Here is a 288358-nt window from a genome sequence, read left to right on the forward strand (position 1 = left end):
AGGAGGAACTAGATGTTCTGAGGAGGTTGTCTTCCAAGAAATGATAAAATGAAGTCATTGCAGCAGTTAAGTGAAGGATCATTCAAAAAGGTTCAAAAGAAGAGAAAACGAGTAGTAGCTGGTCATTCCCCCAGTGCAAAATACTGAAGCAGCCATTTAAAAAAAATTTTTTATAACATTAAAAGTCTGTTATCTTCCCAGACATATATATATATCTAAGCTATAACAGAAAACTTACCAAAGCTTAGCCACACTGATGAATACTACCTAGTCACTATATGGAACTTGAAAAACAGTAAGTCTGGGCAAGAAAGTGAAGGCCATAGGGGTAAAGATGGTGTTTTCCTTTCTGCTGCCCTTTGAAGGCAAGGGATGAAGAGAAGAAAAATTTATTAAACAGAAAATAGTGTCTAAAAAAAGTGACTGGAAATAGGTTTTAGATTTCTGGACCACAGCTTAAAATACAGAAATGACTGCTTCCTGCAGGGATGTAGTACCCAATAAAGGCTGATAACATATTTGTCTGCTTTCCTGAATATCTAATATAAAGGGCTACAAAGAAGAGAAGAGGGATAAAACTACCTTTGTTTATTCACAAAGCTAGACACCACATAAAGAGTAGCTATAATTAAGGAAAAGGTAATGACACATAAACCAGATAAAGAACTACCACACAATCTCATGTTGATACACAAATCCCCAAAGCTTAGACAAACAAATCTGAGGAGGTAAATTTGACCTCAGGAATCACTGTGACTTCGTGTGATGAGACTGGAATATGGTTCTGGAAGGGTGTACCCTTTTCAAAATGTCAGGATAGGTTAAAAGGAGACTGGAAGTAGCACTGAATACTAAAAAGGCATACTTTGTGAACAAACCCAGAAATCAGTAAACAAATATCTGGGGAAAACAATGGAAAGAGAAACACTTTTGTCAAGCATCTTTACTACAGCCCTCCTGAATAGAAAGAGAACTAAATGGGTTCTGGTCCCATCAGACTCAGAAGCCTGAGAGAGGCAGTGTATATTAGTGATATGAGATTTGAATTATCCACACATCTGCCGTAATGCTCTAACTAAAAGACTAACAGGTAGTAATTTCCTGGCTTGCCTTAATATTTTCATTCTTAAAGAAAAAAAAAAGGAATAAGCAGAAAATTCTATCACAGATTTAATTATCACAGGGTAACTAGAAGTTGAGTCTCAAGCATTTTAGGGGGTGTATGTTTTAATCTGAAGATTCCTAGATGTTACAGACTGGCAGAAATGGGGGAAAGCTTGGAGGAAAGTGACCATTCCTTTCTATAGTAAATAGAGAGAAAAGCCTACATACAGCCAAACTTGTGCCCTAGATTTTGGGAAAGTGGATTTTAAAAGGGTTGAAAAGAATTAGAAGTATGATGATCACATTCAAATTACTTGGGACAAGTATTATTTTTGATAGTTTAATTTTGTGATGGTCATGCATGTATGCTTCTGACACTAGGCTGAATCACAGCTGACCTGGATGAGATGAAACTGGATTGAGCTGGTTTCCCTGCCTTTAATAAGTTCTGTAACATGAGTGCTCCATTTGGCTAGAGCCACATGCCAAGAATGGATAAACTCTAACTGTGAAACAGCCCAATTAACCCATCAGAATACAAGTAAAGACCTCCAGAGGACCTGGCAGTTGGAAGGGTTGTTAAATGATTCCTCTACAGTGAGTATATGTTTCTTGTAGTTGGAAAAAGCAAAACTGAGGGTGGGGGCGGGAAGAGCTGCTGACCACTGATATATAGAAGAAAAAAAAAAACTTGTCACGGCCAAAATGATCCAGAGGCTAGAATACTGAAGACTGAAAAAAAAAAAAAAAAGGTAATTGTTACTGATAAAACTCAAACACACTTTTTCATTCAAGGCCATATACTAAAAACCACTGTCAGTAGTAGTTTGAGCCTGTAATATCTAGGAATCTTCAAATTAAAACATACACCCCCCAAAATGCTTGACTTGACTTCTAGTTACCCTCAAAGTCTTGTTCTCATTAAGGAAATTATGAACTTTGATAAACATATTAATATACTGAGCAGCTGAATTATATGAATTCCCAAATGGAGATGGAATGTTGCAAAATGAACTTACAACATGCCACCCATTACAAAAGGCTTTTCCAAGAAGAGATGGAGGTAAACATTTTTCAATGGTATAGGAAACTCATGTGATTTAAGTCCTCATGGGAAAAAAACCTATGTGATATAATTTTGGCTAGACTTAGAAAAATGGACTCTTCAAAGAGAGGCTTGATATCTAATGTTATAGAAGTGGGGCTCCGAGATAACGAATTTAAAAACTGTGTTAAAGTATCATGAATTTAATCCAACATCATGAAAAACAAGTGACTGTAGCAAAAGGTATATATAAAGTCAGTTCTGCTATAACTCAACATATGTGTTACTAAAAATCACTTTGCTATGAAAATAACTGTGCAATAAAAACCATAGGGCTTATGGGGAAAATGGAGTTAGGAGCATAACACTCAAAAATTTTGAAACACTTAAAAAATATAGGACAGATTTCCTGGTCATGTGAGCAACGCATTTTCTCTGATCCCCATGACTTCTCATATCTTTCCAAAACAGAAATTATGCACCAAAGATAAAGCAACTTGAGCTATCTCCATACCCTAGGATATCTAGAATCCAAAAGGTTACACACACACTCTCTCTCTCTCTCTCTCCCCCTGTGAACTGAGGCTTACTGTTCCTGAGCTCACTCAAAACCTCTCCCCTACCTCCCCACAATACCAGCAGTGATGCAGCTCCAGCAGGTTCAAAGATATAAAACAAGTTTACAATACAATAGACTTCCACATACTGGTCCCCCTCCCCCATCTCCAGTTTTGTGAAAACCCCTTTTCCAATTTGCAGAAATTGGCTGTGCCCAATGCTGGCAGTTCAGAGCTTTACTGTACTGGTGCTACAGGCTTGTAGCCCCTAGTAGGCTTTTGCGTTTAAAGAACTGGGGCTGTGTGCCAAAGAACTAAGGTACACAGGGAGTGGTACAGGACACCAGGACAGGACAACATATAGGAAGGGTTGCATGCACTGCAACACTACTAAGCCTGAGGAAAAGGGCACAGCACCCAGTTGGGGCTAGTTCTAACCACCCCAAAGTCACTTGGCAAAGAGATGTACATTGGCGAACACAGCAAATACACAGCCGTGAAGGGCATTCTAGAAGAGAAACAAAAACCAGTAACATTAAAATATGCTCAACATGCAAACAAAACATACTGATCTCGAAGAAAGGATAGGTAGAGAAAATCTAAAGATCATGAAAGAACAGAAGAACACAAAAGGACAAAGAACCATAACATAATAATTCAGGAAATAATAGAAGAGAACTGCCCAGAACTTCTGAATACAGAAAATGAAATACTAATTGAAAAAATTCACAAATCACCTCCAGGAAAAAAAAAAAACCCAAAGCTTCAAATTCCAGGACACACAGTACTTAAATTTAACAATTCAATTCATAAACAAGTTCTCTAAGAGATCAAAAGACAGACCTTCAAATACAAAGGAAAGGATATTAAAATAATGCAATACTGTTCTGCACCCACTAGAAAATGTATGAGGGAATCACCAGAAAAGGTAGGAAGGAATGGAATAACATGTTCTGAAGAACCAAGGAGGTCAGGATACAACCCAGGGTGACATACCCTGCAAACCTGAGCTTAACCATACATGAAAAAAAGATGGACATTCAAAAATAAAGAAGTGTTTGAAAGATTTTTAGAAAGAAAACCAGCACTGGAAGAGATCATTTGCTTCTCTACCACCCCAAACAGAAATGAAAAGTGCAATGAATAAACTCAGCAGCCAAAGACACCAACAGCAACAGAGTAACAGCAGAGAGACCAATAAGAGACTTTTTCCAAATGTACACAGGAGGCAGACATGAAGGTGGAAATCTGGTGGAGCCAACAGTGAAGAAGCAAATGGGACATTAGAGACAAAATCTAGTGACACTCTGCCTACAGTGAATCAATGTTGCTTGTGGGATGGCATTACAAAGTGGAAAGGTACATGGGGGGAGGCGGGGTGCAAAAGGGAGCAAAGAGAGGAGTGTGTGATGTGCTGGGTTCAAATCAAAGGCTAGCAATGCAGGGAAGGTGACCTCTGTGGTCTAAGAAAGAGCCCACAGGGGAGTGGGTGAGGAAGAGAAGGATTGAAAAGGTGGGGAAAATGAGGTCTTGCTTTGGTGGTAGAAGAGGGTTCTACAGATGAATGTTCCCTATGCGTGAAGAGAAATGGTCTGTGAAGGGAGATGGGGATCTTGTACAGGGTGTGGACTGGGGATTTGATGTTTGGTAGGTCTATTCATCCCACCTCAGGAGGCATGAAATTGCAACTAGCTGCAACTGGCAAACTGCAACTGGCACCTGGGGGATAGCGTGGACCCAGGAAGGAGCTTTTGAGGTAAACAGGAAAAAAAGATAGCCAGGAAAGGATACAGTCAAGTGATGGGCTGCATAATCATTGACAAGATGTGGGAGGGACCCTAACATGGGAGAATGTTCCAAAACCAGCAATAATTGGTATTCTTCTGGGAGTGAGGCACAATGGGAAGGGGAATTCACGGGGCAAGTCCTACAAGGCAATAGCAGAAACCACCCAGAGCAGAGTGAACAGAAACTTTGCAGGAGGAGTACAAGAAAAAGAGAGAACAGATAATTACAGAGGTCACAAATCAGAGAATGAGGGTCTAGGGTAAACAGAAATAGAAGATGAATGATGAAGAGAGGGAGAAAAAAAGCATTTTTGGAAAGGGGCACAATTGAAATGTATAAAACTAATGAACAGGAATAGTTGAAAAGAAGAAAGAGGAATCTATTTGACTGAGAGGAAAGGGGTGGGGGGAAGAATTATATAACCAAATAAAAACAGGAGAGAAAAATGAACTAATAACTTCACTTTTTCAAAGGAAAAGGAGTAACAAATGAGAGGATGGGATGAGGGGTGAGCAGAAGAGAGCCAGTGGAAGCAGGGCCACCTTAAAAAGAACTAAAATAACTGAAGAAATAAAATACTGTGTTTACAGCATAAGGGAGAAAACCCATAACTTGAGAAGAAAAACACAAACCCAACATAACTTTATATATGAATGGATTAAACCAGGGCTGTCCAAAATGCAGCCAGTGTGATTTATGCGGCCTCGCCTGCAAGCATAGAAATTTACATAAATGCTTTAGTAAACAAAGCAGAGCTACCTACCCCAGAGCTCTCACTAAAATGGTGTATCAAAATACGTCTATAGTTTCAATAAAAACCTCAGGTTGGACAGCCCTGGATTAAACAATCCAATAACACGAAAAAGCAGCAGACTGGATAAGAAAACAATCTGTTGCTTACAAGAACTTGATAAAAAAAAATAACAAAATTCATTTTGAAAAACAAAAAAGCTACACTATAAAGGGAAATGATGAAAAGAAGTAGAAATAAAGGGAGAACAGTACTTCCAGACCTTAAACTCTATTGTAAAGCAGCAGTCATCAAAACCATCTGGTATTGGTTAAAGAATAGAGGGATAGATCAATGGAACAAACTAGACAAAGGTGATTCAGAAACAATAAAACTTAATAATCCAGTATTTGACAAAGTAGAAAAAATAAATTACCTAGAAATAAACTCTTTATTTGGTAAAAACTGTTGAGGAACCTGGAAAGCAGTTGGGCAGAAATTAGGCTTAGACCAACACCTTACACCACATTCCACAACACATTCTAAATGGTTATGTCACCTTATTGTTAAAGACCATACCACAAAAAATTAGAAGAGAAATATAAAATACTTCTCTGAACTATGGGCAGAAGATGTATTCTTAAGCAAACAAGAGAAAGAGGCAATTACAAAAGACAGATAACTTTGATTACTTGAAAGTGAAAACTTCTGTACAGACAACATTAACACATCTAGAATAAGAAGTGGTCAAATGGGAAAAAGATATTTATTGATTTCTCTGACAAGGGTTTGGTATCTAAAACATAAACAATATGTATATATATAAGCCATTCTGATAGATAAATGATCAAAGCATATGAACAGTTGTCAACTGCAAAGTATTCACAACTACAGCAAAGAACGTTCTAAATCACTAAGTAAAAAAATGCAAATCAAAATAACTGAGGTTTCATGTCACACCCTACAAAATTGGCAAAAATGACCCAAAAATGTCAAGTCAATGCTGAAGGGGTTGCAGAAGAATAGGCACACTTACACATTGTCGGTGAAGCTGTGAAATGATGCAACTATTTTGGAAAGCAATTTGGATGCAAATAAAACAAAATGTCCATATCCTTTGAAGCATTACTGGGCTTATACACCAAGGAAGCTGTTGATTGATTAGAATAACCATATACTCCAAAATATTTATAGTACCATTTTTTGTGACAGCCAAGATTTAGAAACAAAGTAGAAGTCCATCAATTGGAGAATGGCCAAATAGACTGTGATACATGAATCTAACAGTACAATATTGTGCTGTAATAAAGGATGTGTGTTGAATACAAAGAAGCATGGAAAGATCTCTAGGAACTGATTCAGAGCCAAGAAAACAATATAGACAGTTAATTACAACAATGTAAAGAATGACATACCAAAAAAAAATTAAAAGTAAATGAAACAAAATCATAAAGATTAAGCAGGACTTGAATGAAGAAATAGGAGAAGACAACTCCAACCTATCCCTTTGTGGATGTGTGAGATCCATAAGATATCAGACATTATCAACTGGTTGTGACGATTTTTTCGTCTTCTCCAAAAATAAATTGCCATATGGGATGGGTCTCTGGGAAGGCGTGGGGGGGTGGGGAAGAAGCTAGGGATAACTGTGGTAAAAAATGTAAAACAGAAAATATCAATAAAAATAGCAGCAGTTTTACACATGCTAAATGAATAAATACTAATATATATATATATACATATTTATATATATGCAACGTATAAATACTACAATAAATAGTGGCTGTTTTGGGCCTTGTGCTGCTTAATGGGTTCTGATGGGGCCTAGGTTGGCAAAGTTGATGGCTACAGCTGAGAGGGTGGCTAACACAGTGCAACTGGGGGACAGGAGCAGTTATAACCATAAATGAAGGTGGGATGGAATGTGTGGGTACGGACAGCTCTCCTTTGACCACTTCACCTACTGCACCAAGAAATAAACACTTTACCTCGAAAAAGGCCTGAAATTTGCTTGTGGATGTGGGTGTCAAAATGGTTGTAGTTTTTAAATTACTTTGAAGTGGCGTGGTTCTGTTTTCACACTTTCTTGAAGAAACTGTACATTAGCAACCCAAATTTTATGTTCTAATTGTTCCTTATCAGTTGTTACAATAAATTTGCATGTTCAAAGCAAGTGTTACAGAACTGACTGTATTATATACTGAAAGTATTTTTAAAAATGTAGTTGTATGTTAATTTAACTATTTTACTTTGTTCCAGTTGATTTACACAGTGCTATAAGATCCCAAGTACTAAATTTCCACAGGTAAATTAGTCCAAGAGAGATGGAAAGCACACAAGAATGTAATTCTCAAGGGACAAAGGGTAACAATTCCAATACAATGATTTTTATTTTTTTAATGAAAACTTTAAGTTGTTTGATGAGACAAATGTGAATACACAGGAAACTAACCAATCGAGATTTTAAAATCATACAGTGGCAAGAGCATGAGTTTTGGAGTTAGGGCCTGTGTTCAAATTCCACACTTTTCCTTAAACTTCAGTTTCTTCATCAATAAAATGAGGATGACGGACTAGACGATCTCTGAGATTCCTTCCAACTCCACAGTTATTGATCTCATGATCCTAACATCATGGTAAAAAGATCATCAGGTAAAAAGAGAATGAACATGAACGTGGCACAATCCCATCAAATAGTGTAAGAAATAATAAAGTCCAGAATCAGCTGAAAATAGAGCAAGGACAAGTACAGAGACATTGTTATTGTTTTTTGTATTTTCAATAGCTATATGGGGAAAAGGCAAAGGGTCACACAAAGGATAGGACTGTTGCTTAGGGTGGATGGAATGAATGATGACTTGACAACAAGGAGAAAACAAAGGCTGGTTCAATTAGGTTCATAAATCTAGAGTTAGAAGGGACCTTTCAAAGACCATCTGAGTCCAATTCCTTGATTTTAAATATGAAGACATAGGCCAACAGAGTTGAAATTATTTTGCCCAAGGTCACACAGATGGCAGGATCAGGGATAGGAATTGAATTCAGGTTGTAAGACTCCAGAGCTACAGTTTTTCCCAAAAGCTGTTGCTTTTTTTGGGGGGGTGGGGGTGGCCAAGGAGGCCTTTTTCATGTGAAAAGACTGAATAATTAAGAAAGAGTTGCTACCCAATATAAATAAGAGATAGTAAGACAACCCTAAGCTGCCTTTGATGATTTTAGGTCACTAGGTCCAGATGGAACTTTGACCCTGAATAATTAAAGAACTATTAGATATGAGTACTAAGTTAGCATAATTATCTTTAAAAGACTGTAAGAGCATGGGAAAATTTTACATGTCTGGAAAAAAGTAAATATTATGAATCTGCAAACTATAGGCTACTGAGCCTGATGTAGTTTAGTAGGAAAATTTTAGAACAAATCATTAAAGACACAGTTAATGAATATTTAGAAGGAAACTGATAATAAAATGCCTCCAAAAGAGATAAGCTGGTAGATCAGGTGAATGCTGAAGATATTTAGTTCACCTAGGGTTTAAGCAAAAAATAAAAAAAAAATTCCTGTGAAAAATGTGGAATTAAAGGAATAGTACGATTGGATGGATTCAGTACTGCTTCTATGACTGGATTCAAAATAATGATATTTAAGGGTTTGATATCAATTTGGAATATTCTCAGGTGGAGCGCTTCAAGGATCTGAGCTATTTTATAACACTTTTGTCAACTCCTTGGATAGAAATATAGCGCTATTCTTATTAAATATGCAGATGACAGAAAGCAGAGAAAGACAATACAAGGGGTGACAGTCAAGATTAATAGATACTGACAGTCTAGAGAACTGGGTTGAATCAAGTAACATGAAACTCAATGGGGATAAGTGTAAAGTTCAACAGATTTTAAAGATCAACTTTACGAGTACAATGATTAGGGAACCATTGTAACAAAGCACTTCGTCTGAAAAAATATCCACAGGTTTTTGTGGATTCCAAGTCCAGTGAGTCAGCACTACACTACACCAGCCTGAAAAGCTAAAGGGATCTTGGGCTGCATTATAAGTTTAATGAGCATGGTTACAGAAGAGCTGTACTCTGACTAGTCAGACTATATGTGGAGTATTGTGGTCAGTTTTGGGTGCCACATTTAACAGTGGAGTCTATGTCAAATGAAGAGCAACAGAATTGGGGATATTTAGCCTGAAGAAAAAGACTCTGAGACTTACTTGTATGATTGTGTTCAAGTATTTGAAAAGTTGTCATGTGGATGAGTGATTATGCTTGTTCTCTTTGGCCCGGGAGTAGCAGAAGCAGCAACGAGTGGAAATTACAAAGATAAAAATTTAGGCAGCAGGAAAAACTTAACAATTAGGGGTATCTCAAGGCTGCCTCAATGGAACTGCATTCACCTTCACTGAAGGCCTTTAAGTAGAGGCTAGATGACCACTTATATGTCATGGAAGATTTCTTTTTCTAATTAAGTGTTCAAACGCTATAATTATGTGATTCCACATAAGAGGCTCAAAGAGGGTTAAGTGAGTTGACCAATGTCACAAGTAATAAAAAGGTCTCAAAACCAGATTTTCTGATTCCAAATCATTTTTTCACCATGCTGCTCTGGGGAGCTTACAATCTAAGCGATAGGTACAAAAGTTACTAAGTACAAAGAAGTTATATGAAAAGGTAAAAGAGATAAAAAACCAAAATTAAACAAGTGACTTGAAGGTAGCATCACTCTCAGCTATGGGAAGTTGGGATGTGGCCCCTAGGTTGGGTTTTCAAAAAAGGGGGTTGGAAGGGAAGGAGCCCATTCCAACTACAGGGTAAAGGTAAGAGCAAGGAGAAAAGGGATCAGGTGGAGAATACAGAATGACCCATTTGGACTGGGAAATTGATTAAAGGTAGTATGAAATGAGGAAAGGTAGGTTGGAGCCAAATTGCTGGATCTTGAGTACCATGATACAGAGTCTTAATCTGCTCAATAGGTAAGACTTTTGGGGCACAGGATAACATCAGTGCATTAGAAGATTATTCAAATAAGAAATGCTTAAAATAGATTGGAGAGGAAATACACTTGAATCAAGAAGAACTAAGAGTCAATTACTGTTTTCCAATTGAAAACTGAGGATTTAAACTAGAGTGGTTACAGCAGAAAAAGGAAGGAGAATGGAAGGACATCTACGTGGTCAAAGTACATGAACAGGCAGTTTTCAAAACTATCCATACTCATATGAAAAAAATCCTCCAAGACATGAATAAAAATACCTAGCACTTATATTAAGACTTTAGCTTTTAGGATTTGTAAAGCACTTTACAAACAGCTCATTTTATCTTCATAACCCTGGAAGGCAGGTGTCATTATTATCCCCATTTTACAGAAAAGGAAACTGAAACTGTGAGAAAGATTAATTTGCAAAGAGTCACAAGGTTATATAATGCCTGAGGCTGGACTTGGACTTAAGTCTTCTTGACTCCAAGTCCAGCACACTATAACACTGTCACATAGCTGTCCCCAATAAGAGAAATGCAAATGAAAACAACAGCGGTTTAATCTCATCACATATGCAAAAATGACCAATGACAAAAATGGTAAGTGTTATTAGAGGAGCTGTGAAGATAGGTACACTAATACATTGTTGATAGAACTGTGAAATGGTCTAACCATTCTAAAAACATTTTAGAATTATACTTCAAAATGTCACTAAGTGATGTGACCCAGTGATATTACTAATAAGTTTATCTATCAAGAAAGCAACAGTCACATATGTAAAAAATACTGATTAATGACTCTGTGGTAAGCAAAGAATTAGAAGAAAAGTAAATGTTCACTGATAGGGGAATGGCTGAATATGAAAAATTCAGAGAAACTTGGTTATCTGACTTGTAAAAGCTAATGCAGAGCAAAATAAACAGATCCAGGAAAACAACACGATGACAATAACATTATAAAAGAAAACAATGTTGAAAGACTTTAGAACGCTGATCAATGCAGAGACCAATCATGACTTTAGGAGTAAAAGTGAAGCATCCTTTCCATTTTTTAGTTTTCAGACACAGCCAACGTGTTATTTATGTATGTACAAAAGAAGGTTTTGTTTCAGGGAAGAAAGGGTTATTGGGAAGTGTCAGTAGAAATATTTTTAAAAAGAAAAGACAATGGATTGAAGAGGTTTTTTTTCTGGGAAAGAATCAATTAGGACTTAAGCATCTGATTAGTCATAGAGAAGGAGGTGAGAGGAAAGAAAATAATTGAAATTTTGAGCATCTGGAGGAAAGGCAAGTTTTCAAGGGAAGATGATTAGTTTAAGTTTTGGACATGTTGAGTTTGATCAAGTTCTATGGAAACATACAGGTAGAGATAACCAGCGTGTAATTTGGTATTTGGAACTGTAGTTTGAGGGAAATGTTGGACCTGAAGATATTATAGTTATAATTTGAAAACTGTAGGTCAAATTAACAGCTATAATGACCTTAAAGAGCTGCTTGGAATGCTAACCTGAGTTCTAGTTTGAGAAACACTTCCTTAATACCTAGGCATTATGTTACATATTTTGAAATGCTGTTATAATGCTTGGTGTTGTTTCTTTTTTAGCTAAGGGAACAAAAAAAGTTTTAGCTGAAGGTTTTTTTCCCACATAAACATTTGTTTTAGATTACCAGAATAACATAAATAAGAACAACACTGAAAAGATCAATTTTTACTTTAGAGGACTGCAAATGAAACATAATTCAGAGCTGGTGGAATTTAAGTGCAGAAAAAGGCATACATTATCAAAACATGGCCAATGTGTTTATTTGTTTTGCTTAACTACTTCTTCATTACAAGAGAGAGTTCTTAATGGTGGTGATGGGTTGTGATTTGGGGAAGTAATTGGGAAGTAAAGCAATATTAGAAAAACATCAATAGAACATTTAAGAAATAAGTAAAAATAAATAATTCTCTTTGGTCAATATAGTAAAAGTTTAAATCTGAGAATCTTACTTATTCTAACATCTGTCACATGTGGGACAAGCTCTTTTAAAGCAATTTTAAAATAAAACAAAACCTGCCAGCCACTACAAAACTTCATTTAAAGAAACCCAAGCTCTTCTTTATTAAAAAAAAAAATCATTTTAAACTAGTATGTTCGACAAATAAACAGGCAGAAATTTAGTCAGAAAGCTAACTGTATTAACTGACACAAATAAACGTTCCAAATGTGTTACAGTGCATTATTAACAGAACTATTTACATGCATATTTACAATATTTTTTTATACATAAGTTTTTGTTTTTTACCTACTTTTAGGAAGTTGGAAATAAGTACAGGTTCAAGTTTGGTAGGCAAATTACTTATCAATACAGAACGAAACTAAAATTAAAGGATTATTAGGGAAAAAATGACTCTCTCTCTTTAAAAATTATAAAGCAGCAAAAAAAAAAAACCCCAATTCTATAAGTAGTAGGCAAATAAACCTGTTAAAATTCTCAAGTACAAAATTTCCAATACTACAAAACTGAAGAAGTTATATAAATTAAATCAAAAGACATTTCCAGTTCTTTTCTGGAGGATAATCAAGTTAGTGATGTGAAAAAAATTAAGCTTGCAGATCTAAAAAGGAAAAAAAAGAAAAAGCTGCCAAAGTAGCAGAAAATGTATGCTTGACTTTGTTCTTGAAATAAATTTTTATCACAGAAGCACTATGGTTGTTTGAGCTTTCTCCTATAAAATGCTTTAGCTGTCAATTTCTTCCACAAACTAGTAATTTTTAAAGACCCTGGTAACCTAAGTAGTATTTAGTTTGCATATGTAATATCAGTTGTTAAGAATGATTTCAAATTCTGAATGCTAAAGCTTTTTTCATGATTATGACTCATATTTGAGACCTAATTTGTTAGTGGATACTGCTTAACCTAAAATTGTTATTATTAATAGCTAATAAAAGGGGTGCTACATTTATGTAGTAATGTAAAAGCTAAGGCTTTTTTCTCAAGGAAAATAGTATTTTATTTTAGTAAGATAAGCTTCTAATCAGTAAAATTTTCTTTCAACATGTCACTTATTTCAAATAAATTTTATTGCAGCCAAAACAGTTCATAATATGTACATAATAAACTATGATATATATACACAATTTAAGTTATGGGAAATAAGTTTACTTTTTTTGGCAGATATTGTTAAACAAAATTAAAGTTGCATACATTAGTAACTTAAACTCAACATCCTTAATTTGGTATAAATGTGACATGTTTCCTTGCTTCCTTCTGTTTTGCTAATCACCATACCTAAACTGCCTTATAAAGATAATATCTTTTTATCTAACTTTACTGTTTTCTCTTACGCTCTGATTCTAAGCAAAATTTTTCATAGGCTTCTTCTATTTCTGGGTCCATCTCATCATCAATGTCATCCAAGTATCTGTAAAAGAAGCAATGATGATTCTAAATTATTTATATACCTATCATTTATTCAGAAAGTAGCTGCTTCAATTCTAAGACACTGAAACAGTTGGTTATCTACTTCCTGAAGTTCTCATCTCAGATTCATGGTAAAACCTAAACTGCATCAACTCATAAAAATATTTCATCAAAAACTCTCTCCAACAACCTATTTTAAAACACTAATCCCCAAAAATATATATCTGATTTAATAACAATATGGCATAAACTACTATTCCAAAAATAAAATTCTTAGAGCTGCGATATCAGTTTGGCTCTGCCATTTGACTTTCAATGGTGCTTTATCATCTGGTACTCATCAGAAATTTAATCCCACTAAAAAGGCCATTCCACCAATGATATAGCTAAACTTTATAGCATTTACTTAGGATCAGACTTCCAGGATAGGAAGTAACCTTAGAGAGCATCTTAGACCATCCATTAGACCAAACGAGTAAACTGAGGTCTGGAGAGGTTAAATGACTTGGCCAAGGACATACAACCTGTTAGCGACAGAGTAGGGTTAGAACTCATCTCTTGGCTTCTACATTGTAGTGAGTCATTCTACTATATAATGCTGTTGTTTTTAACTTCAAAATCTACCCTTCGCACCAAACCTTAAAGTATAGCTACATTATAGCAGAGTATTATCCAAGTTCTACCCCTGACAACAACTGTGTAATCTTTGTGTCTTAGATAACTCCTAGGACTGGTCTAATATTTATATTCCCACATAAAGACACAAATAACACCACAGACCCTTTTTATGTTAATAAGATTACTCAGAATAAATACTCTGTGCTTATTTTAAGTGCAAGACATTAGTTCTGTGTATCTGTTTATACAATTTTAAAAGTAGTAAGTACAAAAATACAATGTTCTAGAATGAGTACTTTTGGAGGGGAGAGGCTCATATATTAAGCATCATGATACTGAGGAAACATTTTCTTTTTTATAAATAAAATGAAGAAGTACTGCTATCAAATAATATCTACAAAATTACTGTTACTTTTTGATCCAGTGACCTCACTATTAGGAATGTACTTTAAGCGATATTATTGATGGGAGAAGACTTTTTTGCACAAAAATATTTTTAGCAGCATTATTTGTGCTAGCAAAAAACTGAAAATACATTAAGTCAAATGGCTGAGAACTCGCTGAATAAAACTGTGGCATATTAATATAAAATATTACTATTCTGTCAAAAGAAATTATAAACAAAAAGAATCCAAAGAAACATATAAACCCTTATAGGAAATAGGAAAGTAGAATGAAAATAACATACATACTTGCTACAAACTATTTAAACAATAAGAGCTATAAAAGTCTGAAAATACAAAAAAGATTTTAAAGGGAATACTGAGGCAAAGATGTTTCTTATCTTTTAAAGTTACTTTCTGAGACAACTGTAAATAGCAAATAAAGTTTGTTTTTAGTTAATAATTACTAAGCTTAAAATTTTTTAAATTGTCATGTGTCAAGTGCCAGGAAACAAACAAATACAACTCTAAGTAATCAAAATATATGGCTCCTCAACATCTAATTTTTGACAACAAACTGATCTAGGAAAATGCTTTTCATAAGAATGATGGAATATTTTAAGGAAGTTCTGCCATAGAGAGTTGTTTTATAGAAAAAAGTATCAGCTACAAAGGAAACATACGGATCTCCAGCCCCTGATAAGTCTGTTCCATTTTCCTCATAATCTGGGAAGAAATTCTCTCTGTCAAGTAACTCCTGATACTTTTCTTGATAATCTATATAAAAAAGAGAAATATCACAGCTTAAGATGCTTTAAAAAAAACCTTGTATACAAATACTTCTAAATAATTCACCTGTAACTATGTGACACATTGGGTTTCTTTTCTTCCTAATAGTAGTGAAAAACTGAATTAATTCACACACTTTCAGCTCATCCCTCTTTTGTGAATTATCTAAGGTCAAGACAGAGGCTGGGACAATGGAGAAACAAACTAAATAGCTTCTGTGGGAATAAAACTCTAACCCCAATTTTGTTATCATTACATTTTTGACAAGTGAATTGAGAAAAGGTAAAATTTATTAGTATTGTTGATTAAATATCATCTAATAATCTACTTAATTCTGCTGTTCAAATGGGAATTATGCTAAATATACATCATCCTGTTGAAGGCAATAAACGGTAGCTCCAGAACAGTGACAACGATAACCCTGGAATTTACAAATGCAGTTTATACTTGGTAGGCAATATTGCCAAAACTGACAAGGACTTCTAACCCAGCAGTTCTTAATCCAGTCTGTATTTTTTTTTTTTGCTCTTAATATTTTGTTCATTGTATGTCAGTATGATTGGTTTCTTTTGTAATATTATGTATTTTATAGATTTAAAGACATTCTGAAAAGGGATCCACAGGCTTCATGAAACAAAGGGATCCAGGATACAAAAAAGTTAAGAGCCCCTATAGGAAACAATGTGTGGACTAACAAGCAAGTCTAAGAATAGAGGCTGGTGATGAACTTGGAAGCAGAAGACCTGAATGTGAATGCTGGCTTAGACATCAGAACTTTGGTATACTGGGCAATTCAATGAGACCGTTTCCTTATCAGTAAAATGAAGACCATTCACCTACCTCACAGGGTTGCTGAAAGATCAGGTGACACATGCAAGTAAAGATGTTTGCAAATTTTGAAGTGCTAATAAATGTTAGCTCTTATTAGTAACATTCACATAATATTCACCATTTATAAGGATCCTTCAGGTAGCACACAGTATTCTCACACTACATTTTACAAACATTTTAAGGAAGCTCTACCACAGATGTTTCATAGAAAGAAAAACCAATTTTTTGTTTTTGTTAAAAATAAGTTACTTCAGTTTCTGACATGAATGAGCAAATTCCTTGTCTGATTTTTATCAAATACCATATCAACTCATTAGCCTCATCAAAAGAAGCCACATTTTGGGAAAGGCTTAAATGGCAAACAGGAGTGGGGTTTAAAGTTGTCTGGTCTTATAATTTCTACCTATGTATTTCAAATCCTGGGCTCAAATATTATTTTTTCCACAGTCTACTTAAGCTCTCAGACAGAAGGAAATTCTTCAACTCTAAAAACATTTTGTACATTTCTCATTGCATTCCATTTTATTGTGTATTTTTTTTATCTTTCGTTCTAAACCAGAGGTTAGCAAACTACAGCCCCTTCAAGCTAGATCTAGCCTGCTGCTGGATTTTGTATGCCTGAAATATTATTTGAAAATGTAAAAACCATCTCTAGCTCCTAGACTATATACAAAAATAGGTGGCAGGCCCTCAGGTCATCGTTTGCCAACTGCTTTAGAAAACAAGCTACATGAAGGTAGAGACTATGTCTAATTGTCCTTTGTATCCTCACAACAAGTAATAGCGTCTTAAACACAGAAAGTGCTTTTTGAATGAAATACTATATAGGACAAAAGCTAGATTAAAGTACATGACGCAAATTAAGGATGCTAGAAGATGATCTATTTAATAAGGTGACCTTTGTTCCTATTCCTGGTTTTATGTATTATTATTGCTTTGAATTAATGGCCACACGGGTGTCTCTGCATCAGAGAAAATCTTTATCGTAAACTGCTATACCTATACTATGGTATAGGCCTACAGGGCTTAGTAACAGTGGATTATTCTATTGGACTAGTTTTTTAGTTCACCAATAAATACAACTCCACTTTCACTTACTTTAGTATGTGGTTTACTAGTATTGAAAGAAATAGGAAATAGAATTTGGAATTCTTCCAATACTAGTACCGGAAGAAACAGAAAAACAGAATGTTATGCTGTAGTGAATAAAGCAATAGATTTGAAGTCAGGAAGAAATAGGTTCAAACCCTGCTTCAGACACTTAACCAGCTACGAAACCTGAGGGAAGTCACTTAATCTCTTTTGGTCTTAGTTTCCCCACCAGGAAAATGAAGGAGTTAGACCTGATGATGTCTCAGATCCCTTTCAGCTTTATATCTACAATCCTATGAACACAATATCCATTAATCCCACACAACTGGCCAATGAGTACATATTTCTACTAACCTCCACAATTTCTTATTCTTCTGTTAATGGAACTTTCCCAAGAGTTAAAACTGATAAAACAAATGTTTTTGTGGCACTTAAGTGCCAAAATAAATGCATATAAGGTTATCTATCTGGCTTATTTTCATCCACCCCTCATTTCCTCCTCTGCATGTCAACACAATGCAAAGTAATTTTAACATTAGCCTCATATAAAATATAACCAATAAGATAAACCTGCTCCTAGAATAATGGTATATTATACAAAGCCAAGTAATTCTTTTGTATTTTTTAAATAACAAGATTGTGTTAATGTATATATTTTTTACATCTTGCTAAGGGTTAGGTAAAAGAAGCTCATATAATAAACATAATTAAATAATTTAAAAGCTAGCCTTTTATCTGCATATGTATATTATTTATAAGTACTAATCATGTCAAATATTAGATGATCTATGGGTTAAAAAGGATATTATTTCAAAAATATAGAGGTCATATGTCTCCAATACAGTAAAACTTCCAAAAACTCTAAGTTACAGCTTACTTCTAAAGTAGAAGTATACAACAGAAATTGATAAAAATGTCTTATTGATTTCCTACATATATATTATCAGAAAGTCAATAAAATTGCTTTCTATAAAAATTCTCTAAAGTAGATGATAAAAAGCAGGAAATCAACCAATCTTAATAAATATTAGACAAGTTAATTTCACCCTTTTTATCATCTACTTTAGAGAAAACTTTTTGTTAAAACAACATACCTGGATCAGCAGCAGTAAAAGGAATGCCATCAGATGTATAAAATGTTGGTTCATTCTAAAATTAAAATGGTAAGATATTACGGAATACATATTAGTTTATTCAGTTATTGCTTCTTAAAAAACACTGGCAAAAAAATCATTAACTGTCTACATTGGTAAGTCTGTAGGTGCAGATAAAAATCTGTGTGGTCCATAAAAATGTATTAAGGCTATATAGTTCTAGTATTCCACAAATTGGTATTTATTCCCCTTATCTAGGCCATTCCTTCTCTTTCATTTACACATGGTTTTGGTTGCTACTTTGTACATAAGTAATAACAGTTGGCTAACATTAAATTTGGAGAACAAATATACGGCAAATTTATTAAATATAAAAATTACGTTTCATACCCCAAATAAAGTATTCCAATTTTGAACACTGTCATACCATAAAATAATTAGGATCATTTTCTGGTGTTGCTTCTCTATATGTTGAGGTGGCATGAACTCTACCCCAGTTACTTGATCGGAGTTCTACTAGCTTCAAAAGCATCTGTTTTACATCTCTGTAGTAAACAAAAGTTTATAATACATTAGAACAATAATGGAAATTTTCTTGCCATCTAACACATAATCTAAGTTTTCAAAGTCCTTAAAATTTTAGGGTTTTATTTGGCCTTTCTGCGTAACTCCTTACCTTCTGAATTTTCCTTTATAGTCAATATCTATCTCAATTTCTAAAACTTCAATGAATATGAAGGCCTAGATTAAACTATATTTTGAACTCTAGTATAGAATGCCGTCACTAGCTCACACTGCTTATTCAGTTCTTTGAGGACAAAGACTGTGCCATATTTTTTTCATACTCTACATCAGTCAAAGCATCATAGACTTTCAAATATGTGTTGAATAAATAGGAAATTCTTGGCTTATGTCCTTGTTTTACCTGTTTTTGTCTCATTTATTAAAAAATATGTAAGAATACTAGGATTTACTTGGGGAAATTACATTTATTGGTTTTCTAGTAGAAGGTATACATCTGACTACTGATATGATAATATAAATCTTGGTACGTGTAAATGTGGTAAACAGTTATAGACTCAAGAAATATTAGAAGTTGCTGACTGAATTACAAACGAAATCAAAATTAAATTATAACAGCAAATGAAAACATCTTTAATGAGGCACTTTTACCTAGTTACCACACTAATAAACACCTTACTCTGTTAGTTATCTATACATCTTGCTAAGCTTTTAAACCGATTCTTTTGTAGAAGAAGGGGTATGGAACAAAGAATTAAAGCACAGTGGCCAGATGAGCAAAGGTCAATCAATAAAATAGTAATCTTTTGAAGAAAAATTTCTGTATTTCTGCAAAATATTTAAGATAGTGAATTCATTTAATCTTAAGATAAAATGTCCCTAAAAAAGTGTAGTAAAACAAAACACCCCGCAAATAGAAAACAGGGATGAACTGCATTAAAATTAGGCTGCTATCTATGTCACTTCTCTTCCCACCTGCTGCAATTTGCATCTAGGACAACATTTTCAATTCTCTGAATCACTTCTTCCATATCTGTCTTTCCTTTCTCCTTCCATGCATCTTCCAAAACTGACCCTGTCAACTAAGAAAGCAGGTTATTAGTAAAAATAAAGAATTCGGTAAACTACAGAAATTCTAAAAAAAGCAAGATTATTAGTTGCATTCCTAACATTCTCTGACAAATATCATAGAATCACTGAGCCAGAAACAACCTTAAGAGATGATCTAGCCCAACCTCATTTTATAAAATGAGGAAACTGATGACCTGAGGTAAAATGGCTTGCTCAAGATGACATTGCTAGTTAATAGCAAATAAAGGACTAGGACTAGTCACCATTGCTCTTCCCATTACAGCAAGCCATCTCATTTTCCTAATTTTTTCTTTATGACTACAAAACTCCTAATGCTACTTTGGGGTCTTCAACTGGCTATGGTTCTATTTGGATTAGAGAACAGCTAACACTCTTAACTTTATCCATGGCACTAATAATCATAAATATATAGTTTTGCTTTCATTTCTCTTACACACCTAAGCCTTCAGGTCAGTACTTACTTAAAAAGGGTTAACTTTTTCCAGTAAATCTTTAAAATATATTGAGTGCCCTGAAGGCCACGACAACTCAAATATAACCACAAAATTAAACTCCATCCTTATATATTAGTTTCTACAGTGACCTGGCTCTTATATTGAAGTGGATTATTAAGAAAACAAATATATTAGACAGCAATTAATTAGTGAAATTTGGATATACCTATGCTTATTATATGAATGTATAACCTTCCCCCCCACCCAAAAATTCCTATGCTTTTTATTATATGAATGTATAACCTTCCCCCCCACCCCCAAAAAAATCAGCATGGTCTTTTCTGCATCTTAAAATTTCTCCTCTACTTTTTCAGTCAAAAAGAAAACAAGATTTTCTACGTCTGTGAAAAACCTAAGTGAAAACAATTAACACAAAGGTTAAATGTTCTTTTGGCAACTGATCCTTTATTTATCCATTGTTCTCATAAAGATCTTTTTTTTAACAGAAAGGAACCAACTACTGTTTGTTAAAAGGAAGTGCTTCAGTTATTTTGCGACATTTTACAGAGCTACATGCTACCAGTATTATCAATCGCAAAACTTAAAATCAACACCTTACAACTGAAGTTAAATGAGCAAAAATTAGAGGAAAACCATAAAGCATCTCATCAAAGACTTAGGTCCCCAATTATTAAAAAAGGTAGGGATATTTTAAAACTATATGAGTATAAATATATACATATAATTATGCATGTACATGTGTACTTGCATATACACACGTGGGCACACTATGAGTATAAATATATACATATAATTATGCAAGTATATGTGTACTTGCATATACACACGTGTGCACACGTGTATGTATGTGCAAGTTCACATGTGTAACTGAGTTGTGTTTCAAAAGTTCATTTTTAAAGATGTCCCAAGTGTAACTTTATTTCTGTGAGAAAACTGAAGTGCTTGGTAAGTGCCTGATCGAGTCCACAAAAGCTCATTCAACTCTTTATAAAGCAGGAACACCATCATATTGTCATTTAACAGGAAAAAGAATAGAAAACAATACTACTGCAACAATAAACCAAAATTGAATAAAAGGTTTTCATTTTTCTTGAATGCTAGTGCTTGAGGAAAATCAGCTTTTATTGAGGAAGGAAAAGGTATCAAATGGAAACTTTCTTGTCACAGATTTCTGGGATCTTTCAAAGGCTCAGGATCTAGGACAGGAGTGGGGAACCTGGGGCCTCAAGGCCACATGTATCCCTCTAGGTCCTCAAGTGTGGCCCTACGACTGAATCCAAACTTCACAGAACAAATTCCCCTAATAAAAGGCTTTGTTCTGTAAAACCTGGACTCAGTCAAAAGGCTGCGCCCAAGGACCTAGAAGACCACACGTGGCCTAGATGCCACAAGTTCCCCACTCATGAATGTTAACAGTGCTAATTCTTTTAGTAGGTCACAAACTAGATAGGCCCACAAACAGGAAAAAAGGGGAAAAGAATGAAATGAGATTTTTCTAAAGTTACTGAAGAAATGTTGGGAGAGAAAGGCCAAAATTTACCAATAGTAAAATTGCCTAAGGTGAAATACTGAACTATGAACAATGAAAAGAAAGAAAAAGGGGGTGAGGAAGAAACAGGGTTAACATTGCTTATGATTAATTAACTCTTATCAGTAAGAAATGGTGTAGGGAGGAAGAGATGATGGGTAGGAAGTTCCCTCTGGGGCACACAATCAGTTCAGCATAACCTTGTTGAGTCTGCAGATGTTTTAAGTTGAAGAGGTTGTTAAGCTGTTCCTATATACAGGATGTTCATGGGTCATATATTTTGAACTCAAGGGCCTATATATGAAGACAAATATTTACATTAAAGAATCAAGTATCAGCATGCCTCTCTTCCTATTGCCAAAATACTTCTTTCTTAGCACTTAGGGGAGGCTGCTGCAAAAATTGCTCATTGTAATAGAGCTCTGCTCCCAATGAACGTTTTAGAGAAGTTTCAACATATACGTATATAGCTCTTAGTTTTATGAAGACTCAAAAGAGTATCTGGGGAGTTATTTCTAAAGGAAGGCAAAAAGTATAATCATTAGAATTAAGAACAAAAGCTACAAACAGGGTAAAAACTACTTTAGATTCTACAACAATTTAAAGGTGGATGTTGGAATGCCTTCAGCAAATTTCCTTAAAGTTTATGTGGGTGGAAAGGTTTTCATATAACTAACCATAAGAATAATAAAAATTAAGAGTACTTTTAATGTAAATTTTATAAAACATTCCCATTAAATAGCACAAAAAATTATAAAAACTGAATTAAAGCTCACAAAAAAGAACATGAGTCAGAATAAGGTGTTAATATTTTTTAATAAACCCTCAATAAGCATTTACTTAAAAGCATACTCCTAATATATACCAGGCACTGTGCTTATCCTTTAGCCCTTCAATCTAAGAGTGTAAAATTTATCTGAAGTTCTTGATGAAAAAACTTAATATGTGTTTTGTGAGTAACATGTAATGTAGTCTCAATTTTTCTTCTTTTTTCTAAACACATGATAGATGCAGTGAATATTAAGATATGAAAGAAAATTTTTAGTAACCCCTACCTTCAGTAGTTTTACTGCACAGATTAAATTGCTGTCCACAGGATTAGAAAAAAGGGCATTCAGTAATTCTCGAAGACCAACCTGAAGAATATCTGCTCTTGTAACCTGCCCCTTTGTTCCCTTAATCTAGGAAACAAAATAAAATGATTAAAACTTTGCTACCACATTATAAAGATATAATTGGACAAAATTTAAAGGTTATGGGAGAATGCTTCTGTTTAACTTAAGAACAAAAAGTCATAATTACCTTACACATACCTATAAAGCTTATATAGCTATAAAAATGCAATTTTCTCAAAATTTTCAAATATGCCAAATAACAGATTAAAAATAAAAATTAATTTTAAATGTCTGCAACACAAAGAATAAATTAAGAACATTACCCAGATAGATAATGCTGAACTTGGAGTCAGGAAGATGAGAATTTGAATCCTGATTTAGATACCTACTGGCTATGTGTTCTTGAGTTAATCACTTCAAGTCAATAAGCATATATTAATCACCTGCTATGTACCAGGCACTATATGCTAAGCACTTGAGATCTCAGAACTCACTAAATTCAGGGTGTTCATGGGAACACCAAAACAGAATTCAAACAGAAGAGGGCACAGCACAAAGACCTGGTGTACACATATACGTAGAGGCAGGATATCCATGATGATTTGGCAAAGCTGACTTAAAAGAAGGGGTGAGCAAGGTAGAAGAACCAGAGAGGAGTATCATGAAAACCCAGAGATATTCAGGAGGAAGGTATGGCCATGAACACCAAGTGCTAAAGTGAAGGCAAGAAAAACAAGGACTGAGAAAAGGCCAGTTACTTTGGCAACAAAGAGCTCTCTGGTAACCTTGAAAAAGAGGTGAAGAAGGGAAGGAAATGAGTGAAAACAGCAGGAGCTTGGTTATAAAAGCAAGACAGCTATAGGACAGTAATTTGATGACAGGGTTAAGTGAAATTTTTTTAAGTATAAAAAATTTAGCACATTTGGAGGAAGAAGGGAAAGAATTAGTGGACAAAGTGTAATTTAAGATAGAAAGACAGAGAAAGGTGAGGGGATGACCAAAGGGTAAGCTCTTACAGGAGACAGAAAGCATTAGGATTCAAAGACAAAAGTAAAGGGTGTTGGCCTGGGCAAAGAGAGAGGCCACCTCTTTCTCCAAGACAGAAACAAAAGAAGAAAAAACAGGATGATGTTGAAAGAATCTAAGGGCATAATTCTGAGAAAAGGAAGCTTATGGTGATTGGCCTCAATTTTCTTGGTAAAATATGTGAAAAGGTACTCTGCCAAGAATGAAAGGATTGGAAGAAAACATATGCTGTGAGATGTATAATAGGGAGTCAATCATGGAAGAATAAAATAATTACCATGCAGCAGAAAAGACCCAGTTAAAATTAGATAATAAATTTTAAGCGGACCCAGTCAACATTCTTGGATTACTTCCTCCTGTAGCATTCAGCAGCATGGGAATAGGAACTTGTAAGACAGATGGCACAGCTGAACTAGAGTCAGGTGTTTGGAAAGGTATGAGTAGCAACAGGACAGGAAGGCAAGGGATTCCAGAGTACCACACAATGTAAAGTTGGTTAAATACAGGGCTGAGACTGGGAACGAAGGAGAGTGAGACCACAGGCAGGGATGGTGTTACGAGGAAAGCAGGGAATTGAGGAGTTACTGGAAGTTGTAGTAAAAATCAAGAACAGATTTAGGAAATGCCATTTTACTGGAATTTCTGCAGGTGCTAAAGTTTTCTTCCCTTGCACAAATTCAATTTAAATTAGGTAATCATTTGGGAATATTAACAGGAAGAAGAAATTATGCAATTGCATAACCAAACCCCAACCCCTTTATCAACTTGGTTGAAATAGTCTAGTTGCTTTTAAAATTCACCTATCAATTAACAATGGAAAACAACTACTTTTACAGATTTTTTTTGAGTTGGAAAGGACATTGGAGATAACTCCAATGCTTCTCAAACTGCTTTGAAATATACTAAAAGAACTGTACTGTTACAGAGGGAGTGTGGGGTACTAGAATAAACTTGGGATAAAGCAGGGAGAGAGAATCAGGAAATTTTGAAGCAGAGTGGGCAGTGGATACGGATGTGAGATTTGTTGTAATGGTGCAAGTGACAAGATTTGGCAATGTGGACCATGTGAGAGTTGAGGATAAGGTATAGAAACTCATAATTTTAGTCTGAAAGGCCAGTCCAACATCTATTACAGCAGAGATTTCCCCTTACAACATTCCAGAGTAAAAACAAACTTGTTTAATGATATCCAGTGAAAGGGACTGTCCCCAAAAGATCCACAAAACAACAACAATTCTAGCAGCATTTTTTATTGGAGTAAGGAAGTGGAAACAAAGTAGGTGGTGCCTGTCAGTTGGGGAATGGCTAAACAAATTCTGGTATATGAACAGAATGGATTATTACAGTACCATAAAAAAAATTGCCAAAAGAAACTAGCAAGACTTGTATGAAATGATGCAGAGTGAAGTGAGCAGAACCAGAGGAATTATTTATTCAAAGACCATAATATTGCAAATGAAAATAATTTTACCACATGTAAGAACTCTATCAGTACCATAGTCAATCACAACTCCAAAAGGTTAATGAAGCATGCCTCCTCTTGGCAAGATAAATGACTATAGGTCCAGAAAGAGTTGTGCATTTACAAATGAGGGAAAGGTTATTGGGGGAGAGGAGAAGAGAGGGGGGGAGAGGGGGAGAGAGAGGGGAGAGAGAGAGAGAACAAGAATGAGGGGATGAATAGTGGTAAATGATGCAAAAAAAAAGTCAATGAAAAATTCTAAGTAGAAAACAAGGGAATTCATAACAAGACACAGACAAGGGCAATATGACTGTGACTACATTAAATTTGAAAATAACTTTAAGTAACACATTCATGGTTTCACACATAAAACTTTTCTGTCCTCCTGTGTATATGGAAATGTTTATATTTATGGAGGGTTTTTCAGTTGATAATGCCCTCCAAGGCAGTCCATTGTACAGCTCTAAAAGTTAATGGAAAACTGCTTCTCTGTAATATTTTTTACTGGCTCTGCCAAGCACATATATCTCATCTCTCCATCTCCATGACAAATCTTCAAATGTTTGGAAAACAGTAATCTCTCTACACCTGCACATATCTTTTCCTTTCCAGGCTAAATATTTCTTTTAATCAATCCTATGGTTTCAAGTCCCATAAATCATTCTGGTCACCCACCACTAGATGTATTCCATGTAGTTAACATTCTTCCAAAAATATATACCCAGAATTACACATAACACTTCAATTGTAGTCTAACTGTGACTATCACCTTCCTTATTCTGGATATTAAATGAAACAAAAGATCACATCATGTTTCAGGAGCCAAATTATGGATGCCCAGTGTCACTACTGACACCTTCTTTATGGAATCAGAAACCAGAAATAAGTATAGCTAATAATAATCAGGTATTGCTAGACAAGATCTGACCAGGTCATTATCATCACCATAACATACATCAACATTCAACAACCTTTTATTAAGCAGCTATTTGGCATGGTACTGGGAATACAAAGCCTTGACCATCAGGAATTTAAAATCTGGTATGTATGAATGCCAGGGTGGCACAAACTAAGATACTAGACTGATATCAAAGTCAATTAATATCCTCCCCAACCTCCCACCCCTTATGAAGTGGGAGAAAACCCAAGGCCAAATACTATAGGTGTTGCCAAACACTTTCCTCCCAGATGATTATCAGTTGCTCCTTTGAATATATTCTGACTCTCATAAAATGCTTTACCAACATCAAACAATGCATTCTCAATGGCTTCCACCCTACAATACTAAATGTTTCACATCTATATTCACCACTCAACAGATATTAAATACCTACTACGTGCCAGACACCATATAATCTCTCTTCCTATCTAAAAGAGCAGGATAACTAACCACTCCCTCCATAAGCCTATCCTACAGAACAAGAAGGAAAACTTCCTCATATATTACATAAGCTCACATGTATTACATGTGCTCACTTTCACTGCTCCCCGCCCCCCACAACCCACTGCATGTTACATAAATAACAGAGCTTATGGTTTATTAAATTCCCCGTCCCTCCCCCCCACATTAACTATACATATAGCCATATCTGCCATCATTCTGTATTTGTACAATTTGTTTTCTGTACCTAAGCCTAAGCCTAGATTTATCCTCACTAAACTTCATCATTAAACTCAGTCCATTAATCTACTGAGAATCTCTTGTCTTTTTGGAGCCTGGTTCTTTCATCTATACTGACTATTCCTCCTAGCTTTATGTCATTTGAAAACTGAATAAGCATGTTATACATGCCTTTATCTAAATCAATGATAATAACATTGACCAGAACAGAGGTGAGGATAAGAGTCCCAGGACACTCCACTACAGACCTCCCTCCAGGCTGACATTAATCCATTAATCATCACTTCTGAAATCTATTTAATTGATTCAATTAGTTTAAGTGAACTATCACCCAGTTCATCTATCTCTACCTTCTTCACAAAATCTGTGTCAAAAATTGAGGTAGACTATCCCACCAATCTGTCAGTTACATAAGGAAATAAGATTATCATGACATGACTTGTTTTTTAAAAAGTTTTGCCAGCTCGTAGCAATTACAGCTTCCTTCTTGAAATGCACACAAACTGTCCTTTTAATTAATGCATTTTCTAAGTGTTAGGATTAGGTACCAGTCTCCCTGGTCTACAGTTGGAAGGATCTACTTTAAAGATCAACTTTTAAGGTTTGTAACCTTAGCACCATCTGTTGCTACATCATTCTCTCTCACCCCCGATATCTAATCAATTGCCAAATCTTATCATTTTTACCTGTACAACATCCAACTTCTTATCTCTACTCATACAGTCATCACTGAGCTTCAGGCCCTCATCACCTGTCAACCTAGACTACTGCAAAAGCCTAATGTGCAGGCGATCCTGCACGTAGCTGCCAATGTGCTTTTTCTCAACTGCAATCTGGTCATATCACTCCCTTAATCAATAAATTCTAATGGCTCCCTACTGCTATGAGATAAAATAGACAGTTCTGTTTACCTTTTCAAGCTCTTCAAACCTAGTTCCAATTTATCTTTTCAGCAGCATCATATAGCACTCCTCCTCCCATGCTCCACAATCCAACCAAATTGGCCTTCTGCTCGTCCTTCATACATGGCATTCCATTTCTCATGTCCAAGCCTTTGCACTGACTTTTCCATGTCCAAAATGCACTCCTTTTTCACCTCTGCCTCACCAAATCCCTATTCTTTTAAGATGCAACTCAAGTGCCATCTTTTATATGAAGCCTTTCCTTATCCGAACTGCTGTGTCCTCCTTATATTTTGTATTTTATACTTAGTCTATACTTATATATGTATATGTATATGCTGCCTCAGCCAATAGAATGGAAGCTCATTGAGGTAGGGGTTGTTTCATTTTTTGTATTCCAATGCCTAGCATAGTGACTAACACAGCAGGCATTTAAATTCTTTCTGACTGGCTGAGACAAGTCATAAATTTTTCAGCTGTTCTGCTTTTAGCAGAAACTTCCAGCAGTTTTCTGAATATATGTAGTCTCCAACCAATACACCATGTCAGTTTTTTAATGTGCTTTTAAAATTCAACATTCATTTCTTCCTTTTGGATAGAAGTATGAAATATTCTTGCAGGACAATATTACTGTTTCTCTTTTCTTTGATTTTTACCTAAACGCTCCTGACCATGCTTTATCCACTCTGGTTTGTGGAATTCCATACAAGCAGTGATACCTATGAAACTATATTTATTTCCTTGCATTAAGAACACTAGGTCACTTTATTACCTGTACTTTATGGATTCCTACATAGGCATGTGAGATCATGAATATCACTGCAGCTCTTCTCATGTATCATCTGCTATGAATTACTGGGACTTTCACTGTTACTCTTACCCTGTGATAAATGCTCATCTTTATGTTATCTGGACTTATGGTTATAGGTGAGCTGTTTTCCCCCTCCAATTTCACGTTAAAGCATGGTCAGATTGACAAGTCTCCAGGCAAATGGAAACAGGCCGTCCTTTCACATGACAGCCATTCAAATACCTGAAGAGAGCTATTATGTCCCTTTTGAATCTTCTCTTCTCCAGGCTAAACATGCCCAATTCCTTCAACTGATTCTCATGATACGGACTCAAAGCTTCTTCACCATCCTGGTTACCCTCCTCTGGATATTCTCCATCTTATCAAGATCCTTCTTAAACAATGGCATCCAGAAATGAATATACTGCCAAAGATGAAGTCTGACAATGGCACAGTACAGTGGGACATCTGGGGAAAAACTGGGAACTTCTCAGCTTCTCTTAATGCGACCAAAATCGCATTAGCTTTGTTGACTGCCATACTACCCTAATAACTCATATTAAACTTCTAATATTCTAAAACACCAAGATCTTTTTCAGAAGTGAAACTTTAAGAAGGTTTTCCCTTTGCCATATGAGACTTGTTGAATTTAATTTTTTGTACCCAAGTGCAAGACTTTATATTTATTGCTACTGAGTTTCATCTTATATTATATTCTGCTCAATGCCTATCAAGATAAAATTTATTCCCATATAAATAAGAGAAATAGAAGAGTAGTCCTGTGGTTTGACAAGTTGAGAAATAAGTGTTACAGATTAAAATTAAATTCAACAAACATTTAAGCATCTACTGTGGGCAAGGCAAATAATGATTCAAATTAAAGTTTATATTCTATTAGAGGTACAAAACATACCAATGCAACAAATATTCACAAATGTAGGGATCAGTGACAACTTCACAGAAATCATCCCTGAGTTGAGCCTTGAAGGATGACAAGGACTCTAAGAGGTACAGATAATGAAGGAGTGCATTCTAGATATGGGAAACATTTTATGTGAATTTAGAGAGTTGGGAGATGGAATATCAAGTTAAGGGGATGACTAGTAGCCTAGTTTGATTGGAACACAGCTTGTGAAGAGGAGTAATATAAAAGAAGGATGGAAAGGTAGGTGAAAACCAGATTTTAGAGAGTTTTAAAAGTACTTGGTTGTAAGTAAATTTAGTGATACAACTCTTGTCTAGTATTTGTACTCTGATGTAATGGAAATCAGTCCCAGGAAGGGTCTTAAAGATCATTTTGTATGTATGTAATCAGATCTAGAAAGCTGAAGTAATTTGCAGGCACTACTTGGTGATTTATGTTTTAAAACAAATGTTTGTTGAATGGCAACACACAAAAAAAGAAACATAAAAAACACAAAATAAACATTTGATGAAAAGATACACGATACACAGAATTCAATGTATTAAGCTCAAAAAACAAGGGAATCAATCAGTATTCATTTACATCACTTCAGATAAAGTGGACTTAGTTACAGGTTGCTCCTTGCACTGGCTTTGCAGTAATTGATTTACTAGAACATGTACTCTCTGAGGGTACTTGGTGCATTGTCATCTCAGTGATGTAAGCAGAGATTTTCGCCAGTTTTTCTAAGCATAAATCTGTTCCAAGACAAGTATATAGTGGCTCAGAATATTTTTAAAACATGTGACTACTGAATAACAAAATTAATTTGCACAGACACTTAGGAAGTATAACTACTATATAATCATACTTTGTATGTATTTGTTGAATGAGTAATTCAGAGTAACATGGGTTAGATTTGTATGAACTAATGCAGAGCAAAATAAACAGAGTCATGAGAGAATAAATATGTACAAAGACTAAACATGAATGGGATTAAAAGGAAATTTAAAACTCTGAATATGAGGGTGGGGATGAAAGGAAGAGAAATCAATGAAGGTCCCAGGAGATGGTATTTCCTTCCTTCCAGGCAGGAAATTGGGGGGACTAACAGGATACAATAATATATTCACTGTCGGGCAAAGTTTCTATAATAGATGTTTTTTAAAAATTGTCTCTCTCACAAAGGGGGAAGGGGGGTTTCCAACCTGGAAGTGGAAAATGGTTACAGCAGGGGAGGGGGGAGGAAGAGAAGAATCTAACATTTACACATACCTACAATGTGCCAGGTACTATGCTAAGCACTTTAAAAATATCTCATTTGGTCCTCAATCAAAACAACCCCAAGAGGTAGGTGCTATTATCACCCCCATTTTACAGTAAAGGAAGTTGAGATGGAGATTAAGTTACTTGTTCAAATAGATGGCAGGATTTGAATTCATGTCTTAATGACTCCAGGCCCAGCACTGTTCACTCACTATGCCATCTAACCGCTTCAGGAGAGATGTGAGAAGATACCCATACTCCATCCTTTGCAGATAAGAGGTTCATGATTATGGAGCGTTGCATATATTTTCAGACTTTAAAAAAAAGTATTGATTCACAATGTTCCAAGACAATATCCAAGGACTCAAGATGAAAAATCTAGTTCTTGAGAAAGAAACGATGGCATATGAATACAGACCAATGCATGTTTTGTGGTTCATGTTTTCTTCCAAAAAATGACTAATATGGAAACATTTTACATGACTGCACAGGTATAACCTATATCAGATTGGTTACTATCTCAGGAAGGAGAGAGGAGGAGGAGGAAAGGATAAAATTTGGACTCAAAACTAAAAAAACAACGAATGTTTAAAATTATAATCTTACATGTAATTGGAGGAAAATATTATTTAAAAAAGGATGTTTAGAGAACAAAAAAAAAGTATCGATTCATTTTGCTGATTCCCTCCCTTTTGCTTTTTTTTTCCTTTAAAAATTTCGTTAAAGATATTATTTGCGGGAGCAGCTAGGTGGCGCAGTGAGTAAAGCACCAGCCCTGGAGTCAGAAGGAGCTGAGTTCAAATTCGACCTCAGACACTTGACACCTATACTAGCTATGTGACCTTGGGCAAGTCACTTAACCCCAATTACCCTGCCTCCCCCCAAAACTATTATTTACTCTCTGGGAGGGGCAGGAAAAGGGACACTGAAATTCTAGTTATGTAAAAACAAAAGACATCAATAAAATTTTATTTTAAAAAAATGAAAAACTATGAAAAATTGAATAAAGGATATCATCAGGAAATAAACGACAGAAAAAATTAACAGGCTTATCACATGGAGAGAACAAGGGATAACAGGTAGGCAGACAACAGTTTAGGTACTCCAATGTTATTCTCATGATACCAGGCAAAATGAGGATTCCCTGTGGCAAATTTATGAGGACTCTGACAAAAGTCACATAGAATGAGCAGGCACGAATAGGTAGTTATCTGTATTCTTGGTGGAACGTCCACATTAATAAGATTAAAGATTTATTTAAGAATCTAAGTAATATCACATTTATCTGACATCAAAGAATTATTCTATAACCCAAGATCTAGCAGCTTCTACATTAAGAGATCGAAGGGCTTGGAATACGGTATTCTGGAGGTCAATGGAGCTAGGATTAAAACCAAGAATCATCTGCCCAGCAAAACTAAGTATCATGCTCCAAGGCAAAATATGGACTTTCAATAAAATAGAGGACTTTCAAGCTTTCTCAGTGAAAAGACCAGAGCTGAATAGAAAATCTGACATTCAAACACAAGAATCAAGAGAAGCATGAAAAGGTAATCAAGAAAAAGAACAAGAAAAAGAAATTGCAAGGGACTTACTAAAGTTGAACTGTTTTGTTTACATTCCTACATGGAAAGATGATGTGTATGATTCATGAGACCTCAGTACTAGGGTAGCTGAAGGGAATATGCACATGTGTGTGTGTGTGTGTATCTTTATGTGTATATATATGTATACGTGAGTGTGTAGGTATGTATATATGTATATATACATAGAGAGAGAGAGCGCGTGCGCGAGAGACAGCGAGTGCGGGCACAGGGTGAGCTGAAGATGAAGGGAAGATATCTAAAAGCAACAAAATCAAATTAAGGGATGAGAGAGGAACATATTGAGAGAGGGAGATAGGGAGAGACAGAATGGGGTAAACTATTTCGCATAAAAGTAGCAAGAAAAAGCAGTTCTGTAGGAAGAGAAGAGAAGGCAGGTGAGGGGGAATGAGTGCATCTTGCTCTCATCAGATTTGACCTGAGGAGAGAATACCATACACACTCAATTGGGTATCTTACCCCACAGGAAAGAAGGAGGAAGAAGATAAAAAAGGAGGGATGATAGAAGGGAGGACAGATGGGGGAGGAGGTAATGAAAAACAAACACTTTCGAAAGGGACAGGGTCAAGGGAGAAAATTCAATAAAGGCGGATAGGTTAGGAAGGAGCAAAATATAGTTAGTCTTTCACAACATGAGTATTGTGGAAGGGTTAAACATAATGATAAGCATGTGGCCTATGCTGAAATGCTTGACTTCTTAGGGAGAGTGGGTGGGAAGGGAAGAGGGGAGAGAATTTGGAACTCAAAGCTTTAAAAACAGATGTTCAAAAACAAAACAAAGTTTTTGCATGCAACTAGAAAATAAGATACACAGGCAATGGGGCGTAGAAATTTATCTTGCCTTACAAGAAAGGAAGGGAAAAGGGGATGGAAGGGGAGTGGGGTGACAGAAGGGAGGGCTGACTGGGGAACAGGGCAACCAGAATACATGCCATCTTGGAGTAGGGGGGTGAGGGTAGAAATGGGAAGAAAATTTGTAATTCAAACTCTTGTGAAAATCAATGCTGAAAACTAAATATATTAAATAAAAAAAATTTTTAAAAAAGAATGAAAAAAAAAAAGAATTATTCTATAACTAGTAACCTCTTTAAAGGTCAAAGCTTCTTTTAATAGGATTCCCTTATGGATTATTAAAATGTGTATGGTCTATGCTTTTTTAAATTCTGGGTTTTCCCCCCATAGCTCTTTACAATCTCCTACCTTACAGTAATTAACTACCAGTATTTGCTCTTACTGAACTTGCATCCAGAAACACCCCTTTTTCACAACTGACACTCATCTCATAACCTGCTTTGAGTTGGGAAAAGACATTACCAAGCTTTTTAGGACTATAATTAATGAGGTTCTGGATGTGGGCTTAGAATGAAGGAAGCCAGCCTAATGGATTTTCTTTAATATCTCTGTTTGAAATTACCTTTCTACTTATGCATATAGCCAATTACAATAACTTACCAGTTTGAGTTTGTGACCTGTAAATCAACTGTGAAGGGGGCAAAATTGCCATGGGGTCATCTTTTAAAAGGCAACAGATAATAGAAATAAAGGCCAATTTAATCCACAGAAATGTCATTTTTGTTATCTATATTAACCATTTCTTCCACCAAATTCTTTTTCAGAGTTCTGAGAAAACAAAAATGACAACTGAGCTTACCTTAACACTCTTTGACCCACACAGGTGGAGTACAGAGTAGAAAGCAATAAATTTGGAGTCAGAACCACTTAGTACAAGTGACAATATGCCAGGTAACCCACAGCCTCTTTGTGCCTCTGCAGTACTTACCTCACAGGGCTGTTTTGAAAATCAAATGAGATATACCTTGCAAACTATTCAGCACTATACACAACAATTTCCTTATTATAGTTTCCCTTTCCGGTACACTGATGGAAGATGAGTAAAATACTGACAAAACAAGAGAAAAATCTAAATGACAAGATAATCCAAGTAATTAAAAGCTGGCCACAATTACCCTGTACTAAGTTAAGGTATTCATTAACCCAAACAGATGTACATAAAGGTGTACTAAAGTAAACTTAATGAGAAGCTGAATAGAATAGTGTATAGAGTTAGCACCTGACCTTTTATATTTCCAGTACCTGGCACACAGTAAACCCTTAACAAATGATTACTGGCTGACTGACTGCGGAAGGCCTGAGTTCAAGTCCTCTGTTACATAATGGGTGGGCAAGCACTTCATTTAACCTCTCAAGCAACTCTCCTAAAGTTTACTGAGAAGGTACTATTCTTCCTACATTAAAGAAAAGCTTCCTACGTTGAAGAAATAACTGTCTGATTTTTAAAAATGCTTATCAGAAAAATAATTTTTTGGCAAATTTACCTTAAACTTCAACAGAAAATAAAAAAAGGGAAAAAAACCATTGCTACGTACATAGCATAACAGAAGAGAGGATTCAATATAAAACAATAAATTTCCATTCCAAGAAAGCCTATAGAGTAAATACTACACGTTGTTTTCAAAGCTGCCCAGTTAGTCTTTGCTTCCTTGTAGGTTTTCTTTTATTGTCTGCTGTGCACTTTTTACTTTATTTCCCACCCTAAAGAAGGCTACAATTAAGTGCAGATATATATAGATATCTATAAACATATACATATACACATACACATAAGATCATACAATGCTTATTTCCACTTGTCATCTGTTTCTCTGGGGGTGGATAGCATCTTCCTTCATAAGTCCAAGTCTTTCCATGTTTTTCTAAATCAACCAGCTCATCATTTCCTACACTGCAGTAATATTCCAACCCAATCACATTCTGTCCCATTAAAATATTTTGCCAATTTTCTGCATTCCTTCTATTCTTGGTTGCGAAGGTCTTATTCATACAAGAAAATTTTAATTTAATCAAAATTATCCATTTTATACTTCAGCAATATTCTCACCTTACAATACAGTTTAAGGACTAATGCTATTGAATTTGCTTCTTTTACATCTTTTTTGATGGTTTCTTTGACATTCCTGACCTCCTTGTTCTTCCAAATAAACTATGTTGTTATTTTTTCTAACTCAGATAATTTTCAGTAACTTAACTGGGATGGCATTAAATAAATAGTTAGGTAAAATTTTTTTTATCATATTGGCTTTACCTACCCATGAATAATAAATATTACTTCAGTTATTTAGGTTCAACTTTATTTGTATGAAGTGTTTTATCTTTATATTCATAGGAAAAATAATTTTTGAATGATATTCCTTAAACCTGAATAATTTAACAGAATCTATAATTCAGCAATGTATTTATCTAATTTACCTGAAAGTGAGTATATTCACCCAACATTTGCATATCACCAATAATACCTCTTGACTTCAAGTCCAACCTTATTTCAAAACCTACAAAACTCATAGTACACACTCAAAGACATATTTACTCTCTCACCTGTTTGTGATACATTCCTTCCTCATCTCCAAATCTTCTTTCAAAGTCAGCTTAAGTTGGCTTTGCTATTTTCCCCTCCCACTTCTAGTTGCTAGGCTCTTGTTCTCTTCCTTCTATTACCCTAGGAATCTATGTGGCACCACAGATAATATTAGACTAAGGGTCAGGAATATCTGAGTTCAAATCCTGCTTCACAGGTGGGCTTTATGACCCTGGGTAAGTGATTTAACTTCACACTCTGCCTCAATTTCCTCATCAATAAAATAAAGATAATAATAGTACCTACCTCATAGGTTTGTCAACATCAAATGAGATAACATATGTGAAGATTTCTAAAAACCTTAAAGTGTTATATAAATGTTAGCTATTATTATAAAAAGTAATCTGTATTAGAACTTATCTATGTATAATATTGTATCCCCAAGCATAACATAACAACACTTTCAGCACCTCTGACATTGTCTCTCATGCTTTTTATAAATTGTAATCAAATACTATACATGCCAGTTCAACATTTTACATCAGTTTCTTTATACTCCACTCCTACCATTTCAATTTAGGTGTCTTTAAGGCCTTTCTAACTACTCACACGAACTATTCTGCTCCAATCCACCTTTAACACCGACACCAGAACAATATTGTACACATATATATACCTGGTTATGTCACTGTTCTGCTTCAAACACTTCAATGGCTCTCCACTGTCTAACCAATTAAAGTTAAAACTCTCCTCCCTGGCACTCAGGGCCCTCCATTATCTGTCCTCTTCCCCCATCCAGACATCACCTATTACCTTTGCTCCAAACACCTACTTTCTGCCTCCCAAACACAGAATTCAATCAATGCCTTTGCTCACCTTGTTCCCTATGCCTGGAATATCCTCTTGATGTTTTCCTAGGGAATTCTTACCCATTCTTTAAAGTTCACTTTGGAATTAAAGTTTTATTCTGTCCTTCATGAGTCCTTCTCTGATATTCTTGGTCAATATCCACTTAACCTGAAGACTACCTTTGTTTTGTAACTCTTACTGAACTTATTGGTATTACCACATTAATTATGGCTAAGTGCATTGGTATAATTCCCCTGGCAGATTTTAAATTCCATGAATTCAAGAACAATGCCTTACATTTTTAATTTTCCCCTGTGTTTATCTTACATACACAAGTATCTGCTTAATGAGCACTTTACAGTGTGGTCCCTAAAAATATCATTTTATTTAGTTTACCAAATAAAATTATAGTCAAACCCTAAATAGGTCAGGTGAACAACTCTGCTCCTCTCTACAAATAGACCTCTGTTTTGATCACAGTAACAAAGCACGTATTTATTGCTCATTAAGTCAAAGAGTGGTGAATCTGAAATAAGAACTTTCTAACAAATCAATAAAGACAGAACAGGCAGTGTCAGTAATTAAGCGTTTACAGACTTGAAATGGACAAGATGGACAACTAAGAAGCATAGTAACCTTATTCTTATGATAGTGTTTCACAGATTATTATTACTACTGCAAATCAAAAGGCAGACCAGAATCAAATGACCACAACTACTGAATCAGTACAATACTTTCTAGGCATATGGGATTTATCGCCTTTATATTACAGAGTTTAATTAGTGTTTTCAAACATTATTATCCTTCTTCATACAAGTCTCCAATACTTAGGAACTAAAAGGATTTAGTATGGATATGATCCACACAGTAGATTATGCCAGAGGGATAAAACAATCAATCTACATTTACTGAACATTTAATTAGTATAAACCACTGTAAAGGAATGTTAAAAAAAATAAGGCAGAGACCTTTCCTTCCTATAATTAACAAACTAGATGAGGAAGCAAAGATATATGTCTGTATATAGGATACAATATAGGATAAATAATAGTTGTTAATGCTATTTCAGAGAAGAGATTATTTGTGTTCTAGGATTCAGGGAAACTTTCAGAGAAGTAGGGCTGAAACTGAATCTTAAAAGACTGGGTAGATTTAAAGTGGACAGAGCAACAGAGGGAGGAAAGAAGGAAATAGTCTGTAATTTACTTCATAGTCTGTCCCTTACCAATACGTATTGGGAGGAAGGATTTATAAGAACCAATCTAAATGAGCTATTGCGTTTCTCACGTTCAATTCATATTGAATGGGAAGTAATAAAATAGGAGACAACCATTTTCATGCCACAGTATAGTAAGATTTACAACTAGGAGCTAGAAGAGATCTCTGAGACTATTTAGTCCCACCCCTTCACTTTACACATGAGGAAATAACTGAAGACCAGGAAAGTTAAACAAATTGTTCAAAGCTCTTAAGGAGTCTACAACTTAAATAATTTAATTAATGAAATACAGGCAGGTAGGAGTTTGTGAAAAGCTTCAAGTGACAGGCAACTAGCATATAATATTTATTAACAGCAGAAATTGCCCAATTCAATATAGATGGGACTGATCATGATATAATAGTTACTGATCCAAAAACAAAGAGCAAGAGAAACAGTGAATAAGTCGTTCGATTCAATTTTGGCTGCTATATGCCATGGTGAAATATTAAGATATTTTGTAATAGAATACATACCCCAAATATTTTCCAACTAATTGCAATTTTAATCAATGAGCTATTTTGTCAAGGCAACATTAACATAAAAAGCTTCCACTATCTGTCTTAGAGTACATCAGTTGAAGCAATGATCTGACTTACTTAATAATCATAACACAAATTTGGTAGTTACTTTTAACCTTTAAAAGTATTGGAGAAAAAAAAATAAAAAAATAAAAAGCATTGGAGAAATAATTATGCCGATTATTCCAAATTCCTTTTGAAAATTTTGCCTCCTAAATTATTTTTTAAAAACAAAAAAATGACTAATACAAAAATTACTCAATTATATGAAAGTTTTCAAGAAAGATCAATAAGAATTGTGCTTTCTTACCTCCAGGTTAAGGTAAAGTTCACCCAAGAAGAGCACAAAGGAATGAAATCGTTTTCTGGCAGCTTCATCTCCTTTTGCAGCCTGATCTCTGTTTTCATACTCAGTTCGACATCTAGCAGACACAGACACACAGACAGATTAAAAGACTCTCAAGATTTTAAAATGCTTTCTTAAAGTAACTTCTGAGTTTTACATTCTCACCAAATCAACTACAAATTAGAAAATGGCCTTAAAAATAACATGTGCACACACACACATTCATATATATGTATATGTGTGTGCAAATATATATACATATGTAAATACATGTACATCTATATAAAATAAACACACACATAAAAAAAAATCAACAAAGTTGGCAGTAAAATGAATTCCTATAAAACTCAATTCTCCTATCTACTTACACTCAATCCAACACACAGAAGTTCTAATACGCACAAGGTACTAAGCTAAGTGCTAGAAATACAGAGACAGAAACAATCTCTGTTCTCAAGTTCCTTTAATTTTAGTGGGGGAGGAAGGAGGAGGAAAAACACAGATAAGTAAATACAAAGTGCTATTAAGTACAGGGTTTAGGTAAAGATGTCATGTAGAAAGTACCTGTGTTGTGCTTTAAAGAATGGGACTCTACAATGCAGATGTGAGGAGTGAGTGAATTTCAGGCATGGAGGACCACTTATGGGAAAGCAGAGGCAGGAAATCTAATGCCAAGTAAGAGGAATACCTAACAGGCCAGTTTTTAGGGAACGGAGAGGCAGGAAAAGTAGAACCAGGGAGTCATATCATGAAAGGCAGGTGAAGGACCTTATATTTTATACTACAAGCAATAAGAGGTGGGGGTGGATTTAGCATATGTTTTAGGAATAACACTTTGGCAGCTATGTGGAAAGTGGAATGGAGAAGAGATTAGAGAAAGCGAAGACTCACCTAGTAATTAACTTGCCCCTCACTGTACTTTGCTGACTGCTTTGACTGCCAACTGTCCTCATGGTAAATAGCAACGTCAAAGTTTTATTCAAGTTTAAAAACCCCACAGGTTGAATACATTGATGTAGCATAAATTTTTTCCTGACTCCTCCCCATCCTATACATTTTCTTCAATACTGCAAAGATCCTTGATTTCACCTATGTGGGCATTTCCTCCAGGACAACTTCTCTGCAATTTAGTAGACAATCCTTCAAGAGTTGCTGTAGTCAAAAAAATTCAGTCCTTCAGTCAATCTGGGGTCAAGCCTCTTTGGTTTTAGTTAAGCTGATTTCCAAATGACAAATATTTAGTCCACATACAGTTTACTGCCAGATACATATTCAAAGCCTTCTGAGATTTGTCAGAGCTTGTGCTTTTCTAGCATAATCTCTGAAAGTTCAGGCTTCTCCATATCACAATGAGACAGCAGAACAGGACTTTAGTGAAGGGAAGTCCTATGTGAATAAATAAAAAAGCTCAGTCCCCTTAAAAAGTTTCTACTCACATACCCAAGTTTGTTTTACTTGTGAATAAAGGAGAATTCTGTTTTATTTAAAAGCCAAGGAATTTTAATTCATTAACATTTATGACATCTGAAGAGTAAAAATTTCAAAGCAAAAATTCAAATTGACAACCTTATATTTTCAATCCATTAGCCTACTATCAGGAGATTCTTTCAATAGATGGTTTCTCAACTTGCTGTGCAAATAGTTCTCTTTTCTTAACCCCTACAGACTTCTATACGCTGAACAGCATATCAAATTTAATAAAAATTTGTTCGTAATTTGCTATCAGTAATTTTAAGTACATTAGTGTTAAAAATTAAACTATATGTTTACATTAGTGAACTTCTGGGAAAAAATTTAAATAAAAATGTTTGACATTTAAAAACTTTTATTTTTCTTTTAGAAGAGATAAGCAGCCTGTGAAGATTAGGGAGTGGGGGATAACTAACGCCTAACACTGCGTACATATGGTCTAGGTTGGCTGTGCTTTTGTCCTGGTCAAGAATTTCACCCTGTCATCTTGTCCTATATACCCCTTAGGAAGTGCTACACAGTAGGGTACATCAAGAGAGTAAGAATAAAGAGTCACAAGTGAACATTACAATAGGTAGGTAGGAAACACAAAGGATGTAATCCTAAGGCTAATTTAATGCTTGTAATTTAAAAGTTTAAGGTGAAAATGAAGGAGGCATGGAAGAACTTCATGTATTTCATATATTTTCCCTTACCTTTTAAGTAATAACTGCCGGAAATTTCCACTTTGTGGACTAATGGTTAGATGATGAGACAAATAATTACACAGCCTTGCTCCCATGTAAGAGAAGTGTGGTACAGTTGTAGCCTTTTGATAGAAAAATGGGAATACAATAATTTTTACATGAAACAAGCAAAATATGTAAATTAATATTTTTTAAAACGCCCTAGTGGCAACAATATGATTCAGGAATAAATGCACATAAGAAATTGATGTATTTCAACCTAAAGAACTGGCTATATTATATTACTAAGCAGACAAATCTCCAACTGTTTCTATTTGGAGTAAGAAAATGGCCTTCCCCCAATGCTCGCTTAATGTAGCCAATTCAAGAAGAATAACAAGCTTTAAATCAACTTTAAAATTTGCCTGTAATAAAAAAGTATAAATACCCAATACTCCATAATGTAATACATTCAAAACCCACTAAGTTCAAGCCAATTAGTTCAAGCCACCATTACAGTGATGCCAGAAATGATATTATCTTTTAAAAAGTCCTTTTCACTTAGGTGTGATAGCACAAGCCTGTAATTCCTTCTTCTGAGAGAGGATGAGGCTGGTGCATTGCTTGAGTTAGTGAAGTTGTGAGCTGGAGAAGGGCTAAAGGAAAAGTATAATGAAACCATATTCATACTGGTCAGAAAACCACACTCTATAAATTTATACATAAAAATCGGCAGGAATTTTTAAGTTATAAAGACCTTATAACAAAGAATTCTTTTCAAATTCCAAAGAATATAAATAAATGTTCCACCCACTTGAGACATATTAAAAAGCCTTACATAATTAATGCTATATGACAAAATTTACCCTGTTAAAAGAAAAAAAGTATGTATTGCTGAAAGTTGTGTTTTCTATATGGCAACATTATATAGGTTAACATAATGACCTGGGATAGGAATCCTGGTTTCCATTACCAAATTTCAGTTCCTTAACTGCTTAATATCTCAAATGTCCTCATCTGTATTAAAATACTTTTTACAAGTGTTCTGCAAAATGCCACAATATGTTGTATGCTATATCAGACATACACAAGTAATACATACATAATTATACAAAGTTTTAAAATGTGTTTTAATTGTAAGGGCCAGATTTTACATAAACAGACCGGATATTTTCCCCTTCAGGAAAACTTTTTAACTCATGTTCTGAAGGCTCACATCAGGAAAAGCACATTAGGATGATCAACTCCATATTCAGCTTAGAACACAGTCCTTGGTTTCAATGACCAATGAGAGTGCATTCTAAATTTCTATCTTTGTCACCCTTGGCCTAACAGAAGACTGAAATAATTCCTGGCTTTTCTCCTTACAGTTTATCTCAAAGCAAGCAAATAATGCCTTCATTGATTTCAATCACTTAGGTTTTCTTGCATCAGAAGGTAGGAAAAATTATAACAGCCCCTTGATGTTTCACTTAACGTAGATTTTTTTTAGCCCTATATGCCTGATCCTGGGGTTCAATTACCCAATTGTGAGGTTCCTGAAAGTGTATTTGCGAAATCACTTTTCAATTTCCAAATAGATAAAACTTGCACAATAAAATCTCCATATAGCATTGGTTAATGCAAATAAGCTAAATCATATTCCTAACACTAATGGCATAAAGGCATTTTATTATATTACTTTTGTAAGGAACAAATTGTTCTCTCTACAAGTCAATTTTGATAACCATGTAAACCAGTAATTTATTGTGATCCTTTGGAATTTTGCTTCAAAACTATTAAAGGCCATGCATAAATAAACACACAAAAATGGCCAAGTGGAAAGATTGTTTCTGGTTGATGCAGAAGATGGGAAATGAAATAAAATGAGAAAAACAAGATTTAGGAACAAATAAACTTTTAGTAAAGAAAAAGAGTTTGCCTTCCTATCTACTGGATTCAGAAATTAATCTACTTAAAGTTACTTAAGGAAGCCATTTTGCTACTGCTATTAGTAAATCCCAAGTTCTTCCTGCTGTCAAGAAAAGGGGCAGTGTCGTCTTGTTCTCTCCAGTTAAGAATATGAACTGTGTGTCTCTGCTCTCGGGTTTATTTTCTATTTGTATCCTTAGTGGTTAGCACATTGCTTGGTTCATAGTAAGCACTTAATAAAATGCCTTTTTATTCATTTATTTACTCATTGCCACATCAGCAATGAAGTTAACAACTGCCACAATTCTGGCAACCACATCGAAGAGAACCCTAGATTTAGCTTTGCAAAGCTATAGGGAAATCATTGGCAATTCTATTTTTGGCTACACACACAGTTCCTCTTCTAGTTGGCAGAGTGGCTTTACAGTATTCAAGGCAGTAAATCAGAGATATTATTAGTCTCTCTTCTACTAATACTTAGTATTGGAGACCATAATACCAATAAAACTATGTACCAGTTCCCTTTGAAGGTTATTTTGTTTGCAATCAGTGTATCTCAACACCAGCTGTCCTAATTCATACAGAAATACTAAAAAGAACACACTTTTAAAGGAAAAACAAAACAAAAAAGCACAATGTGGCACCTTTCTCATTAATATTTCAATGTTAATATTAATATTTCAATGAATTAAACTTTTATTGAACACTATGACATGCAAAATGCACCATTCTAAGTGCTGGAAGTAAAAAGAGAAAAGTTAGTCTCTCCAAGAGTTCACATTCTAATGGCGGATACAATATATATGGAAGGTTTCAACTACAAGTTAGATGGAAAGGTCTAATGGTCTATAGGGTGCAGTGGCAAAGCAGATAGTACTATCACTTCCACTGATAAAAATCCTAAGAGTTTCTAAAATTGAACCATTTTACAGTGTCAAGGGCTTTGGAGACAAGAACTGTATTTTCAATTGATGTCACTATGGAACCTAACGGAACAGTTGCCAAGCTGTCTCTCTACAGGTGCTATTTTCTAGGACTATGGCCTTGTACACTGGGTCAGCACTGAAGACTGTTTCTTTTTTTCCCCTTTACCAGTTCAAAGAACTGGTCCATTAGCTTCTTTCTCTTGTTTGGGGTACACTGGCTGATAGATAACCACCAAACTCTATGGGACTAGCCTGGGGTCAGTGTTTTGCTCTGTAATTGACTGGTTGGTTTTCTTTAGTGAAAAGTTATTCTGTTTACAGTTATCAGCAAATTATAAGCCATTCAAGAACTAGCAACAGACTAAGCATTCAATGAATGTTTATCGATTTGGAAAGTTGGCCTTTCTAACTTAGGATGACAGAATCTTAGTGTAGGAAGGGGAACCTTAGAGATCATGTAGTCTAGGGACTGATAACCTATGGTCTATGAACTTAAAAAAAAAACTATTTCAACATAAATGGTTTCCTTTGTAACTCTATGTTATTTCATTTATTTAAAAACATTCTGAGAAGAGGTACATAGGCATCACCAGACTAACAAAAGGGGACCCCCATAACAAAAAAAAAATGTTTAAGAATTCCAGATCTAATCTAACTCTCTCATTTTGCAGCTGAGAAAACTACTGCAGGTACCAAGCAGGAAAGCTGAGATCTGAATCCATATCCTGACTACAAATCTGGAACCATACATCTCTCCCTATATCATCACGATGTATATCACCCCCTCTTCCCCACTCCCAATTCCTTATGTATTTAGGTCACTTAAAGTTTTTATGATTAGAAAGTGAAAAAATGTTCATTCACTCACTGGTACTGCTAAGTGGTAAAAGACAGCATTTTTCAAGAAAAAGTACACTGGATTTGGCATCAGAGACCTGGGTTTTAGTTCTAGCTCTGACATATGACTGCAGTCAAGTCACTGGCTTTATGCCTATTTCGTTATCTTAAAAATGGGGATTCTACCACTTGGAACAACTGCCCCACAGAGCTTCTGAAAAGAAACTGTACGACACTGCTTAAGTTTAAATTATTACTTTAAATTACTTGTTTGTGTATCCAAAGACTTCTAATGCTACTAGCAACCTACAAACTACTGCAGTCAAGTGACACCCTCAGAAATTCTCTCAGCAAGAGCCTACATATTTTACACCAGAATGTTCTTACAAAATTTAAAATGATTTTCCATTATAAAATTTAGTTTTTGAAAATATTCATGGATCTAGCTCAAGATAATAAAAAAAAACACTCTGCCCCTAGGATCCAAAAAACTGCCACTATAGCCATATAGTCTTATAAAGGCTAAAAGCTAGCATTTATAGAGATACTGCTTTAAGGTTGTGCAGAGCATTTTACATATATTACCTAATATGATCCTCAGAACAACTCTGGGGAGTGGGTCCTATTATTATCTTCATTTTGCAGAGGAGGAAATTGAGACTTAGAGTTTAAGTGACTTGTTCAGGGTCACACAGGTAGTAAATATTTGATGAGGGATTTGATATCAGGACTTCCAGACTACAATCCTCCATTTTCAATCCTTTTAGATATTAAAAAAATCATAAGAGCTGCTTTCTCCATGGAAATCTTTCTGAGGCACACTACCTAGAATTCCAAACATGAACCAGGAAAATGGATCCAAAAATTCTTGCCATTGCTTCTCTTAGTTCTAAACCTACAGAAGTATAAATATGCTGTGTTTGTTTCTTGGCCTAACTTTCCTCCATTTCATTAGAATTTTTCATATTTAAAACTTAAAATAACATTGGAACCATTTGGAAAAGATGCTATTGCAGGGCTGGGGACTAGGAGGATGGAGGTACATGCCAGTTGTCTCTGCTAAGGCTGGCAGATAGACTGAGATCGAAAAGTAGTGAGCTGTAGTAGGGCTAAAGCTGACTGGCGATATGGTGAGCATCAGGGAAGGACTACCAGGCTGCTTAAGAGGGAACCAGCTTAGATCAGAAACAGAGGTCTGTGCTTCTGTGCTGATCAACAGTGTATGGCTGCTGTACTTTCAGCATGAGCAAGATAGGGAGATGAAACCTCAAAAAATATTTTTTAATAAAAAAATAAATAAAAGTAAAAGACTACTTACTCAAAGCCTGGAACATAGCAGGCACTTAGTAAATGTTTTTCTATTCCCTCCACTGGCCTTAAATAAATTCGTATTTTTAATTTCATCATGGTTTTATTGCTGTGTTATTTCATCTATAACAGAGCTAACATAAGGCCCAATTGTAAAAAGTTTAAAACTAGAGAGAAATGGTCTTTCTAGACAATGGTTTTATGTAACTTAACACAGCAGTTTTTAATCTCTTGTATGGTTTTTAAACTCATTCTGATTTGTACTAGCAATCTGTGTATTGGTCTTATCTTCCCTTGTAGATGATAAATTCTTTTGGGGAAAACATTGCTTGCTCATTTTTTACACAGTGCCCCTAGCACAATGCAGAACTCGGAAAATAATAGTTGAAGGCTTTATTTTTCTGATGGCTTAAAAACTACAATATTTTCAGTACTGTGATTCTAAATCTGCTCTTAATTTGACACACACTCTTAATCTGTTTTGATAGGGAACCAAACTCACAAATAATCCAGAATATTTGTAAGGTATAATGTCTCCCCAATTACCTCTTCGGTTACCAGGGCTGCTATAAATTGGAGGAAGTGAATTACCTGAATTTTAATTACTTTTATTTTCCTTGCCTACCATTAGAAGTAAGAAGTCATATCCACATCTTTACAGAGAAGTGCTGGACTAATATGCAAAACTGGATACACATTTTTGGACAGGGCTAATGGAGGGATTTTCTTTATTTACTTGTAAGAGTTTAGGGTTTTTTCCCCTTGGATATTGCAGAGGAAAAAATAAATACTGGATAATTAAAAACAAAGTTTAATAGTTTTTTTAAAGTAAACAAGGGATGAAGGCAGAAGATCAAATAATCCATAAATCTGGTCATCTATATAATCTAAGAGAACAATGATTTTATCATTCTATGCCATCTCTATGAAATGAAGTTAGGAATGTAACTTGGCTTTGACAGAGTCCCTGAAAACACTTAGTAAGAAAATACTAATAGGTTAACACACTGGGAAACATTTTTAAAAGACTCATTTTTCACCAAGTAGAAACTAAAACTCTGGCAACTAAAAAAAGCCACAGGAGTGTTTTTGCCCCCTAACTTGTCTCATGCTCTTCGATTAGTAACTTTGGAGAGAAGCCCCTGGGTGTTATGATGAAGAGTGGATAATATAGCAAAACAATATAGACAGAACGATATTATGGCTTTAATTAGAATGTCAGCTTCTTCCAAACCTGCGTTTTTCACATTCAAAGATCATCCACTATCAGTAGGCTCTGAAGCCTAAATTGTTTTTTCAGTAGTCATAATGGAATGCTATGAAGCTTCTATTCTCTTTCACTCAATTGCCTGTGACTAACTACATCCACTTACAAGATTCCTGGCTCATCAAGGGTGAATGCTGCGCCTGTCAAACTCTCTCTGAAGCTAACTATCCTATACAAGAATCTCTGTTCCTATAAATCCAAACTGAGTTAACCATCTCCAATAAGGAAAGACCTATGCCAATATGTGGAAAAATACTAAACATAAATAAAATATAAGTTTTCTGTTCATATTATGAACATTTTGAGCAAAAGCAAATAATCTTTAAAAACCCAGAAGTTTCATAATAATGAGAACTAGCATTTATATATCACTGTAAGGGTTACAAAGTAACTTATATGTTACCTTATTTGAGTCTCCCAATGACTGGTGAGATAGGTACTACTGTTATCCCAATTTTATAGATAGGGAAACTGAGGCAGATAGCTTGAACAGGTAACACAGTTAGTTAAATAGCTGTGTTGGGAATTGAACTTAAATCTCCCTGACTCCAAGTCCAAAGCTATGATATCTAGCTGCCTAACAAACTTTAGACTAAATAGGAAAACATTAAGAGCATAGAGGATCGAAGGTTTAGAACTGGAAGGGACCTTACTTAGAGTTCAACAATCCTAATCCCCTTATTTTATGAGGAAATGAAGGCCCAGAGGGCTTAAGTTATAAGCCCAAAGTATATCGGAAAGCCAGTATTTTAATTTAGTTGTCTCACTCCAAATTCAACACTGTTCCACTACATCACAATGCCCAATGAAAAAAAATTTTAAATGACTATTAAATATTCAGTTCAACTAAACATGCTGTAAAGTTTCTAAATATCACTTCATTGTAGAAGTGGATTAAGAACACTGATTGTAAGTTGAACATTTTTATATCAAAAACTATTTTGTAGGATTCTAAAGTTACCCTATAGCTTTTACTCAAGTTCCTATAGATTACATGGGGGTAGGGGTACAGGAGAAAAAGGAAGAGGAAAAAATAATGTTTATAAGGGTTCATGAGGTCAGAGACTGTCATATTTTAACTTTTTTCTCTAAACTTATTGTTCCTGGGTGTTCTTTCACTCCTATTTCAATACTGCTATATAATCTAAGCCAAAGAAGGAAAAAAATAAAGTGATACTATTTATTTCTGAATCCTAGAAGTAAAAGGAGGGAGGTAGGAAGAGACCTCTGTTCAATGCAATTTAATGCAACTCCATAAGCATAAAAAGGTGAAATAAGTATAGGCCTCTCAAGCACTGTATATTACCTATTTCCTCTGGGCTCCAAGAAAGCTATATTTATAAGATCAAATGGTATCAAATCAAAATATAGGACATACCTGCTGGTAGATGAGTTCCACAAGGTCTTGTAAAGCATCATCAGTAGTGACCCAGCCTTTAAGAGTCTCAGCAAATTGATCAATTTCAGTTTCAAAACTTCCTGGCTGTTCTGTAAGGTGATTCAAAAACTCCTGTACAAATTCTGTAAGAGTAGGATAACCATCACATCCATCTTCATAAGAAGAATCCTACAAAATAACCATACATACAATGAAATTCATGGGTAAATCTCAGGTAATCCCTCTGCCAATGCAAACCACAGATTTCTCTACCACTTAGAATCTGACTTGGCCAACAGAGCCAGTACATGCTGAGGCAGAACCTGAACCCAGGTCTTCCTGGCTTCCATACTAGCTCTCTAATTATTCCACCAAGATGCCAACTATCAAAATCTAAGAAATTATTTTTTATATGACTTTAGGGAAGATCTCTAAAGACTAACAATGAACTACTAAAGTACTGATTTTTAAGTTCCCCTCCCAAAGGTATTTTTTAATTTAGCTCAAAGTGAACTAAAAAAACTAGAGTTTGAGGGGTGAAAAAGCCCCTTTTGGGTGCAGCTAGGTGGCGCAGTGAGTAGAGCACCAGCACTGGAGTCAGGAAGACCTGAGTTCAAATTCGGCCTCGGACACTTGACACACTTACTAGCTATGTGACCTTGGGCAATTCACTTAACCCCAATTGCCCTGCCTTTCCCCCTCAAAAAAAAATGCTACTTTTAAGAATACTTTATGAAAGATGCTACATCCAATAGAAGTCATAAGCTATAAACTCTGGATCTAAAAATTAAGGTCTTTTAAAGAACCAAAGGCAAATAACAGGTACACCACTAAAGTCAACTTCGTTGGATCTACTTTTAAAGTGTAATTTTGAAAAATTTTCAAATACTCCTTACATAGGATTCACTATATGACCAAAGCTATTGGAAAAACTAAATAGCTTCAGACCGATACATCAAACCATATAGTGTACCAAAATAAGCTCCAAATGGATACATGACAGAGATATTAAAAGTCACACCAAATATATTAGAGGGGCAAATAAATTATCTTCTTAGATCTATGGATAAGGAAAGAGTTCATGAATTGAATAAGTGACAGGATTACACAAGATGAAATGGAAAAACTTCATTATATAAAATTTAAAAGTTTTTGCACAAACCCCATTCAGTAAAAATTAGAAGAGAAACATATAACTGGGAAAACAAACCCTTGCAACATGTTTCTCTGATAAAAGTCTCACTTTTAAGATGGACATAAAGATGTGATTCAAATTTGTAAGACCAAGAGTCACTTCCCCAACAGATAACTGGTAAAAGGATATAAAGACATTGCTTTTAATGGAAGAAACTCAAACTATCAAAGATATATAGAAATACTTTAAATCACTAATAATTAGCCAAATACAAATAAAAAGCAACTTTGACATTCCACCTCACCCCCATCATGCCAGAAAAGATGACAAAGGAGATGTATACTAGGGAACCTTACTGTCTGTGAAATGGTCCAGCCAATCTGAAAAACAATTTGGAACTAAGCCCAGAAATCTACCAAACTGTGCATACTCTAACCCAGCTCTCTCACTACTGGGCCTATAGTCCACAGAAATTAAAGCAGAAAAGGTTCTATATGTAAAAAAATACATATTTATAGCAGTTTTTTTTATGGAAGCCCCAAACTGGAAACTAAGGGGTTATCTTCTTATGAGAGGAACTGCTGAACAGACTGTGACATATTAACGTAATGTAATTTTAAGTGGATGATTTCTGAGGAAGATGGGAAGTCCTTTATAAGGTGAGGCAGAACAAAGTGAAAATAGCTAGGAAAACAATTTATATAACATTACAGAGAAAAGCAATTTCAAAGACTTAAGAACTTTGATCAAATTGATATAAGTCCAAAAGAATGAAAATCAAACAAATCACTCACCTTCTGAAAAAGGTAATGAAATTAAAACACAGAAAGAGAAATTCTCAGACATTGTAATGTGGGGATGTGTTTTGCCTGATTATAAAGCTATGTAACTAAGGGATTAAAAAAAATTCCTCAGTGGAGGGGGAAAATAGAAGGGGCAAATTAATTTTAAAAAATACTTGAAATTTTTTTTAAAAGTCCTTTACACATCTTAAGGTTCCCATTCATATCAATACATGATTATCTATTACAAGCTCTCCTTTGCACAATTTAGCAACACTCCATCCCCCTTGTTAAATCTTATTTCAAGACAAAGGAATAAAACTGGTAGGTAAGCAATTCAGCATCCAAATTCCAAATATATTTAATTCACAAATTAAACAACTTTAAAAGAAGAAACAATGAGATCTACAATTTACTATCAACTGAGCAGATGTAGTAATACAAGAGCCCTTTCCAAATTCATTTGTACAGTAGTGTCAAGATTAATGGAGAAACAATGGCAAAGGGTGCCTGGATATACTGACTCCCAAAAAGATAAGTGGTAATTTGGGGGTGAGGGAAAAGGATGGTTTCATCAGTATAAAGGAACATCTGGTTTCAAAGGATGAAGAACACAGGGCACTGCTGATAGGAGGTTGCCTGCATTGGCTAGCTGAAAGTTTGAAAAGATTCTAAGAGCACTCTCAGGTCCATACTCGGTACAAAAAAATCTGCTACTTCAGGGAATTTCTGGAATCAAAATAAGGCAGATTAAGTCAGGTTTTAGGCAGCTATACAAAACTAGTTACTGCTTGAAGTTGGGGCTTCGACATGGTTCAAGAGAGGACTTTGTTCCCCCCTTCAGAGACCATAAAGACTGTGGTGGAAGTAAGAATGAATCAGCAAGCAAAAAATGTGACCACCTCCCCGCCCCCAAAAATCAGATTACAAGAGAAGTCTGGATTTTTGAGCAAGTAACAAAATTATGGTGGAAGAGTGAATTAGTAAGTAAAAAGAATGACACCCCCCCCCCTCCAAATCAGATTACAAGAGAAGCCTAGATTCTTGAGCAAATAACTTCAACTCCCAGGACCTCAGTTTTTTCATCTGTAAAAAGGTTAGACTAGATGATCGTAAAGCTCCTTTACAGCTCTAACAGCTATTAATTCTAGGCTCTGGAAGAAATTGATGAATCCTTTAAGTCAAATGTAACTGAGTGATGAGACCTGCTCTACATGTAGTTTTTAACCCAAAATTCACTTATACTGTAGCAAAAACTTCACATAACTCAGAGCTAGTGATGTCCTGGCAAACTGAGCAGTGTCATGCCTTGGGAGTCATCTGTGCTATGCACGAAGCATATTAAGGTAGCAGGACCAGTCAGTGCACATTAGAAACAAATTCCCTCTATCAATGCAGACCAGCATTTTCTCTGCAACTTACAATCTTACAGTTGTCTAGAGCAGTGTTGTTAAAACTCAAGGCCTGAACCAGATTAAAGTGTAACTGGGAAATATTTAACAATATAAATACAATATAACATAGATTGTGGTTTTATTTGAATTTGACACCACTAGCCTTGGGGACTGAGAGTTTAAGTGACTTGCCCAAGGTCACAGCCAGTATCTATCAAAGGCAGAACTTGAACCTAGGTCTTCCTGGCTTCTAGCTCAGCTCCATAGCCACTACCCAATGCTATTTCTCTGCTAAGCTGTGAATGTAAAATGAACATTATGGGAAAGAGTGAACTTTTAGAGGAGAAATCTACCACTTTTTCCCTTGTTAGGAATGACTACAACCCAAAATTGTCTTACAAACTCCCTTTTGTATTTTGTGCCTCAAATAATTTCTGAAGTCTTATGTGTCTACTCTCACCTGTGCTTACTACTTTCCACTTTCAAATCCTTTGTGTTCTTTTTGTCTCCCCACATTTATTTTCTTCCCTTTCCACCGCATCTTTTCTCAAGATGTCTTCGAAATATTTGAATTTTTTTAACCACCCAGCTAAATCCTCTTTAGTTCTATAATCTTTAAGAATGAACAATAATCACAATTTATACGTTATATAGATCTTTTGAAATTTCCAACCTGCTTTCCTCATGATGCTTTGAGATACGTATTACATTTTACAGATGTGGAAACGGAAGCTCTGAAAACTTAAAAGGACTTTACTCAAGGTCACATAGCTACTAAGTGAAATGGCCAGAAGCTGGGATCAACTATTCTTTAACCCATTAATTTAAATAATTTCTTCTCATTTCTCTTTAATTAAAATCTATTTTCATTAAGAGATTGTAAATTTATTTTTATAAGCTGTGTTAGTTTATAAAAGTATTATATAAAATATTAATGTTAGTAGTTTATAAAAGTATTACATAAAAATATTTATGTTAGTAGTTTATAAACTACTAATAGTGTTTCAAGTACCATGTTCCCCTTGCTTACTTTATAAATCCTAGATGACTGCAGCTTTTGTATTTTTGTAATCTTGATACAAAAAATGAATCAAAAGGGAAAGCTAAAATTCAAGTATGGTATTTTTTTCACAAATGCATTCTGAAACATTTTTGTGTGTTACTAAAAGGTATTATATTTAATTTAAAATACATCAATTTGAGGGGACCTAATCACTTTGATGCTAAAGCCCTATCCTCAATTTTGTTTAGTCAAATAATCAATTAAAGATTATTAAGGTAACCAAAACACGCCACATAATTTTTGCATACAGCTAAGCGCTCTAGCATTAAAAATGTTTAATTTTTGCATATGACACAACTATCAAGAGACCTAATAACATACTGATTTTCCACTTCCCTTCATATTTTCTACAACTCGAGGTTCCTTACTTCTGAAATATAACACAGTTAAAGTCACCTTTAAACCCTCTAAGGAGGTGTACATTTAAACTACCCCTATATTCAACGATGAAATATTTTATATATCACAAATATGATAAAAATAGTTTCATTATTTCCTTTACAGGTAAACTCCAAGTATATATAATAAGACATCTTTTACTTGCATAAAGATGCTGAGGATACATGTGAAAAGTTAGTAACTATCACAAAGCTAATGATAACAAAAAAAAATGTCCATACTTACTGTATAATTAGAAGTGTAACCTGATGGATAAAATTCTGGGGCATTCACGGATAACTTCGACATTAATACAGGTGCTACAACCACCTGGGGTTTAGCCATAGCTGAAGTACGCGGGGAGATTTTATCCTGAGAACTAGGTGGAGCTCTCGTAGGCTTCGGATGTTCTAAGAAAGAACAGAGAAAGATGTTAACTCTTTAAATTCCTTTGCGATGTTGCTTACAACAGAAAAGCCCTCGGACAGAGTCTTCCTTTCTAAAAGTTACTACGGAACAACAAAAAGTATGGCCATTTCCTCGGAAAAGGTGAAAACCTCGAAGAGAAGCTGCATATGTCGGAGTAGCTTTAGCAGCAGTATAGCCCGCTGTTCAAAGGGAATGTTGAGGATATTTGGGGGGGCTGGGTTCAAGGTGGGGGTCAGTACTCGGCTCTCTTCCAATTAAGTGCGGGCTGGCTTTTTTCCTGCCCTCACAGTGGGAGCGCTCGGAGGCCCGGACCTGGCCCTGCCCGGGGCAGCACAAAGGCGTCCTGCCGCTCTTGCCCACCCCCATGCACCCCTTCCCCCCCTCAATAACTCAAACCATAAAAAGTCAATGAGAAACCAGGCTCCGGGTGGGCAAGGGAGAGGAGGAGGGGAAGGAGGCGGGCCACGGCTCCACGCCGAGCCCGGCCCCGTCCCAGGGCGCTCGGAGGAGGGGGAGAGGACGACTCCGGGTCTGGGCACAGAGGGGGAAGAGGAGGGGCAAGGAAAGGGCAGAGGCTTCCACAAGCCGCCGTGTACCTGCGGGAGGCCCGCCCGGGGGCGGCCGGTCGGGGGCGGCGGGGACCTCGGGCAGGGCCCCGGGCGGAGGGGACGTCTTGGGCGGCCTCAGCGGCTCGGGGGGCGGGGGCTGCTGCGGCCGCGGCCGCTCGCTTGCATCCGCGGTCCCGCCGCTGCCGCCTCCGCCGCGAAAACCGACGCCCTCAGGCCCGCCCCCTCCGCCTCCTCGGCCCCGGCCCCGGCCCCGACCAGCACCTGGGGCCCGGTCAAAACCGTCCGACATGCTCCTCCTCCGGCTGCCGCCGCCGCCACCGCCGCTCCGGGAGGGAGGTGGGAGGGAAGGAGCCGGGGCTGCGGAGCTGCGCTCTCGCCTCGGCCCGCCCCCCGCGCGGCTCCGCCCCGCCCCACTCGGGCCTCATGGAGGGAGGGAAGAGTAGGGGGCGGGGAGAGAGCCAGGCCGGCCGGGGCCCCGAAGCCCGATGCAGCGGCCGCGGCTCGGCACCCACCTGGCTTCCTCTCCCCCTCCCGCTTCGCCCCCCGACCGGCAGCCAGGGCAGCCACTCGAGGTCCCCTCCGTGAGGCTGGGGGGCATGACACGAGGCGCCGAGGCCCGGGAGCGCCCGCGCCGCCCCGGGCTCCCCCTCCTCCGCGGGGAGGCTTTTCCACTCGGGACGTCCTGGCCCCGCCCCACCCCAGCCTAGACCCCATCCCCACCGCCCGAGGCACCGCCTCCGGCCGGGCCCAGGCTGCGTCCCTACCCCACCCCCTCCAGCGGCCAGCTGACCTCAGCCTGAGGCCGCGCCCGAGAGTCGTCGGGGCCTCCCTGGGGTACCAGGGCAGGGGTTCCCTCGAGGCGGCGGCACTCAGCAGGCTCCGGACCGCCGGGGGTGGGAGTGGAGAGGAGAGCTGAAGAGAAAAGGCGTCGCCTCACCCTGCCCTGACCGTAGCTCCCGCAGGGCTGAGCCCCCTCAGCGGACGCGGCGCGGCGGACCCCTACTCTCCTGACAGACCCCGGGTCGAAGCCACGGTTGTGAGGCGGGAGGGGGGAGAGCGCATGAGGGGGGAGGGGAGACCTGTTCACTCCGCGCCGCCGCCGGGGTCGTCCGGGTGCGCGCTCAGCTCCCTGCTGGCGGGCACTCAGCGCTGTCGGAGCGCAAGTCCACGCTCCCGCACCCCCCACCCAACTCACTCCCCGCCCCCCCCCCCCAGCCCCAGCCCCAGCCCACGCGGAGCGGAAGGGCCGGCGGGAGAGAGAGCTGGGGCAGTGCTGCGGCAAGACACCCAGGGGCTCGTTCCTCCACCTCCCACTCCTCTCGTTCTGCCCATTTAAAAAGTAAAAACCAGGACTATTAACCAAGATAATAGTCTGTTCTTACCCGGGACGAGGGGGAAGAGAGTATTATAAATCTTAAGCCGGAAGAGACTTTAGGAATCGCTTCGTGCAAACACCTCACGTAGTAGAAGAGGAAACTGACGCACTGGGAGGCGACTTGCCCAAGGTCATGCCAGGGGTCGAGCCCCCCAGCGGAACCCCAGACCCCAAAGCTAGTGCACTTCCATTGCACTTAGAGGGAAAGGCTGGGCGGGTAGTTGAGTGAGGGCGGCTTCTATAAGAGAAGCACGGATTAGTCTAGATCCTGCCGGGCTAACAGGACCTCAGCCTCTGCGAGAAACGAAACAAACTATTCTAGATCCTGCCAGGCCAGAAGGACCTCGGTCTGTTCTCGAAAAGGAACCGGGCCTGTGCCTGACAAAAGGACCTCAGCCTTTTCTAGGGAAAAAAAACAACAACAACAACAAAATGAATCCTGCTGGGCCCGAAGGCTGTCAGCCTGACCTCCTTTCCCCGGGCCCCAACACTTCAGCCACCAGAAGGCAGAGGAGACCTTCTGAGTAATTATACTTAGAACTTTTAGGAGTTGAATTAAAGGGCAGTGCCATAGAAATACAGACTACTATCCGTAGTTTTTTTTGGAGGACAGACCTTATAGTCTCGAAATAGACCTTTCAATGAAATGCCTAACTAATATACCATTTATTTGTGTCACCTTATTTACACGTACTATGCTGTGGGTCCCAAAGCACTAAGGGGCATGAAAGGATGTGAGACTACTATATGTCAAGTGAGAAAAATGAGACATGATTTTTATTCTCCTTGTTGCTCTGTTGCTTACGTTTTTATCACTAACTTTGTGGGTGGGCCTTGTGTTTTAAGGGCAAACAGCAACAGTGTTCAAAGGAATGATGAAAGGAGGTTAGAAGCCTGTCCCTCAAGCATTCTCAGTAGTAATCATGTGAGTTTGTGGAAAAGACCTTTATAAATCATCTTCCAACAGCACTTCTACTTGCCATTGTAAATTTAAGAAAACAACAACAACAAAAAAAAACCCTACACGTGGGGAAAATATTAGAAGCTTTCCCAAGAAAAACAGAAATGAGGATAGCTTTGCTTCCTATTATTATTTGACATTGTTTTAAAATTATATTGGCATTTCTACATAGCGATAACAAAATCCAGGACAAAATAATAGAAAGGAAAATCAAGACATAGAAATATAATTTAAAAGGAGATAATGAGAAATAGTTGGAATATTTGATGCTTATGGCTCAGATGTACCAATGTGATAAAAATGGTGGCTGGACTCCCTTAATTTATCAGTTCGGTCCTATACCAATCAAATTACCATGGCAGCTCTTTATAGAGTTACTCAAAATAATAAAATTTATTTAGAGGAACAAAAGGTCTGAAATCTCAAAGTGAAGAAAAATAGTGGGTTGTAGACTGGAGGTTTATAAGCAAAACCTAGTATATTGTAAAGGGGATTCTTGTTCAAGTTGGGTTTGGATAAGATGGCTGCTAAAGTCCCTTCCACGGAGATTCTATGACTACCAGCTCTACTACTCACTACCCATATGATACTGAGTGGATCACTGTAACTTCATTGGGTCTTAGTGACCTTATCTATAAAATAAAAGGGTTAGACTAGATTCCAAACTTGAGAGTCACAGGCCCATGGGGTTATTGTATTCTCTGAATCTCATGAGTTCCAAATATCATCTCTCCATGTAGGAATGTAAACAAAACAGTTCAACTTTAGTAAGTCTCTTATGATTTGTCTTTCCTATTTACCTTTTCATGCTTCTCTTGATTCTTGTATTTGAAAGTCAAATTTTCTATTCAGCTCTGTTTTTCTCATCAAGAATGCTTGAAAGTCCTCTATTTCATTGAAAATCCATATTTTGCCCTGAAGGATTATACTCAGTTTTGCTGGATAGTTGATTCTTAGTTTTAATCCTGGCTCCTTTGACCTCTGGAATATCATCTTCTAAGCCCTTCGGTCCCTTAATGTAGAAGCTGCTAGATCTTGTATTATCCTGATTGTGTTTCCACAATACTCAAATTGTTTCTTTCTGGCTGCTTGCAATATTTTCTCCTTGACCTGGGAACTCTGGAATTTGGCCACAATATTCCTAGAAGTTTTCCTTTTCGGATCTTTTTCAAGAGGCAACTGGTGGGTTCTTTCAATTTCTATTTTACCCTCTGGTTCTAGAATATCAGGGAAGTTTTCCTTGAGAATTTCTTGAAAAATTATATCTAGGCCCTTTTTTTGTTCATGGCTTTCAGGTAGTCCAATAATTTTTAAATTATCTCTCCTGGATCTATTTTCCAGATCAGTGGTTTTTCCAGTGAGATATTTCACATTGTCTTCCATTTTTTCATTCTTTTGGTTCTGTTTTATAATTTCTTGATTTCTCATAAAGTCATTAGCTTCCACTTGCTCTTTTCTAATTTTTAAGGCAGTATTTTCTTCAGTGGTCTTTTGGACCTCCTTTTCCATTTGGCTAATTCTGCCTTTTAAGGCATTCTTCTCCTCATTGGCTTTTTGGAGCTCTTTTGCCATTTGGGTTAGTCTTTTTTTTAAGGTGTTATTTTCTTCAGCCTGGAGCTCTGGAAGCAGCCCCACCAGCTGCAGCCACCTCTTCTGCCCCAGGGCTGGGGCCAGACCTCACACTTCTCTCACCCAGGTCCAACAATTTTCTCACTGACCTGCTAAGTTGTCTTTGGCATTTGTGGGTTGAGAACTCTGGTAACCACCACTGCTGCCAGTGATTCAGTGCCCTGAGGCATGCTCTGCCCCATCTCCTCTGGCCTGGTCTCTTCCATTGCGGCACAAGCTGGGCTGCACTCTGCTCCCGGCACAGTGCGATAGACCCTTCCCAGGGACCATCCAGGCTCTCTTGGGCTGGAGGCTTGTTTCACTCTGTCATTTCGTGAGTTCTGTAGCTCTAGAATTTTAGTCATTTTTTACAAGCGTTTGTAGAGATTTGTGGTAGAGTTCAAGTGATTCCCTGTTTTCATGCCACCATCTTGGCTCTGCCCTGATTTTTCTAAATCTTTATGTGCACCAAACACTGCCATATTGATCATTGCTCCATAAACTGAATGATGAATTAAGCTCTTATTTTTCATATATACATATATATATATGTATATATATATATAATTGTGATTAATAAAATACAAATTGATTTAAAGAAATTACTGCATTTACAGTAGCTTTCTGTCATCATATATATTTTTAATCAACAGATACCAGTCACAGAATTACTATCTTATAATGATCCTTGACTTTTTTTGTCATTGAAACAGATTCCTAATATTCAAGAAGATTGGGTTAGGTGATCTCCTATGTTTTTTTCTAGGACTAAAACCTGTGATCCTAAAAGATGAAATTCTATGAGCACTATTGCCTCACTACACAGGAGGGAAGGAGCCTTCATAGAGCTGTGTGTGAGATCTGACTAAACCAGATAATTCCTAGAGAATTTGTAGGTGAAGCTGGGAAGACAGCAAACAGATGTGAAATGGAATGAATCTGCAAGAATTTTTGTAGTAGTTTATTTTTAAAGAACCGTTTGAGTTCTGCCACCTCAGCGCCTTCTGTACTATGTGAAAAAGTAGTTATGGTATTTATGAGGATGAAATTGGAAACAGTTGACTAAGCCTCCCTCAGTACATAGAAAATAATTTTAATGCTATAAGTAACTAAATTTTCATGGTACCCAGGCACCAAAACCCCTCAGAATGATTCCAAAGATAGAAAAGATCACAAATGATGCTTTTACTTAAAAAAGACAACCAAGAAGACATTAGCAATTATGTATTAGGTTTGGTTTTTAAAAAAAGCAACAGGAAGTGTTTAGTAGATTATCTCCTACCACATCTTTAAACACAACCAACTGAGAAATGCAAAAAATATAATATCCCATTGGGTCTATTGTTTGTCCATTTAAAATTTATATTGGACTTAGTAGGACAGAAAAAAAGTCTCCTCAAACCCAGATTCACTCACCCATACATTAAAAATTAAAAATTTTAATTTTTTAAATTTAAAAATTTTTTTTTAATACTAGCTCCTATTATGACAGATGCCACTGTGGAGTCAGCTTTGTTTTAAAAAAATTGAGTATTGACATGAAGTAAGAAATAAATCAAAGAAGCATACTTAAAGTTTTCACCAGTTTCTTGGAAGATGTACTGGGCCAAATCTAAGCAAAATTGCTCCCTATTGAAGGCAAGGTTTTTCAAATATGTATGTTTCCAGATGTTATTGGTCAATAGTTACAGTCCTTTCTAACCCTTCATGATCTCATTTGGGATTTTCTAGGTAAGGATATTGGAGTAGTTTTCCATTTCTTTCTCCAGCTCATTTTACAGATGAGGAAACTGAGGCAAACAGGGTTAAGTGATTTGCCCAGGGTCACACAGTTAGTAAGTGTTTTAGGCCAAATTTAAACACACATATTCCTGACTCCAGCTCTTGCACTGTATCCACAGCACCACCTCGCTGCCCTGATTTCCAAATGACATTGTCTTAATTGCAATGAGCCTCAAAACTTAGAGTGTAACAGTACTTACAAAAAATACTCTCAAAGCATCTATACTGGGAAAACAAAGTAGATCAATCAATCAGAAAGCATTTATTGAATATCTGCTATTTTTCAAACACTGTGCTACGTGTTAGTGATACAGATACAAAGAAGGAACAATCCCTACTCCCAAGGATCTTGCATTCTCATGAAGGAGCCAAGAACATACATAATTATAACCTTGTGTAAAGCCAATCAGTAAGTGAAAAATCTTTCCCCTCCCATAGGATAGGCCTCGGGTTGGAGACAACAAAGGAAGGCCTGATTAGAGACACACCCGTACCCTTTCACTAACTAGGTGTGAGGCCCCAGGGTGTACCCTTTTTCTAGTTAGCAAACTAGTTTGCTAGTTTGAGTGGCATGAAGCCCTCAGGGCCCTAAGGGGAGTTGCTAAGACCAGAGTCAATGGTATGTTCCCTGAGTTCTAGTCAATCAGATGAGGGCTAGGACTGTATAAAAAGAGAGCCTGGAAATGGGAGCAGCAGAACTGAGAGCAATGGAGAGTGTCAGCATTCAGAAGCAGACATCAAGAAGACATTGAGGCAGCAGACAGAAAGGGAAAGCCAGCATCGAGACTGCAGAGGGAGAGTGCTGAACAAGAGAGAGTTGTGGAGATTAAGGAACTCCGAGTCAGCAGAGCTACAGAAGAGAGTGCTGAGCTGAGAGTTAGGATTCGTGAGTGATCTTTTATAGGAAGGCCCTAGCAGCCTGGGGAGGCTATATTATGGCTTGTTTTCTTGCTATAATATTTTGTTATAATTTCTTGTTACTATAGTGAGGTGGGCTTACCAGTTTTAGAATATTATTGCTACTATATAAAATTGGGGGCATTGGTCCTTGGATTTGTTCCTCTGGAGTCTAAATAAATGTTATACTTACTCTGCCTTCTACTTAGAGAATTCCTTATACTTCTCGATTCCAAACCACTCAGGCATGTCCATGGCCCTCTTTGAGGTCATGAATTTTGCCTTACTTCTATAACTTGACTCATATCTACAAGGCAGATTTATAAAACTGGTCTTGAAGTCATAATAATTCTTCACATGGAAGTATAATTATGAAATGGCTCATGTTTATGCCCCAGCTAGAGAGCAAAACTAATAACTGACTAGGTATGGAACTTCCATATCTGCAATAGCAAAGATCCCACTATCTTTCATGGCTCCAATTATACACTTGTGCCACAAAGGGACACCTAGGAACATAAGGACAGCTCAAGCACAGGTATTTGTGAGAAATAATATTAAATCTGGCAAGTGTATTCTTTAACAGAAAAAAAAATTAAGAAACCATAGTGGAGTTAAGAAAACAGGGTAGGACTGTCTTGTTTCTCTCTGATCCCCTGTACCAAAGTCCATGATAAAATATACAATCATGCACCTCCCAGCTTGTTGATTTAGATAAAATCCATCTCTAATTGTCTTATAGAAGAGAACTGTAGGTATACTAGGCATCACTTACTGCCCCATTGTGTCTCTACCATGGGACAACCACCTCCTCTTCATTTTTCTCTCCTCAAGAGTCCCTAAACTCCTATCTTAGCTTTATGTGAAATCTCTGCCCTGCTCATCGGAAGACTGATCTCTCATTTGTTTCCTCTCTTTCCAAACTTAAGAGAACTATAAATCCCAGGGGATTTTGTGGCCAGCTTACCTATCTCCAGGAGTTGGTACAAATACACACACACACACACACACATCTCACAAATATGAAGTGACCAAATTCAAAGTAGTTTGGGAGTCAGAACACCAGCAGTTGGGGGATTGGGAAAATTTTCATGCAGAAAACAGTGCTTGAGATGCATCTTAAAGAAAGGAGGAACCCTATGAAGCAGGGGAGAGGATGGAGTGAATTCCATTTAGAGTTATAGAGGACAGCCAGTGCAAATGCAAGAGGAAGGGAAATGTGCCTCTGTGAGGCATAGAAAGCCAGTTTGTTCATCTTGCAAAGTATGGAAAGGGACTTCCCTTTCCATGGTGATGCAAAGATAGTTTGGAGCCAGCTTGTGAAAGGTTTAAAAAGTTAAACAGTGTTGTTTATATTTGAGCTTAGAGGCAACAGAAAGTCAGTGGAGTTGATTGAATAAAGGGACAACCAAATCTTTGATTAAGGAAAATCACTTTGTTAACAGTATGTAAGATAAACTAGAGTAGGGAAAGACTTGGGGAAGAAGGCCAATTAAGAGGCTGTTGGAATAGTCTAGTCCAGGGGTAGGGAACCTGTGGCCTTAAGATCACATGTGGCCTTCTAGGTCCTTGGATGTGGCCTTTTGACTGAATCCAAGTTTTACCGAACAAATCCTTTTATCAAGGGGATTTGTTCTGTGAAGTTTGGATTTAGTCAAAGGGCCGCACCTGAGGACCTAGAGGGCTACATGTGTCCTTGAGGCTGTAGGTTCCCTACTCCTGGTATAGTTGAAGGTGATGAGAGCCTGAACTAAGGCAAGCTATGTGAGGGGAGAAAAAGGAGTAGATCATAGAGATATCAAGATAGAAATGGGAAGATGAGGCAACTGATCAAATATGTGAGGTGAGGTAGAGCGAGGATTCAAGGATGATGCCAAAATTATGCACCAAGAAGCCTGGAAGAGTGCTGGTACCTTCTACAAAACTATACAGGTTTGGAGGGTTTGGGGGAAAAGGTAATGAGTTCTGTTTTGGACAAATTGAGTTGGAGATGTTTTCAGTATATTCAGTTTGAAACATCTAATAGGGAATTGGTGAGATGGGACTGAAATTCTAGAGAGAGCCTGGTGCTGTGGTCAGACAGGTGGAAGGAAAACCATGAGAGAGTAGTATCCGGAAAGCCCAAAGAAGAAAGAGTATCCAGGAGATGAGGTATTAACAGTGTCAAATGTATAAGACAGGTGGAGAAGGATGAGGGCTGACAAGACCATCAGATATGTCAATTAAGAGATCATTGATAACTCTTTGGAGAGAGCAGTTTCAATCAAGTAATGAGGTCAGCAGTTACACTGCAAAGGGTTGTGAGATGTGTGAAAATGGGAGACTGGAGGCAGCAAATGTAGACAACTTTTTCGAAGTTTGGCTAAGGATGGGAAGGAAGACATAAGAAGATAGATGAAGGGAATGGTAGGGTCTAGTGAAATTTTTTTTTGAGGATGGGGGACGCTTGGACACCACTATCCTCCTAGTCACCAGGCTTGCAACCTAGGTATCATGCTTGATTAGCCTCTCTCTTTCTTATTTCCCATTCCAATCTGTTGCCAAGGCCTGTTAATTTTACCTTTCATACTATCTCTCCAATATGCCCCCTTCTCATCTAAAATACCACCACCTAGGTGCACATGGCCCTTAACAGTTCAGACCTAGACTATTGCAATGGCCTACTGGTTTGTCACCCTGCCGCAAGTCTTATCTCACTATAATCCATTCTCCCTCAGCTACCAAAGTGATCTTCCTAAAGCACAGCTCAGACCATGTTACCCCTACTTCCCCCTACTCAATAAACCCCAGGATTAAACATAAAATCCTCTGTCATTCAAAGCCCTTCATAACCTAGTTCCCTCTTTCGTTTCCAATCTTCTTACACCTTACTACTCCCACTCCTACCTCCCATTATACTCTGCAACCCAGTGATGCTGGCTTCCTTGTTGTTCCATGAATATTTTTGAGTTCCTGGCATTTTCACTGGTTTCCTGCATGCCTGAAATGCTTTCCCTCCTCATCTTCACCTCCAACCTTTTCTGGCTTCTCTCAAGTTCCAACTACAACCTTACCTTCTACAGGAAGCTTTTCCCAATCTCGCTAGTGCCTTCCTTCTGTTAATCATTTCTATTTATCTTGTATATAGCTTGTTGTACATAATTGTTTGTATGTTTTCTCCCCCATCAGTCTGTGGGCTTGAGAGCAGGGACTGTGTTGTACCTTTCTTTGTATCCCCAGCATGTGGCACAGTGCCTGGCACATAGTAGGCACTTAATAAATGTACATTGACTGGGCATGTTTGAAGGCAATAGGAAAGAAGTCAATGGATAAATGAAAGAGGCAGAGAATGATTTAGGATGGAATTTGTTGTAGAAAATGGGAAGGAATGAGATAAAACACCCATATTTATCTTGGCAAGGAAAAGGGTGAAAGAAGCAGAGAGGAGGTGATGTCAAGGGGTTTTGAGATAAAAAGAATGGGAGAAGACCCAATAGGGTCCATTTTCTTAGTAAAGTAAGAGGCAATGTCCCTAGTCCAGTTTGGGTTGGGGGGAGTGGTGATAATAGGATGAGATGTGAGAGGGTTGATGAGATGTGAGAGGGTTGATGAGGGAGAAGAAAGTTTAAAATCATTTCTGAGAGTAGTAAGAAGGGAATCAATTTGGGAGGAATAAAAAGACTACCTTGTTTCCATAAAGGCCCAGGTGACATGAATTTGTAATGAACCTAGTCGTCATTGTTTTGAGAATTCCTCCAGCTGTGTTACGTGACTGGAGAGCAAGAGTGGAGGAGGCAGATGAAGGGAGAAAGAGACAGATGGTAGGAATAATATGGGGCTGGGGTTTAGCAAGAGATGGGAATTGATATGATATGGAGCAAGGGATTCAAGAACAGAATATTGTAGAATTTAAATGGCTAACTATAGGGCTTATTGGAGAGGGAGTAAAGGGGATAGGACTGTTGGTAACGTCTTGAGAAAGTACTAGGGGTGCAGGGGCTGGAGGCCTTAGTGAGGGTGGGGGGAGAGAGGGAGAGGGAAAAGGAGAGAGTGTTATGGCTGTAGGAAATTGTAATAAGATAGAGGAAATATCAGAGTTTCTAATAAGAAAAGTGGAATATGAATGGGTAATGGTAATTTCTAGTGTGAGAATATCTCTATGAGTGGCCAAGGTGGAATGAAGGTAAAGAATATGAGATTTAAGGAGGCTAGGGGAGGTTAGGGAGTTAGGGAGAATATCTATGTGGATATTTATGTCCCCTAGTATAAGAGCAGGAGCTGGGAAAGATAGAAAGATGGCAAGCCAGGTACTGAACTCCTTGAGAATTGAGGAAGAATGACCTAGGAGTCAATATACTATAGATGACATAATTTAGATTGGGTAAATAAAAATAATGTTGTCTAGACTTTGAAATGAAAGGGGAGATGGACAGTTGAAAAAGATGGATTCGGAACTAAATGGGAGGAGGAAATTGGGTTGAATTCCATTTGCAAAATTGCTCGGTGCTTTTAATGATCACAAACTGTCTTCTGCTTCCACAAAATACTATCTCCAAATACTAATATTCTTCTAGTGGTACTTTACGAAAATAGTATTTCGCCATGTTATTGGAAAAAGCAAAACAACTAAAAGAAACCCAAATGACAAAGGAAATACACATGGTATTCGCAAGTAGTCTGCAAGCATGTTATCAATGGTGATTTGCCCAGGAGAGATGATTTAAAAGTAAGCTGAAAAAATGCCTTTTGTTGCCAATTAAAGTGGATCACTATAAAGTACATGTAGATCTACTTTATTTTACACTTCTTTTTTGTCTTTCCAATTTCATCTACAAGTTCTCTTGGGAGGATCTGGCTTAGATCTCATGCCCAACTCTATGAAGAACTTAAGGCAGACAGTACAATGGAAAAAGTTCTAGAATAAAGAAAACCTGGATTCCTATCTTACCACTGACACTATCTGTATGATCTTGGGCAAGTCACTTAACTTCCCTGGGCCTCAGTTTCATTGTCTGTAAAATAAGAGGTTTCATCTAGATGGCCTTTGAGGTTCCTTCCGATTCTAGATCTATGATCCTATGAAAAGATACCACTGAGGACATCATGAACTGAGAATGAGAGAGAACAGGTGCATAGCTCAGGTGCTACATTGGTACCTCCCAAAGTAATGTAATAAGGGTGGGTCATGGGAGTCCCCTGTTCAATTAAGTCCTAACTAGATAAGATTGCTGAATTTAAGGGTTACTTAACAGAGGCACTGAGGTGTTTCGCATCTTTCAGGTTTGGAGTAGAATTTGCTTGTAAAGGATGTGTTTCTCCTTTAGGAAATACCGAGAAGTTCCTCAATTAAACTTGATAGAAATATGGGGTGGCTAGCTATTGGCTGGCTAAAGAATCAGTTTACAATCATAGTAACCTTTTAAGAAGCAATTTAGTCATCTCTAGAGACACATTCTCTCTGAGGTAATAATCTCTATTAGTGTAAAGAGTTAGTTTTGGCTGCTGAGAAGAGAGCCAGCTAGGGAGCAAGAATCCAGCTGTTGATATGGAATCGCTCTTTGTCTTTTCCCTTGAGTCTCTTTCTAAATGCAGCAGAGAGGAAGATTTCTTTCAGAAAGATTGTTCTCTCCTTCCCCATCCCCTGTCGTCACAATGGCATCTATCCCAATGGGAGATAACACATCCAGTGGAGAGCAGGTCCAGAGTATCACACTGAGGAGTAAAATTAATTATTGGGGAGTCTCATTTAGTGACCTGCCTGGCAGAGAGTCTTTATACCCAGAGGGAGCAATGTAAGGATACTATGAGATGAGAAAAGACGTTAGGTTAGTACAGTACTAAGTGTGAGTTGTCTTGGCCATATATGTTGCCAAATGGGTGCTTCTCTACTAGTGTACTTTGTGTTCCAACTCTTCCCACTAATTCTGTGTGTATTTGTGAGAGTACGTCCCTGGTTTGTAAGGGAAATATTTTGTTATAATTATTCACATTGCGCCACTTCAGCAAATGCCTTTGTTTTTGAGCTAATTGTGTTAATTGGAGTAACTGTTTAAGGTACATATACTGGTAGTGGGTCTTGTGTTATAGTTTTAGGAATGTGGACCTACCGTGTACCTTGACATAGTTGTTTCCCTGGGACGGAAGTTGCAAGTGCAAGTTGCAGGGGTGGGGGTGGGGTGGAGAACCAGAGTATAGCCTAAATGGGGCCCTATAATAGTAAAAACCAAAACGAACAAAAACCCAAATACAGAGTATGTTGGGTTTATCCTGCATGGGATATTTTTTGGAAAAACACAGATAAAAATCCCATAGGCTATAAAGGTGAGGAAGAGTTTTGGTCTGCTGCATTGAAGTGAGCACCTATACCATCAAAACCATAGAAACCACAGAGCCATCAAATTAAAAAAAGTACCTTTCCTAATAACTAGAGGCAGTGTAGGTGTAGCATAGTAATATACTGGATTTTCAGTCAGGCAGACCTTATCTCAAATCCCACCTCAAATGTTTACTATCTGTTTGGCATTGACCAAGTCACTTCCAAATCTTAGTTTCCTCATGTGTAAAAGGAAGGAGCTAGACCTGATGGCCACAAAAGAATCTTCTAGCTCTAAAATCATGATCCTCTTAAGGTACTGTATTGCCTTTTTTCTTTTGATCACAACATTCCATTAGGTTAATGAATTCATTAGTCTTGACAATCCCTTTTCCAGGGTTCTAATTTATCATGTTGAGTCCATCATCCTCTAAGTACATTTTCATTATTTTTCATTAAGTTCATCACCTTACTTCCCCTTTCTGAGCTCAGCTATCACTTTTCTAAGCACTCACATAACCTTTAGAGATCATTATATACTTTATTTCTATAGGCTTGGCATGTTTCCATCCTGAAGAGCTTGGAAGTATCTAGAAACTTAGAAATTTTACTCAATTTCATTCACTTTAACAAGCATTTAATAAGGGCTGAATATGTGCAAACCTCTGTCAACTGCAGGAGACTAAAACAACAACAAAAAAAAATTTTAAAAATTTCTTCATTAGGGAAAAAGTCTTCGCAAATTTCTCTAATAAAGATTTCGTGTCTCCAATATATAGGGAGCTGAGCCAAATTAATAATAAGAAGAGCCATTTCCTCAATTGATAAATGGTCAAGGGATATGAAATGGCAGTTTTCACAGGAAGAAAACAACTCTATCAACAGTCATATTTTAAAAATGCTTTAAATAACTAAGAATTAGAGAAATGAAAAATTAAAACAGCTCTGAGGTGCCACTTCATACCCATCAGTTTAGCTAGGATGACAGAAAGGAATATTAGAAATGCTAGAGAGGATGCAGGAAAATAGGGACATTAATGTACCTTTGGTGGAGCTATGTATAATAGTCCATCCATTCTGGAGAACAGTTTGGAACTATGACCCAAAAGCTATAAAAGCATGCTTACCCTTTGATCCACTAGGTCTACCCCAAAGAGATCAAAGAAAAAGGAAAAGGGTCCATATATACAAAAATATTTATAGCAGCTCTTTTTGCGGTGGTAAAGAATTAGAAACTGAGAGGATGTCCATTAGTTGGAGAATGGCTGAACAAGTTGTGGCAGATGAATATGATGGAATACAACTGTACTGTAAGAAATGATGAAGGGGATGGTTTCAGAAAAACCTGGGAAAACTTATATGAACCAATATAAAGTGAAGTGAGCAGAACCATGAGAACTATTTACACAGAGACAGTCATATTGTAAACATAATCAACTGTGAAAGACCCAATTACTCTGATCAATACAATTATCTACCACAATTCCAAGGGATTCATGATGAAAAATGCTATCTACCTCTAGATAGAGAACTGATGAACTCAAAGTACAAATTAAAGAATTTTTTCTTCTTTCTTTTTTTCCTGAACATGGCTAATGTGCAAATGTTTTTCATGACTTCATATGTATAGTGGATACTGCATTTCTTGCCCTTTCAATGAGTGGGAGAGAGGGTAGAGAGGGGGAAAGAATTTGGAAGTGAAAATAAAATGAAATTGAATTTTAAAAAATTCCACCTTCAAGGAACTTAAACTTCACTAGAGTAGTACATCATTACACATATAAGTAAAAACAAGACAAATAACTAGAGGCAATAAAGATTATTCACAACTAGGGAGATCAGTGAAGTATCCCTAGAGGAAGATTCTTTGAGGCAGAGATGAGGAGGAAGTACTTTCCAAGCATGGGAAGTGGCTACTGCAAATGCAAGACCTGAGAGATGGAATGTTGAGTTAAGAGAATAGCCAGTAGTTTGGTTGGTAGAACACCCACTGCATCATTTCAATAGAATTTTAACAAGAGGGTAAACTGAGGCAGATCTCTGCACAAGATAACATTTATTAGCAGGGGCATGCTACATGCTAATAAATTGGTCCATGGCGTACCTCCATTAATGTCAAAGACCCCGAGCAAGAGGACCGTTCCCCTTACATAGGTTTTTTTGGGGAGTTTAGAACAAAAGACAGAGCAGGGATAATGACATCATAGAATTAAGGATGACATAATTGGTTACAGAACTGAGCTGCAATGACCTTCTTCTCTCGTGAGACTAGGAAATGCTCTTTGTTTAAGTCAAGGTATGTGGTAGTGGCCCAGACTTTTGGACAGTAAGCCAGACATCCTTGAAGGATAGCTTGGTAGAATAAAGATATTGCTTTCTCATACATTCTCCCAGGTCAGTTAAATTCCTTCAAGAAGGACAGCTGGACTTTTAAACTTAACCCATCACGGCCAGCTGGACTCCAAACTAAGTTCAGAGACAAAGAACCATGACTTAAGCAGTTATAGGACAAAATCAATTAATTGTAAATAGGATCAATAAGAAAATGATACAAGATCAATCTTAATCTTTTCAGCATCAAGGGGAGTATCCTAGAACAAGACGAGGAGGTGAGTTAGAACTAGATCATCTTGAATGATTGACTAAGGAGTTTGTACTTCATCCCAGAAATAATTGAGAACCACTGGAGATTTTTATTTCAGTAGGGGAGTGATAGGCTCAGATAGATGCTTTAGGAATATTACTTGACAACAGGGTAGAAGATAGAAGATGGAAAGGGGGGGGTGGAGCCAAGATGGTGGCTGGAAAGCAGGGACTTGCTTAAGCTCTCTCCCAAATCCCTCCAAACACCTGTAAAAATGGCTCTGAACAAATTCTGGAGCTGTGGAACCCACGAAATAGCAGAGGGAAACAGGTCTCCAGCCCAGGAGAGCCAGGATGGTCACTGGGAAAGGTCTATTGCATGGTGCTGAGAGTGGAGGGCAGCCCAGCATGGGCCATGTCAGGACAGACCAGATTGGGAGTAAGCCAGCAGAACAGGCCCTAGGACCGTGAATCATTGAGCTGTGGCAGTTACCAGACTTCTCAACCCACAAACGCCAAAGAGCAGGTTAGTGGGAAACCTCGGGATCGAGGCAAGAGGGGTCTGGCCCCATCCCTGGGGGTGGTGGAGGTGGTGCAGCAGTGATGGTGGCAGCAGCAGAAAGCTCCTGAGGCTGCTTCCAGAGCTCCAGCATCAACTGCTTCTGGAGTCCCTGGCTCACATGGTGGGAGGAATCTAGCAGCGGATCAGAGCGGGAGTGCAAGGAGTACTTTGTGGGCACAAAGTCAGGTCCTCGCTGTGCCCTGCTTGGATCTGGATTGCGGTTCTGGTTGGTGGTTCTTGGGGGAGGAGGAGCACTGCTGTGACAGAGTCTGGGGTGATGGTGGAGTAGAAATAGCTCTGAAAACAGCAGTGCTTGGACCCTAAAGCTTGGGACAAAGTACTCTCTACAAGTGATCATACCCAGGCAAAAAGGTCAAAGGTCAAGTAGTTGGCTGGGAACATGAACAGGCAGCGAAAACGAACTCAGACTCAAACTCAAACCATACAGCCAGAAGAAATCAACAAAGTCAAAGAGCCTAAATCAAAAGCCTCCAAGAAATACATGAATCGGTCTCAGGCCATGGAAGAGCTCAAAAAGGATTTGGAAAAGCAAGTAAGAGAAGTAGAGGAAAAATTGAGATGAGAAATGAAAGTGATACAAGAAGATGGAAAGGGAAAAGTCTGGAAACATGGAAACCTTCAATGTTAGCTAGCATTTATATAGTACTTTAAGGCTTGCAAAGCACTTTACAAGCATTATCTCACTTGATCCTCACAATAACCCTAAAAAATAGGTATTATCCCCAATTTTAGAGTTAAGGAAACTGAGTCAGATGGAGATTAAGGGATTTCCCCAGGTCATACAGGTAGTAAGTATCTGTGACCATATTTGAACACAGGTCTTTCTACCTATAGGTCCAGTGCTCTATCCACTGTGCCATCTACCTGCTTCCAATAAAGAAATATTCCAAGCAATAGATGATAAGGGCCTGAACTAAAGTGGTAGCTATTTAATAGGGAAAGGCACAGATATATCTTAAAACAAAAGTGCAGAGACAGAGTCAGTTGTTCTTGGCAATTGATTGGATATGGAGGGTGAAGTAGAGGTAAGAGTAAAGGTTTTAAATATGGGTAACTGGGAAGGTAGGAACAGGTGGCACAGCAGATAGCGCATAGGGCCTAGAGTCAGGAAGACTCTTCTTCCTGATTTCAAATCTAGCTTCAGATACTTAGTAGCTGTATGAGCCTGGGCAAGTCACTTACCCCTGTTTTTCCCAGTTTCCTCATCTGTAAAATGAGCTGGAGAAGAAAATGACAAACCACTTGAGTATCTTTGACAAGAAAACACCAAAAAGGCTAATGAAGAATCAAACATGACTGAGAAACAACTGAACAACAACAGACCTGGAAGGTGGCAGTACCCTTAAGAGAAATGGAGAAATTTATATTTAGATGGTAGAAGAGAAGACTTAGACTTTCAGCAAAAATCACAGTGGGAAAGGTTCCCACTGAGCCCAGTTCCCCTCAGAAACACCCCAGCAAAGATATGAAAGGATAAAGCAGTGATCTAACATTCAAAGAGAGACACACCAGTAACTCTTTCATCCAGCCCAGGACTGAGCAAGAAGCTGGCTGAAAGACTGTGGAACTTGCCAGTGAGGTCGAAGCTAGTGTGATCTTTGATATCAATTAAACTCAACCTGAAAGCAGCCCAGCCTGTAAGAGCCTCAAGAGGGGACCGTGCAAAGCGATGGAAATGGAGACATGGTGGAGGCACTCTGGGCAGCCCGTACTGGTTTCCTCCAGAAGGTTGGAAGCCAGTGCAGTCTCCATTCTCCAATATATCACCAGATAACTGGAGGAAAAGCCAATTCCCAATTAGTGATTGAGTGCAAGGAGGAGACAGAGACAGGGAAGAGGCCGGTGCGTATGTTAGGTTACCAGAAGACTGAGGATAAAAAAACAAACAAACCAGAGAGTGAAGCAGAAAAAAGGGGCCTGATCCCAGCACAGGGTCTAGCTTCCTATGCCAGGCCAGGGTTTCAGGAAAGGGAAGGGATAGGGTCCAGAAACAGCTATCTCAATTAAAACTTTGGCAAGACAGCAGTAGTACCCAGATTCAGCTCTACCCACCTTATCCAAGAATAAAGGATGGAACAGAGCCTAACCTTAGTACATAGTCCCAATCCAAGAACTGAGGCTGGAAATATAAGTGAACTGAAGAAAAATTCTAACAATGAAAAATATGTTAAGTTAAGACAAGTCTGAGAGGTAAACCTGGAAGATGAGGACAAGCACAGTTCCAAAAAAAATGCCTTGACGATAAAGACTTTAAGGATAAATGGATGAAATGAAGCAAGACATTTTAAAAAATGATATTAGAGCACTTGAGGAAAAAATCAGGACAATAAACTACTTAGAACAAAAGATAGAAAATATCATTCTAGTACTGAACTCCCAGAAAAATAGAATGAAACAAACAATTCAATGAGATAACAAAGTCTTAATCATTATGTAATCCAATGGGAGTTGGCCATTGGGGTGGGGTTTGGATGGTTCCCTGAGGGACCTGACTCTGCTTAAGTGTAGAAAAATGTGACTCTTGATTGGCTGAGAGGCCTTTGAGCCCATGAGCCTAGGTACGGTGGGAAAAAAAGACTTCAAAGAGACTGAGAGAGAAATGGAACTTGAGAGAGACAGGACAAGATAGGCAAGGCATGAACTTTGAATGGTGAATGGAAGAACTCCCAGGGGCCATAGGCAGTCAAGGAAAGCTGGCTCCTTCCCACCCCCAACATCTCCCTTGATTCCCAATACCTGCAAACCCAGAGACTTTTAAGAACAGATTTCTTGAATGAGATTATTCTGTCCTTGGTTAATCTATGATTTCATCTCACTACATAATTTCCCCAATTTCTGGCTCACTGTTTACTTTGAGAGTTCGGTTTGCTTACTGCTGGGAACTGTCTTCTGTGTTGTAACAATTCTTTGGAAGAAGGGAGCCAGGCTGATTAAGAGTAAGATTATGATTACCCTTCCCATCTGAGGTGGTACCACGTTCCACTCCAAGTGACCAAGGAATGGCTTTTAGGGCACAGTACTCCTAGAATTAAAATATCTGATACTTAGCAGTTAGATATAATTCTAGCCCTAATACTCCTCTTGAAGATAGAAGGGAAAGAGTAATTGCTAGTCATGGCTGTCTTCCTGTTCTCCACATAAGCAGAAATCACATTCTTCTTTGGATACATGGAGTAAGGCAGGCCAGATCCTATGTATCTAGATTTATCTATTCTACACAGGCTGTCCCAGCTCCCTGTAAGCCCATTTTTGTTGTCATTCTGTTCAAGTCTGATTGAAGCACGGACTACCTCATCCATCAATCCATCCAGACAAGAAGAACTTTACCCTAAATTCCACTTCCTAGCAACTGAAATCTTCAGCCTTGCCATGTTTAAGCTTTTTGTGTAACTAACTTGTACTTAGAAAACCACATCATCATAGGCCCCATGTCTCTGACAACTCACCAGCACAATCTGTTACAGAGCTTGTCAAGACTGCGTGACCGGTTCTTCCACTGTAACATTGCCTTCTATGTTAGATGGTTGTCTATAGAACATTTAGAAATTAGAAGAATATGTGAGGTTTCTATTCTTTGACCTGAAAACTAGGTCAAAGAAAGCTAATTTAAGAAGCATAGTATTCTCTAAGAAATGATCAAACAAACAAAACCCTGGATATTATATTTTGTGAAATCATAAATGAAAAGTGCCATACTCTATTAGTGCCAGAGGACAAAATGAAAATAAAAAGATTCTGCCATCACCTGCTGAAAGAAACTCCAAAAGGAAAACTCTCAGGAACATCATAGCTGAATTCCATAGCTTCTACTTCAAGGAAAAAAAGTAGTGCAAAAAGCCAGGAAAAAAAAAAAGTTCAAATAACAAAGAAACCACAGTCAGATTCACATAAGAACTGGCAGCTGCTGCTGCTGCTGCTGCTGTTACTATATTATATAGATTCTGGGACTACTTTCCCCAACTCCCAGTGGCACTGTCAGATTGAATCCCCCAGGCTGGCTCTCCCCTCAGGGTTCTAGAGTTGACACTGTCAGGGTAGGAATTCTCTAATACTATCACTCACAAGCCCCTCTCTGGTGTGTTTTTCCCCATTATCAATTAACATAAATTGGTTTTAAAAAGGAATACTTACTGAGAAAGTATAATAAGGATCAAAGTATATCAACATTTCCCAAACCATCTACATTCCCACTTGGTCCCTGGGGATACTGGATTCAAACTTAAAGGAGTTGCTAGAAAACATTGTCTCCCCCTCCTCTCTTCTCTCCTGGCAATTGGAGCCTTTCTGGAAGAAAATGTTCTTGTCTGGCTGTGGCATAACTAATGAATGAATTGCTCCCCTGCTTAGTTGGGCTGTTTCCTTGCTGGGCTGGGTCAAACTCCTCAGGGTTGGCTTCTCAATGGACTTGGTTGCTGTGGCTGCCACAGATTCTGCTATGACCAAAGGAATAGACTGTCACATCTTCATGATTGTGTAGTTGCTGGGTGGGGAGATAAGGCAGATGTGGCTGCTTCTCCTGCTTCTTCCCCTATGCAGGGGTCCACAGCATTTTCTCTTCTTTATCTGAAAGACATTAGGGAGGACAGTGAGAGTCCATCTGCTCCAACCTTTTGTATGAACATTAATGCAGGAAAGCTGCTTTTCTGAACCCATTGCAAAGCAATTTCTGAGCCCTTTCTGAGCCCCATCTCCCTCCCTAGGAGGTAAGCTTCCAGATCCTACAAATCATAGAACCACTCAGTAACTTCTTACAATCATGAATTGAATCACAGTTCCTGAGTGAGATAAAGGTTTAGCACTTCCATTCAGCCTCTGGTGAGTCAACCATGGATTCAGGTTTCTGCGGTAGTTCTCTTCCTCTGGTTAGACTTAGCCTCACTCCCACACTCTCCACACATAGCTCTCCATCTGCCACACAGAAACCCAATTTCTCCCACACATCATCCTAAACCATTCCAGTTTGCACCAAGTTTCATTCCAGCATGGCTGCCAACATCGACCATTTGACTACCTTTTAAGGAAAACAACAACAAAGACAACAAAATTAACCTAGCCAACTTGGGGTACATGTTGTTCCTACAGTAGTAGTGTTTCCCTTCCCACCAGGAATCAGTTCTTGGATTCATCCCATTTACTATATTATACATCTTTTGGAAGGGCCATGCTACAGGCTGCCTGGGATTAGAAGCCTCCTTTATGGAACACCCTTTGCAGTAGCCACTACTAAATTTTTCCAGCCACTAGTGCTAACCATTCTCTCCTTACCTATTCTAATAAACTGGTATTTTCCTCATCCTATGGCTATTAAATTTCTGCCTTCCATTCTGCCCCTCCCCATTCAAAATCACCATCTGCCAAAATGAAAATTCTCTTCATTTGCTACATCTCTCTCTAATCTCATCCCTATTTAACTCATCTACCCTTCTTCTTAGTCCCTATCTTCTTCTACCCACCCTTTTCATTGCAGCTTGTAGAATTGTACTCATTCTGTATCATTAACTACATATCATCTCAAATCTCTTTCTCTCACATTCTTTTTATCTGCTGGCATCCTTGATAACCTGGTTATCTTTAAGAGATGTCTTATCCTTTGCCAGAATCTCAAGTGCTAGCCCCTCCCCTGCCAAACCTTCCTTCTTATATTCCATGACAAGTGAAATATAAAGAGGAATCAGCATAGTCTTTGATCAGCAACCTTTCTTTCTTTGAAGGCCTCTCCAATCTATTTAGATCCCTGTCTAGATCATTGTTGTCGTCATACATAGGCCTCTAGGTTGCTCTCCCTCTCTTTTCAAGCTCAATTGACCTGGCAAAATAGTGCCAAGCCCTGTCAATTTAACCTTTGCAATATCTCTTGAATATATACCCCTTTCTCTCCTCTGATACTGCCACTACTCTGATACAGGCCCTTATCACTTGGTGGTGATAGCCTGCTGGTAGGTCTATCTTCCTTAATTCTCTCCCCATTCTAATATAGCCTTCATTCAGCCACCAAAGTGATTTTCCTAAACCACAGGTCTGAGCATATCACTCCCATATTAAATAAACTCCAATGGTTTCATATCACCTCCAGGATCAAATACAAAATCCTTTGTTTGGTGTTTGAAGCCCTCTTAACCTAGCCTCCCCCACTCCCACCTTCCCATTCTTTTTATACCTTACATCTCCCCACATACTCTGTAATCCAGTGACACTGGTCTCCTAGGTATTCTATGAACAAGACACTCTTTGCTCCAGGAATTTTTCCGGCTATCCCCCATGCCTGGAATGTTCTCCCTCATCAACCCTACCTCCTAGTTTCTTTAGTTTCCTTCAAATTCCAACTAAAATCCTACTTTCTACAGAAAGCCTTTCCCACCCTTCTTAATTCTAGTACCTTCCTTCTGTTAATTATTTCCTATTTTTCCTTTATATAGTTTGTACATATTTGTTTGCAAGTTGTCCCTCCCATTAGTTTGTTTTTGTTTCCTTTTAAAATTTATTATTTAATTTAGTAATTTTTTAAAAAATTGAGTTTCAAATTCTCTCCCTCCCTCCAGTCCCCTTCCCCTACCCACTCAAAAGGCAAGCAATATGGTATCCATTATACATTTGAAATCACGCAAAACATTTCCATTTTAGCTATGTTGCAAAAAAGCAAGAAAAATAAAGTGAGAAAATTATATTTCAAATTGCACTCTGAATTCATCAGTTCTCTCTGGAGGTGGATGGTAATTTTCATCATGAATCCTTTTGAATTGTCTTGGATCATTGTATTGATCAGAGTAACTGAGTCTTTCACAGTTGACCATCATTCCAATATTGCTGTTACTGTGTACAATGATCACCTGGTTCTGCTCACTGTGCCTTTTTATTAGTTCATATAGATCTCCCCAGGTTTTTCTGAAAATATCCTTCTCATCATTTCTCATAGCACAATGGTGTTTCATCATAACCATATGCCATAAGTTATTCAACTATTCCCAATTGATGGATATCCCTTCAATGTCCAATTCTTTGCCACCACAAAAGACCAAAAAACAAATATTTTAAAATTTATAAATATATTTGTACATATAGGTCCTTTCCCATTTTCTTTGATATCTTTGGGCTGAGTTAAAGGGTTTGTACAATTTTTAAATTGTTCTAGAACTCCACCAACAGTTCATTAGTGTACCTATTTTCCCACATTCCCCTCCAGCATTTGCCATTTCTGATAGGTGTGAGGTGGTGCCCCAGAGTTGTTTTAATTTGTCTCTCTCTAATCAATAGTGATTTAGCATTTTTTCATATAACTATAGATAGCTCTTATTTCTTCTTCTGAAAACTGCCTGTTGATATCCTTTGACCATTTATCAATTGGGGAATGGCTCTTATTCTTATAAATTTGACTCAGTTCCATACATATTTGAGAAATGAGGTCTTTATCAGAGACACTTGACATAAAATTTTTTATATCACTTCATTGTTTATGGTACCTGTGAGCAAAATGTAGATTCTTTTATTATCTCCTTTAATTAGGTCTATTTTTGCTTTTGCTTTGTCTGAGATCATGATTAATATGTCTGTCTTTTTTTTACTTCAGCTGAAGCACAACAGATTCTGCCCCAGCTCCTTATTTTAACTTTCTGTGTGTGTTTGCTGTTACAAATGTGTCTCTTGTAAGCAATATATTGTTGGATACTAATTTTATAATCCATTCTGCAATTCACTTCCATTATGTGGGTGAGTTTATCCCATTCACATTTACAGTAATGTTTACTGTGTATTTCCCTCCATCCTATTTTCTTGTGTCTATCCTTCTCTCTCTCTCTCTCTCTCTCTCTCTCTCTCTCTCTCTCTGTTTTTACCTTGTCCCCTCCTCAAGAGTCTATTTTGCTTCTGACCACTGCTTCCCTTAATCCACTCTCCCTTTTGTTACCCCCCCCCCCTTTTCTCTTATTTCCTTCCCCTCCTAGTTCCCTGTTAGGTAAGATAGATTTCTATAACCAGCTGTGTGTGTGTGTGTGTTCTTTCCTCTTTGAATCATTTTCGATGACAGTGAGGTTCAAACATTGCCTTCCACCCCCATTTTCTCCTCCACTGTGAAAGCTCTTCCTTGCATGCCTTTTTGTGAGACAATTTTCCCCATTCTTCCTCTCCCTTCCTCCATTCCCCAGTGCATTCCTGTTTTTCACCGCTTAATTTTTTTTTTGAGATTGTCTCAACATTATTTGCTCATACTCATGCTCTTTATCTATATAGACTCCTTCTACCTGCTTTAATAATGATAAAGCTCTTGGGAGTTATATGTATCATCTTCCCATACAGGAATATAAACAGTTTAACCTTATTGAATTCCTTATGATTTCTCTTTCATATTTACCTCTTAATGTTTCTCTTGAGTCTTGTATTTGAATATCAGATTTTCTATTCAGCGCCAGTCTTTTCATCAATCATCCTTGTAAGTGCTTTATTTCTTTAATATCCGTTTTCCCCCTGAAGGATTATACTCTGTTTTTCTGGATAGGTTATTCTTGGTTGTAATCCCATCCTCTTTGCCTTCCAGAATATCATATTCCAAGCCCTCTGTTCCTTTAAGGTGGAAGCTGCTAAATCTTGTATGATCCTGATTGTGACTCCACCATATTTGAATTGTTTCTTTCCAGATGCTTGCAATACTTTCTCCTTGATCTGGGAGCTCTGGAATTTGGCTATAATATTTCTGGGAGTTTTCATTTTTGGATCTCTCAATTTTTATTTTAGTCTCTGAATCTAAGATACTGGGGCAATTTTATAATTTCTTGAAATATGGTATCTAGGATCTTTTTTTGATCATGACTTTCAGGTAGTCCAATAATTCTTAAATTATCTCTTCTTGATCTATTTTCTAGGTGAGTTATCTTTCCAATGAGATACTTTACATTTTCTTTTCTTTTTTTATTCTTTTGACTTTGTTTTATTGTTTCTTAATGCCTCAAGGAGTCATTAACTTCCACTTGCCCAATTCTAATTTTTAAGAAATTATTTTCTTCAGTGGGTTTTTGTACCTCTTTTTCCATTTGGTCAATTCTGCTTTTTAAAGAGTTATTTTTTTCTTCAGTGAATTTTTGTGCTTCTTTTGCCATTAGGTCAATTCTGTTTTTTTTAAAGGTGTTATTTTCTTTAAGGTTTTTTTTTTTGGTGCCTCTTTTACCATTAGGCCAATTTTGTTTTTTAGGGTATTGTTTTCTTTGTTATTTTTTTTGTGCCTCTTTTACTAAGTTGCTAATTCTCTTTTCATAATTTTCTTTCATCACTCATTTTTCCCCTCACTTTTTCCTCTACCACTGTTATCTCTTTAACTCTTCTAGAAATTCTTTCTGGCCTTGGGTCAAATTAGCATTTTTCAATGAGGCTTTGCTTATAACTGTTATCACATTGTTTTCTTCTGAATTTATGTCTTGATCTCCCTTCCAATTGTAGCTGCTTTTTATGGTCAAGTTTTTTTTTTTGTTTGTTCTTTGTTCATTTTTTTCAGTTTATTTCTTGACTTTGAACTTTATGTTAAAATTCACCTCTGCTCATCTGGGGGTGGAGAGGTACTGTTCTGAGCTTCAGGATTTTTTTTTTTGTGCTGCTTTTTTCAGAGCTAGTTCTGGGAGTCTACTACAAGTTGTTAGTGCTTCCAAGGTGATGTGATATGGGGAGAAGTGTGGTCACTGCTTTCCTGGTCTTTACCCAGGAAAGACCCCATCCCCTTGTAGCTGCAAGTACAAGTGCTCCTCTTGGCTTGTGGACTGTGACCAGGTTCCCTGCTCCCCTGTGACCACAAGGAGTAGTGTTACTCTGTCACGGAATTGTAACCAGGGCACCCTGCTCCCTTGTGACCTTCCATAAGTATTCTTCTCTGCCCTGAAATTGCAACCTAGAACGCATACAGGTAATAAAGTTGTCAAACAGTGGAAGGCCCTGTGCCTAGTGTCAGCAAAAGGTCCCCTGTAATTTCTTTCTGACCAATTATCTGATCCCCTTACCATCTGTAGACTGAGAACTCCCAAAGCTGCTACTGCCACTGTCCATGCTGCCTCCAAAGCCCACTGCTGGTGTTACTGCCGTGTGTGCTTCAGGCTAGTCTCCACCCTGGTATTGCAGATCTCTCCTGCCAATGCCCTATACTGTCTTAGGCTGGAAAAATGTCTCACCCTGACCTTTTATTGACTCTGCCAGTCCAGAATTAGATCTGAGGTGTTATTTTTAAGCTGTTTGGAGTAGAATACAGGGAGAGTTCAACTGGGTTGTTGCCTCTACTCTGCCATCTTGGTTCTGCTTCTCCTCCCCCATTAGATTATAAGCTCCTTGAGGGCAGAGACTGTCTTTTGCCCTTTTTTTGTATCTCCAATGCCTGGCACATAGTGGGCACTTAATAAATGCTTATTGAATGATGAAATTCATAATAAAAATCATTTTTATTTTATTTTTTAAAAATAATATGAACATTTTAGTACACAAAAGAAAAAATGGGATTGTATTTGAAAGCATGAACTTCTGATACAGTAATTTTTGTGTTCATAAAATTTACACAATAGTAATAGAGTGTGTGTGTGTGTGTGTGTGTGTGTGTGTGTGTGTGTGTGTGATAAGAAAACTGGAAAGATAATAGGGGAGCTAGGTTATAAAGGGCTTTGAATGCCAAACAGAGGATTTTATATTTGCCCCTGCAGCTGACAGGGAAACACTGGAGTTTATTGAATATAGGGCATGTGACATGGTCAGACTGGCCTTTAAGGAAAATCATTTTCACAGCTCAATGGAGGATAGATTGGAGTGGGGAGAGAATTGTGGCAGGGGGATCAATCAGCAGTATTGCAACAGATCAGGAATGAGATTGTAAGGGCCTGTACCAAGGTAAAGGCAGTATCAGAGGGGAAAAGGCAGGGCGGTGTCAGAGAGATGTTGTGAAAGGCAAAATCAATAATCCTTGGCAACAAACTGGTCTCTCCCCATTCCAGGGTGCCAGAATTCATATTCAGGGACACATACACACACACACACACACACACACACACGTGCGTGCGCCGTGCGAGTATGTATATATATTTTAGACCTAGAATTAGTAGTTCCATGAAACCATTTAAACATTTTAAATTACTACAACAAAGTTTTGTAATTGGCCTCCACTTAGATGTAGAAACACAGAGCAAATGGCTCTTCAGATAAGATGAATTGTTGAGCAAGGTAAACTGCATTACAAACAATACACTAGTGCCATCTTGTGACTAAAAATGGTAACCTCAGAAAATGAATACTTCAAGTATATTTAATGCAAATTTGGACAATTAGGGAGAAAAAGGACCTATGCTGAAATAGAACTATATGTACACTCTGATCTTGTCCAGATTCAGGTTGGTTCCCTAACCAGTTTGCAAAAAGGCATTGGTACTTGAGAAGTCCCCCAGAAATGGTGACATTATTCTATGTTTCAATTCAGCAAAAATTTACGTGTAAGACTGTAATGGCAAGCAAAGTGGGACTTTTTGTTTTGCTCTTTTTTCTTTTGAAGTTCTAGTTCTTCTCAACACTTAGGTAATCAAGTGCCTTTGATTGAGATTTGCCTTTGTTTGAATCAATAGTCTTTGATTAGTCAAGAGTCTTTGATGACCTGCTTAAGTCACAAGAAAGTCTAAATCACATCAGTTTGAGTCACATGGTTGTGATGCCCTCTGTGGGCTGACCCTGAAGAAGTGTATATGTACTTTGAGGTTAGCATTTTGCTCCCGGGGGCTCACTCATTGGAAAAGTGTTCTTGTGATTTCGCCAGATGAGACTCTGGGTAGCCATTAAGGAGTGCCCTGGCTTTGAAAACCCAGATGTTGGTGCTTCTCTCTCTGGTAACTATGCATGTATTGCTATGGACAGACAGAAGCCCTGTCTGCTGATTTGTGTTATTTGTTCTGTTTATGTAATTTCTGTTTGTGTTTTCTCTGAAGTTCAGGGTGCTGACATTTTCCCTGAACTAAGTGAATAATATATGTATGTTTAATTAAAGTGAGATTATAAACCCCTTAAAGTTGCTTTCCTTAGAAAAGCAGATCAAAGAACCTGTCCTAGCAGCCTTCCTGTGTGCCGGTGTTGTTGGTCTTACACGTCTACAGCAGCTGCTAGTAACATTGTTGTTACAAAGGCACTGTACCAGGTACTAGGGAAAAAAAAAACAGCTCCTATTCTCAAGGAACTTATATTCTTTTGGAAGACATAAACTGTAATAGAAGATAGGGAGGCTTTTATTTTTTAATTAATCAAACAATCAGTCAAATTATACCACTTCTAGATTACCCCTTTGCCTTCATCTCTCAGCGACTTCTTCTTTGAAATTCACTCTATTGTCCTATACAGATGTTGGTAGTTGTTGTCTACTGACCCCAAAGTTATTTTCCTTCTTTTATTAAGGAGAGTAGTACTTGGCTCACTGTCTTCCTTTCCTCCTCAATTCTTACCCTCATATAAAGGAATGTTCCACATGCATTCTGATGCTCCCATAAAACCACCTGAACTTCCTAGTTCCTTAATCTCCTCACATCCGTTGACCTATTCTTTCACTTCATCTCCCCCTCCCCCATTTCCCTCAAGAGTTCTACTTCCTTGATCAAAAACTGCTATTTCTCTATCTGACCATATCCCCCTATTTCTACATCTCTCCCTAAGCTTCTTTCCTCCTAAGTTTGTTTCTTGGCCTCATCACACCCTCTAATCCCCCATCCCTCAGTACTTTACCCCTGCTCTGACTCCACTTTCTTTCTTTCCCAATTGAATCCTTTTTTTTTCCAGTTCCTTAATATTTTTGTTTAAAGTTTTGAGTTCCAAATTCTATCCCTCCTTCCCTCCCTTCTTTACCTCCTCCCTCCTTGGGAAGGTAAGTAGATATGGTCATACATATGCAATTATGTAAAACATTTCCATATTAGTTGTTTCGTACAAGAAGACTACAATAAAAGAAGAAAAAGAAAGAAAGTGAAAATAGCGTGCTTCAGTCTGTATTCAAACAATATCAGTTTTTTTCTCTGGAGCCAGATAGTGTGCCTCATCATTAGTCCTTTGGGATTGTCTTGGATCATTGTATTGCTAAGAACAGCTAAATCATTCACAGTTCTTCATCAAACAATATTTCTGTCACTGTGTACCATGTTCTCTTGGTTCTGTTCACTTCACTATGTGTCAGTTCATGTAAGTCTTTCCAGGTTTTTCAGAAATCATCCTGTTTGTTGTTTCTTATAGCACAATTACTTTCCATTACAATCATATACCACAGCTTGTTTAGCCATTCCACAATTGATGGGCATCCCTTTGATTTTCCGTTCTTAGCTACCACAAAAAGAACTGCTATAAATATTTTTGTACAAAGAGGTCCCTTTCCATTTTTTGGATGTTTTTTTGATATAGACCTAGCAGTAGGAATAGTCCCAAATTGCTCTCCAGAATGGTTGGATCAGTTCACAACTCCACCAACAGTGCATTAATGTCCCAGTTTTCCTACATCCCCTCCAACATCCAACATTTTTCTTTTTTGTCATATTAGCTAATCTAATAGATGTGGGGTGGTATCTCAGAGTTTTAATTTGCATTTTTCTAATCAATAGTGACTTAGAGCATTTTTTCATATGATTACAGGTCACTTTGATTTCTTTGTCTGGAAACTGCTTGTTCATATCCTTTGAACACTTATCAATTAGGGAATAACTTGTACTTTTATAAATTTGACACAGTTCTCTATATAGTTGAGAAATGAGGCCTTTATCAGAGATTCTTGTTACAAAATTTCACCCCAGTTTTCTGCTTTCCTTATAATTTTGGTTGCTTTGGTTTTGTTTGAGTAAAAACTTTTGAATTTTATATAATCAAAATTATCTATTTTACATTTTGTAATGCTCTCTATAACTCCTTTAGTCTGAAATTCTTCCCTTATCCATAAATCTGACAGGTGAACTATTCCATGCTCTCTTAATTTGCTTATGGTATGACCCTTTATGTGTAAATTATGTGCCCATTTTGACCTTATGTTGATATATGGTATGAGATGTTGGTCTGTACCTAGTTTCTGGCATACTGTTTTCCAGTTTTTCCAGTAGTTTTTGTCAAATAATGAGTTCTTGTTCCAATACCTTGGATCTTTGAGTTTATTCATATACTAGATTACTATGGTCATTTACTGTAATGTAATTTGTACCTAATCTATTCTACTGATCCACAATCTATTTCTTAACCAGTACCAGACTGTTTTGATAATTACCACTTTATAATACAGTTTGAGACTTGTATGTCTACACCACCTTCTTTCAGATTTTTTTCATTGATATTTTTGATATCTTTGAGCTTTTGTTTTTCTAGATGAATTTTGCTGTTATTTTTTCTAGCTCTGTAAAATAAGTTTTTGATAGTTTGATTGATGTGGCACTGCATAAATAGATTAATTTAGGTAGAATTGTCATTTTTATTATATTGGCTCGGCCTACCCATGAGCAACTAATATTTTTCCAATTGTTTAGATCTGACATTTTTTTTTATAGTTGTGCTTATAATAGTTCCTGGGTTTGTCTTGTCAGGTAGGCTCCAAAGTATTATATATTATTTAAGTTATTTTATTTTTTAAACATTTATTTAATATATTTAGTTTTCAGCATTGATTTTCACAAGAGTTTGAATTACAAATTTTCTCCCCATTTCTACCCTCCCGCCCACTCCAAGATGGCATATATTCTGGTTGCCCCATTCCCCAGTCAGCCCTTCCTTCTGTCACCCCACTCCCCTCCCATCTCCTTTTCTGTTACTTTCTTGTAGGGCAAGATAAATTTCTATGCCCCATTGCCTATGTTTCTTATTTTCTAGTTGCATGCAAAAACTTTTTTTTTCTTTTTGAACATCTGTTTTTAAAATTTTGAGTTCCAAATTCTCTCCCCTCTTGCCTCCCCACCCACCCTCCCTAAGAAGGCAAGCAATTCAAAATAAGCCACATGTATATCATTATGTAAAACCCTTCCACAATACTCATATTGTGAAAGATTAACTATATTTTGCTCCTTCCTACCCTATCCCCCTTTATCCAGTTTTCTCCCTTGACCCTGTCCCTTTTTGAAAGTGTGTGTTTTTGATTACCTCTTCCCCCTATCTGCCCTCCCTTCTATCATCCCTCCTTTTTTATCTTCTTCCTCCTTCTTTCCTGTGGGGTAAGATACCCAATTGAGTGTGTATGATATTCCCTCCTCAGGTCAAATCTGATAAGAGCAAGATTCACTCATTCCCCCTCACCTGCCCCCTCTTCCCTTCCTACAGAACTGCTTTTTCTTGCCACTTTTATGTGAGATAATTTATCCCATTCTATCTTTCCCTTTCTCCCTCTCTCAATATATTCCTCTCTCATCCCTTAATTTGATTTTTTTTTAGATATCATCCCTTCATATTCAACTCACCCTGTGCCCTCTGTCTATATATATACATACACACGCACACACATACATACACACACACATATATATGCATATATACGTGTGTGTATATGGATATAGATATACATATAGATATAGATATATATTCCCTTCAGCTACCCCAATACTGAGGTCTCATGAATCATACACATCATCTTTCCATGTAGGAATGTAAACAAAACAATTCAACTTTAGTAAGTCCCTTGTGATTTCTCTTTCTTGTTTACCTTTTCATGGGTCTCTTGATTCTTGTGTTTGAAAGTCAAATTTTCCATTCAGCTCTGGTCTTTTCACTGAGAAAGCTTGAAAGTCCTCTATTTTATTGAAAATCCATATTTTGCCTTGGAGCATGATACTCAGTTTTGCTGGATAGGTGATTCTTGGTTTTAATCCTAGCTCCATTGACCTCCAGAATATCGTATTCCAAGACCTTCGATACCTTAATGTAGAAGCTGCTAGATCTTGTGTTATCCTGATTGAGTTTCCACAGTACTCAAATTGTTTCTTTCTGGCTGCTTGCAGCATTTTCTCCTTGATCTGGGAGCTCTGGAATTTGGTGACAATATTCCTAGGAGTTTTCTTTTTGGGATCTTTTTGAGGAGGCTGTGGATTCTTTCAATTTCTATTTTACCCTCTGGCTCTAGAATATCAGGGCAGTTCTCCTTGATAATTTCTTGAAAGATGATATGTAGGCTCTTTTTTTGATCATGGCTTTTAGGTAGTCCAGTAATTTTTAAATTATCTCTCCTGGATCTATTTTCCAGGTCAGTGGTTTTTCCAATGAGATATTTCACATTGTCTTCCCACTTTTTCATTCCTTTGGTTCTGTTTTATAATATCTTGATTTCTCATCAAGTCACTAGCTTCCACTTGCTCCAATCTAATTTTTAAGGTGGTATTTTTTTCAGTGGTCTTTTGGATCTCCTTTTTCAAGGTATTCTTCTCCTCATTGGCTTTTTGGAGCTCTTTTGCCATTTGAGTTAGTCTATTTTTTTAAGGTGTTGTTTTCTTCAGTATTTTTTGGGTCTCCTTTAGCAAGTCATTGACTTGTTTTTCATGGTTTTCTCACATCATTCTCATTTCTCTTCCCAATTTTTCCTCTACTTTGCTTACTTGCTTTTCCAAATCCTTTTTGAGCTCTTCCATGGCCTAAAACTAGTTCATGCTTTTCTTGGAGGCTTTTGATGTAGGCTATTTGACTTTGTTGACTTCTTCTGGCTGTATGTTTTGGTCTTCTTTGTTGCCAAAGAAAGATTCCAAAGTCTGAGACTGAATCTGAGTCTGTTTTCACTGCCTGGCTATGTTCCCAGTCAACTTACTTGACCATTGAGTTTTTCGTTGGGGTATGACTGCTTGTAGAGTAAAGAGTACTTTGTTCCAAACTTGAGGGGATGCACTGTTGTTTTCAGAGCTATTTCTATACAGCCAGCTCTGCCACACCAGCACTCCTTCTCCCACAAGAACCACCAACCTGGACCTGACTCAGATCTTAAGCAGGCTCTGCATTCCCTCTCTGATCTGCCACTTAATTCCTCCCACCAGGTGGACCTGGGGCCAGAAGAAACTGCAGCTGTAGTTCTGTAGCTGTACCACCTCTGCTGCCCCTGGGGTGGTGGCCAAACCTCTAACTCCTTTCACTCTGTCCCCTGCAGCTTTTCCCACTAACCTTCTCTGTTGTCTTTGGTGTTTGTGGATTGAGAAGTCTGGTAACTGCCACAGCTCACTGATTCAGGGTGCTAGGGCCTGTTCCTCCCAGCTCCTGGTCTGGTTGGTCCTGCTGCCGCCCATACTGGGCTCGGCTCCCCTCCGCTCCTAGCTTCGTGCATGATAGACCTCACCAAGCTACCATCCAGGCTGTCCTGAGCTGCTATTTTGTGGGTTCTGCAGTTCTAGAATTTGTTCAGAGCCATTTTTATAGGTTTTTGGAAGGACCTGGCAGGGAGCTCATGCAAGTCCCTGCTTTCCAGCTGCCATCTTGACTCTGCCCCATTTACAGTTATTTTAAATGGAATTTCTCTTTCTATTTTTTGCTGCTGGACTTTGTTGGTAATAAATAGAAATGCTGATAATTCATATGGGTTTAATTTGTATCCTGCAAATTTGCTAAAGTTGTCAATAATTTCAAGTAGTTTTTCAGTTTATTCTCTAGGATTTTCTAAGTATAACATTATATCATCTGCAAATAGTTATAGTTTTGTTTCCTCATTACCTATTCTAATTCCTTTAATTTCTTTTTCTTCTCTTATTGCTATAGCTAACATTTCTAGTACAATATTAAATAATAGAGGTGATAATGGACTTCATTGCTTTACCCCTGATTATACTGGGAAGGCTTCTAGCTTATCGCCATTACAGATAATGCTTGCTGATTGTTTTAGATAAATATTATTTATCATTTTAAGGTAAGCTCTATTTATTCCTTCACTGTCTACTGTTTTTATAGGAATGGGTGCTGCATTTTGTCAAAAGCATTTTCTGCATCTGTTGAGATAATCGTATGATTTCTGTTGGTTTTCTTATCGATATGGTCAGTTATGCCAATAATTTTCCTCATGGCGAATCAACCCTGCATTCCTCAAACTGTATGATCCTTGTGATATATTGCTGTAATCTCTTTGCTCGTATTTTATTTAAAATTTTTGCATCAATATTCATTAGGAAAATTGGTCTATAATTTTCTTTCTCTCTTTTGGCTCTTCCTGGTTTAGGTATCAGCATCGTATTTGCGTCATAAAAGGAATTTAGTAGGTCTCTTTCTTCACCTAGTTTTCTTAAATAGTTTATATAGTATTGAGATTAATTGTTCTTTAAATGTTTGGTGGAATTTGCTTGCAAATTCATCTGGTCCTGGGGATTTTTTCTTAGGAAGTTCATTGATGGGTTATTCAATTTCTTTTTCTAAGATTGGGTTATTTAAGTATTTTATTTCTTTCATCTGTTAATCCGAGTAATTTATATTGTTGTAAATATTCATCCATTTCTTTTAGATCGCCAAATTTATTGGCACATAATTGGGCAAAATAGCTCCTAACAATTGTCTTAATTTCCTCCTTATTGGTGGTGAATTCACCCCTTCCTTTCATGTGTGATACTAGTAATTTGGTTTTCTTCTTTCCTTTTTTAAATCAAATTAACCAATGGTTTATCTATTTTATTTGTTTTTTTCATAAAACCAGCTTCTAGTTTTATTTATTAGTTTAATGGTTTTCTTACTTTCAATTTTATTAATCTCTCCTTTGATTTTTAGGATTTCCAGTTTCGTGTTTAATTGAGGATTTAAAATTTGTTCTTTTTCTAGTTTGTGCAGTTGCATTCTCCATTTTATTGATGTAAGCAATTAGAGATATAAATTTTCCCCTAAGTACTGCTTTGCCTGTGCATCCCACAAATTTTGGTAAGTTATCTCGTTGTAATTTTCTTCAATGAAATTATCATTTGTTTCTATGATTTGTTCTTTGATCTATTTATTTTTTTAGGATTAGATTATTTAATTTCCAAATAATTATTAATCTCTCTTTCCATTGCCAGTTATTGAATGTAATTTCTATGGCATTATGATATGAAAAGGATGCATTTAGTATTTCTGCTTTTCTGCATTTGGTTGTGAGGTTTTTATGCCCTAATACATGGTCAGTTTTTGTGTAATGCTAGGTACTGCTGAGAAAAAGGTATATTTCTTTCTATTCCAATTCAATTTTCTCCAGAGATCTATCATATCTAGCTCTTCCAGAATTTTATTCATGTCCTTAATTTCTTTACTGTTCATATTTTGGTCAGATTTATCTAGTTCTGAGAGGGGAAAATTGAGATCCCTCAGTACTATAATTTTATTATCTATTTCCTCCTGTAACTCATTCAACTTCTTCAAAAACTTAGATGCTATGCAATTTGGTGCATGTATGTTTACTATTGATATGATTTCATTGTCTATGGTACCTTTCATCAGGATATAGTTTCCTTCTTTATCTTTTAAAATTAGATCTAATTTTGCTTTTACTTTGTCTGAGATTGTAATTGCTACCCCTGCTTTCTTTGCTTCAGCTGAAGTGTAATACATTCTCCTCCAGTCCCTTGTCTTTACCCTGTGTGAATCTCTCTGCTTCAAACGTATTTCTTGTAAACAACGTATGGTAAGAGTCTGGTTTTTAATATATTCTGCTTTATTTTTCTGTTTTATGGATGAGTTCGTCCCATTCACATTTATAGATATAACTAACTGCATATTTTCTCTATGCTATTTTTCCCTTCTTTATCTCCCCCTACCCCTTACTCCACACCCTTTCCCTTCTCACAAGTTTTCACTGCTGATCACCACCTTCCCCAATCTAGTCTCCTTTTTATCAGTTCCCCTCCCCCTTCTATTATCCCTGTCGCTCTTTACTTCCTTATTGGGTAATATAGATTTCCGTATCCAACTGAGTGTGTATGTTATTCCCTCTTTGAGCCAATTTTGATGAGAGTAAGGTTTAAGTTTTTCCCACCCTCCACCCCCATCTTCCTCTCCATTATAATAGCTTCTTTATGCCTCTTTTACGTGGAATAATTTACCCCATTCAACCACCTCACTTTTTTTTCTTCTAGTACAATTTTCTTTCTCACTCCTTTATTTTGTTTTTTTTTTGGGGGGTATCATCCCTTCAAAGTCACCATATATCCACTCCCTCTGTCTACATATACTCCCTTTAATTGCTCTTATAGTAATAAAGTTCTTAAGAGTTACAAATATTATCTTCCCACATAGAAATATAAACAGTTTACCCTTATTGAATTTCTTATGCTTTCACTTTCTTGTTTCTTTTTTACGTTTTTATGTTTCTCTTGAGTCTTGTATTTGGAAGTCAAATTTTTTATTCAGTTCTGGTCTTTCAATTAGGAATGCTTAAAAGTTCTCTATTTCAGTATTTTCCACCGTGAAATATTATATTCAGTTTTGTTGGGTATGTGATTCTTGGTTGTAATACTAACTCCTTTGCCCTCCATTTTTTAATGTGGAAGCAGCTAAATCCTGTGTAATTCTGACTATAGCTCCACAATATTTGAATTATTTCATTTGGGCTGCTTGCAGTATTTTTCCCTTGATTTGTGAGCTCTGCAATTAGATTATGATGTTCCTGGGAGTTTTCATTTTGGGATCTCTTTCAGGCCATGATCAATGGATTCTTCCAATTTCTGTTTTTCCCTCTGGTTCTACTATATCAGGGCAATTTTCTTTGATAATTTCTTGAAAGATGTTGTCCAGGCTTTTTTTTTTATCATGGCTTTCAGGTACCCCAATAATTTGTATATTATTCTCTCCTGGGTCTATTTTTTATGTCAGTTGTTTTTCTTTTTTTTTTTCCCTCATTTTTTTTAAATTAAGATTTTTTATTTTTTAGTTTACAACACTCAGTTCCGCATGATTTTGAGTTCCAGATTTTCTCTCCCCCCCACAAGATGGTATGGAATCTGATATATCTTCTACATATAACTTCACATTAAACTTATTTACACAATAGTCAAGTTGTAAAGAAGAATTATGGCCATTGGAATGAATCATGAGAAAGAAAAAACAAAACCAAAAAAACCACCAAAAACAAAAGAGAAAAAAAAAGGAGAGCAAATAGTTTGCCTGAATCTGCATTCAGACTCCATAGTTCTTTCTCTGGATGTAGAAAGCTCTCTCCATCATGAGTCCTTTGGAGTTGTCTTTGAACCTTGTATTGCTGAGAAGAGCAACGTCTATCAGCATTAGTCATCACAGAATCCATATCTGTGGTTGTGTATAATGTTCTCCTAGTTCTGCTCTGCTCACTCAGTATTATATCATGTAGGTTTTTCCAGGTTATTATGAAGTCCGTATCTTCCCCATTTCTTATAGCACAATAGTATTACATTACATTCATATACCACAACTTGTTCAGCCATTCCCTAATTGATTTCCAATTCTTTGCTACTACAAAAAGAGCCACTATAAATATTTTCATACGTATGAGTCCTTTTCCCATTTGTGTTACCTCTTTGGGATACAACCCTAGAAGTGGTATTGCTGGGTCAAAGGGTATGAACATTTTTATAGCCCTTTGGGCAGAGTTCCAAATAGGTCAGTTTTTCCAATGAGAAATTTCACATTTTCTTATTTTTTTTTTACTTTTTAAATTTTGTTGTATCTTGATGTCTCAGAGAGCCATTAGCTTCCACTTGCTCAATTCTAATTTTTAAGGAATTATTTTCTTCAGTGTGATTTTTGTACTTCCTTTTCCATTTGGCCAATTCTATTTTTTAGGGAGTTATTTTCCGTGGTAAATTTTTGTGTATTTTTGTCCATGCTATTGACTCTTGTTCATGATTCTCTTGTATTACTCTCATTTCTTTCCCCGATTTTTCTTCTATTTCTCTGATTTGCTTTTTTAACCCTTTTTAAGCTCCTCCAGGAATTCTTTTGGGTCTGAGACCAAATTACTTTCTTTTTTTTTTTTTTGAGGCTTTACACATCACCATTTTGACACTATTGTCCTCACCTAACTTTATGCATTGGTTCTTCCTGTCACCATAGTAACTTTCTATAGTCAAGCTCTTTTTTGTGTGTTTTCTGCTCAATTTCCTGCCTTTTTTGTGACTTGTTTTTATGTGAGTTGGGCTGTGTCCTGCACTGTCCCAAACTTTTTGTGCTAGTGCTTAGGGTCTTATTGCTGGCTTTAACTAGGCTTCAGAACTTAGCTGCTTGCTTTCACTGGAAGGTAGGTGTCAGTAAGGTGAATTTTAGTGTGAGGTAGATTTTACATGTGTAAGGTGGATTTTTATAATTATTTCTTAGGTTTCAGTTTCCCAGGATCCATAGCCATAACAATCTCTGTTTCCTAGTTATTAGATATGAGTTCCCAGGCTCATGGTTCAAAACATCTCCACCATGCTTGCGCAGCATTACATAATGATAAATAACATAAACATGTGTGCTTAAATTGTAAACATCCACTGCACCTGGGCAGTGAGATACAGGGGTGAGGTGATGTAAACTTGTAAGGCTATTGCTGGCAATATGCCTTCTTTGTCTGATGCCCTATAAAACAGGTGGGCATTAGTTAGTGAGCTGGGGAAACTTTTTGGCTGAATGCACAAGCTGGGATACTGTGTGCCTTGATCAGCCCCCATCAAGGCTTGGGAGGGAGAAATCTGCGTATGCCTCAACTGGCCCCCATTGAGATTTGATGGGATTTAGGGGATGCATAAGTTGTCTCAATTGACCCCATTGAGATGTAGGGGTAGTTGCCCCACCTTCTCGCTGGTCCCTTCAAGAACTGTGATTAGGGAATGCTGTAGGAGTTTGTGGCGCTTCCATTATCAGCAAGAGATAACTAGACTAGAATAAAGTTTATTATTAACCCTTTTGAAGCCATCTTTCCTGTGTGACCAGATCAAGAGTGAATCTGTTAGAGGGTGGAGTCCAGACCTCCAGTGCCTTCCATGTGTTATCTGACAGAAGGCTCCCCTTCTGGCTTGTATTGGGGAGTGGGGCCTCCCCTGGGTGTGGGGATTAGTGGCTGATTTGCCCCAGGGGTGGAGCCTTGCTATTGGGTTGCTATGGTAATTTCTAGTGTCTTTCTAGTGGCTGGTTCTGGAGGAGGGATCTTGTTGCTGGTCTGACCCAAGGATGGGGGCCCAGCAGGGTTGTTATGGAAACAGTGTCTGCTGGCAGGCCCCGCTGGTGGGGTCTTGCTGTTGGCCAGCAAGGTGCGACTTCACTACAACAATGGGGTCTAGGCTGCCCTGGTGGTTTGTGCTGGGAGTAGGGTCACAAGCCCTGTATGGACTGATCACTTGCCTAGGGGGCTGCTGGCTTGCAGGAGGGCAAGGCCTCACTGATGGATTTCCCCAGGCTTGGATCCTTGCTGCAGGCTCCCTGCTGTGAGGCTGGTTACTGCTACTGCTGCTGCTGCTGTTCTTGACCATCACTCCCCTCCCACCCCAATGAGACAGACTTTTCCTGCCATGCTGGTAAGTTGCTTTCCTGCTTCTAGACCAATTCTGAGGCAGTTTAGAGGGGAATTTTGGAGGGCTTCAAAGGGTTCCTTCCTTACTTGGCCATCTCAGCACCAGAAGTTCCAATTAAATCCTTATAGTAGAGCAATTCAACTCCACACTGCTTTCTACTCTTGCCTCTTTGTCCTATCAACAATCATCCCTTGTTTAACCCCAGACCTATATTACTCTCACTATTTGCCTTCTTCATTCATATAAATATATCCTGTTAAATAGAGCTAGAGAAGGTCACACCAGTCTGATGGGGTGATGGGACCTGGACCCTGGATTTTCCCACATAACCCAGTCCCTGGTGTTTCACCTGAGGCATCTGGCCCATCCCAGCCCACCTAGATATTCAATAATCTTTTTAAGTGCCCTTTCACTGTGGCTCTCTGACCACTTACCTCCTTTCATTGTCTTCACCTGGCACAACACAGGCTACTTACCACTCCTTAATCCCAACAAGATCTTTTCATTGACCCTTTTTCTCTATAAAAGTGTCATTCTCACCCCCATTAAGCTGTAGATTTACTAGGAATCTGCTTGCCATACTGGTGTTACAATGAACCTTGCTACTTTGACTGAAAGAAGGCTTGAGTGATTGAATTCTTTCCAGGCATGATCCTTCTCCCCCTGTACCCTTACTGCAACAAGTTTACCAACTGGGTACCCTGACTCATCTTCAATTTTTTTTTGGTTTTTGGCAGGGCAATTGGGGTTAAGTGACTTGCCCAAGGTCACACAGCTAGCACATGTGTCAAGTGTCTGAGGCTGGATTTGAACTCAGGTCCTCCTGACTCCAGGGCTGGTGCTCTACTCACTGCACCACCTAGCTGCCCCCCCCCTTATCTTACTTCAATTGAGACCTCACTGCAGCAAGTAATCTTTGTGTTCTTTCCTAATTGAGTACCTATCCCATTCCTCAGAGAAGCTATTCCAATCTTCTCTCCTTAATCTTCTCCAGTGTTCCTCCTCTACTCTCTCAGTTGAGGACTTTGCTTCTTTATTGAGAAAACTGAGACAGATTTGCCAGGAACTTTCCCCCATTTTTTTGATCTCATAAACCCTTTATCCTTCTCCACCCCCTCTTCTCTGGTTTTTTATAGGGTAGTTTTCCTCCCAGCCAATACCAAGACATGTGCCCTTGCCTAGGGATGGAGTGGAGGCAACTCAAACCAGCTTAGGTGAACCAATTGTTAAATTTTCAATGTGAGCATTTACACCTTGGAAATCAGCAAATGCTACAAATCAGGGCTTGATTTGTTGTTTTGTTGATGCTTTACACTTCAATAGACAAAAATTTAATAATGCAAATTTAACTAAAAAGTAGGTCATCTATCTATCTATATACATACATATAGGTATATATACAAATATATTTATATAAACTTCTCTTGAAGTTTATATAGCACTCCACTGCTTTGGTTTCATTACCTCCTGTCTTATCCAGCACTTGTCCTCTCAATATAATAATAGTTAACAAATTAAGGTTTAAAAAACTCTTTACCTCAACTCAGTGAGGTATGAACTATTGTGATCCACAATTGCAAATGAGGAAACTCAGGGAGACAGAGATTAAATAAATTACCCAGGGACATAAAGATGGTAAAAGTGTCTGAGGTAGAATTTGAATTCAGGTCTTCCTGACTACAAGTCTAATTTTCAACCTTTCCTTGTTTAATGGTTCCTTCCCTAGTAACTAAACTTGCTTGAGGCTTCCCCATCCTTAAAACACTTTCACTAGCCCTACAAACTATAATTCTTTATCTTTATTCCCTTTGTCAGCCAAATTCCTAGAAAAATCTGTCTACACTCACTGCCTTCACCCCACAGCCCTTTGTTTCTGGCTTCTGACTTCGCCCCTCAGCTTAAACAGTTCTCCTCAAAGTTATTGATATCTCTTAGTTACCAAATCTAATAGTCTTTTCACAGTACTCATCTTTCTTCACCTATCAGCTGCATTTCACAGTACTGATCATTTGCTTCCTGGATACTCTTTTCTCTCTGAACTTTACTGACATTATTCTCTCCTGATTCTCCTCCTGTTTACCTACTCCTTTTCATTCTCCTTTGATATCTCAATATGCCTGCTAATTGTGGGTGTTCTTCCAAGACTCTGTCCTGGTCCCTTTTCTCCTTTCTTTCTCTGGTGACCTTATCAGTTCTCATGAGTTTGACTATCATCTCTATTCAAATGATTCATAGATATATCTGTCTCTATATACACATAAGCATATGTATATATGTGACTCATTTCTTTTGTTTATCTTTCAAGTCATTCACAACTTTCACCCAACCTTCCCACTCTCTATGTTATAGGCGAACTGGCGTCCTCTCTGGTCCTCTGTGCTTTGGTTGGCCACTCACTCTGCCTGGAACACTCTCTCTCCTCTTCTCTGCCTCACAGAATCCTTCTCTTCCTTCAAGTACCACCTTTAATGCAAAGCCTTTCCTGATCTCCCAAACTACTAATACCCTTTCTCCTCAGCTATCTTCCATTTGTCTTATATTTATTCTCTGCAACTATCTATCTATCTATCTATCTATCTATCTATCTAGTATCCATCTGTCCTTCACAATAGAATACAAATTCCTAAAGTAGGGATTTTTTTATTCTTTGTATTTGTATTTTTAGTGCTTAGCATGTTGCCTACATACTAGATTCTTAATAAATGCTTGTTAATTGATAAATTGATTGATAGGGGAAAATGACCATTTACAGTACTGATTATGAGGAGAATGTATCTTGTTTTTTAGATTATAGGAAAAATGGAACTTTTCCTGCTTCTTTATTATTATATGTAAGTGTGTATGTGTATGTGTGTGTGTGTATACCCCCATACTGGATATATATATCCAAATTGGGGGTGCCCAGACTAGCCTTGGTTGCACAATACACATATGTGTACATATATATACACATATCTATATATACATCTATAGATATATAAAGAGAGTATTTAGCGGTCTAGCCCATGCCATTTCTTTATAGAATAGGTGCTTCATAAATGTTTTAAAATAGTAAACTTATTTTGAATTGTAATAATTTATATAGATCTCTTATAAATTATTAACAATCATATTAGAGGTTGCTCTAAACAACTAACAGAGAAATTCAAATCGAAACAACTCTAAGGATCTACCTGGTGCCTAACAAGTTGCCAAAGTTAACAAATGATGCCAATAGTTAATACTGGGGGGTTGTGGAAAGACAAACATACTAAATCATTGTTAATGGAGCTGTGAATTGCCTAACTATTCTGGAAAGCAGTTTATATTTATTCAAAGAAAGTGCCCTTTGATCTGGCAATTCCACTGCTACACATTTAACCCAAAGCATTCAGTGACAAAAATAAGGGTTCCCATATGCATCAATCTATTTATAGTAGTACATTTTATAGTCGTGAACAACTGGAAATAAGCATTTATTAAATATCTATTGTGTGTCAGGTACTGCGCTAAGTGCTTTATGAACAGTATTTCAGTTCTTACTACTTTGTGAGGTAGGTGCTATTATTACCCCCATTTTATTGTTGAAGAAACTGAGGTAGATAGAAGTTAAGTGACCTGCCCATGGTCATATAGTTAACAAGTGTCTGAGGCCAGACTTGAATTCAGGTCTTCCTGACTCCAGTCCCAGGGCTCTATCCACTGTGCCATCTAGCTTCCCCAAGTACAAAGTAGATGCTCATCGATTGAAGAATGGTTAAACAAGTTGTGGTATATGAATGCAAAGGAATTTATTATGCTGTTGGAAAGGATGAATATAATGACTACAGAGGAGGATGGAAGATTTATACACATTCATGCAAAGTGAAGTAAGCAGAAATGGGAAAATAATATGCATAACTACAATAGTGTAAATGGAAAGAAAAACAAAACAGTACAATTTTACTATTGGGAAATTAAAATGACCACTTTTGAAGAATTTCTCAGCCTGTGTTCCTGGAGATCCTAGAGAGAATCTCAGCCCCCCACTGGATCCACTAAGAAAAAGATTTCTTAGTATGCTAAAGAAGACTGTGTGCTGGTAATAGCTTCAGCATCTCAGGGCACTGATTCAGTGTTTATAATTTTTCAGGTCCACTTAATGTATATAGCCAATCAGCAATATTCTGAAGCAATTGAGGCTAACACTTTCCACAGAAGAGGAAAGGGGAATCAGACAGGGAAAATAGGGGGGACATGGAAAACATTCAAAATGCAACTGCCAGAATTTGTAAAAATGAGAAAACATTCCTTGTTCAAGGGCTAGAAAGAAGAGGTAATGGAATATTTTTATAACTATTAAAAGGAATGCAGGCCTTCATGTTGCCCAAACTGGGGATGCCCGGACTAGCCTTGGTTTCACCAGCATAATCTTCATAAAATTAGTGAATTATGACTTCCATCCAACTGGTACCCAGAAGCCAAAGCAACTAGACAAAAAATAGTGTTCCATGTTGGCCCTACCAACAATGGGAAAACTCAACATGCTAATCAAAGATATTTAGTACAATGTCTGGAGTTTATTGAGGCCCTTTAAAGCTGTTGGCCTATGAGATCTTTTAAAGGAGTAATGATGCTATTGGGTGTGTTATGTGACTTGGTAACAAGTGATCACAGATCAAGATGGAAAACAAGTGGCTCATGTTTCTTGTACTGTTGCAACCTCTTATGAAGTGACTGCGATTAATAGAATTCAAATGAGTAAAGATCCAGCTAGAGGATGAGCTGAATCTAGAGCACCCAGAGGACTCTGTCCTGAAGAAATCCATTTGTGGAGAAGCTGTTACTATTGATAAAGTGATGGAGATGACATATACAACAGGAGATTTGAAACTATTGGAGACCTACCTTCATTACCATGTTAAATCATGCATGTGAGTCTTTAGATAACCTTTAGCCTGGGGACTGACTGTACTGTTTATTTTAGCAGGAATGATATTTTACTCTGTGAGTTGACAGATTGAGATTCAGGGATTGGAATGTTTCTATATGTGGAATGTTTCTCCCACCTGGGACAAAACTTGCCCAGGCAAAAAAGTTTAAATGATTCTGATGATCTGTGCAAAATCCAGGTTGCTGCAGATGCAACTGGCATGGAATTAATTTTGAGCATAAGGAGAATTATTTTTAACCCTCTCATAAAGTTTAGTAGTAATGAAAAGGAGAAGGAAATGGAGCTAATCACCACCTCATAGGCTCTGCAGATTTCTGGCAAAGCTGACAGATTCAGCCTCGAGTTTAAAGAAGGAGAGGTTGCTATGATTTATCCTGAAAACTTGAAATTATTTAAGGACATTTTGAATGTCTGTGAAACCTATAGGAACTGTTGGCTTTTGTTCTACTGCTGATCAGAATGAAATGTTCACATACCATCTCCCAAATACCACTTTCTCCACTTTCATCAAACTTATTGATGTCTCTGGAAGACAGTCAATGACATACTATATAACTGGAATATTGTTGTTATTTAAATTCTTCTCACTTCACTCTGCATCAGCTCATGCAGGTCTACCCAGGTTTCCCTGGGGCTGTCCTTTTTGTCATTTCTTGTGGTACTGTGATTTTCCATTATATTCATGTACCATAGTTTGTTCAGCTTTTCCCCAATTGATGGGGTTTCTTTCCTTCTCCTCCTCCAACTACAGGAATTGCTGCTGTGAATGTTTTTGTGCATATGGGTCCTTTTTCCTTTTATTTGGTGTCTTTACAAGTACTTAACATGATAATCATAACAAAACTCTTCCACTGAGATTTGCTGTGGTCTTTCTTGGTTCTAATTGAACTGCTTTTAGCAGCAATTTATTTGCTTTGAACTGCTTGTCTTTACAGACTCAGTCTATGTTCTAATTGCTGTTGGTCTCTTTTCACCTTGTATCGAGGGATGTACAGTACCATTGTTCTCTCTTTTTTAATATCAGTCAAAATGTCTAAATTCTGCTTTCTCTTCATAAATATTTAATATTTAAATTTCTATTCCATAAGAAAAAAAAGACCCTCCCCTTCTTTTAAGTGCAAGACATTCACAGACTAAATAACAAGATTGCAACAAAGTTTATAGTTACAGTTTCCTCATCTGTTAAATGAGAAAGTTGGACTAGGCTAAATCCTATGGGTCTATCCATTTATGTGAAAAGAACAGCTGGCACTGTATTATGTTTTAATTCTCTTAATGCTTTGCCTAAATTAGTAGAGATTGTCAAGAAATTTCTTAGAACGTTCACTCCTACAGAAAAAGAGAGGTGTCTACAGGCACCTAGCACAGTATGTGACTTCCTCTGGGCTAGATTTGATGCCTGTGAGCACACATGCACATTACATTTCAGAACTCTGACATAGTTTCCTAAGCATTTAACTCCTCCTCGAGTGGAAAAAAACCCCCAACCCTATCCTATTCCCGCCCTTTATACATAGCTCTCCCCTCCCCCTTTTATATCTTATTACAGATTCGGTTGTGATTTTCCTAGAAAGCTTGAGAATTAAGTTAAATTACAACAGACCGGTTATTCTACACTTTTTTTAGTCTGGAGAAGGACCCAATAGGAAATGCTAGTTTGTAATTAGGCTTTTTCAAGGAGAGAAGTCAGGCAAACTTGAACTCAGACGGCAGCTGTGGTTGGCATGCGACTTGATTGACAAGAACTGGTAGAAGAAAACCGGTATGAGGGGCGGAGGATTGGGCAAGAGAGACAAAGAGGATTCTGCTGATATGAAACGCTATAACCAGTCTGGGTTGAGGGGTGGGTTGCTCCTTACAGGAAGAAGCACTGGCTTAAGGGGGAGGGGGGCATTTTCCAGGGGTTTATCCTTCCTTTAACTAGAAGGACAAAGAGGGGAGGGAGGAAAACTGGGGGCCTGTGAAGAAGGTGGGTGGGGAAGAGGGTGGGGGCAACCAGCAGAGCGTCACGTGGCACTTCTCAGAGAACAGAGCTGATATACGGGGTTTCTACGCACTGTTCTTCCGGGTTGAAGGTGCAAACCCCGGTTGGGTTCGGAGCCTCCTGAGTTCCATCGCCGGGTCCCCTCCCGGGCAGGCTCTTTCCTTCCAAGCAAAGGTCAGTTTGGCAGCGGTTGTTTCAGATTTGCTGCAGGTGCAGGCCGCCTGGCCAGTGGGCAGGAGACCTGGGGCAGCTGTTTGGGCTGAAGCCTCGGGAAAGGGACTCAGGAGCCCTGACCTTGTCCCATTTCTTTGGTCTGGTAAAGAAACTAATCTCTGTGCAAAAGGGGGCAGGGTGGTTAGAATCAGATAAAATTACAGTTGTAGGAAAGAGAGCCTTGGGTCAAGCTCTCTTGCTAGCTGGGAGGGGGTTTGGCGCGGCAGTGGGGGCGATGGTGGTTCAGAAGCAATGTATGGGCGCGGGTGGTGGCAGGGGGAAGATGATAAGAGCTAAGAGCTAGAGTCTGCAGACTTAAGAGTCAAGGATTCCCTTAGCGGAGCTGAACAATGGAAAGAGAGAGACGGAGACAGAGACAGACAGACAAACACGGAGACCAGAGCCACAGAACGTTAGAACGTTGAGTGCGCGGACTTTGTGCGATTACGGGGCTGGCGGTGCCATTCTTCCAAAGGATCGTGCACTTTAAAGGCCCTGCGCCTCTCTACAGCTGGAATAGACCTTGGTACCAGCCAGTACAACTAGTTTTACAGATAGGGAAACTGAGGCCCAGTTAAATGATTTGCCCAAGGTCCCACAGATAATGCGTGGCAGATCTGAGGTTTGAACTGAGATCCTCCCAATTCCTGCCCTCTTTCTATTATACCAATTTTGCTGGTGGAGGGAAGAATTCTAGTAGAGCTAAGGAAAGGGACGTTACTGAGGGACGTAACTAAAGACCTCAGGTTGTGTATGGATGGGGGCATTTAGAGTTAGGAATCTGCACCCCAAGAGTAGCAGATTCCCTACATCGTATGCTTGATCCGTGGAGAAGACCGAAGGAAGGGGCCCGAGTTGTCCTACAGGACGGCCATTTGAAGGAAGAAGGTTACAGTTCCGAGCTGATGAAAGAGGGACAGGAGCAGGAGGAGGCTATCTGCCTGCCAGAGATTGAAACTGCTAGATAGAAATGACTATTATGCGGCCCCGACCAATCAATGTCCAGGGGAGATTATAAATAGCGGTTTCTTTCAGCTGTCTGCGTGGTGGGAATTTTGGAGTGCACCTTAGAAGTTCGTCGTGGGAGGGACTAGCGGAGGCGGGCAGACTTGCACTGGCCTATGTGGGGGCAAGTATCAGACCAGACCAGAGCTAATGTTTATTAGGCAGCCGTGCCTTCGTTGGTATGTTTGGCTTTGACCGTTATGACCTGCGCACTGTTTTAGCACGTCCTTTATTTGCCCTCTTTGCAAGAAGCATTCACAAGTAAAGTTCTTCAAGTGACTAATTGTCAGGAGGCCTGGAACAAACCATAAACAGTGTTAGAGTATTAGTCCCTCCCCTTTGTTCTAGACTACTGAGAGTACTTCTGGTTCTCCACTTTTTTCCCCTGCAAACTTCAGCTTGTTTACTGTTTGTTTTGACAGTCTTGCCCTCACTTTCTACCTTCCCAGGACCTGAGCTTTTTGTGTGTCTTTTATCCCCCTTTGCTGATAACTCAGCTTCCAGTTAAGATTGAGTGAAACATATTACTTGCAAAAGAATTTTCTCTGAAATTCTTAGTAAATATGTTCTGTAGATGTACAATCATTTGTTCATTCAACCAGCAGTTTTTTTCTCCAAATCACTTATTAATTGAGTACCTATATATGTGCAAAGGACTGTTTTTAGAATCTGTAGGGGACAAAATAAGTTGTGATTCTTCTAATGGAACTTACAATCTCGTAGGGAGCATGATGGGCAAAAGGAGGAATGTGAAAGCGGAGTGAGAAAGGTACAGAGTGATTGAGAAGTTCAGAAAAGGAAAGTCTTCTTGGGATTGTATAAAGTAGTCATGGAGTAATAAGCTTACACTAATATAGTACATTAATGTCTTCCAAACCTTTTTATACTCCCCTCTTGATTTCGAGCTGGATACTGAAAGGTGGTTAGGGAATTGGACAGATGGAGGGAGGAGGATAGAAGGACATTCCAAGCATTGGGAACATTGTGAGCACTTAAGGATGCAGAAAGTCATGGGGTCTGTTTGGGGAACAGTTTTGGCTGGAGGGAATAGAATATAAGGTCAGAAAGATAGGTTGGAGCCGGATTAAGGGGGTTCTTAAAGTTTGGCCTTTACCTTGTAGGCAAAGGGGAACCACTGAAAGTTTTCTAACAGCTCTGATATGATCAGTTTTGAGGATATGTGATGGTAATTTAATAATATCAAGAGCAGCCTCATGAAATCATTCTATCAATAACAGTAATTACCTATGTGCATACATATGCATGTGTATTTAATTCAGACTTGTGATTTCATTAGCATAGGAAACTCCTTTTACTTATCGAAGATTGTTGTCAACAAGCATTTAGTATTGCTTACTATGTTCCAGGCATATTATTGTCTACTGTGTGCTAAGTGCTAGTGATGTGAAGAAAGGCAAAAAAGTGAAAAAAACCAGGCTCTGCTCTCTAGGAACTTACAGTTTAATGGGGAAGACAACATGCAAGCAACTATATACAAGCAACATATGTACAGGATTAATTGGAGATAACTTGCAGAGAAAAGGCACTGGAATTAAGGAGGATTGAGAAAGGTTTCTTGTTGAATGTGGGATTTCAGCTGGAACTTGAAAGAAGCCTGGGAAGAGAGAAGGTGAAGATGAGGAGGGAAAGGAGTATGGCCAGGAAGACAGCCAGTAAGAATGCATGGAATGTCTTTAAAGTTATGAAGGGTTTTAAAAGCCAGAGGACTTTTTGTTTGATCTTGGATGTAACAGGGAGCCAATGGAGTTTATTGATTGGGGGTAGGGGGATGCCGGGAAGGTGACAAGATCAGACCTGTGATTTAGAAAGATCACTTTGACCTATGAATGGAGGATGGATTGTAGATGGGATCGGCAACTATTTTGCAATTTACAGTCTTAGTTGCCTGTGACATTGAGAAATTAAATGACTTGCCCTGGATCACCTAGACAGTGTAAAACAGGTCATTTTGACTATGAGGCCTACTTTCTATCTACTACTATAAATTGCAAGATTACTTTTGTAGCAATGTATAGGATGAATTGAAGAGTGAAGACAATGTATGTAGACAAGATTAGAAGGAAACTGTTAAATAGTCCAGGCTAGATGAAATGAAGTCCAAAATTAGGGTGGTTGCTGTGCAAATAGGAAGGAGGGGATGGATACTACATGGGGTTTTCAAAATTCCTTTATTTATCTGTGTGGCAGGATTTTCCCCACAACAAAATGTAAATTCCTTGAGGGCAGAAATGGTTTCATTTTGTGTCTTTATGCCAGAGCCTGACACATAGCAAATAAATGCTTGTTACCTGATTCATACCTTTCCAACTTTATTTAACATTACTCTTCTTCAAGCTCTCTCCATTCCAAACTGGCCTGTTTTATGTTTTCTATATGAGACATTCCATATCCCATTTCTGTGCTGTTGTCTCTGCCATGCTGTTTCCCTACCTCCCCACTTCTTAGTATCTGTAACTGCCTTCAAAGCTGTTAGAAGGCCACCTCACCTCCTTTCCTGGTTCTTCTTCCTCCTAGTTGTTACGGCTTGCAGCCTCATATTATTTTGTACTTTTTTGTATATGTACTTTTCTAACTTATCAATGTACATTGTCCCCTTTCACCACCCCCAGCCTCCCAGTACAATGTAAGTTCCTTGAGGGTTGGCAATCTTTTTATCTTTGTTGCCCTTCTAAATAGTTTGGTGGCTGTAACATAGTAGGCACTTGATAAATATCTGAGTCAGTGAATGTCGGGTACTGGGCTGGAGGCTATAAGAATACAACAGTGAACAAGACATGATTCATACATAAAGGAGCTTACTTACACTGTAGTAAGGGAGAGAAGACACTTTCATAGATAAATACAGTACAACAAATTACATGATGTATGCCATAAACTCTAGCTGAAAGTGGTATATTAAATTATAGTTTGAGGGAGAGAGGGAAGGGGAGATAGATTAAGATAGAGGGGGAAGATGGAGAGGGAGAGAGGGAGAGAGGGAGGGAGAGGGATAGGGAAGGAGGGAAAGGGAGAGAGAGAGAGAGACAAGAAAGAATTCTGCCAAATGGTGCTGACCCACTCTTCTTAAAGTCCTCCTTGCTAGAGCCCTATACCACAACCTGGAATTTTGAAAATGTGAAATGCATACCCTTGGGATTGCAGTCCTTGGCAGGCTTCCTGTCAAGGAAGCTCTAGGACAGTGCCAAATCTCAACACTTATGCTGGAATTTATTGAATAGGAGGATGACATGGTCAGACCTTCAATTTAGGAAAATCACTTTGGAGGCTGAATAGAGGATAGACTGGATTGGGGAGAGACTTGTGCCAAACAGATCAACCAGCAGGTTCTTGCAATCGTCTAGGCATGAGGTAATGAAGGCCTGCATCATAGTGGTGGCAGAATTAGGGGAGAGAAGGGGGTGTATTTGAGAGAGATTGCAAAGGTGAAACCTACAGGCCTTGCCAACAGATATGATATGGGGAGTGGAAGATGACACCTAGATTGTCAGTCTGGGGGACTGGGATGATTTTGGTGCCTTTGGCAGTAATAAAGAAGTTTGAATAGGGGAGAGGGTTTAGGGGGAGAGATAATGAATTCAGCTCTGGATGTGTTGAGTTTAAGATGTCTACTGGACATCCAGTTTGAGATGTCTGAAAGGTAGTTGGAGATGTGAGACTGGAGGTCAGCAGAGAGGTTAGGGCTGGTTAAGTACATTTGAGAATCATCAACATAGAGATGGCAATTAAATCCATGGGAGCTGATGACACCACCAAGTGAAGTAGTTTAGGGGGAGAACAGAAGAGGGCCAGCACAGAGCCCTGTGGGACACCCAGAGTAAGTGGGGTAAGGATCTAGCAAAAGAGACCAAGAAGTTCTTGACGATTCAGTGTCACAGAGGGCTCCAGTGAAGTACCCCAAGGATCTGTGCTTGGCCATATTCTGTTTAACATTTTTATTAATGACTTGGATAGCTACAGATGGAGTGTTCATCAAATTTGCTGATGATAGAAAGTTTCTAGGGCTAGCTAACACTGTGGATTACAATGCCTGGATCCACAGGATCTTGATCAGCTAGAGCATTGGGCTGAATCTAATAAGATGAAATTCAGTGGAGATAAATGCAAAGACTTGCCTTTGTGTACCAAAAATCCATTTCAAAATTATAGGATAAGAGATAGGTGGTTTGGTAACAGTGGTTATGACAAATATCTTAGAGTATTAGTGGACTGCAAACTCAGTATGAGTCAGTCTAGGATATGGTCACTAAAGAGCTAATGAGATTCTGCAGAGAGACAGAACTTCCACAACAGCCCCATTGTATTCTGCCCTCATTGGACCTGATCTGGATATTGTCACTTCTGGGGATTAGAATTTAAGAAAGACTTACATAAACAGGAGAGTGTACAGAGGACATTAACCAGGATGATGAAGGACTTTGAGGCTAAGTCATAGGAGGTTGAAGGAACTGGTTATGGCTAGTCTAGATAAGAGAAGACAAAGGGAACAGGACAGCTATCTTCAAATATTGAGAGCTGTCACAAGGAGGAAGGGTTAGATTTATTCTCTTTGAAACCAGAAGGCAAAACCAAGAGCTGAGGGTAGAAGTTGTGGAGAGATTAATTTAGGCTTGACATGTAGAGCAGTGAGCCCCCTTTCTCTTGAGATATCTGTAGCCCACCAGGTCCACAGATATTTTATAAAACATCATTATAAAGATCACATGGCTCAGATTACAAGTATGATATCAGTAGAATGAATTTATTGTCAATTCCTTCCCTCAGAACATGACACAGGGTGGATTAAGAATTTGTTTACCAGCATTGGTGAAATTGAATCTGCAAAACTTATTTGTGATAAAATAGCAGGTGTTGTATGCTTGGCTAAGCTCAGAATTTATCATGGATGCCAATTTGTACCTCAGTGGACTCCCAAGGACAGTGACACAGAAAGATGTAGAGCGTATATATTCAAGATTTGGATGCATTATGAATGCCTGTGTAGCTGTGGATCAGACAAGTTTGTCCAGCGGGGTCGCGTTTATTTGGTTTGACAAAAGATCAACAGAAGAACCAAAGACCATTTTTAATGGTTTTAAATCCCTCTTCTGTTCCTCCAAACCCATTACAACAAAATTGTAGCCAAGCCTAACCAGAATAAAAATGTGGTATTGCTCTCTTGGGTATGTCACTCACCAGCTAGACAATTTGGAGGGCCAGTTCACCATCAGGCACAAAGATTCTGGTTCTCCCCAATGGATGTAGATCACATGACTGGGCTTCTGTTGTGAGTGTCCCAAGAAATGCATCTTCTGGCTAGTGCATCTACAATTTAGGCTTGATGTCAGGAAAAAGGTCCTAACAGAACTGTCCAGATGTAGTAGAATGAATGGGCAGCTTTGAGAGGTAGTTGGGTCATCCTGCTTGGTGTAGAGGCTGTACTATCATATATACCTTTTGTTTGTAGATTTGATTAGATAGCTGTTGAGATTCCTTCCAACTCTCAGATTGTGATTTTGGGATCTATTTGATTCCTACCACAACCCTGTGAAATAGGTACTACAGGTGTTAACTATTTTACAAATGAGGAAAGTGAGGCTCAGGTGAAATTACTTAACCATGGTCCCACAACAAGTATGTATCAGAGGTGGGATTCAAAACCAAATGTTTCTAAACCAGCACTCTATTTATTTCACCATGCTGCTTCTCTGAACATCCATTCTAACGAACAAAGCTGGCAGAGGGGTAGGTGGTAATGGAGAAGACATTCTTTTGGTGGTGCCTGTGCAATCTTCCCTGACTTACTGTAGTGCTTAAACAAGCCTTTTTCGGGTGAGTGAGTGAGCTAAGGCAGTTTAATTAATATTTCTCTGGGAGCAGGTATTGTTTTTCTAAGCTTCTTCATTTAGGTGCTTTTTTATTTAGTGATTTGTAGGTACCTAGGCCCTCCTTTCTCTTTTACCCTTAAAAAAGTGGGAAAGAAGAGATAAACAATTCCAGGATGGTGGTGGTCTATTTTATACTATCCCTAGGGGCCTCCTCAGGTCAACTGGGAGGGCAGTGGCTGAAAGTGCCCTAGCAATGCTCCCCCTCCTCCAATACCTCCTCCAGGTATTTGAAAAAGTTGTGGGGAGAGGTTTCAGACAATGCATTGATAGTGTCTAATTAAACTTGCTTCTTAACAACCAGCATTTGAGATTATTACAAAATTATTTTAATTTTTTTGTTTTTAAAATTAGGATTGCAACTTTTTATATTTTACTCTTTCACTATTTCAACTTCCAGAGTATCCTAATGAAAACAGGAGAAAGGAACAGGCAGGTTTTCAAAGGGGATTTTCTATAGCAAACTGTGTCTTTATGGTCCTACAACCTGAATAAAGAATGTAGAGAGTATAAAGCTCCTCTTGCTTGTTGATTTAAAATAAAAAAGACTCAGAGGAGCAAAGTGCAGACTTGAAGGCTGTCAGGTAAAATGATTCTTGCGTATATGTCAATAATTTCAAAGTCCTTAAGAGGTTCAACTGTGAAAGTAATTTTGTTCTATGATCTTTTGAATATTTACATGAGAGAAATTAAATGTGGAATTTCACAAGAGAAATTAAACATGGACATATATTCACTGTTGTCATTGAACATGTCTAGTGTATGACTCCAATAAAAGGGTCTGTTGAATGAGTTTTTTCAAATATTTGAAGATGACATTGTACTAATTACATAAAATTCTGGTACACTGAAAAGTCTCTTTAGTGAAATTCACAATAATGTAAAAAGAAGGGCTTAACCATCCACACTGAAACAACAGAGTGACTTAAGATATATGCTGATTTCCCAGATTTTATTTGCCAAGTTAGATGAGTACCTGTGGAATTAATCCATTAATGTGAGTATCTTGGATAAACACTCTAGGTGGATAGTGACGTGGGCCTGGAATTGAGCAGGAAAAAGAAGTAAAACAGGATTGAATTTGGGAAATTGGAGAGTGTGCTTAGTGACCTCTCTGCTTCCTGCAGAAGTGCTCCTTTTGAACACGAATATTCTCCTGGTAATTTTATAAAGAGTCAAACCCTGGAGTGCCAGGATATCGAAAAAGTTAAAATGATAAATAATCTAAAAGGCAGTGATTGATGTAGGCACACTGCAGCATGTTAGCAGTTGTGACTTGTGTTTAAATGGTGTGATGGAGAGAGTGCTGAACTTGGTGTCAGGAATAGCTGAATTCAGATCCTGCCTCAGACATTTAGTAGTTATGTGACCCTGGATGGGCCACTTAATCTCTGTCTCTCTCTGTTACCTCATCTAAGAGCACCTACCATATAGAGTTGTTGTAAGGGTTAAAGGAGATAGTATAAGTAAAGCACTTTGCAAACCTTAAAGTGCTGTTTAAATGCTAACAATTAGTGCATTATCTAGACTCTGCATCCAGAAAAGGAGATAAGCCTATCACATAGCAAGAGTGGGAGACCATGCTTAGATTGCTTAATTTTGATACATTTGGATCATTCATTCTTGTTAACTATGCTGGGTGCTGGGGATACAAAAACCAAAAACAAACAGCCCTTTCTCTAAAGGAACTTGTATTGTTAATTAGAAACATTATACAGCCAGAAAGGAAAATACAAAATATGTATCAAGTAATTTCTTAGAGACGTGCCCTCAGCTAGGGGGATCAGGGTGGGCCAAATCTAGGAGGAGGTGGTTCTTGGGCTGATCCTTGAAGGAATCTAGGGAAGATTTCCGTGGGAAAATGTTTGGGAAAATATGGACAATAATCACACAGAATTAGAAGGGGGCAGAGGATAGCTGCAGAGGTATGTCTTTAAATGGGTTAAATAGACTTTGGGGGAACAACCTTGGGAATCTCCCTACTACTTTAACTGTTTCTGTGGCATCTAGATTCCCAAAAACTGACTTACAGACCAAATTCTAGCATACAACTGATTTAAAGTAGGAGACTTGCTGCGTATGAACTTGGTGTGCCATCACCGCATATAACGATGTTTTCTTGTGTATTTTTTGAAATCTCAAAAGCAAAAATAATGATTTCCACCCCCTCCCCTTTGTTGGACTCGTTGCAGTGCATTGGAGGGGATCCAACATGGCAAGCATACTGAAAACAGTGGTGACGAGCTACTCAAATCCTCTACTCATTAATTTGGGATCATTTAAGGTGCTACCTGGGAAGACAGAAGTTTTACGAACCTTTCACACCCATCAGACGCTATGGTGTAAAGCACCTGTTAAACCAGGTAAAGTTCAAGTTTTATGTGAATCAAAATGTGAAACAGTTTTAGAAGATTCCTGAAGAGAATCAAATATTGTGATACAGAGAACAATAATGTGCTGTCTTCAGTGGAGTCTGGTTCTCTGTTAATCATCTTTAGATACTGGGAAAGGTGTTGTCTTGTCAACCTGATTCCTTTTTTGCCAGTGGAGAGGATTCCTTGCAGAAAAAGGCAGATAATTTTCTTAGCTGATGTGGAGTGTTAAACTGCATATACATACGTACACACACATATATGTATGTGCGTGTATGTGCATTATACACATATACATGTGTATGTATATATGTGTATATGCATGTGTATGTGTGTATATATGTATACATACATATATACACGCACATATACATGGGAGGGAGAGAGTGAGTGAGTGTGAGAGTGTAAGTGTGTTGGGTTCCCTCCCCCAGCTGAGATATAGGAGAAATCTGGACATTTTCCTAACCATGCTCTTATAGATCTTTTGAAAACAAAAATAATCATTCCCCAGTTTGCTTGATATTACCTTTTAGTTTAAGAGCTTGACAGAGAGTTTCCGGTTTGATTTTTCCAAGCTTCTGTAGGTTCTTATTTCTTCCAGATCCTATTTCCTTTAAGTTAATCCTTTATTCACTGACAGTAAGGAATTGACCCTAGCTCAACATTTTGTGGTGTTCTTCCCCAGCTTCTTCATGAAGGAAGAAGTGATCTCAGGATGCACCAGGGGAACTTTCATATAAATAATTCCTTTGAGAAAGGGATAACTTTCTTTGGCCAGGGAATAATCACAACTCCTTGTTACTGCCTCTGTGATTTGGCCACAGTCTAGCGTGAACCTACTGGGGACATTGTCTATAGAGTAGGGATTGGACTAGGAGAGGCCCATGTTATTGAGTGAATGGGGGGGCTCAGATTTGAAAACTAATAAATCAGAAGGTTAGGCAGGTCAACTCCAAATGAATAGAGTAGTCCCTCATTCCCTTGTGTTATCGAATCTAATCACTGGAGTTCTCTAGCAGTATAAAAGTAGAGTTTTGTAACTTAGAGCAGGGCTTCTTAACCTGAGGTCCATGGGCCCCTTGGAGTCAGGGTTTGCAAACTTGGATGAAAAAAGAAAAAGCTACATCTTTATTTTAATATAATTTGTTTCCTTTGTAATGTTATGCAAAATATATTTTATACATTCATTCTGAGAAGGGATCCATAGGCTTCACCAGGGATCTGTGAAACAAAAAGAACTATCCTCTGATTTAGGGAAACTTTGATCTTGGCAAAATTGTGTTTTAGTAGTCTAGATTAAATAAAAGCCAGATATATGGATTTCTCCTAGGAAACAGATACATTTTGAGGATAATCTAGTATAAATCAAATGTACTAATTTATTGGAAAATTTCTGTGTATGAGCTAAAATTCAATTAAAAAATCTTAAGAAGCATAAATACTTAGATATAAAAGAGATCTTTTTGAGTCTTGCTGCTGTTTGGGCAAATTCAGTTTACTAACAATAATCTCATTTAAACTTTAGGGCATAGCGTGAGGGCAGTGAAAGGACTCGGGAAAAGAATCAGAAGGCAAAGTGTTCAGGAAGGCCTGGAAAGGTGAAAAAAATGAAATGGAACAAAACAAAACTGATCCCCAAATACATTATATATGTTAATTTGCATGTACATAATGGGGAATTATCTCTTTTAGATTATCTAATGAATAGTAGTTTAGTTAAAGTTACATCATGTAAAATCTCCTGAAAATTGTATATATTTTTCAATGCATGCAACTCAATGATGAAGTGAAAACTTGATTAATGATTAAATTTCCTAATTAACTTTTCAAAATGAAATAATCTCAGAATTTAGATGTTTGGTTTAAAACAGCTAGCCAATTCTGATTCACAATGTTAATATATAAAATACTATTAATAAAATAGTAGCTCAAATAGATAAAGTGTGATAATTACAACATGTTTTACATATATGTCATTTGGTCCTCACAACTCTGTGAGATAGATAGGGTAAATATTATTTTCTCATTTTACATATGAGGAAATTGAGCCCCAGATAGATGAAGTGATTTGTTCAAAGTCATGCAGTAAATGTTAGAACTGATTTCTACCCTCCATTTATCATTTTTATTACATGGCAAATAAAAAGGCATTCCTTAGCTCTGGCCCATCGTAAATCAATTTCCTTTTGGTAATATACGATCTGGGTGTCTTCATATATCCTTGGTAGGAACTTGAAATTATCATGACGTGGTAATAGTTAGTTGGGAAGTTGGCATGTTAAGAGTTTCCATCCCTTGAGAAAGACTACTAAATAGGACATTTACATTATTCAGTTTACTAAAACCCTTAGGGAAAACAATAGTCTTTTGCAAGTGGTGGAAAACTTTTGTGTACTTTGCACAAGCCTTTCTCCCCAACAGAAGGCTATTATTATTCAATCGTTTTTCTTTGTTTTTCTTGAACCAAAAGAGTTCTTTCTCTTTGTTTTACAGGAATTCCATATAAACAATTGACTGTGGGGGTCCCCAAGGAAATTTTCCAAAATGAGAAGAGGGTAGCTTTGTCACCAGCTGGTGTTCAGGCCTTGGTTAAACAAGGTTTTAATGTGGTGGTGGAATCGGGTGCAGGTGAAGCCTCCAAGTTTTCTGATGATCACTACAGAGCTGCAGGAGCTGTAATCCAAGGGACACAGGAAGTATTAGCATCTGATTTGGTTGTCAAAGTAATTACCTTTTTTTCCTCCATCTACTTAGTATAACTCTTTGTGCTTTATTTGATATGAAAATGTTTAATGTCTTTTAATTTAAATAAGTGGTTCTTTGCTGTGCATTTCCTTCAAATTCTTATATAACTTTTATCTAGTGGTCTTCTTTTAGCTGTAAGGAATGGAGAGGGAAACTTCAGTGATTACTCCTATAGAAATGTGAGTTTTTTTTAAGTGACTAGGGAAATTTTGCATGCCATCAGGTTCCATCTCTCTAAATATTTAGAGCAAGTATTTATGTGAATTTGGAGTGAAAAATGGTGCAGTTTGAAGCATGGACCTTGCTGTCCCATAACCTTTTAATAACTAAAAGGCACAATGATTTAAGATGTGATAGCTGCTATTTGTAAAGTAGGGAGTGGTTATGGCAAAGAAAGTAACAAGTTAAATGACAGTTTATATTATTAATGTCAGGAAGTAAATGTTGCAGAAGCCCTAGATTTTAGAGGTGGCAGATCAATCTAACCTCTTCACGTTACCTAATGCAGAATCTGACCTGAGGTCTAGAGCCCATTAAAAATTGATATAATAGCAGGCTTCTTTAACAAGCTTAAAAAAGTGAGGTAAGTAAAAATTACTTTTCTCATAAGAATACTTGTAGGTTTATAGAATTTCTTGGGCATTGTTTAAAGGTCCAAGCAAAATATACTAAGGTCATGACTGCTAATAAAGCTAGTAAGCAAAATTTTCTGATTTTTGGTATAGCCCTAGTTATAATTAAAAAAAATTTATATGAATCCAAATCACCAGTTTAAAAGTCTGAAAATTAGAGTACTTATATTTTTCCAATTATTAAGGGTAAGTGATTGAATCTGACATTTTAGTGAAATAGGAAATTCCCTCTATCTATGCAGGCTGGCACCTTCTCTGCACCATACGGGTCTTTAGAGAGTTGCCTAGGCTAGTGTGTCAAATTCAAATAGAAACATAGATCCCTTTAGGCCACATGTTGACTTAGAAAACACCAAATTAACATTATGTATTGTGTTTTTCTTTTGTTGAATATTTTCCCATTGTATTTTAATATTGCTGGGCTACATGAGAATCCATTATTTCTGATAACACTGAATTTGGTCTGCCAGCTCTTCAACATGTTTTTAGCCCACATGAAAATGTAGGTGAAGACAATTTCTCAGCCTTCAAATTTCTTTAAAAATGGTAAACTTTTTATAATAATAATAATAGCTAACATTCGTATAGTACTTACTTTCTGTCAGGCACTGTGCCAAGTGCTTTATAATTATTATCTCATCTGATCTTCATAGCAAAACCTGGGAAGCAGGTGCTATTACTATCCCTACTTTACAGTTGTGGAAATTGAAACCGACAGAGGCTATGTATCTTGCCCAAGATCATAAAGCTAGTAAGTGTCTGAGACTGTATTTGAACTCAGGTCTCCCTCATTCCAGGCCTGACACTCTATCTACTGCACCATGTAGCTATCTCCGTTTAAATAAGGAAAAGCCTATTTTGGTAAAAGACTTACACAGAATAAGATCTATAAAGAGTTTGGAAGCTATGATACTTAAAGGATGTTTTGGATGCTGCTGTAATTAATTGAAGCATGATATAGTGTGATGATAAAATGTTGACAGTTTGTTACTTGTGGCAGTACTTTTTAAATGAATAGTTCTTTTTTCTGAGCTTACCCACCCAAAGCTATTTCATTAACTCCAAAATATAAATTTCACATCCAGATATTTATGGATAAATATAGATTGCCATCTGAAACATCTTAAATTAACTAAATCATATATGGGAGGTTTTTTTTTTCGAAAGGAAAGATTACACCAGTATACATTTCAACATATGTAAATAGTAAATTAAAATAACAAAGAAGTTTACTATTTCTTACCATATTGAAATGTGCTGGAGGTACCATCTTTCTCTTTCTTTACTCTAATTTAATTCAACATGACTATAAATCTGAATTCTATATTCATATTTTTAAGAATATATATGGTTTTTTTCTGTGTTTGTAAGGAACACAGGTAAACATACAAATCCTCCTTACTTTGTATTTAATAATACTTTGCGCATGGAACCCCACTATCTAAATTTATGTACCTTTATGACAAAATTTTCCCATGCTTTTCTGCCATTGGATCTATAATAAAAGGATTGAAATGGAGAGAGTTGTTTGAAACATCCTCTGTTTGCTCAACATAGTTGATTCTCTTGCCTTGAGATTACATTTTCCAATTGTTTGTTTGTATTCTAAACATTAGGAATTAAAATAAGGCCAGTAGATAAGTTCAGACATCACCAAGCAGTGGTATTTTTAAAAAATATATACTTTGTATAATCCTACTCAGTGATTTCTTGGTGAAAGACTTGGGCTAATGCTTTAGTTACGACCTTATTGCTGCTTTTTTGGTGAAGGATATGTATATATTTTATATGTTATGGTTTTTAATTTTAAAAATGTTTATCTTTTTCTTCAGGTTAGAGCTCCCATGCTAAACCCTGTATTAGGCACCCATGAGGCTGATCTTTTAAAGAAATCTGGTACCCTGATTAGTTTTATCTACCCAGCTCAAAATCCGGACTTGCTGAGCAAACTTTCCGAAAGAAAGACTACAGTGCTGGCAATGGACCAGGTTCCAAGAGTCACCATTGCTCAGGGATATGATGCTCTAAGCTCAATGGCCAACATTGCTGGGTAGGATAAATATTTATTTTAAAATTTAAAAAAAATTCAGTTTAAGTGAAAGCAGAGCTGTATTATAAAAACATTTTTCATTATAATTCCAATCTTATGTTTGATTTTTCTGTATAGTTGTTTCTGATTTTTGGCTTTTTGTAGACAGTTGCAAGGTTTAAGTCTTGTTTCATTTTATCTTGGTAGGTAAGTGATCTGTATATCTTTTTCTCCTTTTATTTTGTTGAAGAAATGACTTTTTCATGTTAGTATAATTTCTGCTAGAGATATCTTTCAGTTTGTTTTCATTAATGGATGAGTATAGATTATCTGAATAGGTACTAATAATTATTTGAAATTCATCATATATGCATATGTAATTTTAGCAGATTTGTTTCCTTAATTATGTTTTACTTAATTAACAAATCAGTTGGGATTCCTTGAGTGTTTGCTGTGTCCTCATAGCATCCTCATCTCCTCACCTAGGTATGGTGCTTTAGGAACACATTGTGTGGCAGGGGAGGACCAGGCTGAGGGAAAAATCCGTAAGTGGGTTATCTCCCCTGATAATTAAAGTTAACATGAGGTTCTTTCTTCATGTCTGCTCTAAAATATCTTGTGTAAATGAAGTATGAATCATCTGGTTTTAACTGTAGCAGTTGCTGGCATTTATGTAATACTTCAAAGTCATTAGGAGTGTATTGTTTATTTTGTGTTTTGTTCCTTCCTCCCCCCCCCCCCCCCCAGTTACAAGGCAGTTGTACTAGCAGCAAATCATTTTGGACGTTTTTTCACTGGCCAGATCACAGCAGCCGGAAAAGTTCCTCCAGCTAAGGTAATTAACAAAAACTCATTACTCACTAGCAAAGATGATTTCCCTGCTATTGAGGTTTTGAGGAAAGTTTTCCCTTAGTTTAAGTTTACCTAATTGTATAAAAGCGTGAGTATTTTTGAAATACAGAATTTCCCTTAGGAGATTCTTTAGTAGTTTCCCACTGATATATTCCTCTGCCTCTCCAGAGATATGCTAGGCCTTACAGCTTGAATAGTTAAGTTTTTGCCAGGTGTGATGGTACAAACCTATAATACTCTACTTCTGGGGAAGTTGAGGTTGGTGGATCTCTTGAGCTCAGGAATTCTGAGCTATAGTAGGGCTAAAGCTGATTGTCTTCATTAGATCTGTCACCAATATGAAAGCCCCCCCAAGAGTGAGGGACCCACCAGCCTGTTGTAATAGCAATTTAGATATGAAGATCTTTCCAACTCATTAATAGGCCGTGTGACTTGCTTACATCACAGGAAGCCTAAGTCACATGTGGTGGGAGGAGCTTGCTGAGAGGAAAAGGAAGTTGTGTCACAGGAAATGCAGAGAGAGCAGTTAATGGCAGTTGAAACAGAGCTGAGGGAAAGAGAGCAGACCTGTGATAGCTGTGGTGTGGTGGCTGTGAGTGATTGTTTTATGGGAAGGCCCCACAGCGGGGTGGATGGTTTTGGGATGGCGAGGCTCCGTGCTGTGATATTGTATATCGAATTCTTTGCTGCTGTGACGGATTGGGCGGATGGCTTATGGGATCTGGTTCTCTGGCGTCTGAATAAATGGTTTACTTCTTCTACTTTCTATGTGGAGAGTCTCATGTATTTTGGGATACAGAACCACATAGACATTTTGACAATTATCATCTATATTTTGATTATTACCTTGTTGATACACCTGTCTAAGGAGGGACAAATGAATCCAAATCAGAAAAGCAGATCAGAATGGAGGTCAGAGCTTCCCATGCCAATCAGTAGTGGGGTTGGATCTATGAGTAACCCCTGTACTTATAGCCTGAGGGAGATAGAGAGAACCAATCTGCATCCCCACTCCTTCCCCTTAAAATGAATAAGTAAACTTGCTCTAAGATGATGAGCTGCAGAACTCTTTGCCTCTTATTTTCTATCCACCTTGGTTCTTCTATTGAGTTTCCTTGCCTCCAGTCTCTCCTTCATCCCAGTCCTTTACATTGATGCCAAAGTAATCATCTTAATGCAAAGATTTAGCAATGACCTAGCAGCATAGAGGGTAGTGTGCAATTTTAATTTCTCCATTGAGCAGCTTAGTGCCAGGACTGATCAATTGTGACTTTGGCATCATTGTGAAGGATGATTTAGAGAAAGGAGAACCAGCTATGATAGTTCAGGTGAGGAAAGGGTAATGAGGACCTGAGCTAGGTTTCAGGCAGTGTGAATGCAGTGGAGTGAAACAGAGAGATGCTAGGAGCTATTTTGAAGGTAGAAATGAAAGTATAAGTACAATTGGCCACTGACTGGATTGTATGGGGAGGGGCGTAAAAGGGGAAAGGAGGGGGAGGTGGTCATAATCAGCACTGTCAGGTGCTAGAGAAATATGGAAGAAGATGAGCACTGAGAAGAGGTCATCAGTTTTGACAGGTTGCATTGATGACCTTGGAAAGAGCAATTTTGGTAGGAAGTGAGTATTCAGAGCCCTGTTTCAGGGGGTGGAAGAATGGGCAGATGATGAGGTGTAGAGGCAATGAATATGGATCACTATGGAAATTTGTAGGAGAAAGATAGTATGATAGATTGAAGAGATGGAAGGGTCAAAGAGAGGCTCCCCCCTCCCTCCTCAAGGATAAAGAAATGAGGTAGGTAAAAGGGAAGGAGCCAGTGGAGAGGGAAATAAAGTGGGAAGGAAGCAAGATCCCAGAGGAAATGGGAGGGGGGGTTGTCCTCAGAGGAACAAGCACAAGTGTTGGTCTTGGCAAGAAGAAGGTGCTATCTCTTTTTTTGAGTCTGGAGAACAAGGAAATAAAAAGGGAGAAGAGAGGTTAAAAGGCACTGAGGAAGCAGAATGTTAAAAGAGCTCAATGTCACATGATCTGAGCCTTTTCAGGAAAGTGTGAGATCAGGCCATATGAAAAAAAGAGGGATTGTGGGGTTGGGAAAAGAAAAGAGAAATTCTGGGACAGTTGTTGGGGACAATATAGTAGAAGGGAAAGTATGAAATCATGTGAAGTGCTTTGTGCTCTTTAAGGGCCTATAAATGTCTGTTACTACCTGGGAGATGAATAAAAGGATTACCATGTAGTAGTGATGGGCCAGTTGAGGTTTGATTTCATAAATTTGAAATGGACTCAGGCAGCATTGTTTCATGGCTTTCTCCAGTAGCTTCGTAGATCAGGAATAGGAACAGAGATGAAGACAGAGGGCAAGCTTGTATTAGATATGAACAGGTCAGGAACATAGGAAAATGAGTGAATTTGAGAGTAAAGGAGAGCGTCCATGAAATGGCTCACCATAGAATCAAAACTGTGAAGGGAGACAAGTGAAGCTAGAATAGGAGTAAAAGGCTGGGGGAGCAGGGAGAAATTAAGTGACTAAAGGTCATATATCTATTAGGATTATGGTTGTGATTATAATTATTTTAAGACTGGGGCTTCCCTATCTCACCCAGGCTAGAAGTATAGCTGCCGCTCACTTGTCTGATCCTAATACTGATTGGCAGAGAAGCTTTAACCTGTTCTATATCTTCTATCCTGGGCTAGTTTATTCTTGCTTAGGCAGCTTGGTGTCTCTCCACTCCTGAGGGCTCACCATGTAAGTGCTAGACTTGATGTGGACAACCGATTGGCTTTAGCTCCATTGCATCTTAGAATGATCAGACTCAAGGAAGCCACCAGGAGCAGGGATTGCAGGGTGTGTACCACCATGCCTGCCATCATATGCCTTTCTTTTTAGAACTCTTATTTTTTTTTTTGAAAATCTGTTTTTTCTTCTAGAATATTTTTTCTTTTTTTAAAAAAAGTTTTCTATTAATATCTTGTTTTTACATTCCCTAAAATTACCTCTATATTTTTCTCCTTCCTCCCAGGGAACCATTTTATATAACAAAATTAAAAAAAATGAAAACAATTAAAAGGAGAGGGAAAAAAATCAGCATAATTAATCAACACATAAAAAAATCTGAAAATATAAGCAGTGTTTTACATCATGGATCTCCCATTTCTGTAAAGGAATGGAAGGAGGTGTTAGCTCCTATTTTTTCTTTGGGGCTATGCTTATTCTTTCTTACATGATATTTTCACTAGTAACTGGGAGAGGGCTATGCTATAGTTAAAGGAACATTGGCCTGGCAGCTAGGGAAAGCTGGATTCTTATCTTGCTTTTTCCACTAAGTAGCCTCTGCTATTCAGTGAATACATGTGATTAGGGGTGAAGACTTAAACTGTGGGCTTCAGTTTGAGCCAAATAAGAATATTGGACTGGAAGAATTTCCAGTTCTAGAATTCTATAATTCTGAAATATCTAGTCCATATAACTGTTAGGTCCATGTACTTGTGGAGGACCATGATTTTGTTTTTAGGGTCATCCTCAGATTTTCTTGGAGGGGGTGGGGCGCGGTGCAGATACAAGTTGGTGAAATAGGCCTGGAATTATTCAGCATTTGCTACAGGTATGAGAATTGCTTATCTTGGAAATGAAAAGTTGGAAATGTGATTTGACAGTGGTGAGTAGTTCTATTTTTCCGTTGAGACCAAAACAATATTAAAAGTGTTTAGCTGAATCATGAGGGATTTTAAGTAAGATCCAAGAAAAATTTTTCAATAGAGAAGAAAGTTAGATACTCCCAAAGAAGGCAGGGTCATTCTCAAGCCTGAATTCCTTCACGTATAGGAATAATTCTCATCTGTTGAATTTGATCTTAAATGTAGTCCCTTCTACAATCAGGGAGTTGCCCAGATAACCTTTCTAGATTCTGTCCTCTATTAGAGATCAATGATTATACCTTGCATTTGCTGGGACCCCTAGTTCCTTTGTTATTTCTGGATGCCGTTGCTCAGGATGACTAGGATTGAGGAAGTTATTCACATTTGTGGGTTGTTGTATGTTTATAAGCATCATTAATTCTGTGAATGCTGGATACCTTCTGAGGGACATCGTCTAGCCTTTAATTCGACAATGTATCTACCAGGCTTTCTTTGCAACAGTGCTCAGGGAGATTCATTTCTAAGGTTCTCAGAACATTGTTTCTATTTGTTTCTGGGAGAATAGGTAGGTTCGTGTATCAGAGGAATTATAAATTCTTGTGGTCTCTTGAATTATACCTCTCAGTAGTCAAGCAGTTGCCGTTGTTTTAGGCTTTAGGGGCATATTTATTGCAGTAGTGTAGTAATGTTAACATTGAATGTTTGAGGTAGGCAGTGAGGAGACACCTCACTAAGGTTATACCCATATTAAATGTCTTCATATTCCTTGAACTTACAGGGGCAACCCAGTGGCTCAGTGGATAGAGCACTAGGCTTGGAATCAGGAAGATTCATCTTCCTGAGTTCAGATGTGGCCTCAGACACTTATTAGCTGTGTGACCCTGGGCAAGTCACTTAACCCTGTTTGCCTCAGTTCAGTTTGTCTGGAGAAGGAAATGGCAAACCACTCCAGTATTTTTGCCAAGAAAAACCCAGATGGGATCATGAATCAAAGACACCTGAAAGACTTAACAACAACAAAATTCCCTGAACTTAGGAAATGTTGGAATTTGAATTAGAAGAGGTAACTAAGATGTCTATAATTGAGATTTTTGTGGAAGTAGCTTTTACAAGTTGACTTTTACAAGTCAATTTTTAGATACCTTATAATAGCAATGTTGTAGTAGTTTGTGGATTGAAATGCTAATTGTTAGTCTGAATGGAAATAAGTGGTTGGTTAAACCAGAAATTTCTATTTTGAAAACAGGTTTAAAGAAAAAAAGTTGATTTAACTGCCTCATAGAGAATAGCCAGGCTAATGCAGTTCTATTTGCAGTTCCACCCAGTTCCAATAGTCTTTCAAACACTTTGATAATTAATTTTGTTTTAAAAATAACGGATTACACTTCTCAATCTAGATTCTTATCATTGGTGGTGGAGTTGCTGGTCTTGCTTCTGCTGGAGCAGCTAAGGCTATGGGTGCAATTGTTCGAGGGTTTGATACGAGGTAAGTATTTCACTAGTGATTCTGTTAATAGGACAGATTTCTATTTGATTTAACTATTAGAATGCTTTGTTTTTGTATACTATCTGCCTAGTAAATTGAAAAATTTTCTCCTTTATGAAATAGCGTATTGAAAACTTTTTCCTGTTGAGCTCCTTATACTCAAATGGATTTGGGTTTTCATAAATTTTGTAGTTCCCTTCAATAATTCACATTGCAGCTCATCCATACCTTCCTGTCCTCTGTTACTCTTGTTTGTATCTTCAGAAAAATTTACCACAGAGCCATTGCCAAATGTGTTGGAAGTCACCTTCATTTTTTTCCTTTGTTGCAAGGGCAGCTTGTGTGTGTATTTATGTATCTATATGTACATATATGTGTACATATTTCATTATATATTAGAAAATAAATGTTACTATCTAAAAGTTTTTAAAAGTTCTCCTGGAAAAAAATAAGCAATTTTGATAAGGTACAAACAATGTACATTATTAGTAATTGAAAACCAAAACCAACTGACTCTCCCTCATTCTCTTCTCCTCCAAACCCCACACCTTATAAAGTTGGTGTTATGTAGATTGATAATGGGACCAGAGTTGCATGGCATCTCAGAATTTCACAGTTGTAAGGGAGCTCAGTTACCATGAAGTCCCAAAATAACACCTTCTACAACAAACCTGGCAAGTGGTAAGTTGCCCAATGTCACATGGGCTGTCACAGGTTCTTAATAATATAAGAAGATCAGCACCCAGGTCTTATAGTTCTTAAGCCAGTGTACTTTCCACTACCCAACAGTATTAGGCCCAGCTTAAGGCTTTTCTTTTCCAAACTAAACATCTATATAAGTGGTTTCCCCCTGTTAGAAAGTGTGCTAGAGCAGAGGCCGTCTTGCTTTTTTATTTATATCCCCAGAACTTAGAATGCATTACAGAAAGTAAATGTTTATAACCTCGTGTCTCTGTTCATTTGTCTGCTGGTGAGGTGGCTTAAAGTCCTGTTACCATCCTATTCACTCTGCAGGTCACACTCTGACTTTTCAATGCAATTTCAAAAATGTCCCTACATCTGAACTTGGTATTCCAGTACTTGATTTGACCAGGATAGTGGAGTGAAATGATGCCCCTCTCTCATTCGGCAATAATTATCATCTCCTTTGTTCTATAAACTATACTTTTAATGTGCCAGAGATTGCATTGGCTTTTTTTTTTTTTTTGGTAAGCCACTTCATACTTTTCTCTCATATTGACCTTGAGTCTGCTTCCTAAGGTCTTTGTCATGTGAACAGGCATCGAGCCACAACTTCCTCATTCCATTCTTGTACGGTTGATATTTTTAACCTAAGTGGAGGACTTTACATTTGTCCCTATTAAATTTCATTTTGTTAGATTCGTCCCATCATTTGGGCCTGTAGTGTGTTGTCTTTGTATTCAGATCCTGTTATTCACCATTCTCTGTCTGTCTCATCTCTACTTCTTTTGCAGCAGACAGATACACATTTCCTAGAACACTGTTAAAGATGAAAAGCTCATTTAAGAAATTCTAAGTGCTGAGTTTATAAAGCACTTGGACTTAAAGCAATGTTGTTATTTTTGTTTAAATCATTTAAAAATTGGTTAAGTATCATTCAGATTAGACTTCACTAGCATTAAGATGACGATTGCTGCTGCAATTATTTGAGGTAGAATAGCCAAGGAGTAGAGTTCGAGAAAATTATCAACCTGAGAGCCAGGGATTTTACACAAAAATTAGTTTGCACCTGGTTACCCTGAGTTCAGATACTGGGTTTGTTCATAGAAGTATTGTGGCTAATAAAAAGTCAGCTACCTGAAGTGGACAAATAAGCCATTTTTCAAAGTGAATAGGGCTCATATCAGATATAACTGCAATTACGCATATATTATTTCCTTCTTAGAGCTCATCTTTAAAGTTTTACAAATATTACTGATAAGAATTTTCTCCAGAACCTCCAGATTAAAATCCACTTTACTAACTTCAGATTGGGGATAAGCATCTAACATCATCAATAATAACTTAGATTTATCTGTCCCTAAAATTTTCAAATCTCATTGGAGTCTCACGACAACCCCGTGAGGCAGGTACGACATATGTTATTACCTCCATTTTACAGATGAGGAAACAGACTCAAGGAGGTTAAATAACTTGTCCGTGGTCATATCAGAGGTAGGTTTTGAACTCAGGACTTTGTGTCTTCAAATCCAGCATTCTACCCTGTCATAAGAATGTATTAGAAGGTAGTTACTATAAGATATTTTGGGACAAAACTCTACTATGGTATTGAATATTGTATTTGTGCCAGTTATGCAACTTAAGGAACTGGGAGTTCATTGCAGTTCAAAAAGTGTGGTTTATCCAAAGGAAAGGAGAGTCTTACCAAGTACTTATTGTTATTATTATTGACTAATGCTTGTATTGTAATATTTTGACTGGAGTGATCTGAGAGAGGAAACTGCAGCAGGGATGTCCACTTCACAAGGTATTTTAAGAGCTTATGTGGTTGTAGGAACTTTTCATTTTAGTGGAGGTGTGGTAAAGAGGTTTGGAAGTTCTTTGTTTTTTTTTTCCCATATGGCTTGATAGTTTTTTTTTGATAGCTCACCTCTTATAATTAATTTGTCTTAAGAGTTTTTATTAAAACACCTAAATCAGTGAAACAACGGAGGACCAGATAATTTATAGATATAATAAACACATATATGTGATAGTAACAAAATAAGGAGAACCCTAAGTAATAGGAAAGTTGACAGATTAAAAATCTGCTGGTAGGAGCTCAGAGGTACATTGAATCTGACCCCCATCATCTGAATGAGGCATGAGTCTTATTTGCAACATTTCTGGCATCTGTTCATCCAGCTCCTCGTTGAAGGCTTCCAGTGGTGAGGAACTTTGCTGCCCTCCAAGGAAGCCCTTTATATTTTTAGAAACTGATGCTTGGTAGTTCTTCCTTAAATTGAGCTGAAATAGATCTCCCCGTATTTTATGCTTATTCATTCTATTTCTCTCTTTTCGGGGTCAGGAAGAATAAATCAAATCCCTCTTTTATGCAATAACTCATCAGATATGTTAATTTCCCTGAACCTGTTGTCTCATTTATAAAGTGGTAATGATGATATGTACCTAAGTTTGTTATGAGGAAAGAACTTTGTAAACCTCTAAGTGCTATATAAAATGGACCATTATTTTGACTATATTTGAAGGTATTGCTTATGTCTCCTCAAGTGTCTCCTTATCAAAGCTTAACTTCACTTCAGTCCTCATATAGCAAGATTTTCCATCTTCTTCTTGGTTATCTTGGTTGTTCTCCTCTGGATGTACTGTACTTTGTTGATATCGTTCCTAAAATTTTACTCCCATAAGTGGGCATACTATTGGTCTGATCTGGGCAGAGCAATAGCAGGATTCTTGGTTGCAGCTTTTTACCACAGTTTAAGATTGAAATAGCTTTTTGTACTACCATCTCGCATTGTTGATTCATATTGAACCTGTAGTCTTATGGCTGTCAAAGAAATCCTAGTGTGGATCAGATGTTTTTGTTATTGTCAACAAAAATTCATTGTGTAAAATTATTTTTATTATTTTCTGGCACGTATTTTCAATGTACAGTAATTATCACTCCCCTTTTGGAGAGTTATTGTGGATATCCTTGTCTGAATATGTTTATATAACACAATAGTTTCTATGTGAATGATACAGATTTCCATGCCAAGGTCCTCAGATACATCTTTTAAAATGTTTTGAAAGCTTACTCACCTTTGACCAGGAGTGGTTTGTATTTGGTTTTCTTTTTAGAGCTGCAGCTTTGGAGCAGTTTAAGTCTCTTGGGGCAGAGCCTTTGGAAGTTGACTTGAAAGAATCAGGAGAGGGACAAGGAGGATACGCCAAAGAAATGTCCAAAGAATTCATTGAGGCAGAAATGAAACTCTTTGCCCAGCAGTGTAAAGAAGTTGATATTCTCATCAGCACAGCCCTTATTCCAGGTAATTAATTTTTATAATTGTATTTTTTCCCTCTCCTGAATCTGTTTTTTTCATTTATAATATTTTGTTCTTGACAAGCTTCTAGTGATATTATGGCATAGAACTGGTCAGTAAGTAATCACAGATTCTTCAAAGGTGATTTTGATATCTCCTTAGGGATGGGAAGAAGTCTATATAACATAAAACCCTATTTCTAAAGTGAAGGTTAGTTGATTTTCAAGTTTCACAAGAAACTTGTGAAAATGTAAATTTGATGGTTTTGATATTTCAAAAAAGTATCTTTCGGAAAGTAGGTATGCATCTGATATTTATATGAATGTGTGTTTTAAATGTATACACATTTATGAATAGTTTTGTAGATACACAATATATGTATATTCATATACACACATACATGTATATACATACATATATGTATGTGTATATATAAATACATATACACACATACACATATATTTAACAGAGCAGGGATGATGCTACCATGAGTCACAAAATAAGAAACCAGTGTTGCTATTGCCCATGTTGGCTCTTGGGTAAAGGAGAAATGTCATGGATGGTGCCAGGGAAAGACCTTCACATAGCTTATTAGTCATATTATTTGCCCTAGGTCTTCAGATAAACAATTACATACTTTTTCTTCTATTTATTTCTTAAAATTTTATTCATACTTTTTGTGTTTTATATCATATTCGTTTCTGAATATATCCTCCTCCCCCACCCAGTAGGCAGTTGTACTCCATGTGCAGGTGAATGGGGCTTTCATATATGGGGAAAAAGCTATTTTCTGGCTAGTAAAAAATAAGGTGGTATACAAGTGGGGATGTCTTTCATGTCTGGTGACCTCAAGATATGGCCTATTTCCTCTCAGCTATCTATGAGGAACATTTCTGTTTTTGAAGGAAATTGAGAAAAAGAGGAATGAGTTGTAAGGGAGATTTTATTTTAGATTTTAGTAGATGGAAAGAGGAAGACTTACTCTAACCCCAGAAGAAAATTAGGATGAGAGTCCTTTTTCTTCTATGGCTTAGAACAATGATTATCAAAGGATGGAAGTATGGGAGTGAGTTTTGCCAAGTGTATGCTGCAAAATTTTGGATGTCATGTTATCATTTTTTTGGGTAAATTTTGTTTTACACTTAAATACAAAATGGGAAAAGAAGAAAAAAACATTTCAACGTACACAGCAGACCATAAGAGAGGACTCAATGTAAAACAATACATTTCCACCTCAGGAAAACCTGTATGATAAGTACTACACATTGTTTTCAAAGCTGTCCACCTTTTATTTGCTTCCTTGTTGGTTTTCTTTTTTCTCTGCTGTGCACTTTTTAATTTATTTTTTCCCCTCTCCCCTCCCCCCCAAGAAGGCTACAATTAAGCATGGATACATATGTATAGATATCTATAAATACCCATATTTACACATATATGCGCATACACATATATGTAAGACCATGCTTATTTCCTCCTAGTATCTGTTTCTCTGAAGGTGGAAAGCATCTTCCTTCATAAGTCCAAGTCTTTCCATGTTTTTCTAAATCAACCAGGTCATCATTTCCTATACTATAGCAATATTCCTTTCTGGATTCAAATAGCATTTTCCTTCATAGGGTTTTTGAGATTAATTTGGCCATTTATAATAGAATAACTTGGTTGCTCAAAGTTGTTCTTTTTTTTTTTTTTTAAATGCAATTTATTTATTTAACATATTTGGTTTTCAGCATTGATTTTCACAACAGTTTGAATTACAAATTTTCTCCCCATTTCTGCCCTCCCCCCCCACTCCAAGATGGCATATATTCTGGTTGCCCTGTTCCCCAATCAGCCCTCCCCTCTATCACCCCCCTCCCCTCTCATCCCCTTTTCCCTTCCTTTCTTGTAGGGCAAGATAAATTTCTACGCCCCATTGCCTGTGTATCTTATTTTTTAGTTGCATGCAAAAACTTTTTTTGTTTTTGAACATCTGATTTTAAAACTTTGAGTTCCAAATTCCCTTCCCTCTTCCCTTCCCACCCACCCTCCCTAAGAAGTTGAGCAATTCAACCTAGGCCACACATGTATTATTATGTATAACCCTTCCACAATACTCATGTTGTGAAAGGCTAACTACATTTTGCTCCTTCCCAACCCATCCCGCGTTATTGAATTTTCTCCCTTGACCCTGTCCCCTTTCCAAAGTGTTTGTTTTGATTACCTCCACCCCCATCTGCCCTCCACTCCATCATCCCCCCGCCTTTTATTTTTTTTTTTATCTTCCTCCCTCTTCTTTCCTGTGGGGTAAGATACCCAACTGAGTATGTATGGTATTCCCCCTCAGGCCAAATCTGATGAGAGCAAGGTTCACTCATTCCCCCCTCACCTGCCCTCCCCCCTCCTCCCATAGAACTGCTTCCTCTTGCCACCTTTATGCGAGATAATCCACCCCATTCTATCTCTCCCTATCTCCCTCTCTCAGTATGTTACTCTCTCATCCCTTAATTTCATTTTATTTCTTTTAGATATCTTCCCTTCATCCTCAACTCACCCTGTGTCTGCTCTCTCTCTTTTACATATATATATATATACACACATACATACACATACATACATATACACATAGATACATACATACACATTCACTTATATATATATACTTAAACATATATATATATATGCATATATATATATATATGCATATTCCCTTCAACTACCCTAATACTGAGGTCTCATGAATCATACTCATCATCTTTCCATGTAGGAATGTAAACAAAACAGTTCAACTTTAGTAAGTCCCTTGCAATTTCCGTTTCTTGATTACCTTTTCATGCTTCTCTTGATTCTTGTGTTTGAAAGTCAAATTTTCTATTCAGTTCTGGTCTTTTCACTGAGAAAGCTTGAAAGTCCTCTATTTTATTGAAAATCCATATTTTGCCTTGGAACATGATACTCAGTTTTGCTGGGTAGGTGATTCTAGGTTTTAATCCTAGCTCCATTGACCTCCGGAATATCGCATTCCAAGCCCTTCGATCTCTTAATGTAGAGGCTGCCAGATCTTGGGTTATTCTGATTGGGTTTCCACAATACTCAAATTGTTTCTTTCTGGCTGCTTGCAGTATTTTCTCCTTGATCTGGGAGCTCTGGAATTTGGCAACAATATTCCTAGGAGATTTCTTTTTGGGATCTATTTGCAGAGGCGATCGATGGATTCTTTCAATTTCTATTTTGCCCTGTGGCTCTAGAATATCAGGGCAGTTCTCCTTGAGAATTTCTTGAAAGATGGTGTCTAGGCTCTTTTTTTGATCATGGCTTTCAGGTAGTCCAATAATTTTTAAATTCTCTCTCCTGGATCTATTTTCCAGGTCAGTGGTTTTTCCAAGGAGATATTTCACATTGTCTTCCATTTTTTCATTCCTCTGGTTCTGTTTTATAATATCCTGATTTCTCATAAAGTCACTAGCTTCCACTTGCTCCAATCTAATTTTTAAAGTAGTATTTTCTTCAGTGGTCTTTTGGACCTTCTTTTCCATTTGGCTAATTCTGCCTTTCAAGGAATTCTTCTCCTCGTTGGCTTTTTGGAGCTCTTTTGCCATTTGAGTTAGTCTATTTTTTAAGGTGTTGTTTTCTTCAGTGTATTTTTCAGTATTTTTTTGGGTCTCCTTTAGCAAGTCATTGACTTGTTTTTCATGGTTTTCTCGCATCCTTCTTATTTCTCTTCCCAATTTTTCCTCTACTTCTCTAACTTGCTTTTCCAAATCCTTTCTGAGTTCTTCTATGGTCTGGGGCCAGTTCATGTTTTTCTTGGAGGCTTTGGTTGTAGGCTCTATGACTTTGTTGTCTTCTTTAGGCTGTATGTTTTGGTCTTCTTTGTCACCAAAGAAAGAATCCAAAGTCTGAGACTGAATCTGGGCGCGTTTTCGCTGCCTGGCCATATTCCCAACCAACTAACTTGACCCTTGAGTTTTTCAGTGGGGTATGACTGCTTGTAGATTACAGAGTTCTATGTTCTACGTTTGGGGGGGAGGTGCCAGGTCTGTCAGAGCCGCACTCCTCCTTCCCCAAGGACCCCCAGTCCAGACTGGGCTCAGATCTTCGGCAGGCTGTGCACCCCTGCTGTGATCCGCCACTTAATTCCTCCCACCAGGTGGGCCTGGAGCCGGAAGTAACAACAGCTGTAGCTGCCCCCGGGGCTGGAAGCCGAACCGCGAACTCCTTCCACTCCTGCAGCTTTTCCCACTAACCTTCTCCGCAGTCTTTGGTGTTTGTGGGTCGAGGGGTCTGGTAACTGCCGCAGCTCACATATTCAGGGCGCTAGGGCCCCCTCCGCCCGGCTTCTGGTCTGGATCGTCCACGCCGCTCAGGCTGGGCTCTGCTCCACTCCGTTCCCAGCTCCCAGCTCCCAGCTCCGTGTGGAATAGAGCTCACCCAGAGACCATCCGGGCTGTCCTGGGCTGGAGCCCTGCTTCCTCTGCTGTTCTGTGGGTTCTGCCGTTCTAGAATTGGTTCAGAGCCATTTTTATAGGTTTTTGGAGGGACTTGGGTACGGAGCTCACTCTAGTCCGTGCTTACCAGCAGCCATCTTCTCAAAGTTGTTCTTAAAACAGTAGCTGTTACTATATACAGCGTTCTCTTGGTTCTGCTCATTTTGCTCTTCATTATTTTGTGGAGGTCTCTCCATGCTTTTCTAAAATTATTGACCTTGTCAATTTTTATAGTAGAGTAATATTCCATCAGGAATGTGTCATAGTTTGTTCAGTCATTCCCCAATTGATGGGCATCCCTGCAATTTCCAGTTCTCTGCCCCCACAAAGAGAGCTGCTATAAATATTTTAGAACCTGTAGATCCTTTTCCATTTTCCCTAATCATCTTGGGAAACAGACCTAATAGTGGTTTTGCTTGGTCAAGTGGTATAGACAGTTTAATGACATTTTGGGGATAATTCCAAATCTCTCTCCAAAATGGTTGGATCAGGTCCTAGATCCACCAGCAATGAATTAAAGTTCCAGTTTTTCCACATCCCCTCCAACATTTGTCACTTTCCCCTTATGTCATTTTAGCCAATCTCTTAACCCTAAAAGTTAAGCTTCGCTTGTAATTTTTCTCTACCTAATTCTATTCCTTTCTCCCTCTCCTCTTCTTATTCCCTACTGATTTTAATGTATTTCTATACCAAACTCTTTGTGTTTGTTTTCAAGACTCTTTTGCCTAGTTCTGATGAATAAAGTTAATGAGAGGCCTTCTTCCTCTACCCCTTCTATATTTGCATTATCTTCTCCTCACATGCCCTAATTATGAGAAAAAGTAAGATCCTACTTCTTTTTTTGCCCTTGATTTTTCCTTAGTGTATTCCTTTATCTTTTGTTTTAAATTTATTTTAGTTTTCAACATTTGTTTCCACAGGATTTTGAGATACAAATTTTCTCCCCATCTCTACCCTCCCCCCCCACCCCAACATGGCATGTATTCTGATTGCCCCTTTCCCCAGTCTGCCCTCCCTTCTATCACCCCACTCACCCCCTTTACCCCCTTCTGCCTTACTTTCTTGTAAGGCCAGATAGATTTCTGTACCCCATTGCCTGTGTATCTTATTTCCCAGTTGCATGTAAAAACAATTTTTAAACATTTGTTTTTAGAACTGAGTTTCAAATGCTCTTCCTTCTTTCCTCCCCACCCATCCTCCTTGAGAAGGCAAGCAATTCACTATAGGTTATACATGTATCGTTATGCAAAACGCTTTCATAATAGTCATGTTGTGAAAGACTAACTATATTTCCCTCCAGCCTATCCTGTCCCCCTTTATTCAGTTTTCTCCTTTGACCCTGTTCCTTTCCAAAAGTGTTTGCTTTTGATTACCTCCTCCCCCTATCTGCCCCCTTCTATCATTCCCGCTCCTATCTCCTTCCCTCCTATTTTCCTGTAGGGTAAGATACCCTATTGAGTGTGTATGTTATTCCCTCCTTAAGTCAAGTCCGATGACATTAAGGTTCACTCATTGCCTTTCACCTACCCCCTCTTCCCTTCCATTATAACAGCCATTTTTAGGTGAGATAATTTACCCTGTTCTGTCTCTCTCCCCCCAATATATATCATCCCTTCATATTCATCTCACCCTGTAACCTGTCTATACATCTATACATATATATATATACATATATATATACATACATATATGTGTGTGTGTGTGTGTGTGTGTGAATATTCCCTTCAACTGTCCTAATACTGGGTGAGAAAGGTCTCATGAGTCACAAATACCATCTTTCCATGTAGGAATGTAAACAGTTCAACTTAATAAGTCCCTTATGATTTCTCTTTAATGGAATATAAGATCTTCTCCATCCATTAATAGGCCTATGTGATCTTGTGTTCCCTTTTTTCCTTGGAACTGGGGCCATGTTCCCAAGTCTAAAGGTACACAGGTATTTCAATCACAGATGTCTTGCTGCTTTGAGCTCTGGCCCAGCTCATAGCTGTCATATATCCTGAGTCACATAGAGCCCACCGGGGGAGGAACTTACAGCTTTCCTAAGGGGAAGCTTGCCTAGAGGAGGCTTGCTTGCAGGAAGGCTTTCACACCTTTTGGTACTAAGCTATTTAGGCACTGAATGTTGATGCCTTCTGGCTCTGAGACTGTTAGCCAAAAGTATATATGTATTCTGAGTGAGATTTTGCTTTGGGGCTCACCCATGGGAAGAATGTTCACCTGAGGTCTTTGTGACTTGTCCGGATGAAACTTGAGGTAGCTGTTGTTAAGGAGGCCCCCCTCCCCCCACTTTGTGAACCCAGATGTTGGCACTCCCTGGTTTGGTGATTATGTATCTTTTACTTTGTTTAGACTGTTGGAGCCCTGTCTATTAGATCTCTGTGTTAATTTCTCTCTGCTTGTATTTTCTCTGTGTTCAGGGTGCTGACCTTTCCCCTGAACTGGTGAATGACCTCTACCTTCTTTACTTACATATCTTTAATTAAAATAATATCATTAACACCTTTGACGCTGTCTTTCCTTCAGAAAAGCAGATCAAAGAACCTGTGCTTGCAGGCCATCCTGGGTGTGCTAGTGTGCTTGCTAATGCACAGGGTTGTTGTGAGGATCAAAGGAGATAACCATTGCAAAGCACTTAGCATAATACCTGCCATGTAGTAAACACTTTATAAATGGCACTTTATTATTATAATTACATTCAGAGTTTTCTTCAGTTTACTCATACCTCTGGGCTGTGTTACTGGATTGGGACTATGTGCTTGAGCCAGACTTCACCCTCTCTCAGATTGGGTGGACAGACCCTGTTCAGTCTTGTCCCTTCTATAGTCTTGATGCCGTTGCTGCAGTTCTAGATTGGATGACTGGGACCAGGTCACCAATATTACTGGGCTATAAAAAACATTCCCTGTGCTATGCTGCAATCCTGGCTTTTGCCTCCATTTTTTTTTTAAAGCAGTTTGAATTTTTGGCATCAAACCATCTCTGCCTCCTTCCCCTTGCACAATCCCCAATTTAGAAGTGACTCTACACGCTGTCCTTATAGGCCCCAAACCAATATTAGATTATAGGGTTCCTATATAGTCCCCATTGTCTTGATGCTGAGCTGGCCCTATCTCTTGTTATGGCTCTGATAGTAAAGCTAACTTCAAGGGTTTTAGAGGGGTACCAAGAGCTGCTCTGGTTTGTTTCCTGTCTCGACTCCAAATGTCTAGAGATGTACACTGGACAGTAGCCTGTGGAAACCTGTCTTTATTTTTTGCTACCGCTTGGCAGGCCAAGGCTGAGATCCCACTGGCTTCAGGTTGTTTATAGAAACTAGTGCTGACTTCTTTCTCAACTGGTGTGTCCCCTCTCTGGGTGTCCTCAGGCTTCTTGCCATCTTCATGCTCTGTCCTGGACTGGATGTGGGAGCTTACTGTTGGTTTTTTTTTTTTAGTTTTCTTGATCATATGGACTTCTTTTATATCTTTTTTGGGCTATTTATAGCAGAGTAGGACTCTTCTAAGACCTCCTAAGACCTTTCCTATTACCATTTTAGAAATCCTGTTCATTCTTTTAAAAAAATGATTGACATCTTGTTTTTACATTTCCTAGATTTCCTCCTGTATCCCCCTGTTTTCTCCTCCCCCCAAAACCATCTTTTATAGCAAGGAACTTTTTGAAAGAAAAAAGAAAAGCAAAATTGTTCAGGAAGTTAAAAAAGATCTTATATGTAAGTGTTCACACCTGGATTTGAACTGAGAGTTGTCCTGACTCCAGGGCCAGTGCTCAACTCACTGTGCCACCTAGCTGCCCCCTCATATGTACTTCTTTGGGGCCAATTTGTTCTGTGTAATTTTGTAGCATTCATCTTTGATTGTTATATAGGTGGTGTTGTTTCAATTTACATTGTTGTAGTCATTGTGTATATTGTTTTCTTGGCTCTGCTTACTTCACTTGCAAAAATCAATTCATACATAGTTTTAACCTCCTCATTATTCATCATAGTCATCGTTTCTTACAGTCCAGTAATATTCCATTATTTTTATGCACCACAGTGTGTTTAGCCGTTCTTTAATCATTGGGTGTCCCCTTTGTTTCAAATTCTTTTTTATGACAAAAAGTGCTTATTTAAGTATTTTAGTGTAGACAGCTAGGTGATAAAGTGAATAGAGTGCTGTAGGAAGGAAGATCTGAGTTCAGATCAGACTTCAGACACTTAATAGCCATGTGACCACTGTGTGCCTCAGTTTCCTCAGCTGTAAAATGAGAATAATAACTCCCACTTTGCAAGGTTTTTGTGAGAATAAAATGAGATATTTGTAAAGTGTTTTGCCCAGCCTTTTTTTTTTTTTTAAATAATCTACTTGGAGTAAATAAATTAGCAGTAGAACCTCTTAGTCAAAGGGCATGGATGTTTCAGCCACTTTATTTGCCACTTTATAATTTAGGCATTTTGTAATTCCAAATTTCTTTCCATAATGGTTATCTTAATTCTTAGCTTTCCATCTGTTGGTGCTTTAATATATTTATTTTTCCACAACCTTTCCAATACTGACTATTCCCATTTTTTGTCATTTGTGCTGTAGCTTCTCTTTTGATGTATAATCTTTTGACTGCCCATAACTGTCTCACTGGGTCTTTAGTACCCAACTGTAGGGCTGTTACCTATTCCTCAGGGCACAGAGGACTGTATGTGATAAATTAATTCTCCCTGTTTCCTTATTCCTTAGTCCTTGGACTAGATAGCTTCTGGCATCACTTCCAGTGCTACATCTTTGATCCTATGGAAGAGGATTGTTATCTGTCAGTTACACCCGTTTATAACCTTAGGTTTAGAATTGGGAGGGACTTTGGAAGTCATCCAATACAAACCTCTGTTTTGCAGATGAAGAAATGAAGGTCAATGGAGGTTAAATGACTGTTTAAAGTCACGTTGGTAATATGTGTTGGGAGTGGGATTTGAACTCAGACCCTCTAACTCCAGAGCTAGTACTCCCACTATACCACATTGCCTCTATTCAGTTAAGTAGGCAGTGACATGAGCAGGCGCAGTGTGGGAGTGTCTGTGAGCTTATGGAACAAGCTGCTCGTTTCAGTAATTGAATTCAACAAGCATTTATTAAATGTCCGTTTTGTGTCAGGTAATGGGGATGAAAAAACAAAATCCGAACTGTCCCTGCGCTCAAGGGGTTGACCTTGTTTTGTGGGGAAATACTCTATACATGGAAAATTAAATGCACATTTTTTTGTTCAGTTGTTTTTCAGTCATGTCCGACTCTTTGTGACCCCCTTTGGGGTTTTCTTGGCAGAGATATTAGAGTGGTTCACCATTTCCTTCACCAGCTCCTTTTACAGATGAAGAAACTGAGGCAAACAGGGTTAAGTGACTTGCCCAGGGTCGCACAGCTAGTAAGTGTCTGAGGCCAGGTTTAAACTCAGGAAGATGAATCTTTCTGACTCCAGGCCCAGGGCTCTATCCACTGCACCACCCAGCCGCCCTAAATACAAAATTTAGACAAAGGAAATTTTAGAGACAGGAGAAATGAGAGCACTAGAAACTGGAATGTGTGTGCTCATCTGTGTAATGCTCTAAATCACTGTTGATTAGAAAAATGCAAATTAAAACAACTCTGAGGTACTACCTCACACTTATCTGATATGACAAAAAAAGAAAATAATAAATGTTGGAGGGGATGTGGGAATATTGGGACACTAATGCACTGTTGGTGGAGTTGTGAACTGATCTAACTATTCTGGAGAACAATTTGGAACTATGCGCAAAGGAGCTATGCCCAAAACCCTTTATACCCTTTGACCTAGCAATACCACTACTAGGTCTGTATCCCAGAGAGATTAAAAAAGAGGGAAAAGACCTATTTGTACAAGGGTATTTGTAGCAGCTCTTTTTGTGGTGTCTAAGAATTGGAATTTGAGGGAATATCCATTATTGTGGAATGGCTGAACAAGTTGTGGTATATGATTGCAATGGAATACTGTTATGCTGTAAGAAAAGACAAGCAGAATGCTCTCAGAAAAACCTGGAAAGACTTACATGAACTGATGCAGAACCAGGAGAACCTTGTTCACAGTAATAGCCATAGTGTATGATGAACAACTGTGAATCGCTTAGTTTTTTTCAGTAGTACACTGATCTAGGGTAGTTCTGAAGGACTCATGATGAAAAATGCTATCTGTCTCCAGAGAAAGGAACTAATGGAGTCTGAAAATAGACTGAAGCATATTATTTCTCTCTCTCTCTCTCTCTCTCTCTCCCTCTCTCTCCCTCTCTCTCCCTCTCTCTCCCTCTCCCTCTCTCTCCCTCTCTCTCCCTCTCTCTCCCTCTCTCTCCCTCTCTCTCCCCTCCCTCCCCCCTCCCCCTCCCTCCCTCCTTGCCTTCTTCCTTCCTAAATTAACCCCTTGTAGCAAATAAGTGTAGTATTTTGTCTGTAAGGATGATGTCTACTTTGGCAGTCAGGGTAGCTAGTTGGGAGAAGGGATCTGGTCTTATTTCATAAAACCAAGAAGGCAGTACAAAAAAGTGTGGATCATGCAATAATTGTCATTAAAACCATCAGCATGCTAGGGTCTCTTTCCTAGCATAAGTGTTCCACTGAATTTGGGAGGAGGGTAGATCTGTAACACTTTTACACTTGGTCTCCTCCTGCATCCAGTCAGTTAAAATGACGACAAAGGAGGAAGTTGTTTACTATAGTCACAGCCTGATGTTGGGGAAGCAGCTGTGGTATTGACAAGGAAGGAAAGATGATCTTTCCTCTGACCATGTTTTTCTCACTAGTGGTACTTTAGTTCTTACCTTTCATGTGAATTTCAACAAATATGCTAAATGTCTTTGTTGTGTAGCATGCAGCCAGGAGGGGGAGCTAAAAGTCTACAAAGAGAGCTCATACTCTGGTGAGGTAGTTTGCACAGAAAGTTACATCTTTGCTAATCCATGTCCTCTGAAGATAGAATCTGATATTTAGGATGTATATAACAGTGTTGTTGTTGATATTAAAAAGTTAAAAGTAGATAATGTCACTTGAGACAAGTGCCTGGCATGTTAAAATGTAATGTAGATTGTAGACTGAAGGAAATTAGCTTTAATTTTTAAAGTATTATATAATTTTAACTTTTATTAATTTAAATGACAGGACTCTTCCCCATGCACCTTACTTTGAATTATTTGAGTTTTACTATAGGGTACATAAACCATGCCTATAGTGTATGACCCTTAGAGGGACCTAAAGATATGAATGGGATTATTCCTGCAGTAGTGCAGATTCCAGCCTTTCCATAGATGTGCAGTTATCCTTCTGTGCTTGACTTTAAATCCTTCAGAGGCCTCAACATGCTGGAATCCTTTCTCTGTGTTTCTGAATATTCTGTAGGTACCAGTGTAGTACTTCAGCTGTTTACCTGTTATACCTTGCTCTTGCTGTGTGAGTGGCCCATCTTCTTTTCCAGTTACATATTTCCTAGATAAGTCTTTCTACATCAAGTCATCATCTGGCAACCTACTTAAACCTGCTACACCTCTCATTTGGCTTTTAGGTCAAACTGTGTTTTTGATCCGTTAGAGACTGTGGAGTGCCATGACTTGCAACCATGTAATATTACTAGAGGAATACTTTTGTTGGAAAGATGAGCTTTTATTTGGGGAGCAGCTTGGAGTTATTTGGAAGTGCTCTAAAATTTCTCAGAGGCAAGTTAGCCTGTTGTTTTGCTCCTGTTCAGTTCTGGTCTCTTCAGTTCATTTTCTGTCTGCAGTGCCTGTCCAAGGTACACACTGGTATTTATTGACTGACTGACTCAATGAGCTTTTTTTCAGATTGCACATCATAATATAGTTCTGGCCTTCTTTTCACTGTAATGACTGAAGCTCCTTTGGTGGTCAGGGTAGCAGTTGGAAGACAATAGTTAACTCTTTCCTGTTTTCCCCCTCTGTACTATTATTATTAAGCACATTTCTTTTAACAAGGTATTCTTGCTATATTGTTTTTATATCACTCATTTTCTAAAATATCCTTCTCCCTTCGTTACCCAGCAACCATCCATTGAAACAAAGATTAAAATAAGAAAGGAAAAAAAGTACTTCACCAAAGCCAACCAACACATTAACTGAGAATGACAGTGTGGTATACACAGTAATGCACATCTATAGTCCTTTGCGTTTGCCAATAAGAGATGATACTTTTTTTTTCTTTAGCTTTTCTCTAGGGCTAGTCTTTTTGCTCAGTACAGTTATGCTGCATTTGGTTTGTTTTTCTCCCTGTCCTTGTCCCTGACTCTCTCCCTAGCCCTCTCCTTCTCCATCTTCCTTTCCATTAACATTGCTGTAGTTATGGTATGTATAATTTTCCTATTACTAATAGCTTCACTCTACATCAGTTCACATAAGCAGACCTCTTGAGCTGTGACTGATCTCATTAAGGAGTCTAGTATTCTAGATCTTAATGCAATCAGCAGTATGTCATCTGTAAACAGAAGCATCTGGAGGACCTCACTCTCCATAAGGAATCACAGTATGTCTTCCATGATAATGGCAAACATCTTTGGCAAGTATATGCCTCCCTGTTTAATATCTATCTTGATGCTGACAATTATCTTTGTTTTTTTCTGACAAGGAATCTTATGTGATTTTTTTGTATATGCATGGGAATCAACCTTTTGGAGGAAAGCCTTTAAGTCTGTATTTTGTTCTGTGTCAAATGATTTATATAATCAGAAAAAAGCCAAGCTTTTTCTTGAAGCAAAGACTCATCTTTTTAGCACCAGTATTTCTTCCAGTGATGTTGTATGGCTTTAAATCATGGAAGACCAGAGTCTCCAAAGAATCAGACACTTCTGGGTTAATGTATAGACTTGTGGTGGGTCTGTAGCTTATTCAGTAATTGTTCACTTGAAAAAACATTAAAGATATAAAAAGACGAATGATTGGAAAAGAAGGTGTCCAATTCATGTAGTGAGAGTGAATGATACCACATAGGAAGCTGGTATATTCCATTTGTGCCAGGGTAATCTTAAGAGACTCAGAGGAAGACCCTCAGCGTATTGGCTTATCCCCTGCGATATACAAGAGTTGTACTGGAAGTAAGGCAGGGATAGGTTGTTATGTGTACCCTTGGAGGAAGTATAGCCATTGACAAGATTGAGATTTTGTACTGTGGCCTAAAGTAGCTGGATTTGGAGTCAGAGCAGAACACCTCATTTGTAACATTGGCTCAACCAAGCACCGCTTGTTGTGACCTTGAAGAAGTCACTTAGGTGACTTTTAGGTTTTAGTTTCTTTATCTCTGAAGTGAAGGGATTGGCCCATATGACCTTTAAGATCCTCTAAATTTGTGTATGGAAGAGAATCCCTGTTAACTTTTAAAATTGTACTGTATCTGGCATGGATTTCTTCTCTGTGTACTTGGCTGTTCTTTCCCTTCCCATCTTCATTTTTTGTGTTATTTCCACTTGTTCATATAGAACATTTTCGGACTCAGGTCTAGAGTCCAAATATACCAATTCACTGTCATCAGAGCTGGTAATTGTTTGTTACAGAAATGCTGACAGCTGTTTTGTTTTTCACTTGTCATTTTTTCTAGTTTCATTTGAAAATGCTGTTGAGATGATTTGGCTCAGTTTGGTTTCATGTGAAGTGACCTGATGTCTCTTCCCCCTGTACTCCTTTTCACAATTTTGGGAGGTGATACCTCTTGCAGTCTTCACCATAGTTTTCTCTAATGTTTTGCAAATGGGGAGAATTCCTCGTGGTTTACTCTCCATCATGCTTCTCTTTTTGCTTATTTCTGCTTCATTCCTTTATCTTTCCTGCTCCTTCTCTTTCTTCTTAAGCTTTGTTGTGACTTTTCCCTTTACCTCTCCTCTATTTTGCCTTTTCCTCTACTTACCCAGGCTTTCAGTTGTGTTTGGGCAACTCGGGGGATCCAAAAACTTTGTTTAGCTCTGATAGTAGAACTTGGGACTAATGTCCCTGCTCTAACAAATTCAGACATACCCAGGGATTATTTGTGTAGAAGGGAGCAAGCTAACTTACTCATATCTTCAAAATATGTAAAGTACCCTCATAACTATGTGATTCAGTTAGAGATTATCTGACAAATGACTTTTTAATAGAGTAGTAACAAGGGTTATTTATTTTTACTTCAAATCTCCAAAGATTTTTTATACCATGCCAGCTCTTCTTTTTTATTGCACGAGGCAGTGATTTCTTCAGTGTTTTCTTTCTAAAAAGCTTTATTTTTTTTTGTCAAATTGACAAATATCAACAAAAATGTAATATTACTTAACAAAGCTTAGGGATTTTGGCAGCAATATTGATTGCCAAATATGGTGACCATATTTAAACATTCCTTTCACTAGTTATTTCCTGTGAACATAGTAACACTTTAAAATATTTGATAAGGGCAGTGGTCTGAGAATTAGTCTTTCAGATTTTGAGGCTTTGTGGATTTATGCTCAGTGGAAAGAATATTGAGCTTGTAGTAAGAAGACCTAGATTTGAAGACTGGTCTTCAGGGGCCACTGACTTGAATTTGTTGAGGGCAGGGAAGTGTTTTCTTATGGTTTCCTCACTTATCTTGGGTTTCTAATATCCTTTCAATTCTGACTATTCTTTTAGGCTTACATCTTGCCCAAACAGTGGTCTTATTCCTTCCATGTTTCTCCTTTGCTTTCAATATAATTTAAAAAGCCCTTCCTTCTCCATTTTTTTTTCATCTTTTGTACTTACTAAAATGCTCAGCTTGCTCTGGAGGTTAGTTTTCCTGATGCTTTTAGGGGTGGAATTGCCATTCTTTTATATTCTTACTCAGTTACCATTGCCCTTGCTTTCACCTTTCCTTTGAAAGTCAGAGCTTATAAATATGCTTCTTTCTACTTAGATATATCTTTTTCTTCAGAGAAATAATTAATGATTGCATCATTGGAATCTTATTGTTGAGATTCTCCAGTTCCTTTTAAGCCAGCTATCTTGTTTCTCTTCTCAGTTTCTTGTAATCCATTCTTCCATCATTTGGGCACATTTTAGGCCATACCTAGAGTTAGCCTTCCTTATATTATGAATTTTAAGATGAAATAGTCAATCTTTCCCTCAAAGTTTCTTTACTTCTATGTCCCGAATCAGCGCTACCTCATAGGTCAGATTCAGGTAACCTTTTTGCTTTCCTTCACATTCTGAAATAATGAGACTATTTAACAAGGCAAGTCAGTAATTTTTCTTATGCTCTTCTTTTAGCACAGACCTCTAGTAAATTTCTGACAGAAGTTCCCTCCACAACCATACTCTATCTTCATATAACTTTATTATTGGTCAGAAACTTGCCTTGAAGTTCTTCCACATAAGGTAGTATGGAATACGATTTTTCATCATGGTATTCTATCTTCTTTAATATTCATAGTATAATTTTCATCCACTTCCTCTCTTGGGTTTGTAATTTACCAGAATTTAGCATATCCGCTTGACTTTTGAAAAGATATTTATCCATGTTTGCTTTAATTACTGTATTGAAGATTAATTATGGTCTATTCCTAACTTTTCTAGGTCTTGAGTTACACACACACACACACACACACACACACACACACACACACACATTGGGATTTGGAGAGGATATACCAAGCCTAATGTTAATGTTTATCCAGTTGCCTTTAACAAAGGTAAAGTGTTTATTAGGATTTGTTTCAAGTCCTTCTATTCAAATGGGAATTTTTAGTAGCTGGTATGTCAACATTTCTTGCTTTCAAAGTCCTAGGGGCAATAAATTGATCTTTAAACCATTTATAATTTATTTTTTTTCCCCACTTAACAGTAGCTAATTTTTTCCAATTACATGTAAAGATAGTTTTCAACATTTACTTTTATAAGATTTTGAGTTCCAAATTTTTTCTCCCTCGCTCCCATGAACATGACTTATGTGTATAAAAGAGTTTTATTAGATGATATTCTTTACAGCCTTCTGGAGATAGGAAGGGAGTGCTTTGGTGTTCTAAATATCTGTTCAGATTAAGGTAATAGTTTTTTCAGCCCCTTCTAGTTTTCCTTTTTTTTTTTAAATAGGAAAGGTCTCATCTCTGACATATGTTAAGAAATTCCTCCTTTTGGGGTAAGAGGGCCACATGTAGCCTCGAGGCCACAGGTTCCCCACTCCTGGTTTAGGGGAATGAGGCTGTGGGTTTAAAATATTTCCCAGTTTACTCAAGGCTGGCTAACAAGGAGGATATAGAAGATCTTCTCTGATTTGAGGTGCTTTGGGGCCATTTTTTTGTCCAGATGAACAGGTATCTATACATTTTTAATTTTTAATTGAGGGAAATGGGAAAACAAACAATTAAACTAGAAAGATTAAACAATTAAACCTAGGTAGATATCCAGGGTGGTAGTCAAATTCCATATTGCCTGGCCAGTGCCAGGAAGATGGTGTTGTGTTGTTCTCTCAAGTGGGGATCACAGGCCTTATGGAAGTGCTTATCTTCTGATGCAGGGCTGTCCAACCTTTGGTTTTTATTGAAACAATAGACAATATGTTTTGATTTGCCATTTTAGTGAGAGCTCTGTGGTAACTTGGCTTCTTTACTGAAGCATTTATGTAAATTTCTATGCTTGTAGGTGGGCCACATAAGTCACACTGTAGGCTGCATATGGCCTGTGGGCCTTATTTTGGACAGCCCTGTTCTAATGTATAATAAGTACCTTAACTAGGGCGAAAAGGGCTTAATTACTAATATAACTTCATATGAAAGTATATATGTAATATATACTATACATATATATGTTTATTTCATCAAGAAACATCAGTTCATTTATAGTTCTCAGAAGAAAGATAACACATGTTTACAAAATTCTAGGGAGTAAACATATCCCTATACAAATCATAAGAGGATGATAGGAGTAGGAATAGTGACTAGATCATTTATTTAATTTGTGTGGGGAGCTTTCAGGTAAGGAAATTCCCTCTAGCAATGGAGGACAGTGCCTTCTTTTCAACTTAGAGTCTTAAATCATTTCTTAGAGCATGGAGAGGTTAAGTGACAGGGTCACACAGCCAGCATGAGAAGTCAGAAGTAGGACTTGAATGCAGGCCTTCCTGGCTCCGAAGCCCTTTCTTTAGCTACCATGCCATGATTCCTTTCTAAGAAAGTGTCATAGGTACCACAGACTAGATAGATACTATGAAATGAACAAGTGGTGAAAAATGGAAGTTATGTTATGAGCATGTTCAATAGGACTTGGCAAATAATTGGATATAGGGTATGTGAGGGAGAGGAAAGAGTCTAGAAGGACTTGAGTTTCAGGCGTGGGAAGATGATTTTACCATCAGCAGAGAGCAAAGTTGGAATGAAAGGCAGGTTTATAGGAGAAGTTGATGAGTTCAGTTTTGGACATGCTGAATCTGAGGTGCTGGCAAGACATTTAAAGGAAATTATTCAGTAAGCAGTTGGGAATGTAGAACTGGAGTTCACTGGAGATACAAGTATTTGGAAGTCAGTGACGTAAGTTGTTCAAGTGTTTCAGTTGTTCAGTCATTCTTCGTGACCCCATATGGCAAAGATACTGTACTGGCTTGCTGTTTCCTTCTCAGCTCATTTTACAGGTGAGGAAACTGAGGTCAACAGGGTTACACAGCTAATAAGTGTCTTCCTGACTCTAGGCCTGGCACTCTAAACACTATGGCTCCACCTAGCCACCCAACAGTGACATAAGAGGGGATAGGTATTAGTGAATTAAATCTAGTCAAGTTCAGTTTAATTCTCTTAGCCTCTCTGGGTCTTACAATGGAAAGAACATTGGTTCTACAGACAGGACCTGGCTTCATATCTCACCGGTAGTGCTTGTTACCTGTATGACCTTAGGCAAGTCAATTAACCTCAGATGGCCTCTGATGTCCCTTCCAGTTCTGGATCTATGATTGTATGTTCTCCTCATCTGTAAAGTGAGGTAGTCAGACTGGAGGATTTCTGAGGTTCCTTCTAGATTTTTGAGAAATGATTTTTTTTCTGCTCTAATAATTGCTATAGGAGGGAGAGAATTTTCTATTCCTTTGTAAGACTACTTGCAGACAGTATTTCTGCATCTTATAGGTTAGGTTTAAAGATTTTCGTTGCTGGGCCTTAACTTTGGGCGCTATCAGAACTTTTATTCCTTCTCCCATCTCTTTTCTTTGTCATGACATTTTTGATGCTTTACATATAAATATTATGATGTATTTATTCTACTATCGTAAAAATCCTCAGTATCTGATTCATTTAGTGTTTTGTTTTTGATTCTCCTATCTTTAAACTTTATCATGTCCTCTGGAGATGGCAAGAGTTTTGCAAAAAAGCCTCCTTTCTTGTTTTTGTCAACCATTATAGGAACATCTCTTCTACTTGCAAGATTTGTATAAACAATCTTTTACATTTGTATAAATTTGTATAAAAACTGTACAGTTTCATATAAATTGTAATAATGCTAATTGACATATGGTGCTTTGCAATATATATATATATATATATGTATGTATATATATATATATATACATATATATATGTATGTATTTTAACCAAGGCTTACTTTGTGTAAATCCATTGTGCTTAGGGAAGCATCCTAAGGGCCCTGGTCTTCAGAGGCCTAAGAAAGGTAAATATTCATAATTAACTACATTGTAATATGGGACATGTTAAATAATCAAGAAAGGTGCAGATACAGTGATCCAAAGAGTTTTGAGGAAAGAAAGGGCAGAATCTGGAAAGATTTTGTGAAAGAGATGGATGGTCCCTAAGTGGACCTTCAAAGAATGATTGGAGGAAGCTTTAACATGCAGACTGTAGAGTCATATAGTCTTAGCATTGTCAAAGACTTCAGAAATAATCTAATTCTACTCTGACCCAAGTCATAAACCATGTAGGTCATCCAGTATCCACTTGCAGGCTTCTTGAGATGGGGAATTCACAACCCCCTGAGCCTATTATATTTTTCAACATGATGGGAAAATTTTCATTTCTTTTCTTTTTCTTTCTTTTTTTTGGGTGGGTGAGTGGAGGGGTTCTGGACCTTTGATTTCATTGAGGTACAGAATTCTTATTGGGGAGACGCCCTTTACCAATGTAGAGAACAACTGAATGGTTTCCCTCTTCCGTTTCTGCCTTACTTCAAGTCCCAGCTAAAATCTCATATTCTATAGGATGCCCTTTTCAATCCCCCTTAATTCTAATGCCTTTCCTCTGTTTAATATTTCCAATTTATCCTTTATGTGGTTTGCTTTTACATAGCTTGGGTGTTGTCTCATTCTTTAGATTATGAGCTCTTTGAGAACAAGGACAGTCTTTTGCCCTTCTGTCTCCAGGGCGTAGCACTGTGCTTGGCACTTAGAAAGAACTTAGAAAATGTTTATTGACTGATTGGAATTTTTATGTATCTTAAGGGACTTGTCTGAAGTATGGAGAGATCAAATGATTTGCTTGGGGTCATAAAGTCATTACCACTGTCAAGGAGGAACATGAATCCAGATCTTATCGATTCTGAGGCCAGCTTTCTTTCTATATTATAACAGGCCATCTCTCAGAATTTTTTATTTATTATGCTTAGTTTTTACTTTTTGGGTCAAAAAGGACAAGTCTGATGCCATTTACACTTAAAACTCTTCTGACTGGAGATGTGCATTTGATGTTCATCCATGTAGAGGTGGTAGTTGATACTGAGTAAATGAAATTCCCAGAATGGTGGTGGGATAGGGGAAGTATTAAAAAAATTATTTTTAAAGCCTGAGAATAAAACATTGGAGAACCGTGACATGGAGAAGGTGAGAAGGGAGATAGTGAACTATTCAAAGAAATTAGAGGAGGATTTTGAGAAATTATAAAAAAAGATTTTGGAATTTGTGGAACTTGAGTAGTCTGATTCCACTGCCAGAGACTATCAAGAATGAAAGGTTCCAGATGTATGAAATTAAAACAAAGAACTAAAAACAAAGTAGATGTTCACCAACTGAAGACTGGACAAAGAAGTTGTACTTAATGAAGTGGAATATTACTATGCCATAAGAAACAATGTTAATAATTCAGAGAAGCAAGGGAAGACGTGTGTGAACTGATACAAAGTGAAGTAAGCAGAAGCAGGAAAAAAACGATATAGTAATGGTAATGGAAAGAATAAAAAAAAAATCCCACCCAAAATGAGTGCTGTGTTATTAGAATGCCTAATGGCAATGTAACACTTCTTTGAAGAAGTGTGGAATTCTTGGTGAAAAATGCTGCATATACTCTGAGACTCAATTGCTGTGTTGATTAATTTTGCTGAACTGAACTGCTTCCCCCTCTCTTTCTTATTCTTTGTTAAAAGGAATGACTTTCTGATGTGGGGGGAGTAAGGGAAATGTGTATTTGGAAATGAAAGTGATATTAAAATATTCTTTAATAAAGGAAGACTTTGTAAATAGTGTCAAATGTTGAGATTCAGAAAAGGCTATTGTATTTGGCTCTTAGGATATTACTGATAATCTTTGAGCAGTTTCCCTAAGAGTCATGGGGGCACAAACATGTTTGTAATGGGTTCAGTGGGTGATCAGGCAATGGAGGTAGTAATTGTAGCCTGTTCTTTTTAGAACTTTGGCAATGAATGGGAGGAGAGAGTGCAAGCTCAAGGGGGCAGAAGGGTCATAGAAATATATTTTTTTGTTATCACCTGAAACATATTTGTAGGTTAAAGGGCCGGTTGAAAGGGGGAATGGTTGATGGAGCTAAATTCTGGTGAATGGAATTAAAAGCATTGGACCCTTGATAAGGAATAGGGAACATGTCTTACTTTGACACAGTAGGAAAGGAAAAAAGAATGAGTGAGAACACAGAATTTTTTAAGTCTGGAGGAGGGAAGTTGAGGAAGCTCATAGCAGCTGGTCTTTTTCTCAATAAGAGGTGAGGTAATCCACTACGAAAATGGGAGGGCAGGGGTATGGTTAGGCAAAGGTTTGAAACCATCATGGGAGGGAAATGTGAAAAGGAAATGAATTGGATAATAGGGTTGCTGAGCTCTGGGGAGGCCCTGGCTGAGGCTTAGATAACATTCATTTGTCCTGGAAGCAGATAGCATAAGTTTTGTGATTTTCTCCAGCGTATGGGGAAATTCTCCAGCCAGTGGGGAATTGGAACAGAGAAGGTGAATAGTGAATGTGACCTGTTATTGGTGGCTACAATGGTGGGAAGGAATGAAAGACTCAAGTGGAAAAAATACATTGAAATTGTTGATCAGTTTAAGATTTGGTAGGGAGGGAAGTGAAGTAAGATCAGTTGTGATGAACTGGAAAAACAGGATGAAATAGTGTGAATCAGAGTTTCTCAGCTTTTATAGGATCATAGGATTTGGAGCTAGAAGGGATTTCAGAGATGATAAAGTCTGTTCTAATTTTACAGTTGTGGCAACTGAGGAGCCAGAAAGTTAAGTGATTCAACCAAGGCTATGCAATGGCAGACCTTAATCAGAATCCAGATCTCCGGAGCTATGACACTTAACTGTTTGATTTTATGTTGTATTTTCTTACCTTTCTAAAAGTGTTGTAAGGCATGTATCTACTTATTTTCATTAATTTCAATTTAGAGTGTTAGGTGTGAGAATTTTACATTTTAATAATTATAGCTCATGTTTACAGCACTTTACATTTTACGAAATGCTTTCCTCACAACAAACCCAAGAGAGATGAAGTATGTCATCGTATCCCCATTTTACAGATGAGGAAACTGAGACTTAGGGCCAGCATTGAAACCCACATCTCTGACTCTAAGACCAGGTCAATTTCCTATGGACCACATTGCTTATAAATTATTGGAAATACCCTATGATTTGGGATTGGTGACCTGTATCCTTAATTATGGTGTCAGCATATAAGAGGATATTGCCATAACCATTAGGAGAATTCTTGGCGTAGGTTGGCTGGTTTTTAACATACGTAATTTGTACTCTTTTCTTTATGGTTTTATTTGTCCCCAGGTAAAAAAGCCCCGATTTTGTTTACAAAAGACATGATTGAATCAATGAAGGAAGGCTCAGTTGTTGTGGATTTAGCAGCTGAAGCAGGTGGAAACTTTGCAACTACTAAGCCAGGAGAACTTTATGTCCATAAGGTATTGTTACAACAGTAGTGGCTATAGTAATCATGCATTTTGCTGATGCAGTGTGTCTATGTTTAGGAATCAAAATGTTGCTTATAGAAGTATCAATTTAACAAGTATTTATTATGCATTTTCTGCATGCTTAATAATTGTCATTATTAGGGATGCAAAGAAAAAAATGAAATCATTTCTGCCCTCGAGAGCTTGCCTTAGACTTGGGTTTGTATGCGGGTGGGGAGAGGGCTGGAATAACATGTACAGAGAGTTAGCTATATTTATAAATTACAATTAGACTGTGAGCTCCTTAAGGTCAGGGCTTTTCTTTGGATCCCCAGGGTTTAGCCTCATGTCTAGCGTAAAATAGGAGCTTGATAAATGCTTATTTTTTGATTGAATGAGATTAGAACTATCCTATGTTCTGAAATTTGGTAATAAACTTTATTAACTCGATTTTCATTTATCTAGGGAGTTACTCACATAGGCTACACAGACCTTCCTAGCCGAATGGCTACCCAGGCCAGTACGCTGTATTCAAACAATATTATCAAACTTCTAAAGGCAATCAGCCCTGACAAAGATAATTTCCATTTTGATGTGAAAGATGACTTTGACTTTGGCACAATGGGCCATGTTATTAGGGGGACCGTGGTAATGAAGGTAAGTAAGCCTATTAATTCTTTCCTATGTTATGTGGATTATCTTTTATGGATTTCTCTTTAAGACAGAATATTGCTTTGGGGTTCTGTGGGTGTGTTGTAACAAAAATTTATGGGTGTGTATATAAAAGAAATAGCTTTTTAGCAAAACAAAAAAAGATCCAGCGTCATGATTGTTTACTTCAAACATTTTTGTTTTTCTGATATTTATTTAACTTTTAAATCCTGTTTTCTAATTTTTATTAGGATGGCAAGATAATTTTCCCAGCACCAACACCAAAAAATATTCCTCAGGGAGCCCCTGTAAAGCCAAAGACAGTAGCTGAGCTAGAAGCTGAGAAAGCAGCTGCTCTTAGCCCATTCCGCAAGACCATGACCACAGCATCTGCATATACAGCAGGTGAGGGATATAGCACACTTGCCTCTCCTGCTCACTCCACTCGTGCCTGCCCCTCCCCGCACTGTGATTGTTTAATTTGAGCTTCCTAAGTAATGCATTAGGTACCAAAATTATTTATAAATCTGCTGAAAGCCTTGTGTTCTTCATTAGATTTCACTGGCAATTGGGCCCTTTTAAAATTATTTTCCCTTAGAGCAGGAGTTCTTAACCTGGGACCTGTGAACTTAAAAAAGTTGATAACTATGTTTCTTTTGTCATCCAGTGTATGCTATTTTATGCATTGAAAAATATGATTCTGAAAATGATTAAGATCCTTTGGTCTAGAGGAAGAACTTTGTGAAATACTTCACAATAGTGAGAGTGAAATAGTTAAAGAGTTTTGGCTTATTTTGAAATTGCAGAATGATATATATGTATGTATATATAAATCTATTATTGAATGTATGAAGATAAATCATTCATTTCCTTTTTTTTGGTGGGCATAAAACCAACCATGATTGTCTGCAGAGTTGGGTAACACTGGGGAATCCAGGTGTTTGTCTTGAAGATTAAGAACTGGGATACAGGTATAGCTATCATGTATTTAACTAACATTCTGTTAGCCTCATTGAGGACCTTTTAATTCTTGCCTTGCTTACTTTGCAACTTAATATAATTATTTGTTTCTAACTGTGACTTAGTTACAACTTTAAAATATGGTTATAGACAGCAACACACGCTCACCTGGGCTACAGTTATTCCCCTTGTAATTTTTAATATGGGGAATGATTGCAGATAGGCTTTTAGTTCTTTGGTCAGAAATTTCCCCTTTAATCTAGTTAGATCTCTGCCCCCTAAAAGGTGAAGCATAATTATTAACAATTAATAGGCAGATCTAACTTTTGTACTCCTAGATGATTCAAAGTTCCTCAGTAAATCCTGGGATCATCTATTCATCCATCCATCCATCCATCCATCCATCCATCCATTCATCATTTATTTATTACCAAGCTTAACAAGCCACTCTCCTTTTTCAAAGACTTAGCCTCTGTTAAATCTCAAATTTATGGCTCCTAGTTATGAATGGGTGGACCATCATCAGCATTTATTATTTCATTTAAATGTGTTGATTAATTTTCTGTTCATTTAACTTTATGCCAGTTTGTGTAGTGAAGTGTCTCTTCCAAAGCCTTTTGAGATTACTTAAGTCCAAACTATTGGCTTTCTTGTCCTGGACCTCATTTACATTTTCTTTGAGTCTTGGCCATTTTATTTAAATAAGTTTGAAAGAGGTGAATTCCAGCTTTAGAAAGGAAGGCATTTATTGGATTTTCTTTGCCTTATGAACTAAGTCTGCATATTATTCTCATTTGGGTGTTCTTGTGGACTTAAATTATTGATTAAAGGCTGACTAAATAGAATTTCTCTATGTCTTTTAGATAACCTGATATGAGATGAAATCTTATTTTTTTCTCAGTTTACATTTTATATATCATAACATTTTAAGCAGTTTACAGTGAAATCACTTCATTTGATCTTCACGTTAATCTTGTGAAGCAAACAGCACATGGATTAGCATTTTCATTTTACAGATGAAGGGCGCCAAGGATCAGTGAGATTATGGGGCTTGTTCAAGGCCACGTAGCCAGTAGAGCTGGGACACGAAGGGGGAGTCTTCTGATTTCTCCTCCAGTGGGCTTTCCCTTGTACCACAATGGCTTTTTGTTTACCATCTTAATATGAGTTCCTTTGGTCTTTTTAATGTACCTTTTCTTTAGTTCTTTAAAAAAGATCAAAGCAGCATCATAGTAGAAACTGTTATAAAAACCTGCCTGAGAGGAAAATATTTTTAGGCATGCACCAGTTTAATACTTAGAAAGGAAACTTTCACAATGTCACTTCATTTGTGTGAAACATGAATACGTTAGAAAAAAAAATCTTGGCTAAACTTTAAAATTTAGATACTGCTTATCTATTATTCAGTTGTCCTGCAAATAGTAAGTATAGTTAAATATAGTTAATAGTTAAATAGACAAATAGTAAAGCCAGGCATTTTGAAATAGTACAAGAAAGTTAAACTATGCTTCTGTATCCTTATAAAATAGTAGATTTAGAACTGAGAGGATCTTAGAGGTTATTGAGTCCAGCCCTCTCATGGGGTCATAGGTTAAGAGGTAGAAGGGCTCTCAGAGGGGATCTAGTCCAGCCCCCTCATTTTACAGATAAGAGACAACTGAAGTCAAGAGAAATTAAGTGACTTGTCCAAGGTCATGCAGCCATTATGCAAGAGAGCTGGGATTTGAACCCAGGTGCTTTGAATGGGAGCTTTCTTAAATGCTCCTTTTGTTTCATCTCTAGAATGACATTTCACCTCAAGAAGATTACCCTGTTTGGAAAGTTGAGTTTGCTTGCTATCATTCCCTCCCTTCTTCCCCCCTCACTTACCACTAGGTAACCCTGTTCTTCTTTAGAGGAAGAGCTACACATATGTTTGTTATTAAGGAAGGCGATAATTAAAGATGTATGTTCAGAACTGACTGTATTCTTCTGCACATTCTTAATTTAATTTGTGTTTTTTTTTTTCTTTTTAAAATCACATTTGCTGACTTGGTGCTGAAGCTGGCGCTCATGGCCCTAGCCAACAGAACAATCCAGATTCAGGAGCAATTGCAACACTTTGGCTCCCTGGGCTGGTGGACACCATATGTTTTAGGGAGGTGCCGGAGTGAATGAAATCCTTCCTACTCTTTTTAAACCTCCTTCTCTCACCCAGCCAAATTTTAGAGTGGCATAAATTTGGCTTTGTAAAAGCTATATCCTGGCCAAACTGAAAAATGCTTTGGTGCATTGTATACAGGCCTGTGATTTAGGGAACAAAATTTGTTTAACAGCTAGATGGCCTTCTCTATGTTTGATTATAACAGGGAATAGTCAGAGAAAGAGAGAGAGAGAGAGAGAAAGAGAGAGAGTGGGAGAGAGGAATATGTGTAAGTTATTGTTGAAGTGACTCATAAATATTACCAACTCTGAAATTTTCTTTTTTTCACATTGCTAAGGAGCTGGGTTTTGATTATGAGTGTCTCTGGCTCCTTTTCTTTTTAAAAATTAAATTCATTATTTTGTTTATTGATGATAATTATTTTTACTTTCCAGTCATTTCCAAGTATTCCCCATTCCCCTGGTTTGCCTTCCCATGTAGAAAAGAAAAAAAAACAATTAAACAAAACTAGCCAACATATCAAGCACATATGTCAGCACAGATTATATTGCAGTACCCCACCCCTCCATTGAAAGAAGAGAGTTGTAGACCTCATCTTTTCTTCTCATTGGCCTCCTATTAACTGTGAAATTTTACCTTTCATCATTTAAAAAAAACCCACTTACTATTGACTGTCAGAGGAACTAAATTAACTTTGAAAGCATTGACTATTCCCCATATTTTCCTTAGTGCAGGCTTTTAACCGTAATAGTTCAGTTTTCTAATAACATCTTTTTATGTTGTCTTTCTCTAGGTCTAACTGGTATACTTGGTTTGGGGATTGCAGCTCCCAATTTAGCCTTCTCTCAGATGGTGACAACTTTTGGATTAGCTGGCATTGTGGGCTACCACACAGTTTGGGGTGTAACTCCTGCGCTCCACTCACCTCTGATGTCTGTAACTAATGCTATCTCAGGTATGGGACTTTAAGTTTTCCTGGAGTTTTTCTCCAGGTTAGGTCATTATAGATTTTTTTTTTTTGCTGTTTCAATCCAACAGTACTTGACCTTTAAGCAGTAGCATACTTAAACCTTATGTGAGTTCGTTAAAAAAAGAAATTGTTTTAGAAGATCTTGGTGTCTTACATAGTTGTTCTACTTCCAGGTAGAAATAAAATGCCATTTGGGGCATTTGGTGATGTGAGCTATCTTAAAGGTTTTGTTGTGGTGGTCGTTTCAAATTTTGGTGTTCCAGTGTGTTTGGGCCAAACTACTTGGCAGAGTATGAAAATTTCTAGGGACCTATTGATACATAATTCATTTAGCATTAATTACTGCCTCCTATATATCAGGTGTGATGTAAATAAAATAGTCCCTGCCCCCTAGGAGTTTCCATTTTCTTGGGGTGGGGTTTAGAAATATTGATTTACATAAAATGACATTATATTAAAAATAGTATCAAGTATGAAAATCAAATTGAATAGTATAATTTAAAGTAAGTAGAAATATTTAGTATTCCTAGAAAAGAAGTCTGGTGTGCTAGTCATGCGGTAATAGGCACCTTCCTTTGGTATTCCCTGAGACCAAGAATAGTTTTAGCAGTATGACATATATGAGGCGGATGGATCATGTCAAGATATAGTGAGATGTATACTCCTTGTTGACTGGAACCTTTTGTGTCTTAGTCGCATGGGGAAGCTGCAAAAGACTGAATCGAAGAATCCCAGGTTGGGAAGAGTTCTCACAGGCCATTTGGTCCAAGAATCGGGGCGTATGAATCTCTTCTATTGAAAAAAAGAACTGAGTTTGGTTCTTTCTGTGCCCCTTAATAGTTATATGACCTTGGGCAAGTCACTTCTCTTAGCTTTAGTTTCCTCACCTGTGAAATGGGTGTGATGATAATTGCACAATCCACCTCATAGGGTTGAAGGAAATGGTTGTAAGTCTTAAAGCATTACTGAAATGTAAGTAGTTGTTTTTATCACCTTTGTAATAAGGGCCCAATTCCACCTTGCATATATGGTAGGTGCTCAGTGGATGTATGTTTCCTCAATGAAAAGTGGCTGGAAAACAGCTCTATGGGTGGGTCTATATGCTTTATTACAAAAGAAAATTTGAAAGATATAGCTTACCTTATATAAAGCTCTGAAAAATTAATAACTAGAATGCCTTAGGACTGTCCTGCTTAAAAGGGCGAATTTGGTGATTCCTTGCGTCGTTTTTCATGATTTATGTTAAATCTTATAGAGAGATTAGTCACAGCTTTAAAAACCCAATAGTTTTTGTACCTTTGTATATCCAGTTACTCTTCCTTCTCACTAAAAACCTTATTCGTGTATTTTATATTAATCTTGTAAAATACCTTCAGGTTAATTTTCTATCTTATAGGTGTCATCTGTCAGCCATTTTATTTCATTCTTTAATTGTCACACAAATCATCAAGTACCTAGATGAAATCAGTATTCTACATTAATGGCAATAGCTAGGTGGCACCATGGATAGAGCACTGGGCCTGGCATCAGGAAGACTTGAGTTCAAGTATGGCCTCAGACACTAATTAACTGTATGCCTCAGACACTAACTAGCAAGTCACTTGACTTCTGTCTGTCTCAGTTTCCTCAGCTGTAAAATGGATATAATTATACCATGTATCTCCTAGGATTGTTGTGGGGATAAAACTATTAATTAAGTATTTAGCATAGTGCCTGGCACATAGTAGGCACTTAATAAGTACTTATTCCCTTCCTCCCTTTTTCCTTCCTCGCTGCTTTCTTCCTTCTATCTCTCCCCTCCTTACCTCCCTCCTCTCCTTCCTTCCTTTCTCATCCCTCCCTCTCTTCCTTCCTTGATATAGATTCTTTCTAATCATAGAATCACATCTTCACTTTAATGAATATTTATTCACCACATATTACGTAGTTAGGTGCTGAGGATACAAAGACAAATCATCTAGCCCTTGACTTCAAGAATATTGGTAGGATCTGGGGGACCTTAGAGTTCTTCTAATACGATTTCTAGTCATTCAATTCGTCAAGCTTTTATTAGGTACCTACTATGTGCCAGGCACTGTTTGAAGTGCAAGTCCATTTCATGGGTGAAGAAACTTTGATCCAGATTGAGGCTGTGACTTGTGCAAACACATAACGCTAGTTAAGAGAGGAAGCTGGGCCTTCAAATTCAACAAACATTAATGAGGCACCTGCTGATGTAGCTCTTGCTCTAAACTTGAACCAGACCAGGACTTTTCCTACATTACCATCCCGATCCTGGGAAAATGTTGCTTAGCCAGGCAATCTTAAATTGTTATTTATATGATTTTTATAAAGTAACAATTAGAGTTTTGTTGACTTTTTTTTTTTTTAAAACTGGAGCATTTCTATACTTATTACATGTGATTGAAGTGAGATGGGAACATTATTTTGACTTGGAAGCTTCTTTATCAGTCACTTACTTTGTTTTATTCTTCCTTCCTAGGTTTGACCGCTGTTGGAGGGTTGGCACTCATGGGAGGACACATGTATCCTTCCAACACACCTCAGGGTCTTGCTGCACTTGCTGCTTTCATATCCTCTGTCAACATTGCAGGTACTTGGACGGACTCTCCTGTTGATAATACAGCATCTGTGAAACTTCAGTTCCCTTGTTCATCTACTGTTATATCTAGAAAATAATTAAAATACATAGCTCATAATGCTTTTTAATGAAGATTGAAAACTGAATCAGCACCAACAGGCTGTTTGAGGACTTGTCAGCTATGCAGGAATTCAGTTGGGAATTAAGAAATTTTTGTCCTCAAGTCATGAAACCCCTTTGAAAGGAATGTTATACTCATCTATTTTTAAAAACTATGGTTCTTGGAAGTTGTTGTGATTAAAAAGAATTTCTTGCTGTAGATAAACTGGAAAATTATTTTAGACATAGCTCTGAATTAAATTGGCTCAGGCATATCATTATAGTATCTATAGATCGACTTAGGAATTTTTCTGAAACTATCAGTATCCTATCACGCTATCATTGCTTGTTCCTGAAGATAGAAAGTCTAGCATGACTTGGTGTTTTCTCCCTCCCTGTTTGGTAGTGGAAGAACTTTAATGTACTGTGGTGCCATTGGAAATAGTGCTGATTTTAGGGTCAGAGGTTTGTTGTTGTTCAGTCGTTTTTCAGTTGTGTCCAATTCTTTGTGACCCCTTTTGGGGTTTTCTTGGCAAAGATATTGGAGTGATTTGCCATTTCCTTCTCCAGCTCATCTTACAGATGAGGAAACTGAGGCAAAAAGGGTTAAGTGACTTGCTCAGGGTCACATAGCTAATAAATGTCTAAAGCTGGATTTGAACTGAGGTCTTCGTGATTCCAAAACTGATGTTCAAATGCTGGGTCTGCCATTTGCTACCTCTTCATGTCTGATCAAGATATGTTCTCATATGTAAAATGAGGGGGTTGTACCAGAAGACCTAAGGCTCCTTCTAACTTTAGATCTGTGATACTATGAACTCTTGACATAGTGTTCTTTTGATTGTTTTATCAGAATTAATTATAATATTGTTTAATAAGCAGAACAGCAAGTTAGAAATAGATTTATGACCTTTGAGCTTTTGTATTCTCATTCTGTATTTTTAGTCATGTGGAAATAATTGGTTCTGTACTCTGATAACATTTTTTCCTAATTGAACTTGCTTCCTATACCATGTCCTTCCTCATGATTCGTTATAAAACAGTATTTAAAATGACTCATAGGTTATAAGGTTCCTTTAAAGTAGGAATACCATAGCACCTATTTAAATAGCTGTCTTCTTCAATAAAACCATTTCAGTAATTTTCAAATTTCATTTACCTTGATTAGGTGGTTTCCTGGTGACCCAGAGGATGTTGGACATGTTCAAACGTCCGACTGATCCCCCTGAATACAATTACTTGTATCTGCTCCCAGCTGGTACCTTTGTTGGGGGTTATTTAGCTTCACTCTATGGTGGCTACAGCATTGAACAGGTAAAGGGCCATTTTACTTTTTTTCAGCAATGTATGTTTTTTTTTCTTTCCAGTTAAACCTTGCATTTAGGAGTATGCAACCATCTGTTGAACCAATCGAAGCAATAAAGCTGGATGCATTTTGGTAGAATAGAAAGAGCAGTGGGGCTAAGAGTCACAGAACTATTCTTGGCCCTGCCATTAATTGGTTGTGTAACAGGGGTAAGCCACTTACTTTCTTGGTCTAAGTTTTCCCATTTGTAAATGGAGCACGAGAGTTTTGTTATTGTTTAGTCATTTTCGATCACATCTGACTCTTTGTAACCCCTTTTGGGGTTATCTTGGCAAAGTTACTAGAATGCTTTGTCATTTTCTTCTTAGCTCATTTTACAGATGAGGAAATTGAGGCAAACACAGTTAAATGACTTGCCCAGGATCATACAGAGCTGGTAAGAGTCTAGGGCTAGATTTGAACTCAGAAAAATGAGTCTTCCTGATGCCGGGCCCTGGATTCTTGCCATTGTACTAACTAGCTGCCCTTCTAGTGTGATATTACCATTCTGCTAATCCAGCTTACCTACTTTGCAGGATTATTGTGACAGAAGAAAAAAAAATGGATGAATTTTTTTTTTAATGAGAGTTCTTTACAAGTGTATTTATTATATTTTAAATGCCAGGCATTTGAGGTAGAATTACCTTTTCTTTTTTCTAGCAAATCTTGGCCATTTCTCTTAACGCCTTGACCATTTGGTTTGATGATCATTTATTATGTGCCTATTATATGCATGATACTATCCTTGCTACTCTTGCTGCTAAAAAAAGGTAGTTGTCGTCGTCATCATCATCATCATCATCATCATCATCATCATCATCATCATCATCATGGCTAGCATTTATAAAATGCTTTACAAATATTATTTCACTTTATCCTCACAACCACCCTGGTGGTTGGTGGTAGGGAGGTGGGTATTGTTATTATTTTCATCTTGTAGATGAGGAAATTGAGGCACAGAGAAGTTACATGACTTGCTCAGGGTCACATATCTAATAAGTATCTGAAAACGAATTTGAACTCAGTTCTTTCTGACTCTAGGCCAGTGCTCTCTCCTCTGTACCAACCAGCTTATGCTGGAGTGCTGATGTCCATTTTAAAGTTGGTGGGTTCTTTTTTTAAAGTAATGGTTTCATAAAAAAACCAAAGTGGACCCAGAGTTAGGCACACCCTGGATGGAGTTAAGTCAGATCCTTAAATCTGGCCTTAGTCTTCCATCTGTTCTTCATGTATCTTATGTGTACCTATTTACGTCAATATTGTTTCCCCCTTTAGGATGCAAGCTTTTACATATGTATTTCACATGTCATATTTTTTTGGACATATTGATTGTTTCTACTTATTTTTTTCTCTTTCTCTTTTAAAAAAATTCTTTGCTATTGGGATGGCTCTGTGAGAGGAGAGAAGAGAAGGAATTCAAGGGGAAATCAAGGCAATGTAAAAACAAAAGATAGAAGTAAAATAACAAAAAAGGAATATAATCTCCTTGGTGGTGGGAACTGTTTTTGAGTTCTTTTTGTATTGATAGATTTCAATTTTGAGTAAATGGCCAAGCCAGGACTTGAACTGAGGTTAAGTTCAAAATTGCAATCTGTCAACACTTAAAAATATTTTTGTGCTTAAAAAAGGGAAAAAACTGTAGCTCTGATCTTCATATCCCTCTTCCAGGATGGGAAGGTGATGAAAGTGATTCACTCGTTGAAATGAGAAAATATGCCATAGTGAATTTTAGACTGCAGCCTCTATAGAAATCATCTCAGGACACAGTCATGGTAGCATTTTAATGTTCCTTTGGAGCCACAAAGCTACCTATGTTGGTGTGATGCCTTAATGTGGAAATAGAGTCTGTTAGAGAAGCCATGTTGTTTTAAAAACCTCACATTTTATGTATTGTTTTAAATGTTTATAGTCTCATTTTCATTGGTGTGAATTTCAGTATAGTAAAAAAAAGTTGATAAATATGAAAGGAGGTATAGGGCAATGAATAGAGACCTGGTTTTGGTGTGAAGCCCTGTCGCTACTTAACATCTTTTGAATTGTTTCCTTATGTTTAAAACGATTGGTTTGGCCTGGATCAGAGGTGTCAAACATGCATTGCTGAACCAGATTAAAATGTAATTTGAAAATATTTAACATAATAAATATAAATAAAATAAAACATTGACAATATTAATTTGTGGTTTTCTAAGTCAATATGTGGTTTAGTGGACCTCTTCTCTATGTGAGTTTGACATGACTAGACAAGAAGACCTCTAAGGTCCATTCTAGGGCTAAATATACGATCTGACTCTTCTACATCAACAAACTTCTTCAAATAAATCATCTGAATTGAGTTGAATTGCTAGGCTTTCTTTATGTGGAATGTCATGTTCCTTTTTTTTTGCATTTAATTTGTTTTAATTTAATTTACATTTAAATTTATTCTTTTCTCAGTTACATGTAAACAAAAATTTTTAACGTTCATTTAAAAAAATTTTTGAGTTCTGAATTCTCTCTCTTCCTCCAACCCTTCCCCACCTCCTGAGAAGGCAAACAGTTTGATATAAATTATATATGTGTAGTCATGCAAAACATTCCCACATTTGTTGCAAAAGGAAAAAAAAAACCAGCCCAAGAATAATTAAGGAAAAAAAGTATGCTCCAATCTCTATTCAGACTCCATCAATTCTTTCTTTGGGGGTGGATAGCCTTTTTCATCATAAGTGCTTCAGAATTGTCTTGGGTCAATGTACAGTTGAGAATAGCTAAGTCATTTACAATTCATCATCGTACAGTATTGCTGTTACTGTGTACAGTGTCCTCCTAGTTCTGCTCATTTCACTTTGCATCAGTCCATATAATTCTTTCCAGGTCTTTCTGAGAATATCCTCCTTATCATTTCTTATAACACAGTAGTATTCCATTACAATCATATACCATAACTTGTTCATCCATTTCCCAGTTGATGGACATCTATTCAATTTTCAGTTCTTTGCCATCGTTAAAAGCTGCTATAAATATTTTTGTACATATAAGTACTTTTCTTTTTTGTTTATCTCTTTGGTATTTAGACTTAGTAGTGCTGTTGCTGGATCACAGAGTATACAGTTTGTTTTTTTTTGGAAGAGTATACAGAGTTTTATAGCCCTTTGGGCATAATTTCAAATTGCTCTCCAGAATGGTTGAATCTGTTCACAACTCCACCAACAATGCATTAGTGTCCCGCACCCACTCCAGCATTTATCATTTTCCTTTTCTATCATATTATCCAATCTAATAGGTGTGAGGTGGTACCTCAGAGTTACTTTAATTTGCATTTTTCTAATCAGTAGAGGTCTAGAGCATTTTTTTAATATTTTTTTTCATCTCAAAACTGCCCATTCATAGGCTTTATATCCTTATATTCTTATAAATTTGATTCAGTTCTCTATATATATATGAGGAATGAGGCCTTTTTCAGAGAAACTTCTTGTAAAATTTCTAACCCCACCCCCCCAGTTTTCTGCTTGCTTTCTAATTTTGGCTATGTTGGTTGTGTTTGTTTGTTTGTGTTTTTAATTCGATGCAATCAAAATGATCCATTTTACATCTTGTAATGCTCTCTGTCTCTTGGTTGGTCATAAATTCTTCCCTATTCCACAGATCTGATAACTAAGTAAAATATTCCATATCATGTTCTTTTTAAACATAGTTTTTTTTTAAAAATTTTAAATTTATTTTTATTAATCTATCCTTTTTTACTACTTTCCCCTCTCCTCCCCATTGAATGTTCAAAAAAAAAATCCAAAGATAAAACATGACAAAACTATTTCCATATTAGCCATTCTTGAAAACGGATGTCTCTTTCTTTATGTTACATTCTCTTTATTACATTGCTGCCTTCTCTGTATCAGGAAGTGAATGATATGTTTATTTTTATTCTTTTGGACTTGTAGCTCATTATTGCATTGATCAGAGTTCTAAAGTCTTTCAAAGTTAGTATTTTTTTTTCCTGTAATGCTGTTATTTTTGTATAATTTTTTCCCCTAGTTCTACTCACTTCACTCTGCATCAGTTCATAAAGATATTTCTAGTTTCCTCTGAAATGGTCCATTTCATCATTTCTTGTGCTCATATTCTGTTATACTGTGCTAATATTCTGTGCATTCATATACCAGAAGTTTTTGACTTTTCCCTTAGTTTTCCAATTTTAGCTATCACCAGAAGAGCTGCTAAAAATATTTTTATACCTAGAGGTTCCTTGTAGCATCATGTTCTTAAGGGGTTTCCTTTTTTACTTTATAATACCTTGCTCATATTAAGAACAGTACCATGCCATATTCTTTTTATCCTTTTCTTTCTATGCTGAATATCTTGCAAAAGTCTGGCTAACACATTTCTTCCTAAGGGCAATAATGTACTATTTTAATTTTGCTAGATTATCTGATTTTTGGATATTTTATGTACCAATTGTTCTAGCATTTGCTGTTCCCTTCTACCTCCGCCCCCCTCCCCAACTACCACACCCTCTACCTAGGGAGATCTGAGATGATATTTTAAGGTGCTTTTTAGGTACTATTATGTTATCCATATCAGATGTAGCACCTCATTCAAATTTTTGTTCCTCTATGCTTAGTATTCCCAAGATCAGAAATATATGACATATATTTACCTAGTTAAATACATTTTCTTTTAAAAACAATTTTTTAAGGAAATTAAATACTTTATAGCATTTGTATACCTCCCTTTAGTGGCCATGAGGTGTTGCAGTGGATGAAGTGCTGGGTGTGGGGTCAGGAAGACCTGAATTCAAATCTGGATTCAGATACTTACTAGCTGTGTGACCCTTGGCGAGTCACTTAATCTGTCTACCTTAATTTCCTCAATAGTAAAATAGGGATCATAATGGCACTTACCTCCTAGGCTTGTTGTTAGGATCAATGAGATGTTTGTAAAATGCTCAACATGTTACAGAGCAGGCACTTAACAAATGTTTATTTACTCTCTCCCTCTTTTCCTTCTTTCTTTATTTTTTCTCCCCTTTCCCTCTTTTCTTTCTCTTCCTATACTAACAAATAGAACAAATTCTTTAAAAATCAGGGAAAAAAATTCCTTGGAATACTTTCTCAATCATTTTGGTTAAGATTAATATCCGGCCTTGGAGACTCATGACTTCTCAAGAGCAATTCTCTCTTTTTTTTTAAAAAAATGGAAAGTTCTGATAATATAATCTTTTTCTCCCTCTCTTTTAAAAGATGATGTATCTGGGCTCAGGTCTATGTTGTGTTGGCGCCCTGGCGGGTCTTTCCACACAAGGAACTGCTCGTCTTGGAAATGCCTTGGGCATGATTGGTGTTGCTGGAGGTTTGGCAGCCACTCTGGGAAGTCTTAATCCGAATCCAGAATTGTTAGCTCAGATGTCTGGAGCAATGACTCTGGGCGGCACCATTGGTAAGCAGTGGGATGTAAAAACTGAAAAGATCATAACCTTTAAAATGAGAACCACTAAAGAGGGTTCTTTTTTTGCACATAGGACATTACACTTGTACGTAGGTAGAGAGGCACCAGATGTGAGCTTTATGCTTTTAGCTTGTTATGGCATTTCTTCGTAGGTCTATGAATCTGGAGTTTTTGGATTTTGCCTTTGTTAGGAAGCCTAAAATAGCCAACATCCCTAAGTCCCATGATTAGTGAGTACTTCTAGACCTCTGAAGGCACATTCCATCCCTGCTCCATGCTACTGTTTGACCTCCCAGGGAGGACATTTAAAATTATTGGTCTAGAAAGTTCCCAGGGCAAATGGGCTTCAGTGGTCTTCCCCAGGGTCCATAAAGAAATAAGGCAAGTACTGTATCTGTTAGGAAAAATGTAGGCTTCTACTTCCCTTTGCCTAATGAACTGATCATAGAGTACTACAGCACTTGTTTAATTATACCTGGCTTAAATCTTATTCTGCTGCAAAAATGCAGCCAGAATGAAAATCAACCTCTAGCTATAAGCTGGCAGTGGTTTTAAAGTGCTTTTTTAATGTATTTTTTCCTTTATGATCATTTTAAAAAACAAGTCTAGATATTAATATATTTATCCAACATAGATCTTAATTTTTTTTTGGTAGGACAACGTGTTGTTTTATTTATATCATGCCATATACTGCTTGCTGGGAATTACATGTTTATTTTTGTCACAGGAGTGCTTTTGACCCCTGTGTGTGGGATAGTCACAGTCTCTTGAAGGACAATCGAAGGAATGATTCTTGAATAGGCTCTCACACAGGTCCAGTGTAGAAGTTTGATTATCATGAGTCCAATAGTATCAGTACTGCATAAACTGTGCCATACTATACCAGTAGGTATTCTGTCCCACTACTTTGCCTATTCCTAGCTGTGCATTTCTTTCTAGAATACCCAGATTGCTCTCCTACTCTCCCCAACCTGGAAACTGAGGTCCCTGTCGACTCCATCTGCCTGTTCTGTGGGTGGGTGATAGTGGGAGCTGAACAGGGGGTTTAGAGGGAAGTATAGAATCATAAGAAGTGTAGAGAGGGAGATGCTGATGTTCTAGATTAGCCTAGGGGAGAGGTAGCAATTGAAGGGAAGAGGGGGAAAGCACATGCAAAGTGAGAAAAGGGCATGGCAAAAAGACATTTTGGACAAAAAAGTGTGGTGGCCTAGATTCTATTTCCGAGGTGGTCTACTGAGAAAATGTATAAAAAATATATATTATATATATAAAAAATATATAATATAATACACAAATATATATATATATATATATATATATATATATATATATATATATATATATATATATATATATATATATAAATATAAAAGAATATACCAGAGTGAGGGGCATTCTGGGAAGATGGTGGAGTAGGTCAGAAATTTCTAGGCTCTCCAGATTTCCTCCACAGAGCTAAGCTGCCATGACATCTTTGGAATCCCCATAGAATGTGTTTCATTTATTGTAGGATGCTTAGTAAATAATTGGTGATTATAATAATGATGAGTAGCTTTAAGTGCTTTTTATGTTTCAATTATATTTTGGTTTGAAAGAGGTCAAGCTTTATTTTTAAATTTTCTCTCTCTTTGTCCTTGGGCCTTCACAGGTTTGACGATTGCGAAGCGTATCCAGATTTCTGATTTACCTCAGTTAGTTGCTGCTTTTCACAGTTTGGTAGGTTTGGCAGCTGTGTTTACTTGTATAGCAGAATACATGGTCGAGTATCCACATTTTGCAGTGGATCCAGCAGCAAACCTCACCAAGATTGTGGCTTATCTAGGTACTTATATTGGTGGTGTGACTTTTAGCGGTTCCCTCATTGCCTATGGAAAATTGCAGGGTAAGTGTTTAAACTTGGAGGTGAATGCATTTGTTTTCTTTCTGTTTTTGAGTTTTAAGTTCTTTTGAATTTGTTTAAAGTTTTGAAAGTATCTGGACAAAATTTCTAAAAGTTATTAAAGGAGCAGCAGTTATATAATATACAACTTCATTTTCATCTTGGAAGATAGCCTATATTCATCCATTATCATAAGTCTCATAAAGACTTGAAAGGATTTCTATAAATAGCAGAAGTAAAGAAACTAAAGTCCCCGAATTTGCCTGAAGTCACAGGTTTTTATATATCAAAGTTGTTTGTGTCATATTGTGAAGATTAAAAAAAACCCAAGGTATTACAATCCTTAATTAGACACCTCTTAGAGAGTCCATCAAGGACCAGAGTCGACATTTGTCCTTTGATCTGTTTCTGTAGGATAGAGTGGGTGGCAACAGAAGGCACATTTTGGAATATTTTTGTGATTGCTGGCACCATGTGTTCTGTGAAAAAAACAAACAAAAAACATCTACCATAGTGTTGCCAAGATGGCAGCATTTGGAACTTCTAAATTCAATCATGAGAATAATAGAAACAGGAAATAAACACTGTTTTCAATGTTTCCTTAAGAAGGCAACTCTCTAGAGATGATATCTAAACTGCTTTCCAAAATTTACAATTAAAAAAAAATCCTTTCTTGCCTTTTGGTAATCTGTTCATTCAACTTTAGTTTGAAACTTCCACAAAACTTAAAAATCACAAAAGAACTTCAAGCCTGAAACTTTCTCATTCTTTTACTGAGTCTTTAGCAACAATTAAGCAACAAAGACTCTCCCTTGGGCTCCATTGATATAATCAGGGATGCTCGTGGACTAGGAAAGTCTCATTTAAAGATGCAGTATTGAAGTTTTTAAATAAACAAAACCACACTTAACTAGTAATGTGTTGGTCATACCAGAGTAAAATTGCTTTTTAAGATTCCAAGACGGTATTACAAAGGGTAAAGAAATGGTTTGTGTTTCTGATCAAAGTAGGAGGAAAAAAACAGAGTTAAGTTAAACCAGACTCTGAATTTTCCCTGCCCCCATCAAAGTTCATTATGAGAAAGTACTTGAATTCCCTTCTGTGTTTTCAGTATCCTGTGTCACAGAGTCAGTGTTCTGAATTTCCTTATGTTTTCCTTATTTTTAAGGGGAATAAAGTCTTAGCAAAATTTCTAGATCCTGAAAAATATGTTTGTTTCTAGGAATACTGAAATCTGCCCCTCTCCTCCTACCTGGAAGGCATTTACTCAATCTAGGCTTGTTGACTGCTAGTGCAGGTGGAATAATTCCATACATGCTTGATCCGAGCTACACGATGGGAATTACCTGTCTGGGTTCTGTGTCTGCCCTCTCAGCTATCATGGTAAGTAAATGGAGGAATGGAACAAGGGCCATTGGAAGTATTCTATAAAACTATATTCTACTCATGTCTGTTAAATTTTCCTGATAGGGCTAATTCAGACTTTTTTATCTTATTTTCTGACCTCATTCATCATCTCTAAAGGTGTATCATGTTGTATCTGACTTGAATGTAAATAGCAATTGTTTCTGTTTTGGCTGGAAACCCTGAGGGTCTTCCCCTCCCAGATTGATTTTTCTTTTTTTGAGAGGCCATTCTCTGAATCATTTCTTATTAAGCCTTAATCACTGAATGGGCATGAGAACTGTTAAAGATCTTAGTGTGAAAAGGTCAGTGTCTCCCACTGTATTCTAGGCCATTCCCAGTTGTCCTGATCTATATCTGGCCACTGAACCCGGGTGGCTCCAGAGGAGAAAGTGAGGCTGGTAACCTTGCCCTCCCTCACTTTAATCCAATTCACTTCCATGTCATGGCATCACCTCCCTGATGTCATGGTCCTCTTTGAAAATGAAGGACAAACAGCAATGAACTTGTAGGTATCGTGGAGTCTTTTTGAATTATTTCATTGAGTCAGTAATGGGGTTTCTATTTCTGGTTCTGTGAAGTGTCTCTAATTGTTTTGCTATGAGGTTATATCAAATAAACCTAAGTGCTTCCTAAATAAAGAACTATCAAATGCTGTTAGGATCTGATATTTGAAGAGGAGAGATGAGTCTGAAACAAATATCCTGACTTTGAGCTTCTTGAGAGCCTTTCTTTGTATCCCCTGCACTTTGCACATAGTAGGTGCTCAATACATTTTTATTGATGGAGTGACTGGTTACCATAAACCATTTATTACACGTTGTATTTTCAACTATCAGCTAAATGTATTTTATTAAAATGCTTCATTAGTTTTTTTTTTATTACATTGCTGTTCTGATGTCTTTTGTGTTGTAAAAGCAATTTGGTAGGACTCCACCTGTTTTTCCAAATAGTTTATATAGTATTGGGATTAATTGTTCTTTAAATGTTTGGTAGAATTCACTTGTAAAACCATTCTGATATCTTTTGATGTACTTTCCTTTTAATTATTGAGTAAATTATTTATTGTGTAAATATTATTCTCCTAGTTCTGCTCACTTTATTTTTCATCAGTTCATATAAGTTTTTCCTAAACTTCACTTATTTAGATTTGTTGTTGTAATATTCCATTTTATATTATAATTTTTTTCAGCCATTCGCAATTGATGGGTATCTACTCTGCTTCTACTTCTTAGTAGCTACAAAAAGTGATGCTGTAAATATTTTTGTACACATGGGGGTTTTTCCTTTGCCCTTGATCTCCTTGCAATATATGTCTAGCAGTGTGGCATCATTGTCAAGTAGTTTGTATGGTTTAGTGACTTTAATAAAGGAAGCTGAATTTCCATAATAATTCTGAAGTTGAAGCCATTACCTTATAGGGCATTTTAGATTCAGAAAAGAATTCAGTGATTGAATTGTTTGTCACTAGTTCTGTGCATTTTAAAAATTTTACTGAGGTTAACTTAAGTGTTTCTCAAATAAAGAACTATCAAAGGCTTCTGAGATTTTACCTTTGAGAAGAGATGATTTCTAAAAGAACAGCCTGACTATGAGCTTTTTGAGGTCATGGACTATGTTTTGCTTTTCTTTGTGACCCAGGACTTAGTACAGTACCTGGAGCATAGTAGGTCTCTAATAATAATTTTTGTTGATTTACTGACTGGTTACCATGAAACATCTATTATTACATCTATTACACATCTCTCAAGGAAGGAAAATCACCCTGAATAGTCCTACTATTCTTTTAATCTTTATAAGATACTTCTTAGGATATCCTGAGCTAATTTTTTTTTTTTTATTAGCAGATTCTAAGCTCCTAGAAGGCAGGAACTGTTTTTCATTTTCAAATTATGTTATATGGGATAGAGAGCCATCTTTAGAGCCAGAAAAACCTGAGTTTAAGTCCTTCCTTGAACACAAATTGGTAGGGTGACCCTGGGCAAATAATTTAACTACTTTGTGTCCTAGACAACACCCTAAGACTATGTGTTGCATTGTTAGATAAGGAGTTTCCTTATCTGGAAGTTCCAGATAACAACGAAATCACAAGACCAGTCCCGGTCTCTTTGTATCCCTAGTATCTAGCCAACTATTTTGCACATATTTGATTCTTAGTAAATGCTAGATTGTTGGATTGGATTGCATGGAGAAGGGCCACTAAGATTGTGAGGAGTCTTGAAATCTGTGTCATGTGAGGAACAGTTGAAAAATGTGCAGGTCTTTAGTTTCAAAAAGAGACTCAGGGATGGTAGAATAATACGTGGTAGCTGTCTTCAATCATTTAGAGAGTCCATTCCTCCATGATTTTAATGATTCATATTTGATTTTAAAATGTCCAACTTTGCTATCTGATTAGAACACTTCAAGATTTTAATCATAACTATTTTTGCTATTATATCACCTGAGATTATGATCTCTACCCCTGTTCTTTTTGAATTCACTTGAGGCATGCATGATAAATTTTGCTTTACTGTCTCAAAACACTTCAGGATTTTAATGGTTGCTCCATTTACTATAATGAGCTGAATGATGGCCACCTCTTAAAATTTCAAATAAATTTTAATTTCTTAGAAATATAATTGTCTATCCATACTGCAAGATAGTATTGTATATACTTTGTATAAACTGTATTCAGATTTTAGACAAATTAGACATTAAAGTTGATGCTATTGCTCTTATTTAAGGTATATCTGAGCTACAGGAAAGGATTCAAGTAATTACAGTAGTTTTTGACTAGCTAAATTTGTGACCTATATTCAGGTTATCATTGTAAAGTAAGGTTGTCATTGATAAGTCTGCCTTACCAGTGTGCTGTTGTTGAGTAAGCGGGGTTGTCTTACATTGCTTCTTGCTTAATTAATTTGTTCTTGCTTTTCCTTTATCAGGGTGTGACTTTAACGGCTGCTATTGGTGGTGCTGACATGCCTGTAGTCATCACTGTGTTGAACAGCTACTCAGGATGGGCTCTGTGTGCTGAAGGTTTCCTTCTTAACAACAACTTGCTCACTATTGTGGGTGCTCTGATTGGCTCCTCTGGTGCTATCCTCTCCTACATCATGTGTGTGGTAAGCAAGACAAGTATTTTGGGGAAGATATCAAAGTGACATTGAGAATTTGCAGTGAAAAATGAGAACATCTGTTTTTTTTTCTCTTTAGGGGAAAATGTGGGTTTTGGTTTTAAATATGTTTTTCAAAAAATTTAAGGTCAAGACTGGTCTCAAAGAATCAACACATATACTTTGAAAATTCAGTTTTCTTGTGTGGTTTTATTTCTTGATGACAAAGGCATTATGCTGTAAGTCACTGAATTAAATTGAACTGTTTTCCAAAATAAATTTTATTGCCCAAGTAGGATCATAAAACCTGTGATACAAGAGAACCATACCAGTGATTAAAGAATAGTGATTTTGGTTTTACAAATAATTCAGGAAGGATAATGACTCATTTTTGTTTCTTCAGTTTTCATTGTGTTTGGGGAGTTCATTTTTTTCTTTTAAGTTAAAATTTCTTTATAATTTTTTGGGAAGCTTGTCATAAATGTGTTATGTGAAAAGTAAAGATTTCATTGTTATTTTGGCCATATGTAAAATAATTTCAGGTTTTTGATACCTCAAACTTGTTACAAAGTTTTGTAGAACACAAAAGACTTTTTTGATTTTGATGGTTGGATTAGGATTTCATATTTTTAATATTAACACTGTTATATCACTTGAGATTTCCTTTTTTGATGAAGACTTATGTTACCTTGTTAAAAAAATTTTCTGAAAATGGATGTGATCTATTATAAACTAAAACTTTAGATGATTTTACTTCTTTGAAAAAATCTTAATGGCCAGCAGGGGGCAGCAGATTTGCATCATTAATGTAACCTGACTTGTTAGTTTTAAAAGTTAGCAGTTTTTACCTAACTGCTAATATACTAATTTTTCATAGCATCATAGTCCCACCAGTACGAACCTCTTGGTTCCTGCCTTGATGTCTCTTTTAAAAAAAAGTCTCCCCTATGATCTTTAAATTTGTCAATGGCATTTCTCACATAACTCTCTCTGATCCCTTCTTCTCTTCTTGTTGAGATTTTTATTAGTTTGTAATAACTAGACAGTCTTATCCTGTAAGATAAATAGTAAAGAATCTGTAGCACAGCTACTCTGTAATGGCTCCTGAAGCAATTGTGAGAAGCCATTCCTGCTGGGTATGTATTTTTTTCATTGGGTGTCTCATGACATCTCTCCCTCCCTTTCTTCCCTTAATTTCCATATTCCTATTTCTTTTGTTTTCTTTCGTCTATCAAGTCTTTAGACTTCCCATTGACATACAGTATACCCATTCATTGGGCTAAAAGTGTCTCGCTTGAACTTAAGTGAGAATATAAATGTAACATCAGGTAAGATCACTCCAATATTCTATCTCTGGTAGTATTACCAATTTGTGATAATTTGTTTCTAAAGTATATTTTAATTTAATTCTTAGTGTAAAATTTCTGTTTTCTCCTCAGTTTCACTGAATTCTGATACTTTTTGCTTTTATTTTCATTTCGTATTCTTAGGTGTAAGAAATTGACCTTGATAAGGAGGTGCTTAGCAACACATGGGAGGGAAACTGGTAGCTCAGTCAGGAAACCACAATAAAAGCACAGTCTTTATAAGTAATCGTTTAAAAAAGCTTATACCAAGGAAAAAATACTTAGGAAGAACAGGCATGTGTTGCCTTAAGCAGACCAGATACAAGAAAATTTAGATTATCTTACATTTTAAAAAAATAATCTATATATGTATCTATATATGGGTGTATATATATGTATATATACATATACATACATATATATGTATATGTATATGTGTATATAGATATATATAGATACACACACACACACACACATATACATACACACACATCCATACATACATAGACAATTCTTGTTTTACCTAAATTTGAATTAGGAAAATTCAACTTCCCAGTGCTGGCCAGTGCTCCAAATCTGGCTCTTCTTGGTAGGTGATGGCAGCAGAGGTGGCAGAGGCCATGCAAGTATAGCCCTGGGGACCTCTGTTTTGTCTGTGGGGTCCCAGGCACTGAAGCCTCTTTGGCTGCAGGGACCTCAGAGCTGCAGAGGGGATGAGGCCCTCACAAAGCCCCATGAAGGAAGTGGGGAGGTCTGCAGAATGATCCTTAAGCTAGAACTCTGTACATTGGAGTCTAGGTCTGTATCTTGCCTAGGCAGGCACAGGAAGTGCAGCTACCACTCATGGGCCCAATTCTACTGCTGATACAACTGGAAGCTTTAGTGTACTCCATTTCTGACCTGGACTGGTTAGTCCTTCCTTAGGCAGCCTGATAGCCCCTTGCTTTCTGGTCTCACATGTTGGTTCTGGACTTAATGTGGACACTCAATCAGCTTTAGCTCTCATTCTTCTCAGAACTCACGAGCTCAAGCGATTTGCCAGCCTCAGCCTCCCCCAGTAGCAGGGAGTACAGGAGTGCATTACTATGTCTGTCTCAAAGATATATTGAGTGTTTATTTTACAAAGAGAATCTTTATAAAAATTCACCATATGATTCCTTTAGTAAGATTCCAGAGTGTATTTAAGATGTGATTCAGTTTACAAAAATTAGATTTGTGCACAACTGGTCTGGAACATTTCTATGGGTTTAACAAATGTGTTGTGTTCCAAAAATATGTTCATTAGTTTTTAAAATGAATTAATAATTCATTTATTTTTCATCATTAATGGGATTATATGTAAGGTTTAGGTTTTCAGGTCAGCCCACATTAAGATCATTTACCCTGTAATGCATCTCTGCTAAAGTACAAGAGGTCCTCTATACTTTATGTTACAGTATTTCAGTGGGAAAATAGCCCAGTTCCTGCATGGCATGCCAAAAACACATTTCCCTCTGTTTTAGTGGGACCTAGGACAGCTAGCTAGGTGGTGTAGTAAACAGAGCACCAAGCCTGGAGTCAAAAAGACCTAAGTTCAAATCAAGCCTTAGACATTTAATAGCTGTGTGACCCTGGGCAAATTTATTTAACCTCTGTTGGCCTCAGTTTCCTCGACAGTAAATTGGAGATAATAATACTGCTTAGCGCTCAGGGCTGTTGTGAGGATCAAGAAATGAGATAATAATTATAAAGCACTTAGCCCAATGCCTGGCACATAACAAGCACTATGGAAATTTTAGCTAGTATTATCTAGGATTCTTTCCACTTGTGAAGTTGAGGGCTAGAGATATGGGCTGATTGAGAATGAGATGGCTTGGGAATAAGGATCTGGGAAAAAGAGTGGGACATTTCCTCTCACTGGGACCCCTGAAGAGGATACTTCTTGGTTTGCTTTGGGTCGTCTTTTTGTGACCCCTTTTCTGTTGTGTGGGGAGGCCCTGGCTTGCTTGCTTTTTCCTTCCTGCTTTCCTTCCTCCTTCCTCCATCCGTTGTCTCTGATTAGAATTTTTTTCCCCTTTTCTTGGTCTACGCCTTCTTCCCTGTGTTCCTATTCCAGAAGCAAGTCCTTCAGAGACTTTCTGAGAGAGAGAAAGAAGGAGAAAGGGAGGGAGGGAGAGGGAGAAATAGGGGGGGGAGGGAGAGAGAGGAAGAGAGAGTGCATGCATTTGCAAAAGGAAATGTGGTATGAAGGAAGTGTGGTATAGTAGTGAGAGTATTGGGATTGGAGTCAGGAGACCTAAGATCAAAACTTCATATTCACATTTAATTTGGAAATGTAGCTATAGGGAAATTAGTCTCTCTGAACCTCAGTTTCCTCATCTCTAAAATGAAGATAGTAATAGTGTAGTCTCTATCTTTTAGAGTGGTTGTGAAGAAAAAATACTTTGTAAGGCTTCATTCTTTGTATAACTGTGCATTATTATGCCTTCCCTTTTTCTATTTAGACCTTATGATGAAAGGGAGAGTTACACATAGGTGCAGATAGTGTGTCTCTGCATCCACAGTACTGATACATAAGACTTGTTTGTGCATCAGATAAAGACCAGATTCTCAGTGATCTGGTTATTTCATTGTAGGATCCAGGGACAATTTGAGTGTGAGATAAAAAGGAGGCTGTGGTTTTTAAACTTCTGGCTAGCAGGAATTGTTCCCACATTTTATCTTCAGTCTAGTATGGAGTAGGCACTTCATAAATGAATGGAAGTGAAGGAGCTGAGGAGAGTCACTAGAACTGGGGAGCCAGACCAGGAACAGTCTTCATTTTCTTTCCCTTCAGCCTTCACTTGGTCCTGCCTTTGCCCTTTGTGTCCCTGAGGAACCTATCCTACCGTAACCGTGAGGCAAAGCATAAAAAGAGTTGGGTGATGACCTTAGTCAGCACCCACTAAATCAGAGACAACAGCTTTATTTTCTTTCTCTACAGAAGTGCTTCTCTTCAAGGACAGTGGCCACACTCGTTGGGCAAAGGAAGATTTTGCCAAAATGTTGCCATATCTTGGAGTTGTCTAGAGGACTTATTTTTTGCTTTCTCATTATATACCATTTGTTGACACAGTCAACATGACACATTTTGTCAGCTAAAGCAGATTTTATGCACGAGGGGACTGTTTTAAGATTAATTAACACTTAGGAAACACTGAAAGATGCTCACGAATGGTATTACATGGTTATTGTTGTGGCTAAGGTCATTGTAAATTTTCCTTTGTTTTCAGATTTCTAATAAAATGTATTTGGATTTATGTGAATTAGATTTTGAAACGAAGTACAATTTTTATAATAGGTTATAATCACTTGAAAGGACCTTTTGCAATCATACAAATGCTTTCGTCTTTCTGAGAAGCTAAGGACTCTTCACTAGTTCAGTGGTCACAGGATATCACTTAAGTGAAAAAAATCACTTAGTCACTTAAGTATCTATAAAGCATCCATTGAAAAAATTACAATGTTGCAATTGTAAATTCACAGAAATGAGAAATAATTTAGTTTTTAAGAGACCACATGGAAGTTTAACAGGGCTTTAATTGTGGATACATGTTAACAAGTGGACTTTAAACTGCTGTGGTTTTTTTTTTCTTCCCATTTCTTTCTTTTCCTTAAATGTAGCTAGACATTGAATACTTTATTAATTAAATATCTACATAATCTCTCATTTCTTTTCCTTCAACTCCATTCAGCTTTTTAAGAAAAACAGCTCATTTTAAGTAAAATTAAAGTAATTTTATCCTTGTATAATAGTGAATTGGATTAAACTTCTAACAGAAGAATTATTCTGGCCTACAATAGTGAAACAAGGCCTTTTTTTTGACATGACTTCTTTCCTAAAATCTTTCCCCTAAATTTACTCGAAAATATATACTTAAATTAAAAAAATACATATATGAGAAATAGCTGGGTCTGAAATTGGACCATTTGCTATGCTCTGAATGCATCTTGCACTGTCTGAGCTCTCTGCCTCTCATGCTGTTTCTTTTTTACGGATTATCATCGTGCCAACCCCAAATCTGTTCCTATTGAAAAGCCCATCTCTTTCATGATCACTTTTCCCTGATCCTCAGCCAGTATATCTAATCCTTGTTGTCTTCAATCTCAAATAGAATTGGGACTGCACCATTCTACTCTAATGCAATTATTGAACATAATTTTTCATTGTATTTTATTTTATAGTTTTTTATTTTCCCCTTCCCCCATACAGGATTTTGAGCTTCAAAAGATTAAGCACAACATCTTTAGTCTTTGCATCTCTACTAGGATTTAGTGTAGTGCTCTATATATCATAGCCACAAATAAAGTTGTTGAACTCTCTTTAAACAACTCCTTAGGGATGAAAAAAATAAATTGCTTACCCATTTTATTGATTTAATTGTAGTCACAAACAGAACTTCCAAGAATGTCCCTAAACAATTTAAAGTGAAATAGGTTAGAAGCCTTAAATATATCCTACTTGTGTTCTTGCCTGGGATTTAGTTTTAAACAGATGAATTGAGGATTTTAATCTTAGTGGTCCTTTGTGATAACTAACCAACCTCAAATAATTAAAAACAATTTTTTATGTGGACCCTTGAGTACTTAAGACATTTACAAGGTATTCCAAATTTTACTTAGAGCATCATAATCTCAGAGAAATTTGCTAGAATTTTGGCTCCTGTGGAATGCACATTTGCTTGGAATGCACACTTTGACTCAAACAATGGACTGACCTTGGAAGATCAGAGTTCAAGTCCTGCCTGTAACTCATACTAATTATGTGACTATAGGCAAGTCCCATGTAACTTCTAGTGCCTGAAGCAGCTCTCTTAAGACAATGAAGTTATAGGTGAGTTGTCAGTTTGCATCAGTGGAGGGAGTTTCCACACTAGGAATGACCTCAACTAAAGAATTCACAGATCTCCACCAAAAAAACCAACAACAACTAATTTTGGCCATGTTCTGATCTAGAGTCATACATTTAGAGCCAGAAGGGTTCTTAGAAGTCATTGAGTCCAACACCCTTATTTTACAAAGAAGGAAACTGAGGCCCAAATATCTGAAATGACTTTGCCAAGGTCACTAAGTACTTAATGCTGAGATTTAAACCCAAAGTCCTCTGGCTTCAAAGCCATCTCTTTCCAGCTGCACCACGCTGTATCTATCAGCTTTGATATTGGTGCTGCATGTTCTCAGACTGCTTTTAATAATTTGGCTTGTCTCTCCTTTTTTTTGTTACTGTTATATCTGTCAAGATCTCCTAAACAAAATAAAATGTCTTCCTAGCCTTTGGATAGAAAGCTATTTCTTTTCTGCCATTGCAAAGCTTGCATTGTAAACCGCCAGATTTTTTAGAGGAAGAGCCTTTTTTACATCCTGAAACTCAGTCAGCTGTAAAGCATCATAAGCAGATCATGAATAAGAAAATAGGATGGGAACAATTTTAAAATTATTTATAAAGTTAGCAACTGAGTTAGTACTAAAGTGATACTGTAGTGCCTTCACATAGGACCAGTAGCCTTTACCTTATATAATTTGTCTTTAGTTAAGTATTTTAAATCGTATGCACATTTTGTCTTTTAAAAACATTTAAAAATTTTATAGGCATTTCTCTGCTATATGTTGCATAGTATTCTAGTTGAGAAAGTCGTGTGCTGCATGTTTTGGTGGCTGAAAATATGTAGTATGGAAAATGTGTATAGGCTCAACATAAAAACATATAAGGAACATGCTTAACTTTAAGTAAAAATTTTGGGAGCCCAGCAACTCCATATGGGGCCTCATGTCAGAAAGGATTCATCAGAAAAAGGGAGAGAGTTATACCTGCTCTTGTCGACGACAGGGGGCAGCATTACTCCAGTGAAACAGCTTGGGCCAGTTTGCTTTTCCCCAGTTCTGCTCCCTGCACTTTGCTACTCCGAGCAGTTCACGATGAAGGATTTACAGGGAGTCACCTTGTAAAATTCCCATTTCCTGCAATTCCTTGCTATCACTGTTTCACACTGCTGGAGAATCTATACATAGATTAGACAGACCATGCCTAATCAGGATTAAGACAGCTAATGGGTGTTGTTTGAGCTGGAAATTTGTCATGAATCTGTCCATTTGCATCTTATCTTTTATTGAAGCATGCATGGAAAAAGCATATCTGCATGAAGGCGATAGTCTTAACAGGTGAAAGTAATGTAGATTAAAACAGCTTGCTTCTATCTTCTGAAGAATACAATTTTTAGAGCAGAGAAGCAGTTTTGTTCAGTTTAATTTGTCATCTGCTCTGAAACTCTAATGGTTTTGAATTCCAGGCCATGAATCGTTCCCTGGCTAATGTGATCCTTGGAGGCTATGGCACTACTTCGACAGCTGGTGGGAAACCTATGGAAATTTCTGGCACACATACTGAAATTAATCTGGATAATGCTATTGACATGATAAAAGAAGCCAATAGCATCATCATTACTCCAGGTAAAAATAAATAAAAAAAGGAAACAGTTGATGGTTTCTTTTTAAGAGTTCTTCAAAGTGGAGGATTCCTTTTTCTTTCTTGATAATTAAAACACAAAATAAAAAAAGAGGGATTCATTTCCTGAAGCATGGAACCCAAGTTTTGAGAGTTGCACAGAGACCAAGAAAAATGCCCCTTTAGGTTCCCAGTGAACAACTTGGCCTGATTTGTTCATTTTCATTTCCTTTATTTATCTTATCAGTTTTCTGAGTCTGAACCATCTGCCTCTAAGTGTTAAGCATCAGCCTTTTGTGGTCTTGCCTTTCTTGACCAGAATGGTAGTAGGGGGTTTCATCTACTGAATTTTTTTAAGGTATGACAGAATTTGCAAAAAAAAAAAACCCCAAGAACCTTTGTTTCAATATCTTAAAGATACGTGATTTTGTCCTGTCATACTGTGCACCATCAAGGAAGTTGATTGACTTGTACACAATCACACACACAGTGTTAGAGGCTTTGGATCTGAAATCAAGTCTTTCTGACTCCAGATCTAGCATTCAATTTGCTCCAATTTCTCTCCAAGAAATCTCTATGGGTTGCCCACTGGAAACTTCTTTAATTGATTTGTTCTGAGCTGCTTTGTAGTTCCATAGAAACTGTAATTTTAAAAATCCCCATGAATCAGGAGTTGAAATGGCACAGTAGAAAGAACATGAGACCCCAAACCAGGAGATATTGTCTCTTCTTTGCTAATGCTTAGATGCCATGTGACCATAGGTCACTTATTTAACCCCTTAAGGCTTCAGCAACCTTATCTACATAATGTTTCTCAGACTGTATTTTGTGGAATCTTGGGATCCTACAAAGTAATTCAAGGGATTATACTAAGAAGATTGAATGAGATAATATTTGTAATGTGCTCAGCATAGGGCATAACACATACCAGGTACTTAATTAATGCTTATTCTTTTCCCTTAATGGTAGGAAAAATACTTAGCAACTCCATCTGCTTAAGCTTCTTGAGAGTAGGAATTGTTTCATATTTCATAGTTGAATCTCTAGCACCTTACACAGTGCTTGGCACATAGTAGGTATTTAACACATATAATAAATGCTTGTTGATTGTCGTCTGTTTTGGTCATGCTCAATGTTCACTCAGTAGAAAAAACTGTTGGAGTTGGTTTCTTACTGGCCTAGAATCAATCATTTTACTACCTGATAATAAATGATGCACTATCAGTGAATAGATGAATGTGTGTAAAATAATGGTTGCTTATCAATTTTTACTTAAAAAAGTTTTTTTTGGTGCCAACACCAATTACGTAATTTTGGATAAATTCAAAGTTTGAAGAGATGAGAAGGCAGAAGTATTAATAACTGAGATTTTATAATGTAGGAAACCTGCAGGCACCAAACTGAAGTACCCTATTCCAAGTACAGAAGAAACACATGCAATAGTAACAGATTTCTAATTTGGGCTGACTTCTAGTCATCCTGATGCACAGTGTGTGTGTGTGATGTTACCAGATTTTAATAAATAGTTCCATGGTCCTGACAAATTTACAAAAGGATTAATGAACAAATTCCAGTTTAAAAACAAAGCTCTCAAATTTCTTAAGTGAAAATGTGATGAATGAAAAGCTTCCAAAAATACTAGCTTATTCAATTCGACAAGCATTTCTTATGTAAGTAAAAGAGAAAATGAAAATTGTTTTGAAGCTTCTTACAAAGTAAGCCATCTCATATAATGTCATTCCCAGTTATAAAACACAAATAATAAGCAATCACATCCCCAGTTTTTTATGATGTTGTTAGTTTCAGAATAAAATTGTTTTGAAAATATAAGATTCTAAAAAATCAGCCTCATGCTATTTGATAAGAGTAATAGTGATGTTTAAAAAAAGAATGAGATTTTATTGCAAGGTTCTTGCCAAAACCTTATTTTTGGGGGTTTAATCCCTAAAGTTTGAGGATCATTGAATTAGTCGACTTAAAGCTTCTTCTCAGGTTTAGCCTTCTAAGGAATTGTGTTTCATTTCATAGGATAAAATCTCCTCTACTTCCCTAATACTTTGAAAAAACTTTGTTTTCATCAATATGGGTACTCTTTCTACTGACATAGACTACTGTGATCAAATTAATTTGTCATGTAGTTGTCCATCCATCTAACAACTGTTTTAGAACTTAGCAAGGCTGATCCTTGGATGATAGGCAATCTCTTGCCATATCCCTCGATGAAGACATTTTGGCTTCAAGGCTACATTGGATTGCCGTGGCCTCCAAAGACCCAGGATTCCCTCCACACTCTGAGTAGAACTTTAGATCTCTAACAAGCACTCATATATACATCACTGTTATGACATATGTGATGGTACTTTGAGATAATTTTTCTCTGGTATTTTCAGTACACTTTTAAGGTCTGAGTTTAATAACCTACTGATTTTTCAAACTGGAAACTTATTGTTTTTTTTTTTAGTAACAGTTGTCATCATTTGTATATTGACCATCTAAAAATATGAACAATACAAAAAAATCTTAGTTTCTAGGTTAGTAGTTCTAAATTATAACCCCTTTTTTAGGTTAAAGTCTGAAAAAGATCAAGCTAAAACTTACTTTCATTTCTAAGTAGGCCTGGCATTGATTATAATTTGTTCAGGTTAAATAATTTTTGGATTGGAGAGAAAAATGGATTTCTTAACTATATTAGCAACTAGAATTATTCTACATTAAATATATTCTAGATTAAAGCAATTGTTATATATTCTTAAATGTTATAATAAATATTTCTTACAGGCTATGGTTTGTGTGCGGCCAAAGCCCAGTACCCTATAGCTGATTTGGTAAAGATGCTTACTGAACAAGGCAAGACAGTCAGGTAAGTGATTTTATGAGATCAGGAAGTAGGTGTAAGGATTTTTGTATATAACACCCATATCTCTGTCTATCCAGCTGTCTATGTGGAATTATATAAAAAAAAGGAAAAGAGATGGCTTTTGCTGTCTTTGAGTGGAGGTGTGGAGTAGTCAGAAAGACCTGGTCTTCATTCCTACCTCTTGACACAAACTGGCCATGAGTTTTAACTTCTCAATGCTCTCCATCCAGCCAACTCTAAAACTTTTAAGTTTGCAGAATAGGTCCTGACAGGTTGGTTGAGGGTGTTCCCTCATCCAGGGGTTTCTGGTACCAAAGAAATTGAAGCTACGATACCTATATCCTTTGTTCTCTTTAAGATTACATTTAGGTGTGATCCCAAATAAACTGAGGAGACTTTTAAAAAAATCCACTTATTCAATGGTTCTATGATTTTTACTGTTCATAATATTGACTGTTAATAGCTAGTGGCATAAATCTAAATGTGACAACAATTTTAAAAGATACATGTTTTATCATACCTAACATCAGTGGAATTGTTTCTAAAAACTGAGACTTTTCTTTGGAGTTTAACTTTTTTGGTGAGGATGTGGGGAGACAAAGCCTGATGGGACTTGCAGACCAAATTATTTTCCGTTGTTTCAAGCTAGAAATAACACAAGAAATAAAAGCATAATCATGTGCAAAAGTGTTAGACCTCTACCAGATTCCACCTTAATTGTGGAAAAGACTGCTTTGACATATTCACAAATACATAGAATATATCTCTACATATCCATATATGTGTATCTGCCAGGAAATCTGGTTAAGGTAAGAGAAACATCATAATTTGAAATCTGAGTGAAACATCAGTAAAAAACCAAGAAGGCTTGAGCTCACTAGCTCAAGTTTTGGGGGTTTAGAAGGGCCCTTGAACCATATGGTACTACAATTTTATTCTGTCAGGGAAATATTTCTAGAATTCAGCCCCTTTACTCTAATTTCCATTGACATCATCCTAGCACAGGCTTTTATTGCTTTCTTGATTATTGCAGTTGCCTCTTAATATATCTCCTTTATTTAAAATTTACCTATCACAAGACTGCTGCCAAACTAATCTTCCTTGTTGTATCCCCTATAACCTGATAATTACACTCATTGGAGATGCTTTATGTTGATGGGAGTGTAGCATATTGTTGAGCAGTTATCCATGATCTTTTGTTTGCTTCTCTTTGGCAGTAATATGGTAGATATTTTTTTGGTATGGTATCTTCTTTTGATTGCCTTGAGAATCAATTTCTCTCTTTCTTCAAAATTTTGTCACCTTCACAACACAGTCCAGTCCTGCCTTTTCACATTTTTGTTCTCCTCTAATCACATTTTTGCCTTCTTTAAAAGCACATCTGGGACTGTGATTTTAGTTCAGATATGCTAACTCCACTGGGCATGATGGTAAAAAGAATTCTTTATACATATCTTTTCAGATTTTTTCCATCTTTCATCTGTTTATCTTCTCCTTCTAGTTTCATCTTTTAGTGCCCCTAAGATGACTTTACTTAGTTGAATCTCTTGCCAAGTTTCTTTAAACAAGTTTTTCTCTCCACAGTTTCTTGTTATTTTATGATACCCTACTGCTTATTATTTTCTACCATTCTTTTCTGCAAGGTTTTACAAATGAGATCACATTATCTACTGGTGCTGTATTTGGGTGCAATGTCTCTACTTGTCAACTAAGTCAAATGATTCCTAAAGCAGTTTTTAGGCTCTCAAGAGTTGATTTACAACAGTCATACTAATGAAAAAAAATTATTATAGTTGGTGTCAATGTCTTTTACTTGATCTGTTTCCCAAATTTTGGCATCAATAACTTATTTAAATCTTGACAGTAGAGGCAACACAGTGGCACAGTGGTTGTACATACAAGTTGACCTTGTACTTAGGAAGACTTTGATTCTTGTCCTGTCTTTGACATGTCTTGCCTGTGTGATGCTGAGCAAGTCACTTAATCTGTCGGTGCTCCAGGCAACATTCTATGGTTATTGAGTTACAGATGAGTTCTTTTGGCAGAGAAAATTTCCTTACCAGGAGTTTCTAATGTCAGTGAAATCATAGGTCCAGAGCAAATAAGAATTTTTTCCCCTTCAGTTTTGTTCCTTTAGCTTTGTATTAATTTCAGTCTTTGCTTTAACAGGATGGTGGTCTAGTAGCTGATTCAGAAATGACTTTCTAATCAGTAATGAGTGACTTCTTATCTGTTAGAATAGAATTAATATGATTGTGATATTATTTGATGTTTACTATGTTCAATGCCTTATATTTCTTTTCTTTAAAAAAATTCATGATATATGGACCTGAAGTTTCTGTGCAAACTACAAGAATTTGACATATCTAATTTTTCTTTTTTTGAGAGGCAATTGGGGTTAAATGACTTGCCCAGGGTCACACAGTAAGTATCTGAGGCTGGATTTGAATTCGGGTACTCCTGACTCCAGGGCTGGTACTCTATCCACTGTGCCACCAGGCTGCTCTTGTATCTCATTTCTTAATCCCAAACTATATTTTCTTTTCTTTTTTTTATTTTTTTAAATTTATTTTTATTTATTTTTTCCAAACTATATTTTCTAACATTTTTTTTTGCCATTCTCACCTCACTTTAGTACTGAAATTCCTAGTTCTTTAGAATGCCAAATGCCCAACATTTCTGTGATGTAGGTAGCTGGCATACTTGGTTATCATCATGTGACTGTTAGATGCCAGAGAGACACAGGGATGGTTGATGCCCCTGTTTTTACATGAGGTGACTTTTTCAGTAAAGGAACTCTATTATATAAGGTATAAAGTTATGCTTTTCTTATAGGCATATTCTTTCAATTTAATGATTCTTTGGATTATTAAGAAATGGACAAACCTAGAAATGGAAAAGATGGGTAAAGAAACTTCTTTATTTCCCTAAAAAAGGAAGTATATTGTTCACATGGTCAACTACTGAATTCTTTTATAGAATTTGAATGTTGTTGAGGTAAAGTAGGTAATCATAATAAAGTCATACTTCAGAAAAGTGTTTCTTGCAGTCCTAGGGAAGAGGATTTTGTTCATGTACCACACTTCTTTTTTTTTATTTCTTTCACTTACCAGCCTAAGTGAAGAAGAAAAAAAGTTAATCTTTTATTGATCTTTAAATGCATAGATGGATTCAAAGTTAGAAAATGTTAAGAAAATATTGAGCCAGTTTGAGAGAAGGTGGAAGAAAACAGCAGAATAAGTGGGACTGGGAAGAGTGGTTTGGGAGGAATTCAGTTCATGTGGAAAGAAGGTGCATTTAAGAATTACTGTTTTAAACTAATTTCACTGGTATTGTATGGGAAAAGTGATTGTTTGAAAGAAAAAAAGCATTCCAGTGGGGATACTTTGTATTTTCTTAAGTTTAAATTTGGTTTTCCTACATGTAATTTATATAGCAATTAGTCAAATATTAGTTTGATTCTTGGTATTTTATACACATTTTAGGACATTCTTTGGAACATTAAAGCATTTGTTTTCTAGGGTAGGAGAGATTTGTTTTATTGCTTTTCAATCATGAAAAGATCAGTAGCTCATTTTCATCTCTGAGACATATGAAAGAAGAAATACATGATTTGATGCTTGTCATATATGCATGGTATTTATTTTTCTTTTTCTATAGTATTTTTGGGCTGTCAGCATGGGCTATGATAGATTTATGTAAATGTTGCAGCTGAATTCTGTCAGGCTTTCTCCTTGCTAATGTGGTGACAGTGTATCATCATATTTTTACTTGGTTTTTCTTCATAGCTTCTGTGTGGGATTTTTCCATTTAAAGGGATCATCAAAGGTACGATTTTAAAAAATATTTTACCTAGCAGGTCACCCTTGAATAGGAGAGATTCAGATGATCTTTAGGAAGCTATGAATACATATGTATATCTATGAATTGGTATTTTTTTTAAAGGGGAGGATGTCTGAACAAGAGATGACTGCAGCAGTTACCTCGTGTTTTAATGAAATAAATCTGTATTTACAGTTTGCGGTAATTTGGTCCTTTCATCACTTTGTGGAGCTCCCACGGTGTTCATTGAGTACAGCTGCTGGGCCCTCTGGTTTCAGGAGGTCTGCTGTGCCTCAGGACCCCAGCATGCCCAGCATCCAGATGTAATGACACACTTGCACACATCCGTTGTGGAAGAGTGCCAGCATGGACATACGATTGTCATCAATTAGTTATGCCCAGACTGTGCCAAGAAAAATTGCATCTGTCATACAGTCTTTCTTGCTTCATGGCTTATGATTGATTTAGAGACACTGTTATTTTCCTTTACTTTAGCCCTAGCCATAACATGCTAGCAAAGAGTTGAGATTATATAATATGGCACATGACATTTTATGACTAAAGCTTATTTTAGAAAGCCAAGAGGGTTCAGGAGCTTAGATTTTCTTTGGTAGCTGAACAGCATTACCTCACAGCTGCCTGAGAAGCCCTTGTGGCCCGTCTGTCTGGTGCTTCGATTTTAGCAGAACTTGGTAAGAAATATACGTATGCTACAGGACCACTGGACATTTTTCCCTTTACTTTCGTAATATAAACAGATTAAGCTCTAGTATGTTTATCGTTGAGCCCAGTGAAGGGATGTTTGGTGGAAACAGTTGTTGTCATTATTATTTAGCTCTTAAAGAGCATACTTCGGTGACATTCATTTATTTTTAATTAATGCTATTTTCCCAGGTAATAAGCATTTGTTTTCCCTCTCTGCTATCTTGCCTTGTAACAAATATGCATAGTCACACAAAACAAAGCCTGATCAAGAGGCTGTGTACAAAAATGTGTGTCTCACTGTGCATATTTATCACCTCTCCATTAGAAGGCAGGTAGCCTTCTTCCTCAGTGGTCCTCCAGAATCATAGTTGGTTGTTGCACTGAGCATAGTTCTTAAGTCTTGCAAAGATGTTAATGTTTAAAATATTGTCACAGTTGAAGTTGTTCTACTGGTTCTGCTCACTTCTCTTTGCATCACTTCATAGAAATCTTCCCAGGTTTTTCCAAAACCATCAGCAAAGGGCTAACTTTTGAAAGTTAACCTAACTAATTTTCAAGGTGTTCTAATACAGAAGGTATTGTTTAAAGTAGTAAAAATGAATCCTAGCAAAATCAAGCATTCAAAGTTTTGAGGGGTTGAGAAAAGAGCTGAGTGTTGTTTAAAGTTTTTGCTTGCCTCTGCTTCAAAGATCTGTGATTTGATTAGGATGACTACCTCCTCTGGAGCACCCTCACTCCTTTCTTGGATAGTCTTCGTGAGTTGTGGCCAAAAAAATTCACTACCAGGAGGTTAGCTCCCTGGTGTTTCTCTAGCTATTTCTATCTCCATAATATCTCACATCCATCTTCTCATTAGTCACATAGTCAGCAAGTTCAGGCCCTGTTCAATTGTCACCTGAATTATTATAATAGCATCTTAATTGGTTTTTCTGCCTTGTCTCTCCCCCCAAGAATCCATTCTCCACACAGCTGCCTAAGTCGTTTGCTAGAGCAGTTATCAGAACCGTGTTGCTACCTTACTGAGTAAACTACTAACTCTTTATTGTTTCAGGGATAAATATAGGCTTTCTTTTGGTTTGGTTTTTAGAAACCTTACCAACCTGGCCTCAATCTACTTTCCACTCTCATTATTTTTTTTTAGGAGGGGGGAAGGTAGGGCAATTGGGGTTAAGTGACTTGCCCAAGGTCACTCAGCTAGTAAGTATGTCAAGTGTCTGAGGCTGGATTTGAATTCAGGTCCTCCTGACTCCAGGGCCAGTGCTTTACTCACTGTGCCACCTAGCTGCCCCTCACTCTTATTATTAATAAATTCCCTATCCATACTTTATAGTTAAGCCAATCCATCTCTATTTTCTATACCTTCGTATGGTTTTTCTTCATTTCTGAAATGTACTTTCCTCACTTCTGCCTTGTAGAATCTTTTAACTTCTTTTAACATTCATTTCGACTGCCATGTTTTATAGCCTTTCCTGATTTCACCAACTTTTAGCACCTTCCTTCTCTAAACTACCTTATATTTATTTTGCATTTATTCTGTGTATACTTGTATAGGTGTTTGTCTCTTCTGAGAGTACATGGTCTTCTTGATAGCAGATAATTTTTTTTTGTCTGTGTATATCCCTAGTGCCCAAGGCAATGCCTAGTATGTAGCACATATTTAATAAACGCTTGCTTGCCTCAATGGTGAGTCTTTCTCTAAATTATTGCTGGTAGCATTCAGATGACAGAACTGTCGATCATTGGACCCATGCTTAAAGCCTTTCTAGTTGGGTAGGACCTTTTTGAGCTTGACCTCTGTTAAAGTTATCGTTTAGAACTCAGGGTTACATCCATTTCATGAAGGCGCTGGAGCAGTACTTGAATGTAGGCTGTAGCTTATAGTTTATATAGGGCTTTATGACTGGGCTAAGGGCCCAGTGTATGATGCTGTTTGTATTGGAATGTTAGTCTAAATGAAGAGCGAAGATTAGGAGCTTTTAGTTACCCAGTAGTGCATAATGGAAAGAAAGATGTGTGGTATCTTTCTGGGTAATGGCATGCCAGATGAAGAGTGCCAAATAAGGTAAGGGATATCATTTGTACTGGAAGTAGTTTGTCTCATGAAGAGATGTTGGGTGGGCCCTTTAGTAAAGATGACATCAAGTAGATCGTAGATCAACTGATGCCAGACTGCATTCTACAGGACCACAAGCAGATTATGAAGAACTCGCATCACGTTGTCTTTGAGAGTTATGTTTGTATTAAATTGCTCTTTGTGGTTTGGCATTTTCTGATTTGGGGAGATTAAGAATCACATTGTGATCCGAAATGATAGCATTAAAGAAGAAGCATAAATTTAACAACCATTTATTTTAGTATGGCTGCAAAACTTGTTTTTTGCTCGTTTTGGTTGTGTCCAACTCTTTCTTTGTGACTCCATTTAGGGGTTTTCTTAGCAAAGATACTGGAGCGGTTTGCCGTTCCCTTCTCTAGCTCATTTTACAGATGAGGAAACTGAGGCAAACAGGGTTAGGTGATTTTCCCAGGGTCACACAGCTAGTAATTATTTGAGGCCTGATTTGGACAAAGATGAATCTTCCTGACTCCAGGCCTAGTACTCTATCCATTGCACCACTGATAAGTTGGATAGCTACAAAAATAGTTTTTAGAAAAAACTAGACAACAAATTAGATAGGACTTTTAGACTTGTGGAATTTAGTTACCAGAGCCAAATAATTCCTCAGGGGGTTTCTGTATTCCTTTATACATGTAGCAGGTTCACCCCTATATCTATCCTTTCTTCTGTAGTAGCCATGGAAAGTCATTGTTAGTCATACTGCTAGCATGGTTTGCCAAACCGCTGAACCCTCAAAGAAGCTGGGAACTGGAAACTATAGAAAATGTTCATTTTTATTCTTATCCACATCCAACCCAATATTTATGGTTGCCAGGTAATATCTAGATATCTAATTTGTGATGAATTTTGTCCAGCAGCAGCACTAATTGTCCATCTGTATTGCATTCTGTGTGTTGGAGGTACATCCATTTTATTGCAGATGAATGGTGGTATGAACAGTGGCCGAGAATTCCTGTTATGCTGAGACCCAGTAGTCGCGTCAGCTTAAGAGATACCACGTGAAGCTGCTTGACAGGCATTTAACTTTGTTACTTTCTTCCCCTCTGCTGAAACTTAGATCATTTGATGAAAATCAGCCCTGCCACTAACTTACCTTGTGAATTTGGACAAGTCGCTTAAGTGCTCTGGGCTTCAGTTTCCCCATCTGCAAAATAAGAATTGGATCCCTATGATCTATAAACTTTTCTACTGCTTCACAATGGAATAATAATAATGGAACAATAATAATAATGAGTTCCTTTTCTTGGAAATTCATGGTATATGTAGTTACTTCACTCACTGGAAGCAGCCTGCCACTGGAGTCAGGTTAGTTTTAGAGCTTTTAGTATTGGGTATTTTTGTCTTTTTTTGAGCCTTATTTTCTTCAATGTAGTTCATGTAAACAGCACAAAATATAAATAAATAAAATTCTGCTTCTCAGTCCATGTTCAAATTCTTGTATGTCTTACTTACAATAATAATTTTATTTTATGGCGCCTACTAGCCATAGCATCTGAAGAGCCATACCACAACACTGTTAAAATAATCAAACAGATAACATTGTCTATAAATTTTACTGAATCACTGTGTGTCAGAATGTAGCGTTCTGGAACATTAATCAGATGAGATAATATATATGTAAAATGTTTTGTCAGTCATGAAGCATTATGCCAATGTAAACTGCTTATCTTCTTAATAATTATTAACTAATAATACCAAGTAAGATTCCAAGTTTTCTTATACTTTTCTTGATATATCTATAGGTTATGTATATGTTGTTTAGATGTAAAGACAGTGTTTAGTCATAAAATTTCCATTTGTTTTGAGGCTTAGCAAATCACCTTCCATCACAGAATTACAGAGAGGGTAAGGACTTCACAAACCAGCTACTACAACACTTAGCTTTGCCAAGGATTTCCTACACAGCATCACTAACTATTGATAATACAGCTTCTGCTTGAAGACTTCCTGTGGGGATTAGTGGGAGTTATGGGAAGTCTCTCTACCTAAGGGGGGCCTATCTCCATCCTTCAGTGAGGAAAACTCATTATTACAGATTTTAGACTTAAACTGTAACCAGTTTCCTCAAACAGAATTGTATAGTAGTAAGTGTCAGGTTCTAGAAGAATGCTATATTGACATATGCATATATGTATGTGTGTATGTATACATATATATACACACATATGTACACATATACATATGTATATAGTCATAGGACCCCATTCTTCCTTAAATGCGTGTTATTGATTGTCTTTCTTTTTGAGTGCCCACAGTATACATACCAACAGGTGTGAGAAGTGGCTTTCTGGAAGCTGTTTTCTTAAGTCTGCCCGTGGAACAGACTTATCTTTTGATTTCTTTGTTTTCTATGATAATTTTTTTCTATACCTTAGACACTACTTTGATAAACTATTTAATCTTCATAAATTTACTCAGTTTCTAAAGGGAGGGCCATGGACTCCTTGTCCTACTCTTGGTTAGTATCAGTTCTTCGAATCTTAGAGTAATAGTACTATCTGTGTCTCTGAACTCTTAGGTGGCTAGTTTTCTAAATAAGTGAACTGTGGGGGTTCCAGTAAATTACATAACTTTTTACTTTCTTTTTCAGGATCATAGGGTTTAGTTAATCTAGACCTTCCACTAATCTAGGGAGGCTTCCACTTACGCCATCATAGAGAGATAGGTATCAGTCTTATTGTTAAGGGCCTCTGGGGAAGTTGGTTCTACAGTCTTTCAGTAATCCATTTCAGAGTTTAGAAGCTTTCTGCTACCAGTAAGATTTTCTATGTTTCTTACTGTTTTTGTTTTAAAAATTACCCCATGCCCATCTTAGAACTGGGGTCTGTAACCTTTTTTTAAAAAAGTAATTGATAACAGTTTTCTTTGTAACCCATTGTTTATTCTTGGTAGGTTCCTAATGTGTTGTATGTCCTTGGGGTCTTAAAGTTAAAAAAATGATTTTTTTTTTTTTATCAATTAGGTGGGAGACTGGACTAGTTGAATTCTTATTTTAGAAGCCTTCTGAATTGTGATTTTATAAGTACTGCTTGTCTTTTATGACACTAGTGCAACAGCTCTACGTTTTGAAAAATGAGCCCTTTTCCCCCTTTTGTTTCACTTCTTTTGCTTAGTGAATTTGTTGGCATAAATGTTTTAGAATTATTGTTTATTTGGGAACTTTGTCTGGAGCAGGCTTTGGTATGGCAGAATTCTGAAAAGTTACGTTCAGTCATCTTTCAGTATACAGTTTGATTTTGAATAGTTGAGCTTAGTAAATAATAGAAGATTAACAATTAAGCCTTCAGTAAGAAAAAAAATTTACACAATGATTCTGAAAAGATATACTCTCTTGTAGTTATTGTATTGTAGGAAGAGTTTATTTTTGTTCTGCTTTTTTCTTAAGTAATGGTGCTTTTGAGAAGTTTCCTGATTTATTTTTTAATGTGTCTATATTAGGAAGAAGCTGCTAAAAGGAGAAAGCATTTCAAATACTTTAGAAATGATCCCTATAATTTTTTGTCTTTGTCTTTGAATTGGAACCCTGAAGACTGTGGTTCCTTCTTTTGATAAACTAGTGAGGTATGTCTAGATATTTCTATGATGCAAGAAGAAAATATGGTTTATTTTAATAGTCATGGTGAGATCCATGCAGTGAATGTTTTATTCCCTTAAATAGCTATGCATTTCCAAGAACAATTGCTTCTGTTAAGCACATTCAGTAGTACGTGTTGTACCCATGACCCATGACGGCAGAAAGTAAAGTAGCTGTGTCCTTCTCTGGAATATGTGGAGTCTGAAATCTAGCACGAGGTTGCAATAAAACTGTGAGAACCATGTTTATAACAGTGTGCATCATAAGAAAAACTTTTGGGGGAAGTGTGTATCTTCTGTGGTATTTTCACATTATCCTACTCTCACATTTTACCTTGACTGCATTTATGAATTTTTATCTGTTCTCCATTTATTTATTAATCTATTTGCTCATTTATTTATTCTTTATTTGTGTATCTATTATTTAATTTGTTTCTTCATTTATCCTTCTGTCTCTCTCTATCTGTCTTTTTATTACTTATTTATTTGTTTGTTGGCTGACCTGAAAAGTGAAGAGATCAGGTTCCTTAGTCAAAGATCATTTCCCCATACAATTTGTTTTTCTTTTTCCTTTAAAAATTTTTTGTTAATACTTTTGTCTTTACATTGAGCTCATTTTTTATTTCTGCTCCCATCCTACCATCCATTGAACTCTGCTTGTAACAGAGAAATACAATTAAGCAAATATATAGTGATATTAAGTGACCACATCTGTCAGTGTGTGCAGCATTATGTCCTAGTAGTCTTATCTCAGTCTCTGCTGTGAGGAAGGAAGTATATTTCATTATATGTTTTACAGGGACCATCATTTCCCCCACTTAATTTGGAAGATTCATATCTATGCAAATATGTTGTTGGAAGCTGAGGAATTATTATCACTTTCAATTTTCCCTGTTGACTATTTTGTATTTCCTGAATGTTCTATTGAAACTATGGTTGTCATTTTTTTTTTTAATAAGAAGGAAATCGTATAACGTGTTTACGTTTTCCCACCTGGGTATTAAGACAACCCAATTAAATAATGATTTGTGCATGTTCAGCTCAATTACCTGGACAAAGTCACTTTTAGTTGCTACAAATATATTCGTAAATTTAGAAATGATTATTTGTTGATTTTGAATTTGATGCATTAAAGGTTGTGCGAAGTGACCAGAGTTAGAAACCATAGCAACACCACCAATTGGTTTAGATGATACTTGGATAGAATTCAGAGGATTACAGCACCCTGTCTTTAGCAGCATGAATTGGAGATCTATTTTGGTACAGCAGGAGCATGGGACTTGGGGGCAGAAGACCTGGGTCCAATCTTGAGATTGTCACTGTCACAGTGACTCTAGGCAGATAATTTAACCTCTTTGTGTTTCACTTATGCCTCAGTTGTAAAATGAGATAATAATACTGATATAAAGGGAAGTACTTTGTAAACTGCTAAGTAAATTTAAGTTCTTGTTATTAATAATTATCATTGCCATTTATAATTATAAATTGAATGTTCCTATTCAGAAGTAGAAATCTAGCCTGGAAAATTGAGAAATTAGAATAAAATGTTTTTTATTTATTGTAAAAATGCTGGTCACTATGGATGTAATAAGTATTTAAAAAAAGAAATGTGAAAATATGCACAAGTATTTATGTTATAAAAGGTACAATGAAAATATCTATAAAATACAGGCAATAAAGAAATTGTGAGAATTATTTGTCAGCAAACCAAATTTTGCACTGCCAAAAAATTCTCATAGTTCCATATTTCTGTGCTTTTATTTTTTTCTGTGGGCTTGAACCGTTTTACAGTAATGTCTAGTTAGATGTCATTTCTAAAAATTATTTTTCTTTGGAACAGAATATATTTTGTCACAATTAGTGAAAGCTGCCTTTAGGTATGTGGTTATGTACTCCTTTTAAATACAGTCCCTCTCTTATCGCACTGGTAGAAACTAAGAGCTTGGTAGCCTTTCCATATCAAAATCCTGGATGATCTTTATATGCTGATGTAACATAATAATGTTGGGAAATCAGCTTTGGCCATCATTTCCTGGAAATTGCTGGTCTTGGCCAACCAGTGTCTGAAATAATTTATTTTAATACATATTTTGGGGACTAGCCAGTTGCTTTGGCCAGAATTGATAGTTTCTTGTGATTACAAATACTAATTGACTCACTAGAATGTCTGTTTATATGTATGGTTTTTGTATGTGTACTGTTGTTTTTTGCCCAAACTGGCATACTCCTATAATGCTGCCTAATGTCTCAACAACTTGAGTGCTTTGAAATCCAGCAGACTAATGTATTAGACAAACACGATCCAAGACGAAAAGTTGATCAGTCCATTGGGCTTCTAAGGGATAATAAAAGTAATATACTAGCTAGCTTGAGTTTTTTATTTCTTTCTTATTAACTACAGAGCAAAACCAAAGTTACATATTTATACAACTTTAAATTAAAGATCTTAAAATATTTACCAGTATATAAAAATATTTACAGCAGTTTTCCGATTTATTTTCTAATGACCTCAGCTAAAGTATATATGATTACAAGATAGATGCTATAATTTTAAAGTACAAAAAATTCTTTAAAAAAATTGCCTGGTAGACATTTTTAGTCTATTTTCTTGCTCTGGAAAGGAATACATCTAAAACTAATTTCAGATGACTGTCTCTCCAACTTAACTTCAGGAAAGTCTTTAATAAGTCACCCTAATATAGTCTAACTATGCTTAAAAATTCTTTTTTGTATTTAAATTATTTCTGTTGTATTTAAAATTCATTCCACAGGGTAAAAATAGGAAATACTCTGTTATTCTCCTGTGTAAAATACACTTAGGTTATTCTTATCCTTTTCTTCTAGTTAATTATCTCTGCTCCTTCCTATTTTTATAAGCCATCAAAAATCCTTTTTCAAATTATACTTTTTATAAACCATACCTTCCATTGATTTCAGACCTCTAATCCTACCAAAATGACATTATCCCTACTTTGACTTGATATTTAAATGCATCTCTGATTTTACAAATGTTGGTGTGATCCTCCCTTTGCTAATGCAGATTCCATGACTTTTCCTTCTATTCAGTTCTTGTACACGTATTTCCATAAACCTTCACGGAAGATCAATCCAACATGCTGGAAGTTGTCTTCTGGTTCTTTTTATGTCTCTAGGGATGAGGTGAAGGTTTCAGTGTAGTTTTTGTAATATTTCTCTCTTATCTATTATTCCAATCCACTTCCTTTTTTAGTTATTTCCATGTTAATATCTCTGCCATCACTCTTCTTATGCTCAGATTATTGTGGATAACAAGCTGAATCTACTTGGGTCCATGTCCGTTGTATACTTTTCCATTGCCCCTTTGGTTATTTGTAATTTTGATCTTTTGAGATTGTGGTGTCTTATGATTTGTAGCCATGTAGCGTCACCAGGATAATGCTGTGTTGAAGAGCTTTGAGGAAGTGAGTAGTTTAGGATCATTTAAAAACACTACACATTTTCACGAATGTGTTCCAATCTGAACATTCTCCTTCTCAATTCTTGGCCTAGTTAATTATCTATCTACAGTATGTACATGTGTAGTATAGCATAAATATATATATATATATATAAATATGCAAATATATGATTGTATAAACTCATGTGTATTTTCACTTGTGTACACACATATACACGCATACACATATGTATTGATAGACAAACTCAGCCTTTACAACTGTATGGCCCAGTTTGGGCAATATGTACTTTTTCATCCACTTTGTTTTTCAAGTATTGGTAGTTACACTACTCCAGGGTTCACGAATTTGTATTTTAAGATGTTTTTATAACTCATTTCACTATAATTGATTTCTTGTGTAATTCTGTCTATCAGTAATGAAATTATACATCTCTAAAATTCTAAAGCAGTGGTTCTCAAACTTTTTGGTCTTAGGGCTCCACACATTTAAAAATTATTGAGGCCCCCAAAGAACTTTTGTTCATGTGGGTTACATCTATCAATATTTACCAAATTAGAAGTTAAATCTGAAAAATTTTAAAAATATTGTTTTATGAATCATTTAAAATAAAAATAATTAAACCTATTAGGCAAACAGAAATGACAATTTTTTTAAAAAGCCCTGTATTTTCCAAAACAAGAAAAATTTAGAGAGAAGAGGAACATTGTTTTACATATTTTTGCAAATTTCTTTCATGTCTGGCTTAATTAAAGCCAGCTGGAGTCTCCTGTCTGCTTCTGCATTTGATCTGTTCTGATATGTTGTTTTGGTTAAAGTATATGAAGGAAATCCCTCCTTACAAAGGTATATAGTTCAAAAAGAGAGGAGTATGTTAATAGGAGAATAACATCTAAGTAATATTGTGAGAATTGCTTTGACCTAACAGATCCTCTGAAAGTGTCTTGAGAACACTAACCGAAAGAATCCGCAGACCATTCTTTAAGACTGCTATTCTAAAATATAAGAAACACGTACCTATTCATGAAGGGCAACATTTCTCCTCATTAGATTTTCCTAAAACACTTGGCTCTCTGCTGTGGCTCTATCTCACTGTTGTCTTCATGATATTTATTTGCATACATGCCCTATCCTTCCCTTTCCAGGAGACCACTATACAGACTCCTCGAAGGCAAAAGTTATGCCATTTCATGTCTATATACTCAGTATTTTGCAAAATACTTTGAACATAGTAGGTGCTTAATAACTGTGTATTTAGTTAAATGGAATAGTGAAGATATTTTGTTGAATGACCAAGTCTGTGTCTTAACATTTTCATCCTATATTTCTTATCTATACAGTTGTTTGCGTGGTGTCTCCCTCATTAGAATGTGAGCTCCTGGAGGGCAGGGACCATTTTTGCTTTTCATTGTATCCCCAGCACTTAGAAGAGTGCCTGGTGCATAGTAAGGGCTATTGATTGACTGAATTATGCTAAGGACTTAAGGGGAAAAAGGGGACTTTACCTCAGGGTAGGCTAGAAAGAAGCTTTAAAAGGCTCATCTATTGAAAAAAAATGCATATATATATATATATATATATATATATATATATATATATATATATATATATATATATGTATACACATATGCACATACATTGTATGTATTCATATTTCCAGCAGTAAGCCCTGGGCCGAATGTGAATTTCACTTTTCCATCAATATCCAACATAACTGTTCATAGAAAAACTATCAATTTATTTTCATGTATCCAACTAATCCAAGCTAGTAATGAGGCCTGCTAAGAGAAAGGCTAAAAATTTTAAACAGGATTGGCCAAGTACTCAACAATGTTGAATTCAGAGGGCGCTGGGGAAACAAGTCTTGCCTCTCTCAGTAGAAAAGGGGAGCAGAATGAAGCATTCATTCTCAGACACAGCTAGTGTTTTCCTGTTGACTTGTACTGTATTTCTTTATTATAAAGAATGGGTCTATGGCAGAGATGGGGCAGGGGAGGAGAAAATTGGAAATGACGGCAATGTAGAAGATAGCATAGGTGAAAGAAAGACCTGGTACTTACTCTAGTTATTATCATCCCTACCTGGGAGATGAAGGAACTGAGGCCAAAAGCTGGAAGGATTTACCCTTTCTCATATATCAGGTTTCAGGGAAGGAATTAGAGCCCAAGTCACTCCTAACTCCCAAGTACATTACATGCTCCACCCAAAAATAAAAAAAATCTAAATTTTTGCAAATAAAGAAGAAAAAGGAGGTAGGTGGTCAGAGCAAAGATCAAACTGAATGGGAGTCAGTAATGTGCTGTTGTGGCTTAAAAGGTCAATTATATACGCAAACATATGTGTGTACTTATTCATATATACATACATATAATACATCATATATTACATGTATTAGGTAATATAGATACCTAATGTTTTCTTCATATACTCTAAGCAAAACAGCATATCACAACAATTTGAATGCAGAAGCAGGAGAATCCAGCTGTCTTCTGTTAAACCATACTTGAAAGAGATTTATGTGTATGTAAAGCAATACCCTTCTATATATATTTTTTTTGTTTTGGAAAATATAAAATTTTAGATAATGTTATTTATGTTAACCTAATGGGTTTATTATTTTAAATGATTTATAAATCGATATTTTAAAAAAATTTATCAGTTTTCATTTCTGTATGGTAAGTATTGGTAGATGTAACTCACATAAACAAAAGTTCTTTGGAGCCCTTAATAATTTTTAAATGTTGTAAAGGGGACCTGAGACCAAAAAGTTTGAAAACCACTGCTTTAGAATTTCAGGGATGTATATAATTTCATTGGTGTGGGTACTTTTTCTATTGACAGTTTGCAACTCCTCTGTACCTTAATAGGTGGTCTTTAAGAGTTATTGTAACTAAAAAATTTATCAACTGAAGCCTGCCTGTTTGTGAATTTTTTTGAATTTAGCTTGACTGGTTCCTGGATAAAGAACATATAGTCTATCCCCACATCTATACTTTAATCCTTTCCATCTTGGAAGGACCTGCCAGAACTTGCTTTGACACTAACATAGTTTTGATGGACTCAGGGTTACTTCCAATCCATAGTGAAAATATAGAATCAAATGGAAGTTGGATTCAAATATTACTTCTGATACTGACACCTGTGTGACCTTAGGCAACTCTCTTTAGGCAACTCCCTAATTCTTAGTTTCTTCACCTGTGCCGAGAAGTCACTGGACTAGGTGATTGACGTTTCTTTCAGATTTTGGTCTGAAAATTGATGATATTATTTCTTTGGAGAGAAATTTCCATAGAAAGCTTTATTTTTCTGCTCAGTGCTGACATAGTCAAGGGGGGTATGTAGTGGGATTTACATAAAAGTATTAAGCATTGTGGAAATTCATTTTCTTGGTCCCCTTAAAAATAGCTGCACTTGTATTACATATTGTTTTTATTATTGCATAAGAAGTCTAGGCAGCTGAGTGGCATGGTTGATAGAATGCCAGGCCTGGAGTCAGGGAGACTCATCTTCCTGAGTTCAAATCTGGTCTCATACACTTACTAGTTGTGTGACCTGGGCAAATCACTTAACCCTCTTTGCCTCAGTTTCCTCATCTGCAAAATGAGCTGGAGAAGGAAATGACAAAGCACTCCAGTGTCTTTGGCAAGAAAACCCCAAATGTGGTCATGAAGAGTCAGACATGACTGAATAACAACTGAACAAAAGACTTTAAATTTTTTATTTTACACATTTTGTTTTACTGTTAGGAATTATTGAAATTCTGGGTTGGTATAATCTGCAGCAAAGACTAAAAGTTTGACACGAAAATGGTCTTATTTCCAGGAGGTTCTTTTTATAGAGTAGTGGTGGGTGGAGGTGACAGAGACGTAAGAACTTTATGACCTTCATTTCATTTCGTGAGATCCTAAGGTCCTTGAGGGCAGGGGCTATGGGTTACAATAGTTTATATCTATGTTTTATACAGAGTAGGCATGTAATTGGATGGGTTGCCTTGGCCAAGAATTAATCAATAAGTAGCCAGCTTACTGGTAATGAGCTGCTCTACTGGTCCTCAGCAAGCAGACATTATCTTTCCCTAAGACTATGTTCAGAGTCTTGCCATCATGTTAGGCCTTACCAGAACTTTGAGAATTCAGGATCACCTCCACACCATGATAGGGCATTGGGACAGTGCTTTTAGTGGGAGCATGTTGGGTAGACCTGCTCAAAGACAAATGGAATGAGAAGGTACAGGTAAGTTGCTTTGAAGGGTGACAAAGGGAATACTCACATCTTTGATATAGATATTGAGACAAAGGTATCAAAGTATAGAAGGAAGAAAATGAATGAGTTTTGATTTGGTTAATTTGTTGATTGGCTCCTGTATATAACTTGGTAGATAGAATTCCAAGTATTTTATACGTTTCTGTGGTTATTTTAAGTGGAATTTTGCTATTTCTTCCTCTACTGGGTTTTATTGGTAATACACAGAAGTGCTGATGATTTACTTTATAGTCTGTCACTTCGCTAAAGTTATTGTTTTTTTTCCTTTTAAAAATTATTTTTTTCTTTTTAGGTTGAGTTCCAAATTCTGTCTGTCCCTCTCCCTCCCCTCCCCCTTCCCCTCCCCCACCTCCTCTCCCCCTCCCCCACCTCTCCTACCCACTGAGAAGGCAAGCAAAATGTTATCAACTATATATGTGAAATCATGAAAAACATTTCTGTATTAGCTATATTGCAAAAAAGGCAAAAAAATAAAGAAAGCAAGAAAATTATACTTGAATTTGCTGGAGGTAGACAGTATTTTTTTCCATCACGAGTCCTTTAAAACTGTCTCGGATCATTTTATTGATCAGAGTAGCCAAATCTTTTACAATTGATCATCATTACAACATTGCTGTCACTGTACATAATGACTTCCCAGTTCTTCATTTTGTATCAGATCATATAGCACTTGCCATTTTTTTTTCTGAAACCACCCCCCTTGTCATTTTTTACAGTGTACAACTGCTACTTAACAATTATATGCCACAACTTGTTCAGCCATTCCCCAATTAATGAGCATCCCCTTGATTTCTAATTCTTTACCACCACAAAAAGAACTACTATAAATAGTCTTATACATGTAGGTCTTTTTCCTTTGATCTCTTTGGTTTATAGATCTGGTAGTGGTATTACTAGATCAAAGAGTATACCCAGTTTTATAGCTTTTGGGGCATAGTTAAAATTGGTTTCCATAATAATTGGACCAGTTCACAACTCTACCAACAATTTATCAGTGTACTATTTTCCCTCATCCCCTCCAGTATTTGTCATTTCTGATAGGTGTGAGCAGTTTTGATTTGCGTCTCTCTAATCATTAGTAATTTTGAGCATTTTTTCATATGATTATAGATAGCTTTGGTTTCTCCTATGAACTCCTTTGACTATTTATCAATTGGGGAATGACTCATTCTTACAAATTTGACTCAGTTCTCTTTTTATTTGACAACCAAGGCCTTTATCAGAGAAACTTGCTCTAAACGTTTTTTAATATTACTTCATTGTTTCTGGTTCCTTTTAGCAAAATGTAGTTTCCTTCTTTTTTCATTTATTTTATTTTTAATTTATGGAATAAAACAAGGATTTCCATAACAGTATAATAAAAGAGATGATTGCGCATGAAACTGCAAATCTATTATGTACAACTTGCTTTTCCTTTTAAATATATAATAAAGTTATGTAAATCCCCCCCACCTTAGAGATGGCTACCATTAGAAACAAATAGGCAGGTGTGTATATATATATATATGTGTGTGTGTGTGTGTGTATACACACACACACACACATATATATACATATATGTGTATCATATATACACACATACATGTATGTGTAAAATCATTCTATACATCTATTCATCTCTTCTTTCTCTGGGTGCAGATAGCATCTTCCTTCATATATTCTTTATAATTAATTTGGATATTTATAATAGTCAAAATGACTTATTCACTCAAAGTCATTCTTAAAACGATATTGTTCTTACTATACATAATGTTCTCTTGGTTCTGCTCATTGCTTTCTTCATTATTTTGTACAAGTATTTTCATGTTTTTCTAAGATCATTGAACTCATCATTTATTATGGCACAGTAGTATTCTATCACAATCATATACCACAACTTATTCAGCCATTCCCCAATTAATGGGCATTCCTGCAATTTCCAGTTCTTTGCCACCACAAAAAGGAGCTACTATAAACATTTTAGAACATATAGGTTCTTTTTCTTTTTCCTTAATCATTTTTGGAAACAGACCTAGTTGTGGTATTGTTGGGTCAAAGGGTATAGGTAGTTTAATAACTTTTTTGGGCATGATTACAGATTGTTCTCTAGAATGGTTGAATCAGTTCACAATTCCACCAACAATGAATTAGGGTCCCAGTTTTTCCACATCCCCTCCAACATTTGTTGCTTTCTCCTTCAACCATTTTAGCTAATCTGGTAGGTGTAAAATGATATCACAGAATTGCTTTAATTTGCATTTCTCTAAGCAATAATGATTTAGAACATTTTTTCATATGACAATAAATTGTTTTGATTTATTCATTGGAAAAATGCCTGTTAATAACCTTGGATCATTTATCAATTGGGGAATGATGTGTATGCTAATTGCTTTGACAAAATTCTTTATGTATTTGAGATGAGACCTTTAGCTGAGGAACTGTATTCAACTCCCACCCCCCACCCCCTGCCATTTCTGCTTTCCTTCTCATCTTGGCTATATTTGTTTTATTTGTACAAAAATTTTTCAGTCTGATGTAATTGAAGTTATCCATTTTAACCTAACTTTCCTCTCTGTCTTTTGTTTATTCATAAATTGTTTGCTTATCCACAAGTCTGATAAGTAGCATGTTCCACGTTCTTCTAATTTTCTTGTAGTATCTTTCTTTATGTCTAGGTCATGTATCCATTTTGACCTTATCTTGGTAAATGATGTAAGATATTGATCTATGCCGAGTTTCTGCCATACTGCTTTATAGTTTACTCAACAATTTTTTTTACCAAACAATGAATTTTTATCCCAAAATATTGCTTTTACACCTGTCAAGTACAAAGTCATTATATTTATTTGCTGCTGTAAATTTTATGTCTACTCTGTTTTATTGATCTACCCTTCTTAGCCAGTAGCAGATAGTTTTGGTCATTACTCCTTTATGATATAGTTTAAAATCTTGTACTGCTAAACCTCCTTCCTTTACATTTTTTCATTAGGTCCTGTCTCTTTTAATTAGGTCTATTTTTGCTTTTGCTTCATTTGAGATCATGATTGCTACCCTGTCTTTTTTACTTCATCTGAAGCATTAAAGATTCTACTCCAGCCCTTTATTTTAACTCTGTGTGTATCTTTCTGTTTAAAGTGTGTCCTTGTAAACAGCATATTGTTTGATTCTGGTTTCTCATCCATTCTGCTATCCACTTCTGTTTTATGAGTGAGCTCATCCCATTTACATTCACAGTTATGATTACTGTGTATTTCCCTCCATCCTACTTTCTTCTGTTTATCCTTTTCTCTTTTAATGCTTTCCTTCCTCAAAAATCTGTTTTGCCTCTAACCACTGCCTCCCTTAATTCATTCTTCCTTTTATCATAAAGTTATTATTTTGATTAATTTTCTGGTTGACTTTTTAGGATTTTCTAGGCAAATCATCATATCTGCAAAAGTGGTAGTTTTATTTCCTCTTTTCCTATGTTTATTCCCTCAATTTTTAAAATTATTTTCTTATATCTAGAATTGCATAAAGTAATAGTGGTGATAATGGATATTCTTTTTGTTCTTGTTGTTGTTCAGTCATTCAGTTTTGTCTGACTCATCTTGACCTCATAGACCATACCATGCTAGGCCTTTCTATCCTCCACTATCTCCTGTCTGTCCGAGCTCATGTTCATTGCTTCCGTGACACTATCCATCTCATCTTCTGCCATTCCTTTCTCCTTTTGCCTTTAGTTTTTCTCAACATTATGGTCCTTTCCAGTGACCTTCTAGTGAATAAATGGAATTAATTTCTTTAAGTATGGACTGATTTGATCTCCTTGCAGTCCAAGGGATCCTCAAAAGTCTTTTTCAGCACCACAGTTCTAAAGTGTTGATTCTGTGGTACTCACTTTTTCTTATAGTCTAACTCTTATAGCTATACATTATTGGAAAAACCATAGTTTTGACTCTATGGACCTTTGTTGACAAGGTGATATCTCTGCTTTTTAGTATGATATCTAGATTTGCCATAGCTTTCCTTCCAAGGAGCAAACATTTTCTAACTTCATGAGTCTGCAAGAATATTAAATCTGACGATGCTTCCACTTCTTTTCCCTTTATTTGCTAGAAAGTTATGGGACTAGTTGCCATGATCTTGGTTTTTTTGATGTTAAGCTTCAAGCCAGATTTTTCATTTTCTTTCACCCTCATGAAGATGTTTCTTAATTCTTCTTCACTTTCTGCCATCAGAGTGGTATCATCTACATATCTGAGAATGTTGATATTTCTGCCAGCAACCTTAATTCTGGCTTTTAGTTCATCTGGACTGGCATTTTGCGTAATGTACTCTGCATGTAAGTCAAATAAATAAGGTGACAACATACAACCTTGTCATACTCCTTTTCTAATCTTAAACCAATCAGTTGTTCCATGTTTGGTTCTAACTGTTGCTTCTTGAGTTGCCTACAGGTTCCTCAGGAGGCAGATGAGATGATCTGATACTCACCCCTCTTTGAAGACTTGCCACACAGTCAAAGGCTTTAGTATATTTAATGAAGCAGAAGTAGATGTTTTCCTGGAACTCTCTTCTATTCTCTATAATCCAGCAAATGTTGGCAATTTGGTCTCTAGTTTCTCTGCCTCTTTGAAAATCATCCTACTGTTGTGATAAATTCTTGGTCCACATATTGCAAAGCCTAGTTTGCAGAATCTTAAGCTTAACCTTACTAGTGTATGAAATGAGAACATTTTTTCAGTAATTTGAACATTCTTTGGTGTTGCCCTTATTTAGGATTGGGACAAAACCGATTGTTTCCAATCCATTGGCCACTGTTAAGTTTTCCAGATTTGTTGGCATGGTGAGTTTAACAGCATCATCTTTTAGGATTTTAAATAACTCAGCTGGAATTCCATCACCTACACTAGCCTTATTGGTAGCAATGCTTCCTAAGTCCCATTTGACTTCATTTTCTAGGATATCTGGTTCTAGATCAGTAACCACATCATTGTGGTTATCAGGGATGTTAAGATCTTCCAAGTCTAGTTCTTTTGTGTATTCTTGCCACTTCTTAATCTTTTCTACTTCAGCTAAGTCCCTACCATTTTTGTCTTTTATCATGCCCATTTTTGTATGAAATATTCCCTTGATACCTATCTCTAATTTTCTTGAAAAGAGATCTCCTGTCTTTCCCATTTTATTGTTTTCTCCTACTTCTTTACATTGCTCATTTAAGAAGACCTTATTTCTCCTTCTCTGAAATTCTGCATTTCATTGGGTATATCTTTCCATTTTTCCTTTACCTTTCATCAGACAGTCATTTTGTTTTCTTCTTTTTCTTTGGAATGTTTTTTGTTAGCTTCCTCTTTTATAATATTGTGAACTTCTGTCTATAATTCTTCAGGCACTCTATCTACTATTTCTAATCCCTTAAATCTAGTCAGCACTTCCATTTCATATTCATAAGGTATGTTATTCAGGTTATACCTATACAGTCTGATAGTTTCCTCTACTTTCTTCAATTTAAGTCAGAATTTGGCAAAATAGGAAGCTCATAATCTGAGCCACAGTCAGCTCCAGGTCTTGTTTTAACTGACTGTATGGAGCTTCTACCTCTTCGGCTGCAAACCATATAATCAATCTTATTTTAATTTTAACCATCTGGTGATGTCTATGTGTAGAGTCATCTTTTCAGTTGTTGAAAAAGAGTGTTTGCTATGACCAGTGAGTTATCTTGAAAAAAACTCTTTCAGTCTCTGTCCTGCTTCATTTTGTACTGCAAGGTCAAAGTTGATTGTTATTCCAATTATCTTTTTATTTCCTATGTTAGCAATACCCTGTGATGAATGTGACAGCTTTTTTTTGGTGTTATTCCTAGAAGATGTTGTAGGTTTTCATAGAACTGATCAACTTTATCCTCTATGACATCAGTGGTTAGAGCATAGACTTATATTACTGTGATGTTGAATGGTTTGCCTTGGATTGAAACAGATATCATTCTGTCATTTTTGAGATTATACCCCAGCACTGCTTTTCTCACCTTTTTATTGACTACCAGGTCTATTCCATTTCTTCCAAGGAATTGTTGTTCACTGTAGTAAATGTAATGACCACATGAATTAAATTCACCCATTCCTGTCCATTTAAGTTCACCGACACCCAAGATGTCAGTGTTTAATCTTTCCATCTCCTGTTTGAACCCATCTAGCTTACCTTGGTTCATATGTTTTACACTCCAGTTTCCTATACAGTACTGATCTTTACGGCATCAGACTTTCCTTTTAATTACCAGACATATCTGCAGCTGATCTTCCTTTTGGTTTGGCCCAGCCACTTCATTGGTACTGAAGCTACTTAGAGTTGTCTTTCTCTCTTCCCCAGTAGTGTGTTGGACACCCTCCAACCTGAGGGGTGTCATATCTTTTATCATTTTAAAACTATCTGGGGGGTTTCTTGGCAAAGATATTGGACCAGTTTGCCATTTCCTTCTCTAGTGGATTACTTTTTGATTCTTACTTTACCCTTGATCTTCTTAGAAAAGGTCTCTAGTATTTCTCCTTGAGAGATAATACTGGCTCCTAGTTTTAGATATTTACTATTCACTCTATTAAGGAAAGCTCCATTTATTCCTTTACTTTTAAGTACTTCTTGAAAAACAGAAATGTGTGCTGTATTTTGTTAAAACCGTTTTTGGATGTTTATTGATATAATATGATTTTTATTGTTTTCATTTTCTGTTATGTTGATAATTTTCCTAAAGGTTAACGAGTTTTACATTCCTGCTATCAGTACATCCTGGTCATAGTTAATGTTGTGCTATATTGCTTCTTTAATAATGTATAATATTTTGGTGTTGATATTCATTAGGAATATTAGCATGTAGTTTTATTTCTTTGATTTGTCTCTCCTTGGTTTAGGTGTCAAGACTATGATAAGAGAAATTTTTCTAGGATCATCTCCTCCTCCATTTTTGCCAACAGCTTAAATAATATTAAAATTAATTTTTCTTTGGATATTCAATATAATTCACTTATACATCCATCTGGTTTTTTTTTCCTTTTCTTCAGGAGCTAATTTATGACTTGTTCAATTTTTTCCCCCTGAGATTGGGTTATTTAAATTCTGTGTTTCCTATTCTGATTATCTGGATATCTTATATTTTTGCAAATATTCATCCATTTCATTTGTTATTAATGTTACTGCCATATAACTGGACAGATTAGTTTCTAATAATTTCCTTTATTTTCTCATTGTTTGTTGTAAATTATTTTTCACTTTAAGATTGGTGATTTTTTTTCCAAAAAGCCAGCCCCCGTTATTTTTTCAGTTGTATCATTATTTTTGCTATTAATTTTTTTTCATCTCTTTTTTGATTTTTCAGAATTTCAATTTTTGTGTTTATATGGGGGCCTTAGATTTATTCTAGTATTAATATTAGTATTCTAGTATTAGATTTATTCTAGTGCTTTTACTAGCATGCCCAATTAATTGATTTCTTTTTTATCTTTTTTGTTGATGAGAGTGTTTAGAGTTATAAATTCTCCCAAAATACTGCTTGGGCTATATCCACAAAGTTCTGGAATGCTTTCGTATTGTTGTCATTTTCTTTGATAAAACTATTTATTATTTCTGATTTATTATTTGGTCCATTAATTCTTAAGGACTAACTGAATTAGTTAATCTTCATTTAAGTTTAAATTTTAATATTCAAAAGTCTTATATTCTGTATAAATATCACATAATGTAAATTGCATTTGGGTCAGTAAAGGATGTATTTAATATTTCACTTTTCTGTATTTGTTACTGGGGCTTTTATGCTCTACAACAGGGTCTGTTTTTGTAAAAATACCATATACTGCTGAGAAAGATGTGCTCTTTTCCTCTTCAGTAATTGCTAGAGACTGATCACATATAATTTTAAAAAAGCTATTCAAGTCTTTAACTTATTTCTTGTTTATCATTTTGTTAAATTTGTCTAAGTTCAAAAAAAGTACATTGATGTCCTTAATTAGTCTTATTTTGAAATCTATTTCTTCCCATAATTCAGTTAACTTCCTTAAATACTTAGATGCTCTGCTATTTGGGGCTTATATATTAAGCAATGATATTATTTTATTGTCTCTGGTGCCTTTTAGCATAATGCAGTCTCCCTTTGTAATTCCTTCAACCATATTTCTTTTTACTGATGCTTTGTATGAGATCATGATTACTACATCTCCTTTTAAAATTTTGTCTAAAGAATAATAAATTCCACTCCAGCCTCTCATTTTAGCTCTATGAATTTTGTTTCAAGTGTGTTTCTTTTAAACAGGTGCATTGTTGGAGTCTACTTTTTCAGTCCATTCCATTATTCTCTTTTGTTTTCATCTGTGAGTTTATGCTATTGATGTTTATGGTTATGATTGTTCATTGCAAATTTCCCTCCACTATATCCTCATACTTTTCCCTCCCTTTGCCCCTTGCCCTCACTGTTTACAAAGAAGAGGGTGGGAAAAGAGAAGTAATATAAGCAACATTAGTGGTCTATAATTGAAGTAATTTGCTTCTATTATAGTGTCCCACCTCTCTTCTTCTTGCCTAGACTCTAATCATTGGTTGTTACTCTTTCTTTCTTACCTTTCAATCACATTTTATGATCAACCCTCTGAAGGCAAAGTATGTTTCATTTATGTTTATTCTGTCCTTGACTCTCTCTACCTTCTTAAACTTTTTCCTCCCCAATCCCTGTCTTCACCTTTTTCCAGTTGAGTTTAATGTATTTCTACAGTGTGTGTGTATGTATGTGTCTATGTATATATGCATGAATTCAATTCTTCTTTATCTGAGTCAGATAAGAGTGAGGTTCATGGGATGTCTGCTTCCTCTACCCCTTACTTCATGCTTGTAATCTCTTCCTTTTTTCTTTAATTTTTTTGCTCCATTTTAAGTTTTGAACTACCTCCCTCCCCACCCTGCACTAGAGAAGGCCACCATTTCACATACACACACATGCATGTAAATATACATACACATATGTATGTAATCACACATCCATCCATCTATCTATCTATCTGTCTATCTCTCTATCTATCTATCTATCTATCTATCTATCTATCTATCTATCTAAAAAACCCCCTACTCTGTATAACTCTATCAGTTCTTGCTCTGGAAGTAGATAGCATCTTCCTTCACAGGTCCTTTTTGGTTGATGTGATTATTTATAATACTCAGAATAGCTTAGCCTTTCTCAGTTATTCTTCAAACAATATTGCTTTAACTGTATACAGTGTTTTCTTGGTTCTGCTCATTTCACTGTTATTTCATTCAGGTCTTTTCAAGTTTTTCTAAAATCAACCTGCTCATCATTTCTTATAGCACAGTAGTATTCCATCATGATCATATATCACGACTTGTTTAATCATTCCCCAATTGGTGGGCATCCCCTTCATTTCCAGTTCTTTGCCACACAATGAAAGCTGTTACAAGTATTTTTAGGACATATAGGTTTGTAATCTCTTCCTGCATACTCCAGTTATGAGAAATAGTGAATTCTACCTCTTTCATTTCATCCATGATACATTCCTTTTTTTACCTCCTTTTTCTTTCCTCTTTTAGGATAATCAAACCAGAGCAAATTTACCCCTGAAGCCTTCTCTTTGTCTTATTTAACTCCTTCTATGCTTGAAGACATTAGATTTCCTGAGGAGACGCTTGTCTCTTCACCCCTCACCCCCCAATTAGGATGTAAGTACTTCATTATCATTTATGCCATTCTAGTTGCTCTAATATATTTACATTTCATGCTTTCTCTTGACTCTTTTGTTTCCTTTTCAAAGTTCCCATTTAGCTCTGGTCTTATTAGGAATGACTTAAAGGTCTCTATTCCACTAAAGTTCCCTTCCCCCCTTGCAGGATTATAAGAAATCTCAAAGAGTAAATTTTTCTTGGTTATAAGCCTTTCTATTTTGCTTTTTGTTTTGTTATTTATTAATATTGAATTGCAGAATTTTATCTTCTTTATAGTATTTGCTTCAAAGTCTTCTGTAGTCCTCTGTTTTCCAGGTACTTGAACTTTATATTTCTGTTTTCTTGAAGTAACTTTTCTTTGTTCTGGAAGCTCTGGATTCATGCATTTTGGGGTTTCTTTCAGGAGATGTCTGGTGGATGCTTTCTCTTTTCATCCTATACTCTGGTTTTGATAGATATAAATAGTTTTAATTTGTGATTTCTTGAGATATGGTTATGCAGGTTTTTGTTTGGTCATCGTTTTTAGGAATTAGGATGATGCTTAAATTGTGTCACCTTGACTTTTCTCCAGGTCAGTTGCTTCGATAGGAGATAGCTTATGTTTTCTTTCTTTTTCTTTTTGTAGATCTTTTGATTTTGATCCAATATTTCTTTTTGTCTCATGGAGTCATTAAGTTTTGAGTGGTCCATCTTGATTTGGGGGGACTTCATTACTTGGTAATACTATTTTTTACCCTTTATTCTAAGACATGTTTTTCTACTTTTAAAAATTTTTTACCCCAAAGCTCTCATTATAATTTCACTTATTCTAGGTAATTATATATTCCTTGTGGCCAAACCGTTTTTTTCCCTTTAAGGTTCCATTTATAGTTACTATGGAGTTACTTTCAGATTACTGCTTGGACATCTTGACTCATTTCTTTGCAGTGTTTGGTGTTGTCTTCTGTTTTCTCACATACCTTTGGTTCCTGGTTTGAGACTTTGTGCCAGGGCTAGGCTTTACTCCTCTCACACTCCTGGATGGAGTGGTCAGGACTTACTCGTTTCTGATCTTGAGCTCCGGTTACTGATTTCTACCTACCTGGTATTTTAGAGTGCTAAATTCTCTGGAGTGTCTTTGCTCATAATATTATGGACATCCACCCCCCCCCACCCCTCCAGAACTTTCATGTCAGAGTTCTGCTGGCTTTTGACCCCATGTGTCAATTTCTGATCCCTCCCTGCCATCCTGAGGATTTCCCCTTCTAAACCATACAGGCTCCCCTCTCTTCTGGGAAGAGAGCATTGCAGGTTTAACATGATCTTGTAGTGTCTCTAGTCCAAATGCTAGCAGGCTTTTGAGTTGGCTATCCATTCTTGTGATAGCTTCCCTGGCTAAGTGATCCAGCAGGATTCTGTCTCTGTGCAGTTCTGGATTTGATGAGGAAGTTTATTGTTTTTCCTTTGATTTCTTGATCATTTTTCAATCTGATGATCTTTTAAGAGTTCTTCTATGTACCATGTGGGAGAGCTAGGATTCCATATGACATTTTTGCCACTGCCTTAACCAGAATTAAGATCATACTATGATTGATCTGTAACACTTCCTAAGTGATGGAAGCTGCTTTTATTGAACTTTTGAAGCAAGTTATTTCTTGTGTACAGTTTTTCTGAAAGGAGCACTAGGATTGCACTTGGAGCTGAACCCCAGCTTCCCATTCTGTATGGGTACTCTTAAGCACTGGATGGGTAGTTAGTTTTTTAGGATAATTTAGGAAACCCAGGGTGGGGGGAGCAAGGACTTTATGATCTTTAATAGCTGTTCATACTGCTGGTTCTAGTTCTCCCATTGACTCTCCTTGGCTTCAAGCTGGTTACTAACGGAAGATAGTCCAGGATTTATAATCTAGTGGTGTGGTTTTTTGTTTACTTTCAGTGGCCAAAAAGAAAGTTTTTGGAATAATGGAAATAGATACTAACCTCTCTTTGTTTCAGTTTCCTTGTCTCTAATTGGCATTGTAAAATTATACTGAACTATCTCATAGAATTTTTATGGGGAGTAGAAAGAAGACTATAAAATGAAGTGCTGTGGATGTGTGAAAGACTATGTGAACAGATTTGTCTCCAGTTTCAGTGCTCATTTGAAAATATCCATCTTTTGTTGTTTGTATTAGATAGCACAGTGTATCTTTTTCTATAAAGATTATCTTTAACCTACCATGGTATTCAAAATACTTTAGGGGGCGGCTAGGTGGCATAGTAGATAGAGCACTGGCCAAGGAGTCTGGAGGATCTGAGTTCATATCCAGCTTCAGACACTTACTAGCTGTGTGACCCTGGGCAAGTCACTTAATGCCGGTTGCCTCACCAAAAAACCCAAAACAAAACACTTTAAAAGATTTAGTTTTAGGACTGGATGTGTAACTATTTTACATTTAAACAGGTAGGCATTTTTTCTTTTACTTGCCCAGGGTCACACAGCTAGTAAGTGTCCAGTGTCTGAGGTCAAATTTGATCTCAGGTCCTCCTGATTCCAGGGCCGATGCTCTATCCACTGGGGCATCCAGCTGCCCCTTTTCTTTAGGTATTGATAAGTCACTCCTATTTGACTGAGGCTCATAGGATAGATAGTTTCACTTCTGATCTATACTTGACTGGAATACTTGAACTATATGGTAATAATTACAGATTACATTGTTATCCTCTTAGTAGCTGTGTCCTTAGAATTGTCTTAGGAGAGGGGCCAGTGATCTCTCTAGCCCAAAGTATCAAAGTATGGCTTAGTATGGCTAAGCAGTGGTTATGGATTAGCTATAAGAATTAGACAAAGAATAAGTAATAAATAAAAGAAAAATGAGATGTGTAATGGTTATGTTAATAGTTGTCACGGTATGTACCTCATATCCTAGGAGGATGCTGTGATAAAAAGTTGTAAGTACAAGACGAAATATAAAGTGCATTTCCAAACAACTTGCAAGTAAGTTTTTCCAGTATTGAATCCAGGATTGAGCCTCTGCAACCCTTGATTTTCATTAGGATATTTAATTATTCTTTATATAATTTGTGGTCCTCTTCTCTCTTCTTCCATATGTATTCCCTTAGTTTTCCCAAATTTTGCCTTTAAAGTGAATAAGCATATTATGTTGAAACAGGTTTACCTATTTTTAATTGTAAAATTACTTTGGGTATCTATAACATTTTAGAAATAAATGGAGACAATATTTTTCCTTTCTTTTATTGTTTACTCCCTCAATTATAACTGTCTACTAATCAATGTGCTAGATCAGAAGATCAGATGGTTAATACCTTTCTATTTCTAGCCCTCATATTTATTACAAAATAGAGATTGGTAAAACAGGGTGGTAATACTAGAATTAGGTTAGAACTTTTATGTGGATGTTAGGCAGCTGCAAAATACAAGAGACTAAACATGATACTTAAAAACTTTCAGTGCCTTATGTTGAAGCCATGAACTTTGTACCACATTAGAGAGTAAATGGTAATAGCACATACATGATAGAACAGTGATTTCCCCAGGCCCCAATTTACATCCCAGAGTGCATTTATCTGATGTCAGAAGTCATTCCAAAATGTTTTAAAATGGAATTAATTTTAGTCATTCATCTTAGTTGAAAAATAGACATATATTGATTTGTGGGTAGGGATAAGTTCTCACTGTTCCGAAGAATTTGATAATTGCTTCCTTAACATTTTCTGTAACTGTCAGACACTACCTTCATATCTGAAGATGCTCAACTTAATTTAAAGTCTCCCTCATTATTTCTGTCTCTTAGCTTCCCTAACTTCCTTCAAGTTCCAGTTAAAATCTTATGTTCTACAAGAAACCTCTCCTGTTCTCCCTTAATGCTAGCCCCTTTCCTCTCTTCATTATCTCCATTTTTTTTTGCATGTAGTGTATTTGCACAGAGCATGTTGTCTCCCCCATTAGACTTTGAATTCCTTGAGAACAGGACTGTCTTTTGCTTTTCTTAGTATGCCCAACACTTTAGCACACTACCTGTCCCATAGTAGGTGTGTAATAAATGCTTATTGACTGACTGACAAGAAAAGGGAAAAATAAAGTGCATGACCATAAAGGTACGAAGAACAAAACATCAGTATTTTTCAAAATATAAATCTTTATGTAGATGGAATTTGTTTCTTTCTTTTTTTTTTTTTGGTGGGGCAACTGGGGTTAAGTGACTTGCCTAAGGTCACACAGCTAGTACATGTGTCAAATGTCTGAAACTGTATTTGAACTCAGGTCCTCCTGACTCCAGGTCTGGTGCTCTACTCACTATGCCGCCTAGCTGCCCTGAAATTTGTTAATAAAGATTAGAAAATTATGCATTTAAAAAATCTGAGGCAGTTATTACTCCATTAAAAAAATTAAGATTTCCTTCATGTAGCTGTGTAGTAGCAATTTAGATTTGAAGATCTTTCCCACCCATTAATAGGCCATGTGACCTGCTTACCTCACAGGAAGTCTAAGTTAAGTGTGGTGGGAGGAGCTTCCTGGCAGGAAAAGGAAATTATGTCACAGGAAATGCTGAAAGAGAGAGGAAGGGGGAGGGGGAGGGGGGAGGGGGAGAGGGGGAGGGAGCAGGGAGCAGGGCGCGGGAGAGGGCAGTTATAGCTGCTAGTGGCTGCTAATGGCCGCCCTCGTGGTAGTTAGAACTGAAAACAGGCTGACTTAGGTTTTGGGATGGGAGGCTCCAGGCTGTGATATTGTGTGTGGAATGTTTTACTGCTCTGATAGATAAGATAAATGGCCTGTGGGATATGGTTCTCTGGTGTCTGAACTCAGTTTGCTTCTTCTCCCTTCAATGTGGAGTCTCGTATACTTTGTGATACAGAACCACACAGGCATTTCAGCAGTTGTCATCTGCATTGTTACTACTGCCTTACTGGTACAGGCTGCAAATACCACCTTATTTTTTCATGTAATCAAATGATACGTGTAAAGTACCTTGCAAACTTTAAAGTGCTATGTAAATATTAACTATTATTATTACATATACTTCCTAGAAGTACATGTAGAAATTTGGGGTTGTTTTTGAGATGTTCCTTAAAGGAAACAAAGAGTTGGTAACTGCAGCCCTCTGTGCCTCCCAACACACATTGCTGTACGATATCTCATCAGGATGCAGAGGTTTTTGATTCCTTAAGCTTCCTGACATCTGGACTTATTATTTACCACATTTTAAAGTTTGCCATGCAGTTTTTAAAAAGATTTATATAAAACAGGGTATCACCGTCTTGTACGTCTTGCCAAAAGTCTTATCTGAAGCTATTTTGAGGGACGCTTTCGTTACAACAGCAAAAGAAGGTGAAAGGAGGGGCCGCACAACGGGATTTCCAGACCCTTCTCGCTCTTTCCATGAGTTTCCCTTCACTTGGGCAGGGCATAAGGAGCTTTGGCTCAGTGGGAAGAAGCTGAAGCGGTGGTACAGGATGAGTGCTCTCGTTGTGTGATGCAGTACCACCTTCTGCTGCCGTCGCTGCTGCCGCTGTAGGAAATAAGCTTTCTTGAGGGCACGGACGGCGTATTTTGTTTTGCCTTTGTATCTCAATGCCTAAGATGTCATTTAATACCAGCAATAGGCATTTAACAAATGCTTGTTGGATTTGAGTGCTGCTGTATGAAAATGGCTATACTCCAGATCCAGGATGGGGAGGATAGATTGGGAAAATGTTGTAGGGGACTGTGCAGGCCTGGCATAAGGTATATGTGTGTCCCAGGGAAAGTGTGAAAATTGTGTGCCCTGAATGTTATTGTCTGCTGGAAGCTTTGAGCCTTCTCTGAGATATACGTGATTTAGTGGTCGGTGTCCTGGGTTTTGAGTCAGAAGAAACTCCAGTTCATATTCTACCTATGACAGTTATTTTGATGTGACCGTAGATGGGTCATTTTCCCTTTCTTAGTCTTAGTTTCCTCATATGTCAGAGGAGAGTGATATTACCTGTAGTACTTACCTCATAAGTTTGTTGTGAGGGACAGATAAGATAATCTATGTAAAGAGCTTAGCAAACTTCAAAGCTCCTTATTAATGCACAATTTTATAGTGTTAAAATGTACATCAACAAAAAGAAATATTAAAAATTCTGTGGAGAAGAACTAACATGGATGGGTATAAGGTATAAGGTACAAGGACCCAATTTTGGATCAATCTAAGGAAACAACTTTCCAAGCATTAGTTGCCTCACAATGAAGTAAGGGCCAGTGTGGAAAGCAGTGAGCTTTCTGTCACTGGGAGGGCAGCATGGAGGTTGATGAGAATTCAAGAAACCTGTTTTATACTGTCTATCAATTGAGTATTCTTTAAATGGCTCCTGTGTTTGCTTGGTAGAGATAGACTGTTTAGATAAGACAGGGTCTGTTAGCTTATATAGCTCTTAACAGTCTAGGAAGGAGATAGAACAGGTCTATAAAACTCTAGAATAATACTGTAGAAGTATATTAGAGAAGTGCCAAGTTTTAGGTGATGTCCAAGATGAAATGACTATCACAGTGCCTTGCAGATAGATGATAGGTATTTAATAGACGTTTGGTGAATTGAATGATTGCTAGACTTAACCTGAATGTGTGATGGAAGGCTTCCTGGAAGAGGCAGCATTTGAGTTGTGTTCTAAAGGACAAGGAATTCCACCATTGACAATGAGGAAGAAAGAAAGGAAAACATTTTAGCCACAGGTGAAAGTACAGGCAAAGGCAGAGATAGAAGTAGAAAATTTCAGGGGGGCAATGTGGAATAATGGAAAGAGAACTGATGGTGGAGTCAGAGGATGTGAGTTCAAATTTGGCCTTTGATGTTTACTGACTGTACCTTAGGAAAAAAAACCAACCCCCTCCTCCCCCAAATCCAAAGCAACCACAACAACAAAACACTCTGTCTCCATGGACTTCAGCTTTTCCATCTCAAAAATAAAGGAATTTATAGCTTCTGAGGTTTCTTCTATCTCCATAACTATGATCCTGTAAACTCGTGTTTGGGAAACAGGAAGTATCCGGTATGCAAAGGGGAGTGATCTGAAACATGACTGGAAAGGGAGGGTGGCCCCAGATTGCGGAAGATCCTGAAACCAGGCTAAAGGCTTGTAACTTTACTCTTGAACCAATACAGAACCATGTTTATGCAACTAGGTTTATTTACAAGGAGGATTAGACATAGTATGCCTTTTCTGAAAGGGTCCCAGCCCTTAATAGAGCTGGTTTTGATCAGTATCATGTTTCTAGATTTTAATTTCTGTTTGGTCTATTCTAGTGTTCAAGGAGTCTATTATTTGGGTAAGATTTACAATTTCTTCTTCCAGGCTATTTATTCTCCTTTCAGATTTTTTTCCCTTTTTCTCTCTTGCTTCATTTCTTCTAGGTATTCATGTAGTCCTTCTAGAAAATCCATTATTTCCCTTTGAGTCTCTGCTTGGATTTGTTATGGAGTTACTGTCTCTTTATTTTGGGGGAATCTCAAGAGCCACAATAATTTTTGTACTGGTTGATGTCTTTGTTGATTTATTCATCTCTCCAGCTTTAGTTCCTGTAATGTGGCTTTTTGCCAGGGCCAAGTTCCATCCCTATGTAGTTCTGGGTATGACGGTCATTCCTGGTTCATCTCAACCTGGATCTCCTCGATTCTTCTGCTAACTTCCACATCCTAAAATTAAGCTTCGCTGAATCTTTGAGGTTCAGAGCACTGGATCTGCCATACTCTCTATGGCATCTCAGAATAGAGTGGTCAGGCTCTTGTAGTTCACCCATGTTGTCTCAGTGCCCCTCCATCCCTTTTATTCATGTAGATTCAGAGTTGAATGTCAAGTCAGCATTTCCTTATTTGTAAGTTGATTCTTCGTGGGAACTTTCTTGCTCCTCAGCATGCTTCTAGTTGATCTTGCGTTACCATCAACTGATTTTTGCCCAGGGAAGCAAACTAATTTTAATATTAGTCAAAGTCAAACAATTAGGAAGAAAAACCTACTGCAAAAACCTATTAGTGCAAGCCACAGACAAATAAAATTTTTGTGCTATTCACTGTTAAGAATTTCCTGTGCTACTACTGCCTTTCATTAGTATTAAAGAATAGGAAAAAGCTTTGGATCTGAGTGGTTGTTAGTATTAAATCAAATAATGTCCGTGAAAAGGCTTTGGAAAGTTTTTAAAAGTGCTTTACTCGTGTATGGCAGCATTATTATTTATTTTTATTATCGAAGATTCATTGTGCTTATAACATATGCTTCAAAGGCAGCTCTCAAAGCTACACATGTATTTTTCTGAGAGAAGTTATAGTTTGTATATACTTAGATATTGAATGTCTAAACTTGAATGTTTGTGAACTGCCCATATATCTGGACTAATTGTATTTCTGCCTGAACAGATCAGATAGTAAACATGCAGAAATATAGAAGCCAAGAACAATGTGTGCAGATTTGGAGGTGATGTTGGGGTCCCTTTGCAAATTTTGGCCCATAGAGTAAGGCCAGCTGTTCATTTATTTCACGACTAGGTTTGGAATCCATCCAGTTGCAGGCCGAATGCCTGGTCAGCTGAATGTACTTTTAGCTGAAGCCGGGGTCCCGTATGATATTGTATTAGAAATGGATGAGATCAATCATGATTTCCCAGGTAAGAAGTGGTGGAAAAGTATCTTCAAAAACTTTGTTTAGATGAAAGCATACCAAATTGAGACAAAAATATGACTATAAGAACTTTTGGAATATTTATTACTCAGAAAAAGACAATGTTGTATAAAATTCAACTGATTTTTGTATATTGGTATTCTTGGAGGAAGACAATAAAAACTTAGTCAATAAATCCACCTAACACTTGCCAGTCTGTGGAATGTCCTTGTCTTCCCTTTATGCCAATCTATGTTTTGCAGAATGAGTTTATAAGTAAAATAGAATTTTATTAGTCTCAATGCTAGTCTATTGATACTGATTAATTTCTGAATGGTTTACTATTTTTCTGTTATGTATATGTAGTATTGTTGAAATTAAACTAGTTTGCTCTTCTGAGAACTTAGTAGATAAAGCATCCTGAATATGGAGGAAGGAGGAGGACAGCATGCATCTGTACTTTGATGACACTCTAGAATTTTTTATATTTTAGTATTTAAAGATATTTTCATTCAGGTACTCTAGTAATTCATTTATTTAAATTTCAGTGTCCACAGAGTTTCACTTTTGCCAAAAATGGTGTTGAAAATGAAGAAAATGGTCAGGACCATTCACTTAAGTGACATTGTGGGTACAATTACAATACATGATTAATTATTATGACATTGACCCTAATTTGCCTCTCCTAAACTTCAAAATGTGATGATAACCCCATCAAAGATAATGCAACTGAAATATCATTTTGGAAAGATAAATTTAAAAGGATTTTTATCATTATTTGGATTAAGCATGTTATTGAAAATACAGATACTTGTCAAAGGAGGAGTTAAAATGATGCACTTAAGTTTTTAATCTTCATTTTCTTCCTTTCTTTTTTTATGATGTAGATACTGATTTAGTCCTTGTAATTGGTGCAAATGACACTGTTAATTCAGCAGCTCAAGAAGATCCCAACTCTATTATAGCTGGGATGCCAGTTTTAGAAGTCTGGAAATCAAAACAGGTAAAGTTTCAAATACCTATTTTAAAGTAAGTTTTTAACCTACATTTTAGGCATCAAATTGCCTCCTCTCTCATGCTACAAAATAGCAGGTACCTGCATCTGTTAGCTTAGTTGGTTAGAGAAGAGGTGTTAAACATGGTCTCTGGTAGGCTGCATATGACCCACAATACTGCCAAGTGTGGCCTTAACCATATTAAAGTATAATTGAGGAATATTTATCAAAATAAATAAAAATGCAATAAAACATAGATATATTTGCATTTTAAAACTAAGCCAAGATGTACCCCTCAGGGATCCTTATGTACAGTTTAGTGGCCCCTATTTCCGTTTGATTTTGATACCCACTGGGTTAGAGCGTGGTGTTATTATGAGGTTGGGGTTTGGGCTTTTAATTTCTTTATGGATTTCATGCAGTTCCATGGTTATAGACTCAACTCAGGTGTATATCCCCGGCTGTGAGTACAACTGAGTACGAGAATGTGGATGGAACAGTGTAAATCCATCACTTCAGCTGGAAGAATAATTTATATCCTTTGATTATAACTGAATGAAATCCAGAGTCAATGCTTGGCATAAGTAACTAAGAACAAGTGGATTCACTCTGTGACAGCAAATCAATGTCATCTTCATATATGAAGGATAGAATGTATTTTCATTTGTTATTTTACAAGAGTTTGAATGTCGTTGATATGCCTTGTCTTACAGAAAGGTGACCCAAATCCAAAAAATAAGCTACATTTCAATGAGTTTAGTTTTACTCATGTACATTATTTCCGAGGAGGCTAATGAAGACAGCTTTTAGAAAGTTCAAAGCACTTAGCAGGTGTTACTCCTCCTCTCTCTCCAAGTGTGGTCCTGATGGCAATGGGCATATTTTTGTAAATGGGAGAAAAGAAACTTTAAATTTATGTTTTTGTGAGAGGCCTAAGTTAAAACAAAACAAAGGAAAAAAGGGAAACAAAAAAAGTACCTTTGATTTAGAATAGTATTTGGCTTCACTCTGAGGCCATGGTGTGGTAAATAGAGAGTTGGTCTCAGAGCCAAGAAGACCTTGGGTTCAAGTGTCTCTTAAGACACAAAAAAGCTTGGTGACCCTGGGTAAGTTACTTAAAGTTTCAATCTCCTGGCAACTCCCTAAGACTTGTAAGTTGGAGAGAAAGTGCTGACCTGCATCAATAGAGGTTTCCTTATCCAGGAATTCTCTGTATTAGTAAAATCACAGGTCTGGACCCTAGCCATTCACTATTTCTTTTAAAAATATGCTCTATTCAGGAACTAAGTTACTGTTTGTGTTAAATAAATATAGATGATGTGAACACTTGCATGTCTGTGTTCAAAGTTTATTGCATCATCAATTCATAATTGAATGTGCCCTGGGGGTGGGGGGAGAGCAGTATAACTTTCTGCTTGACACTTTGTGCTACACATGAAAATGTTTTTCAATGTCTAGTTTCTTGGGAGGTATATGTCCATAAACTACAGAAAGCTTGCTTATTTAACCAAAAAGTGACAATAGTAGCAAAGTCTATCTAGATTGGCCCACTAGGCTTGCATCATGTCATATGGGAATGGTTATTGTGCTACACCTATAGCGTATAAAATTAGAGTTCACCTTCCCTGTCCCTTTTATTTTGTTGAAATACAGCATTAGAGTTAACTGTTTATCTTTTTCTTTTTGAGAGATAGAATCTGTCCCCACAGGTCTTTTGTATTGAAAGATTTTGACAGTTTGAGGTCTAGTGACTAAAAGGTAGAATTGGGAATCCTGCCCTACTTTCCCTCTCAAACATACGTCAAAATTTTTAATAGAAGCTCATGTACTCTCTAGCCCACATATATTTTGATGTCTTAATATTAAAGGAATGAATGGCCCATGTTATTAAAAGAATAATAAACTTGTGTTTCAGGTAATTGTTATGAAGAGGTCTCTGGGAGTTGGCTATGCTGCAGTGGACAACCCAATATTCTACAAACCCAACACTTCAATGCTTTTAGGGGATGCCAAGAAGACCTGTGATGCTCTACAGGCAAAAATTAGGGAATCCTACCAGAAGTAGATATCAGTAGCCATTGTCTAAAATAGCTCCTTCAACTATATGAACAGAAGAATATCTGTAAGGTATAAATCATGTCTTTGAGAAAGACAAAACTCTGAAAAATACAAATGAAAAGGACACATACCATCCAAATATAGTGAATTGTCATAGTTTTTAAAAGAAGCATCAAAGATGCTATATCTTTCTGTGCATATATTTGATATGATGAGTCAGAAGCATTTTATAAAAAGAGACTATCATCATTTTAGGTGAAATCCAGTTGAAAAATTTCTCCTCCCTTCACTTTTAGTAGCCAACAGTTTTTCAAGAACCAAAAATATGGTGTTTTAGGAACCTTCTAAGTGCTTTAGACTAAAAACAGGTCACGATGTAAACATTGTATGCATCTGTATTATTCCAAAATTTTTGTTAATCAAATGAATATAATTTAAAGCTTTATCTATTCTTAAGTTGTCCCCTGGATGTTTAATCTTGTTTCAAATTAACACCATTATTCTCTTCATTTTTTTCAGTCTGTTGTTTCAAACCCTGAGTTTTGGGGTTATTTTGTATAATGTACTCTTAATGGCTTAGTTCACCTCTTTAAAATTCTGGAAAACATTAATGTTATTAGCTTTTGTATGTTTCACTGGAACCTATATGTGTTGAGCTATGATGAAATATACCAATTTGAAATCTGTTTTGCTTTTAAAATCTAACTCCCTTTATAATATTATAAGAACTCTTTGAGTTCATATGGTAGGTTTAGTTGAGTACTCAATTTATGTTGTGTAGGGCTGTTTTATTTTTATTAAGTGCACTTGAGTGGAATTCAAATATTTGACTAATAAAATAAATTTATCATGTTTGCATAATGATGTAGCAACTGTTTCTGGTGACAAAGGCTAAATACAGATAGTTTTACTTGTGTTAGAAAGCATTAACATCTGGGGAAGACATGTTACTATGAAGTAAATGAGATTAATCCATCTTAACTGTTTATAAAAATGATTTTTCAAATTATTGTGTTGGGTTCTTGTGTGATTGATGACATTTGAAAAAAATACAAGCACTTTTTTCACTACCTCTGTATTTATGCAAATATCAGTAAAAAGAAACTGACCATACCTTTTTGAAGCAGAAAAATAGATTCTTGATTGATCTTGTCTGCTGTGCCAAAAGCTTCATATATTCTTGATGTGTGGCAAAAGTGTGACAAATACTAAAGACATTTGTATAAATTTGGTATTAATTGCTATCTGCAGAATTCAGCTATCTTCTTCAGTTAACAATATAGTCTATAAAATCATGCTGAAACAAGCCAAAAATATTTATTTTTTTGTCATGCTTCACTTTGAAGGATTTATTCATTAGGTAAACAACTTATGTTTCTGTGTGCCTCATTAGGCTCAGTGTTTTCTAGGAATAGGAACGTAACCTTTCCTTTGTATTTTAAGTAACAAATGCAGTAGGCTAATGGATCACAACTCATTTTTAACTTCAGGACTATATTTTATCATGAAAGATTTATTTGAAAGAGTGAACAGTATTTCCTTCCTGAGACTATTTCAGTATGGCAGGGAGGTATAAATGGGAAGGGAGACACATTTATGCTTTGGAGATAGCTGCTACAGTCAGGTTAAGCTGAAAGCAGCTGGATTATACCTGAATTATTATAATTATCATTGCCGTTTGTAGTAGTTGTTTAACAAATCTCAGTGAAATTTCCAATTACACTTTTGCTACTTGAAATTACACTTTTGCTACTTGGCAAGCCTTTGTTGTACAGTCCTGTTAAGTGAAATGAAAATTAAACTAAAGGTGATTTTTATCTGATAGATTTATTTTTGAGCATATTGCTTCTCTTATTAGTATCCCCACAGTGGTGGTCTTAAGTTATGAATTACAATAAAATTTTTAAATTCCCTAATCATTTTGTTTCCCCACAAGAATATCGACATTAGTGGATATTCTTTTTCACCCTCTATATTGTCTTAAATTTTGTAGTAGTGAAGCACTTGTGTGCCTGTACTGTTCACCATATATTTTTGCTTCTTGATCACTCATGGTGCATATCTTCCTCCCTTTCTCCCCTCTCTCACTTCGTATTCTGACATTGAAAAAAGAATGACTTAGTGTTTTATATCCTGCTATAGTTCAGTAAGCAACCTAGGATACATGCTGACATTTATGTAGTCTTTAGCTTCTAGTATCCACGCATCCTTTGTGTTTTTCTTTTCTGCTGGAGTGGACTGTTTTGAAATCAATCACCTTGCCAAACAGGCCTCCAAATGGTTTAATAAATGATGCCTAAAATGTTTTGTGGATTTGATTATTTTTTCTTCATTAGTCTCTATAGTCTCTCTGCTACATTATGAACCCCCATTGCTAACATTAGCAATTTCTTCTCCCTGTTCAACAGATAGGAAAATTGGATTAGGACATATTGGTTAATTGACTTGGTGATGAATCTGGAAATAGAACTTTCAAGAATGTAATCCCCATCAAAGCAGATACTTTACTTTTATACATGGGTAATTTTAGATATAGAATCGCCTATATAAATCATTTAATAGGAAGCATTAAACTTCAACTCAATTTGTCCAACTCCATGAATGTTTTCTTTCTAGCAAATTTATCAAAACCCTTATGGTGTATGTAATCAATAAGCAACTTTCCCAGTCCCTCAGGCAACAAAGCTAATGTATTAAAGCATATTAGTTTTGGGAAAATTGGGCAGCTCTGTTGTAAATCTAGGAAGAGTACTTCAAGTATTTAATTTATAGACCTTGCCAGTATTTGAAAAACTGTGCCAACAAATGTGATTGGGCTAGAAGGGTGAAAAAAATTCCTCTGCTCCAATGGTAGCAATTTTCATAACCCAGCTGCTCTTGAGGTTTTCCAAGGAAAGAAGGATTGGGTTAATTAGCAAAGGAAAAATCCCTCCAAGGGAAGCTTTTTATGGTCTTGCTTTAATAAAAAGGCAGAAACTGTCATGTTTGTATTTAAGAAGCATTCAAGACCCCAGTGCTCAAACTGTTATCTCTTAAGTAACATCCAGACCAACCATCTGGGGCTAAGGAACTGAACTTTTAAAGGGCTGCACCCTTTGCTGCCCCCCACATCTAGAAGATCATTAGTGCCTCACAATGGTGCATTTTATTTGCTCTGATGCTGGAAGTGAAAATTTTGGAGTGGGAACGAGAGTCTGGCAATCCAGGGGAAAGCATAATAAAATGCTCACTACTTAATTGATTTATAAAACAACATGTAATGAATCAGGATTTTAAAATCAGAAGAGACTTCAGGTATCTTTTACTTTAATTTTTTTTGCCTAAAAGCATGAAATATCTATAATACCCCTGATGAGTGATTGGCCTCTACTTGAAGACTTCCAATGACAAAGGAGCTTTTTTGTTTTTTTTCAGAGGCAGTCCGTTGCATTCTGGGGGCAGTTCTAAGAGTTAGCTCATTCCTATAGGGAGCTAAAATCTTTGTCCCCATAATGTCTGCCAGTTGAGCCTCTGAAACCAACATCTAATCCCTCACCTACATGCTAGTTCTTCACATATTTGAAGATGGGAATGATGCCTCCCTTAAATATTCCTTAAGTTAAACATTCCCAGTTCTTGTAATTTTAAGGCCCTTCACTCTCCTGGTTGCCCTCCTCAGGACCTCTTCTAGCCTTTAAATGCAAATATTCTCCGTATGGTCTGTTTAGAACAGAGTGTGGGACTCTTACCGCTCTCTTAGTGGACACTACTATTACCTCAGCCTGACATTGTATTAGGATTTTCTTCAGTATTCCAATGGAAGATTATCGAATTTCTACTATATTCTAGTTTGAGTGGGATCAACATGAACAAAGGCATGGGCATCTGGAGGAAAGGGGGAATGAAAGAAGAGACGCTAGCACGATTGAAGTGGGTAATTTCTTTGGGAAGTAGTGGGAAAAAAGGTTGAATAGGTAGGGGAAAGCCCGATTATGAAGACTCTACAGAGTTCAGCAGATCTCTTTAGAGTTGAGGCAGTGCTTAACGGAGATGAAGGTTTTTTAAAAGGCAAATAACATGATAAAAGAGCACTGAACTTAGAAATGGGAAAATTGAGTTTGAGTTGTTAACACTTGATTGTGTGACCTGTTGTAAGTACCTTGACCTCTCTGCACCTCATGTTCCCCATCTATAAAAGGGGATCAATAGCACCTACCTCGCAATATAGTTAGGATCAAACGAGTTATATAGAGTACCTTGCATATCTTAAAGTATTACATAAATGTGAGCTATTGTTTTAGGAAGATTAATCTGTAGGTAGAGTGTAGGATGGATTAACATGAGGAAATAGAATAAAAGGGAGACGGGTCATCTAGATTGCAATTACTTAATCTAGGCATGGGGCGATGAGACCTGGATGAGGATGAAGGCCAAGGAAATGAAAAGAGAAATCTTTTCTCACTCTTCTTCCTCCCTTCCCCCCCACTCCCCGCCCCCGCCGTGGTGATTTTATACCCTCATTCGGTTTGGGTTTATAAGACAGGGAAGGGAGCATCTTTATCTAGGGTATTCCAAAAGTCTTAGTGCCATTTAAAATTATTAGAGTTTTAAAAGGTACTAAGACTTTTGGAACACCTTGTATATCCAATCCTGACCTCTCCCCTCAACTTCAGTCCCACATTTACGTCACCTGCATGTCCTGGTGGTACCTCATACTCGATATATCCAAAACTCTGCCCCTCCCATCCCTCACAAACCTGACCCGCCTTCCAATTTCCCTATTTCCGTGGATGACAAGATTATCCTTTTGACAGATACAAGAGTAACTTTTGACAATTTCCAGATCAGTTAGGTCTTTTTGGTTCTTCTTCCATAAACACTTCTAACATCTAACCCCTTCACAATGACACCTATTTAGCTCAGGCCCTCATAACCTTTCACTTAGACTATTGTAGTAGTCTCTTAATTGGTCTTCCTATTTTTGCATTAGGTGGCACATCGGACAGATCACTGAGCTTGGGGTCAGGAAGACCCGAGTTTATATATGATCCCAGATACTTTGCCTTAGTTTCCTCATCTGTAAAATGGGGATAGTAAAAGCCCCTACATTCTAGGGTTGTTGTGAGGATCAAATGAAATCATTGTAAAGCACTTAATACAGTGCCTGGCACATAGTGATTGCTCTATAATAATAATAATAGCTGTAATTGTCATCTCCCTTCAATCCAAACTTCACATAGCTGCTAACGTAATCTTCCTAATTTATAGATCTGACCATGTCATCCCCTTACCCCAAAACCTGTGGCTCCCTATTGCCTACAGCAGAAAATACAAACTCCTTAGCATAATATTTAAAATGCTCCAGAATGAGGCTCTAATCTATGTTTCCAGTTTTATTTCATGCCATCCATTTCACGTGGTCTACTATATTCTAGACAAACTGGACTATTTATTAGCTTTTCCCCAAACCTGACCTGATATTTGCCATCATTGTATGTTCATATAGGCTGTTATCCAGGCCTGGAATACATCTCCTCAATAACCTCACAATACTGCTCTTCTTTTAACACTCAACTCAAATACCACCTTTGTGAAACCTTGTTTCATTCACCCCTCCCCCTCACCTGCTATAAGTGTTCTTTCCATAAAATTTTCCTAGAGCACCTTGTCTGGATCTCTACTCTTTCTCTGAGCACTCTCCTCCCTACCTCCCCCCCGCCCCGTTATACCTTACCTTATATTATACCAGGGATGTGTTGGAGCCAGGCTCCAGTCACTTTTTAAGTTTTTAGGGTAAACTTTCACACCTCAGGAATCACCAAATCTACAAATCAGAACTTGATTTATTGTTTTGTTGACTGCCTAGACTTAAAGTGGTGGAGAGAGTATTAATAATGTGGATTAAAATTAAAAGTCCACAGGTACAGTTTTTTAGGAGAGAAGCAATTGTTAAATTTTACCAGCACAAACCAGAATATATGCCATCTTGGAGTGGGGGGGAGGGTAGAAATGGGGAGAAAATTTGTAATTCAAACTCTTGTGAAAATCAATGCTGAAAACTAAAAATGTTAAATAAATAAATCTAAATAAAAAAAAATTTTACCAGCACACTATTACTTATTTGTGTATGTTGGATTCCTTTCTCCTATTCACTGTCCCCACCCCACCCCTGGGGAAGGTAAACTCTTTGATGTAGGGATTGTCAGTTTAACAATCTTTGTATTCCTGTGGTTTGCACAATGCCTTACTGGTGGTAGGTACTTAAATGTTTACTGAGTTGAATTGAGAACACAGGTGAAAAGGTTTGTTCTAGTGAGGAGGGATACCTTCATCCAAAAGAGTCAAAGTAGAAGAAAGGGAAAACCTAGAAAATGATGATGAAATAAAAATATTACATATTTTTTTGGTCTACTTGGCTTCACACTCCAGGAGGCAATTCTGATTCTTGCCAGTCTCTCTAAGATGACTCTTCATCCAGGAAGCTCACTCCACCTCTGGATTTCACACACTGGTAGTACTTCCCACCCCTGTGGCTTTTTCATTTGATTGGTTGGTTCATCCCAGAACCTCCATTTAAGGAGGAAGTCCTAGCCAGTCACGTCTTCCTTTCCCTCCAGGATGCACTCTTCACTGTCTGAGACTTTCTCTACAGTGTTCCATAGGTACCTTCATGTCTTTCTCCCTTTCAGTTCTCCTTTGTGTGTTGTCTTTCCCCATTGGAACAGAAGTTTCTTGAGGACAAGGACTATTTCTCTTTCTACTTGTATTTGTATTCCCAGTGGTACAACTTAGAAAAATGCTTATTCACTTGGCTTACCCTTACAGGGTGAGGTTATTAAGGGGGTTTGGGATTGGAATTTGAAGAAAAAAAGAATATCTGAGAAGGCCCCAGTGGGGGACAAACCTGGGAATGCATAAAAGATGATTAAATCCTCTTAATCATTTTCACACAGAGACAACTAAGTTAGTATAAATTTGTAGTGACCGAGTCTTCTTGATTTTACATTTTCCTGCAGAAAGCGACCATGAGGGTACAGGTGAGAAAGTAGACTGAAGCCCGATTGGGGGAGGGGGTGGTGATCCATAATTGAGAATATGTACTGTGGACTTGGTGAAAATTCAAGGAGAAAAAGGATTTTAGGATTATAGAGAAGTATTTAGAGGAGCTGACTCTGGGGTAAAGAGTTGGGAAGAAGTCATTTGAAGGTTGGAGTGGATAAATGATGTGGATGAAGAAAAAGGGGTAAATATTTGTGGGTGTTGGTTAGGGCAGAGAGAAAGTATGGTGTATAGTTGTGAGAGATTAAGAATGACATAGAAAGATTTTGGTCAAAGAGAGGAAAACAAGTAGTGTCATGTGGTGATGAAGTCCAGGATGTAGCCATGCTTATGTATGGTTGATGTGGAGAGAAAACAGTTATTGGAGAGAAGAGCAAGCAAGTGTGAGTTTGAGGTCTCTCAAATGTCTGTAATCAAGATATTGAAAGCAGTGAAGATGGTGCTGGAGCATGAAACTGTGGGCCAGGTACTGAAATAGTTTAGGATAATGAAACTTGGTTTTTGCCAGGGAGGGGATAGTAATTTATAGTAAAGGTATATGGCATATGGAAAGAAAATAATGGAAAGAAAAGATAGGATTATAGCTCTATGGGATAGAAATGGCATTGAAGATTGAAGTCAACTCTTTCTTCCTGCCACTTACATAAGAAGAGTGAGAGTTAAGATTTACACAAGAGTAAAGATGAGAGTTGTTGGGGCTGTCTGAGGTGAGTCAGCTTTTCACTAAGATTTGATGAATTAATATGCCAAATCATCATTCTCTAGTTTTTACATTGCTAAAAGTCATTGGGGAGCTGGAAAAAATATCGATAAAGGGCCATGTTGGAAGGAGTAATGAAAACTATTAGACATCATAGCCAATGACATTGTCAGAACAGTACCATTCTCTAACTTTCTCCTTTTGCTATTTTTCCTTCCTGAATGAGGTTAACAAAGCAGAACAAAACTCTGTACACATTAAGAATTGGTAGGCCAAATAGCCCTTCTGTACACCAATTAATTTCTAGGGTCACTGCTGTAAAATCAATGAGATGATTGGATTCAGAGGACAGATGATTAAATTCTCTTTCTGCCTCTAAGGAGGAGAAGGGCAATTCCAAATGTGGCATATACAGAGAGTAGCTGTCATTGTATTGGTCTGTTTTGCTTGACTGTTTTTCTTTATTATAAAAGAGAGAAATATAGTTGTGGGAAAGGGAAGAAGGACACATTGGGACATTATTGTGATGAAAAAACATGGCATTAACAAGACAAAAAATGAAGTAAATGATTTGTCCCTAGGCAAAGAAAGGAATCAATGGGATTTTTTTACTTTTCACAAGATGAAAAAAGTTCTAATGCCCAATTACATTCACCATGAGTTTAATATGCCTGGGGGTCATGGTGGAGTAGGTGATGCTAGTGGGGACACTTTAATCCAAACCTTTGCTAGAGTTTCTTCTCTTTCAAAAGCTTAGAAGTTAATCATTTCTTGGTTTGCCTTGGTAATTTCATCTCTCTAAAAGTGAAATAACCAGTGAGGGGAATTACAGTCCTGAACTTGATTCTGACCAACAAGGACTGGTTGCTGAAGTAGTAGAAATGATGGAAACCTTCAGAAAAAGTAATTACTGCATCTTAGACTTTATTATAGAGAAGAGGAAAGCTAGCATTGTCTGGAGTTCATTCTAGATTTGGAAGACCAGATGTAAAAAGCTTTAAGAGAAAGAATATGTAGGATGTCATGGACTTAAAATGGTCATCACATCAATACTATTATTACTTCTGGAAAGGTGTGACATGTGACTGCCTCATAAATTACCCCTGAGATTTGCTAGAACAAAATTGCCTTTTCTAGCCATGACTTGCCCATTTGTGTTCTCTGTTTTCAGTATGTCTTGAAGTCATGGACAGTCATACAGTACTTAACACAGTGCTTGGCACATAGCACTCAAATGCATTCATTCATTCATTCATTCATTCACATTTCATCAACCTAAGAGGAATCTGTAGTTTTTAAGGATTAAATCCTAAAAACACAAAGATAAATAATTCCTGTGAGAAGGAAAAAGGAAGATGTTTAAAGAGATCAATGTGGATACACAGAGACCTCAGGCTATTGAATTTTATAAAAAAAACAAATGCACAAATGATGAAAACAAGGGCAGGAAATGGAATGAATACAAAAACAAGACACACAAGTCTAATTAATTGTCAGAAAATAAAAATGGGAATATTCAGTGTTGGAGGGGCCATAGAAAAAGAGGTACCCAATATTCTGTTGGTGGTGCTGTGAATTGGAACAAACATTCTGGAAAGTAATTTGAAGTTATGTTAAAAAGGTGACTAAATAGCATTTGACTCAGAGATCCCACTACTAGACATGTATCCCAAAAGAGGTCAAAGATAGAAAGATCTCAAATATACCAATATTTCTGTAGCAGCATTATTTATATAATAGCAAAAACCTAAAAACAAACTAGATGCCCACCAATTGAAGAATAGCTAAACAAAATGTGCAACCTGAATATAAGGGAGTATTACTGTGTTATAAGAAATGAATGCAGAGAAGCATGGGAAGACTTATTTGACCAGCTTGCAAGTAAAGTAAGCAGAATGAAGAAAACCATTACACTCCAACTATAGCAATGTAAATTAAAAAAATAGAAACTTAATGTTTTATAATTATGACCGTGCTTGACTCCAAAGAAGAGATGAAAAAAATATGCCAGCCTCCCGTTTTATCAGATACGAGGGACTAAGTTTGGGGAACATTGCATATCCTGTCAGACTCAGTAGATATCTTTCTTAATTTTACTCAAGTGAAGTTTCCCCCTCCCACCCATTGTTATGCCTTGTTATGAGTGATGAGTCCATGGCTAGGGAAGGGATATATTTGGAAAAATGAAGATGATAGAGAAGACAAATAAGATCCATGAAAATTTAAAACATGGAACATTCCCATAGGAATTATGCTAGGAGCACTAACTCTTAAAAAGCTGAGAATATGAAGGAAAGCTAAGTGCAACAAGCAGTCATGCAAAACATATTTCCGAATTAGTCATGTTGTAAAAGAAAACAGACAAAAAAATCCTGAGAAAAATAAAGTTTAAAAAAGTATGCTTTGATCTTCATTCAATCTCCATCAGTTCTTTCTCTGGAGGCGGATAGCACTTTTCATCAGTTCCTTCAGAACTGTCTTCAATTATTATATTGCCAAGAATCACACTTGATCATTGTACTATGTTGCTGTTACTGTGTACAATGTTCTGGTTCTTCTCATTTCACTTTGCATCAGTTCATGTAAATCTTTTCAAGTTTTTCTGAAAGTATCTTGTTTGTCATTTTTTATAGAATAATAGAATTCTATCACATTCATATGCCACAGCTTGTTTAGCCATTCCTCAATTGATACGTGTAATGTATTTATAATATTACTTAACAGTATAGTATTAAAGCCAAAAAACTAGTGGGATTTTAGATTGCTCTTGGAGCATAGTGTCCTGGACTAGGGAGTTAATATAGTCTGGCTTGATTCTGCCCTGATCAAGCCATATCTGAAGTATTGTCTTCAATCCCCAGAACATGACTTAAGACATTGATGAGCTAGATGAAAATATTCAGAGAAAGTCACCATGATGGTGAAAGGCCTCAGGATCCTGCCATATATGGATCAATTGAAGGATCTAAGGACGTTTAGACTGAAGAAGAGTAGGCTAAAGAAAGACATGATATGTCTTCAAGTATTTAAATGGTTGTCATATAAAGAAGCCATCAGATTTCTTCTGCTGGGCACCAGAGAGCAGTACAAGGTACAATGAGTAGAAGTTACATCAGATTTAGGTTTAATCATGAAAAACTTGTTGTAGAAAAGTGAGGTAGGCTACCTCAGGAGGTAGCAGGGCAAATTCTCTAGTAGAGGTCTTCTAGGACAAGCTGGATGCCCACTTGTTGGGGGTGGCATGGGATAGTTTTGTTTGATATGGATTGGACTTAGTGGCCTCTGAGATCCCTTTTAATTCTGAGCTTTTGTGATTCTGTGAATAGTTCTTGTTTCTTACAACACTATATCATGTAGGCAAGCAACACCAAGAGTCCAGAAGACAAATGAGAGAGAATTTGGTATGTAGTGATTAGATTAGTTAATTTGGAACCAGAGTACCTCAGTTTGACTCACAGTTCTGCCACTGGTTATACTTGAGTGACCTAGGGCAAGTCATGTCATTCTTGATTAACCCTACTTAACTGAAGAAAGGATCATGTCTGTTGCAGGAGGAGAAAATGATATGGATACACTGTTGTTGCTAAAATGTTGACCTTAGGGAGACTGGAGTGCTTCTCCTGTTGTAGCCTGAAGAACCATTTTCCTCTTGTCAGCCTGTGAAGGCTTGGTGGGAGCAGTTGAAGAAGGTAGAGCCATGCTTAATGAACCACATTTTGTATTTTTTATTGTTGGGGAGAGGGACACAGTATACTTGAGAGGCAGGGTGGTTAGAGAAGGAATGGAGAGAAAATGCAAGTAAATTCAGCACCAGGATAAATTTAGAGAGTAAAGGGCAAAGTATTCTCTTGAGCTGTTCAGTTACGGTGGTATGGAAATATGAAGGTCACTAGTGAGTCTTGGAATTGTAGTTCTGGAAGATTTTAAATGCAATGTTGACAAAAGAGAAATGCCGGAGTGGGGAGAATATGGCAGTGTCATTTTGTGCTGGCATGTTTCTCCTTTTGTTACACATTATATTTGGGGGCGAAATTCATTTTTAAAAAATTAGCCCTGTATCCAAAAAATGGTCTATGGAGTAATTTTCACCGCAAAAGAAGTAGATGCCCCATTATTTTAGTCATTTGAAACCAAACTCGATCAAGCAGGAGGAGATACATGATAACGCATAATCATTTACTGGTCTCTGGAGATCAGCTAAATGACCTAAGAAATCTGTTCCAATTAACTTTGCTGAGTTGTAGAGTTGTTTTTGTGAAACACTAATTTTTTTTCTCCTACGAGGAACACAATGTACTCTATCATCTAATTTCTATTAGTTCATCTCCAGGGCTTTGGTATTAAATCTATCGCCAGCACTCGAAAAGAAACACTAATTCATGTTTGGAGCTCCTCCTAAATAAAAAACCAAAGGTCAAAAGATAATTTTCGAGAGTCACTGATCCCATCTTGTTAAGATCAGGCTTTAGAAATTATATTGCGCTTTTCTTTTTTTGTATCACTACATCAGAGAAACAAAGATCTTTTTCTAGAAATTATTTCTGTCTATATTGGAAAGACAACTGATCTCATTTTGTCATTGGGAAAATAGAAACATCAAAGGTCAACCAATCAGCCAATCAATAGACATTTAATTAAAGTTCTTCTATCACCAGCTAGGTTGGAAATACAAAGACAAGAGTGAAACAGTCCCTGGCCATCAGTTTAGCGAGGGGGATAATATCACACACACACACACACACACACACACACACACACACACATGCATAGAGATCATACAGAAAGCAGATACAAATTAGCTTTTGGGACCAGAAAAGTCCTCATTGACAAAGTGTACTTGAGGTCACCTTGTGAATTGGTGGCAGATCCAGGAAAATTATTCTTATTTTTTTTTTCAGTTAGATATGATTTTTTCTATTAACGGCAACTCCTGGTCACTTGAATAATTTCATAATTTTGTTCTTAATGCGTACATTTCCTTTTCCCTTGGAGTTGTCTTTTTTTGGAAGTTGGGTAGAAGGGAAGACAGTAGAGAGAAGATAAACAGCTTTGTTGTTGCCATTACTGGAGAAGAGAACAAAACATCCTGCTTGTCCTATCCAATGGAGACCAATGGTCTCCAAATTTTTTTGATTGGTTTATTTTCTTTACTATACAGAAAAGTGAGTAAAAGACTCATAAACTTACATTAACAAATAAACCATCACATTGATTGTACAAGAAAAGACAGTTTTGTGGGATTGTGGAACACTTTCACATTCACCTTGGATCTGCACTGACCAACAACTCACAATGTCTGGATCTCCTGACCAGCCAGGGCATGACTTTGATTTTGTTAATCCTTTCTTTAGATCCAGTGGTTGGTTCCTCCTAGAGGTACTCTTCTCCTCTAAGAAGTGGTTGTAATTGAGGAGCTAGTATCCCACTGGCTACCTGACACCTGACTTCAGAACTCTTGGTCCACAACATCACCATCAAACTATAAATAAGTGTACATTTTTCAGGATTGTTGACTATTGGCTTTTGCTCACTGGAAAGCATAAGGTGTTTTTCAGTCAGCTCCAGACTCTTTGTAACCCCATTTGGAGTTTTCTTGGCAAAGATACTGGAGTGGTTGACTATTTCATTCTCCGGCTCATTTTACAGATGAGGAACTGAGGCAAACATGGTTAAGTGACTTGCCCAGGGTCACACAGCTATTAAGTGTCTGAAACCAGATTTGAACTCGGGAAGTTTTTCTGACTCCAAGTCTGGCACTCTTCTGTGCTGCCTAGCTTCCCCAAAGCATAAACTAGAGACCAGGAATTCTAGGTCATCTAGGCCAGCACATGTGCCCCCCCACCAAGTGCTTTGGAGTGGAGGTGGAAAGAAAGGGGTGAGAAATTCCTGCTCCCCACTCCCTATCTTGCTGGCCGTCCAAGGGAGATAAGGCAGGGGATAGGCCCCAAAGAAGTATATCTCTAGCTCATCTTAGAGACTACAGAAAGTTCCTCTATAATATGTCCTGTGTCCATTTATCCTTGACGCAATCCTTTAATCATGTCAATTCTTGGGGAACAATCAGGAGTTATGTCATTCTGGCAAGGCACATGGGTCTCAACATAAGGCTAGAGCTCATGACCAATATGAGGTGTCCCTTTCTGAGAAGTTATCAGTAGAAAGCTTTTTTTCACATTTAAAGCACCTTAAAGTGTACAAAGTGCATTCCTCAGAACAAGCCTGTAAGGTAGGATATGCAAATATTAGTATCCCTATTTTATATACTTGGAAACAAGATACAGTGAGGAAACTGCCTTGCCAAATGTATATCCTGAGAATCAGGATTTGAAACTAGATTGCTTAATTCCAAGTCTAGTGCTCTTTTCACTGTGCCATTCTTGCCAATATGAAATGTTATCTAATTATCATTGGTATTGGTACTGTGGTCAATTTGTCTTATGGGTAGGTGGATTTCTCTCAGTGAAGAAAATTCAGGAATAATATCACCATTAAGAGAATATATGTATATATTTGTTTAATATATACACATACATATATAGGCAGTAAGGCTGACAATTATAAAATTACAAAAAATTATTAAAAATATAAAACCACTGCTTAGGGGCAGTGGATTTCTATCCCCTGACAGTTCATCAATGTCCCTATTTTTCCACATCCCCTCCAACATTCGACATTTTACTTTTATGTTAGCCAATCTGATGGGTGTGGGGTGGTATCTCATTAAAATGAATTAAAATTATTTCCTTGGGAACAGGCAAGGTTGACTCTTTTCTCTGAAGGACTAGGTAGACCACATTAGTACTCAAAGCAGGGCTCTCTCATTTCCTTCCTTGTTGTTTGCATAGTCGTTTCAGTCATGTCTAACTCTTCATGACCCTATTTGGGGTTTTCTTGTTGAAGATTTTGAATGGTTTATTTTGAATTGTTTACTATTTCTTTCTCCAACTCATTTTACAGATAAGGAAATTGAAGCCAGAAGGATAAAGTGACTTGTCCAGGGTCACATAGCTAGTAAGTGTATGAGACCAGATTTGAACTCAGGAAGATGAGTCTCCCTGACTCCAGGCCTGACACTCTATCCACTGCGCCACCTAGCTGCCCCTTTTCTTCTTTACATTCTGGATAACCTGGGGAGCATGTACATTGTGGACTCCTGGGGTGGCAAGGCAGAAAAGAGCTCAGAGATACCATGATGACAATCAAAGAATTGACTCTGCCTTCCTCCCTATTTCAGTACCGGGCCTGGAGACAGGAAGGCATGAGTTCCCATGCCATATGTATATATGGGTGTTCCTAAAGTCTGGACACATAGGCAAAAATGCATATTTTCAAGAAATGAAATGAATGAAATTTTCAACATTTTATTTAATTGGAATATTAACAAATAACATCTTCAATATGATTTCCATTGTTTGTGATGCAAAGGTTGATGTGCTTTGCAAGAGTCACGTGAACTCAATGCAATAACTCCACATTGCCGTCGATTTTTGCGCATTCACTATGTGTTCAATCAAGTGTGTTGCATCTATGATTTTCATTGAGTACACCTTCTCTTTCAGCATACCCCAGAAAAAGAAGTCACTGAACAACGCAGTCTTCAGTGAAACTGTTAATGAGATTTCCTATGATTTCCTATGTGTCCAGACTTTAGGGACACCCTGTGTGTGTGTGTGTGTGTGTATATATATATAAAAACACATGAATATGCATACACACATACATATACACATGCACACATATATACACATGTATACATATGTGTGCATATATATGTATACACACATAATTATAATAATTTTTATAAATGAAGCTTCTGAGTTAGAGTTCTACCTCACTTTTTAGAGAAGTACCATCAAGAATGAGTCTTGGGGCTATGACATTTAGATTACATAAAATATTTTGTTAATGCTTTTTACAGGTTATCTATCATTTTTGATTCTGTCTAATTTCCCTTTCCTCACATCATTTAGAGCCAAGGAAAAAAGGCAATTCCCCAACATCCAAAAAACCCCTCCTTCCCCTATTCATTATTATAGTATCAGGAAAATCATGCCCATTTGTTTTGTGTCACAGATGGTCTAAGTTATCAATAAAGAATTGTCGATTGAAACCAGATGTCAATTATCCACTCACCAGGACCAGCTCCCCCACCTTCTCAAGCCTTAGGTTTGTTTGCCTTGCGAGTCTATCTTAGATCATAGGACCACCAGGAGGGAATCATGCCTATCTCTGTTGTGTCGTTGTGTTAGTGTTGCCTTTCAACACTTGGTGAATGCTAATGTAGCCACCTTGAGGTTATTCATCGTGATGGAAATCAGGGATAGCATGAATCACGGAAATCCCCAGGTAATTCAAAACCTAAGTTAACAACATCCGCCCCCTCTCTAGCAAGCCTTTACTTTAGGGCTTCTAACAAGTATCAAAAGTGAGTGGTTTAAGTTTCATTTCCTTTTCCAAATAGAGGGGCAGATGAGACTAGTTTATGGCATTCTGGCATCATCAGAAATGATTGCTTCCTCCCCAGGGCTTAGCCTACTAGCAGAGAAGACTGAAACGCTGTGGTCAGTTTGTCTTGTGGGGTGGGTAAAGGTACTTCTCTTATTGAAGAAAACTGGATATCAGCATTAAAGGAGTGTATATATTCAGTAAGGCTGACACAGTTTTTAGAAATTACAAAACCACTTGTCCCTGCCTAGAGGTAGCCAAGTGGCTAGGTCTTGAGTCAGAAAAATATGAGTTTAAATACCGTCTCAGACACTAGTTGTGTGACCTTAAGCATCACTGCCTTAGATTTCTCAACTGTAAAATGAGGATAGTAGTACCTCCTTCCCAGGATCAAATGAGATCAAAATGTATAAAGTACTTAGCCTAGTGCCTGGCACATAGAAAGTACTTGATAAAACCAACTTTCCTATCATCTTCCCTCCCCTCTCCTCTTTGTCCCCTCTTCATCCCCTATTGCCCGCTTTCCTACCTTTCCCCCTTCTCCCCTTTTTTGTCTTCTCTCCTTTCCTTTAGTGTTCCATGGTGTTTTTTTTGAACTAATGACATTTTTCCCCAGCACGTATGACTAGTAGACCATGGAAGAGATTACTCACTAGCAATACAATTCTCCAACAGTTGACCCATTCTAGTAGGATGCAGATATAACCTCCTGCAACTTTCTCTACAGCAGGTGTTCTTAACCTTCTGATATATCACAAACCCCTTTGTCTGCATGGTAAAACCACCTCTTTTCAGAACAATGCCTTAAAATTATTGAAGGAATTGCTAAATTTCAGTTAGAAGTTAGTAAAAATAAAGATATAATTTTTCCCATCCAAGTTCACAGACTCCACCCCCACCTCCCATTTAAAAGTATTTTATAAAGGTTATTTTAAGTGCTACAAACTATGAAAACTTTGCATAAAGTACAGAGACACTAAATTGGTCTATATTTGGAAAGGCGTCTGGTGTTCTTATTTTTTGGTAACAGATACCCGATAAATGGCATTAGATTTGTGTCTAAAGTATCAATGTCTTTAAGGTTCCCTCCAGCTCTAAATCCATGGTCCTATGAACTCAAGGAAAGGAGTGTATACTTCCTAATAATTTATTTACCATTGAAGTACTTCAGCCCTTAATGACAAATGCTTTCTGGCCCCACACCTCTCCAATTAGGAGAGAAGCCAGAATTTTAATCACTTTCTTTGATATAACTATTTCATCATTCATTATATTAATGCTGCTCAAGCTTTCTTTTTCTTATTTGATCTAAATTGTCTTTTTTTTTATGTTGGACCTCTTGTAACCATGTAGATGACTAGGAATTTTCCACATTCTCCTTGTTTGGGACTTCTCTCTCACTTCTGATTTCTTTATTTCTCAAATCTCTGCTTTCATGTTTTTGATGAACGTTAAATTATTTATTTTGTTCTATGCACTACTTTGATTCCTTTTATCACCCTCACCTTTTGAATTTTGCTTCTACATATGATTAAAGGAGTCTAGAATTTTGAATTTTTCTCCCTGTTTTACAGATTCCTTTCTACATTTCTTTTTGTCATTTTTAATTAGACAATGTAACATTCAAGTTATTTATTAGACATACCAGCTAGATATTGATGCAACCTTTTGATGCCTTTCTGTAGATCTTCAAGAGTTCTTTCAAGTCACTTTCTGACATGGTATTTGATGCCTGGCTGTATGGGTATTCCTCAACAGCATTACATTTCCTCTTATGTCTATTATCATGTTAATGACTGCTGGGTATACTGCTTTTTGAAGGTACTGAAATGTCTTTTATGACTTTTGTCAAATACCATGGAAGAAAGAATGCATTCATTCATGGTGGTTAGAGTAGATACCAGTTTTTTGGAATTACTCTGTTTTGGTATAATTGGTCTGCTAGTTGGATTCATGCCATCAAAGACAAAAAGGACTTTTCAATATTTCAATCTAAGCATTCTCATCACCTTTTCAAAATCATTCGAGGTTTTTTTTAGTGCTGTTTTTGTCATCTATTTCATTATTAGGCATATTTCCGGAGTATATATTAAGTGAAGGTTTTCAGTGATTTCAGGTTCTCTAGCTTTTTTTCCTATCATAATTTAGCAAATCCTTGATTTTCAACCCTTATTTCAATTTAATCTAAGTTTAAGAATGATGTTACTTTTTATGATTACCCTTCACTGGTTGGCCATATTTTTTTTTGTCTGACTTGGAACTGAGGATAATGTTGACAAAAAGCAGTATGGTACTGGTAAAATCTGTTTCCAATTTGTTATTATACAGTACAGGCACATAATGAAAGTATTCATGTCCTCAGCCCATTCCATGTACACTCATGGTTTGACAGTTTTACTGGTCAATACGATAGGTCTGGAAGCATTTCTAGCAAGTCCAGTATTGTTATTTCTGAATTGTTCCCATGAATCTTGCCTTTCTGTGGTTATCAGAACATGAAAGAGCACCACTTACTCCCATGTCCTCTGTGTTAAACAAATTGCCATGATAGTTTTGCGCCAGCCTGCAAAGCCACGCCACTCTGTTTATTAGATTTATGGGAGTACTTTTGCCACACTAGTTGGGGTGCAATTAATAGTATTGACAAACTCCAACTGGCTAATCTTTCAGTGTGACTGCCAGGGTTTCATAAATACTATGGAGGTCTCAGAGGACACCGAGTCCTTACTGGGCATCATCCTGATTTGCTTCCCTAGTGCTCCTCCTCTCCCCTTATAACATGATCATTGGCTTGGGCTTTGAGGAGCTATTGTTAACCTTCTGGGTCTTGCCCAGCCCATTTCTAATTTCTCTGCTTTCTTAGATGGCATGTCAAGGAGGCCAGACTGATCTAAAGAAGTGTGGAAAACTGATGAAATGGGTGTAAATTGGAGCACGTTTTCTGAATCACATAGTGTGCTCTGGGGTGGGAACTTACCTGTCATTGGGACCCTGCTCAGCCCTTGGCTGTCCCCACAAGGCCTTTAAAGGTAACTCTAAGATCACAGGATTTAGAGCCATGAGGAACTTTTAAGTTCCAACCCCATCATTTTACAGATGAGAAAACCAAGGAGGTGCTTTGTCTAAGGTGTCTGACCAGGGATATAAAGGCAAACTCTAAGAGATGCCTGTGGATGTCAGTTGCACTCAGTCAATATGAATTAAGTGCCTAATGTGTGCAGAATATGATTTGAGAGACTGGGGCAGGTGGAGTTTGTACTCTAAAATGGGAGCTATCACAACAGAGAACTATAAAACACAATATTACATGAAGTGCCTAAGAGAGGTACAAATTACAAACTGAAATGCGCAGAGGAAAAGACCACCTGTTGTTACAAGTCAGCAAGTCCTGGGTTTGGCTCCCACCTTTGACTCTCACTCCTCTTTATTTTTGTTTAGACAGAATTGATCTATATTTTATTATTTTATATTCCTAAAGTGTTAATAATTAATCACTGTGAAACCATTCTTACACAAGGTTTTTGTACCCACGTGTCATTGTTTTCATCATTAGTATTGTGCTTTGTTTCTTGATTGTACCTGGTTCAGGTTGTTCATATTAAAGCTTTTACTTTTTTTTTTTTTGGAGAGCGGGCAGGGCAGACCTTTAATACACAGCACCCTCAATGGCTTCTATTGACATGCTATCTTCGTAGAGCTCTCTGCACTGGAAAGGGTTGTTTCTTCTTTCTGTGAAAGGAATCTTTGCATGTTGTGCATTTTTTGCACTGTGCACATGGAATAAAGAAGTGACAGATGAAAAAAACATTATGGATACATTAGATACAGAAGACACATCTGCAATACTACCCTGAACAAGTCACTGCACTTAACATTTATTTCACGGGGTGGTTGTGAGGGTGAAACTATCAAATAATAAAGTTCGTATATACATGTGAACTAACATTAGCAAAAGAGTGATGAGTTAAAAATAATGGTGGGTAATGTTTCTAATCTTTTGATGTCATGTTCTTCCTTCTCCTTTCCCATTCTGTCCCCCTTTCTTTTCTTTGATTCTTCCATCCTTTTATCCTTTATGTTTTTCTCTGTTTCATGTTTTTCCTTTACGGTTTTCTCTTGTTTTCTTTTTCCTTTCTTCTGATTTGTTTCTTTTCTTTCTCAGTTCACAGGATTTAGGCCTAGGGCTTCTTTACCCAGGAGAAGTAGAATAGTGCTAGATTTCATTTAGGCTCCTTGAGGTAGTTCAAGTAGGAAAGCTGAAGCTGAGGGCTACTCTGAAACCAAGAATTATGTAGTACATGACTAACTTAACCCATTAAAAATCCCTAGAAACAAGGAGACTACTAGGAGCTAACATACCTTCTAACACATATTTTCAAAACCACAAAAGTTATTCCAATTAGATTCCATGTAACAATAGCCAAAAGCTTCTCATTCTTTTTTCATTAAATTATTACAGGTCTATTAAGAAAGAATTACAACTGGTTTATCCATTTTACTGTTCTCAGAGATTTATTTTCATTAAAGTCTGTGATAATTAAGTTAAATCTTTTTAATGGATTTGCTAATATCAGAAAAAAATGGAATGTTTTGAACTTTAGTTTTCTTTAGTTTTTTTTTCTCTTAACAGTACTCTTCTGAATTTGAAACAGAATTTGAATTTGAATGACTCAGTGTAGGCAGTCCTCAACCAACCTAACAAATAAGAGTAGTTTAGAAGAAAGAGCATCTGAGTTCAGTCTGTCCTCTCTACCAGCTGGCTAGCTGTCTTATCTACCCACCCACCTGGGGAGCAATTATCTTTTGTTTCTCAATTCAGAATATTTGGAGAGTGATTCAGCTAGAAAGGAGCTTTCTCTGATGTGAATGTAGAGGTATAGGAAGCTTCTGCCATCTTGGAGATTAGTGTTCAATGTTGTTTTGAGGGAAGTGGCCCCCTCAAATTCTGTGCATAGTTGAGTGACTCTACCTAATTATTAGGGTATGTAAGGAAGAAAGGAGAGATGGAGAATATTGGTAATGTTGTATGTCCAAGCAGTTTTACTATCGAGATAATATACCTAAAGTGCTTTGTAATCCTTAAAGCAAGCACTCCCTATATACCTAACCATATGCTAGGATTATGGGAGAAATACCTCGCTTTTGAGTTATGTGTTGTGGCAGAACTATTTTGGCAACAGTTACCAATCCCATTAACCCAAAGTGGAGGTATTTTCCCCATAACATTAGCTATTATTATAATTGAGAGGGAGAATATGGTATGGTGCATAGATAAGACCAGTGGTTCAAATCCTGTCTCTGTGACATACTTGTACTTCCCTGGACAAGTCATTTGAACTCTCAGTGATCCAGGCAACTCTAAATCTGTAGCTTGCCAGCAGTGATTAATCTATATTGGTAGGAGGAGCTTTACTTACTGAGACTTTCCTACATCACGCCAATGTTGCAAGAATATTCAGCGTTCTGGCCAGCCACTGCATGAACAAGCCAGCAAAAGGAACAGACAGGTACACTGCAGTTTATGTGTGACATGACAGGTGATGGGCACATGTGTTTCACAATTCCATAGGTGATTATACACACATGTACACACACATGTGTATATATACATGTATGTGTATATATGTGTATATATATGTTAGAGGTCTGATGAAAAATTATTAAATTTTTTTTTTACCTAGACTTGTTTCTTCATCAGTATTAGGAACTTATGTGTGGAAGTGTTTCAAATGCAGATTGGCAACTATTCTACAATTTAGAGTCTTAGTTACCTGAATGATTTAGTAATTTAGCAATGATGACACATCTAGCATATATCAGAGACAGAACTTAAATCCAGACCTTTCTATGATATTCAGGTTTCCCAGAAAGGGGTACAAATAGGGCCAGTGACTTGTGACTCTGGGTTGAGAAAATAATGGAACCCAGCTGAGGGAAAAGAATACAGTCTTTTTTTGCTCTTTGGGTATCACCCATTATTTTAGCTAATATCTGGTTGGTAAGGGTTAATATCTTGGAGCAGAAGTTCATAATGAGAGCCAATTAGTCTGAAATAAGTAGCCATATTATTAGAGATCCAAATTCTCAGAAGCTGAGTTTGGTAGGGACATGTATATTTTTAGTATATATGGCACAGAGGAAGGAAGTGATGAGTCAATGAAGGATAAATTGGCTGCTGGATCTTACTTGTAGAATCTGTTTCTGTAGACCAGGTAGAAGAGGCAAGATGCAAAGGCAAGCAGTTATCAGTAACTTCAGAGCATGGAGACCTCTAATTTGAGAGGAGGGAGGTATAAAAGGTATGAAACTCAGGAGCTGTAACTTTGGAACCAAGATAAAGGGGAATCCCTCCTCACTGGGAAATTTTTTGAAGGGTGAGGGTGATGTTGGTCATTTGATTGAGGGTGCAGTGTTCTAAGATGATTTATGCTGAAGAACAATTGTAGGTTGCCCAGGTCCAGATCCCCATATACCATACTGACAGCTTGGAAAGTAGATTTCAGAAAATTGTAAAGGGGTAGCTTTGTTTAGATAATACTAAATCATAGAACTAGGACTGAGTTAATATCAAGGCTGAGACTGAGAAGAATTTCATGGTAGGGGGGAGCTAAAGTGAGTAAACATATTCTTGTAGCTAGCAGATCAGGTTTCTTGTGAATCTTATAAAATTTTATATATTATAACTTATATAAATTATATATTACAATATTTGTGTTTTATATAAATAAAACATACATTTTCTGTATAATTTTCATTCCATTGCAGTAGTATCCTATACCCTTCCCTGCTTAGGCCACATTTGGAATATTTTGTTTTCTCTTTTTAGGAAGAACTTAGGTATTATATTGACTTCAAAAGTCTTTCTCACAGAGGCTATCAATAATGTTACTATATTTTTAAGAGAAATGGAACCATGGGGAGTTAAAGTTTGATGCCATGTGTGGGGAGTCTGTGAGGAAACTAAAAATTTAAATGTCATTCTGGAGAGACTGTTAATTGGAGAAAGTCTGAGGATAGAGAGAAGGACTAAGAGAACTTAGTTCCTGATAGAATGGAGTTTAATTCTTATTTTTTGAGGAAACATTATGAAATAATTTCTGAAAAGTGACTTTAACCGTCGTTCTGAGAGAGCTGAATGGTAGAAATGTCTTTCCAAAACTGAGAAGTCAGAATTCTGAATAATGATTAGAAGTGACACTATCTGTGATTAGAAATAATTATTAATTTCTTTGTTTTATTTTTGTTTCACTTAAATTATATGGCTGGTAACTTTGATTTTTTTTATACCTTTGAGATTAGAGAGTTTGATAAATGTAGAGATACGTGAAAACTTATAGGGCAAAGGAGGTTTATGTTTTGTTTTACAAATAGTATTTAATAAACTGGGATTGGGACTCAGAGCTAATTAAATGAGAGAAATGTTACAATTTTAATAATTTTTAAGGCCGTATCAGATCATACCCCTTGGTTGATTTTTAACCCTTGAGGAGAATTAATGTCTAATGTGTTCCAGGAAGGGTCTGGAGGGATTCAGAATTCTCATGAAATGAAACCTTGACAGACTAGGTTGATGCTTCAGTAAGTGGTTTATTAACAGAGGCTAGGGTATGGATACAGCTAGCAGCCTCAAGGAAATAAGTAACAAAGACAGAAACAGCAAAGTTACATGGTCCATATTCACAGGGAGAGGGATGCCGTCATGTGTGGTGCTAAGCCATCTCCCTTTGAGAGCAAGCTTGACCTTTAGAGGTTAGGTTCAGGTGTTGGGGCCAGCTATAAAAGAGTGATTTCTCAAAAAGTTGCAAATAGCTACAGGCTGCTCCAGGAGTAGTTACAAATATGCTGAGAATAGATATTGATGCAAATTGTCACACTTCAGGAACAGTCCCTGGTTGCAGGTTCTTTGCGGGTGGTTGCCAGGGACATGTAGACATTAATTTATTTGTATTATTTGGGCTGCCTATAATTTCATATCAAAATTCCCCCCTTGACCTTGGCAGCCAGTCACAGGGCAGCCATTTGGTCACTGGATTGCTTATAAATTTGGCAGTAAAGCCATTTCCATAGTGAGTGGATGATCACCACAACTGTGGTGACCACCATCTCAGGGAAAGTGCACATTTTGTGCTTCTCAAGTTCCACAGGGACAGACAGTTGATGATCCCAGAAAAGCATAGGATTTGTGCTCTCTCACGCTCACTCTGCCTGGAGTTCCATATCACTGGCTATGGCTAGTACTTTGTGGGTCCAACTGATCTGCCTACAGCAGGAAGAAGTCACCATTTTGCAGACTTCACCTCGATCTGCTAGGAGGTCTAAGGCCATGTGATTCTCAAGGACCAAAACCCCTATGACTCATTGGTCCTTGGCCAACAGGCATGGGGCAGTAGCATTTTGATCAATTTGTGTAGCTAGTTCTTGTGCCATGGCCACTTAGGTTTTGTGGAGGCTGTTGGTGAATTATTAGAGGACACTAGTGCCTACAGGTCTTCCAATTGCACCTCTTAGGAGAAGGCTTATTCTAACGGCCAGAATTCCTGACAAGGGCAGAGTGGTGTACCTTCAGAAAGAAACCAAATGGCACCTACTACTATGAGACTTAAGCTTTTTAGAAAGGGCAAAGAGCCTTAGCCTAGGATTGGTAGAAGTCTTTCTAGTCTCACTTCTTTGGCTACGCTCTGAAAGTCTTCTACCTTCTAGGAAGCAGGTGGTCATACAGAGTTGCAGCCATTCCTTTTCTCTTTTTCCCAACCCTTTCTGGCTCAGAGCTGAGTCCCTTATGGCTATCATACAACATATTTCTCAAATTTCACCTCTGCAAGCTATGCTCCATAATTACCAAATAGTTCTGGGTGTTAGAATTCCCCAATGTTTGAACTTGAAGTTTCTCCTATTGATCTTATGCAAATGTGCATATGGGAAACAAGGTGCTACTAAGTTGATCCTTCTCCTCCTTATAGGACCCATACAAGCTTGGTACACCAAAGGGAAGGGCCTTTCCCTACTACTGAGACATTGGTTGGGCTCCCATACCACCCTCATTCAACACAGTACACTTATTCATTATGTTTGGATGGCTCCAAAGTATTATGAAAACATTCACTGCTCCAGGCCACAGGATATCAACTGACTAATTATAACTGTCTTGGATGTTAGAGCTGAGGCAACTGCCATCATCTGGGCAAACTATATATGATTAGATACCAGATATCTAAGTCTGGTGGAACTGACCAAAGACACAGAAAAGGAGTATATCTGGAAAGAGTTTCACACACATCCTTCCTGGCCTTTCCTCTTCAACATTATGTGCCTTGTAATGGCCGTAGTAGTAGGTCTCAGCCCTGATGCTTCTGGTTTATGAGCTAAGGGGAAAGAACCACAAGGAGATCCCATTGGGTTGGGGCAAACGTGCCCAGTTTTTTGGATGCTTGATGGAAAAGACAATGATGGTAGCAAGGAGGTGGGGAGGTATGATACTCCAATCACACTTTAATAAGGCACAAAAGGTAGAGAGGCATGAGGAGGCCTTCCTGTATGGGGACAGGGGATGGGGCAGTGGAGGGAGTCAGGCAGTGTGGGGAAAAGAATGGAAAGGAGGGGCACAGAGAATCACTTATATAACTTTGGATTAGAGTTGAAAACACTGGGGCAATATGGACCTGTAGCAGGAAGGAGTGCTGGGGGTGGGAGGCATGAGTTTGGGGTCTCATTTTTCTAGGGTTTTGGTGGGGGCAGATAGACTAACTCGGGGTGGGGAGCCTGCATCCTTGAAGTGGTCTTGAGGCCGCAGGTTCCCCATCCCTGAACTAACTCTTATCCATGCCACCTTGGGCATTAACATATCAACATCATCTCAAAGTTATGAACACCATCTTAGTGTTAGTCCGTTCATGTTGCTGGTTTTAGTGCACTTATCTGGAGCTTATCTGCAGTTTACCAAGGGCAGTTAATGGCACTGAGGGGCTGGGACATTAGGGCCTAGCTGACTTCCCCTAATTTAGCACGTAGTCTCAGGATGTAGCCTCAGTTAATTTATAAGGCAGTTGCCAGGGGCTCTTATGTTCCTCTAATTTATTGAACAGTTTACAAGTAACTGTTATCCTCTCTTAATTTATGGAACAGTTTGTAAGTGACTTCTATGTTCTTCTTTTGCAATTTTACCTCCTGCTGTTGTTACTTTATATTAGCTAGTTATAGAGATTTACTTGCTACACTAACTGTGGAGTAGTGGTGGCAATGTCTTTAGTATGCATCCTACTTCAAATCCCTTGTATATCAATCCAGTATTCTCAAGTGCTCTTGCAATTGTATCTCTTCCAACACAGATTTCATCCATACACATTTTGTCCAATACAGCTGCTGTTCCCTTCTTTGCTTCTTCAGTGCCATTTCTTTTTCCACTGTATACAAAATTTGGAACTGTGATGTTATAGTAGGAGTGTGGAGGTTTCACTCTCCTTGACTGTGGAAAAAATGTTTATTGTAATCATCTTTGCAGATCTTTTCCATTTTTCTTCTATTTGTTGTCCTTCCATCTCCATCCTTAAATGCCCTTGAAATGACTTTGTTTAGTTGTATCTCCTGCCAAGTTTTCTTTAAATTGAATTTACTCTCCATTACTTTTCTCTGTTTATGAGGTGATACTGCTTGTAATCATCCATCAACTCTCATTCTAAGATTTTCCAAAGAATTTAGATTCTCAACTGGCTGTTTTCTCTCACCACCGCATCTCACTGATTGGCAAACATTTTACTTATTTTGTGTAACTCCAGAGGCAGATTTCATTTATACACACTTTGTCCAACCCAGCTGCTTTTTCCTTTTTTCCTTTCTTTAGTGCCATTTCTCTGTTCACCATGAGTAAAATCTGGGACTGGGATGTTATGGTCCAAATATGGGGATTTCATTTTCCTCAACTGTGCACTTTTCAAGCTCTTCTGGCAAGGCAATTCTGTTACTTCTTGGTCATCTTCAAACCATTACATCTTCACTCTGACCCTCATACTGGTATTGAAATCTCATCCCTGAGACCCTGGGGTCTGATAGGTGAAAGTTTACTTTACCCTCCCAGACCTGGGCCATACCACTTCCTGACCATCTCCAAACCCTGGTAAGGTGTGTGTCCCCTCTTCTGCCCTCCCCTCCCTAATTTCCCACTTTAGCTGCCTTATTAGAATGATAACATTATTGTATTCCCCTATTATAATGTATGATCCTTGAGGGCAGGGACTATCTTGCTTGTTTGTTTTTGTATCCCCAGCACTTATCGCAGTGCCCAGCACATATTAAATACTTAATAAATTTTTTTCATTCATCATATTGTTTAAATTTCTGTATACATTATTATAATTAGTGTCAATGTTATTTTGGTATGTATTAACCATTTGTCATCACTGAAAACTTATTTCAGCAATTCAGAATTGAATTACTTCAACTGTGCACCATCTCCTTTTTCTTCTTATTTATCTTCAAGTTTTTTTTATTAATTCTGATATTTGCCTTGACAAGTTGGTCTATCTGCTTGATTCAGGGATAAATTAAATAATAATATCAAGTCTTTCCCTATCTGTTAAAATATAGCTCTTCAAAATTTTTTACACCTTTGTTGCTTGTTGTGTCCAGGAACCAAATTTTTTTCTCAAAAAAGTGTTCATAATGCAAAGGCACGAGACCTCTGTGTGTTCTTTGGCTTGTCTCATTCCTTTTTCCTGAACCATGCTTTTCCCATCTTTGAATTCATGAAATAGAGTATATGTTGATTTAATTTGAAAGTCTTATTAAGTTCTTAGTACAATTTCTCTACCTCTTCATCTTCAACAACTGATGTTGATGCATGAGCTGCAGTTAGTTTTATGGTGGTCTTTTTATAAATACATCAATGCTTCAATATGAGATGATGACATTCTATGAAATAATGTTTCTTTTTGTCTTTGGATATACAATAAAAGCAACTCTGCCAAATCTTTTCACTGTCTTTCAGGGAACACCTGTGACACTTTCTTCCATTTAGATGCAACTCTCTACTTTCTTTTGGTTTTGTTTATAGCAAGAAAATCAAAATTGATGTACTTTAGCTCCTCTAGTTTTACTTTCACTGGACAAGGAACTCCCATTTATAGTGCTAACTATTAAAGTTTATAGATGATCTGCAATTGTATACTTCTTAGCAACTTCTGCTCTTGTTTTCTCCACTCTGCCACTGTCACAGAAAAAGCAGAAGGGGGCTGCATATGAAACAAGGAAAAAATGCAAAAATATGCAAGTTTTTTTGTGGGGATAGAAAGTCATTCATAATGACGGGTGTCAGGAAAGTCTTCATGTAGAAAGTAGCACTTGGCTTCTGAGGAAACTAATTTTACCTATGGCTCAGAGCCACCCATTCTCCCCCATCCCATAACCTCCCAAGAGATTCTGAAATCACACAGCCTGAGTTTAATCCTGGTAGTTTTATTACAGTAGCATCTCTTTCTGCTTCCACCCAGATTTCTCCAGGAAAATCTTTAGATATGGCTCATGTTTAGATTTAGGGCTTCCTCATATGTGGATACCAAGGTCCTTCTCCATGAAGGAATTCAATCAAGTATAGGGCATCTGTTATATCCTCCATTACAGAAATTACATAAGATATAAAAGATTCAAAGGCATGGGGGGGTCGGAGCCAAGATGGTGGCTGGAATGCAGGGACTCACTTAAGCTCTCCCCAAAATCCCTCTGAACACCTGTTAAAAATGGCTCTGAACAAATTCTAGAGCTACAGAACCCATGAAATAGCAGAGGGAAGCAGGTCTCCAGCCCAGGAGAGCCTGGATGGTCGCTGGGAAGGGTCTATCGCATGGTGCTGGGAGTGGAGCGCAGCCCAACATGGGCCACACCAGGGCAGACCAGATCAGGAGTGGGCTGGAGCAGGCCTGAGGGCCATGAATCATTGAGCTGTGGCAGTTACCAGACTTCTCAACCCACAAGTGCCAAAGACCACAGAACAGGTTAGTGGGAAAACTGCTGTATCAGGTTAGAGAGTGGTCTGGTCCCAGCCCTGGGGGTGGCGGAGGTGGTGTGGTGGTGGCGGTGGCAGCAACAGGAAGCTCCTCTGGCGGCTTCCAGAGCTCCAGAGTCAGTTGCTTCCTGAGTCCCTGGCTCACATGGTGGGAGGAATCAAGTGGTAGATCAGAATGGGAGTGTGAGGAAAGCTTTGCTGGTACAGAGGCAGCTTTGCACTACTTGGATCTGGGTCACAATCCTGGTTGGTGGTTCTTGGGGGAGGAGGAGCGCTGCTGTGGCAGAGTTTGCTGTGTAGAAGTAGCTCTGAAAACTTCAGCGCAGCCCCTAAAGCTTGGGACAAAGCACTCTCTACAAGCAGTCATACCCTGACAAAAAGCTCAAAGGTCAAGTAGTTGGCTGGGAACATAGCCAGGAAGTGAAAAAGGATGTAGACTCGGACTCAAACTCAAAAATCTTTTTTTTGGTGACAAAGAAGATCAAAAAATGCAACCAGAAGAAGTCAAGAAAGTCAAAGAGCTTACATCAAAAGCCTCCAAGAAAAATATGAATTGGCCTCAGGCCATGGAAGAGCTCAAAAAGGATTTGGAAAAGCAAGTAAGAGAAGTAGAGGAAAAATTAGGAAGAGAAATGAGAGCGATGCAAGAAAACCATGAAAAACAAGTCAATGACTTGCTAAAGGAGACCCCCCAAAATACTGATGAAAATAACACCTTAAAAATAGACTAACACAAATGTCAAAAGAGCTCCAAAAAGCCAATGAGAAGAAGAATGCCTTGAAAGGCAGAATTAGCCAAAAGGAAAAGGAGGTCCAAAAAACCACTGAAGAAAATACCACCTTAAAATTAGATTGGAGCAAGTGGAAGCTAGTGACTTTATGAGAAATCAAGATATTATAAAACAGAACCAAAGGAATGAAAAAATGGAAGACAATGTGAAATATCTCATTGAAAAAGCCACAGACCTGGAGAAAAGATTCAGGAGAGATAATTTAAAAATTATTGGACTACCTGAAAGCCATGATCAAAAAAAGAGCCTAGACATCATCTTTCAAGAATTTATCAAGGAAAACTGCCCTGATATTCTAGAACCAGAGGGCAAAATAGAAATTGAAAGAATCTACCAATCACTTTTTGGTAAAGATCCCAAAAAGAAAACTCCTAGGAATATTGTTGCCAAATTCCAGAGTTTCCAGATCAAGGAGAAAATGCTGCAAGTAGCCAGAAAGAAACAATTTCAGTACTGTGGAAACACAATCAGGATAACACAAGATCTAGCAGCTTCTACATTAAAGGATTGAAGGGCTTGGAATATGATATTCTGGAGGTCAAAGGAGCTAGGTTTAAAACCAAGAATCACCTACCCAGCAAAACTGAGTATCATGCTCCAAGGCAAAATATGGATTTTCAATATAATAGAGGACTTTCAAGCTTTCTCAGTGAAAAGACCAGGGCTGAATAGAAAATTTGACTTTCAAACACAAGAATCAAGAGAAGCATGAAAGGGTAAAGAAAGAGAAATCATAAGGGACTTACTAAAGTTGAACTGTTTTATTTAAATTCCTACCTGGAAAGATGATGTGTGTAATTCATGAGACCTTTCTCAGTATAAGGGTAGTTGAAGGGAATATATATATATATAGACAGAAGGCACAGGGTGAGTTGAATATGTAAGGATGATATCTAAAAAAATAAAATAAAATTAAGGAGTGAGAGAGGAATATATTGAGAGAGGGAGAAAAGGAGAGATAGAATGGGGTAAATTATCTTGCATAAAAGTGGCAAGAAAAGGCAGTGCTGTCGGAAGGGAAGAGGGGGCAGGTGAGGGAGAATGAGTGAATCTTGCTCTCGTGGAATTTGGCTTCAGGAGGGAATAACATAAATACTCAATTGTGTATCTTACCCCACAGGAAAGTAGGGGGAAGGGGATAAAAACGGGGGGATAATAGAAGGTAGGGCAGATAGAGGGAGGCGGTAATCACAAGCAAACACATTTGAACAGGGACAGGGTCAAGGGAGAAAATTGAATAAGGAGGGACAGGATAGGATGGAAGGAAATATAGTTAGTCTTTCACAACATGAGTATTGTGGAAGTGTTTTACATAATGATACATGTGTGGCCTATGTTGAATTGCTTGCCTTCTTAGGGTGGGTGGGAAGGGAAGAGGGGAGAGAATTTGGAACTCAAAGTTTTAAAAGCATATGCTCAAAAAAAGGAGTCGCTTTTGCATGCAACCGAGAAATAAGATACATAGGGAATGGGGCATAGAAATCTATCCTGCCCTATAAGAAAGTAAGGGAAAAAGGGGATGGGAGGTAGTGGGGTGACAGAAGGGAGGGCTGACTGGGGAAAGGGGCAATCAGAATATATGCCATCTTGGAGTGGGGGAAGGGTAGAAATGGGGAGAACATTTGTAACTCAAAATCTTGTGGAAATCAATGTTGAAAACTAAAATATTAAATAATAAAATAATCTTTTGGGAAAAAAGATTAAAATGCATGCAGGAACAGATACGAAATACATTCGAATAGTCCATTATGTTCATTATTCTTCTCTAGAAGGCAAAGACCCTTTGTGGGATTTCTGAACAGATATTGCACATTTATCTCAGACCTGATTTGTTGGAACAACAAATAGCAAGTGCCTTGAAAATTGGCAAGGTTCAGATCTACTTATTAGTCACATAGCCTGAATTAACGGTCATTAGGTTATCAGATATCACTGGTTGTCCTCTTTCAAGAAGTTTGTTATTATGGAGATATTTTTCCTCTGAGCACCTAATTCCCTACTCTTGAATTCAATAGCTCTCAAATTCAGGATAACCAATGAGGTAAAGTCCGAGGATGGAAATAACCTTTTTTCGGATTTAACTTCTGATTGGTATCCAGAAAAGGAAACAAAGACAACAAAAACAAGGCAAGAATTGATCAGAGTATAAGGAACTCTAGTCTTTGCTCACCCCACCAAGCATACCTCGTACTTGATTGCTGCTTCTGCAGAGAATTTCCTTGATGCCTTTGGGGCAGAGAAATTCCCTCTCTCATCTTTCTGGAAATCCAAGGTAGAGAAAGCTTGAGAAAATGGAGAAGTGTCCCAAAAAGGGTAGGGCCATTTCTACAGCTCATTCTGGCCTGAAATCTAATCTGTATACAGAAAGAATATACACTGGCCATAAATTATTTACCTGAGATTAACCTTCCTTCTCTTGTCTTTTATTATGATTGTCTTTTAACTTATCATTTTCAACACTATTCCTACTTTTACTAACTTTGAAGATTTCTTTACTTTTACTGTCTTAGGATCATAGGACCATAGAGCTGGAGATGGAAGGAACCTCAGAGGACATCTGGTCCAATGGACTCATCTTCAGGCTCCAAATAACGTTCCCTTTTCTCCTGTATCATGCTACCTTCGTTACTTTTCCCAGCTTCTTTTTTTTGAACTAAGAAACTATCTCCTCTTCTTTTCATAGAATTTGAAAAATCAGAATGTCTTCAACACTTTAGCTACAACTTGTGGAATTTTCCAACTCTATACTCTCTTAATCCAATGACAAAGCAGCATTTATTTTAGGTTCTTTTATTTTTTCTTTAGGGATTAGATTCCCCATCTAAGAATCTCCTGCAGTCATCCACTTTTGCCACTAGATGGTGATTGTGAACTAATAAGGTGAAATGGGAACTGAATTGTACTGGAGACTGAGGAAACTGAGGAATAGATCAAGGCAATGAAAGTGGAGTCTGCCTTTGTGGGAACATAACGCTGCCCTTGATTTCTAAGTTAAATTACTTGGAGAAAACCTTGTTTTCCTTTTTTTTTTTGTAAGTACTGTGTAGCACTCTTCTCAGAGACCAGCAAGAGAACCACAAGATGAAGAAAACAGAAATTTGCAACATGATTAATTAAAATAATTAACATAGAACCACAAGATGAAGAAAACAACAGAAATCCGCAACATGATTAAGACAATTAAGACCATCTCCCACGGTTTCAATTGTCATCTCTAAGTTGATGATTCTCAGATCTGCTTATCCTTCAAAGTGACCTTCAAGCTCCCATCTCCAGATGCCTATTAGACATCTCAAACTGGTTGATACATAGTCATCTTAAACTCAACATTTCCTAAAATGAACTAATGATTTTTTCTCCAAACTTTCCCTCCTCTGAACTTTCCTGTTACTATTGAGGGTAACAGCATCCTCCCAGTCATCTAGGCTTGCAGCCTAGGTGTTGTCTTTGACTCTTCACTCTCCTTCAACCAAGATCTGTCAATTTTACCTTTATAGCATTTCTTTTACATGCCCCCCTTCTCTCCTATGACACTGCTACCATCCTGGTGTGGACCTTTGTCTCCTCATGCCTGGATTATTTTAACAGCTTTATTGGTTGGTTTCCCTGCCTCAAGTCTGTCCCTCCTCCAGTCTATCCTCCACTCAGCTGTCAAAGTGATCTTCCTCAAGGGCAAATCCGATTATACTACTGGCTCCCCCCATTCAATAAAGTCTAGTTGCTCCCTATTGCCTCCAGGACCAAATAGAAAATCTTCCGTTTGGCATTCAAAGCCCTTCTCAACCTGGCCCATGATCACATTTCTAATCTTCATATATTTTACTCCTTTCCTTCCCCTCCCCCACTCCCAATATTATGTGATCCAGTGATGCTAGTCTCCTTGCTATTTCTCAAGCAAGGCACCCTATCTCCAGACTTAAGTCATTTTCAGTGACTGTCTCCTGTGCCTGCAATGCTCTCTCTCTTCATCTCTACTCTCTGAATTCCTGGTCAAGTGAAAGCTAAAATGCAATCTTCTGTGAGAATCCATTTTGCCCTCATTTCTAGTGTCTTCCCGCAATTGGTTATCTTCAATTTACCTTGTATGTATTTCACCCATACCTAGTTATTTTCATGCAGTCTTTCACATTATAGTGTAAACTTCTTAACATCAGGGATTATCTTTGTCTGGCACATAGTAGGCACTTAATAATTGCTTATTGACTGACTGATCTAGCAAAGATGAACATTTTGAGAGTTTGTGATTCCTGCACATGGCTGGGTTGATTTTTTCTGCTGTTCCAAGGTTTGCCACAGATTTCAAGATAATAATAATAATAATGTTTAGCATTTATATAGTGCTTTAAAATTTGAGAAGTGCTTTACAAATATTATCTCGTTTTATCCTCATAATCACCTTGGAAAATAGGTGCTATTATTGTCTTTACAGATGAGGAAACGGAGGTGGAAAGAGGTTAAGTGACTTGCCTAAGGTCACAAAACTAAGCAAGTTTTTGTGTGTGAATATATATGTATGTATATATATTTCTAATTACATGTAAAAACAATTTTTAACATTCATTTAAAAATAATTTTGAGTTATAAATTCTCTCCCTCCTCTTCCCTGAGAAGGCAATCACTTTTATATAGATTATACATGTGCAGTCACGCAAAATATTAGCCAGGTTGCAAAAGAAAACATAGACAAAAAAGCACCATAAGAAAAATAAAGTTAAAAAAACGTATGCTTTGATCTTCATTCAGACTATCAGTTCTTTCTCTGGAGGTGGATAACATTTTCCATTCTAAATCTTTCAGAATTGTCTTGGATTGTTGCATTGCTGAGATTAACTAAGTCATTTACAATTGATCATTCCACAATACCGCTGTTACTGTGTACAAAGTTCTCCTGGTTCTGCTCACTTCACTTTGCATTAGTTCATGTAAGTCTTCCCAGGTTTTTCTGAAACCAACCTATGCATCATTTCCTCATAGCACAATAGTATTCTATCATAATTAATACTGCAACTTGTTCAGCGATTCCCCAATTGATGGACATCCCCTTGATTTCCAGCTCTTTGCTACTACAAAGAGAGCTGCTATAAGTATTTTTGCGTATCTAGGTCCTTTTCCTTTTTATTTGATCTCTTTGAGTACAGACCTAGTAGTGGTATTGCTGGGACAAAGGGTATGCAGTTTTGTAGCCCTTTGGGCATAGCTTTGAATTGCTCTCCAGCTTGGTTGGATCAGTTCACAACTCCACCGACAATGCTTTAGTGTCCCATTTTCCCCCACATCTCTAATATTATTCATTTTCCTTTTCTGTAATTTTAGCCAATCTGTTAGGTGAGAGATGTTACTTCAGAATTGTTTTAATCTGCATTCTCTAATCAATAGTGATTTTGAGCATTTCTTCCTATAGCTATAGAAAGCTTTGATTTCTCCTTCTGAAAACTGACTATATCCTTTGGCCGTTTATCAGTTAGAGAATGGCTTGTATTCTTATAAATTTGACACAGTTCTCTAAATATTTGAGAAATGAGACCTTTATCAGAGAAACTTGCTGTAAAAATTTTCCCCAGTTGTCTGCTTTCCTTCTAATCTTGGCTACATTGGTTTTGTTTGTGTAAAATCTTTTTAACATAAACAAAATTATTCATTTAGCTTCCAATAATGCGATCTCTTATTTTTCTCATAAATTCTTCTCTTATCCATAGATCTTATAGGTAAGATATTCCATGCTTCCCTAATTTGCTTATGACATCACCTTTTGTGTGTAAATCAGGTACTGATTTTGACTTACCTTGGTATACAGTATGAGATGTTGGTCTATGCCTAATCTGCCAAATTGCTTTCCAGTTTTCCCAGCAGTTTTTGTCAAATAGTCACTTCTTATCCCCAAACCTTGGGTCTTTATGTTTATCAAACACTAGATTACTATGGTTGTTTACTACTGTGTATTGTGCATATAATTTCTCTTTCTATTTCTTGCTGGGGGTGTAAAGATTGGGGTATGTAAAGATTGGGGAAATTAAGAAAGGTGTCTTGTTAGAGTCCTTGAGAGACGACGCAGTGGAAGTGACTACTATCTCTGAGCCTGTGACTAAAAAACCCAGGTGGGATAGGCAGTTCTTCCTATATTATGTATACATGAAGATGAGTCTCTGGTTTGTGACTACAGCCCACATTTGTGTTGCCCTGTGCTATTTGTGGCTCTGCCAACTTGTGACTGGGTGAAGATACTTGTTTAAAGAGAGTTGTTCCATTTTTGGATGTGTTGCTGTGTGTCCATATGGAGTATTAACTGTTCTTCTTCCTTGTCTAAGGTTGACTACACTTCAGAGCATTATACTTGAAGCACTTTGGTAACTTTTCCTGGGCTGATCAAACAAGCTGTTCTTCATGCATAACTAACCTGCTTAACTCTATTGGGGTTGAAGCTTCATGGCCAAAATGTGATTAAGAATTGTAAGAGATGTTCTATTCCATGGTCTTGTGACTGGTAACCATGTCTTGCTACTTATTGCTTATTAGAGCTCAGAGAAGATGCTGATGGAATTGTCTGAAGCTGGAAGGGAAGTCAATGATTCACAGCCATTGGGCAGATTGAACACCTTTCAACTGCTTTATGGACCTTCAACTTAGTCCAAGAATTGATTGGTCATTTTAGTGATCACCAACTTACTTCTCTTATTGAATAACCCAAAGTATGGATAGCAACACAATTAGCTGGGATTAGGGTCCATTCCTATAGCTGAGACTCTTTTGGGATTCATTGCAATAGAAAATAGCTGTTCTGGGCTCCTCTGTTTTGAATACCACTGTTGAGTGGGATTCTCCCATTCATTTTATGAAGTGTTGGAAATTTTGCAACTTGTCCAGGAATGAAAGTTTCTGTTATTCAGAAGATGGAATATGATATATCTTATTTGACTTGGTGCACCTTGGGAATAGGTGCCACTTGTATCCAGTGTTTAAACTGAAGTTTAAGATACAGTGTTTCTTCTTCATCATGCATTTCAAAATATTAGCTAGGCTGAAAAGGAAGAGATACACTGAAGTAAAGGATCTAAGTTATTTGTCTCCTTGAGATAGAAGAGAAATTCAGGAACGTCCCCAGAATGTTCACAAGGATGCCCTTATGGTGAACTGATGTAGTGACATAGACATAGACAAGAGACATATAGTCAAGGCAGTCAAGGATGGGTTGAGATTTGCATCATTGGAGGTAAAACCCACAATACCATGCTATCATAGATTCATTTGAGTTCATGTAATATTCCTTTAGAGATGCTTTTGTTAATCTGAGTAAACTGAGTTCTCATTACTTGTTCGAAGCTCCAAAAACTTAAGTTTTGAATAAATCAATAAAATATTCATTGTATGGTTAGAAAGACTATAGATATTTTTTCTCTTACTGCTCATACTAAATAGTTCAATACAATTTAACAAATATTTTCCAAGTACCTATTATATGCAAGACATTATAATATGAATAAACATGAAGCATCACTTGCCCTCAAGTGGTTTTAGGTAAATGATGCAGTTGCTTGAATTATTTGGAATATTGTTCTCATTTTGATTTTGCTTTGTTGGAGGGTATCCAGGCACATAAACTGCTGGGGACTTTATTTTTATGCAGAATAGATAGATCACCTAGGTCTTAACTCTTTAGGAGCTAGAAAGTAACAGATCAATTGTAGATGGCCTGAAGTCTCTTTAGCAGTTGGGTCAGGCATTTCCCAGTTTTTGATTTGCTAGGTTAAGCGTAATGGTCTTCCTGCCAACTTTTGAAGCTTGAGGTCACTTAACTCCCACCTGTAGGTTCTGTTTTACACTAGACTGGGAAACTGATCAAGGTGTTAGGAATGGGCAACATATAAAAGAAGTTGTTCACTGGGTAAATAGCAAATCAGTTTTTGCCGTTATTCTCTGATCTTTTAGTTTCCCAACAACTGGGGAACTTGTTATTTAGTACCTGACTTGTACCCTAGTTCTACAGTAACTGTGCTCTTGTTCTGTATTCTAGTTCTTTTCTGACACTGTCTCTGGCTTATATTGATTCCCTATTAATAACATTTCCTGCTCTGTATTTCAGTTATTCAGTGATTGGGTTCCTGCCTTTTTGACTCAGCCCTTTACGTGATTAGATTTCCTGCCTGGTGTTACAGTCTGATTTTCCCAAGGCTTTTAGGTCACTTGATCCTGAATGCTAGTATTCCTTTGTTTGTGTTCTCGGTGTCTGTCACTGCCTTCTCTGACACTGCTATTCATGTAGACCTTTGCTGCTCAACTCCACCCTTGCTTGGTTAGACAGCCTGGACCTTAATCTCAGTTCAAATTCATATCGAGTAGTGCTGATCTCTCTCTCCTTACCTCCCTCTTCCTCTCTACAGGGTGTCTCTAAAGTCTGGACACATAGGAAATCTCATTAACATCTCATTAACTGTTTTACTGAAGACTGTGTTGTTCAGCGACTTCTTTTTCTGTGGTACGCTAAAGGAGAAGGTGTACTCAATGAAAATCACAGATGCAACACATTTGATTGAACACATAAAGAATGAATATGCTAAAATTGACGACAATGTGGAGTTACTGCATCGAGTTCATGTGAATCCTGCAAAGTGCATCAACCTTTGCGTCACAAATGATGGAAATCATATTGAAGATGTTATTTATTAATATTCCAATTAAATAAAATGTTGTTGAAAATTTCATTCATTTCATTTCTTGAAAATATGCATTTTTGCCTGTGTCCAGATTTTAGGAATACCCTATAGAATGATATTCTGGTTTTAAACCTGTCCCTGGAAATCCAGGCCCTTGGCCTTATTTATGTCTTTAGATTCTTGGCTTTGACCCAAACTGCTTGAACTCTTGGTTCCAGTCTGGTTTATCCCTCCAATAGCTCAGCCCTAGTTGTTATTATGGGCTCCTTCAGGAAAGTGGGATTAAAAAGGAAGGAAAGCAAGTAGACTAAAAGGTTACACAATTACTTCATCATTATTATCATCCAGAAAAGTATTTAAAAGGTCTTGGGCTTTCCCACTCACCAATGAAGTGAAACAGGGCTGTGTGCTTGCTCCTGTGCTTTTTTAGCACGATGTTTTCAGCAATGTTGTTGGACACCTTCAACAAGGATGAACACTGATGGTAAATTATTTAACTGGAAAAGGCTACAAGCCAAGACTAAAGTGGAGGAAGAGCTGGTGCATGATTCTTTGGTCATGATGACTGTGTACTCAATGCAGCCTCCGAAGCTGAGATGCAATAAAGTATGGATTGATTCTCTGCTGCTTGTGCTAATTTTGGCCAACAACCAACACCGAGAAATTACAGGTTTTCCACCAGCCAGCACCCCACCATCCACGTATAGAACCATTGGTTACAACAAATGGAGAAATTGTGAATTCTGCAGATAAGTTCACTTACCCTGGCAGTATAATTTCCAGGCATGTATACGTAGATAATGAGGTTGATGCATTCATGGCCAGAGCTTCCTCAGCGTTTGGGAGGCTCTGATGGAAAGTGTGGGAAAGAAGTAGTATTAGACTGCTTAACAAACTGAAGGTCTTCAGAGCAGCTGTGCTGACCTTATGGTTGTATGCCTGCGAAACCTGGACAGTATACCGGTGTCATGCCAGGAAACGGAATCGCTTCCCTTTGAATTGTCACAGGAAACTTCTGAAGATCATCTGGCAAGATAAAGTACTGGACACTGAGGTTGTTTTTTGAGCTAAACTACCAAGCATTCAAACTTTACTGCAGAGAGTAAAACTCTGATGGGTTGGCCGCTTTGTCTAAATGCCAAACGTACGTTTGCTTAAAAGACTTTTACAGAGAACACACACAAGGGAAATGCTCACACAGAGGGCAAAATAAATGATGCAAGGACACTCTCAAGGTCTCTGTGAAGAACCTTAATATCAATTGTGAGACATGGGAGACACTGGTGAAGGACTGCCCAGCATGGAATGCTGGTATCAAGGCACTGTGCTCTATGAAGCAGAATTGCAGTAGTTCAAAAGAAATGAGATGCACAAATTTAGGGACATCTCTACTCCAAACGGTCACATGGACTATTTATGCTTGAATTGTGGTAGAGCATTCCAAGCCTGTATTGGTTTGAGCACCCACAATCAGACAAAATGTGCCTTGACTCCAATATAGTGATGTCATTTTGGTCTTCTCTGAGAATGAAGTTCAACAACCAACCAATTATGTAAGGCATTTTGCTCATTTTTATATAATGTATATGTAGATTGGGCTCCTGCTTTCAGGAGCATAGAGAGTATACACATGTATGTGTTCACACTGTTAGAAGGCTTACAAAGTATGGGGAAAAAAACCCTTTAAAAGTTATCAAGGCTTAGTGATACAGTGGAAAGAAGAAGACAGGCTTTGGAGGCAAAGACAAGTCATTTATCCTTCTTGGGCTTCTGTTCCCTTAACTGTAAAATGAGGAGGTTGGACTAGACAACCTTCAAGGTGTCTTACAATTCTCTGTTACCTTGTGATCCTATTACCTTACTAATTATGAGGAAAGACTGGCTTAAATATGAATAAAAAGTGGGAGAATCACAGAATAGAATCCTGGAATATTAGAGCTGCAAAGGACATCAGATATTATTTAGGCCAACTCTCATTTTTCAGGTAAGAAAACAGATCTTCTGAAAGAAATGAATAGTCACTTTGAAGTACACGCAGCAACTCAAACTAGACTGATTAAGTATTGTCTAGCAAAAGTTTTTAGGGCACTGACCGATTTAAAAGGAATAAATAAGATGGCTTTCTGGTTAATATTCTGACTGCCTATCTATAAATGGATGCCTTTAATGTACTCCATGTTGGTCAAATAGTCTCATGTCTTTTAACCATGACTCTTTACAAGACTGTATCATTAATTTTCTGTGAAAGAAGGATCTGCTTAAAAAAAAGGTAGAAAATTTTGTCAAAGTTCCTGTCTAAATACTACTTTAGTAGGTTTCAAATTTCTATTGTATTATAAGTATCTAAAAATAGGATAATCACATGATTTTCAGGTCAAATGTATAAGTCCATCAGGCATAGCATTGCCTTCTCTACGAAGGTATGCGTATTGAGAGCAAGTTATAAGAGAAGGGAGTGCTAGCCTGTAGCTGTGGGAGTTCTATGTCCAGAGGTGGGAGGGGGAGGGAGTGTTGGGGGTAAGGGTGGGGTGGGTGGATGGGGGAGGTGTGGTCTAGTGAAAGCAACCAGTTTGATGTGGGCTTGTCATGAGAAATAGAAAATTGAAATCCTTACTGACCAAGCTGCTGCTCTCTTTACCCAAGGCATTTTCAGGCAGCAAGTCTGCAATCCCAAATTTTTGTGCATGGACTTGGATATGGAATCCCACCACATAAGAGAAGTGTATGCAGTCCTGATAAATGATCCATAAAATGCCCATGCTGAGCTACTTTGTTCCATACCCAAAATGGTTTTTAAATTGATTTGTTAGAATCTTTGATTTCTCATTTTTAAGCTTCGAATTCTCCCACTAGCATGAGGGCAGTTTGTTTAGGAGGAACCATCAAGTTTGAGAACTCCACCTTGAGAAGATTGTTCCTTTGTCACTTGGAAATGGACATGCCTAGTGTTCTTCCACTTGACTATTTGAGCACTGCATATTAAGCATAGCATTGCAAATCCTTTTTCCCCCAACAGGAGCAAACACAAACCCATCTTAGAGGATTTTAAGATGTGGTTTGGGGAGCATCTGATAGTGTTGTTTTTTTACACATCCAGCCCACTGGCCTCGAAAATGTCAGAGGATTGCAACGTTTTCACATACCCTGTTTGTGTATTATATTTCTAATGAGATCCTTCTGTGATGTGCTTCATAGAGAGGACAAGTGGTGCCAGAGAAAGGGTTTTAAATCTAGTTTATGAATGTTGGAAATGTCTCATTTTTCGTTCGGCTTTGACATCTGAATGTTGTCATTGTTCTGGAACATCCGAATTGAGAACCCTGACAAACACTCTTTCATCTGATCCAAATAAGTCTAATAATACCACCTTAAACTAGGCTGGCCCACACATCAAATGGGTCTGTGATGTCACTAGACTGTGGAACCATCTGATGCAAGTTGTCTTTAATTTTGAAGACTGCCTTCAATCCTTCATTTCCTTGGCCTGGGGTCAGTGTGTGACTGTAATAGACAACTTGGGAGGACAAGGAAAATGAAGAGAGTTTCTCAGGAATTTTAAATGTCTCATTTGATGTCTTTTTTTTTTTGAGAGATCATGGAAATTATTAACTACAGACTGTGATTGTGACAATCATTTAACCCAACTCAACCCTTAACCCAACTCATCCTCTGGTGATGTTTTTGGTAATTATTTAGATCAAGAAGGAACCTTTTCAATGATTCTTTAAACTAGTTGGAATCAGGAGTCACAACTCAATCACTCTGTGAGTTGGTTTCATAGACCCAGAATTGGCATCTGAATCCTTTGTGGCTCATTTTTTCACTACAGAAAGAAGAGAGTCCTTACCTGAGATTTTAGAAAAAAGCAATGAAATCTGAGGAAAGCTTTGAAAGGAATATGGTGGAATGATATTTCACAGAATCACAGGATTATAGAATAAGAGCTGACACAAAACCATAGCTATCATCTGGTCCAGCAGCTCCCTCATTTTAGATGTGAGGAAACTGAGGTCCATCGAGGTTCTGACTTATTTAAGGTCACACAGGTAAGTAATTAAGTAGTAGAGCTAGGAATCGAACCCAGACCCTATGCCTCCAAAAGCAGCGCCCTTTTCACTTTGCCACACTGCCTATTTCTCTGTTTTCATATTGTATTGTCAGTTTATATATTGTGTATGTTGCTATGCCTAGAATTTTTCTCTCTGCTAGCACAGACTCCTTCCCACACACCCAATTCTTTATTTTCATAACATTGTACAAAACTACTAAAACCCCCAGGCTACAGTGTGCTCTGGAATATTACTGTAAAAGAATTTTAGGTGCCATTTAGTAAAAATGGGCTCTCTGTAGTCTTAATTGCCTACAGTCAAATGAGTATTCTATACAAACCTAGACTAATTTTGTGTATATAGTTTAGCATATTGGCCAAATTTAGGTAAATGATGCCCTACAGGAATTAATAATGAATACAAAGCTTGTGAGTGGGTTTTTCTGTGAAACACTACCCAGCATAGAAGATTACATTAATTAGTGCTGGGCTTGGAGTCTGGAAGATCTGAGTTGAAATTGAGGTTTACACACTTACTAGCTATGTGACCCTGGACAAGTCACTTAACTTCTATTTGTCTCAGTTTTCTCAACTGTAAAATGGGAATGATAACAGCACCTACCTTTCAGGGTTGTTATGAAAATCAAACTAGACAATACTTGTAAAGTACTTAGTACAATTTCTGTCACGTAGTAGACTCTATATAAATGCTTATTTCCTTCTAGGGACCTAATCAGCTAGAGCTTGTGGGAGTTGGGATAGTGAACCTAGAGTTTGCCTTCACAGTTTCCTACTTACATAACAGATTTGCATCAAAATGGGAAAATGGATTTTTTCTTCTCAACTCAGTCTTTTGCAAATTGAGCTTTGTTTATCTAGAGCTCCTTCATTTTCTTTTTCTTAAAAGAAGAAAATGGCTAAGACCTTCTTGGACTTCTTGTCTCATCCTTAAGTTTTCTATCCAGGTGAAATAAAGTTAAAGAGAATATTTAGGGCAATCTTTAAGGATAAAAGAAATTATGAAAGCATAATCTGAGGGGTATGTATAGAAGTAGAAGGGGTTACATTTTTGCCTTGATGGAAGGTTTTCTAGGTTGTTCTTATACATGCATACATACGCATATTTACCCACATCTGTATATATACATATGTCCATATCTATATATTTATATACAACACATAACATACATATATGCATACATACATATGTATGTACATACACATATACCTATGAACCTATAGCTCCTCTCCCATAAGCTGGTAAAGTTACATCCTCTCCCCCTCCAACTGCTTCTTTGAATCACTGCCAAATGCAAACAATATGAGTCCTCTAAAGTTTGGGGCTGCTGAAGTAATCACCCCAATTTGCTGTACCCTACACATGGTTTTGACTGAGGAAACCAGAACAAACCTACCATAGATTATTGAGCAGTGTATACACACAAACATATGCATATATACACATACATATATGTGGAAAAGGTTGCTCCAGACTATATATGTAATTGATCTATTTACTATCTGTAGACTAAGTCTATCTAGAAATAGATGCCTGTGGATTCGTTGTCTCTCAAATCTAAATGGCCCTGTGCAGAATTCCCTCTGATAATTTGCTCCCAAAGTCACTGATCCCTCTCTGAATGTAGTGATTTTCCTAGTCAGTGTTTTCTTTGGTTACCCTTGACAACCCTGGAGTTCATGTTCAGTGAGGCCACAAAGGATGATGTTCAATGGAAAGTCGTGCAACCGTGTACAACAGTACAAATAGCAAAATGAATCTTTAGGGCAATTACACAATTGTCAACTGGCACAGGAAATTTTAACCCCTTGGCCCTGGCAAAGAGGGTTTGGCAACATGAAGTACTAACATAAAGGACAAGGCAGCTTTATTGAACCAAACCAGGCTAAGTGTTCCAAATAAAAGCTCTCAAATGATTCTCTGACTCTAATTATCGTTGTTCAATCACTTCAGTCATGTCTGATTCTTTGTGGGTTTTCTTGGCAAAGGTACTGGAGTAGTTTGCCATTTCCTTCTGCAGTTCATTTTATAGTTGAGGAGACCGAGGCAAGCAGGGCTAAGTGATTTGCCTAGTTTTACACAGCTAGTGAGTGTTTGAGGCCAGATTTGAACTCCAGCCCTCCTGACTCCAGGCCTGGTGCTCTATCCACTGTACCACCTAAGACATTATGATATTTATGCTTTAACCCTTCTCACTTTGACCCCTAGTTTGAATCTTTCCCAATTATAGACTGAACATACCATCAAAAAATAACGATGTAAACTTCCCAGTAGATTGTAATCACTTTGTAGGCAGGGACTATCTCATTTTTGCTTTCATCTCTCTAGGACCCAGCACAGTCAGGTGCTTCAAAAATGCTTATTAAATTGACTTGAACATAGATGCTTAATGTTACATTGCGGGGCATACAGAGGGGACAAAGAAGAAAGGATTGGGGTCCAGATATTATCAACTTATGCTATTTGCATTGCTCCAGCCACCTGGTATACCCTTCCCTTTCTAGTCAATTTTCTACCCATCCTTCAAGGCTTAGCTTAATTGCCATGTCCTCCATGAAGCCTCCCCTATACTCTTTAACCAAAAAGTAACCTCTCCCTCCTTTGAACTACCATTGTAAAGTCACATTTTGTTCTAGTCTTTTGGGTCCTTATTTTATCTCTCTCACTAGATTGTGAACACCTCCAGGTAAGAGACTGGGTCTTTTTCATCATCACATTCTTCACAGTGTCTTGCCCATTGTAGGTAAGTGACAAACTTATTAAATTAATGAATCTAATTTTTGCAAAACGGCCCTTGCACCCTTTTTCACATGCCCACAACTACTCACTAATTATTACTATTACCTCAAGAAATACAATATTAATTTATATTCCTTTGCATATGTTAGTGTGCAAATACACATCTAATATCAGAAATAAAGTTAGGCAGATTTTTACACAGATTGCTAAAATGGTGTACTGCATTGTCTCTGGTTCTGGCTGAATGAGAAGGGAAAAGATGTTGACAGGATGCCAAAAACCAACTTCATCAGCCTTCGGCTGGTCTTATAGAAGAGTATGGAAATCAGCAGCTCAAATTCATCAAACTATTAATTTCTTTAAACAAATGCCATGTATTAACCTTATTCTTTTTGGTTTTTTTTCCACCTGTGCCTTTGGCTTTCAGCCAGAGCCCACCCTTTTTAGCTCAATGAAGCTTGTAATAGAGCAAGTAACACCTTGTTCTCATGGTGAGTTTGAGGATTGAAGGAAAATATTTGGAACTTTTGTCATTGAGATGATAAGCACATTCATTGACATTTGGGGAAAAGTAGTGATTTCCTCACCTCCTGAACTCTGGCTAGAGGCTCTTACTGAGAGATTCCTAATGTTTGCCAACATAGTTTGGCCTAAGCATTTGCCTTGGTTGAATAATTGCTGGCTTTATTTATCAGTGTCAAAATGATCCTATGGGCATGCTGACTATATTCATGAACTAATAAATTCTTTCATATTCTATGACTTTAAAAGTCACTCTGGAGTCACTCCTAGGAGCTTCAGGAAAGGGAGGAAAAAGAATCATTGTTAATATCACTATTACTATGATTATTATTTTACCTTCTGTAAAGGCTACTTATCCAGTTACAAAAATTGACAGGAAAACCCATTGTTTACACATTTTTCCATTGTGCTTTATGTGCCAAGAAAATTCTTGCACCATACCAACTCCTGTTAGTAAAACAAATGGCCCCTTTCACAATGCAGCTCTGCAGAGTTTACATGGGGTTTCCAGCACTACACTTTAGGGGAAAAAAATAAAACTTCAGCAACATTTGTATATGTTCTGCTTTTCCTTGTGTGTAAGCTATGACCTCTTTAACTAGCACCCAATGGCGCCATGGGCCAATTATCAGGGTATGTGATGATGTTGGCATTTGCCGAATGTTCAGCTGGATAAGGATCTTGTTGGATTCCTTGGAACAAATGGTGTGTCATCAGTGAACTCAGCCCTGAGTCTGGGAGAAGTGGAAGTGAGTAAATGAATGTGGACTACCCTCCTTGGCTTCAGTGTTGTTGGGAAGAACTGATGATGATTGAGCTGTAGTTGGCCATTTTTTTGACTTTATAGGCTCATTGACTAGAAACACTCAATAAATTTATGATGATGGTATGTGGTTGCCCAGATTCTCAGGGCCGGTATCTAATGACTAGCTATTTCAACAAGGCATTTCACAAAGCGTATCATAACGTTCTTGGGTGGTAAGATGGAGAGATGTGGGCTGTTTGATAGTACAATTGGATAGATTTAGAACTGGTTGAATGACTTGACCCAAAGAGCATTGATTGATGGATTGATGTTAAACTGCAAGGGCATATATGTGTGTGTAGTGCTAGCTAGTAGAGGGCTCTGTCCTTGGTCCTATTTCATTTAACATTTTTATCAATAATTTGGAGGAGTGGGGGGATAATGTGCTTACCAAATGACATGAAAGTCAGAGGAATAGCTAAAATGTTTGATAACAGAATCAGGATAAAAATATTGAAACTCTGGGACAGTAGGTTAAAAATAATACAATGAAGTTTAATACAGATTAAAGTCTTCTAGTGTGGTTCAAAAAAATCAACTTCACACATATAGAATAATACTTTTACAAATAAAAAGTAATTTTTTGTGAAAGACTTGAGAGTTTTAGTAGATTAAAAGTGCAATATTAATAAACAATTGATGTGTAAACCAAAAGACCTAATATGAACTTAAGATGCATAAAAAGAAGCAGTGTCCAGAATGATGGAGGTGATAGTCTCACTGTAGTCCTTTTGATCTGGTCATATCTGACATTGCTTATTTCAAACTGTTTCTTTATCTTATCTCCAATGTTTTTAGAAGATGCTATTTTCAGAATACATGTAGCATTCTAAAATTCTTCATTTCAAGGGTTTCTTGGCATTGTCAAAAGTAGCAGAGCTCTTCCATTGATTTTTTCCTTTTTAATATATATTTTATTTCCCCCAAATCAAACATTAAAATGCCTTAAAAACATTTAAAAAAAAGTTTTGAGTTCCAAATTCTATGCCCCCCTCCCTCCTTCCTTCCCTTCCCTCTCCCTGAGATAGTAAGTAATCAGAGATTTTACATGTGCAGTCATGTAAAACATTTCCATATTAGTCATTTTGTATAAGACCAGAATAAGAGAAAGTGAAAAATAGTGTACTTCAGTCTGTATTCAGACAATAACAGTTTTTTTCTCTGAAAGCTGATAGTATGCTTCATCATTAGTCCTTTGGGATTGTCTTGGATCATTGCATTGCTGAGAATAGCTAAGTCATTCATGGTTCTTCATTGAACAACAATGCTGTTACTGTGTACAATGTTCACCTAGTTCTGTTCACTTCACTTTGCATCAGTTCATGTAAGTCTTTCCAGTGATTTTTAAAAATTCCCCCCTTATGCTCACAATTTAAACATGGCTCCTTATTGGTGGTGGTGGTGATATTTGCAGCCATTTTCCAAATCTAACTTCCAGTGGCCACAAGACATGACAGGGTAGAAAATGCCAGATGGGAATTTTATTCATTTGAATTTTCCTTCCTATCTAGTTTTTGGCTTTCATACAGTTTGGTCAGGCAGAAAATAACAACAAATAGGGAATTAAAGGAAATCCACCGCTATTCTGAACCTTCTGGAACTTGTGTAGAAAGTTAAATAAAGCCGTTTTAGCTCTTTAGTCATTATGAATTGTAAACTGAGTGATAAAAGGGTTTCTAGGTAGAATAATAATATCAATATGATATATGGCATGCTTCCCCTATGCCAACTTCAGAAGGCACAACAATGTGCCACTCAAGGTTTTCAAAGCTCTTCCTAGCCTAGCTTCCTCCTACCTGTCTAGTTTTATATCTTCCTACCCACCTTGTGCTCTGGGATCCTTTGAAACTGGCCTTTTTGCTGTTCCTAGCATAAGGCACTCCATCTTGTACCTGGAATACTCTCTCTCTCTCTCTCTTCTTCTCTTTCCGTATTCCTTGACTTTTTTTCCAGTTCCAGCTAAAATCCCACCTTTTACAAGAAGGCTTTCCTGATTCCCTTTAATGCTGGTACCTTTTCTCTGCTGATTATCTCGAATTGTTTATAGTTTGTTTGTATATAGTTGTTATCATGTCATCTTTTCCATTAGACTCTGAGGCCCTTGAGATCAGGGATTGTCTTTTTCCTTTCTTTTAGTCTCCAGAACTTAGCACAGTGCCTGGTGTTAGGGATAGTAGAAGCCTAATAAATAGTAGGGGCTTAATAAATGATTGTTGACTGACTAGAAGTCAAACTCTCCTGGAAGGACAATCTAAAGGATTTTCCTCTATAGGTTTACAATTACAATAGGTTTACGAAACTCTGATTTCCAATCCATGAACCAGAAATTTACATCTAATACTGCTAACACTTTCTCATGGAATGTCTTCTTTGTCTGCAATTGTGCTGAAGTGGCGAGTTTCCAATTTTTGATGTGGGAATATGCAGGAAATATGATTGCTGAGGTCACTGGCATGGTAAACCTAAAGCCCCTGTAGAATAATATTATAGGGTTGATGCCCTGCTGACCTGTGGGCTGCAAACCTAGTCACTGTGCTTATCCTGTTTATGTGTTTGTGTGTCAGTGTATTGGCATGTTGCCTTTGGCTCAAGTACAACTCTTTGCCCCATTAGTCAGAGCTTTCACTCTTCCATAAAGAACGCTACAATATTAATTTATTTGTTTTTTCCCTTTTAAAATGTTTTAGTGATGCCTATCAAAACTAACATTGCTGTCACTTCAAGTCAACACACATTTATTAAGTTATTACTATATGCCTTTCCAACAACACCCCACCCTCTCGTTTAACAAAGAACAGTTAAGCAAAGCAAATTGAAGCACTTAACCATGTCTGATAGCGTATGTTTCCTCCCCCCTTTTGTTACTGTTGTTGTTCAGGCATTTTAGTTGTGTCAAGCTTGTCATGACCTTTTTTGGGCTTTTTTTGGCAAAGATACTGGAGTGATTTGCCATTTCCTTTTCTTGCTCATTTTGCTGATGAAGAAACTGAGGCAAACAGGGTTAAGTGACTTTCCCAGGGTCATATAGCTAGTAAGAGTTTGAGGCCAGATTTGAACTGGGGAAGATGAGTCTTTCTGATTCCAGGCCTGGCACTCTGTCCATTGGGCCACCCAGTTGCCCCTCTTTCCCATAACCTCTTATAATAAAGAAAAAAGTCAAGCAAAACCAATCAATGCAGCAACCACCTCTGTATGTTTGCCACATTTGGCATCCAAAATGGAGGTGGGAGACTCTCTCCCTGTTGACAGGAGAGATAAATGTTTCATCATTTATTCTCTGAAATCAATCTTGGTCATTCCATTTAATTTGGATTTGGCAGTGTGTGTGTATGTGTATGTATGTGTGATTTTCATTTATTTTATACCTTTTTCAAGTTTATTGTCTGCCTTGTATACATACTAAAGGTAGGGACAGAGATAAAAGAGAAAGACAATGACCTTGCCCCCCAGATTGAGCCTTTAGCTCATATTCATTTGCACAACTCAAAGCAATTTCGGACTCCTATAAATGCTAATGGGTCAGACCTTCAGAGGAATGTAGTGTTACTTTGGCAGAAGCAGTCCCCTCTTTACTTTCCCATGATGGGCTTTGAGGCTTAGGGTCTTCCTGAGGAAATTAAACAAGGAGTTTCAAGGAATTTCTAACATAAGTTAGATTGAGGTTTCAGGAAGTCAAGGTTAAAAAGTAGACCTAAGCCTGTAGGCACAAGTTAGCTGGGACTGTTCTGTGTTTCAATGAGCTGTATTCCCGGGGTAAGGAATCTCCTTTTGGAGATGAAACATCCATTACAGCCAAAGCTTAGAGAACAAATACTCTCTTTGTGGAAAGAAAAGTTATTAAAGGTTTTCCCCTTAGCTTGATGCCTGATTATGAGAAAGCTTTGCTTTTCTAAAAGATGTAATTGAAATCCTTTGGGTTTTATGCTAAAAGAGATGTAGAGAAAGGTCAGATCCCATTACTCCTCTTGTGAAAAAGAGATAGCACTTTGTTTTTGTTGTTTGGTCATTTTCAGTCATGTTCTTTGAGACCTAATTTGGTGTTTTCTTGGTAAAGAGACTGGAGTACTATGAGAGATGATCAAGAACTTCCAGCAGAAGTTACATGCCACATCCACATGCCAGGGAGAGACTATCTATTGGGCAGAAGCTGCTCAGTGCAGAGCAAGTCCAGCCAGAGTAGAGTTAACATCTCTAGAAGAGAATGGCAGTTTACTACTTAGGGTGAGAGTTGTCTTTCATGTGTATGTCCTGGCCACATGTGTTCTCTGTGTATATTCTTCCCTACATGTGTCCACTTGTCCTACTACTGGTGAATGCAGCTGTGGGAGAGTATTCTCCAGGTAAATGTCTTATTGCTACTTTTCTTAGTGACATTTCATCAAATGTTTTTGCTTTGAACTAATTGTGTTCTTGGTAGACTTGGAAGGGAAAGGAATAAACATTTACTAAAGTGCCTACTATGTGCTAGAAACTATGCTAAATGCTTTACAAATATTATCTCATTTGATCCTCACAACAACCCTGTGAGGTGGAGCCTATTATTATTCTCACTTTACCATTAAGGAAACTGAGGTAGACAGAAGTTAAGTGACTTGCCCAGGGTCACACAGCTAGTAAGTGTCTGAGGCTGCATTTGAACTCAGGTCTTCCTGACTCCAGGTCCAGCACTCTACTCACTAAGTCACTTACCTGCTTCCTAAATATTTACTTCACAGACATAAGCACATTATTGGGGGGCTTATGGCTGAAGGTTTTGAGCAGAGTAGCTTGAACCTGGGATATCCTTGCCTGATAGGGGGACCCATGTGTGAATTAAGGGACAGAGCAAGGTGTCTCTAGGACTAAAAGTTTCCATTTTGCTTATTGTACTTTTTCATTGTTTTATTCAGTCTATATTAGTTCACTCAGGTCTTTCCCCATGTTTTCCTTAGTATTCTATTCACTTCAAAAGAACTTTTAAAAGCCTGACTCCCACGTCCAGTTTTTCTTTGAGCCAGAATTTTAAATTCAAAGATCAACTCTAGCTACTTATTGTGGGCTCCTATGAACCACCCAGCTAAAACATTTTGATTTTCATGGTCTTTGAAAATATTAGTAACAATTGTCATTTTCTCATTCTCTCTTTTCCCATTATCCTGTGGCTATGAAAATACCATGGAGGAACACATAGCCTGTTGGCCCCTAGAACTGCCAGTGACTGCTTCATGACATGTAGTTGAGAAAGCTTGTTCATGAGGTTAAAAAATAATTACTTATATTGTCTGTCCTTTGACACATCTTGTATAGTCCCATGCAGTCAAAGAAACTATTTCACAAGTCCAGTGCTGTAGCCCATTATGTCAAATTATGACAAGGTCCTTTGCCAGAAAGACGTGGAATTGGGGGCAAAATGATGAGAAACGAACTGGACCATAGTTTTCTGTCAAAGATGCCCTGACTAATCAGAATAACAACATAGTTGCACTTTAACTACTTCAACACTCATTGAAATTCGGTTACAAGGGGAAGAAAATGAGCCACATGAATTATGTAAGCATCAGCTGATGTGATTGCCTAATGAAAACCAGGGGAAACACTGGCTTCCCTCGTTTCATCTGCTGAACACCTGTGGTGTAGCATTGTACAGGGTGGGTCAGGTAAGAAGTGGTTGCTGCCAGGCCACAGGCTTTCTAAAAGGACAGGTCTGTGTACTTAAGCTAGCTGCCTGAAGAACTAATATTCATTTCCTATGAAAGGACCTGAGGACATTCAAGTAACTTGTGAAGGATAGAATCTGCGCAGGTACCCGAGGTCACTAACTCACGTATCAGGACAGAGTTGGTTGAATCTTGTGGTAGCCTGCGGTTATGGTACCCCTCAACAACAATGGGGTTATAATAAGTTTTCTGTGTTGGACCAGCATCAGACAGGTGGGTTTCCTTAGGAAAAAATATTGCTCAATAAAACTAAAGGAAAATATTCATGGAGTTCATGACTTCTCAGACATCCCTATTTGAAAAATCCTTAAAATACTTCTCATAGCATTGGATTAGATCCCATGCACTAGTAATTCTCAAGGTCTTTGAAGTTATCAGCTGCAGCTTTGGTTTATGACTAAGTGCTACCTCATGTTATTGGATATCTGGTGGCCATCTTTAAAGACAGGAAGTTCTTCATCCACCAGAACTGTTTGTTAGGGTAGGTCATTCTTGCCTCCCCAATGAATCTAATTCCAAAGTACCTTATTCTGAAATATCTATGCTTTTTCTTTGTACTCACTTTGACCCGAAGGAAGATGACATAGTAGAGCTAGAGTTCATAGAATCATAGATTTAGGGCTGGAAGGGACCTTAGAGGCCATCAAGTTTATAACCCTTTCATTTTACAGATGAGGAAATTGGGGATAAGGGAAGCTGAATGACTCTTCTTGGGTCCCACGGCTAGTAAAGTTAGGTCTTCTTTACTCCAAGTACAGCATAACGCCCACTGCACCACCAATTGTCTTTGAGGGCTAAGATGCAAATCCTAAATCTTCTAGTTATTTAGCTGTGTGAAGTTGGACAAATCGCTTCACTTTCTGCACCTCAGGTCCCATTACAGCTCTAGAGTCTATGAAATTTGAACTTGAATATTTTTACTTGAGAGGCAGAAAGAGAGAGAGAGAGATCCTTGGGGTTGGGTAGACTTGAGTTCAAGTTTTCGCTTTAACACATACAAGTGGCCCTGGGCTTTCATTGTCTCAGGGAACTTTCTAACACCGTAAGTTATAGAGAGGTTCTGTGTTGGTAGAGGGAATTTCTTCCCTGGAAGTTCCCTGTGGCAGTGAAATCATAGATCAAGTCCAAAAAGATGTGTTCCTTCATTTTTCTTAATGGCTTCAAATATTTTTGCTCCGTTTCCCATTTCTTCCTTTCTGAGGGGTGTGAAATGATAATTGCTATCAGTAACTACCAGGTGATCAAATCTATTTATATAAGGATCTCCTCATTGGTTGAGGTTGACCAATCAATGCTCTGCATCTATGTGAAGGGGTGGATTTGGTGAGAGTTTCAGAAGCTGAGAGATCCCTGTTCTTCCCTTCCAGCTTAGAGAGAAGACATGTAGTTCCAGAATCTCTTCAAGGGAAAGTTCCTAAAAATAGAGAAGCACTCTGGGAAGAGGCCAACATATAGAGGAGTCAGTACCTTGATCATATCTCTATCTCTAGCTTACCACACTAGAGACTTCAGGAAATTTCTAGCTGGGTGAGTTCTGGGACTCTGATTCTTGGTTGAGCTGAGATATCTTGTTACCAGTAGGAGAGCTCACTCACTCTGTATACAATCTGTTATATTCTCATCTACATGACTTCTGCGATTTCTTTTTTGCTCTTGGCATGGATAAATGGGTTTGTTATTTGCTATGTGTGGTCTTTGCATAACTGGGGTTTAGTGGGAAGGGAGCCAAGCCTTGGATATAAAACTCGGGGTACTCCTTCCCCATTAATGGATAACAATCTGGAATAGAACTTAAAAATTATTTTCCCTAGACTAACAATACTTAGAAGAGCAGATAAATATAATTCTAGCCTAGTGCCCTCTCTCTGAGGAGAGTAGAGTGGTCAGCTTCATGGCCCCAATTTCCTGCTTTCCTACTGGCAGGAATCTAAATCTCCCTTGGAAAAGGGTGAGTAGAAGACAATCTAGAGATTTCATACCTCCCTGAGAACTACATCTATATAGACCCATATAGGACCTATATGGGCAAAATGTACAAATACCTCGCATGTAATATCCAGAATGTGAAACAGAATCACACACACACCCTGGGTTCCCCCCCCCGCCCCTGCCAAAGTCATTCCCTGGGTGTGAGCTTTAAAATTTCCCACCTTTGCAGAAACTGCCAAAACTTATGCTCTGTTGCTATAGCTTTTGAGAACTCAGGGTCATCTTTACATTATGGTGAAGTATCATGTAGAACTTTAAGGAAGCTAGTTATTCAAAATAGTATCTCCAGTTGACAGGAAATCAAAAGCAGGTGTATTTTCTTTAGTAACTATTTAGTAACTATTATGATTCAGGGCAGCTAGGTGGCACAGTGAATAGAGCAGAAGTCAGAAGCACCTGAGTTCAAATCCGGCCTCAGACACTTGACACGTTTACTAGCTGTGTGACCTTGGCAAGTCACTTAACCCCAATTGCCCTGCCTTCCCCCCTCCAAAAAAGTAATTACTATGATTCAAAGGTGAGAGGATACTAATACACTTTCTTTTAAATGAGAATGTAGAAAAGTAGTTGAGTGAGAATTTTCAAATATGTTTTAGATATGGTATAAGCCTATAAAATTATATGAGATAAACTTTTTTGATGAACATAAAGAAAAAGAGAGAATATTTAAACAAATTCTTGGGGATCTTCCATTTGCTGAACTAATCAATAAATTCCTTATTTAGAGATGAAAATCAGGATCTCCACCATCACCCATTATAGCTACCTTAATATAAATACATGGGTTTGTAATGGTTGGTAACTGGCAAAGTTAGACTGCAGGAAAGACCAAAACCCCTAGGAAGTCCTTTTTATTGCTGGAGACTATTATTGGAGACCTGTGATTCATAACGCATAGTATATCCTGGCCATGTGCTGTAATAAGTAGAGTATGTGAACGCTAAGGTTCAGAAAGCTAAAAAATCCCAGTAGTTTGGCTCCCCTCTGCGAGCAAGGTAGACTTTTTTCCTCCTTAGACTTGGTGCCTGAAAGACAGATGTAGTGTGGTATTGCTGACAGCAGGGCTCATTCTTTTCATCACTGTGCCTTCCACACAGGGTTCTACAACTAGTATTCCCTGGAGCAGATCTTTCCCATTTAGGATGATCCATGTGTTCATGTTAAAAGACATGCTAAAGATGATGAATTGTGGGGAGACTTAAAAAAACCCCAAACACTATTAACGTATTTTATTTTAAAAAATATCTGCTTGAGTCTTTAGTTGTTGAAATTTTGAAATCTCCCTGAGTTCTGTAGATAAGGGAGGATAGCTAGATAAGATATGTGGTGATTTGGGTGCCTGATATTTCTAGCATGCCATGGGCATTGCCTTCACTCTAGGTTTAAACAGGGTATTCAAGATGAATGAACAGAATTACAGAATGTCAGTTTGATATAAAGCAGAAACAGACAAGACTGAGGACCTGAGGTAGTACAGTTTCCATGGGACTTTGCACTACCTGCTACCATATCCATGAACAATATTTTATTAATCAAAAAATTACTGATGAACCCTGCAGCATAATGAATTTAGATGATATATAGAAAAAAGGACTGGAAATTTAGAATAGAAAAGGCAACTCTCACACTTGGAGGAATTTTACCTTTGAAGGATAAAGAATGCAATAAATAATAAATGGCCAGCATTTATATAGCACTTTGAGGTTTGCAGAGTGCTTTATATATGTTCTTTGATCCTTACAATAACCCTGTCAGGCTGGTACTTTTATTATTTACAGCTTATAGATGAGGAAACTGAGGCATGGGGAGGTTAAATGACTTTCTCAGGGTTACAGAGCTAGTAAGAGGCTGAGGCAGGATTTGAACTCAGGCCTTCCTGACCCTTAAGTTTAGAGCTTTATCCACTGTACCACTGAGTTGTCTTTGAAGAAGATAACTTTGTAGAAGATGTCATATGATTTTATAATTTTCTCAGAATACCTCTGAGAAAAAGATGTTTGCTCATATAATGTCCATTATTCAATTACTTCAATACTTTAAGGATTTGTGATTGTTTTGGTATTAGACTCCTAACTGATACTGATATCAATCCCTCTGTGATTTGGTAGATGTTCTTTAAGAGTTACAGTGGCTGAAAAAAATCATATTCCTCTTATCATCCCACTGAATGACCCTCTCTGAGCTTAGCTAGGCTGGTTCTCAGATGACAGACACATACTGTCTGTCACTGCCTTGAGCTCACTTTCTATCTTGGCAGGATCTGCCAAAACTTGTGCTCTGCTGCTATAGCCTCTGAGAACCCAGGGTCATCTTCACCTAATGGTGAAGTCCTATCATGTAGGACTTTAGTAAAGCTAGTTGTTCAAAGAAAGTAATACATAATTTGCAAATACAGAAAAGCTTTTTAGAATGTTTTAGAACTTTTTAGAATTACAAATACTATCCATTCAATTTAGTTCAGTGAACATATTTTAAGTGTTTTTACTATTATGAAGACAATGTATTAGGTCCAGGAGGTACCAGGTTTGCGATCTAAGAAGAGGTTAAGATAATATACACAAAAAACTGTGGCATAAATCAGATTTTGTTAAATGACAGTAACAGAGCTAAACAAAATAATATGAAAAATGTGAGGGTGGGAAGATTCACTTGGTGGGGTCATTAAAAGCTTCATGGAGTCAGTGGCATCTGAGTTGGGTTCAGTGAAAAGATTTTTGGTAGCAGAGATAGTGGTGGTAAAGGAAAGTACACTTCAGCACAAGGAATAGCATGGACAGAAGCACTTTTAGATGTGGGAAAGGACAGCATAAGAATGAACGTGAAGAGTATTCCAGTTTGGCAGGAACATGAAAAGATGAAGGGTGAAAGTTTGAGATAATAGCTCATATAATATACAACATACACATGTATGTGTATCTATATATGTGTGTTATATATGAATGTATATATATGTATATGTGTGTATATCTATACCTATGGATTTAAAGTTTATACATACAAAGGGAGAGGGACAGGGGGAAGGAGAGGGAGAAGGAAAGAATGAGAGAGGAAGAGAGGGAGATGAAGGAAGAGGGGAAGAGGGAGATAGGGGAAAGGAAGAGGGAAAGAAGAAGAGAGTGAGACAGAGGAGGAGATAGGGAAAGAGGAGGAGAGGGAGGTGGGGAAAGAAGGGGAGAGGGAAAAGAAAAGGGTAAGTAGGGGAAGGGGGAAAGGGAGAAGCATAGTTGATATAGTTTTGGACTTAGAGTCAGGAAGACTTGGTCTCAAATCCTGATTCAGATATATCTTAGCCTCATGGTCTTGTGCAAGTCATTTAACATTTCTGGGATTATTTCCTCACTTGTAAATTGGGGGCAATAATAGTACCTATCTCTCAGGGTTGTTGTGAGGAGGGTTGTCTATGCTTCATTTTTTATTGAAACAATAGGCAATATAGTTTGATTTGCCATTTTAGTGAGAGCTCTGTGGTAGCTCGGCTTCATTTACTAAAACATTTATGTAAATTTCTATGCTTGTAGGCGGGTCGCATAAATCACACTTCAGGCCACATGTTGCCAGTGGGCCACATTTTGGACAGCCCTGGATTAGATAATAAATGCAAAGCATTTTGAAAAATGTATCATGTAAATGTTACCTATTATTATTATTGCTTGCAGAATGCTTCACATATATTACCTAATTTGAGCCTCATAATAGATTGTATGAGTACTTTCCATGAAGTTTAATGAAGAGATCAAGGTCACAAAGAGAGAATAAATAGTAGAACCTGGCTTTGAACCCAGGTCTCTTGACTCCAAGTCATTATGTTGTGCTAGAATGGAGGTAAATTGTGGAGGGCATTGACTGCCATGATAAGAAATTTAATTTGTTTTCCTGAGGCAAGGATTGGTCATTGTAAATAATGGATTAGAAAGTGAGCAGCCCGGGGTCAGTAAGACCAATTAGAAGGTTATTACAATAGTAAAGAGGAGGAAATGATGAGCACAGAATTTCAGAATTAGAAGGCATCTATGAGGCCATTTAACCCAACTTTTTTTTTTGGAGTTGGGAAGGCAAGGCAATGGGGGTTAAGTGACTTGCCCAAGGTCACACAGCTAGTAAGTGTCAAGTTCCTGAGGCCAAATTTGACCTCAGGTCCTCCTGACTCCAGGGCTGGTGCTCTATTCACTGTGCCACCTATCTGCCCCTTAATCCAACTTTTTGATGGACACATAGATCCCTTTTTAAGTTATAAGTTTTAAGTTATAAATCTTCTGATGCAAATTATTTTTCTTTTGTATTTTTTTTTAGAATCACGGTGTTGTAGGATCTTAGAGCTGGAAGGAACTTTTGTGATCATCTAATCCAATCCTTCATTGCATAATAGTTAATCGAGGCCCAGAGATGCAGTGTATTATGGGAATTTCAAAATGTTCTGTTATTATTTGGGAATCAGGGCCACTGCTTCAACAACTTTTGGCTAATATTAACCTCACCTGATCAAAATCTGTCTCATGGGATGTGAAAATTTAGTTGAGAGCCTTGAACATTCCTTAGACAAGAAGCCAGAGGAAGAATCTCAACTGTGACTACCTCCTTGGTGACATGTAAATCTTCCTCCTCAATTAGTCTATTTGTAAATCCTCTAAAAGTAGTTTAATCTATAATCTGACTTAGTTTACCTGTAGAGTTTGTTTGATGAGGTTTGTTTCCTTAGAGGATATATGAGATTATACCTCTGTTTAACTAAGTTTATTCAGCTTTTATGACATTGAAGGAAGTATGAGATTATGAATCTATCTTCTCTTTAAATTTTATGGCCTAAGAGGAATGGACAAGATTGCAGTATATAAAAGAATGATTTCTTTTCCACTCTGATGTAATTTTGCCTCTAAGAAGCCTTATCAGAATCCTAATGATGGTTCAGTTTTTCCTGAGGTCTGCACCTATGATCAAGCATAATAATAAAACCTAAGTTTTTGCCTCCTTAATTTCTGTGTTGTGGTAAGTACATATTGGGCAGCAGCTACGTACCACATGAACTTAGAGAAGGGATATTTCTCTCATAAAAAGCAATTCATCCAAGTTCACACAGCTAATCTGTGGCAGAACCAGGACCACCTAAACTAAACCTAAACTTAGGTTGTTGCCAAGGGAATGGAAAAGTAGGAAAGGATTTGCTTATGATCTCTTTGTCAGAGTGTATAAATATAAAAATCCACAGGGATTCAATTGAAGTCACAGTCCAAGCTCCTAGTCATCCTTAAGTAGGGTTCAGTAAAATAAACCGAAGTTTAAGTAAGGGATATTAATGTAATGCTTTGTGGTTTAGAAAATAATTTACATACCTATTGGAATCTTTGAAATAACCTCATGAGATAAGTGTTAAAATTCCTATGATCTCTATTTTGTAGATGAGGAAACTGAGACATAGAAAAGGTTAAAAAGACAAATCCTAAGGTTATTCTTGGTTAAGGCCATCATCTCTTGTTTAAGGGGGGTGCATAATAATTGATAGGGATGACATTTGAATCCAGGTCCTCTGAGTCTAAATCCGATATTATTTCTCCTGGATGATACTAGGCTGTACCAAAAGTAAAAGTGATGTCAACTGCAGTGTAATTAAGGAAGTTGTGAAATGATTATGCTGAATCTATATAAATGCTTCATAGATCGTACACAGAATCTTCTAACAGAGTTGTCCTTATTTTTACCAGACCTGTGATCAGTAGATTGGGGCCTGTAATGAGGAAATTGTCTCTACCACTGCAGTCCAGCACCTGTTTTCCAACTTAGAGTTTGAGAGAGTTTCTAGGGGCATGGAGAGGATAAATGACTTTCCAGGGTCACACAGTATGTGTCAGAGGCAGAACTCTTTATCTGCCTTACCACACTATCTCTCTCCACCAGGGTTAATACAGGGACACTAAACGAGGGCTACGAAATGTCGAAGGGATGACATTCAGTACCTGGCCTCCTTGTAGAGACTTCTTTGCCTGTGTTAATACCACGGGGACTTTTGTGCCATACTGTGCTGTGTAAGCATATAAATTCATATTTCAATTAATCAACCAATAAGCATTTTAAAAAATGCCTTTTATGTACCAGGCACCGTGCTAAGTGTTAGGATTATACAGACAGAAGGGAGTCAGTCCCTGATCTAACTGAGCTTACATTACACCAGGAGAGACAATGTATACATATATGAGTATGTACAAAATTTGGATACAAAGTGATTGTAGTAATTGGTGAAATCAGAAAAGGTTTCCTGTAGAATATGGCACTTGAACTGAGTCTTTTAAAATTTTTTAAAAATTAAATTTCGCTTTTTCCCATGAACAATCATTTGCATTTTTAATTTTCTCAATTACTATAAACACAATTTTTAGCACTCATTAAATTTTTTTTTTGAATTCCAAATTTTCTCCTTCCTTCCCTCCCCTCCCCCTCCAGAAGGCAAGCAATTTGGTATAAATTACACATGTTCAGTCATGCAAAACATATTTCCATATTAGTCATGTTGCAAAAGAAAACATAGACAAAAAACCCCCGAGAAAAATAGAGAAAGTAAAAACATCAGTTCTTTCTCTGGATGTGGATAGCATTTTTTGTCATAGGTCTTTCAGAATTGTCTTGGATCATTGAATTGCTGAGAATAGCTAAGTCATTCACAGTTGATCATCATATAATATTGCTGCTACTGTATACAATGTTCTCCTGGTTCTGTTGAGCTGAGTCTTGAGAGAGACTAGATTTTAATAGTTGGAAGTTAGGAGGGAGTGCCTTCTAGTCATGAAAGCAGATAGCACAAAAGAATGGGGAGGAGAAGTTGCCATGTATGAGGAATGGTAAGAAATCCAGTTTGAGTGGATTGTAGGAAGTATGAAGGAGAATAATGTGTAATAAACATGGAAAAGTGACTATGAAGAACTTTAAATGCCAAATTGAAGTTTGTTTGATCCTAGAGGTAATGAAGACTCACTGGAGTTTATCAAGAAGGTGAGTGAAATGGTGAAACTTTTGGAAAGTTTAGGAAAATTGTTTAGATGGAAGATGGAACATGAGTGGAAGAGTAGAAGGTGGAAGATGGAAGGTGTAAGATGATGAAAAAGTAGAAGATGGAAGAGTGGAAGATGACGGAAGAGTGGAAGATGGATTGGACTGGTTAGAAAGAGACTTAAGGACAATCAGGAAGTTAAGCATAATGGGTAAGGCATAATGAGGGTCTAAACTAGGGTAGGATGCAAGGGAGATTGTGGAGGCAGAAGTGCCAAGATTTGGCAACTGATTGTATATATAGAGTGAGTGAGAGTGAGGTATCAAGGATGACGCAGGTTACAAACCTGGGTGACTGGAAGGATAGGTGTTCACCTCATAGAAATAGGGAAGTTTGGAAGTGGAGTATCACAATTTACATCAACTTTCTCATTTGAACCTCTCTGGTTCCTTCAACCAATCTTCATATGGCATAGAAGCATGGGATGAAGTCCTTTGCTATATTGGTTCTTTGGATGTTTTTCAGCTTATCAATGACTTTATTAAAAATGTGGCCTCTAGAACTGAACTTCATATTTCATATGTCTGTCCAGGGCAGAGTACAATAGAACCATCACCTCTCTTGTTTTCTTCATTATGTTTCTCCAAATGCAACCCAAGGTTTCATTAGCTTTTTTAAAGCTGTTATGACACATTGTTAACTTACATTGAACTTGAGTCCTGTCCCCCCAGTCCCCATAAAATGTCATGCCCTCCTTATATTATACCTTTGAAATTTTTAAAAATTGTGTTTATTCATATTAAATGTAATTTAAAAATTACACTTATCCCTGTTAAACTTCATCTTATTAGATTTAGCCCAAGATTGGATCTTGACTGTCATCCAATATGGTAGCCATCCATTCCAGATTTTGTAGTCTATATTTGATAAGCATACTGTCTCTGCTTATATACAACTCATTAAAAAAGTTAAACAGAGTAGAAGGTCAAGCACAGATTCCAATGAAAAAACTGCTTCCAGGCAGTATCATTAGTAACCACTTTTGGGGGCAAGCCTTTTAACCAATTTCAAAACCTCTTGCACAGTTGTCCTGCCCCTTCCTTGACATTTCTTCCTCGGGATAATAGCATGTGAGACTTTGTCAAATTCTTAGCTAAAATGTAGGCCAACAATATATATGGCATCCCTCTCATCTACCAGCTTAGTAAACTTGTTTAAAAAAGGATGAGGTTGATATCATATGATTTGATTTTAGAGAAGTCCTGCTGACTTTTTGAGATTGCCACTTTCTTATGTGTTTATTCACTATTTCTTTAGATACAGTAGTCTAGAATTTTGCCATGTTCATTGGGCTAGAGTTTGCCGACTGTTTTTTCACTTTATAAAAAAGCAGTTGGGACATCTGTTCTCAGATCTTTTCATTCCTCATCTGTTCTCTACGCTTTTTCAAAGGTCATTGAAAATCTCTCAGGAGTATCATTTGCTGGTTCTTTTATAAACTTCTGTGTGAGACTCCACTCTTCTAACTGGTGACTACTTGGCCAGACTACATTGTAGGAGTTGCTCCACTTTATTCAAGGCTCAACTCACTTGTTCTTCTCTTCTCATTTCTCACCTTGGATTCCTTCCTCCCACCCCCAATTTCTAGGTATCTTTTATTTATTGTGTTACTTAGTACAGTGTCCGAAACGTAGTAAATACTTCTCCCTCTCTCTCACTCTCGCTCTTTCTCTCTCCCCTTCCCTCTCCCTCTGTCTCTCCATATGCCATAATTATAAGTAAACTTTAAGAATTTTAATTAGACCTTGGTAGGCACATTTCATTGCTTGATAGGACACCATAATTTCTAAATTTAACCATAGCTCCGGTATCCAAAATTTATTTTAAGATATTATTCACTTAACCAGCTTTTTATTTTCCACACCTGCCTTTCTTATCTAAAGCCCCTGCCTTCAGTTATTGTAATGATGCAGGCCAGCTTTATCTCTAAGGTATTTAATTGCTTTCTAAGATTTCATAATCTTTAGCCATACTTTCTTTTTGTCTAAATTTTAACATGTATTTATTTAATATTTTATTTCCCTCCCCACTTACATGTAAAAACAATTTTAACCTGGTTTTTTTTTAAAAAATTGAGCTCCAAATTCTCTCCCTCCCTTCTCTCCCCCATCCTTGAGAAGGCAAGCAATTTGATATAGTTTATACATGTGAAGTCATGTAAAACATATTTCCAAAATAGTCATGTTGTGAAAGAAAACACAGACCAAAAACCCCCAAGAAAAATAAAGTAAGAAAGTATGCTTTGATCTACATTCAGACTCCATCAGTTCTTTCTCTGGAGATGGATAGCATTTTTCATCATAAGTCCCTTGGAATTATCTTAGATCATTGTATTGCTGAGAATAGCTAAAGTCATTTACATTTGATCACTGTTACAGTATTGCTCTTATTGTATGCAATGTTCTCCTGGTTCTGCTCATATCACTTTGCATCAGTTCATATAAGTCTTTCCAGGTTTTTCTGAGAGCATCCTGATCATCATTTCTTATAAAATAATAGTATACCATTACAACAATAACTTGTTCAACCATTCTCCGACTGATAGGCATCCTCTCAATTTCCAGTTCTTCACCACCACAAAAAGAGGTGCTATAAATATTTTTGCACATATGGTTCCTTTTCCTGGTTTTTTTTATCTCTTTGGGATATAGACCTAGTAGCAGTATTGCTGGATCAAAGGATATTTAGCAATACTTTATCACTTTCTTGTGGCTGTTATCATTTGTGCCCACAGGAGTAACCAGAGGTAGGTAAGTAGTTATCTGACGTGACAAACCTTGGGAAATTCTCTTACATGTTTTGTTTTCATGCCCTGGGAAGATAGCAGACCTCTTGGTTGTTATTATCAGATCCAAACAGTTGACTCATTAACCCTGGAAGTAATTTATCAACTATCACTAGTTACATTTTCTTTATCTCAGGCTTATTGGGAGAGTTCTTACCTGAAATTACTTGTAGATCAACATTATCATTCCTTAGAGAAAAAGAAACTGCCTCCTCTTTTGAGGGTTCAACCCCTTTCTCTGTAGGAACACTCATCTGTTACCCTGAATATTCAGCAATTCCTGAATCCTTTCCCCTCTGCATCATATTCTCCCACCCTTCAACTTCTGGGTGTAGGTCAGGTTTCCTCTTTCTCTTCATGTCCTTTTTCTTCTTTTTTTCATGTTTAAGCTCTACTTCCATAAAAAAGGACCACTTCACAGCATGAACATCTGAGAGCCTCATTCTCTTCTCTTTTTGTAGGTGGGCCACATTGTTCTTCCATAGTCACTTGACTATGGGAGAAATGCAAATGTTGCAGTTATTACCAAATTCATCCTGTTCTTCATATTAGCTGGAATGAGAGCTTCCTTCTTTTCTCACTTTTATTAATAGTTCTTCTAGAAAACTTTTGTGGAAAATTGCTTGTTTTTTGGTTTTGCTTTGTTTTTTTTTCACTAAGTTGTCATTTCACTCCTTTACTACTTTACTACCACTTTGAAAACTATATTCAACTTCCTTTCCCTGTGTTAAAATCATACCTTGCTTTATTAACTTATATTACTTACCTTTGGACAGCTAGCTGGTGCCCTGGATAGAGCTCCAGGCCTGAAGTCAGGAAGACTCATCTTCCTGAGTTCAAATCTGGCCTCAGACACTTCCTAGTTGTGTGACCCTGGGCAAGTCACTTAATCCTGTTTGCCTTGGTTTCCTCATCTGTTAAATGGGCTAGAGAAGGGAATGAAAAACCGTTCTAGTGTCTTTGCCAAGAAAACCTCCAATGGGGGTCATGGAGTCATGGAGAGTCAGACATGACTAAACAACAACAACAATTATTTATCTTGTTTTAGTTACCTTGTCATAATAATTGCCTTTTACTTTCTTTAAGTTCTCCTGTTCTTCATTTTTAAGTCCTTCTCTCTTATTTGAAGTCTTCCTCTTCCTTCTCCTTCTTTTCCTCTTTCTCCTTTTCTATTTCCTCCTCCTCTGCTTCACTTTCTCTTAATCTTCTTCCCCCTCCTGTTCCTCAATTCCTTCACTTCAAGCCTTTCTCTTCTGGAATCCTTTTTCACTTTGAACCTTCCTTAAGCTAGAATGGGATTACTTCTAGTAATTGACTACTTGTCTTTGGCTCATCTTTAAAATATAACTCCTTCAGTGACTTCTTGATTGCTGCCCACTGATTGTTAAATTGGAAGCCAGGTCAGGAAAAATTTTGCCATGATCCCATCATCATAACTGTCACCCCTAAACTGTTTGTCCTCAGCAAGAGTGTCTTGTTTAGGTGCATATTACTTTATGCCATACTCTTCTTGTGTCTGCTTTTGTGATCATCCCATTCTCTTATTCTCTCTTCATACTATGGCCATTGAAGGAAAGCTTTTGCTGCATACAGTATAGTTTGCCTCTCGTATATCATAGACTCATAGACTGTTAGAGCTTGCAAAGATTTTAAGGGTCATTTAGTTTAGCATCTTCATTTTACACAGGGGGAAGCTGAGGCTGAGACAGGTGAAGTGGTTTGAACATCTAGGTCACCTTATTCCAGGCTTATAAAGGGAGGAGGAAATAGTTATGATCATAAGCCAAATCTCTTAGCCTGATTCTTAGACATTATAATGTTCTTCCCAGTACACCATGATTTACTTCCATCTGTGGGCCAACTCCTTTTAAGCTGCTATGAAGTTGTGGGGGCATTAGCACTGACTTTGCCTTTGTTATTTATTGTCTGACACTATAAAGTTAGTAGAAGCCTATACCTTACTTAAGTTCAGGTTGAAGTTTTTACTGAAAGAATGAAAAAAAAAATCTACAGGATGGGTTCTAAGAGACAACTCTTTCTATAAATACAGCTAAAACTTTAAAAAAAACCATGGACCTGTTCAGCTAAAATCTAAACAACAGAGACATTTGATTTACTGCAGGCACTAGATTGGAGTGTTAAGTGGCTGTTTTAATTTCAGAGTTTTTATAAAGGAGCTACTCTCAGCCTATGGTTGATTACTTTTTAAAAACAGAGACATATGATTTATTGTAAACACTGTATTGGAGAGCTGAATTTTTTTTAAGAACTGAAAAAAAGGTTTAAAAAATTTTCATGGCCAACTTGGTTTTTAGTTTGGATACCATATGTGCCTAGCTATTCTGGATTACTTTTAGATCCTTCTCTAGTAATGTTGGAGGATTAACCTAGTAAAGGCTGGGAAAAAGGAAGCAGTATCTGTCACTCTTCTTACGTTTGATTGTATGCCCTTCTCTTTGATCAAGTGATTTTGTTCAACATACATTTTATTATACATAAGAAGCACTAAATAGAACAGTGTGGTTGGAATACTGAGTGGGTTAAGGAGAGTATAGAAAAATGAAAAGGTGGAATACATCTGGATTGTTAAGGACTTTCCATCCTACAGGCAATATAGATACACCAGAGCTTTTACACAGGTAACGCATTACATGACATATACATAGCAAGCCTTAATAAATGTTTGTTGAGATGTTTTCTCTTAAAAGTTTTATCTTTCAGGTCCCTCTATAGTTAACAAGTCCAGTTTGTACCATCCAAGTTTTTTCCAATTTAATCCAATTTAATTCAGTTCAATTCAACTCAAATCAAATCAATTTAATTTAATTCACTTGGGTTCAGCACCTACTCCTCCCAAGACACCCTAGAAGGTTGTTAGAGAAACAAAGATGAAATAAAACATAGTCTCTGCCCTGAAGTAATATAGCTTGCATTCTAATTGGAAAAAATAAGATAGGTAAACAAATAACTATATTACAATTTGAATATGTTAAATTCAAATATCACTAGCCAATGCCACCTGTTTTATAGGGCATCAGACAAGGCATATTGTCAGCAATAGCCTCACAAGTTTACATCACCTCATCCCTATATCTTACTGCACAGTCACAGTGGATGTTTACAGTTTCATCATTTATGTTTATATTATTTATCCTTATATAATGCTGCCCAAGCGTGGTGGAGATGTTTCAAACCATGAGCCTGGGGACTCATACATATTTGAACAGGGTGTTAGATCGATAATACACAGGAGGCACTGGAGGTTTCAGACTCCAGCCTCTAACAGGTTCACTCTTGATCTGGTCAGACAGAAAAGACAGCTTCAAAGGGGTTAATAATAAGCTTTATTCTAGTCTAGTCTTCTCTATGTATACAAATTCATAGTATGAATTTCCAAGTAGAGTGCGAGATGGCAGCAGTTAAAAGAATATTTGCTGGGTATAATCTACAGTTAAGATTTTTTGACTGGGGAACAATGGATATTTTGAGGCTTATCTATAACCTAAATGATGAAATTGGAATGGTGACATAGTAGAATACGTCAAGTGGACTTGGAGTCAGGAGATCTGGGTTTGAATTCTGCCTCTACTGCCTACTTATTAGCCTTCAATAACTTAGATTCATTTTCATTATCTTTAAAATATGTCTAGTAAAACTCGACTATCTGCTTCATAGGGTTGTGGCAAGGACAGCACTTTGTACAAATCTGTTTAGATGTAAGTTATTATAAGAGTAAATTGAAGTTTGCATGAGGATATATTTGTTCTTAAGATTCTCTGCCTCCTATTTCTTAATTTTGCGGGACAAATATAAGGATAAAATTTGTTTATAGTTCTATAATATTATTGCCAAATTCTAATTGTTTGCTCCAACTAAGCTTTTTTATCTTCATGGATGTTATCAGTCATAACTAGGAATTTTTGTGCCTGGGATAAATACTGTGAACCACACCCAGGGGCAAGTTGTATAAAAAGGTGCTCAGTGACTGAAACACTGGCACAAGCTTGGTTACATGGGGAAAGGTTTTGTTGTTATTATTCTGTCATTTTCAGTCATGCCTGATTCTTTGTGACCCCATTTAGGGTTTGCTTGGCAAAGGCAGTGGAGTGGTTTGCCATTTCCTTCTTCAGCTCATTTACATGAGGAAACCGAGACAAACGGTGTTAGATAGATAATACACAGGAGGTACCGGAGGTTTCAGACTCTAGCCTCTAACAGGTCCACTCTTGATCTGGTCAGACAGGAAAGATAGCTTCAAAGGGGTTGATAATAAGCTTTATTCTAGTCTAGTCTTCTCTAACACAGTATTGCTGATAATGAACACCCCACAAACTGCAGCATTCCCTAATCACCCTTCTTGCAGGGGCTGGCGAGAAGGGTGGCAACTACCCCTATGTCTTGATGGGGTCAATTGAGACAGGCACGACTTGTATATCCCCTAAATCCCCTCAAGCCTCAATGGAGGCCATTTGAGACAAACACAGATTCCTCCCTCCCAAGCCTTGATGGGGGCCATTCAAGGTGCACAGCATCCCAGATTGTACATTCAACCATAAAGGTTCCTCAACTCACTAGCCAATGCCACCTGTTTTATAGGGCATCAGACAAGGCATATTGTCAGCAATAGCCTCACAAGTTTACATCAGCTCATCCCTACATCTCACTGCACGGTCACAGTGGACGTTTACAGTTTCATCACTTGTGTTTATATTATTTATCCAGGGTCACACAGGTAGTAAGTGTCTGATGCCAGATTTGAACTCAATAAGATGAGTTTTCCTGACTGTAGGCCTGACACTCCATTCACTGTGTACTCCAGTTTAATATCTGATTCCTTCCCATTTAGTGAATTGTTCTTGGTAACTAGGTGCTAAACACCCTTGTTTCTACGTTGCTGAATGGTTTCAAGGCTACTGCAAAGATCCAACTGTATTGTCCTAGTTATGACTCTGGAAGTCATTAGTGCTCTGGGCAGCTTAGGAAGGAAGAAAGAGAAGTCTGAAGACACTGAATTGGGAGCTGGCTAAGAGTTCAGGGCCATGGAAATGAAACCTGCTGTGGGGCAGTAGCAATGCACAGAGATAAGGGACTACGCACCTCCTGACTAGTCCTGGGAACAAAATCAGATGCCATTTGGTAGCTTTGTTGCTCATTACCCAGTTCTGGGTTGTAAATTCACCTTCTTGCCAGCTTCCTTGTTGCTCACATCAGAATTTTTAGCTTGGAGGACTTAACCTTTCATCCCCAGAAACTCCTACCCTATGGCTCTGCTGTTCTGGTTGATGGTTATCTCAACTGCCCACTACATCTAGGCTAGATTCTGGCCATGCTTCATTTCACTCCCCCAACATCTTATCATTTCTTCGTACTCC

At 37.3% G+C, this 288358-nt stretch overlaps 2 protein-coding genes and 2 pseudogenes across 5 annotated transcripts; 3 read left to right on the top strand and 1 right to left on the bottom strand.

The window, feature by feature from the left end:
• Positions 1-12278: 12278 nt before the first annotated feature.
• PAIP1 (poly(A) binding protein interacting protein 1) lies at positions 12279-56041 on the bottom strand. Of its 4 annotated transcripts, none has more exons than XM_036735201.1 (11): positions 55946-56041; positions 53812-53975; positions 48814-49002; positions 41217-41329; positions 39016-39127; positions 23070-23195; positions 19915-20021; positions 18845-18962; positions 18418-18472; positions 15295-15388; positions 12279-13611 (listed from the first exon to the last, which is right to left on the bottom strand). In XM_036735201.1, the coding sequence occupies exons 2-11, from the start codon at positions 53908-53910 to the stop codon at positions 13518-13520; spliced, it is 1107 nt and encodes a 368-aa protein (XP_036591096.1). In that variant the 5' UTR covers positions 53911-53975; positions 55946-56041; the 3' UTR covers positions 12279-13517. The 4 variants fall into 4 exon arrangements, with proteins under 4 accessions (XP_036591096.1, XP_036591105.1, XP_036591089.1 ...); XM_036735210.1 differs by lacking the exon at positions 55946-56041 and adding an exon at positions 55076-55173; XM_036735194.1 differs by lacking the exon at positions 55946-56041 and adding an exon at positions 54825-54890.
• A 37984-nt stretch (positions 56042-94025) lies between these two features.
• Positions 94026-102105, top strand: LOC118839157 (annotated as a pseudogene).
• Positions 100990-221037, top strand: NNT (nicotinamide nucleotide transhydrogenase). Its single transcript, XM_036759766.1, has 22 exons — positions 100990-101098; positions 110217-110387; positions 112890-113119; positions 115606-115823; positions 116550-116637; positions 121687-121775; positions 125577-125764; positions 148169-148302; positions 148756-148947; positions 149193-149346; positions 152838-152999; positions 155497-155607; positions 156863-157008; positions 162253-162448; positions 164106-164339; positions 165559-165719; positions 168668-168847; positions 176490-176649; positions 179423-179504; positions 215567-215685; positions 216566-216681; positions 218589-221037. Exons 2-22 carry the CDS (start codon positions 110237-110239, stop codon positions 218736-218738), a joined length of 3261 nt encoding a protein of 1086 aa, XP_036615661.1. The 5' UTR covers positions 100990-101098; positions 110217-110236; the 3' UTR covers positions 218739-221037.
• On the top strand, positions 102324-107501 carry LOC118839165 (annotated as a pseudogene).
• Positions 221038-288358: the final 67321 nt, after the last annotated feature.

The sequence above is a fragment of the Trichosurus vulpecula genome, chromosome 1 (assembly GCF_011100635.1).
Source record: "Trichosurus vulpecula isolate mTriVul1 chromosome 1, mTriVul1.pri, whole genome shotgun sequence".
Lineage (NCBI taxonomy): Eukaryota > Metazoa > Chordata > Mammalia > Diprotodontia > Phalangeridae > Trichosurus > Trichosurus vulpecula.

Bases quoted from the DNA above. Each gene is read 5' to 3' on its own strand.
- NNT (XM_036759766.1), top strand. From the start codon at position 110,237: ATGGCAAGCATACTGAAAACAGTGGTGACGAGCTACTCAAATCCTCTA. The intron at 116,638-121,686 runs GTAATTAACAAA...TTCTCAATCTAG, and splicing joins GAAAAGTTCCTCCAGCTAAG to ATTCTTATCATTGGTGGTGG. The intron at 168,848-176,489 runs GTAAGCAAGACA...TTTGAATTCCAG, and splicing joins TCTCCTACATCATGTGTGTG to GCCATGAATCGTTCCCTGGC.
- PAIP1 (XM_036735185.1), bottom strand. From the start codon at position 54,852: ATGTCGGACGGTTTTGACCGGGCCCCAGGTGCTGGTCGGGGCCGGGGC. The intron at 53,976-54,590 runs GTACACGGCGGC...GTTCTTTCTTAG, and splicing joins CCCGGGCGGGCCTCCCGCAG to AACATCCGAAGCCTACGAGA. The intron at 20,022-23,069 runs GTAGGGGTTACT...CTGCTTTCTTAG, and splicing joins GTGCAGTAAAACTACTGAAG to TTGACAGGGTCAGTTTTGGA.